The following is a 288,358-nucleotide window of genomic DNA, read 5'->3' on the forward strand; positions in this document are numbered from 1 at the left end:
TTAAGCTGATACTGAACTGAAGGTTTGTTTCTTCTTTGTCAGAATGTGATATGCAGGCTGCATATGCAGAGGCAAAAGTTATCAGCACCCTTACCTGTGAGCTATAGTATTGATCAGCTAGAAGAGCTATGCTAACTGCTTCAACAGTGGTATGAATATCATGTGGCTAACCAACATTTTAAAATTTCATTTAAAAAATGAATCAAAGGACTTCTTCCTGGCCAGGAATTTGTGGCTAGTGAGGGGTTCATAAACCTTAGGGGAGAATATATTATTTTTTAATTCGGCTAAATGGGCACAGTATGATACCACATTCATGCACATATTGTCAGCCTTAGTAAGACTCACTGGGTTAAAAAGATATGACTTGAAATCCAGAGAGACAGAGATATATGTTTGTGTGGAGTGACTGAATGTGACCACAATTCATTGTTTCTGCCAATGAAATGACAAATAATAAATATATAATTAAATTAAGAAAACATTGGGGCACTCTGAATCTTGTAGGAAACTGAGAATAATCTGGAGTTGAAAACACAGTTTCCATTCTTACTCAGACCCATGATCTTCCCAAGGAATGAATACTTTGAGGAGCCACCCAGGGACTTCTCCATAAAACCCTGAGATGCTTCCCCACTCTCATTACTTGATATTCTTCATAAAAATGAAGTTGTCCATCTTTGGTTGCAAGCATCAGAAACTAAAGCTTACTAGAAGGAAGTTATATGTAGTCATAGAATGTGTCAGGACAAGCTGAGCCTGAGGAGGATATTTCAACCAGGCAATAAGAAGCCATGAAGCACTTCTGGACTCTTTTTAGTCTACCATAAGCATTGTTTGCTTGCACTGACTCACTTTCTGTCTGTGTAGTCATCAAGGGGAAATCAGCATTCATAACTGAATTTACATGAAGGTAATAATAAATAAAGGTAAATTCCCAAACCTACTTCTTAATTCCCAAAGGACAGAAGGTGAGTGGCCAGTTTGTTCTGTTCCTTTATGATTCAAAAGGAAGATGAAATTTGTACGTAGAAACCATCCTTATGAATGAATGTGTCACCCTGTTAAACCCACAGTTAAAATTGCTCCGGAAGTGGCCAACTGATGCTCATTGGGATGTCAAAGGATCACTGAAACCACAAAGGTCAAGGCAGAGTGTTGACTAAGGGAGTTTATTATTCTTGTTGTAGGCATACATAAGGAGGAGATGAATGCTCTGCTTGGGTCTATCTTTAGCAAAATAGCCAGGAGATGGAATTTACAAGGTGGTTTAAGGAATCTGGTTGATGGAAAGGACAGATTTCTTTCAGTGTTTTCAGCAAAACCTTTCTTAATGTTTGGGAATAATGAAGGCCATAGTTTGAGCTCAAGCCTCATGGATGGGTTTAAAACTGCAGGTGGATGAATCAAAGAGTTGGTCAAGCCATTCTGTGCTTTTCAGTAAGGATACAGAAGGAAAGTAGAGGGAACTGAGGCACCACACAGTCGGCATCAGCACAAGGAACAGTTTCTAGACAAGAGAAAAATCATTGTAAAAATATATGTATCTGTGAGTTGAGACATATTAATAGAAAGGGGAAATTATATGATCAGTGTGAAATTTTAAATCACAATATTGCTGTGCAATAAGAACAAGTATTCTATTCAATGTGATTCAAGGGCTTGGGGTCCCAGATTTTGCAGGCTTTATACTATATTGCACTTTCCAAATGGTCCAGTCTACCTCAGCTCTGTGCACCATTGCAGAGGAAACTTTGTGTTTCACCTTCTGTTGGTCTTTATATCCCACAGCAGTTAATTTTCATGACATAAAGCCTTTCTTTCTTTCTTTCTTTCTTTCTTTCTTTCTTTCTTTCTTTCTTTCTTTCTTCTTTCTTTCTTCCTTTCTTCCAAGAGTGTTTTGCTTTTGTGAAAAATAACCCTGATGACAATTACATATTTCAAACCAAACTTTGTTTCTTGAATGGATGAAGTTTATATGTGGGATTGGCTTCTTGGAAGTGCTAAAGGACAATCAGTTCCTTGATGAAATAGAATAAGCTTTATTAATAGGTAAAGGAACAATCGCCTCAACACTTAATAACTGTGAGAGGTTCTGGTAGTTATCTCTCACTCCCTAGTGCAACTGAGCTGTACTTCCTGTCTAGATTAGAAAGGCTTTCTTTCTACCATTTAAAAGATGTCTTTCATCGTTTTTATAATATAACTGTACAGAAATTAATACTTCAATCTTTATTATTTATTATCCTTTTCATTTGAATGACAGTCAGAATGCAGACTTCAAGTTTAAGGTACAGTTTTTATTAAGAACGGAGGAGCTGAAATAGAGTCTTCTGGACACAACTGGAATGATGCACATATGAATTCAGAGACTATGGCAGCACACACAAGACCCACACAGGTGCAAACCAGATGGGCTTACAGCACTGAGAGGGAAAAGTGGATATGGGCTCCCACCTCTACCCAAGAAGCTATCTCCAATTGATACCCAATGGCACAATGGCAGAGCGAGAGCGAGAGAGCGAGAGAGAGAGAGAGAGAGAGAGAGAGAGAGAGAGAGAGAGAGAGAGAGAGAGGACCCAATTAAACCCAATTTTCTCCAATGGAGCACCACCAGGTACACTCCAGGGGAGGCCCTATACCTAGGAGGAGTTGGCCGAAGATAAAAAATAAAAAAACAAAACCTCTGAGGTGTTTTTTTTTTTAAAGACTTTTGTTTCATTTTTCTTTGTTTGGGCATTTTTATCTTATTGGCTTTTTGCTTGCTTATTTTGGTTTGTTTTTGCAGTGCTTATTTTTTAAGGAAAGAGAGGAAAAGAACATAAAGTCATATGGGTACGGAAGTGGGGAGGATCTGGAAGCAACTGAGGGATGGGGAAAACATCATCAAAATGTATTATTTGGAAAAATTAATAATAAAAGAATATGTGTCAGGTGGTGTTGGCCTCTAATGCAAGTACTTGGGAGGCAGACGCAGGCAGATCTCTGGGTCTCTGTGAGTTTGAGGTCAGCCTGGTTGATAGAGGGAGTTCCAGGACAGCCAAGGCTACACAGAGAAAGCCTGTCTTGAAAAAAAAAAACCAAGCAAACAAAAAAGAATATAGAGGTTACCAAGACAGTGCATTCTCAGACAATGACCACATCTTTTCAGCTACTTGCCTCTGTGTGCCCTCATTCTGTTCTTTCTGCTGCGGCAGTATTAGCTGTTGGTTGTCCCACAAGAGACCAACATACCCTTTCCTTTCTTCCTCTGTTTCTTTCTCTGTCTCTTTCTCTCCTCTCTCTTTCTCTCTCATAATTTTCTCTACCTCTCCCTCTCTGCCTTAATTTCTCTTCTCTTCACTCCTTCCCTCTCTGTTTTCCTTTCTCTCATTAAGTAGATCTTTGTTGTTTTTAACAAAATCTCAGTCGTTGAATTTTACCAATAAAGACTCAGGAGCCAGATTCTGGGGTGAAAGCTTGCTATCTCAGGATACAAAGAAAGCATCCAGCTGACCTTCCTCCTCAGATCATGTCCCAAAAGAAGGAATGCTCCTTCCTCACATCAAAGAACCCTCAAACTGAATCTCCCTCCCTTCTACTTCCTTTCTCTGTTCTCCAGACTTCCTCTTAGTTTTTATGTTTTTTTCCTATGCTCACTCCCTGGCAACATTTGCTTGTTCCACCTTTTGACCTATGGTTGAGTTTATTTAATCTTGCTTACAATATTCAAACAGAAGCTCTTTGAGTAAAGGCCTGTGCTAGGGCTAATGCACACTACAGCTGGAAATGTTTTTTTCCAGTAAACAGTACAATCTCAAGGTTCACAGTGTAATCAAATATCCTGCAGCAGATCTTAAATCTAGAGATATATGAATGAATGTAGCAGCCACACCTATACATCTACAGTAAAATATATATGAAATGTTCATAGATTTAAGGTTCAGTAATAAAGGACTGGACTCTGGGTCACTCTTATAGATGAGGAATTATATTTTAAAAGCTTTAAAAATAAGAAGATAATAAAGTGATGTTGCTTTTATGGAATTTTGCTCTAATGGACTTGGAAAAAACTCTCCAATTTAAAAAGCATTAAACATTTGATGTGATTTAAAAATGATATTCAATCAAAAATAGGTCTTCATGGAGATGACAACTGGTAAAACATGAACAAAATTTATAAGCTACTTTGTTTTCCATTCCTTGGTATATTTATGCATTTCTAGAGAGACTCATGCTTATTCCATTGATGTGAATAATGGTGTTCTGGAATTTTGACATTAATTTTGATTTCCAAATCCTACTTTATAGGTCACATTCGATGTCATTAAAAACTTTGTAGTTGTTCCCATTTGGATCCCTCAAATTTATAAGAAGCCTTTGGCTTTATCAAATATTAGTACTATATGTTTGTAATAATGAAGATATTTCTAGCCCATTGGTACCAGCGAGTACCTTGGTACACAGTCTGAGAATTCATGGCTCTGATTACACTGATTGCTTTCAGTGGGTGTTAAGTCCAAGTATAGAAATGGGATACTCCAGGTTTCTAAATACTTTACTTTCTTTTACTGATATCATCCATATTGATTTCCTATTAAAAGTATGGACACCATCAGCTCTTCATGCTATTGGCTCATGATGTGACAGCTTGTCACTAATCCTCCTAGGAATTGAAGCTGATTTGGCATTTCTGTCTTAATCAACTAAGAATCTACAGCTGTTCATGACATGGTAATAAAAATTTCCTGCAGACATTTCCAAATGTTCATAAGGAAGCAGGACACTCCAAAGTTGAGATGGAAGTATCTGAGGATGGAGGACTAACTTTTACAAATGTATCTGCTGGTTAACAACTTACAGGGAGATGGTTTCTAGGGCACTTGTAAGATACAGCCAGCTTTACTTTTGTTAACCAAAGTAAATCAGGCTAGTTCTTCAACCACAACATTACTATAACCCTTTAAGCACAAGTAGAATGTCTTTCACAGTCTTAATGTCGGATAAAATGGAATGGGGACCCAGTAGTGACTGAAGAGTGGACACACACACACACACACACACACACACACACACACACACACACCAGCTATGTGTTACTGAAATTTCTGCTGAAGAGAGGTACACTGAAAAATTTTGAGTTGTTGAGTTACAAGTATATAATTTTAAAAAGTCTTAGGCTTCTTCATTCAGTAAACCCAGAATTATTACAAAATAACCAACAATTTAAAAATATAATAAAACTAAAACACTACAACTTTTCTTATTTTAAAAGTGTCAGTTCTATATGGAAACTAGGTAAGTATGGAGGCTAAGAATAAAATAGAAAGTCTTAAGTAAAAATATAAGCTAGTTAGATCAGCAAGGCTTCAATTACAATTGATAATGAAAAGTTTCATGCAAAGGTTTATTTTAAATTTTGAAAAAGATATCTGTTCATTTCTCAGACATTGTTAACTATGAATTATATATTATGAAAGAAACTATGGGCTAAGGAATCATAAAATATATTCTATAATACTTAGTAACATTTGTATGTATTTTTTACAGCTATCTCAAGGAACACAGATCTTACACACTTGCTTACAGATAAAATAATGATAAAAAACACTGAAGAGATTTACTATGATTTGAAGAAATATGGGCAAATACCTCAGAAGATCAATATTAGGAATATGATTAATAATAACATGAAAATAACCAATAGGTTATATGTTATAACAGCCAGCAAATGGTATAGACTGCAAAGTAAGTTAGTTTTCCTCACTCTCTGAACACCATTCCTTTAAGAAAACACATCTTTTCCAAGTCCATGGCTCTTTATTCATGAATGGAAGATTCGAGGATTACTTTTCATTTTGGGAAATTGTTTTTATCCTTTCTTAGCTAAAACCCAAGGGGTAAATATGAAGGAGGTTGCTGTGACTTATTGCATATTGTTTTGTCCTATTTGACTGTTGTCTCTTGGAGGCCTTCTCTTTTCTGTAGAGGAAATGGAGGGGGACTGGATCTTTGGAAAAGGAGAGATAGTGGGGATCTGGGAGGAGTGGAGGGAGGGAAAGTGTGTTCCGGATGCATTGTATGAGAGAAGAACCTATTTTCAATAATAAAAAGAAGAGTTACTGTAGTATTATGTGTTGAAACACATAGCTCCATGGGATGTATAGTTGTGACAAAATTAACATATGAAGTCATCAGTGAAAGTGCTAATGTCTGCAATGGAGACAAAGGCATGAGGTGGGAGGGTATTTGATGGTACTGGAAACCAAACACTACAGGATGAATTGGGAAGCCTCAAGTGACCGACAGAAAGGAGACCATGTAGTGAAATTTCTAGCCTGAGATTCTTACTGTCTCCATTGAGAAGAATAAATCAAACCTTCCAGTGAATTTGCCTGCAGTATATATGTTAACTGGAAGATTACCTAACTCTTTAAAATGAGCAAATACACATTCTAAATGGCATAGATGTAATACTTACTTCTCTGAGGTTATTGAGTTCCTCAAAGTTTAAATTGAAGGGAGCATCAAGCAAGGTTTGAATTTGTGCTTATTTTCCTTAATTAGCCCTTCTTGACAAAGTCATGGTTTGCCTCCTTCTGTTCTTTTCTCTTAGTCCTCTCTAAACACAAATGAGATCCTAAGGTCTGTCCTTAAGTGAAAACATCTTTACTTTAACAATTATCTCCTTTATTTTTTGAGATTATGATATATTACATATCATATCTAGCTTTGCTGTCCTCCTTTCAAATTCCCCATTTAGCCTTCCTAGCTCTATTTCAAATTCATTACTCCCCCTTTCATTAATTGTTGTTGTGTATATATATATATATATATATATATATATATATATATATATATATATATAATTTTGCAAGACAAAGTATGAAATGCTAACAAAAATTTCTTTGCTTATTATTTGTTAATAAAATTTTGTATTTTTTGTGACTTTTGATTAAGATAACATAGTCTTAAATTCATGAAAATTTTTTTGGTTCAATGAATTGGCAAGTCACTTTTCTGGAAACATTCATGTATTTTCATAGAGGTTACCTGAAGTTAGAACATGTACAGTAAGCTCAGATATAGACTATAATCTCCTCTAGAGATGATTCAGATGTTCCTATTATCTTGTCCAATCTCATCACTAGGGAATAATATGAACCACTTGTTGTGTTTTATGCTGTTTGAGTTTGAAGTTATGGAGCAGGGGTTTAGGAATTCACAGCAGCAAAAAGCAAGGCATTCATTTTTCTTTCATAACACAAACCAAAATCCAGTGGCTGGAAGCTTATTTTCAATCTGGGGCAGATAATGTATCTTATAACCAGCTATTTTCTGTCTCTCCAGTGTATGTTCAATGAAGATAAGTCCTGTGAATAATTATCTGACTCCATAAAATCCATTAGGCTGCAGTCCAATGAGGTACCACAGCTGTGCTAGGGACCAGATAATAGAGAACAAAGAGCGTTTGGAGCTTTTCCCATAATCCATCTTCACCATGCAGTGAAGAGAAGACCTAAATTAAGGTTTGCTCAGCTTCTCTGAATCAGCCAAGAGACCACCAGGTCACAGGAAGCAATAGAAGCCATTTAGAGAAAAGACCAAGAGGATTTTTCTAGGTTGTGTATTGGCTAAAGCCCAGAGAAAAAGCAGATTTTTTCTTTCAGTCTTTTATCCTGCTACTGTCTAAAAATACAACACAGCCAATGTGACAAAGTAAGCCTCAGGTTTTGAGGAACGGCCAACTGCAGGATGAACTGGGCCATTCAATGCATATCCTGAAGCCCTCTAGTGCCCCAGTAGGTTGACCCGAATCAACTTAGAATAAGCATGATTTTGCCCTAGAAAGGGCTATTGTACTACTGCCTGCGTTGCCTACCCTGACCAAACTGCAACATTTTATCTAATTAATAATATGTTCTCATTAGGACTGCTGCTACAAGCAAATGAAAAATTCTCAGTCTGTCAAAATGGTAAGTCTGACCTCTGTGTGCCCATTTGAGGATAGCACTTAGCTTTCACTATCTCATTATACATGGCAGAACTGTCCTAGAGACATGGCTTTAAGCCCTTTTAGCATCAGAAGTAAATAACAGCAATCCCATTGAGAAGAGTAAATAGACCCTAAGTGGTCTGATAATGATCAAATTTAATCCAATAGCATCTTTCCCTGGCAGTCAGAATTAGAATATTTTAAGAAGTAAGCTTTGCCCACTGGGTATGGGTTCCATAAACTAAGGCTTCTGCCCTACTCATACACAGAGTCTGGCCATGTCTACCTAATGTAAAGAGAATGAATGTACAGCCATCACTCTGCTCCTGGCTGATTTGTTTATATGGTGCACATTTTTATGTTTTTGAAAATTTGAGATTATCCTTCCCTAAGTAGACTAATACTGATACCTACATGAAAGAGAAAAGTAGGCCAAGTAAACAAAGGGTGATAATTCAGGAAGAAGAATAAACTTCATGATCCATTGATCACTCTGTATTGTGTGCAGTTATTGCTTTCTCTGGTGGTCTCCATTTGATGTGAAGAGAAACATATATAGGTATATTCTGATTATGGCTCCCCCTCAAGTCCTCCCAGACCAACCCAGCTCCCCACATACCATCAGTCACATATTTTCTTGGTCTCTCTATTAGAAAACAAACAGGCATTTAAGGAAAAGAGGGAAATAAAAGAAGATAAAATACAAAGAGACCTAATTATGATAAAACAAATGAGTAAAAAAAATAAACCTAAGAAAAAACACAAGAAACACATAAAATGTGTTAAAAGCGGCAAGGGAAAAGGGTCACGTAACATATAATGGCAAACCTATCAGAATTGCACCTGACTTCTAAGCAGAGACCATAAAAGTCAGAAGAGCCAATTAAAAATGAGGCCTGTTTTTCCTTCTCTCTTCTTTTTCTTTTCCTAGATTGGATTGCTTATTGATATTCATTGTGCACAAAGTCACAGTGAAGATATGAAGACCCCTTGTGTACATTTTGAAAGGCTCAGTTGTTCATTCCTCTATATGTAAAATCATTTCACATAGAAACTTGGGAGCAAATGGAACTATAATGTAAAGAGGCATTGCTTGTGAGCTGTTATTGTCTGGGCTTCAGGCACCAACAGAATGCATCAGGTGAATCAAAAGATTAGTAGAAATCATTCTTGCCTTCATAATGAGTTCATAACGCAACAAAGCAATCTAAAAGCTTGACACTTCACTCCTCACCTCTTATTGTATTCTGAGGCTCTGGAAGGAAGTTTTACAATTGAGTTAGCATTTTATTTGAAATCTCATAATGAAGAGGGAATGTATGAAACACTAAAAAATAATGCTTGAGATTATAAAGAAAAAAGTGTCATTGCTTTTTATAATTCTCCCTTTTGGTCATTTATAACAAAAGTGCTTTTCTGATTCTTTATGTGTTTTTTTGGTGTCTAGAGCTGAAAGTGATAGTTCTTATTTTATAACAAAATTGCGTTTCAATGCTGTATATTACAGTCAGATTAATTTTTAGCAAATGTAAGTTATTAAGACATAGGTCTGCTTATAATTAGGACATTTGTATATGAGATTCTGGGCTTCCACATTTTAAATGATTAATTCATACTAAAATTTAAAATAAAAATAACCATAATAAAATGTAAAATAAATGTATACATTAAGGTTTAGTAATATAAAAGACATGCTAATGTAAAAAACTTAGAGAATACACATTAGGTATAGTAATTTGCTAAAATAGGTTCCTAGTCTTCTCTGGTAGATTCACTCCATCCAAATCATTTAAAGAGAAACAAAACTTTGGTGGAAATCCAAGAGCCTGATATGTAAGTGAAAATCTGATCATGTTATTGGTGTCAGAATTTTTTGACTAAAAGAAGATATCTTAAATATATAAAAAGTTTTTCATGGTCATCAAATTGATTTACAAACATGAAAGGGAATGCGGAACATTTCTTTTTGCAGGAATCCCTCTTTTGGCTTCTGTGAACCGCCCTGTGTAGAAGAAGAAAGTAATGTTTGTGTTGGAATTCAGAAACCTGACTCTTGGCGGCTCAAGACAAGAAAAGGTTATTCTTCTCACACATCAAGACCAACAGTGTTTTTCCCTGATGAGGAAAGAAGGCTTCCAGCTCTCTATGGTGGTATACACTGAACCATTACATATAAAAAGGCAACCTTCTATGAACAGGCTTGCTGGAGCAGCTTTGAAAGTAACCTTCATCACCTGCACTTGCTTGCTAGTAACTAGACATCAATCAGAAGGCAATGCCTAATGTCTAAGAGGCTGAAAACCAGTCTAAGAAGGAAACCCACAGGCCAGTGTTTCACTAACCTGTTTCATGCTTCTTTTCCTGCTTTTCTTAAAAGTGTGTTTGTGTTGTTTTTTATCTCAATGTAACCCTAAAATATTGATTGATAACTCTGTTTCTAAGTCTCTTGTTGTCTTTGGTCTTCAAATATTCATGAGGCAATCTCACTCATTCCCATGGCTTTAATGCACACCTCTGGCCCTTGAAAGCATCAAAGCAAAGTTCAATTGCACAGAAAGTCTAACCCTCAGAGTCTCTAAGGGAACAGTATGCAAAGGCAAGCTCTCCCTATTCCACCCAGCATCTTTTCAATTTCTAGTCTTCTTGGTCACAGAATGTGGCACTGATCGTCACTCATCAAATGTCCCTAATAAAGAATTCAGAAGTAATGTTTTCAGGAATTCCTGCCCCAATATACTCTGTGAGCTACAACCAAAGTACAATTTATGACATTAAATAATATTTTTGTTAAAAAAAAAAGCTTTCAATGATCTGGGCATGGTAGTGCCTGCCTTTAACCCCAGCACTCAGGGAGGCAGGGCCAAACAGATTGCTATGAGTTTGAGGCCAGCCTAGTCTACAAAATCCAGGACAGCCATGGCTACACAGAGAAACACTGTCTTGACTAAAACAAAACAAAACAAAACAAAACAAAACAAAACAAAACAAAACAAAAACTTTCAATGACTTTCCTGTATTATTGTAATGAAATCCACCTCTATAACATGGTGTATATCCTTCCTCCATGACCTGATTCCCTTTAGGCAGATGAGAAGGAACTCCTTGTTGCTTGAGCACAGGACCCTGTCAAATCATTGTTACAATCTAGCAAATGCAGCATTAGTGTTAATAATAAGCTTTTCACATTGTAGTCACAAACATTTCATTGCACTCATTTTTCTGCAAATAAGCAGAGATGTTGGGGAAATGGGGCAATTTGAGTCTATAACTTTAGAATCTATTGCTTTCTCGGCTGTCATGTGCTAAAGCACTATAGTCAAGAAGCCAGTTAGACTACATGCAATGCCAACTGTCTGGAATAGTTGAGGAAACAACATGGCAGAGGCTGTTGATCACCACTAATCCAGAAGAGTTCCAGGAAAGTGTCAGTACTAGCCAAGGATTTCAGATCCCAGGCCAATACTCACTGCTCAGTTGGTGATATTGGTCTTGGGCAGTGTTTCTCAGGTGGTGGGTCATGACCCCTTTTACGGGAGGAAGACTGTCAAATGACCCTTTCACGGGGGTTGCATATCAGATATCCTACATATCAGATGTGTAGCAAAGTTACAGTTATGATGTAACAACAAAAAATAATTTCATACTTGGGACTCACCACAACATGAAGGACAGTAATAAAGGGTCACAGCATAAAGAAGGCTGAGAACCACTGGTCTTAAGGGTTGAGGAATACCTTAACATGCCTGGACTCCTTAAGACCAGACATAGCCAAAGGCTAAGGAATTCTGACTTCACACATCTACATTTGTAGAGCTTAGGGTCCCAGTAGTCAATACCCACAGAAGGACCACAAGAGTATATGGTGCTGTTTGATATATATATATATCACTTAGATCTATTTTTTCTGACCATTTTGAAGTAGAAATTCTGCTTATTTTTGTCTATTTATTTATGTGTATAAGATGTGAGAGGGGCACATAACATGACATCCTTACAGGGATCAGAGGAATAGTTAGCAGAGTTGGTTTTCTCACTCCATCATTACATAGATTGTGAGCACTGAATTTAGATTATCAGTTTGGCATCATTGTATAGCAAGAACCCTTAGCCACTGAACCACTTCGTGTCCCTTTCATTTAATTTTTGTTCTTTCAGGCCTTGAAAGTCATTATCTTTTAGGCACATAAGAATACCTTAGTTCAGATATATGCCTTGCTTAGGCTTCTTACTTAAAATGTTTATTTACCCCATATTATGCTGTATCTGTACATGTGAGGATGTGCATACAGATGGTAAGTGAGGAAAGACAGTTATTAAGAGACTCATCCAGCTACTGCCAATTTCTGCTTGTTTTGTCATATGAACGGTATGTTTTTGCATTTCATTTGCAATCACCATGAAATCATGTCCCCTTAGTCTAGCCTTTGGGGGAAATCTGGATCCAGTGCCTTCACTCACTTTCTCTATGAGAAAGAACACCACTGCTCTTTGGGCACAACACCCTTGCTCGTTTCTATCTTACCAGATTCTCCAACAAAACAAGAAGTGATTTCCATACTGTCTCCCAAAGGAACACAAGAAAGGAAGCCTAAGAGATATGATTGTGTTGGGTAGACATTCATTAGCCTCCTATGCGCTAATAATGTGCTTGAGAACTGCTGGGCAAGAGGGACAAAGCAGCTATTCTCAGAAGAAAGAGGAACACAAGGGCCAATTCAATGCTTTCTAATTTTGTTATTTAAAAAAATCACAGTGCCTTTTATATGATCTAGAATTAATAATATAATACCTGTCAGGAGACTTTGATGTATGGATCATACTCATAAAAAGAGTAGGCATGGCTTTCAAAATACCAATTTATACTAGGAAGCTTCCTTGAAAAAACAGAAAACCCATGTGTGTTCAAGCTAGTGCCTCTCTGACCTCTCTCAGCCCTGACAGACTGTTTCTCCCAGCTGTGGAATGTTGGCTGGCATCCTTCTGAATTTAAGCTATAGGTGGCCAGCCTTGGCCAAGGTCACATCTTTATCAGGGCAGCTTGATTGGTTGACTTGAGGTTGTAATTGTCTGACCCAATTTTTATAAGTGTCTAGTAAAATTTGAAGGTTTTTATAGTGTTGGCTGAGATCTTGCTTGAACACACCAGCACATACAATCTGTCCTTTTCCATCCTTTCTTGCTTCTCCTTCTCTGCAGGCTTAAGCACAACGACCATGCTCACTTGGTGCACGCTAATCTTCACTTAAGATTCTGTAACGCAAATCTCAAGTTCTAGATGGTAAATCTGAGGGATCTAATATGGCTTTTTCAGTGCTGTGGAGGAAGACATAATGTTAATGATGAGGATGGAGGAAGGCAGTGGAATATGTAAGAGAAGATAGACGGAGTCCGGAAGTTTAGCTTTCCCTGTGTGGAAATGCTTAACCCATTTAGATGACCCCGTGTGTTCTATGTGAAGAAACCTCCCCTGCCACTAACTTATTCAAGGCTTTGTGGCCGTAGTAGATTCTGCCTTTATGTTTTCCCTTCTTCTAATTTACCATGTTTTCAAAAATACTTTATTACTCAAGGCTTTTTTCCAAGAAGGAGCAGATATTGATTGGCCCTCACTAATTACCACACAGCTTTTACTTTCTCTCTAATATCCTGGACATACTGATAGGTTACAGATACATTTTAGTAATAACCACTTAATACTGATAAAATGACATTTCTTAAAAACAACAAAAATGAAAACAGAAACAAAACCAGGCTTCTGCCTGCTCATGCCTTTACTTTTCCCCAGTGTCGCTCATCCATGCTTTAAAAAATCAAATCAGATACTATGATGCTGCTAAAAACAGTAGATAAGCAATCTTTTGTATATATTGTATATCATATTTTTTACTCTTGTTTCTATGCATCTATACTTAGCAAACTCATTGTAATTCAGAAATAAGTGCACAAAAACCTAGTATGTTCCAATGGCTGAGCAGACTGCTGTATTTTAAAATATTATTGAGTTAAAAAAAAAACCCAATTCTACCCAGTGTACTTTTCTCTTTTCTGTTTTCTTGTGTTTACATCCTTTACAAATTGGCAGTCAATTTAGGAGCTAATTAGACTAATGTTTCTTAATTAGAATACTTGATTAATAACAAAAACTCACATTTATACTCACCATGTAACAGGAACCCTAGAGTGTTGTAGTCATATTTAGTTCCAAAATGTTCAGCTGTAAAACAAAGTCTTATGGGAGAGGGGCACTCATGGCAGTTCACTGGGTCTCCTTTGACATTTTATGACCATGACCCATTTCCGTTGCTGTTGGAATCACTTTAGTTTGTTGGTGGCATAGTGAGCTTGCTTCCCACTCACTTGATGGGAGGGTAGAAGCTCAAAGAGCCAAGAACATCATCAAAGTAGGACAGAATAACTAATTAAACATACACGGGTAACTTGGAAAAGAGGAGTAGACAGTGGCTATTCACGTTTAAATAGAAGTCTTGATTAGGATTGGCTGTGAGGTCTAGTGAGATGGCTCAGTGGAGAAAGGCATTTGTTGCCAAGCCTGAAGACCCATTTGATCTCTGGAACTCACAAGGTGGAAGTAGGAAACCGACTGCTACAGTTTGTCCTCTGACTATCACATCCATCAGACACACGCGTGCACACACACACACACACACACACACACACACACACACACACACTCATGTAAATAAATAAGAATGAATTTGAACAAATTTCCCATTCTGTGGAGAACAGGGAACTTACGGGAGGAACAAGAGTTGAAACTTGTCTCAATTGTGCATTTACTGAGTCCCCACTGCATATTTCTGGCAGGGTTCTGTACTGTCTGGCCCCTGTAGTCCACACTGGAAATGCTCATGGAAACAGACCTGGCCTTAGGCAGGAGCTGGCAAAGGAGGAGACAGAAGAAAGCCAGAATAGAACTGGCAATTGGACCTGTGCTCATGCCAAGCTAGGCAAGTTTTCTCACTGGATTTTTAAATGATTATTTCAGAAAATTGGGGGTAAAAATGCTCATACGTTGCTTTACCAAGTAATGTTTACAAATACTCTGCTTAAGAAAATCTTGACATTTAAGTAAAAGATAGCCTGAAGAAATATAATTTTATACTTTTATTGATAGCAGGCTTAGCCAAATATCTGAGGGGAATGGTACCTTATTCATCCTCCCCAAAGATCAGCTCCATACCTAAATTGTTGTGGATGACCAGACTTCTATTTTCTATATTTATTTACGTAACGAAGGGATGCAGTTCTCTCCTGTGTACTTCCATATGATGCAGGGCTCTGAACACCTGAGATATTTTTACTACATATCAAACAAAGCAGGGGAGACCAGGTAGGGGAGGCAGTGTGTGGACACATAGTCAGTGGTGCCAAGAGACCAGGACCTCTGTCTAGACTAGGGGCCTCACTGTGGAAACAGAATGTCTAGAGATTCCTTTATCAGTTCTTTTTAATAATAATAATAATAATAATAATAATAATAATAAAATAATAATAACAACAACAAACTATTTGAAGGTGAGTGAAAGTAGTGGCTGGCTGCAGATTGCTATGGTGTGCAATTGCCGCATCAGCAATTATCTTATGCATGTAGGAAGCTGACTTTGGATGCATGCAGACTGGTGTGGCTTCCACCTCTGCCACTTGTTAGTTATGATATAAATCCATGATTTGAAACCAATTAACTTAACACATATGTCTCAGCTTCCTGGCTTATTTCTGCATCTTTGAAATAAGCAGCAATGGGGCTATATTGATTTATTTATTACTAAAGTTGCTTTTGTAAACACACATAGACATAGATGCCATTTTTCTTTGGAAAATTTGTTATACAGAGAGAACACTCAGAGCCTTCAGCTAAGAGTGACAAAGTAGTCTGAAGATTTAAATGTGAGCAATAAAAGCCACTGATCTCTCCCATATTATTTGTATCTAAAATATATTACTGCATAAACAGTAAGAGATCATGTAAAATCCATGATTATACTATAAAAACACTTTAAGAAATATTCAAAGAACCAGACCCCCCCCCCCCACTTAAGGACCCCATTAAGGCCAAAGTCTGGGAGAATGTAGAAGCTGGCCTATCCAGCCCTCCCTTAAGGTTCCCCCATTAAGGTCAAAGTCTGTAAATCTTATCTGCTTGGAGAGTCCAGTTTACCCCAAGGACAGCCAGCCTGTGCTGAGGGTCAAGCTTGACTCAAGGACAGCAAGTTGGTGTTACAACTTGTGTTTAAAATTTCTACTTTCACAGGAATGTACTTACCCCTCCCAACAAAGAAAGTTCTTAGTGCTCCTTTGATTGTTTCACTCAATCACATACTGTAAAACTAATTTCTTTGTCTAAAACCTATAAAAGGCCCATGCTTCTGCTTCTCAGGGTCTCCAGCTTGAAAAAGCTTGGCAGACCCTATTGCATCGTCTCAATAAATTCCTATGCATTTACATCAACCACTGACTCTGTCTCTCAGTAGGGACTGTGGGTATAAACTAGAGCTCCCTCTAGAGTTCTCAGTCTTACAATATCAAAAATTAAGTAACTGGACTATTTTAATGCAAATTAACTATCAGAAAGTACAGGGATGCTGTGTTGGGTGTAGGAATCACCGTGTCAGTAAGCCAGGGTAGCTTCCTTAGTGGCACAATTTCATTCTGGTGTTCATTGGAGACAAGGTCAAAGAAACAAAAGCCCCCTCCATTCTCTGTGTGTGTGTTCATGTACATATATGTAAGTTCTCTTCTGCTACAAGCTTTGTCAAAACAAAGCAACAAAAGCCCCAACGAACTTATGATGCATATCTTTAATAGGCAAAAATTGCTACACATATTGAGAAAACCCCAAGTAAAATGATTTAAGAAAAAAAAAAAGGATAGCTTTCTCTCATATAAAAGAAAGTTTTCTTGTGGAGTTTCTCATTCTTTTGGGCAAATAGTAATGTGTTATTACAGCCTCTGTATTCTATATTCTCATTTCCTGTCCTCAAGATTTGTAAAGACTAGATCCAGTCTGAGCTATCTTGTAGTCCAAGGTAGCTACTGAATGGCAGGCATCACATGTGAGTGTTAGGCTCTGAGCAAGAAGAAAGAAACTGCAAAAGTTATTTGTCCTTTCTATCCAAATAAACTTTTCAGAAGTCTTATTCAATGCACACACATGTACTTCTGTCTTTTATTTTTGACCAGTACTAAGTCATGTGACTGTATCATATAAGATGTAGGCTTGGATGAGAACCATAATGCTTTTCTGGGCAGCAATTTACACCTCTAAAAATATTTAGCAAGAATTGATAGTCTCTGGGAATAAAGAAATAGACAATGTCTTCACTGACAATCTTACAGAAAATCCAGTATGGCTTTTGTAGAAATGCAAAATCAGAAGCAAGAGAACAAAGTCTTGTGCACATAAACTACGGTGCATGTTAATTGCATTAGTTTAGTTTAGGTCTCAGGGTTTCTGCAAGAGAGTGAAGGTCGCAGCTCTAGAGAACTCAATAGATATTTCATAGCACAGACCAACTTATTTTTAAGGATATACAAAATATCTAATTGAAAACATGTAAAAATATTTATTTTTTAAATTAAAATTTTATTTGGACGACTACACAGATGCATAATGTCTTTTCCTTTGAACACCCAACATGCAATTACTACACAAAATGGTATTTGTTATTTCTGTAATAACTTAGTTGTGGAGAAAAGTCTAAGATAGATTGACTGAAGCCACATTCTTTGAACTGGAAGAGCCATTTCAAAGGCTTTCATGGGGCCCTGGGCCCTCATGCTCACCTCTGTCTTTGGACACCTGCTTCTACCAGTTTGGTCTTTATACATCTTGTTCTTTGTTCATACTATATGAATCCTGAGGTAGGGCTTGAATATTTTTCTTAATTTCCCCCATAGAAATAAACAGAACAAAACAAACAAAACACTTCAAAACAAATAACTTTATGTGAGTTAGAGTTTCTTACAATGTGTCAGGGTAAATGAAGTATATCACATACATGTGAACAAATTTTAACAGTTGATCGCTTTGGGATAAAAAGTCACTTAGCCACCAAATTTCTGGGTGTATTTCCTTGGGAATATCCTATCCATTTAATCTCTCACTAATTCCATTCAGGCACAAAACAACTTCCCTGGTGTCTCTGAATTACAACACAGTATGAAGAGGCCCTCCTTATCCCTAGCTGCCTTGACATATCCACATAGCTATTAACTGCATAGAAGTCTCACTAATGATACAATGTGGATGTTGTGGCTATGTTTGGTTGATTCTTGCCTATGGCTTACTTTTAGGATCATAACAACAAAAGCTAGAAACTTTGGGGTGATAAAAAGAAAGGATAAATGAAAAAAGCACAATATAATGTTTATAAATCTGTGAATGCCAGCCTTTCATAACTCCAACTCATCTTCAACTGATATGTTCTTTCTCATTGAGAAAAACACTCCTCTGGAGCAGAATGGTTTTAATTTAAATACAGAAGCCCCTAGAATATGAATTTGGAGGATAAGGTTAAGATCAAGATAGGAAATCAAGTACTTCTTGGGGTAGGTCCATTCTTAGCATGATTGCACAAGCACCCTGGAGCAATGTACTATAGCTGGGTCGTATAAGGGTGAAACTCCTGATGCAAGAGTCAAGCAGGTGGGTGCCTAATAGTGGTCAATGCATTCAACAGAAGGAAGATGATATCTTTTCTTCTCAAATGGCAAACTCTCACTGAGCTGATTGATGATGGTTTACTCAGAATTTTATAGCCTAAATGAACAATAAAACTATGGTCCATGTTCTGTATCCACTTATTTTTTGTTCTTCACCTTTGCTCTTCACATAATTGTCTACATTATTTTTTTTCTCATCCAATATTTCTTCTTTTCCTTTAAAAATTGTCAACCTGTTTAAATCTGTTATTTTTATTGATCATGATTAGAGAACAGTAATAACTATCTGTTACCTAGAAGTTATTATATATACTGGGTAGATTATCTTTTTCAGCTTAAAAGGTAGACAGACAATATTTGCCTGTAACTTCATATTTTGTTGTGCTCAATGGATTTTCACTTTAACAGTTTCATTCTTAGTGAATTATGCATACAAGCCTGGATATTTCTCCCACACAGCTGTCTATGGTTAGCTCCACATAGCTGTTCAAGTTATTTAACAACCACCCCTTGAAGATTTACTGTATGCCAGACATTGAGACAGATGCTACAGATTAAACCAGATCCAGTTCCCTCCATCAAGGAACATGTAGTATATTTAGAGAAGTAGCCCATAAAACCCACAAGATACAATTGAAATTATGGTTAAATAAATCTGTAAATAGCCTATGACCTATTCTCTTAAGAGCTTGAAATGCTCAGGCACAGATAAGCAACATAAGTACCTTGCCCCTGATTTCTGAGTGCCTGTCTAACCTCTAGTGAAAGACTTCTCATAATGGTTTTCAATAAAAAGCAACAGTAAAATTATTGGTGATGTTCCTGTGAATCCCATTAAAAGCAGTATTTTCTACTTTTTGAACATTCTCCTAATGCATTTTTTTGTCCCATATTCTAGATTCACTATATGGCACTCATTCAAAATACAGCATCACTTTGAATCAAACCACTCCCTACCTGACACTGATGACTAATGTTTCAGTTAAAATATCATTTTAGATGTAATAGTCAAATTCCTTAACTCCAAGATGCAAAGCCAGCAGCTTTCTCCATGAAGTACATGAATGCAGTAAAAAAGAAATTATTTTTATTAAGCAGGAGAATATTTCTTGAGTTTCTCACAGGTTGTATGTGATGAGGAATAAAGTATATAATGTTGAGGAGGCCCTTAGTTCTTTCCCAGAAAGAAGGAAGCCTCCTTTATTATTGTAAACTGTAAGACATGTAAAAGAAGATTTTTTTTTTTTTACTTACCTCAGCTAATAGATTTTTTTCTTGTACTTAAATATTCACATGTTCTGTGACCTCACTTTAAATCACAGGTTAATATGGAGAAAGCAAGTGATAATTGACAAAAAGGAAAAAAGATTCATATTATTTTATATCTTCTTGCATTTCAACTTATTCAGAAATATCAACTTCTTTCTATGTAGAAAAGCAGACACAGGAGCAGAATACAGATGAGAGAATCATTGCTAATATATGATGTACAGGTTCCCAAAATTCTGCTTCTCTGTCTTTTTGACAAAAGCATATTCCCAGAAACTTTGTATTGCTTTGAGTATAAGAAAAGAAGGTGTAAATGGTAATGTGGTATGTAGTAAGCAAAGGACTTTGGGCACTTGCCATGTTGGCAATAACAGGGGTAGTAAAATGGGGTGGCATGTAGTAGTAAATTCTGACTTGACAACATGGGAAATGACTGAGAATTGGAGACCCATGTGCTGGAAAAGAGCTGGACCAGTGAAAATATTTGAAATTAAGCAGAAATAGATTACTTAGGTTTTTTAAAAGAGAAATTTCTAGTCTTTGATGTACATGTTTAAATAAATAATATATTTGTGCTTCAAATGTTTTAAAGGTTCATAAAGACACAGCATGGAAATGTTCCTTCAACTGCTGTTCTCAGCCACTAACTACAACCCCAGAAGCACCTGAGACCACAAGTTTTGTGTGTTTTCTTCCTGACACAGCTGAAGGATATAATATGACTGTACCTGTTCTCTTACTTTATCCATGAAGAGGAAGAGTTATCAAACTTGTGTTTTAGATCTTTATCATTAAACTCACTGACAGTTCCATGCTTCCTCTGCATAAGAAGCTCAGAACAAGAGATTTAGTTCAAATGCCAGTGCTTTTTTATGAGAGATGGAAAGGAAAATAAAATAAAATAAAATAAATAAATAAATAAATAAATAAACAGCAGCTTATAGCCAACTTTAAACTAAATGGAGAGAAACACAAATCAATTCTACTGTAATCAGGGACACAACAAGGTTGTCCACTCTCACTGTATCTCTTCAACACAGTACTTGAAGTCCTAACTAGAGCAATAAGACAACTAAAGGAGATCAAGGGGATACAAATTGGAGAGGAAGAAGTTGAAGTATCACTATTTGCAGATGATATGATATTATACATAAATGATGCTTAAAATTCTACAAGCACTCTTACAGCTGATAAACACCTTCAGCAAAGTGATTAGATACAAAATCAACTAAAAAGATCAGTAGCTTTCATTTATTCGAAAGACAAACAGGCTGAGAAAAAAATTAGGGAAACAACACCCTTCACAATAGCCACAAAACCATACAGTATCTTAGTGTAACTCTAACCAAGCAAGTGAAAGACTTGTATGAAAAAAAAACTTCAAGTCTCTGAGGAAATAAATTGAGGAATATATTAGAAGATGGAAAGATCTCCCATGCTTGTAGATCAGTAGGATTAACATAGTTAAAATGGTCATCTGACTAAAAGCAATCTACAGATTCAATGTAATTCTCATCAAAATGCCAACACAATTTTTTAAAGACCTTGGAAAATCAATTCTCAACGTCATATGGGAAAACAAAATAAACCCTGAAAAGCTAAGACAATTCTATACAATAAAAGATCTTCTGGAGGTATCTCCATCCTTGATCTTAAGCTAGACTAAAGAACAACAATAGTAAAAACTGCATGTTACTGACATATAAACTGACAGCTGGATCAATGGAATCAAATAGAAGAACCAGAAATAAGCCCACATTCCTATGGACACTTGATTTTTGACAAAGAAGCCAAAACCATACTATGAAAAAAGGATAGCATCTTCAACAAATGGTGCTGGTCTACCTGGATGTCTACATGTAGAAAAATCCAAATAAACCCTTATTTATCACCCCGCACATAACTAAAGTACAATTGGATTAAAAACTGCAACACAAAACCAGACACACTAAATCTGTTAGAAGAAAAAGTGGGGAAGAGCCTTGAGCTCATTGGAACAGGAAACAATTTGCTGAACAGAATGCCAACAACTCAGGCTCTAAGGTCAACAGTTAATAAATGGAACCTCATGAAACTGAAAACTTTCTGTAAGAAAAAGGGTAATGTTAACAGAACAAAACTATAGCCTACAGACTGGGAAAAGATATTTACCAACCCTACATCTGACAAATGCAAAATACATAAAGACTACAAAAAAAAAATAATAGTAAACACCACCAATCCAAATACTCCAACTAAAAAAGGGGGTACAAAACTAAACAGAGAATTCTCAATAGAGGAATACCAAATGGCAGAGAAACACTTAAAGAAATGCTCAATGTTCCTAGTCATCAGGGAAATGCAAATCAAAACAACTCTGAGATTGTACCTTATACCCATCAGAATGGCTAAGATAAAAAGCTCAAGTGACAGCACATGCTGCAGAGTATGTGGAGAAAGGAGAAATTTTCCTCCATTGCTGGTGGGAGTGCAAACTTGCACAACCACTTTGGAAACCAACCTGGCACATTCTCAGAAAATTAGGAATAGTGCTACTACAAGACCAAGCTATACCATTTACTGGACATATACCTGAAAGATGCTCCACCACACAACAAGGATATTTGTTTAACTATTTCAACTTTATTCATAATAGCCAGAATCTGGAAACAACCTAGATGTTCCTCAACTGAAGAATGGATAAAGAAAAGTACATTCACACAATGGAATACTCTTCAGGTATTAAAAAACAAGGAAATATTGAAATTTCCAGGCAAATGGATGGAACTAGTAAGGATCATCCTGAGTATGGTAGCCAAGACCCAGAATGAAACTCATGGTATATACTCACTCATAAGTGGATATTAGCCACATAATATAGGATAACCACACCACAATACACAGACTTAAAGCACCTGAAAAACAAGGAATGAAAATGTCTAACTCTCATTCAGAAGAACAAATAGAATAGACACAAGACTGCTGAAGAAAGGAACATCTATGCTCCAAATACAAGGGCACCCACATTTATAAAAGAACTATAATAAAGCTTATACCACACATCAATCCCCACACGTTAATAGTAGGAGACTTCAACACCCCACTTTCACTGAAGGACAGGCCATCAAAACAGAAGCTAAGCTGAGAATAACGACATTAACCAATGTCATGAATCAAATGGATCTAACAGATATTTACAGAACTTTTCACCCAAACACAAAGGATTATATCTTCTTCTCAGCACCCCATGGAACCTTCTCAAAAATTGATCAAATACTAGGTCACAAAGCAAGCCTCAACAGATACAAGAAGACTGAAATAATACCTTGTATCCTATCAGATCACTATGGCCTAAGGCTGGACTTTACCAACAACAGAAATAACAAAAAGCCTACACACACATGGAAACTAACAACTCTCTACTTAATGGCAACTGAGTCAGGGAAAAAATAAAGAAAGAAATTGAGGACTTGCTGAAATTCAGTGAAAATGAAGAAACCACAAACCCAAATCTGTGGGACACATTGAAAATGGTGCTAAGAGGAAAATTCATAGTACTAAGTGCCTGTATAAAGAAATTGGGAACATCCCACATAAGCAACTTAAGGACACATCTGGAAGCCCTAGAAAGAAAAAGAAGCAGAAACACCCAAGAGGAGTAGATGTCTGGAAATAATCAAACTCAGGGATGAAATCAATAAATTAGAAACAAAGAGAACAATTCCAAGAATCAACAAACCAAGAGATGGTTCTTTGAGAATATCAACAAGATAGTCAGAAACAGAAAGACTCACATGGTATATACTCACTTATAATTGGACGCTAGCCCAAAAAGCATGTCCCATGAATGTCTTCACTTACCAGGAGATTGGGGCATATGTGAGGACATCCTACTGGGACTCTAGGTAAGAGAAATATAGGGGATGGGGAAATAGAAGGATCCAGAGGATCTTAGAAACCTACAAGAAGAGCATAGTAACAAGTGGGTCAGGGCCCAGGGGTGTCTGCTCAAACTATTGCACTAACCAAGTAGTAAACACAGAACTCCTACTCTGATCTATCCAATGGACAGTACATGCTCCACAGTTATGTGGAGATCAGAGACTAACTCTGATATGAGCTCTGGTGCCCCATATTTGACGACCTCCCCTTTGAGGGAAGCCTTGGTGGCACTCAAAGAAAGAATAGGCAGACTACCAAGATAAGAATTGTTAGCCTGTGACCATAAAGTGGGGGAGAAGATCCCCCTTGGATATGGACCTAAGGGAGGGTAATAGGGTGGGGGGTGGGAGGGTAGGAGGAGCAGAAGGATTAAGTTGTAATCTGAATAAATTAATAAAAAATGTAGATAAAACAAAAAATAATATAAAAAAGATAAATACATATCTTTTTTGTATAAAGATACCACAATCTCATATTACTAGTCTAACATTAAAGTGGTGGAAGACTACTGAACAAGAGGGCAAAAGCCTCAGTTTTCATATGACCTCAGTAAGGGATAACTATCCTTTATGGACATGCTATTTTTATAGTTTATTACATAAGAGTTATTGGTTTACTTGATATTAGTTTTGAACTTTGAGCCAATTGCTTTCTAAGTTTAGTTGAAAGGAAAGAAGGTAGCCTTTAACTATTGAATTTTTATTATTAAGGCTGTGGCATGTCCTGTTCCTCATTTACATGATAATTTGTCAAGATGAAAAACTGGGTTGTTTGTTATACTTAGAACATAATACTCTATAGATGCATGCTGAGAAAGTGAGCAAATGAATACTCTTGTAAATAATTCATTTAGCTCATCAGTAATTGGTTCAATTCCCATTTCTCACAACAGTGACTATTTCCATTTGAGCTTTGGTTAAGATAGCAAGCTGTAAAAGGTGAAAGATTTATACGATCTGAAGAGAATTGTGGATAAATGGATTGAGCTAGAAATGATCATAATGAGTGAGTTAACCCAGAAGCAGAAAGACTCAAATGGTATATACTCACTTATATCTGCATACATCTGCATGCCAAGGGGCATATCCCATGAAAGCCTTCACTTACCAGGAAACTGGGACAGAGGGGAGGGCATGCTATTGGGACTCTAGATGAGAGAAGCATGGGAGAATGGTAAAGTAGAAGGATCCAGAGGTTCATAGAAACCTACAAGTAGAACATTATGATAGGCAGATTTGGGCCCAGGGGTCCCGCTCAAACTAAGGCACCAGCCAAGGACAATATAGGCGGCAAACTTTAAACCTCTACCCAGATCTAGCCAATGGTCAGAACATTATCCACAGTTGAGTGGAGAGTGGGGTATGACTTTCACATGTACTCTGGTGCCTCATCTTTGACCATGTCCCCAGGAGGGGGAGACCTGGTGGCACTCAGAGGAAGGATAGCAGGTTACCAAGAAGAGACTTGATACCCTATGAGCATATACAGGGGGAGGTAATCCCCCTCAGGAACAGTCATATGGGAGGAGAATAAGGGGAAACTGGGAGGGAGGGAAGAATGGGAGGGTACAAGGGATGGGATAACCATTGAGATGTAACAAGAATAAATTAATTTTAAAAAAAAGATAGCAAGCTGGCATAATCATTCAGGCCTTAGAACTGTTCTCTCAACAGTCTGAGAGTCTGAGGTGGCAGCAGTAGGTGGGTTTGCTAGGCTAAAGTTTAATGCAAACAAGTCATGAGCCTGAAGTTTGTTTTTTTCTTCTGTTTTCAATTGCCCTACTTCCATTTAACAAAACAAGCATCTACATATATAGAGGGAAAAAAGACAAAACAAAAAAATTCACTAATTTATGTCATATTAAGACACAACATTTTAGCCTCATAGAGAAGGTAAAATAAACCACCATAAATAAAAAAACAAATAAAAATAAAATAAAATTGTAAAACAAATACAATGTGCTTGTATTGAAGCATTTAAAATGTATTAATTAATTGAACTTAAAAGATGGATCAACAGGTACAGCCAACACACTAAGCAAACAGCACAAACATTTACAAATTAAAGCAGGGTTCTGAAGACCTGTTCATTGAGTATTATGGCTTCCAGGTAGGGAAAAACTAATGTGTCTTGCTTTGTTATCAGGAGACTTTACATTTGGCATTTTGGAAGCAAGAGAAGCGAATGGCTTAAACCAGTGAAAAGCCAGTTCACCATGATGGGTGACATTTGAAAGCTGATTTTATCGTTTGCAATTTAAAATTCAGAAATGATAGAGAACAACTGAAGGACTGTACTGAAATGTATGCACTTATCCGGGGAAACAAGGCAGAGGACTTTCAGTTTATTCCTCCCCATCTCCACTCACATTTTATAGAATGTTTCTACATTCTGCACACGCAAAAATGTATGTCCACTTCAGGACGATAAACATGACTTCAGATCCTTAGCACACCTGAACAAAAGGGGGGAGGGTACAAATTAATATTTGCTTCAGGAAGCAGCTTCTCCAATGATGGCTGAACAAGGCACTGACCTGTGAGTATAACCAAAGGTCATTAGGAATTATTTTATTGCTTTGTTATTTTTTATTTTGTTTTGGTTTTTAGATCAGCAGTATTGGGTTTTACCCTAAGTTCCTGAGCTACATAGTCTCAGGTTGGTGTTCGTTCACCTATGCAGTGCTGGTTATGAAGTTTCATTTTGTGAAGTAGCCATGAAAATATTTTTATGGTTGGGGGTGTGTCACTATATGAGGATCAGCATCAAGAAGGTTGAGAACCAATGGACTAGAAGATGACATGGATCTCTGTGGATGTGGGACATAGAATAGATTTTATGGGTAATTGGGGTGGAGGGGAATGGACTGGGAGGGTCAGGTGGAAGTGATGATTACTACTTAATTAAATCACTTTGATTAGGTCAAATCAGATGTTGACTGGCTACTCCTATAAGTTTTGTGCCACCACTGTCCTAGCAGATCTTGAAGGCAGTACACCAGTGTAAATCAAGCATTTGCAGCTAGATTAGTGTTTACTTGCACTTTTGGTAGCCAGCAGAGTATGTACTTTCCCAAAACAAAGTGACTAGAAATAGGGGTGAAAGTTCTATGTAGGCAGCAGCTCAGCTCTCCTTGTCCAGTGGGTTGTGTGGACGTTGTCTTCAGCAATGGGGCCGCAGACTGTCCATTTGTGGAGAGCAACGTATTATCTTGCCAACAGCCTGGGTCATTTGAGGATTTCCATGGAAATCCTTTGGTCAACAACTCAATTAGTTGTAACTCAGTCCTAGTACTGGAAGCTTCGTTTGGTCACAAGTGATGGCCACTTGAGACTTCGTTTCTTCCATTTTTCAGAGGCATATTTTAGGATCGCCTTTACATATTTTAGGAAGTTTCCACCACACTATGTTTCCACACCACCTCTCAGATGACCCTCAATTCTAGCTGTCTCTCTCCACATTCCCTTCCCTCCACCAGGATCCTTTACTTCCAGTCCCCTCCACCCCAGTGGACCCATAAATATCAATTCTATATTCCACTCTCACAGAGAACCAAATGATCTTCTAGATCAGTGGTTCTCAACCTTCCGAACAGTACAACCCTTGATCAATGCTTCTCAATCTTCCTAACAGTGCCACCCTTTAATAGAGTCCCTCATGTGGTGACATCCAAGCATAAAATTATTTTCATTGCTACTTCATAACTATGGTTTTGCTAGTTATAAATATTAATGTAAATGATTTTGGAGAGAGAGGTTTGCCAAAGGGATCTTGACCAACAGGTTAAGAACTGCTGCCCTAGTCCCTAAACCTCTCTGGGTCTATGGATTATATCCTGCTTGTCATTTATTGAATTGCTAATATTCACATATAAGTAAATAGTGCAATGCTTATCTTTGGGGTCTGGGTTTCCTCACTCAGGATTTCTTTTATAGTTCCATCCATTTTCCTGTAAATTTCATGATGACATTTTTAAAAAATTTTTTATTAATTTATTCAGATTATAGCTCTATTGTTATCCCATCACTTTTATCCTCCCATTGATGACATTTTTTAAACAGCTGAATAATATTCTATTGTGCAAATGTACCACCTTTTCTTTATATGTTCTGTTGAAGGACATACAGGTTGTTTCCAATTTCTGGCTATTGTGAATAGAACAGCATGAACTCACATGACTAAAGCAGCAAGCACACGGCCTGCACAGGTCAGCATCGGGACCTCTGCACAGGTCAACATCAGGCGTTCTGCACAGGTCAGCACTGAATCCTCTGTTATATGTTATAGCTTTCAGTTTAATGTTTTTATGCAACTACAGAGCATGTAAGTGAGTTGTCCTCTGATTCTTATGCCTTCTCTTGGACTCTTTTCCTTCTTTTGGGTTTCCTTGTCCAACTTTGATGTGATAGTCTTTCTTTTATATTATTATACTTTATTTTGTTATGCTTGGCTGTGTTCTCTTAGAAGCCTACTCTTATATAATGAGAGGCAACAACAGAGTTGATCCAGATAGGAGGGAAAGTGGGGAGGAAGTGAGAGAAGTAGAGGGAGGGAAAATTGTAATCAATGTATATGGCATGAGAAATGAATCTATTTTCAATAAAATGGGAGATAGAGCTTTAATATATAATGTTAACCATATGAAAACACATGAAAATACGCCCAGTTTATGCCAGGGATTCTGGTATGGATGTCTCACTCTGTGTGCTTATAAATGAGTCTTCTGTCAAGGCCCCTCTATCTGGTGATGCAAGAGAAAATTTCAGCAATGTCTTCATCAAAATATCTCCAGTTTTATTTCTTCATAAATTCATAGATGCCACTCCTCAGAGTCCCAGCAGCATGATTAACTTTGTCCACATCTGATCATGCACTTCTCTTTTCATGAAGGAACCTAGCACTGTTCATGGAAAAGGACAGATATTAGCAATATATGGATCATGTCTTTCCTGGTCTGGAGTTGACAGTTCTGGTCTTTTGTGAAAGATTGGCTTGCCCTGTGTTCTAGGCTCAACTTCCTTGTAGTTACTCTCAAGTGAACAAAGCAAAATATTCCCTTTCTTCCTTCTTTACAAATGCTGCAAGAAAAGTCACCCAATGATCTGTACTATTGGCAACAGCTACCATTGCTCCGGGCAGACTGAAAAAAAAAAATAAATGAAATGAAATGAAAAAAAAAAAGCCCTTATGTTCTCTTTAACATAATCTAGAAGTGCTTGCTCATATGTCTTATGGTCAGGCATGCATTTCACTGCTACTCTCTGATTTAGTTCAGAGCAGAAACAGCTAGTGCATTTCAAATTGATTTATAAAAATAACTGTCTGCAATGGACAAGATCTGATGTCAGTGGAATCATTAACAAGCAGTGACCAGTCTGTTCAGTTGAGTCCATTTCAGCTCAGTGTGCTGGTGCATAAATCCTTGATTCCTTCCTTCCTTCCTTCTTCCCTCTCTCCCTCCCTCCCTCCCTCCCTCCCTCCCTCCCTCCCTCCCTCCCTCCTTCCCTACCTACCTTCCTTCCTTTTCTTCTTTCCTTCCTTCCTTCCTTCTTTCCTCCCTCCCTCCCTCCCTTCCTTCCATCCTTCCTTCCTTCCTTCCTTTCTTCCTTCTTCCCTCCCTCCCTCCCTCCTTCCCTCCCTTCCTTTCCCTCTTTTTCAAAAACCATTATCATTTCCTATCATAAGGTAATTGCCAACAGTCATTTAGCAAACATGTGGTTGTGGTCAATGTTTAAAATCTTCTGACTAATCCTTGGTACATAATCATTTGTGAGAGACCTGCTACGCTTGAAAAAGGTTCTTTTTCTGTGGCTACAGTAGATACATAATTTTGAAGACCTCAAGAAAATTTTCATGATTTCCCTATCCACAGACTGGCTCTTACTCTATTGGTTTCCAATGACAGACATTTGCCTTGAAACTTCTAGAAATGACTGATTCAGGAAGCTATGAGACTTAATAGCAGGCAACATGATGCCAAATCTTATTTAAAACTTGTTCAAGAAGTTGGAGTTCATCTGTAGAGCCAGGGATGAACATAAAACTACCAGATGGGGGACTTGAAGGTATAGTCCAGTTGGCAGAGTATTTACCTAGCATGCACAAAGTCCTAGGTTCAATCCCTAGGACCACATAAAATGCACCAGTAATCATATAACCGGGGAGGTAGAAGCAGGATGGTTAAGAAACTCAAGGTCTTCTTTGACACATGGACAGTTACAGGTCAAGCTGGGCTACATGAAACGCTATCATCTGCCTGTCTGTCCATCTGTCTGTTTGTCCGTTGTCTGCTTGCCTATCTATCTATCTATCTATCTATCTATCTATCTATCTATCTATCTATGTATCTATGTATCTATGTATCTATCTATGTATCTATCTATGTATCTATCTATCTATCTATCTATCTATCTATCTATCTATCTATCTATGTATCTATCTATGTATCTATGTATCTATCTATCTATCTATCTATCTATCTATCTATCTATGTATCTATCTATGTATCTATGTATCTATGTATCTATGTATCTATCTATCTATCTATCTATCTATCTATCTATCTATCTATCTATGTATCTATATATCTATATATCTATGTATCTATGTATCTATCTATGTATCTATCTATCTATCTATCTATCTATCTATCTATCTATCTATCTATCATCTATCTATTATCTATTTCTATCTATCTATCTATCTATCTATCTATCTATCTATCTATCTATCTATCTTTTATCTATCTATCTATCTTGAGTCAATTAAGGCCTGAATTCCAAATCTGCAAAGTCTACTGTCTTATTCCCATAAAATGTTCCTGGTCCTTTTCTCCAGAGAGTCTCTCATTCTCATTTCTCTGGGTCAAATGGGCTTTGCTATTCTGCCCATGACTTTCAAGGAGTCTTACGTCATCACTTTGGTATCAGGTTCATTTTCTTTCTATTCAAGCTATTTTTTTCACCTTAGCAAAAGGATGTCTCTGGGTTCAAGGCTGTCCACTTCATCTTTCACCACACCAGGTTTCAACTCTAATAAAATAAAAACCAGTTGTGTGAAATTCTTGCCTGGTACTCACCAGTGTCTTGCTATGTAAGAACTCCCCCATCCCATGTTCTTTATTCAGGCTAAGTCATTTATATCCTAGCAAGAGGCCAAGTGAAACTATGCTTGTCTTGCTCATATCTGCATTTATGGGATATTAGTACAGAATCTGACAGATAGTGGCACTCAATTAATATATTAATTCAATGAATTAGTGACAGTTTAGTCATTAATGGAGATTTAATTTTTTATTGAGGCAAGAGTGAATAATAAACATTTGTATCCCTAATGCTGGCAGCAAGTGAAGTATTGGGCTGCACACCATTCTTTTTAGTAAAATTTTGTTGATTTTTCTTTTCACCTCTCTTTACAATGGGAATCCATGTGTGTACAGGAAGATAAGTTCTCCTGCTGGCCACTTCAGATAAGAGGAGATCTTGTGATTCTGAACTTGTGTTACTCAATTGCCCAGGAGAAGCCAGACCTTGATCTTCTCAACAAAACAGTCTGTTTCAACAAAACAGTCATATTAAATCAATAATGATGACTAAGATCAATTGAAGGAAAGGTGACATTGACTTCATGTTGTGTGATCTGTTTCAGGCTATTGAATCTTTGGTTTAAATATGTTTTCTTTAACTATGTTTTTTTTATTGCAATCTTAGGACTCCTTTAAATAAAATAGCTTTCAACACTACTCTGTCTTTCCCCTCTTTTCTTCCTGGCCTTTCTGAGATTTTTCCTCACTTCAACTTTTTATTTTAGTGATCTTTGTAGTCTCAGGATCCTGAGTTTTAGTCTTACTTACATATAGTGTATTGCAAAATCTCTTGATTGTCATCATGTCTTGGCAGGGCCTGCTTAGTCTCCCACAATGCCATCAAGTTGGATAAGTATTAGTATCTTCCCATAAAAACTTACTTTCATATCTTGTTTATTAGACAGATAGAATATTGAATTGCAGATTATCCAGAATTATGTCCTTCAAATTAAAGTAAATATTTCTTAAATGCCTTAATAATTAGCAAAATACACATCTTTCTATTTTTTATTATGACGGGTCTATATTCACTGACTGGAGTTTGGAATCATTTTTCCTTATGCCATATGCCCACAGCTAATTATTTTCCAGTTAGGTATTGTGATTTTAACTTAGCTGAGTCCATCTAGAATCATGCTGAGTCAAAATAGAGTTGTATTTGTAGTTAGAAAGGAGGTAAATGACAAAGAAAAGATAGCTATTGATACTCAAAGACCCTGAGTGAACACCATTCTTTCCTTATTAGCTTAGCTCAAAGGTTAATAATTGACAATTCCTGATCCTTAGTTTTTCTATGTATAATACTGGATACCTGCGAGGCTTGATATTTTTATTCAGATAAGGTAATGCATGTGTAAGATTTCTTTTAAGAGAGAAAGGCATTCTAAATAAATATATAAAACTTCATTTTTGTAATTTATTTTGTTGATCTGGATCACTAAATATCAATGGAAATAATTGCAGAGATTGTCAATAAGCTCACTCTTTGTTCTGGTGTCTTCCAGATACTAACAGTGGGCTTCTATGAGTCAGATAGTGACAATAGAAAAAGCTCCTGAATACAAGGTTCTGAGCAAAATGGAATGTGGAAACAGTTAAAGGTGGGAAAAATAATTACAGTATAACCTTATAAGCATACATGAACAGCACCAGGAATTTTGATGCATTTTTCAGATTATTGGTATGATTTACCTGTTATAATTCAATAAGCAATAATATCTCTGTAATTATCACTGAAAGAACAGGTGTTTAAGTAATAAATTACAGTATGAAAAGTGATACAAACACTTGCCATCATTGATGTTATTTTATTTAGAGATGCTAAGAAATCACTGATTAGTGTTGGGGACAGGCTACATGGCCAATGTTTAGTCATCTTGTCAGAACCTAGGTTCCTATTTCTCCAGAAGTCTGCCATTCACCAGAAACTAGCTGACCTTGTCGTAGGTCGACAGTTAAACACCTGTTGTGGTTTATTGTGGAGGCTAGTAATTCCAGACCCCTGAGCTACTCCTTTTCCGGTGGGACTACTGATAAGATCAGATTAAGGGCCAGCTGCCTGTGAGCAGCAGTTCCGGGAGCTTTTTCCTGACTAACCAGATCCTTCACGACTTTCCTGGAATTTCTCTCCTGCAATTAGCAGCTGTAAAGGTAGATACCTACCTGCTGGAGCATTCCAGAGTTAGGTATCCATAGCAATCCTTGCTTACGCAAATACCCATGCCTCTGTGCTTATATAAACTATGTGAAAATTTTCAGTAAACGGGGTTTGATCAGAATCCAGACTTGCCACCTTCTTCGTGTCTAGTGTTCTGTCTCTATACAGGAAAATTCACTTCCCAAATGTTAGTTGAACCCCGGCGGGCTGGGGCAATCTAGATACATCAATGTCTGCATCTTGGTTCAATAATTTGTTAGTGTACATGGACTTAAGCAAGTTTTTACTGTACTGAGACTTGTAAGTTTTGGTTTCTATATGTAAATATTTGACTCATGACTATGACATAAAGAAAACAGAAGAACATGAAAGGTGTTTGCTATAGGTTAGATTCTTCTAGTCTTATTTATCAGAAACAAATATATAAAAATAAATGGCAAACAATACTATGATAAGAAAGAAGTAATTTAAAGCAAACATTGTAAATAAGACTTCAATTAAAATAATTTTGTATAATGATTTTTGAATTCTACTTAAAGATCAAGAACATTTTAAATAGAATAAGCATTGAAGATCACTATTATTGCTCACGTGGGTAAATGAGATAAAATGGTTCTATTTAGGTGTCTTATAACACAGGGCTCATTCTACTGTATCATTTAGAGTATAGTGAAAGCAGCAAAAATTTTAAAAGGGTATTAACTGTATACTCATTTTAATTAAGAAGTCCATATAGAAATATTGTGAAGATGTTGCAAAGGAAAGGTACTCTAATTGAGAAGAGTAAGCATAAAACTGTAAATGTTATTTATGTTGTCTAGGTTTTGTGTTTGTTGGATTGTCGGGATTGTGAGAGCACTATGCTCCAAATGAGCTTTTGCATAGTAGTAACTTAAATTTCATTTTATTTTTGTTTTAATTTAAATTCCAGGAACAACTATCACACTGAATGGTAGAAGTACTCATTAAAAGAATGAATGAGAGTGTATTATTATTTTGTACATTTTTGTCTTTCCTAAACCATGTCTATCCCGAGTCTCAGAGTGTGACCTACTGTACGAGCAGGATCTTTGCAGACATAGTTAGTTAAGATGAAGTCATCTTGGATTAGCACAAGATTAGAGTGATTTCAATGAAGGCAAGAGGACACAGATGTAGACACTGGGGAAGATGAAGTCAAGGTGGAGGCGAAGGAGCACTACCACGCCAAAAAGCCAAGGGATACTGGGAATTGCATGGGACAGGTTCTACCTCAGTGTCTACTCAAGGAGGCAACCCTGCCAACACCTTGTATTTTCAACATATTTTTGTCATGGGACGAACACTGAAGAGTAGCAGGTTAGCAGGAGATGTTTGCTTTGGTTCCCTGGTTCAGAGGCCAGTCAGTCTGCTGTGAGGCAATCCATTGGGCACTTGTGATAAAGGAGAGAATTATGGAGAAGGGGATGGTGCAAGTCATGGTGGTCAGATGGAGAAAAAGGAAGGTGATTTGTGAGGGAGAGGGAAGAGAGGAGAGACACAGGGAGAAACAGAGACAGACACAGAAAGGGATAAGATTTATCCTTCCATAGTAGTGTTTAGTGACTTACTTCCCCTGACTAGCCTCCAATTCAAATTTTGCAACACTCTCCCTCAAACTGTGCTAGCATCTGGGAAAGAAGCTTCCCGCACATGAGCCCGTGGACGACACCTTACTTCTGAGAGTATGATCTTGGTTTCAGACTTAGAGTGTCCAGATCTGTGAGCTGGTAGACTGATGTTGTTTTCAGCTGCTTGGCTGGTTGCTGAAGCCCAGGGATTCAACGTGGAGCTGCTGAACCACATCCCAAAATCCTGTGGTGAATAAGACACAGACCACTCCTATGCTCACCGTCTACTGTTGCCATCCTAGATATTTTTGTATGCACCTTAAAAACTCATTTTTGGGTGTTACAGTCTTGATTGGAATATCCTTTCTATATTTTCTCACAAACTTCATTTGCTGAAACGGCTGCCAAAATGGAAGTGTTGTCAGGGGTAGAACATTTAAACTGGAGATATCGAAAATATGTCTTTATATTATTCATAGTATATTTAAAAAGATATCCTACACAAATCCTACAGCATCCCAACATGTTAATTCTCTCACCCTACTTTATCCACTTGTAATTTAGATACTCCTCCTATGACGTAGCCACTATATTTGGCTCAGTTAATTATTTCAGCAGTGGCTCGAGAAGTTGGCTAGTGACTCCAGGATCTTTCGCTATTACCAATCAATGAAGGAGACATACTTTGCTGCTGCTGAGGCTTTAATATATATATATTTTTTGTCAAACCATTAATTTGGCATTATCAGTTTCTTCTGGGAACATCCACACTATGGAGTGAAGCCGATTCCCCACATCCTTTATTTCACACAGTTTTATTTTTCTGTTTGTTATATGACCCTTTGACTTTATTTCATATTTTCTGTGGTGCTTTCATGTAACGTGAATTTTGTATGAAAACTTATGCAAAGTATACAAGGACATAGATTTTTATAGTTTTTAATTTTAATAGTTCAATAAGAAAATTTACTACTGGAAAATGAATGTAATTTAAAAACAATATCTCTCAGGTTATCATAACTTAATATTGAAAAAATGATTTAAAATGATTCTATTGTGGGGAGACTTGCTAAATTATGCCATGCCAGAAATCCTTTGCTTAGGCTGCACCCTGTGACCTTCCAGTTGCTGAGCTTTGTAGGAGGAGGTCTTTGTGTTCCAGGCTATCCTTGGACTGTTTACCTTTGAAAGAAGTGAGGAAATCCCTACTGAGAAACATCTGGAGGGTTAAGGAAATCCTTACAGAGAGCTACTCAGGCTATTGTGTTCTTCTGCCTTGGGAGCTAGGGAGAGAGGGATCAGAATAGATCCTATTGACCTTACTATAAAGTCTTACTAGGTGGCATTAAAGAGAGTCTTGATCAGAAATTTCCAGACTTGACTTGTTATTTCTTGCGTCTCTGTACCCTACTTTCAATCCCCACTCCCTCTTTCAGGTGAACCCTTATTCAATTTGTCCCACAGGCCGGGACATATCACTCTATAAAATATGTAAATTTGTTAATATTTTGCTTTTTATAAGTTTAAAATATTCTTAAATAAAAAGCTTGAAAACACTCAAAATAATCTTTAGAAGTTCTTCAATGTTATATATACATACATATACATATTTATTTATTCATATTCATATTTATTCATATTACATCTCAATTGTTATCCCATCCTTTGTATCTTCCCATTTCTCCCTCCCTCCTGCTTTCCCCTTACTCCTCTTCCCTATGACTGTGACTGAGGGGCCCCTCCTCCCCCTGTGTATGCTCATAGGGTTTTCCTCTTTCCTAGTATTCAGGATGGATATGAATGACCTTGCAGCAAGCCTACTGAGTTCATGAATAGACCACCATGCGGAGGACATGCCTTCAGGTGTCTGTGTGGTTTTGTAGAGGACATCTTCTGTTTGTGGCAGATTAGAATGCTTTGTTTTGTTCGTTGTATTTGTTTATTTGTTTGTTTCTTTGTACCAGAGCCTTGATATGCCTTTTAACCAACATTTCTACCTTTTCAATCCATTGTTACAGCTGCAAACATGGTTGGGGTGGTCAGTGTGCATTTGTCCCTTTATGTGTATGAGAAATGTGTTCTAGGACTTCTATGTATAGTCAGAACTTTAGAGTTCACTACTAGTATACAAATAAGCATATTCTCCCATATAATTTAAAATCCATCTCTGCCCTATACCTAATACAATATCCAATTTATAACAATAAGTTTTACACAATACTCTTTAGAGAATAACAACAACAACAAAAAAAAGGTTTGCCTATTTGCCTAGATATACATTTTGTAAAAAATATTTTCAGTCTGTATGTGGTTGAACCCATGAGTCCACCAATAACAAAACCACATGTATTGCATCCTGCAACCATGCAAGGCTGACTCTTCTCATACACTGTGCAAGTTTGGGCAATAAGATTTGGGTCCAAATGAGACCAATGACACTCAATTATGTTTTTCGTTGCCGTTGGTATTATTTATTTATTTATTTTAAAGAACTGTCCAGTTCATTGCCCCATTTATTGAATGATGGTCTGGTTAGATGCTTAATTTTTTTCTGTATTTCTTTTTAAAAATAATTTATTCAGATTATATCCCGATTGTTATCCCCTCACCTGTATCTTCCCATTCCCCTCTCCCTCCCTCTTTCACACTATTCCCCTCTCCCAAACTTGTGACAGAAGAGGACCTCCTCCCCCACCATATGATCACAGTCTATCAGGTCTCATTCAATTGTGTTTTTAAGATGAAACTATTAGGGAGATACATTGCTATTCATGCTACCTCAGTATGAAAAAATTTATATCGGCACAGACAATGCAGATGGGAAAACTGAATGGAAACAAATAAAGTCCCTTTAATACTATTTGAGGCTGCAATTGTGGGTACAACCAAAGCCACCTCTCCTTTTAGTTCTAAACAGTTTGAAAAGGAAGCAACTGCTCATTCTCCATAGCTTAAATTAATTTGAGTTGATTTGGCTCACTTGGAAACAGAACAGGTAAAATCACTTCAGACTGGGAAAGTAAAATCTGAGTCCATTGATAGGGCTGGAATAGTAGATAGATGTTAATAAATCCAGCTCTGTGACATCAAGAGAAAATAACCACAGGTCACACTGAAGCGCTAAGGTGTTATAACAACTTCTTCTATTAGCATGAATAAGCAGCTCCTATTCTTAGGTAAGATTTAAGTCACTTTGACCCAGCACAGCCACTCAATTCACAGCCCAGGAGCTAAGCTTCCAATGTAGAGATTGTACATGCAACATTCCCCATCTGCTTCCTCCTGATGTGGCCAGAAACCCGCATTTGACCCCCTCCCTGCTCCTCCAGTGCTTGAGTGCACTTTATTCACATCCCATCTGCAACCCACTCTTCTACATAGCAGCTTCTCTTTTCTGCTCCTCAGTGGTTGATTTCACTCAACTTCAAGTGGTTGGTAGTTATATTTGGTTGACTAGCCAGGGGAAACCAAAGAGGGGTAAAGATTATTTTTCTCTTCCCCACCATAACTCCTCTATTCAAATTCATCTCATAATGTTGACTGGGCCATTTTCTCATCTCAAAGATTATCTGATGGGGGATTTGAACTTTGAAGTAGGTGTAAAGGTGGGCTCCTTTAGTTACTCAGACATGGATGCCTGAGCTATATGAGTGCCACAGTGGGTACCTTCTGTATCAGCGGGAGCCTCTTAGACATGCAGCCTAGGAATTAAGTATTAGCTTGGCTGATTGAATTTTACATTTCATTAGGATCACTAGGGAAGCATATGTACAACACAATTTGAGCTGCACTTTTTGTAGAGTCCCAGGGGTCTCAGGGCTTCTCAGAGAACTTAAGAGGCAGGCTCATTGGCCTTTCCCTTATGAAAGTCAGCCTCCAGTATACCATGTTGTGTTTTGCTTTCCTGTAAAACATCTTTAAAGTGACAATACCACTTGAACCCACTGGTATAATAAATAAATAGAACAATATTTCAATGTGAATGAGTTCATCAAACTGTGCATAGGTGAACGAGTCCCTTACTCAGTGTCGCCATTTGCTCATCTGTGCTGAGGGAGATCATATCAGGAGCCATTGCTTCTCCGACACACATCTAGGATCTTAGAATGTGTCTTAGAATCAAGAAGCAGGCTTCTCAGAGGTCAATTTTGGGAGAGAAAAGAAGCCAAGCTTTTCAGAAAAATAATGTTTACACACACACACACACACACACACACACACACACACACACACACACACACACTGTTTTGGTGCACCAAGGGCAGCAATAACAGAACAGCTTGGTGGCTGCTATTAGAATTATTTGTTTAACTACATTTCTCTCTCTCTCTCTCTCTCTCTCTCTCTCTCTCTCTCTCTCTCTCTCTCTCTCTCTGCACATGCATATATGTGGGCATAGGCATGCCATATGCTCATGAGGAAATGAGAGGACAACTTGTGGGAGCTGTTTTTCCCCTTTCCTTCTACCATATGGGCCCCAGAGATCAAGTGCTTATCCTCTGTTTTGGGTAAAATTCACCTTTATTTGATTAGCCACCTCAGTGACCTGTGTCCTGTCTCTAGCCCATAGAGGGAAAGACAAAGACCAGAGAAATAACTACCTAAAAACAAAATGTGCTGTTTCTCTAATCTTGGATAATTATTAATGGTTAAGAGTCCTAAAGCCCCTCCCTTAGGATGTCATGTAAATGGAGAAGGGTCTCATATAGCTGCTGACTACCCACCCTGTGACAATACACTCCTCTACTTTCGCATTTGTGTCTAGTGGGGTATAGGTCATGTCCACTAACAAGTTTCTGGACCTTAGTGATAAAGAGTAGAGACAGATTAGCAGTTTCCAAAATGTACAAATTTTAGACCAAGATAAAGAAGTTAAGCTATTAGAGTTGAGATAAGATAGATATTGAATCTCATTCGGACATCTAGACCCAACAAAACAGGAAAAACACTTACTTCAAAGGAGACGAATGCAGATGGCCAAGTCACTATGAATGTAACATGTATAGTACTCAGTATTCTCATGATTGCCACATGGTCCTCCCTGCTGTATGTAGTTTGTTTTACACATGGGTAATAAAATAAAAGTATATATATAAAAAAAAAGAGTAGAGACAGGTGACTTCAGACAAAACAGTCGCCAGCAGCCAGTAGCCAACAGTCGCCATGGAGCCTTCTGTTAAATGCAAATTCCTATGGTAAGAACAGGAGTCTGGCGTGAAAACAGGAGTTGGTAAAAGTGTAGTTAACATATCCATGCAGTTCCATGTGTCATTTGTACATACACACACACACACACACACACACACACACACACAAAGAATAGAGACTTTGAATAAGAAATTTTCTTGTAATTCAAAATATGATCTCTACCCCTATTCTTTCTTAATATTTTCAATACAGATTCATTATAATCCAAGAAACCTTGAATGGAATTTCTTCACCAAAATTTATAATGAATGTCATAGTTAATAAATGGGGCTTTTGTAGACTTGGAACAATACTGTACTATATATTTCCTTTGAAATTATCCCTAAGTCTCAGTTTCTCAGTATTCCTCAAAGCAAAGGTACTGTCTTACTTTTTTTTAACCCTCAGCACCACCTGAGAGCTCTTCCCACATGGGTGGGCTTTATGTGGCCTTTGTTTGGGTTTGATTAAATCTAACTAAACAATGCCATTTTAAGTGTCAAAAGTATTTTAATGCCTGTTGTATCTGGGAAATATAAAAATAGTGAAGGTATGATTTTTATTTTCAATGTTTGCATCAAAGATTTTTAATTTTTGTTGCTTAATACGAAAAAAATGGTAATATAATGATATTTAAACAGTTATATTGAAGCAAAGGTTTTTTAAAATTGTTTCTTAGTGAAACACCAAGTAGTCAGACTCCATATTCCTATGAAGAAAACTTGCTTATTTTATTGAGTCCCAGAATTCTACAGGGGTTCCTAAAAACACCAGCATCAGGATTCTTTTTTTTTTTTCAAATCAGGGTATCTCTGTGCAGCTGTGGCTGTCCTGGACTCAATTTGTAGACCAGGCTGCCCTCAAACTCACAGCAATCCATCTGCCTCTGCTTTCCCAAGTGCTGATATTACAAGTGTGCCCTACCGCATCCAGCTAACATCAGGGTTCTTTTTTTTTTCTTTTCTTTCTTTCTTTTTTTCTTTTTTTTTTTTTTTGGTTTTTCGAGACAGGGTCTCTCTGTGTGTAGTCTTGACTCACTTTGTGGACCATGTTGGCCTCAAACTCACAGCAATCCGCCTGCCTCTGCCTCTTGAGTGCTGGGATTAAAGGTGTGTGCCACCAAGCCCAGGTTACATGGCTCAGCGGTTATTAACATGGCCTGTTCTAGCAGAGAACCTGACAACCTGAGTTTGGTTCCCAGTGTCCCCATGGCTCCTCACAAGGATCTCTAAGCCCAGATTCAGTGCATGCAATCTCTCAGAAATCCGGGGGCAGATACCAATGGACAGAAAAGGAACAACAGCAACATCATGGTTCTTAACCACGTCCCCCTGCTGTTACTCATGGGATTAACTCACACTTTCTGTCATTTAATGTCATTTAATGTCATATTTGTCTAATAAACCCATATATTTCAAGGAACGATTTTTTCTTTTTTCTTTTGGTTTTTCAAGACAGGGTTTCTCTGTGTAGCCCACCAGGCTGGGCTCATACTCACAGAGATCTGGCTTGCCTCTACCTCCTAAAGTGCTGGGATTACATGGGTGCACCACTGCACTGGCTTCCAGGAGAACTTCTAGCCACATGATTGAGTGTGATAGCAGATATTCCATTACACTAGGTCATTTCTTGTCACTCAATTCTACTATGGCCATTATCAGGTCTCCTTAAAAAGGGCATACTTGAATTTCAAGTTCAAAGCCAATGTTGAAATCTTCTACTATGCTACATCACCGAAAAGAAAGAAACTGCCCTGACTCCAGCTGATGTTTTTATTGCTTTGAACCCAGTCATCATCTAATTGTGACACTTGAAAAGAGGTAGATATACTTTTTATTTGATGGGTCTCTTGACTGATGTATAGAGGTACAATTGGGGTCGTATTAGTGATGGAACAGGGCCTATGTATTGAAATCAGCTTCTTTTGAAGCTTAAAGGTGAGAAAAAGAAGGACAAGGAGTAGAAGAAAGACGAGGGTTAGAGGAGAGTAGGGGATAGATGTGGGCAAAAGACAGGAGAAAAAGCTGTAAAGCGTGGGGTACAAGAGAACAGGGGTAGGGAAATAACAAGGGTAGAGGAAGGACAAGGGATAAGGGAGGACACAGGGGACGAGGTAGAGGGAAGTGAAAGGAAAAGGAAGCAAGGCCTAGAGTAGAACAAAAGGTAGCAGACAGCAAGGAGTAGAGCACATCACTCTTCTTTAGAGTTCTCCACCCCTGGGCCATGTCACAGTGCTGGAGCTTGCAGTGCTGTGAGCAGGAGCGGCTTGTGTTTTCTCGTTGCCAAAGCTAACTTATTTTACCCTATTCATCTTGGAAATGACTATTAAGAATTAAGGAATTATGAGGATAGTTTCTTTACTGGTCCTCAGGAATATATGTCTATGTTTGAACGTTTTACAGTTCTACTTAGAAAAGGTCATTGAGCATGTTTGTTTGCTTCTTTAGAGAGCAAAACCAGGTCACTTGTTAGATCTGGTGAGAATGTATCAAATATGCACTTTATCTAGTTGTCTAAGAAACATTTTTAAAAAGGTTTTGCTTTGATGAGTGGGAGCCTGCCACATTGTAGGCTAAATATTTGCTGAACAAAGCTATTGAAATGTGCTACCAAGGAGGCATAGCTGTCATAATGTCAAGGACTATTTGTAGAACACTGATACTTCCTAAATGCAGAAATAATTACAGCTTTCTAGCTAGAAAGCGTCTGATGTTATTAACTGACAGCATATATAATATCCATGGGTTCTGTCCTAGGTTGGTTTTGTTAACTGGACATAAACTACAGTTATCTTGTAAAAGAAACATTAATAACATGTTTCTAGGGTCAGGTGTGGTGGGGTATGCCTTTCACTTCAGCTTCCTGGGAGGCAGAGACGGGCTGATCTTTTCGAGTTTGAGGCTAACCTGGTCTTCATAGTGAGATCAAGACCAACAAGTGTTACATAATAGGACCTTGTCTCAATGGTAACAATAACAAGAAAGAAAGAAACAAACAATAACCCACAAGAAAATGTATCCCTTATATTGGCTTGTAGTCATATCCGTGGGGCGTTTTATTGATTAATGATTGATATGGGAAACTCATCCCACTATATGAGGTATCACCTTTGCTCAGGATCCTGGGTGATATAAGAAGTAAGCTGAGCAATCCATGGAGAGACAGTTGGTTAGCATCCTTTCTCCACAGTGTCTGCGTTTACTTCACTTCCTGCCTCCAGCTTCCTACTGTGAATTCCTAGCCTGACTTCATGCATTAATGGATTGTGAGCTGGAATTTATAAAATGAAGTAAATAATCTCTCCTTTCCAGATTGCTATTGGTCATGGAGCTTCTTAAAATTTTTTTATTTTATTAATTTATTTAGGTTACATCTCAATTGTTATCCCATCACTTATATCCTCCCGTTTCTCCCTCCCTCTGCATTCATCCTATTCCCCTCCCCCAGGTCTATGACTGAGGGGGACCTCCTCCCCCGTTATATTATCGTAGGCTATCAAGTCTCATCTTGGTAGCCTGCTTATTCTTTCTCTGAGTGCCACCAGGTCTCCCCACGAAGGGGAAGTGGTCAAATATGGGGCACCGGAGTTCATGTCAGAGTCAGTCCCCACCCTCCACATAACTGTGGAGAATATCCTGTCCATTGGCTAAAAGAGAGTAGGTGTTTGATATTGCTTGTATTGTCCTTGTTTGGTACAGTAGTTTGAACAGAACCCCCTGGGCCCAGATCCATCCATCATGATGTTCTTCTTGTAGGTTTCTAGGACCCTCTGGATCCTTCTATTTCCCCATTCTCCTATATTTCTCTTATGTAGAGTCCCAATAGAATGTCCTCACATCTATCTCAATCTGGTAAGTGAAGACTTTCATGGGATATGCCTTTTGGGCTAATGTCCAATGATAAGTGAGTATTTATCATGTGAGACTTTCTGCTTCTGGTGCTTTCTCAGAAAACTGGGAATAGGGCTTCCTTAAGACCCAGCTATTTCACTACTTGGAATACACCCAGAAAATGCTCTACCACACAACAAGGACACATGCTCAACCATATTCATAGTAGCCTTATTCATAATAGCCAGAATCTGGAAACAGCCTAAATGTCCCTCAGTTGAAGAATGGATAAAGAAACTCTGGTACATTTACACCATGGAATACTACTCAGCTATTAAAAACAAGGAAATCCAGAAATTTGTAGACAAATGAATGGAACTAGAAAGAATCATACTGAGTGGGTTATGGTACTTTTCACAGCAATAAAATCAACCTAAAACATGTAGATTTATAATTTAAATTTCAGTCATATGTGTTTATCAGATGCCTTTACAGTACTATGGTAGCACTCAGACTCTTTTTAGTTAAGTACCATTTTAACCTCAATAGTTAGATCTATTTAGTGAAATATTTTTGCCAAAAAATGCTTGAAAATTTGCATTTTTGAAAAAAAAGGCTCATGCATCTGATATAGTGTAATCTCATCAGTAATATAAGTAAGTAATATAAGTAAGTTATATTAATATATTGTGTCTTAATACTGCCCTTCCAAGGGATGGTATCAAAAGATAAATACATTAAACATTAAGAGACACCTTTAACATAATCAAAGCATGCAGTACTTTTCCTTTCTTGGTACAGAACACTTTTTTTGTGAAAGAAATACTGATATGATGACTTTTTTGAGGGTATTTTTTATCATATTTAACTTGAGAGATTCATTTTATTGCTTTTAATGAAGCATGGATAAATATCAATTGGAAAAAATGAAAATAACTGGTTCCAGGACTTTATTAGGCAATTTCACTAGTTACAAATAAACTTTTTTAACATTAAGAACACAATTTTATGTACATATAAAAATCACATTTTTCTATACCGACTATAGGCAAGAATTTTCATTACAACACATTTACTAAAGTCAATGAACAAATCCTAAAAAGAGAAGGCACAGATCTGACTCCCTCTGGTGAACTCCTGGGGTTAATGGGGGGAATATCACCAGCTCTACACTTTCTTTTTCCCCAGAAATGAAGCAAATCAATATAAATTATATATATATATACACACACACATACACACACACACAGGCAGTAATGACAAGATGGAAACACATTGTGAGATTTGAGTTTTCTTATTTTTCTCATAGGAATTTCAAAAGAGGAAGTAGCTACCAGGAACTTTTCAGCACGTTGTCCTTGTTCAGACTATGGAGAACCCAGTGTTGGCAACACTGGCCATTTATTTAGGAATTCCAGCAAGGTTCTAGACTTTTAAAGCTGACCTGGGAACTAGATTAGATCTAATAGTTCATATTTAAGGGGGTCTTCAGTTTTAGTTCCTGAAAAGCTCACTACAATCTGCTTCAACAATTCTCTCTGCCATGGGCTTTACCTCTGGGACCACTTTCTGTCCCCAAATAGTACTCAACAACATTCCCTTACAGTGGGAAGAAACTCTCAGGACTAGACTGTATTTACCTTGAACTTTTTTTCCCTCACCAAAGAATTCCTTTTATCAAATATTCTACAGTCACATAGATGAATACTTATAATTCATAAAATAATTTTAACATGTTAATGATAGGGAGTAGACTGATGGATTTATTTGATTCCTCTCACAAAGGAAAAAAAACCCAGGATTTTTGAACAGGCTCTGGTATTGAGTTAGAAGGTACTGCCACTTTCCAAGAGCAGTTTTTAATATGGGCCGTAGTTTTGGTTCTCTTAATAGCTGGAGAATATTTCCAGAATATTTCCAGAAATAATGGGCAGAGCCTAGTCCTCCAACATTCCATTAAAGATAAAATTTGAATTTGGCAGCATACATCTAATGAAGATACGTGTTTGACTCTTGGGATGATTCCTGAAAATCAGTTAGTCTGAAACAATATTTTCTTCATGTAAGGCCCAAATCTGTAGATTTTGAGTGGTCTTAAAATAGGAGATGGCCAACTCAGAGCTCACAGCAGCCCAGTTGAAAAAAAATGGGAGGAATTATGTATAGTGTTGCCAGATTTTTGAAAAGCAATACAGAATGTAGCCACTTAAAACTGAACCTAATGTGAACAAGAATTTTATTGTAAGCATTTATGATGAATTTTATAGAAAACTCTAACATTATTTATCTGAGATCTGAATTTTACTACTGTTCTGTATTTTACTTGGAAACTATAAATATTAAAAAGAAAAAACAGAGACTGAAAGAAATATGGAAATGATATTCATAAAAATGTCTAAGTTTAAAATAGACTACAGCTTCATTTCCTACATGACCACCTGTATAGACTGGTTGGAAGTTTCCTGTTGCACAAAAGGAGGACAGAAAGATGAATGCTGTTCATGCTTTTGCTGAGAAGCCAACCATATTGGAATCACTTCATGTCAACTGAAATTCCACGATTCTCATAGATCCAAGGACATCCATCTTATTTTGTATAACACAAATTTCAAATGCAGTGGGTTAGAGAAAAGGCTTTCCATGGAAACTTTATCATCAAAGTAGAAATGACCCACCAGTACAAAATACTATGTTTCAATTTTGTTCCTGGTTTTGAAGCTGACAAACAAATGAAAATATAGTTTTCTAGTATACAATAAAATTAGTAAACTAAGTGATTTTGATACTTTGACAAATCATAGCAGATGCACAAGCTTGACAGTGAAGTTATGAGAACTCAACAACTCTCTAAAGTACACACTTTGCAAACTTGCTTAAGTGACATCTTTAGAAGAAATATAATTTCTGCTAAAAAATTAAATCCAAATTGTAACAATTAAACCAAGCCAAAACAAAACAAAGTGCAAAAATGACAGTGCATTAAGGCTAGTCAAGATGTGCCCTTTTTCTTTAGGATAAGTTTGATTTTTGAGAAGATACAATATAATTACACTTCACGGACAAGCACATAATTTCAACTCATATAAATATGTGATCAGAACTAAGAATCACAAAATTGTATCACAGGTAAAATTAAAAAAATTACAATTTTCAATTAACACCTCTTATAAATTCTATAGAGTGTTTTATTATCATCATTGGGAAAACAAACAATTTGAAACATTATTTTAAACTGCACGTTACACAGAAGCCACCAAGAAGTTATGGCAAATAGAGCATTCACACCACAATGTCACTGAAAACTAGAGAAAACGACTAAAATACAGAAAAATAAAATGCTTTAGAGATCCCATTTATTGTCTCCCGAGGGACACTGTGGGTTATTTTCTCTTAGCTGTTCAGGGTTCAAGCACTTGACATATACTGATCCTCTTTGGCTGACCAACCGAAGAAGTTAGACAATTGTGTCGCTAAATATTTGTAAAATGGTAGAACAAAAAAACTAACAAAAATGTGTGTTTCCTGAGACTCGGCTCTCCAGTCCGTAATTCTAATAAATAGGAACCTGGACAGGTTGTGCTGCCCAAAATGCAGCAGAGCTTCACAGGACTCAAACACCTTTGAGCAAAGATGAGCATGTGGTCAAACATTTACATTCAGATTTGCATTAGATCATGTATGTGGAGGTGTAGCTGACGGTGTAAATAGAGCACTACTGCCGCACGGTTCTAGATTCTGATGATCTAACTTATCATTGGTTTTTCTCCCCTTAAATATTCAAATATTTGACCTATATTTAAGCCTGACAAAATGGGAAAATTTTGAAGAGTTAAAATTGCAATACAACCAATTAGGCACATAGGATGCGACTTCAACAGTGTATGTGTGTGTGTGTGTGTGTGTGTGCACGCGCGCGCATGCGTGTGTGTGCGTGTGTGTGTGCCTCTACAAGTGGGTCTTGCCAAATATTTTATGCTCTGGTACATTCTTTGTTAGATGGCATTCTGTGAAATGTGAGTTTTTCCAATATGGCTGAAGGTGAACATTGAGGTCACCGTATAGAATATCCTAAGGCTTTTAAAGGATGCCTCCCCATTCTGTGTGCTCACTTGACTGTGTAGTAACAAGGAGACAGAAATTGTAATGGCAGAAGAATATTTTCTTTCTTAGTCCTTCAGAGTTACTGACAGGAAAGCAAATGCAGATGTGAATTTATTTGAGTATCTTTCCTTGTTCTATTCACTATTTGGATTTCCTGCCATGGGTTGAGTAAAACTCGGATTTTCGTTTATTTTTTTATTTTTTGCTTTGTACAACTTGTATCATAAACTGTCTTAAAGTGCCAGCAAAACAAAAAGTACACCAAGATATACCTACACTTGAAGCCTATATGTAGCCCTTGTGCTCCCAGGACTCAAGAAAGTCAAAAGTCTGATTTGACTGCTTACCACCATTTCTTTATGAGAAGCCCACAGTGTGCTCCACAGCAGGGCCAATGACTGGGAGACAGGCAAAGGCGCCTTCTTTCCATTTCAATTTCCCAAGACTCTCTTGGACTGAATTCTCTCATGGTTTATTTCTATTTTAGTTCCTCTTTAGAGGTTAAGGCAAGTCCATTTATCTCAGTGCCTACTACCTAGGGACTTATTGCATATACACGTGTAAGTCATAAGTTCAGATTGAAAGTACAAGAGTCTGTGCAGACATTATTAATGAAAACAATAAAAACAAACAAACAAAATCCTCTTTCCTTACCAGGAAATTTCAGTCTAATGCTTCATTATGTCTATTTTTTCCAGCACCCACATAACAAATATCACAAAGTTGACTGTGTGCAAACACTGTAGGAAAGGATCCAAATTCAAGAAAATACAATACAGTTACTTCTACATTGCTTTCATTTTTGTTAACATATTAAGAACATCTTTCTGTCATATTTTAAGTTAAATAATTGTGTCATTGCAACTGTGATTGACTATAGATGCTCCTAAGGCATCAAAATTGAGTAGTCCAAGAGCAAATTGACTGCAAAAGCAAATTTATAGAGCATAATATCAACAGTTGATAGTCTTTTAAAATAGAGTTCCTGCTCATCTGCACAAGAAGATCAAGTGAAATAAACAGACAATAGGCTTGCAAAGGATGATAAGAGAAGAGGGAAAGCAGTGCACACTGTGAATATTAACACCCCATCCTGCGTTATTTTTATAAAAATATTTTATATGATGAACTTCTGCATTTTCAGATGTTTTGTAACCCTTTCCATACATTGCTAAAGGATGTTACCTTTATGATACTGTTTAGATTTTTGAGACAGGATCTCATTATGTAACTCAGGGTAGTCTTGAGCTCACAGGATAGCCAGACTAGACATGAAGAAGTACTGAATTTCCTGCCTCTTAAGTTCCACAGTTACAGGCATGTCCCCTTGCCTGGATCTGAAATTCACCTTTAAATTAAATTATTTACTACTATCAGTAAATAAATTTGAAAATTTTATACTATATTTGCCTATCATATGTGGTGTGTATTTATGTGTATCTGTATTTGCTTGTCTGCTCCAGAATATGTGTGACAAAATGCACACATATCTGGAATTATAATTACAACTGTTGTGTGTATAGCAAGTTACCTGCTCTAAACTCATGTTTCACTAAGACACTTTTCAGCAAAGACAACTTTATTCACTCTTTGTGGTTGTTAGTAAATGATGTTTTCTAATAAAGAGTCTCCATAATCTACGTCAACACTTGGCTACTTATAATATTGAAATGTAAACTTGAATTCAAGTCCTTATCTAGCCCAAAGGCATTAAGTCATATGCCTTCCATTTAAGTTAATTAAAAGCCAAGGGCATGCTTGTATTTCTCTAAGAGTCTGATAGGCATAAAAATGCATTGTTCGAGGGAAACTACAGACGTTTGATTATTTCTGTATGTAAAGATAAAATAATGTATAATTTTAGGAACTTCCGCGATTGTATAGATAATCCCTCACATTATTCCTTTGCAATATATAGAGAAGGGTAGTGTCCTCTTTGAAGATGATTTTTAGAGTTGTAAAACACTACAAAGATACCAAGAAGGATGCGGCCCGCAAAAATTGTGTTAACATTGTTTTTATAGATTACCAAAACTGATGCCACAGAAATTTTTATGAGACTTTGGTTTCTTGGCATTTGTCTCACTTCCAGTGGTAAGGAACCCAGAATGCTGAGGGCAGATGAGTCTGTGGATATCATACTAAAAGCATTTGTAAAGAATTACGGAGATTATGGGTGTGGTTTCAAAAACATTATTCTAATTCCTACATTCCTTCATTTTCTTCTAAGTTATAAACATAAATAAAGCTTCTTCATTTCTTCATAATCTTGGTTTTAGAATTATACATTTAGAATCTCAACTTTATAATAGAGTCTTGTGGTCTTTCTTTTTTGAATTTTAGAAAAAATATAATTATTAAAAGAAGTTTTAAAAGATTTAAACCTTTTTTTCTGATTTTCATATACTTGGAGCTTGACGTCTGTAGGGCATTAGTCCTTAAGACTTTGATGAATTAAAATAGAATCTGTCTCTGCATATATCATTCTTTTTCCTTTTTTTTTTCACTATGGAGTTGACAAGAACCTTTTTGAATGATGGTCATAGCTGCCTCACACAGACTTACTGAGAAACACCATTATTTTCGTAAAACACAAAAATCACTAACAACTGCCAATATTACTGATGCAGGGAAATAAATTTGATGCATATTTTCTATGACCAAGAATTAGCTATAATTTTCTGATTGCAGATGACTATAGAATATTTTACCAAGTCTCACAAAACAGACATGTTTCTGTACAGCAATGCAATACACATTATACTGGGCATTCAATTGTTTGGAGACCCATATAGCATCTAATTAGGAAGAGCGAGCAAGAGAGAGGGAATGGAAAGGGTACAGGATATGAATAATAAAGGAGCCAGAGGTTGAAAATGCAATCAAGTAAACACTCATGAGTCACAAACATGTCACAAACATTAATTCTGAGAAACAAATTCATTGTTCTTTACTATTCCTAACACTAGAAGATTTTGCTCACCATTTGGAAATGACATATTTATAGTAATGCAGAATATGGTTACAATCACTGAAGACATGGTTTACCCTCTTTTCCTACCCACTTCCAGTCATAATTCCTTCAGATACTGAGTGGAATAAGAAAATTAGAGGGCTTATTGATAATATGTCTAATACAATGAGGCTTCTCTATCGTACTCATGGACCCTCCAAAGAGTAATATCAAGTGTTGGCTTCTCCTTCATCAAACTCATAGTTGAGTTTTATGACAGTGCTGATGAAATCACCAAGTTCTACAAAGTCAGCAGTGACAATATTGATGCCACTCTCTCCAGGCTTCTGGGTGCGGACCCACTGCATCATTGCAGGAAGAGCTCTGAAAAAGGAAGCAGAAAAAGAAGTCAAAGAACGCATGGTAACATCAGGCAAGGTCTATGGCTGTCCAATTTAGTGAAATATATATCTCAAATACAATCACAGGTGGTGGAAAATGACCAAATAAACTGCAGTGAATTCTTAAGTCTTTGTACATTTATTCATGCATGTGTTTGCATATGTATGTGTATGTGGAAGTCAGAGGATAATATGTAAGAATTGGCTCTCTCTTTCCACAGTGTGAGTTCCAAGGATCAACCTCAGGCTGTCATGCTTGATAACAAATGCCTTTACTTGTGCCATTTTTCTGACCTGAATTCTTTTTTTATTTTATTAATTTATTCATTTACGTCTCAGTTGTTATCCCATCCCTTGTATCCTCCAAATTCTTTTTTTTTGATTTTTAAAAATTAATTTATTTAGCTAACATCTCAATTGTTTTCCCCTCCCATTGTATCCTCCCATTCCTATCTTCCTCCCTCTTTCACCCTATTCCCCTCCACTAGGTCTGTGACAGAAGGGGACCTCCTCCCCCACCATATGGTCACAGCCTATCAAGTCTCATCTCACCAGGCCTCCCCACCAAGGTGAAGTAGTCAAACACGGGGCACCAGAGTTCATGTTAGAGTCAGTCCCCACTCTCCACATAACTGTAGGTAATGTTCTGTCCATTGGCTAGATCTGAGTAGGAGTTCAATGTTTACTGCTTATATTGTCCTTGCTTGGTGCAGTAGTTTAAGCAAGGCCCTTCTGGGTCCAGATCTGCCTGTCATGATGTTCTTTGCGTAGGTTTCTAGGATCCTCTGGATCCTTCTATGTCCCCATCTCCTATATTTCTCTTACCTAGGGTCTCAGTAGGATGTTCTCACATCTATCCCAATCTCCTGGTAAGTGAAGACTTTCATGGGACATGCCTTTTGGGCTAGTGTCCAATTATAAGTGAGTATATAACATTTGAATCTTTTTGTTTCTTGCCTACAAATGTTGGAAATTCCTTGTTTTTAATAGCTGATCAGTATTTCACAGTGTAAATGTACCACAGTTTCTTTATCCATTCTTCAACTGAGTCACATTTAGGTTGTTTCCAGGTTCTGGCTATTACGAAAAAGGCTTCTGTAAACATGGATGAGCATATGTCCTTGTTGTGTGCTGTTGCATCTTCTGGGTATATTCCAAGATGTGGAATAGCTATGTCTTAAGGTAGCCCTATTCCCAGTTTTCTGAGAAAACACTAGATTGATTTCCAAAGTGGTTGTACATAACTGAAATATAAGAGGATTAAAGACCTCAGAATAAAACCAGACACACTAAATCTTTTAGAAGAAAAAGTAGAGAAAAGCCTGAAAATCATTGGCTTAGGAGACAACTTCCTGAGCAGAACTCCAATATCTCAGCCCTTAATGTCAACAATTAAAAAATGGGACTTCATTAGGCTAAGAAGCTTTTATAAGACAGAAGACACTGTCAACAGAACAAAGCAACAGCCTACAGACTGGGAAAAGATCTTCACCAACCCTACATCTGACAAAGGTCTAATATCCAAAATATATAAAGAGCTCAAGAAATTAAACACCACCAAAGCAAATAACCCAATTGAGAAATGGGGCTCAGAACTAAACAAAATTCTCAACAGAGGAATATCGAATGGCGGAGAAACACTTAAAGAAATGCTCAACATTCTTAGTCATCAGAGAAATGCAAATCAAAACAATTCTGAGATTCCAGAGTCAAGTTCAAAAAGTCAAGTGACAGCACATTCTAGCAAGGATGTGAAGAAAAGGGAACACTCCTTCGTTGTTGGTGGGAGTGAAACCTTGGAAATCAATCTGGCGCTTTCTCAGAAAACTGAATTCTTTTAAAAAAATAATTTTTTATATTATAATTCATTCACATTACATCTCAATTGTTACTCCTCTCTCTTATCTTCTCATCTTCATCCTCTCTCTCTTTTCTCCCCTATTCCTCTTATATAGACCTCTGACAAGGGGACTCTCCTCCGCTGAAACCTGAATTCTTAACTCATGAATAAAATCTGAACAAGAGATCTTTATCATATTGGCCTATATTAGACTCTTCAGCTTTGGAACTCTGGGATACTGCTATAGTTTACAGTAACTCTCCAGTTCCTCCTCTGGTTTTTCACTCTATAATCACACACCCTACAGAGCTGATGGAGGATGAGGGAGCAGTGACTACTTGTACTTAGCAAATGTTTTTCATGTGTCTTTTAATTTTTAAAAAAAATGTATTAAGATGTTGTAGATAACCACACAGCAAGCATCTTTACCTCCAAAACGTTCAGTTTGGTTATAAGCAGGTGAACAAAGAAAGTTTCAATAGAAGGTATAATCATGGCCCTGTCCTTCCAACTCATTCACTAAGTATCTAGTCCCTACAAGTCCCATTGTAAGCACATAAAATAGCCAAGAGAACAAAAGAGAGAAGTATTAGTTTATAGAATTATCTAGTTCTATCCAAAGTTAGGGATGCTTGTAGCCACATCTGATGACCTAAGTTGGATCTTTGGGACCCATATAGGGAATGTCAAGAACTGACTCCCGAATGTTGTTGGTCTGTGATGTGTGCACTGTGGTGTACATACCATCCCTTTAACACACATACATACCATCCCTTTAACACACATGTAATAAGTAGATAAACAAATGTAGAAAATGTAAGCTTATGTTTTAATAAATAAAAAGATATAAGAAATGATAAGCTTAAGTAAATTGTTACATAGTTTGACAATGGGAACAACATGTTATAAAAACAAATAAAGAAGTGAAGATAGCAATATAAAGCTGAGAAAGAACAGTATAGTTTACAAGTTAAAACTGGCAGTTTATTAGAGGGAGAGTTGTGCAAATTTTTATTTAAACAGGGAGTTAGTCACATAGCAATCTAGGAAAAGCATCTTAGCTATTGACATGACACTAAAAAGATGGGATAACTAAACTTGGAAAAAGGAATAGGAAAATAGTTAATGTTAGGAGTGTGATAAAATGGTGAAGTTCCTGTAAGGAATATGTATCGGCTACTTTTCCTAGTGCTGTGACAAAATAATGGCAAAATCCACTTAATGTTTTATTTCATCCTCTTCCACTGTGGCTGGCAAGACAGCCCTGCTGGGGGAAGTGATTGAAAAGCAGGTAACAGAGTCTTTGTCAGAGAGAGCCCCCTTACTAGGGACCCACATGAAGACCACCGTGGAAGAGAAGGCATTCAGTCCTGATGTGACTTGATGTGCTGGGGTGGGTTTGTGTTGATGGGCTCCCCTTTTTCTTAGGGGTAAGGATGTGGGAGGTGGGGGAAGAAGGAGGAAATGTGGGACTGGGAGGAGAGGAGAGAGGTGGCTATGATTGGTATGTAATGTGAATAAATAAATAAATGTAAAAGGCGTTATTTCACAGTGGAGAAGGAACGGCAGCGGGAGAGTGGCTGCATTGGGTGTGCTATCAGGAAGCAGAGACCGATAAACGTTCATGTCCATCAGGGTTTCTGCTCATCCTTCCCCCATTCTTTTTATCCCTGATAAATACCCCAGAGAATATTAGAGTTGGTCTTTCTTCCTCCCATAAACATCTCTGGAAAAACTCACCTAGACATACCCAAAGGCTTGACTCCTAGGCTATCTTGAAGTTCAGTCTAATTGACAATGAGGATCAACTATCACAGGCCCACCCCCTGTCAGCCTGTCACCTAAATACAGCAAAATCTAAAAAAAAATTTTTATTTTAATTTTTTTTCGATTATAATATAATTACATCAACTACAACCAATCAATACGTGCGGCGGGGAGCCTGGTCCCAATGGGTACATCTATAAAACACTTCTGACCTAAGACTCAGGGATCATTGTGAAAGTGAGGGCAGAAAGACTGGAAAAGCCAGAAGATCAAGAGGATCTGGGCAGTGAGATTGGGCATCCTAGGAATGTCAAACGCTATGCCCAGAAAGTCTCACCAACATGGCTACCTAAACAGGAGCTGAAAGAGGACAACAACAGTCACCATGCTGGACTGGATGGGAGAAAACCCATTAGGTCTCAACCCTCCACTAAGAAGCACATCATTTTTAAACCACTACATTCCATACCTTGTCTCCATGGACTCATGGACATTTCACAATTTTAAACATGTTCAATCTAACTTCAAAATTTCCATGGTCTTAACAGGCAGGATCAATACCACTCAAAGCCAAAAGTCTCTTCTAAGATTCAAAACAATCTCTGAGCTGAGCACTCTGGAATATATGTAAACAAGTAAGTTTTATTCTTCCGATAGATATTCAATGTCATAAAGTAAATATTCCTTTTAAAATTGGATCAATGTGAGGACAACAACAACAACAACAACAAAGGCCCAAACAAAGCAAACCCAAAATCCAACAGGGCAAACACAAAAGCCAGCCAGTCTGTCAAACATCTGACATTTATAGTGTCATCAGCTGGACACCATGAGTCTTGCGTAGACGCAGTCCTCTGGCACCTGGAGTACATAGAGTCTTCACTAGACCCTGTTTCACTACATGATTGTCCTTGGCATGCCAATCCTGGCATCTCCAAAATCCTGAGCTGTCCATTGTGACTTAGACTTCAAAACAGCTTCTAACATACTTTCAAGGTACTCCTTGTAGAAAATCTATCTTTGTCCCAGAGTTTTCTAGCCTTTGCAGCATTTCTGGACCGTCATTTCAAATATTCATTACACATACTTTTTTTTTTTTTTGCATTTTGCACTTTGCATGTTTGTGAAAATTAGCACTATATGAATGAGGCAGACAAATTCTACTGCTAGATCATGTAGCCTGGCCCTTTTATCATAGTTGTAAAGGCCTCTGTATGCCTTAGTGGCTGAACCTTAGAACAAATTTTCTAAATGGTTGCTTTGGAGCCGGGAATACCTTCAGTTATATAACTAATTCAGTCAGTCGCTCTCATTTCAAATGAAAGTTTTCCTCCACTGGGGCCTCTGGTGGTTGGTGTCTTGCCGTAAAGGCAACTTCCAATTTCCCTATTCAAAATGCAAGATTTCTCTTTATTTGTTGTCCTTCTTACTGTAAAACTAGATATGCTCGATGAGCAGTAGCCATGCCAGACCCTGAAAGCTGTGTTGTTTTGACACACCACCCATGGGGTCACCAAAATGAAAACTATATGGATGACAGAGCAGAATAGGCATATTTGAAGTAAATCTGTGCATCTACAGAAACTGATCTTCAAAAATGGTGCTAAGGACATGAGTTGGAGAAAAGAATGGACTTCCAATAAATGGTGATATAAACTGGGTCATTACAAGCAGAAGAATGAAGTCAGATCTCTACTTTTCCACAATTACATAAAGTCAGTGAATGAGCTGGTTTAAAAATGAACACAGAATGTGATTATGACACTACTAGAATAAAATGTAGTTGGAGCACTTCAGAACATCAGAACATAAACACAGACTTTCAGACCAAGATCATATTTTTCTTCTCTTTTTAAAAAGTAAAAATAAAAAACTAGAACTAAATAAAACTTATAAGCTCTTCACAGCTATGAAAAGAGTCAACAGATCAGAGACAACCTATAGAATAATAGAATTTTTTCATGCATTGTATGTTGAAAAATTGATTAATATGTAAATTACAAAGAACCAAGACTACTCAATTGAAAAAGCAAATTAATTGTTCCTCAACAAATAATCTGATCTAAAAATAAACAATAAACTAACTATATATTTCTCAAAAGAAAAATGTGAACAGCTGACTTATATATGAAAAGTTTTCTTTATCACCTATTGTTAGGAAGATGCAGATCACAACAAAGATGAAATCTCTTTAGTTAGATTAGCAGTTATCAAAAAGAGATCGGCTTAGGGATGAATTTTGTGTTAGTATGTTTAGAGTATGTGAAACACTATGTTCAATATCCAGGATGAGGACGCGCACAAACACACACACACACACACACACACAGAAACATGCACACACATCAAGATAACAAATGATTGTGAGAATTTAGGAACATGGGAATGCTTGCATATTTTGGATCATAGATAAATAGAACAATTTAGAAAACAATAAATATTTTTCTTAAAAGTTTAGAGATACAATAACATAATGGATTGCTGGATGTATAACCAAAGCAATAAAAATCAGTGTGTTGGCAAAACATATGTGCTCATATACTAATACTCCAATAAAAGCCAACAAATGGTAACAACCTAAATGGCCATCAGCGGATGAATAGATGTACTTAAAATGATACTATCCAGCCATAAAAGAATAAGGTCCTGCTACTTGCAGCAATACTGATAAAGATCAGTACATTAAGCAAGGCGGAAATAAAAAAGCAAGTACCATGTAAATTCACTTACATGTGGAATCTCAAAAATTTACCTCACAGAAGCTGGGAGTAGACAAATGGTTGCGAAAGCCCAGGAAAAATTCAGGACAGGAAGTATAAAGAAGGGTTAGTAAACAGGTTGATAGTGAGATAGAAAAAAGAAGAGAAAAGTATAACAAAAGCTTGTCTTCAACCAAATGATAATGATAACATACTAAATATTTGTAGAAGAGGTTAGAATAAGTTATTTTGAATGCTTTGCCTACAAAGAAAAGGATACGTATTGGAGGAAAGCAATGTGTTTGGCCTGGTTTGAACATTACACACTATGCATGTAATGAAACATGAGCAGGTGGCCCATAGCTATGTATAAATTTGTGTCAGTTAACAAAAAACAATGCACTGTTAGAGTAACCCAGACAGAAACAGTGTATCCTGCTTTGGAATAGCAACAACGTGTCTTTGAAATGGAAAGAGGAGATAAATCACAACTTGTGTAGGACTGGATGTGGACAGGAGAAAGAGATCATGGATTATACTAGATTTCTAGCAAAATATGGGCATGTAGATGTTTCTCACTACCTTACAAGGGTCAGGATGATTTCTTTCTGTCACAAGTAGTAAGCGCAGAGTCAGACACCAAGATGACTGCAGAGTGCATGAGTTGAGACCTCATGTGGTTGTTCACTAAAGCTCTGATAATGGGCACAGACAGCAAGGAGAGGAGAGCACTATTTGGTGAGTAAGATCACCTGGGACTGTGTGAACAGAGAAGAGAGCAGCTTTCAGGGGATGGACAATAATGAGAGGGGAAAGATGTGAGAAGAGTCTTAAACATCAAGGAAAAAATACCTCAGTGAATTGAAGCATGGGAGCATGGGATGTGTGTGTGTGTGTGTGTGTGTGTGTGTGTGTGTGTGTGTGTGTGTGTGTGTGTGTGTGTAGTTTCTCCAGATACTAGAAAACATATCCATACAACTCAGTCCATCTGGGCAAAGTGAGATAAACAGGCTTCGGCTGCACCAAGACAAACTAGCGTTGTGCAGAGTAAATAATCATTGATAGTGATTAGAAACCATCATCTCCTCCTCCTCCTCATTTTCTTTGAGAGAGATGGTCATTCTGGAACTTGTTCTATAGACTGGGCTGGGCTTTGACTCAGGAGACCTGCCTGCCTCTGCCTCCCAAGTGCAGTGATGCAAGGCCTTCACCACCACAACTGGCTCTAGAGTAAGGATTCACATCATCCTGCTCCATATCCCTAAATCTCTGCATTATCCTTTTAGAAACCCAGCGAGAAAAATACAGTTGCTTCTCAAAGGTGCTCAAAGGCTCACTGCCTTAAAAAAACAGGCTGTCAGGCAGATAAATTTGGTTCTTATAGCAACAATAGTTACAGAAGATTCTTATCTTAAAACGAACACTCGATCTCTAGAACAAAGACACATGCTGCGCTGATGTGTGCAGCCTCTCACGTTTGAACGTCATAAGTCTCCTTTGGATTTGCTGAAGCAGACGAAGGATCCCTGCTGTGAGTACAGCATCAGCCTGGCATTTACAGAAGGCATACATATCTGGAGAGAAAGTCATGACCAGAGTCCATTTTTCAGGGAGAACATGCTTTTTGCATATCTAACTCACCTTCAGTGGTGAGAGGAAGAAATAACAGATGACAAGGTGTCAGGGTTGGTTCTATTTACCTTAACTGAGAAGACTGTTCTCCAGACCTCTTGGGTACCAGGTCACCAAGGGCTCATGAGCACCCAAATCTCCATCTTGGAACCATGACTATTTGAAGATAGCCTCAGATGCTCTCACAACACTGAAATTAAATTCTGGGTCTTTGAATTTAGATCTAACTGTTATCCCTATGGAGAAGAAGTCATAAGAACACAAGGCATCTCTTTGCTTTCCTTTCCTTCTTTCTTTTTCTTTCTTCTTTCTTTCTTTATTAAGCTATAACATAGATTGCTTTGAGGAGTGCTAGGACATTCTTTTGGAATAGCTTGTAGTCTCCAAATGAAACATAAATATTACATTGAAAACATTATTTCACCAGGTCATGAGCATATTTCTATTTTCTATGCATATTTCTTAAGTCAATATGATATCGAAGGCAAGATAAGCAATTATGCCAACTTGATTTTCAAATACTTACAGTCATAAGTAGAATTATGTTAAGCAAAAAGGCCCTCCACTTGATTAAACTTGATTTGATTAAACTAGCAAATACCACTGGACATTTATATGGAGTACTGTTTCTTTTACGATTGCTCCTCTAGGTCCTCTTTGATTAACTTATCCTGTTTTCCTCCTCTTTGGTGACATTTTAATAGCAAAAAGAGAATGCCGATTTATTTATATGTCTGTGACCATACTGGTTATATATTTATGATTTATAAGCACATAAAAGTTTAAAAACAAGTTTTAATTTCTTTCTCAAGAATCAATTTTTGCCCCTTGGAGGCAATATTGCCACAGAGAATGTATAATGTACAGCTAAGTGACAAGTAGTCAATTTTACTTAGCATCAAGCAGATAATTAGAATGAACTGACAAGTCTGCTCTGGCAGAAATGAAATACAAACAGTTGAACTGTCTTGGTGGACTTTGCTAGTTAAGGGCTGTAGTAAGAAGCCTGGCCAGACTCACAAATAATTGACGTTTATTTCCCATGGTCTGGGATCTGGAAGGTCTAAAAGTAAGCTGCTAGCAGTTTCGGTGGCTGGCAGGGGCTCACTCCTTCAGTGAGCTTTCTAGCTTTGTTTAACATTATTATTTATTTTTTGTTACAATGGTTTTCTTTCATTCTCTGCCCCATTAGTTAGTCAATTAGCTCATCTTTTAGATGAAAGTTTAAATGACATTTCTTCAAAACAGTAGTCAGAAGTAAATGTGTTTACACGCTTAATCAGTGACAAATGTCTGCTGCCTTAGAAAACTATAAGCAGTTGAGCATGGGGATTGTTTTCACACTGTGCATTCTCAGTGCTTGGCATAGAGCCTGCATGAACTGGGGAGTAAGTAAGTATTTGATAAACACGCAAACAGGCTTAGAAGTGTTAGAGAAAAAAATGAGTTCTGGAAGTAGAGATAGAGGATCACCCCTAAAGCCGCTGCTCAGTTCCCTCCTGGCTACTGTCACAAGTACTAGGTTCAACTCATTGCTCTTTTGTGGGAATAAAAGTGTATTTAAAAATTATAGAGTTTTACAGTTTTTTTCTCAGCGTGTCTTGCATGCAAATTTTAAAACTGACAAATCGATTTGAGTGCCTTTTCCCACCTACACCAAGTGTAATGTGATTCTCTGTTATGATGAAGGCCGTAATTACCACCTTACCTTTAAGAATGTTTATTAATCGTACCTATAAATTTATTTAACATATTCATTATACTTAATATATATCAGTATTTCTATTTAACTAGAGTTGAATTCATTGGGAATGTATCAGGAGTCCATGTTGAATTTACATTCTAGGATGTATGCATGTGTGTATGCTGCAGTTTCACAACTATATTTTATACATGTTACTTCAATAATTTCTCTAAATTGCTACATTTTATGGCTAGGAATAAATAATTATGGATAATATAGAAATTGTCTTTCATAAATTTTATTTAAATGTATTGAACTTTCAGCAACGTTGTTGTTATTGTTTTTTTACTGAATGACTAGAGTTTCCCAAAACAATGCACTGATTTTTAAAGTAATCTTCAATGCACTTGAAATATGGATTGCTGTGAACACTGAAAATATAAGTGTCTTTTTACTGTCTGCCCTGTATGAGCCTCTACTTAAAGCTATAGGCCTTGCCAATCCGCAGAGTTTATAACAATTCCAGGGGTTCTTCTATAAGTTAAAATTAAGTCTGAAAAATTTTCAGTGTGATCCATGTCAATCTGGCGAGGTATAAAGGTTGGAAATGTTTCTTCAAATGTAATGAAGAGAAAAATAGAGCTAAAAGAGGAGCTGAGCCCAAAAGCTGGGACTTTGTGTATAGAAGCACATGCTGCTTCACAGAGAGACCTTGTAGCTGAAAGTTAAACAATGGTGGCCTTCAAAATAACTTCTGCTAAATAGGTATATTTCAAAAATCACAAAATCCATAAACTCAGGCCCTCTCTCTCTCCCTCCCTCCCCTCTCTCCCCCTCCTTCTCTCTCTCTCTCTCTCTCTCTCTCTCTCTCTCTCTCTCTCTCTCTCTCTCTCTCTCACACACACACACACACACACACACACACGGCTAGACGTAGCATATCTGATTGATGCTTGATAAAATAACTGATTTAAATTCTTTCCCTGAAATTGAGAAAGAATTGTGCAGTATAATCCTGGCTCTTCCCTTTTAACCCATTCATTGATCACCTCCAATTTACAGGTTCTGATTGTAAGCAGATGAAACAAACATTCAAGAGAACCAAAGAGAACAATATGTTTAGAGGGTCAGCAGGTTGGCTATGCAGGTAGAGTGCTTGGAGGCAAGTCAGATGACCTAAGTGTTGATCTTTCTCTTGTTAAAGACCATCATTTCAACTGGAGAAATGGAGAGAGAGGGATGGGATTAAAACTGTATTTTTTGGGCCCAATGAATCTTAATTGTAAAAATAAAAATGGTAGTACCCTGAGGTTTGTACACACTCACACTTTCGGGGGATGAGGTCCTTGATAGTGCACTTCCAGGGACATTCAACACTGTCTGGCTACAACAGACACATTCTGAGCACTGCAGGATACAAGCACAAAAGCTGCAGCAACCCTTGAGAATGGGACACAGGAATTGACCAAGTGTCACCCCCTCCAGCTGGTACTAGCAACTTAAGATTTCTAAGGCGAAGATTCCAAGTCCTCAGAAGTTTATGAGACATTTCTAAACTCATTCCCATGCTCAGAAAGCAGTCAGCTTGGTTTTGTTTCTGTGTTGTTTAATGGAAAGTAATGAAATCAAAGCAAAGCATGCCATCCATTTCCCTTGATGGCAAGAGCAGCACGTTTTGTTGTAGCTAGGAAAACTGTTAAAAATCCATTTTCAATTAAAATAAGATCATGTAGAGGACAAGAAAAATGAGAGTTTAGAAAATGTACTGTGTCCTCGGGCTCATCACTCCCTCCCAGGCAGGGGTTCAGAATGAGTCACAGCTCTGCTAGGAGACAGAATGTGAGCACAGCCAGACCTCTGATGGGGCCTCCTGGTGTGCAAGAACTATGCTGTCTGTTAATTTTCCCAGGGGATGAAGCAAGAAAGAAAGCTTTACAAATTCTAAACAAAAAATTCCTTCAATATATTCATAAGTTTAGATTGCCAGAAGAGAGACAATAGTTTCTCTTTCAACTGTAGACTTTCAGTATAATGAAATGCATGGGATCAAGTGTTCTCACTTCACACTCCCTTCTTTGGTACCAACATCCCCCAACTCAATGCCACAGAGCTGGGAATCTGAGTATTTAAAGCCCAGGAATGATTCACCTTCGTGCACGGGACAGCAGCTGTCTGTTAGCGCCTCTCCTCTTTGGAACAATTCCTGCTAAGAGCTGCTGCTGACCTTGTGATGAACAGTCTTAACTGTTTCTAGTTTTGCTAGGGGAAAAGAACTCTCCACGTTTTTTCCTTGGGTCGCAGTGTTTCCCATGTCAGACTTAGGAATAGCAGAGGTAGTAATGTTAAAGGTTACCATCTGCCCACCATCTGTCAGCTTGTGACTCAAGTAAACTGTTAAATATATTTATTGTTTGTAAGAATTTTAAAACCAGTTGGCTATTTTTCCTTTTGAGTTAAAATGGAATAATCATACATATTTATTGAAAATACAGAATTATATTGAATCCATGTAAGCACACCATGACTTTTTCATTTTTTGGAGCCTTTCAGCTCTTTTCATTTGTTTATAGATGGGGGGAGGAAGATGGAGGAGGGACCAGGGATGGAGGCTAGGCCTGTGGGTGTCATGGTGTATGTGTGGATGTCAGATGACAATTTGAAGGAGTAACTTCTCTCATTCTACCATATACATCCCAGGGATAAACAAGCAAACAGGAAGGAAATCAAGGACCTTTGTCTACTGAGCGGTCTTATTGGCCTTAGACCCTCTTCTGTACTTCTTGAACACACACTAGACACTTGTGAAGTATAGCTCCCTCACTGCACTATAGAACACTGGGACATATTCCTCCCATTTCTGTTTTGGTTAACATCATCTAACCCCATTTTTCTTTCTTCTCTCTATCTTTGCAGCTATGCTTTTACTTTGAGATCACATTTTTTTGTTTGTTTGTTTGAGTTTAGTTTTTTTTGTTTCAAATACAGCAAGCCTGCAGCGTTGCCTTTCAGTGCTTGAGTTGTTTTTACTTGGCACAGTGTCCTATGTTTCTATCTATTTTATCACAAATGACAGGCCATCATTTTTTTTATCACCAAATAACATCCCGTTGTATTTACACACACCCTTTATCTACACATCCATCAACAGATAACTCTTTCCCCACAGAACCTCGCTGTAGTGACTATTGCTACAATGAACCCAAGAGTGCTAGCATCTCAAGTGAAGAGAGAAGCATGGAGATTAAATGAACTAGCATGCAGTGGAATAAGAAGGCAATAGTGCTCCAATATCAGCATTAACACGGACAGTGTGTATATGTAGGTGGCTCTTATTTTTTCTAATTTGAGGTGACTTTCAGGAAGGTGATTGGGAATAGCTGCTCTGTTGTTAATAGTATAAAGTTGATAATTAAAGTATGTGATGAAGATTGATGTACATTCAGAAATTTAGATTCACCAAGATAGGAAAGATGTCCTCTTCAAGGCTGTCAAATACAAATAGCCAAAACACTAAGAATGTAACATTTACATAATTCCTGATTGTGTCATGGTTATTCTTCCCATAGGTAATCCATTGTGTATATATGTAATAATAACAAAATATATGTACAAAAATGAAATAATTTTTAAAAAGAGTATAGTGTGTAGGGTTGGTTGGGTTATCTGCTCAGGTTCCAGCTGCTGGACTCAGGGTGCTATTGTGTGCCACCTTCTAAGAAGTCTTGGTAGTGATCAGATCCACAGTTTCTGGGAAGTTTGGCTAAGGCCTTTGTTCTAATGACATCACAGTTCAGTTTCTTCCTTAAAATTCTATTTTATTCAATCTCTCATAAGACTTGATATCTGTCAGGTGACTCTGGAAAAAAAGCTTTCTCTTCTAAGTCCAGGGATCTGTTATGGAAATCAACCCACGAGTGTTCAGCTGACATGCAGGGGATTCTGTGATCATGAAGTTTCTCCTTCATCCATAGCAGTCATTAAGATAGACTGATTAAGGTGATGTGCTCCAGAAACAAAAACAATGTTCAAGCTTCAAAATGCAAACAAGAGAGGTCTTCAGTTAACTGAAGGACTTGGGGGAATTATTGTCTGAAAGAAACTAAATCTATGCCCAGTACCAGTGACTGCCCAGACTCACATGAGCCCCACTTTCTTCTGATGAAGCAGCAAGCCTTGGGGAAAAACAAGCTATTCCTGTCAGTGATCAGTGGTTCCCCCCAGGCTTCTGTTTGAACCAAGGTTCTCAACCTATGGGGTCTGATCCCTTTTGGGGATCAAGCAATCCTTTCACAGGGATTGCCTAAAACCATCTGCATATCAGGCAATTCTTTTGTGACTCATTACTCATATGTAGCAAAATTATAGTTATAAAGTAGCAATGAAAATAATTTTATGGTTGGGCTTACCACAACATGAGGAACTGTATTAAAGGACTGCAGCATTAGGAAGATTGAGAAACACTGTATTAGGATTTCCCTCTGTGTACCATTAAGTGAAGAATAATGCATGAAAGACTTAGGAGCTCTGATCCTGACTATAAACATATCAGTCCATGCCCCCTAGAAGGAACTGTGTGGAACTGATCATATCACAGTGATTTGGGTATAGTACTCTGTGTAGCTCCATGTTCCTGACATGCCCTTTTAAAGATGAGCATGATTATCAAATTCTTATCAGATGTTCAAGCCATACATACCCCATAATTGAGCCTGGTATTAAAAACTTAGCTTGCTACCGTGGGCTAGTGAAGTCCTGGATTCGGAAGGAGAACCTACAACTGCTACTTTCCTAGGCCAACAAAAATCTCTAAATGCATTGTAAATATTTGTCCTTTTACTCACAGGTAAGTGTAGTCCTCACTTCTCACCAAGGAAATGTCTCTTTGTGATGGACAGAGACCATTACCGAAATCCTTAACAAACCAAATGAATTGTGAAACCAGATGCAGTGGATACAGCTACAAAACAACTCCTGTGACTAAGTCTCAGGGATAGTTGCAAAACAAAGGGCAGACAGAATAACAAAACAAAATAAACACAAGAGCCAGAGCATCAGGGTGTTTTCTGTGAGACTTTAGTAATCTCAGAGGCTACACTAATAAAGTCTCAACAACTTCACCTCCTAAGTATGAACAAGGGCAACAACAGCAGACATGCTATTGTGGATGGAGGGAAGTTCAGGAGGCTTCAACTCTAGACAAAGAACTAGAGGTAATGAGGGAATGCTGAGCGTGGACACACACACACACACACACACACACACACACACACACACACGCACGCACACATAAACATATGATAGTCTTCCCCAGCGAAAAGTGTACCAATTCGTTATTCAATACCAAATGGACAACCATGAAAGTGTACACACAAATAACACTCTAGAGAATGAGCAGATAATATATTGGAATATATAGGATATGTATAGTATACACATATACATCAATGTATGTAACAATAAATAGTGAAAATGAGGCCATGAATTTGAAATAGAGCAGGGAGGGATTTATGGAAGGGCAGGTAAAGAGTAAGAGAAAATGATGTAGTTATAATATTGTCTCAAAAATAATAATAAAAAAGAAACAAAATTCAAATTTGTAAAATTTCCCATTCCTTAGAGAAAATACTAACAGAAATGAACACAAGCCAAACTTAATTTGCTTATAATAACTCAGGTGCTAATGAGTTAGTGTATCTGTGGGCCTATGAAATCCTGCAAGATTCTCAAGAGTGATGTCTTTAGCGTTTTCCCTTCTAATAAGTGACACCTGCAGGTGCAAAGATAGAATGATGTAATATGTTTTGTAAGGAAATAATATTCACTAGGTATTTATTTATAATTTCCTCTTGACAACAGACTTAGAAAATTGATTTTTTTTATAGTTCAGGATATAACAAAATTATAACTCAGTCTAAGTTAGAATTTATTGTGTATATCTTAAGAAATTATGTTAACAGACATTTCCTATTTTACCACTTTTTAAGTTTTAGTAACATAATCCTAAGGACTATAATAATATGTGACAGGTATGCCAAACCTGAGCCAATTAAGGTGCCATATTTGTGCCTCAGTTGGTAACATACATATTATGCTATGTATCTAATACATAATATCTTCCTACGTATTACCTTATTTCCACCTTTAGAAGTGTAATCAAGAATACCATGCTTAAAAGTACCTTAGTACAGTTGTAATCACCAGCTACAACAGCTACAAAGTCATCCCTAAGCTTACTTTGGTGGGCAAAAATGCCTCATGAGAAACGAAAAGATATTCCCAAGACAAAAAGAAACCTATTGGTCAAATTGGTTTAGGAAACATTGAAGCCCCTTTAATATTTGCAATACATGAGAGAGTGCATGAAGCCTTTATTATATTAGTAATGTTGACATTCTGTAGAACTTATTTCCATGTCTTAATATGGCGTTCCTCAAACTTTTGTGATCCAAGAACATCCCTCCCACTTCTAATTTTAACACATCACTAACATGTATCTGGATATGTACACATGTACACAAACTTATAAGCCAGCACTGGGCATCTACCCAATACAATAGTTCTGTATTCCAAGTCAGTATTATTTTTAAAGGCTTGACATTAGCATATATTTCAGGATCTATGGGTTTGTACAGCCTATTGAATCTGACCTTCCCACCTTTGGATTACTTATTCTCTTGGAAGATTCTTTTTGACAATTAATATTCCAACTTGGGTTTACTCTGAAAATATATTTTCTTGAACATAGTAGTCTGAAAATAATTAGTATTCTCCTATTCCTGCCATAGATAGCTTCCCTGTTCTGTCCTAAAACACCCTATTTCCTTTCCTTAAATAAATCTCAAAACCTCTGTCCATGCTTCTGACCATTCTGCTTTATCTTTAGTTCCTTAAAATGGTACACAAAAGTTGATACTGTCATCTACCAGGGATGTAGAAAACAGTAAGCTGTCTCCATTGTCATTCTGGTCCTATTATTATTCACAATGGGAAATTTAACCTCTAGACATACATCTAAGGTGGAAAGATGCTTAGTGTGTACTTTGTTCAGTACTAATTAATCTTATTGTTTGTCTACTAAGACCTCTTTTGAATCATGGTTTGTAGCGCTTTTTCTTTTTACATTAAAGTTACACTTGAACAGTTCCGTACTGTATATACTGTAAATGAAGAGTACCCAAGTTTCGTATTTTCCCCTAGTATTTTATGGATTTCAATGTCTTATACATAATGATTAAAGCCCACCATTTCCTTTTCCTGGATCCTAATATTTCTCATTCATTCCATCAACACCTTTCTCCCAACAGTCAAACTTCTTCTGATAGCCCCCCTGCCCTTGCCCCCCCCCCCGGCTGGATTTTGTCTTAATGAGAGGGAAACATAGGATGCAGCTCACACTTAGGAGAGGAAGCATAAGCTCTCTACCTTATGACCTCTCCTTTATTTCATCCAAGCAGAACTGTAAGAAAATACTGCAGTAGGAGCCTAAGACTATTTAGTGGTTAGAAACTAAAGAACAGTTAACAGATGTGGAATACAGAGGTTGGTAGGCTTTGGTGGACAGCTCTAGCTGTTAGCAGTGGTGGTTTGTCAGAGAACGACAGCATCCTCTAGCTGCTTTTGAGTGACTATGTCAGTGAATAAAGGGAGATGGTGATATATATATATATATATATATATATATATATATATATATATCACCTTGTAATCATACATTTATTTGTGTAGTAGCTGGTTATAAAAATATCCAATTGCTTGGGTTGAGTCTATAGTTATAAAATAAAGAAACAGGGCTCACAAGGTGGTGTAAAGACCAAAATAGTGTCTTTCCTTGGGCTGCTATTCACTTCCATCTTAATGAAGTTACTAACTAAAAAGTTATTGATTCAAAGATTCTTTGAACAAAGAGTTTGCTATGGAATAGAAGCATTGGAACAACGTCTAGTGTACTTCAGAGAAATACTCGGCTTTGTGGTCTTAGAAGAACTTCTGCTCAATTAATTTCATTTTATTCTACTTATTTAATTAAATTATTTTTCTAATCTGATATATAATGCTATGAAAATGATTCTAACATGGCTGGTGCGGGTCCGCGGGGTTCGAAAGATGAGGTCCTCAACGCACTCTGAGGAAGATGATTGTGTTCCATTGCTACACAGAAATGTTCACTCCTGAGAGTGGCCTGATTGGGTGGAAACACTTAGCGCAATGTATTAGAAATACCCAAGCTGAGATCATCCAAGATTGTGTGAACCACACACTGTGTCTTATCCACAGAACAGCTGTGACTGCACAGCCACTGAAGGACCATACTGAGAGCTCCAAAACACAGTGCTGGAGGTTTCCAGAAAGAATGAAATCTTATCATGTGAATCGTCCATGCCCTCCGACTGCAGGGCTGTGGAACCACGCTCTGGTGAGATCCCAGGGACACCGGGATGCCACTGCTGCAGCAGCCTCTGCTTTTCGGGTTGTGGAGATAGTGTTAGAGGAGATGGTGCTATTCGAGTCGAGCCTGAGCAAGGACTGCACTGTCCACATCACAGGCCTCATGGACCTCCTCTCATGGGCCAGGGCCATGCTCAGTGCCGAGAGCTGGATGATGCTGAAGTGGATACTAGGGGCAGCACTGAGGCGGGGGCCTGTGGCGGATGCAACATGCAATGGAACCAGAGACTCGGGAGATGCAAATCAACAGAGCTACAAGTTCCCGGGACAAGAAGCTGAGCTGGGCCAACATCAGTGGTTTCTGTGAGTTACTCAATAAAGGCTTTGAGAGGTCTCCACTTGCCACCTGCTTGATGGACCACAAGATCCAGTACCCACAGGACTAGGAGTCCATCCAGGCCTTGATGGCCAGTAACAATCTGGCTAATTGAATGGGAGCAGGAGAGCTGGCCCTGAGGACATGGAAGCAGGAGAGCTGACCTGAGGACACAAGCTAGCCTTGAGGATGGCAGAGCAGGTGAGCCAGTCCTGGGGACATGGGAGACTGAGAGCTGGCCCTGCCTTGAGGACACAGGATCTGGAGAGCTGGGCTTGCCATGAGGACACGGGAGCAGGTGATCCAGCCCTGCCATGATGACATTGGAGCAGGAAAGTGGGCCCTGCGCTGAGGACCTGGGAGTGGGGGAGCCGGCCCTGCCCTGATGACAGGAAACAGGAGAGTGGGTCCTGCCCTGAGGACACGGGAGCAGGAGGGTGGGCCCTGTCCTGAGGATAAGAGAGTGGGACGTGATCCAGGGCTCTGAGGGGACCTCACCCCAACATCTACCCATGTATGACCTACTGGAACACATGAAGGGGCCGGACCTGCAGATTCAAAGATTAAGAATCTCCTTGACACACAGCAACAATGGGATATTTGCCAGCAGTCCCAGTGAGGATCCGGTAACGATAGTGTAGGCCTCCAACCAGACCCAAGACTCATAACAATGAACATTTGAAAGTAAACATAGATGGACAGAAGGCTATACTGTGTGATACGCTACAGCTTCTGTGACAAGATTTTTTTGTTTGTCTGTTTGTTTTATTTTACTGGAGGGTGGAGAGGGATTTTGGTATATGACATGTAAATCATACACATTCAATAAAAGTAAAACAATGACTCTAAAAGGTAGAATAAAACATGTTGGATAACAAATCATACTCAATCCTAGGTTATTCAGAGACTTTTTTTTTGTCATGGAAAGTCTTTAGAAGTTATAGAATTGATTGTGGACACAAGAGAAGGAAAGACACTGGCTATAGACAGTACCGGAGGAACCTTATGGGGAGTCCATGGAAACTCCAAGCTTCCAATGGGATACAAATTCCTAACAACATTAGCAACATTGTTATTTAGGTTTCCTCCTGTTCTTTTCAACTTTTAGTATGAAAATACCAAAAAGTATTTCTAGTTGTGTACAAGTGTATGGCATGTGGTATATAGGTTTGGGAGCCTTGACTTCCAAAGTTTTGAGAAATAGACCTTGAGTTGCATCAAATGCATTCCTCTTTTGTAAATTCTACTCTCATGGTCCTGCTCCCAGCAATGGCACTCTGAGATGATCAGGGCCTTCATCATCGGAGGAGAGGGAAGTTAGCACCTTACAACAGCTAAATTTTAAACACAAGTCTACTTAGTGCTTCTAAGATCAGGTAATATGATATTATGCGTTGATCCAGTTAAATAATTTATGATGATATATCAAAACTACTTTAGATATAATCAACATCTACTGATTTCATTAATTAACATAAGTTGTACAAAAAATTTCCCCTCCTATTTTTTTTTTTTTTAAGATTAGAAGAACATGCTGAAATCCCCAGTTTAGACTTAAATTTTTTTTTCTGTCAAGAGCTGGTGTTCACATTTGAAAAGCTCTTCAGCCAGGGAGGTTGGTGGTGGGCTAGGCAACAGTACTAATGATGGCCACTTGGGTCAGTTGCTTGCTCATCACCTGATTAGATCTGCCCTTGAGAGAGAGTAGATTAGGAGAGAATCCACCTCCAAGGCATTAGATTTCTTTGGCAGGAAAGTGTTTTAGAGAGATTCTGCTATTTCCAAGGGATGGAATTAATAAATACTTTCAAACTAAAAGTTGAAACCAGCAGGAAGGAACCTAAATAATTGTGTTGCTAATTTTATTAGGAACTCATGTCCCACAGGACGCCATTAAGTAGAAATCGTTTGAAATTATTGTCAAGTGTGTGGTTTTCTTAGCCACTAATTATAGAATGCATTTCATAACTGGTCTTTTTCCTGTTATTCAGTTACATTTTAGAAGAGAAAAGGTCCTGAAATAATAATAAAAAACAAGAAATCTTTGTTAATGTTATACCAAAAGAAAGTGGTCTAAGTCAATATAAAATATGTTGCTGACAAAAACCTCTAGCTGATCTTTAGTATTACAGATGAAAAATGATACTTTATAGCTGGTTTACTTTTCTTAGTCACATTAATCTGCAGGCCATGGACTCTTTCTATGCAACAAGCAGAATAGAAAGTCCTCAGTGTTATGTAGCTCAGTGTTATGAGGAAGTGAAGACTTAATTGTGATAGTGAACTCACTTGAAAATTGTAAAACGCCTGCAATTTTGATACAATTAAATCCATTACTTGGGATTATGTAACCTAGAAGTGTTCCTACCTGTATACCATCCTTTCACTTACAAATGGGTTGGATTGCAATTGATTTTGTTATCGATTCACACAATCTGTTTAAGAGACCATGAAAGACGGTAAAGGAAATAGTCAAGGTCATAGTTGGAACATTTTCATTATTATTTTTATATTTGGTGGAATCTCCCTCCTGTTGTTAAACATCTAAATGAAGGTAGTACCATCTAGTTCATATTGTACCTGTAAGTGAGTTCAGAATATCCTGAGATGCCAGATAACTACTGGGTTGCAAAGCTTTTATTATTAGTCATAGCCATGTTCTCTCTGTCTCTATTTCTCTGTCTCTCTGTCTCTGTCTCTGTCTCTGTCTCTGTCTCTGTCTCTGTCTCTGTCTCTGTCTCTGTCTCTGTCTCTCTCTGATTACTTTGTTTTTGCTGGTTTGTTTGTGGACATGGAGTTTCACTGTGTAGTCCTAACTGGCATGAAACTTGTTAGTTTAAGTAGAACAGGCAAACATGGAACTTTTAGAACTTTTTCTGTCCTCCTGCCTAAGGAACCCGGTGTTGCAATTACAGGAATGTGGTGTGCCACTAAATCTGGTTTCAGCATATGTTTTGTTCAAGGTATGGGTTGATACATGCTCATTGTATTCGAGTTCCCACCATCCACAAGAACACATTGTCTCAGTAGCCATAATAAATTATATTTAATAATTACTGTGAAGTCTAGAAAAGAGCACTTGCCTTTTCATCTGTCTCTTCAAACACAAGTCTGGGGAAATTCGATAAAGATTTCTTTCTGGAGTGAGTACCTCCACAGGATGCACTATCTACATAGTCTTTCACTGACTAAGCTACAGTCATAACAGCTCAGGTAGGTTAGCACACATTAGAATTCCTTTAGCTATTGTTTCCGCTCAATCCAGGTGGGACAAATGGGCTGATAGTTATGACGGACTTCTATAGGTGCTGCGGTTTGAGCCTAGAGGAGAATATGGAATGAAATACTAACATTTCTAGTTCAAATAGGAAAGACTGAACAATTCTCAGGATAATAGTGTTGTTCACAGTATCTAAAAAGAAACTACTTCTTATTGACTCTACTCATTACTCACATTAGAGGTAGTTCAGAAAGTTTGGTCCCCAAAGCAGTTGGAGCTAAAAGGAAGGTTGATTATGGAGGTGAATGTTCACAAACTATGTCCTTTTGGAAATATAAATTGTGTCACCAAATAAAATGAGATACCTAGAATGTGTTATAAATTTCATGTGGATATACTATGGCCAGTTTCAAGCTCTTATTATTTATCTTGGTTTATATTTCAATATGCTCAGTCAATAAAACTGTCAGAGAAAGAAAACTCCAAATAGAAACAATACCTCCAAATACAGCATAAATATAAATGCAAGTCAGCAAAATGATTAATTCCAAACCCCAAACATGTAAGAATTTCTAATGTACTTATTTATTTCAATAAACGGAGAATTTTTACTTACATAAGAACATTAACCAATGATATTTCAATTTTAAAATGATATAGACTCGGTTGCCTGCTTTTAGATCTCTTGCCCTTACTGGGCTGCCTTGTCTGGCTCAGTGGAAGAGGATGCAACTGGATCAACCCACTCAGCCTATTGTAGGTTGGTCAGGAGGGCTCCCGTTTTCTAAGGAGAGGGGAAGGGGGAGGTCTGGGAGGGTGGGAACTGGAGAGGAGGAGGGAGGGGGTGTAAAGTGAATAAATAAATACATTGAAAATAAAAAGTAAACAAAAGAAAGTAATTAATACAGAAAATGGGTATCAGGAAAAATGATATAGAAATAGTAATGCTTAGAAAAAACAAGGATAATAACTGAGTTGTAGAGAGCTGTGTGTTCTCAAAACTGGAACACCAGCAACTTCAAACAGGAATACTTACCTGAGGATGAGCACAGAGTGACACTTTGTTTCTTGGAAGAATATGGTAGTTTAATGATAACTACATCACTACTGTTACCATGGCTATAACTGTCAAAGTTCTTGCAATGCTATAGTATTCTCACAACTACCCTCACTCTTGCTTGCTTAAGGATCTTACTCATCTATGCTTGCTAAATAGACAGGGACATGAAGAACATTCTATATATCACAATGATAACAGAAAGTTGAACCAAAAACATTAAAAAATTATGCCCCTTCCTTTAAAGGAGAGCACTGTCCTTTTTCAGACAACTTGAAGATTTTATGATTATTTGAAATCTAGTTGTTTTGCTTTAAAATGACTGCTACATGAACAGGAAAAATCAATCCAAGCACAGCCAAAGTAGCTCGATGCACCTGAAAAATACTTTGAAAATGTTGGCCAAAGGAACATCAGCTGTTTATATGCAAAGTAAGTGTCTCTCTTTGGGGCTAAAATAAATGGTCAGCTCAGTCCTAAGCTGAGCCAAAGCCTGTAGTCCCTGCAGGAGACTCCATGATATACCACCACAAAGTTACTAAACTCAGCTTGAATCCACATCCCGTGCTTTGGATTGAAAGAATTTAAAACTGTCACATAGTGTCTAGACTGAGGACATTTTTAGTTGCAATGAAAAGTCAATATGCTTTAACCTGGCGAAAATAAAATGCAGTGGCAGCTGACAGAAAATGCTGGCATTTTTCTGATCCTAATGAAAATTCTGTTCTGTTTCTATGTCAAGACACAGTCATATAAAAGCATTTATCCCTAATGCTAAGAATTATATTTGCTATACACAAGGAAACGTTTTCATGCATTGTGTGATTTACTTAAGCTGAATTCAATAATCTGTCTGTTTGAAAAGATTTTGTTTTCCATCTCAGGCATGTACATCACTTTTCAATAAGCAAGAAAAACTATATTGCCATCCTAATAATAAGTAATATAATTTGCCTTCTTGTATTTGTTCGAGGTTTTAAATGCAATTGATGATTCTCCATTTGGCACAAAATGCCATCTTGAACTGAAGAAATTATCTTCCTGAATTGATATTCAGAATTAATGGGCATGCTTTAAAGGAATAATTTTAGATGGACTTCTAAGATATGGATGATCAATTGTCCATAAAGAGTAAGCAAGCAGTAAGCCATCACAGTCCTCTCCATAGACACACAGGAAAGGAAAAAGACTTCTTGCCCAATGCTGTGTTGATAGAGGTGATCAAAGGATAAGTACCAAGCCAACCAGAAGAAATACTCTATTAAATACTCTATAGAGTACTCTATTAAAAAGCACCAACTCAATAATTAAAATTTCTACTTTTGTCAGCTCTTATTCATATAAAAGGAAAAGATGTGGCAGATTTCTGTCACTTTTCTGCAGCAAAGTGAAAATTTGAGTTCCAAATGACCAAGTCATCAATTAAAGAAATATTAGATTCCATAATGAAAAATTTAGTTCCATCTGCACTTAACAAAGCAGATATTTTATGAGTAGTCTGTATAGAGTAATTGTCATGCACTTATGATTATAAATTTATTTTAACTCACTTTTGAACCTAGAAATTATTTTAGATATGAAACAAGGAAAAGTAACTGATGCCTGTGAGAAGATATCACTCATGTACAGGAAATTTAGTAGTGATGGCTACAAAATAAAATTTCAAAATTCCTATTGAAAATTTCTTTACTTGAATCTTCAGTCAGTTAGAAAAAATTCCCTATAATCTACAGAGTAAGCTAGGTTCTTAAAATATTAATTCTCTCTTACTTCACATAATGAGTTACCTTTCATATTTATTTCACTCAATATAAATCTGTACTGGATAGTAAGTCATTCGTCTCAATGGATGTATAGTGTGCATCTGTTCTGGGCACTGACTGTAGGGAGTTGACAGTGCATCAAAGCAACCTGTGCTCTGCCCTTGCATAACCCACCGTCTGGTGGCCTCTGTGTGCAGGACTAACAGAATCTTCAGAAACCTACGGTAGTCACTACAAATCACAGGGGTATGCATAGGAAGATAAATAGCTTGGTGTGATGTTACACTAGGGTGATTTTTAACCCACTGAGCTTAAGCAGGCTACTAATTTGGGTATTTTATTTTCTTTGTCTGAAGGGCAGAGGCAAGTCAATGTTGGATTTCTCCTAAGATTAGATGATTTGTGCACACAGACCCTTGCTTTGAGAGTTTCTAATTGGCATCATTGGCTAGATCTAACTGCTAATTAGATATAATGGTGGAACTTGAGAGGGACAGGTTTAGAGAGGATCCCATTAGACTTTTACATGTGGAAACTGGTCATGAGGATGAAATAAAAGCTCCCCAAAGGACTATTTTCACCCAGCAGTAGAGCTGCAATCTTGGCCATAAGAATTCTCGACAGCACCACGCGGTGGCCATTTTACCTAACATTAGCTACTCCATTGCAGCGTGGTAAGAAGTCCAGAAGAATATCCACACAGTCACAGCTGCACACAGAGCACAGTCTCTTATTCATCTCAACCCGCTGGCATCTTTATGCATTTGGCCAAATAGCCTGGTAAGTTTCCGCTATGTTGTATAAACATACATGCTTGTTTTGAAAAAAAAATTAGTAAAGCTACTAACTTCTAAAGTTTTTAAAAATTAAACCATACTAACTCCTTTATTTATTTTTACTTCATATTTATTTTACTCAATATAAACAAATGGATATTTTAATAAGCTATTTTAAGGTAATTTTAAGTTTTAAAATTATACAACACAGAGAGTGCTCCTATATCTCTTTGTTGTCTTTTTTAAATTAATTTATTCATATTACATCTCAATGGTTATCCCATCCCTTGCATCCTCCCATTCTTCCCTCCCTCCCATTTTCCCCTTATTCCCCTCCCCTATGACTGTGACTAAGGAGGATTATCTCCCCCTGTATATGCTCATAGGGTATCAAGTCTCTTCTTGGTAACCTGCTATCCTTCCTCTGAGTGCCACCAGGTCACTATAGTACTCGAAGTTCTAGCCAGAGCAATAAGACAACAAAAGGAGATCAGGGGAATCCAAATGGGAAAGCAGGAAGTCAAATTATCCCTATTTGCAGATGATATGATAGTGTACATAAGTGACCCTCAAAATTCCACCGGAGAAGTCCTACAGCTGTGGTCTTTTTTATGCGTAGCATCTTGCATGGTATGTTTGGTACCTTGACAAGCCCATAACTATTCATTACCACTAATTGATGTCCATGGTTTACATCAGGTTTCATTCTATGTTGAACAGTTTTATGAGTTTTCTCAAAGGCATAGTGCTCTGAATCTGTTATTCTTTTATCATCATTTCACTATCCTAAAAATGCGTTGTGCTTCACCTGTTCATCTCACTTATTCCTTAAACTACCGCCAAACATCAGTCCTTTCCTGCTTCTATAGCTTATGTATTTGTGTTATGTGATAGGTGGACGAGCCGTATACGTGAGCTCTGGGTTCAACTGGGAGACTCTGTCTAAATAGGTAAGGTGCATGGTCATTAACAACATCTCCTCCAACTTCCAAACACATATGCACAAATGTGCGTGTATATGCACACTTGCATGCGGACACTTACACACTCTCACTGCACACACATACACAAAAACAAAAAATAAAATAAAATTTCAGTGCCAAATAACTAGAAGTATATACTATGCAACCTTTCAGCATGACTTGTCTTACTTATCAATGTGCGTTTAAAATTTCTTGGTGCCTATTTATAGCACATTGATTTTTAACATTAAATAGTCTTCCATTATGTAAGAGTTTTGTCCATAAACCCCAGAAGCATGCCCTGTCGATCTGTTTGCTTTTATGTGTTGGCAGTTACAAATAAACCTTCTGTTAGAAGCATTTACATAAGGATTTGTGTGGACTTAGAATTATTCTGATAAATATTATATTCAAATACCCAAATAGCTGTTCTAATTTACATCCCTGACAGGAAGGAATAAGAGTTCTTGCTGCTCCATTTTTGGTAGGACATTTAGTTTCATCCAAGTTTTGGATTTTAGCCATTCTGACATGCCATATATAGTGTTTTAATAAATAGACATTTAAAATTCTTTAAATTAAAATGTTGGTGAGACAAAACAACAAAATGGCTTAGAAAACACACTTTTTCGTCTAGTAAGACGATCTCTGACTCATCACTGACAAGACTCGCTGTCTGCTAGATTTGTTCTCCTCTGAGCATGGGGTAAAGCAGTTCATAGTCTGCATAAACCTCTGACTCCAAGGCAAAACATGGCTTTTCTGTCATCTAAATTCTTATAGCCTCCTGTGACCTAGTGCATGCCCCTGTTGCTTGTCTTTCACACAGCGTCATGGTACACACATCAGTGCCAGGTCTTCCTCATTGGTGTCTGAGCTTCTAACACAGAAACCTTGGGAGGCTGCACTTGTGTCCCAGGGCTGTCTGCCTGTGCAGCTCCATCATGGTTATCAGGTATAGTAATTCCTGGTAATGAGACAGATTAATTGAGGTCATGGGAGGACACTTCAAACTCATCCTGGCTTTTGGCTGTAGCAGTTTCTTGTGAACATTTTTTTTCCATTTACCCTGAGCTACAATTGGTCCATTCTCCTTTTCCATTTACACTAGGCCATGTGAAACTCAATAGCTCCAATTATCAGCACATGTGAGCAAGAAAGAAAAGGCTGAGAGAAGAAAAAAAAAAAAGCAAAATTGGGAAACTAAACCATTAAGAAAAAGACAGATTTATTAAGCTTTCTCTTCACCCTGTCTGTCCTGAAGTCATCAAATCTGAGTGTTGTAGATACTAGTCTTTAAGCTTTGGCAGAGAATCATGTCAATACTTGTCTAATCAAGATTTCAGATGGACCCATCATCATCCCATCATTTTAAAATATAGATGACTTAGGAAGCATACAAAAGTTGGTAAACAAAAGAAGTAATTATTATATGAGAATTCCTATAAGAAAAATCTCTCCCTCAGTCTTTTCTCCCTCCCTCCCTCCCTTCCTCCACCCGTCCCTCCTTCCTCTCTTTATCCCTCCTCTTTCACTGTTTCATTTTCTTCCTTAGTGTCTTTACATCTGATGCCACGGGAATGAGAAAAAAATGTGTTTAAGTAGAAAACCATAAAATAAATCCTTGCAGGCGTTTTTTCCAGTGCTGACATGTGGTACTCTAGTTAAGACAACATGCTTTCTGCAATTACAATGACAAAAGAGTCTTCAAATATAACATTTGTTTTTTAGAACCTGTACCTACTCAAAACAGGCACAATGTTGCATATATTAGATGATTGACGGCCTCTTAAATGCATGTAAACAGAGTAAAAGGGCCCAGAGAGAAATCTGCAATTGACCCATGAATGGTAAAGAAAGGAGCTTCCCTTGAAAGGGATGAGAACAAGCCATGTCTTTCAGAGAAAATATGGTATGAAAAGCTACAGGATCTAACAACATCAAATAATGGTCATGTATCAAAAAATTAGCTCTGTTCCTTCAGTATCTGAATCTGAAACCCTTAAATCAAGATTATCAGCTGACTATAAGGAGGCTTAACTATTGAAAATCTCCATCAGCCAATAGGTTCTCATTAGTGCAAGAATGAAAAAGGATTCCAGATGTTTGTCTGTTGCCAGCTGTGCATTTGCAAAGTCTCTATTAAATGATTGGTCTAGTGGTCAGAAAAAAATGTTCTTATGCTGTTTCTCACTTCCAAAGCAAGGTTTGCTTTTTACAAAGCGTAGCTGAGCTCACTAGGAGTAGTGGGAAGCTAAACACGGACATACAAAGAAAGAAGAAACCAGAAGCCCAAAATAGGATGTCAAGGTGAGAACATCATCTTGATCATTAAAGGCTTCCAAGGAGGGTTGCTGTGGTCAGATGAATAACTTCTCTCAAAATGGTCATATACTCTTGGGAAAAACAACACAACAGAATTCTTCAATCTTTTGATATATTAACCTCTGTCACATGCTTGTTAAGAGGTCTCATCTGTGAGTAAATCAACTTTCCTCTAAATTGTAGCAGCTACAGCACATCCCATGGTGCACAGGAACAACACAAAGGGTAAGGGCTTGGGACAGTATCCTACATTTGCCCAGGATGAACTGGTCCAAGTGATTAAAACAGTGGTTCTTTTACTCACAGAAGTTTTAACAGCACTTCAGATGTTAGACATTTTGATGCACAGCTGCAGAGGAGAGCTTTACAAAAGCCTTAAACGGAGTTATCACTGGTTAAGGCCTTATCACATGTGCCATGGTATCTGTTAGGCATTCTACAGTTGCAAAGCCAGAGTACCACGGTTGTTCTTTAGGTTTTTGGTTACTCCACACCCTGCACTATAAAAATTATTGCTCAACTCTCAAGGCAAACTTAGGAATGGCTCAGTAAGCATGCAGTCCTTTTGACAGGACTGTGTTTTCCATCCTGCTTAGCTGAGAAAGCTATCAGTCTATGGATGGTTCAACAAGAGTTGAGGTACCTCCTGTACTGTAATTTTACACCGTTATGTTATGTTACATTATATTATGTTGCAATATATTGTTCTCTGGATACAGATCCCCTTTGATCAAATTTTAACATCCTTCAGTATAAAGCATGTTTAAATTCAAGGGACAAAGGGCTTTAGCACCTGAAGTACTCACCTCTGAGCTACCTGCTGTAGCTTATCTATTGTGTAGATTATATATTGTGTAAATATAAATGGTAGCTTTTGTTCCAAACAGCATAAATCATAAGTTCTATGCACTGTTTAAATTTTACAGTTTGCTGTGCACTCTTGCACAAAGATGCTTGGGTGTTCTCACTTTAAAATATTCCAAGTCATTTCTATAGTGACTATTAAAAGCTTGGAATCCCCTAATCCTGGTATATAGGCTCCCCTCTTCTGTCTTGCTGAGCCCAGTTTTGCCATTCCATCAGTCTGTGCTTATTCTTTAAGAGTGAAAGTGAGCATCAGAATTAAGGGATGTCTAAGAGAGCCCTGTTCACTATCCGGGTACCCTCACCTCCGTGTATGGAATTAAATGTTTTAGTTAAATTATTATTATTACTTCTTCCCATTTCACTTATTACTTATTTTCTTATTTTTCCACTTCTCATGATATGAAGATATAGCATCAGGGAACGTAATTTTAAGATATTGAACTCCAGCTCCATCTTGCTAAGGACACTATACATTTTCATAGGCTTCCTTCTTTTTTCTTAGAGCTTGGGATGAAATCTCAGAAAAAGAAGAATCCAATAGAAATAGTGTAATATCACACTTAAGAGAATAAAATGTGGGCTAATCTAAGTATATAATTAATAAGAAAACTCAGGTTATTTCTACTTATAAATATGACCAAGAACAGTTTCCTGGGCTATGACTCATCCTGGAACAGGTGGTGAACAAAGGCCCAAAGAGCTCCGTGAAGCAGGGCATTGCACACAGTATTTCCTTTCTTAGAAAACTGCTCTGAATATCTGTCAAACACATTTCACAATTAAACACATGTTCCCAAATCTTACACTTTCTGAGCTCCTTTATAGAGCTTTGTTGCTATTTATTTGGGTTATTTGTATAGTTTGGGACTGGTAATATAATGTTTTCTTGTCTGGTTTTGACAACTCAATGTCTTTATCATGAAAAGCTCTGTTAAAAAGAAACTTCCTTCTTTTACAGTGGACAAAATTCAATAAAGTATATTTTAAAATATTGTTTGCATCAAGGATTGGGAAAAATGTTAAATGTTCATGATATGTTTCAGAACTATCAAAGAAATCCCAAATACTTAGAACGAGTGAAGTTTTTGGAATGAATCTTGCTCTAATCATTAAGTTTCTTTAAATTTTCTTTAAAAATTAGTGGAAATCACCCAAGCACCCAAGGTATACATGTCATATCATACAATATGTGTTGGAAGTTGCAGATGCAGAGAAGGGTCTGGAGATGCCTCAACATAAGGTGTCAGCACAGCACAGACTTCACAACACAGGGCAGAAGCCACAGATCCAGCCAGGAGCTGGGAGTTCTACAGCGCTCAGAAGCTGTCAGTGCTGAGAACAGTGTAAGGAGCTCAGGCATATGGTTTCCATATGTGACCTATACTGAAAATCCTTGGAGGGGCCTGGAGCTGACCCAGGCTAGGGTGTACAGTCACACTGAATCCCAGAACAGGCTGGGAAGAATGTGGAAGCAGGCTTGGGGCTAGAGCTACCCCACAGTCTGGTGTTTGCACACAGAAAGCCACAGTGAATGGAGTGGAGGTAGAGCAAAGCCAGGAGCAAAGCCAGGAGCAAAGCCAGGAGCAAAGCCAGGAGCTGCTGACCATAGGGTGGTGAGTGTTAATGCCGATGATGGTGAACTCTCAGAGGGGGAATGACAAAACCTGCAGCCTTGAATGCAAGTCCCAAAGAAGAAATGAAAATTCAGCCCTGGAATAACTTAATATTCTCTCCCAAACATTGGAAAGCAGCTTCAACAAAAGAAGAAAAGTGATATAAATAAGAGAAAGAAAGAAGGAAAGAAGGAAAGAAAGAAACAATCAAAGAAAGAGGTCTATGTGGAATTTCTGTATCACTCTTCTACCATCCCTACCTGGACAAGGCTCAGGGAACATTAAGGGACAGCAAGGGGAGGAATGCTGGGAAATGCTGTCTTTGGGACCTACAAAGACTGCTGAACTGAAGTACTCACAGCAGGTGTGGTTACCTGCTCACACCCATCTCTGTTTGTTAAGCATCTCCTTTAAGGTACAATTGGATCTCTCCACAACTGCTTGTCCTGTATAGTTGTGTAGTGTATCTACAATATGTAAAAAAAAAATGCTTAGCTGTTTAGGAGTTAAGAAGATAGTTTAAAATCTAAAAAGATGTTTCTAGGTTGATAAATATAAGATATAATAGGAAATAATTTAGATACAGAGCTTTAGACTCACCAAGATACATAGTATTTTCTTCAAAATTGCCAAATACATGCAGACTAGATGTTATGTTCCACCTAACAGTTTTTAAAATTGTTTCATAATTGTTCTCATTGTATATAGTTTTTAAAGTAGCCTTTAAAAATTAGACAGAAAAAGGGAACTGTGAGGGTTTATCTAGGGCCATCATGTATTCAGATGTTAATTGCTTGCCTCCCCCACCAAATTCTTTCTGTTTTACGAGCAGGCTATCATGAACTTCAAAATGTTGTTATGTAACCTTGCCTCTAAATAATCCCTGGCTGATGAATAAAATGCCTGCACTTGGGCAGGGCGGAAGTGAAGTGGGCGTGGCCAAGGTTCCTGGACTGGGAGGACAGAAGGATCAAGGGAAGAAGAGAGAGAGATATCAGGGAGAAGAGGAAGGAAGCAGAGACCTCCGTGGGTTAGCGTAAAGAAGCACATGGCCGGGAGGAATTTACTCTGAGGGTCGCGTGGGTGTGGTTGGAGAGAAGCGGCCCAGATGGAAAGCATGTGCAAGTATTTATACTATTCTGGATGGCAAGTAGCCCAGATAGGAATAATGAGACCAAATGACATGGGATGTGAGACTGAGAGATAACAAAGTGGTTCAGAAGGTTAATATCTGCCCAGCCCCAGGTGAAATAAGGCGCACATCTAAAATCTCTTTCTGTATCTTTTATTATGGTAATGGTTTAATAATAATCACTACAATAATTATAGATTATTACTAGTAAACGTTAATAGTCCTAATATTTTCTACAACAAGGCTCCTCTTCCCATTTATATAAGATTCTTTTTCACAGACTTGGCTAAGTCTGAGCACATGGTAGAATTCAACATACTTACAAAGCTTACCTATGCCCTATTGAAAAGGGGGAGTTCATAGTCACAAGGGAAGTCACACCATGAAAGGAACCATAGGTCTGAGAAGTCAAGGGCCTCGATTTTAGGTCCAGTTCTAAAGAACTGCTTTTTGGCTCGTGATGATCTATTTTTAGATTTCCTAATAAGATTATTTAAAGAGGAGTGTTTATGATACTTTCCAGTTCGTAAGTCCTATGGTTCTTTCAGTACTGGACTTGTAAATTGCTCTTCATCCACCTAATGCATTGCATTTCTTTTTCAGTCTTCTAATGAGCAAGGAAATTTAAATGAAAATAACAGTACCTACTGTACTTTAACAAGTGCCCTCAATTAATATGGTAAGCAGTAGCTTGTATTATTGGTTAATTAATTTATGTCACTCAACTTCTAAGCTTAATTTTTCTGCTTTGAAATATGTAAGATATATACTATGTATTCTTGTTTGAGGAAACATTTGAAAAAGTTACAAAATTAACTGCAGATGTTTGTGGTGGTTATTCTCTAGCTTAGCCCCATTAGGAGGTGTTGAAGGTGGTGTAACAATTAAAAGTAGGGCTTGCGGGGGGAAAAAAAGTTAAACAATTGGGGGCATACCCTCAATATTGAGAGGCCATTATACCTTTCCCATGTGCATGTGTGTGTGTACACACACACCTGTACACTTGTTTGTGTGTCCATGTTTGTTTGTAAGGGTGTATGTGAACATGTGTGTGCATATGTGTGTGTATGCAAAGGGTGGCTGTGTGTGTGTATGTATGTGTGTGAGTGTGTGTATGTGTGCATGCCTATGTGTACGTGCTTGTGTGCTTCCTGTCATAAGGTGAGCATCTCTGCTCCATCATGTGGCTTTATGCCATGATGTTCTGTTTCAACATTGGCCTCAAAGCAGTGGACCCAACTTTTCAGGTACTCATGACTCTATAGTGTGAGTCATAATAATCTTGTCTTCCTTGTAAATTCACCATCTAAGGTATTTTGTTACAATTCACAGAGAACTGACACATCAAAAATAGCCAATCTAAGAATTTTCATGAACTTTGCTCATAATAAAACTACTCCTAATATGGACAATAGCCCCAGGCACTCTTTCCCTATGTCCTTTCATTACTGAAATTATGAAATATTGATTTGTGTCTCCTTTCAAGGGGTTCAACATGCCAGACGCTATATCATCTGATATTTATTAAACCCTGATTTTTTTTGTCAATTATATGCATGATCCTGGGTTTAAGATCTAGGGATGGGATAACAATTGAGATGTAATATGAATAAATTAATAAAATATATTTTAAAAACTCTATTAAGCACCCTGGACACACCCTGGACATAAATACTCTTCTCTATTTCACATATCCTAAAAATTGCAGATAATATTTCTTCTACCTCAAAAGCTCTTTTTATTCAACTAGAAATCTTCTACTCAACTGTAATTCACAATTTAAGAACTGCTTCTCTGTGAGTTGTTCTCGAAAGTCCTAATTCACTGGAACAGGAACAGTTTCTTACATAACCATAATTCAATCAGCAGCACGTGGTGGCTTGTGACAGGGCTGATGCCCTGTTGAGAAATGAGAGAGGGAGAATTGGCCCTGGTTTACATCTTGGCCATTTTCCTTAATGGACTTGGAATAAAAGTAGCAATGTCTTCCACAAACAGCTTTTCTCTATCCAGAGTTCTTCATAGGCCCCATTGCCTTGAGTTATCAAAGTAAAGAGTATAAACATGAATATGGAGTATTCTTGACAGCTGAAAATGCTTGTTTAGGGATGTTCAAATGAGACCAATGTTGAAACAATTTTTGTAAAAGCAAATAATTGTCTCTGATGTGAAGAATTTCTTTTTTTGGCATTTCAGGTAACTTTTTAAAGATTAGTTCTAAATAGATGGAGTTAATTTGAAGAAAGTCCTTCTTCATCTCACCACTGGCCATAGACTGTTTTCCAAAGTTTGATTCATATGACATCAAATCCCTGGGTGAAAAATTTTAGAGAGCAAGAAATATTGATTCAAGGATGATGCACATCGCAGCTGAGGAGACTTAAGATAAGTTTTGAATAACCCTGGCAACATAGTGAACTCTATGTAAATTAACACTACATAATAGAATTCTCAGACAGAAGTCAGTATTTTGAGCATTCAGCTTTTAAGCAAATACAAGAAGAAAAATTCCTATCAGGATTTCTAAATAAGTAAGCTTTTCCTTAAGATATGAGATAAGGTCAATTGTTTTATTAGTAGCATTTTATTCATGCAGCAAAGCAAACAGTTCATGAGTACTGACTCCATGCCAGACATTGTTTTAGGCACTGAGAAAACATGAGTCAACAAAAGAGTTATGACCCGTGACTTTAGTGAGGCTTTTTGGTAGAACTTGAGTTTTATTTAAGAAAAGCAAATAATAAACAAATTGCCAGGTAATAACTTAGAGTTGTATTATAACAAGCACTTTTTAGGTCTGCGGTTGCTAAGGATGCTTCTACTTGTGGGTTTGTTCTATCTTTGGACTTACAAGTAGAACTTGATAAGCTTTTCCCTCTGGGCCCCAGCACTACTTCATGCCTCCCTACATCTGAATTATTACTGAATTGTCTTCCCTTTCCCTAGAACTTGAATTCCTCTAGAGACAGACTGTGTTTATTTTATATTTGTGTCTTCAGTGGCAGTGATATATCTTTCTTCTCTAAATAGCTTATGTTGGCTTATGCGAAATCATATTCCTTCCATCTTTTCTATTTTCTTTTAAACTTTGGCACCTTCTATTTTTTTTTTCTACCAATTTTCTACTCAAACTTCAAATGATTGTGACTGTTCCATCCACTTCTTTTTGGATTCTAATTTCCTTCTTCGGCATTTTTATGACAATGTTTCAAGCTACCTTAGTGGTCTATCCCACTCTGTGTTGTAAGGAACAAGAAGTATCTACCCAGGAAATGTAACAATCACCATGGCTTGGATGTCTTACTAACTTCTCAAAATCTCCGTGATCCTATTAAGATGTGTTCTCTTCCTCATGCTGTATGAAACCTAATATTTGTCACCTCAGGGAATGGTAAGAATTGTGATAGAGGCAGAAGCCTATATTTATTTTTACTCTTTTACCTTTTCTCCCCTGTCTCTATGCAACATGAATTAAATTTCTATAGGTTCTACACCACTAATATATTTATAATTTCTAGCTGACCTCTTCAAGTTCTTACTATTTACAACTCACTTCCATTCATCATCATGTGGTTTCTCTGTTGGTGCCACAACCTATCAGTGGCAAACAGTGAATGGGTCACTTATTATCCATCTATATTCTAGGGATGAAGATAAAGGGAGTTTTTATTTCACTGGAGAATTGGGCATGCAAAGTCTTCTCTTGTCTCTTTGCACATGGTATAATCCTACTTGGAACTGTTTATCCTACTGCACAGTGATTTGTCTAAATACAAATATGATTGTACTGTATTCTTGAATATAACGTCCCATTTATGTCCCACTCTTCTCAATAAAGCTCCTGCTTTTTAATGGGAAATACAAGGAAGAGTTTTAATGGTATGTACCCCTTTTCTGTCTCTAAAATAAACTCTTACCCTAATCATATTTCAGTAATAGAAAGACTTAAAATTTTCTGAATGCAATGTGTATATTTTTACCCTCAAGGATTTGAATTTCTCTGATATTGAGGAAGTTGGCCTCATCAGGATATGGATATACATATACCATACTTCTGACACCCCAATAATCATATACCTATCATTATTGCTAGACAAGCTTCACAGTACCATAATTTCTTCCTTCCTGTAACACTGGACTCCTACCAGGCCTCAGTTTCCTAAGGGTAGAGGAGTAAGAGTCTCTTAGAACTATTGCAGAAAAAAGAATACATGTTGAATCTTATGTATCACTTCTCCTAACCCAAAATTGGATCATATGATGTAAATGATTCTCTTGCTTTTAGATATTATATTTTAAAATGAACACAGCCACAGAGAATTACATGCCACTTGGAATGACACTTCTTTTCAGAAAAAAGGGAATGATATATTCTAGACACATCTGTTTGCTTGATTATCTTGGGAAGTGAAGACTTTTCTGAAATGGTGACACTATAGCTTATATCTCCTCCAAGCTCCAGGTTTTCCTTTTAAATCAAGGTCCCAACCTTTACTTGAATATTATCTGAGCAGAGGTTGTCAGTGTCCACCCAGATTCCACCCAGATTGTTTTTCAGGTACATCTGAAGAGAATCTCAGCACCAGCTATAGAAACTAAAAGACTATTCTAGGGATTTTTTTTTCCTCAAATGCATTGATCTAGAATACATTCAAAGGAAAGAAGCAGCCAGTGTGATGGTGCACGCTTTTAATTCCAGAACTCAGGGAGGCAGAGGTAGTTAGATCTCTGTGAGTTTGAGGCCAGCCTAGTCTATAAAGTGAGTCCAGGACAGCCAAGGCTACACAGAGAAACCCTGTCTCAAACACACACACACACACACACACACACACACACACACACACACACACACCCCAATAAAATACAACAAAAAGAAGCATTGCTTCATTTATATAACAATGTTTTGTTTTCTAGCCTCCTAAAGAGGCTTAGTCACAACAGTAGGTCCAACATAAAATGGGACTCTGGTTCCACACGCGAGGACATTGGAGAATGGAGTTTATGCTGAAATTTGGAACATGTGACATCAGAAGAAGATAACTTTTTCTCAACAAATATCAAAGAATACTTATTTTCATGTCGTGTCAAATGACTTCTTTGGCTTCACTCTTAATTTGTATGAGATTATATACAACCAGACCACTTATCTCTGCTAATCAATCACTTCTTCAAAAGAATATGCGCCTCTTGGATCAGTGAAATGGCTCAGCTCACAAACATAACCTCCACAGCTTGCTGTGGCATATGAGCTCTCCAGCATGCATGTACTTACATTTAGACACTTACCTCATATGTACATTCAACACACACACACACACACACACACACACACACACACACACACACTGGTGATAGTGATGATGACAACAGATAATGATAAAGAAACCAGAAACTTGATGTTCCTAGGAATCTACAGCAACAATAGATGTTACAGCCAGCAGGGGGCTTTATGTCAGAGGGGAAAATGGATGGTTGTGACCTAAGACTCTGAATCTAGGGAATATTTTACCCTGGGATTTTGGCATATTATTTTGTATTTGTAGATGTAAGAGCATAGGTGCTGCCAGTTGTCAGGTGCAGTTATTATAGATTGCTTTTGATGGTACTTCTTTTGCTTATTATTTAAGTAATGCAAGTGTTAAGATACTTATCAAAAGTGATATTTTCAAATTATGTATGTGAATGTATCTTATAAAAAAATGACAATAGCTGACCCTCTAATGTATCATGTTTGACATCAAAGCCTTCTTAGCAGTGACTCTCAGAGAGAGGAGATGTAGTCTTCCTGTCTGTGTCCGTGCTCTCTGAGCCATGATCTGGAGGGCCAGAAGTGGGGTGTGGAGAAGTCACACATGCCAAAGCCCTCCATTAGCAGCTGTAATTAGTTGCACAATTACACCAGTCACACCAAATTGTCACCCATGGTGACAGGGATCTTACTAGTGACTTAATGACATGTTTTCAGTTTTGCTATGACAACCATGCTTTTACAAACAAGCTTTCCTTAGCCCTGAGATGCTATGAAGGTTTATGCATTTAAACACTAGAAATACGATTGATGAATAAGGCATCTTTCTCTCATATTATTTGTCAACTTTATCTAGTTAACATAGCTTATCAACAGGTTCTTGAAGGACAAGTATTTTTCTATTTCAGATAGCCTTTTCTCATTAAAATATTGCAATACAGTTACCAGAAAAGCACTGGAGATAGAGAAATGTTTTAATTCAAATTATTGTTATTATTAAACTGGGTATAGTGATGCATGCTTACAATTCCAGTACTCAGGGAGGCAGAGGCAGGTGAACCTCTGTGAGTTCAAGGTAAGCCTGTTCTACAAAGTGAGTCCAGGACATCCAAGGCTACACAAAGAAGTCCTGTCTTGAAAATTCAAACCCCCAAAATATTATTATTCTTTAGGGAATCACCAGACAAGTACAAATTTGCCAGATATTAATTCTAATTCTCACTTTTTAAGACATATAAACCTTTGAATTTGTAACCTTATTACTTTTATTAGTGTCCATAATAATTTTCTGCATACTGTAAAGGAATTAATAACCACTAGAGGAATCTAGAAGCTAACAATGACTTACCACTTATGTTCTCCACTATCATGCTGTAACCCAGCTACAGTTCTCAGATGTGACCTGCTATTAAGAACACTGGGCTAGTTGACACTGTAGGTCTTCTTGGACCCATGGGGCTCACAGAGACTGAACCACCAACCAAAGAACATGCATGGACTGGACCTAGATCCCCTACATATATGTAACAGGTTGAAGCATAGTCAATATGTGGGTTCCTAACAGTGAGAGTAGGGGCTGTCTCTGACTCTGTTGCATGTCACTGGATCACTTCTGCCTAGAGGGGCTGCCTTGTCAGGCCTCATGGGCTTGTGTGTGTTGTGGCTTGAAGGGCCTGGGTGGGTTGATACCTTTTGGGGGCCTCTCTCTGGAGAGAAGGAGCCATGAGGGCAGAACTGGGAGGAAATGAATGAGGGGCTTTGGATCAGGCTGTTAAGAGATTTAATTAATAAATAAGTGAAGGGAAAAAAACCCACGAAAGACCCAAAAAGAACATATTTGGCTCCAGATCCTCTGAAGATTCTAAGAAGAGCAGCAACTATGTCTCAGTCCTTTTTAAACAAAGAAAATTGCATCTTATACTAAAACCCTGTGTATAGAAGTTGATCCAAGTTATATAAATAATCATTAGCATAGACAAAGAAAGACATTTTTAAGAACATAGAATTTATTTTTCTTGTTCTTTTATTCTATGAGGTATGGCTCTAAAGTAGAGAAAAAAAATATATATAACTATATCGCAAACTTACAGCTGAAAATGAGCTATCACTCAGCCTGTTGCTCATGAAGACGATTGCTCATTTATCCCTTCTGTGACAGATGACTCAAACTCTTTTCATGACTCCTCTACTAAAATCAACTTCAAGGTCTGTTCACAGGGCTTACAAAACAAAAATTGATCTCATTATTGTTCCATTTGGATTTTTCTCTCTGTCATCCTCTTCACTCACCCACCTTATTTACTGAACTCTGAATGAGTTTAGGTTGTTTCAAAAACCAATTCCCTGTGAAAGGATAAAGATGTCCTCCACACCCACTGAAATTATTCCAAAATTGCTACAGCACCACTTAGATAGTTGGGTTAACTCCAAGGATGACTAATGTGAAGGTGTCAGCAGACACTAAAAATGTGTAAGTTCTGTCTCGTTGTTTAAGCAGAAAAGGAACCACACAGCTAATTTTGTTGTTTCCCTAAGCCCTGGGAGCTGGCTCTGTCTACTCCAGCTGTTGTGAGCTTTGGCTCAGGGTCATCTCTCAGTCTGTGTACTTCCCTCAGGGTAGGAGGCATTTGGAGCATTTGAAGATGTTTTCTCACTGTCACGACTTGGGGAAAGGGTCTTCTAGAATCTACTGACTAGAAGCCAGAGATGCTTCAGAATATCCTGCTATGCACAAGACACTTCTCACAACAAATTACATTATCCAGAATAATATTGCTAAGGCTGAAAGACCCTGCTCTAGGCCATGAATTCTGGTGCTCAAGATGCCCGTATGTTTCCATAAGCATAAGTATCTGCACAGATTTTCCTCTGATAATGAAGGAGCAGCCCTTCTTTCCCCTGTAACTCCTTGGCCACTCAGACTATTTCCTTGCCTTAGGTGCTCCTTTACCAAAGAATACTAAATTGTCAAACAGGTTGCCAGGAGATGCACTTGACATCTTAAATGTCTAATTGGCAAGGAGATTAAAACAACTTAAAATGTGTGTGCTTCTCAGAGAGAGGTGCTAGTCCCATCCTGTATTATTAGATCTAAGAGACAGCCTGGGCCAGGGGATCAGGGACTTCCAACACTACTATTTTCGTCTAGTTGTAAAATTGTCCTTTCTCACTGCTAAAATGGAAAGGGAAAAGGAAAAACTGACACAGAGGCCAACTACACTTGTCAAAAGTTGTTTTTCAGCTGTCTTTCAGAGATCCCAACTGTGACTCTCTTGTTGTCAAGTTAGTTCAATAAAAGAGCATTTACTCCATTTGCTTTGTGCTGTTAACAGTCGGAGAAAACTGTGCAAAAAGAATGGCAAGTCTATAGCATATATTTTTTCCATATCAGATTGCTACAATAAAATATGCCACATGATGTCATTAAAATTTCATGGAATTTACTGAAATTTGTGGTTGAAAACCTTTTCACAGAATGGTTGTTTTTCCCTCCCTTATGTAAACTATCTTCAATAAGCACACAAAGTCCTTTGTGTATGGATGGATCTTTCAAACATTCATGGGCATCCCACCTGTACTGTACAGTGTGAAACTTTTTGTCTGGAAATGTTTTCAAAACCAGGCTCATTTTTTTTATCACAGGAAAAATGTATGTGTGTGTGTGTGTTATGCATGTTTGTGTGTCTATGCAAATGTGTGTATACATGTGTGCACATACTTGAATGTATATGTGGATAGCCAGAGGTTCACACCTTAGGTGTCCTTTATCTCCTTGACTTATATTTTGAGGTAAAGTCTATCATGGAGCTTAGTCCTCCAGTCTGACTAGTCAGAAAACTTCCCAGATCCTCCTATGATTGCATGCCACCACACCAAACCACACTTGAGTTTTTATATGGGTTCTGAAGACCTGAATTTAAGCACTTGATCCTATGAACCCCCTTTCCAGCCCATAAAAAGGTATTTTATTTTATTATTTTTAAATATATTTTATTAATTTATTCATATTACATCTCAATGGTTATCCCATCCCTTGTATCCTCCCATTCCTCCCTCCCTCCCATTTTCCCCTTACTCCCCTCCCCTATGACTGTGACTGAGGAGGACCTCCTCCCCCTCTATATGCTCATAGGGTATCAAGTCTCTTCTTGGTAGCCTGCTATCCTTCCTCTGAGTGCTACCAGGCCTCCCTATCCAGGGGACATGGTCAAATATGGGGCACCAGAGTTTGTGTGAGAGTCAGACTCCACTCTTCACTCAACTGTGGAGAATGTCCTGTCCATTGGCTAGATCTGGGTAGGGGTGCGAAGTTTACTGCATGTATTGTCCTTGGCTTGTGCCAAAGTTTGCAGGACCCCTGGGCACATATCTGCTCATCATAATGTTCTTCTTGTAGGTTTCTAGGACCCTAAAAGGGTATTTTAAAATACCATTTCTGGTGGCCAATGATTGAAGGCGAATATTTAAGAAGAGCAATACTTAATGTTAAATAGTGAAATAATCTTTAATAATTAAAAAATATGAGAATAAGAAATAAGATTATTTTTGGTTGTGAGCCTAGCCTTTAATGGCTGAGCCATCTCTCAAGGCACATGACTTTAATCCCAGCACTTGGGAGGAAGATCTCTGTGAGTTCGAGGCCAGCCTGGTCTACAGAATGAGTCAGGCACAGCCAAGGCTACACAGGGAAACCCTGTCTCAAAAAAGAAAAATAAAAAGAAAAGAAAAGAAAAAAGAAATAAGAGGATAAGTTGCCAGGTAACAGATAGTAGATTATATGAGGGAGGGGTGCCCCAGAGAGAGAAAGAGACAGAGACAGAGGAAGAGAGGAAGAGTAAGAGAAAGAGAGTAAGAGGTAAGAGACAGAGGGGGAGGTAGGTCTTTCCTTTTATATACTGGGCAGGGCCACACCCCTACGGCAGGTAGGCAATAACATCCCCGGTAGGAACACTTCAGCAGAATCCTAACAGAATCAATGTTTTAAAGAACGAAAAATGGCAGGAAAGTTCTAAATAGAATTGTCCTCAGATATGGAGAACTCACGTTTGTCATGTCAGTTTAGTCCCTACAGAATATCTCACCTACAAGTTACAGTTTTAATATGTAGCTACAAACTATGTCTTGTACTATTCTATAATTGTGTCTCTTATATAAACCTCAAATGTTAAAGATTTTGTCCTATAGCACAAGGACAAAGACTCTGAGGCTTTATAAAGCTCTTACATCATTTCTCTCTTGTCTCCCTACAAGTACAGAGCACATCCTTAATGCCCTGTTTGCTGAGAGGGCTGCTTAATACACAAGTAGATTACTCATTCTTGAGATATCCTGATGCCTCCAGGGGGGAATCATGCTGTCCTACTCTGAAAAAAAGAAGTAATGCTCTAAGTCCTAGCATAAATACCATCTTAGTCCCTGAGTGACTGTCTTACCTTCCCCACCTCCTCTGCCTTCCACAAATGAGTTCCATGTAGATTTTTAACAGTAGTCATAGACAGAGAGGAGGCTGAAAATCTCAGAGAGACAAACTACATGGTGTGAAAGCAAATGTAACTTTCATAATTACTTCCTCTTCCAGTGAAATACCTCTGGGGAAAGTTCTAAAAGGGAAGCTAATATCCACAGCCAGATAAAAGAACATGAATGCATCTTTTACGGCATGAATGCAGTAGGAGAGAAGGAACTGGGCACATTTTTAGGAGCCAGTCATCTCTGTCTTCAACTAAGAGACAGGGACATAGTTCATGTGAAATTCATCTTCTCTTCATGAACTGCAAGAAAGAAGTGTAACTGTAGATGTTGAAATGCCTGTTTTCATTATTTCTCTCACTCCTTCAATTACCTTTTCTCTTTCTCTGTCTGTCTCTGTCTCTGTCTCTGTTTCTGTCTCTGTCTCTGTCTGTCTCTGTCTCTGTCTCTGTCTGTCTGTCTGTCTGTCTGTCTGTCTGTCTGTCTGTCTCTCTCTCTCTCTCTCTCTCTCTCTCTCTCTCTGTCACACACACACACACACACACACACACACACACACACACACACACACACTATATTTTCAGTCTCAATCTGACCACCTCCTGTGAGTGTGAGTAGAGAATGAAAGAGTTCTTTACCCACCTCTCCACCTTGTACAATGGAGACATCATAACAATGGATCTCATGGTTCATAGCACTAACAAGGTCCTTCACCTTTAATCGACGAGTCCCCTGCTCTGTCTTATTTGGGGGCTACTTGCCTGTGGATGCATGGCTGAAATATCCAAGAGTATGCATACAGTTGCAGTGAGCTGCGTGTGTGTGTGTGTGTACAGGCAAGTAAAAGCCTCCTGTCAAACAAGAACAGACAGAACCGCCTGTGGCAGTCTCCTGTTCCTGATGGCAACAGACTCCAGTCATTATATAATCTTTTAAGGACCAACCAGTAAGTGTGGGACAAGAATAAAACGAATTTGTCAGGCTACTGGGAAACACTGCTATCATATCTCTTAAATTTTCATGTGGTTTCTATGAGCAGTGAATTCATATTGAACTATGTACTTCCACTAAGTTGCCACAATGCTGTTCATTATATGCTACATGTTATAAATGTTTTATTTGAGCAACAACAACAACAACAACAATAACAACAGCCTGAAGAAATTGCGGCAAAAACTAACCATGGAATGGAAAGATCTGGCATCATAAATAGCTGCTGATAGTATTATCTGTCATATGTTTTCTCATCTGGGTTGATTTCAAGCCTCAATTAAATAATATAGGCAGTGTCTTTTCTGTTTAGCATTCAGACAACAAAGGGCCAAGCAATGGACTCAGTGGTTCATACCATCCAGATCTCACATGCATTTCCAAAGGGCAGCTTGTACTTTTAATATTTGCTAATGAAATCAGACATTACAGTCTTGTTGCCACCCACTGCTCTTCTCAGACAGGATGTCACAGCCTCTGCAACAACCTGTAAGCTGCTCAGGTTTTAACAGCAGAGGCCACAGGGAAGTAAGTGATGAGGGGGTAGGAGGAGAAAATATTTTAAAGCAAAAATTCAAGCTCTGCTTGGGGTTTTTATTTTAAAGTCAATTACGACAAGTAACTTCCCAGCTATTCCTGTCTAATCATTTTTAGTACCTTAAAATAAGGCAATTAACAATAGGCCACAATCACAGACAGAACAAAAGCAAGAAAATCTATGCTCTGATCAATGAAGCCAAATACTAATGTCTATGATATTTTATTCTAAAATCCTCCAAGCTCCAGATATTTTAGAAATTCAGTTTTTCATATTGAAGTTATTGTAGAAGACAGCATGTCCTTAGCTAAGCTGGTGAGTCAGAAGCTGGCTGGCCTGGCCGCCTGGCATGCTATTTGCAAGTTCCAAGCTCATGTGATGCTTTGCTGGTGGGGCCACTAAGAGCAACAAGGAAGTGGTTCCTTTCTCCTCCCTCCACTAAACACTTACACTTTAAAAAGTAGGTCAGGGTCAGACAGTGGTGGCACACACCTTTAACCCCAGCACTTGGATGGCAGAGGCAGGCAGATCTCAATGAGTAGGAGACCTAAAGCCATAGAGAGAGTTCTAGGACAGCTAGGGCTACATAGAGAAACGCTCTCTCACAAAAACAAAAACAGAAACAAAAGTAGCTCAGTCACTCAAAGTTGTGTATACTAAGAGCTCTCAACATATCTGAATCAAGCTGGGTATCCATCCACCCCCTAATACTTCCTTATATCTGGTGTACAGGGTAACAAAACAACTGCTGTTAAAATATGACAGCATGTAGGTGCCACATTAGCACGGATCACCTCAATCTCATAAAAGAAGTTTCCATGCCTCTCTTGTATCCAGCTTTCAATCTCTACCACCCAGGAGGACAAAACCAAGTTCCCACAGTTGTCCAATGAATAGAGAGAGACTTTAGATCACAGAGGAGGGGAAAATGATTGGCAGTATGGTTCAACTTGAAGAGCTTGCAGTTTTAGTGGGTAATCCATAGACTAGGGTACAAATTAGCTCTGTCTTCTCTCATTATCAGAGTGGTCCAGGCTTTCAGGATAGGCATAGCCCCATTTGCTTCAAGAAGAAAAGGTGCTCAGCAAACCTCATTCACAATAAAGCTCCCAAACCAAAAGCAGCAGGAAGTAGAGCATCAGCCCCTGGCACCTGGACTACGGCTCACACAGGTCACATTACTCGTCAGACAAAGACACTCTGGGATCATGGAAGGGAAGACCTTTCTATCCTATTTTATTTAATAAGAAAAACAAGGTCCACGTGCCATAAGCAAATACCTTAGTATCTAGCTCTCTTGACCAACACCAGTGAGCATGACTTAATGCCAATCAGTTTCATCTTATTCTGGCCTATAGAAAAGATTTACAGAGAACCCTAATTATGGAATTGCTCTTGCTTTCTAACAGCACTGATCTAGAGAGATCCTGTGTTTCTTTCTTTCCTTTTTTCTTTTTGTCTGTTCCTCTCCAGTACAATACATCAGACAGCAGCAGCCTTCTTTTCCATTCCTTTCTCAGTCCCCGCCCTGACACTTCCTCTCTCCTCCAGTTCCACTGTTCCTCTATTTTGTTTCAGAAAAGAGCAAGCTTCCCAGGGATATCAGCCTAACACAGCATAACAAGATGCAATAAGACTGGGCAGGAACCTTCTGAAGCCCTCCCCAACTTTCCCCACCCAGAGCTTGCATCCTGCAAGTCCTACCCAGCAACCTCTTGGAGAATGTCTCCTGGTCCCTCCTGTGGCCTGTTCTTCCTCACCGCAACAAGTAATGGACTGAGTATGTTCGGCTATATATGGAAACTGAGAAGTCTTCTCTAAAGGATAATTACAGCACTCCTTTGCCCTTTCACACTGCAGTTTAAATTTTAGTTCTTGCCAGAATGAATTTGTCATACTCTGGATAAATTTTCACCTGAGTGGGCTCATGACCCACTTCAGGAGGCTTGCATACATAAAGAAGAGAGAGCGAGCTGCCCCGAAGACCTGCAGGCCTCTTCTTCATGGTTCAGAATGTGACCTGTGCGGGCCAGAGATCTGAGTCTCTTGAATCAGATATAGTTGCTTTCTCCCGGTAATAGATCTTGCATAAAATAAAATAAAATCCCAAATAACTCTCTCTAACATTTTACGTGCAGCATGAAATACCCAACAGCTGTGTTACAATCTACTTGATGAACTATCCCTGCCTCCTGGACACTTTATTCACTTCCTTTATTCTCTTTATTCACTTCCTCCCAGTGTTTTAGGATATCTATATCTATATCACTATCAATAAATATATCTATTTCTCTATTTCTTTCTACATCTCTGTCTGACCTATCTCCATATCTCTATCTACATCCACAAAGAATTATAGTTTTATACTAGGCTAGTTTTTTGTCCACATTTAGCTCAACTGATCCAGAAAAATCCACACAAGAAAAATGGAATCTGGCAAGGATTACTAAATTATGCAACTCCCTACCACATGTCACATTCTCCCTTTTCATCTCTGTTACCTTCTCTCATATCCACAAATGTACATTAAATTTAAATTTAATAGATCTGACTTCCCAACAGCTTGGAGTCCCTTCCAGTCTTTGGCTTCACTGACTCTGACAATGACTCTGACTCTGATCATCAGCTGAATGGAAGAGATAGAAATTTTATGTATACGCTGCTTTCAAAAAATTTTTAGGTTAAAGTTGTTAAAATAAAGATGTTTTTACAGATACCTCTTCTTTTGAGACCACAACAGACCCATGCTGAAGTCACCTTACATCACAGTCTTAAGGTGAGATGTTTTTCAATAACAGCGACAATGACAACAATAATAGTTTCTCCCCTTCCCCTGCCACCATCCTCCTTTTCTTCCTACTTTCTCCTTTTCATGATGCTTGAAATCATCTTAGGGGACAAGTAGGATGCACACAGGCATAATATTAATTGAGCCTGGAAATTACTCAGCTCCTGGCATGAGAATAAATGTGATTTTTAGCAGAGGGGAACAAAGGTTCCTCAGAGGAATCACTTTGTTGTACTCATATCTTCAAAATAACACTGGGATCCAGCCGAGTGGCATAAGAGGATAATGCTCTGGAAAATGGCCGACTTTTGGAAATAAATTACAGGTGTGACAGACCCAACAAACAGGTACTTAAATTGGGATCTTAAGGGTAAAGGAATTATGACTTCAGTTTACAGCAGAGCTTCCTGAGTCTACAGAGGAGGGCCCTCGTGGGTCTGGAGACTGGTTCTCCCCAGACACAGTGACAGGCTTAAACCCAGCTAGCCTATAGTCATGAGCAACACTACTCAAAGTGAACACATTACGCAGGCTCATCAGAGTCCTAAAACTGGCTATTTTTGAGGCACCAACTATTGAATCAGTCTCTGAGGGAAGTATCCAGAAATCTGCATTTTCACAGTGTCACTGTCAACATGTTCCAGATAGCCAAGCTCTGAGCTGGGGAATGATTGCTTTCTGGGACTTCCTTTATGCATTAAATTCCATTTACACCTGTTTGAAAAGATCTAGCATATAAGTAGGCCCCAGCTACTGGTTTTGGTACCAAAGTAAATGATCTCATTTTTCTGACCTTCAATTTCTTAAAATATATTTGGGACTAACACCATGATTCCAATAACATTTTATATAGGAAGTGACTTTTCACAATGCCTTCCACAATGCCTCTAATCTTCTTCCTCCTTAGACCTGTGTAACTGAGGAGACACCATTGTCCTTCTGCTGAGTAGAAAATCTATTACTAGTTGCTCTACTAGTCTGCTGATTTATCTGATGGCACGTCCTGGGTGGTGGTGGTGACAACAAGCTGCTCTTATGGAACCAATCTCAGACTCAGCGTCATGGTAAGGCTTTTCTTGGCTCCAAAATGATGTTGAGAAGTCTGATATTGTAGCTGAACACCTTCCAGACAATAAACCGTAAATAGAGCAGCTCAAAGTTTGGTGGTGTTCCCTCTGGACAAGAAAGATAAGTTGACTAGCTTCGTGGCACAAAACCAAAGAGCCCAGAGAAGATGTGTCCAGCAAAAAAGTCCTCAGTAGTTCCTGCCTCACAAATGTGTTTGTCAGATACACTGGGCCAGAAGACTGAAGATGATACTCCAATGTTGTGGAGAGTTTTGGGTGACTGTTCAGGCAGCAAACTGTCTCTGTTGTTGTGTTCACTTTCAAAGCTGCTAACCTGCACTTCCAGTTCACTCAGATAATTAATTTTATTCCTTCTCAAGTGTTGGATAAGGTAGAAGACCAAATAGTTTAGTTTTACAATTAAGCTTAGTGTTTAGGGGTTAAGTTGTTTTCAGGTCTAGATAATGTTTTAAGTTAATAGAGATGAGGTATGATAGATACTGATTTACATTCAGAATTTTAGGCTCACCAAGATAGGAAAGATGTTTTCTTCCAGGTTGCCAAATACAAATAGCCAAAACACTATGAATGTAGCATTTATATGATTCCTGATTGTTTTGTGGTTCTTCTTGCTGTATGTAGCTTATTTTATATATCTGTAATAATATAAAGGCATATGTGAAAAATTAAAAAAAATATTTAAAATAAAAAAAAATACTGATGCACCAGTCATCAGGCCGCATATTGGGTCTTATACCTCAGACATTCAGGACACTGTAAAACATGTGGGTAGATAACAAGCTTATCTCCCCCTTGTGGTGTCAGTACTGTGATGCTCTTTGATCTTCCCTAGACTTTTTCTTCCTTCTTTGGTCATCGTACTTCCATGAGCTGTTGAAGGACTCTGTTCTAGAACCTAGAGACTTGGATTTTAATCTTATTTTGGCAGCCTGTTGGTGTTGTGACCTGGGGGGATCACTTTAGTATTCATTTAGCTTTCGGTTTTCTTACTAAAACCAGGAAAGGCCACATGGCAAACAGATACAATGCAAGAAGGATTGAACCCAGTCACCTCAAAGTTTCCTTTTAAGTCTGTTATTCTATATCAGTAATTTCCAGTGGCTCCATGCCAGAATCCCATGACACTCACTTCAGACCTCCTTTCCTTTAGAATGCTCTTTGTTTCTCAGCGTAAACACATAATATATTAACATGTATCTATTGCCAAGCTGTACAGATTTACAAAAATAAGGATGGAACTGAGGGTAAAATAGACCTATATAATAATCCTAATGTATTAATTAAAGGGTTGCTTCTTTTTATTTTATATGTGTGGGAGTGGTCTGCCTGCATGTATGTATGTGCACCAAATGTATGCAGTACCACAGAGACCGGTAGAGGATATAGGGATTTCCCTGGAGCTAGAGACACAGATGGTTGTAAGCTGATGTTGTTGCTGAGAACTCCCAAGTTCCATAAAAGCTCAAGTTCCATAAAAGAGCAACCAGTGCTTTTAACAACCAAGTCATCTCTCAAGTCCTAGTTGTGAGATATTTCCTCTCAAAAATATGAATAAGGTACTAGTCTCAAATTTTAATATCTACTAGATTCACTACCACCTATTCTCTATTTCCCTTATTTCCCTTCTTTCTTCTGCTTTTAACTTTTATTTTGTGTTCTCTTTTCTTCTGCTTTTTTAGGCTCACTTCTCAACATTTAGCCCAGGCTGGCTACCAATTCCTGATATTCTTCATCTCCCTTTCAACTGTTGTGATTATAAATATGTACCACAGTTTCCAGCTACCGATACCTGGGTTGCTAGGCTGTATGGAGGGCCGAATGCACACAATTCACACCATGCATACAACAAAGTCCCTGGTTCAACAGAGCAGCATAATAACTACAGTTGCCTTCCCCGTGTTTGCCCAGTTGGGTAATATGGTGCATACAACAACAACAACCTGGAATTTCTACATCACAGTCATGGAGAATATTGATTAGGACCTAGTAAACAGAGCTCCCATTTTCTATATCTACGGCACATTGTCTTGAATGGTGCTATGATTGATTTCCCAGGATTCCAATGGGCAGCACTACCAGTGGAACGAAAGCACTTCGTGCTAACATTTCTTATTCAGAGTTTCTTTCCAGCATTTACTGCTCCCATTTTTGAGCTGGTGGGCATGAGCATAGCTTCAGTTTTTCCCTTCTTCAGCCAACCTACACATCTGTATTATTTCATCTCTGAGGTCTACTACCGATCTGACCACTCAATTTTCTTTTAATACAACTCTGGTTAAATTTAGTCATAAAATTGTCCCTTCATTTCCCCCTGACCCATCTTCCATGTTCTTTGCATTCCATTTTGTTGTGGTTTTATTTTTTTCATAAATTTTATTGATGCATAAGGTATAATTGACATATTTATTTTAGATGTAAAGTTTCTCTACAAAATGACCTTAATGCTCCTCTCAGTGTGACTAAATTTTAGATGGACTTTTTGTGACAAGTGATCTTTGTCCTCCTAATTCTTAGAGCATTAAAAAAGTTTGCAACTTCAAACTATTTGTCTCCCTTCTTAAGATGTAATTTTCTCTTAATAGGTATACAACCTCAAACTTTTTTTCCCAAGGATCTGAATCATCTTCTTAAAATGCAGTACTCAGGCACCCATACCTCCTTCATCTGTATGTAAGTATAGGATGCTAACTCCTCTAAGCACCAATTAGCAAGCTTAGATGGTCCAATAATATTAGGTAACCTGTCCCCCACTTATGTTTCATGTTCCATTGGCATTATTTTATGGTGATCAATTCTATTTTTGTTCCTAAAATGTCCTTTGTCTGTACTTTGTTCTTTCCAGTTCCTCAGCCTGGTGAGCCACCCCCTAAAGATCTCTGCCTGTCAAAATGACATCCTACCTTTAAAGCTAGTCAAAACATTTCCAGGAACCATACATCAATCCTATACATCTATAGGTTTTGATCACTCACTATTATGAAATTTGTATTTAGTTTATGGATATTCTGTTTCAAACTTATTTGATATGCAATGGTAACAATGGTATCTCACCATTTTAATACACCTCATACCTCTTAATATATTTCATTATTTGGAGACCTCAATAGATAAATACTGAATTGAACCTAGTCCACTTGAATATACTGAGTAATTTGGTTCGGATAATACCATTTAGTAAAATCTAAACAAAATTGCAGTCACATTTTAGAGCTTCCCAATAACAGAGAGACAATAGAGTGATTTTAAGACCCTCTATAGCCGCACACTTGAAATATAGTGTTCAGAGCAGAATAGAAATGCACACAGGAGTGAAGGAATTTATACAGCACCCTGGCTTAAGTCTTGCATCTACCTTTTCTTAGCTGTGCTATGAAGGGAAGTTGTGTAACACTTTTAATACTTATTCCTTGCATTTTTAAGATGGGATAATAATGGTGCCTTCATCTGAGAGATTTTACGAATGCCATATCAAATAATACACGCAAAACAGTATAAGATGCAAGAGAGGTCACCTTAAGACTACGGATAATATCACAGTATGATTATTGTAATCATACAGAGTGTTGAGCAATATTAACTTACTTAAAAGGATACATTGTCTCCTGAAAATATGACACAGATATTTGCTTTAAAAATGAAACAAAAAGCAGGAGTTTAATAGACTACCATATATTAGGAAAGGAATTGACTCAAGACGCACACCTTCTTTTTAAGAATGTGTGAATTCCGTGGGGGTGAGGTGTAAAAGCTGGTGTTTGAAAAATAAATTAAAAATAGGTCTTTAAGAAATAAAAATCTGTGCCTTTTGTCATTGCTGAAATGTGGAAAACACATCTGTAGTATTTGGAATATGGCCAGACTGAAAGTTGAGGACCTTAGATCCAGGCTGGATTTGGTTTTCCTGAAAGCTACACACAACTTCAACCACTAGCTCTATGCCTGGATGCTTGAGATTTTGCTAATCAAAATATTAGAAGGGGTTTTTTAAACTGAGGAGAAGCAAGCTGGTCAAATGCAGGATTCAGCTCAAAAGTCAAATTTTCAGATGCAGATTCTGAAGTTTCATGCCTGACAACTATGTGGTGATATTTTCTTTGGTCACAAAAAAGTTCGTTACATCTTTTGATTTTAACATAGAACTTTTAGGGTGAACAGTCTTGGCACTAAAGGCAATAGGATAGTTGAAAAACTCAGTCTATTTTTAGGCTTCTTCACTTGATGTGAAGAAGAGACAAGAAAAAATTTTCCTTCACTATCTCTTTTAGAGGGAGGCAAATTGTCTTTAGTAGCCAAGACCAGACAGTGACTTTTTCCTATCAAGCTCTGTCTAGAAACCTAGAATGTTCCCCCTTCTACCCCAACTCCATCCCAAAGGTAACAAAGAAAAAGCCCAGACATCACATGAACACTAAAACCAGCAGTGTAAGACTAAGAAGGACTGGAGAATGCATATAGCACTCCTATGAAGGCCAGGTTACAAGCACAACTGGAGAGTGCACATAAAACTATGAAGGCCAGGTTACAAGCTCAGCTCAAGACTGCACATAGCACTAATGTAAAGACCAGGTTCCAAGCATGGTTACTGAGTGCACATAATACTATGATGGCCAGGTTACAAGGCAGATAGATTTGTAAATGATTGGCAAGTATTTTGCGTGATCTTAGAGGGTAAAAATTGTTTCTACTTAAAGAATTCTCTTATTTTTAGTCCCTTTTTTCTTTTCTTTTATCTTGAAGGAAAATTAGAGATCACTAAGGTTATAATATAGATTAAATAAGGGTGTTTGTGCTGTGGAAGGGCTGAAGCAAATGACACTCAAGGCTGGATAGGAACCTGCCAAAAAGAAAGAGTTACACCTCTAGGGTCTTCCTATCTACTTTTAAAATCCCCTTTTCTGCTGTTTTCCATGCTCATCTTTCTCATTTTGGAGGCACAGCTCTACTATTCCAGATATATAAGCCTCAAGCAAATGAGAGATATTGAGTAAGAACAGATGGCTAAAGACAGTTCTTCACAATTAATTTTATGGCCTGTTAGTATTATCTTTAAAAAGTATGTGGAAAACACTACTAGTTAAATTTAAATAGAATTTTTAAATAAACTATTTTCAAGTGTCTTTTATATGATAATGTACATTATAACTCTGAGGAGAGCTGTGTAACATACAATTTTTCAGATCTTCCCTAATGTCTGATTGTTAGTTCCTCTTCGAGCCTCACTTTAATAGTAGGATAATAGAGTATAAATAACCAGGAAGTTGTTTACATATGACTTAGAAGCTTTTAAAGGGCATCAAATGCTATAAAAGGCAAATGAAAGCCATTCGTTCTCTAAATGTGTTCTTCCACGTAGCTTTTCAGAGGTCATGCTCCTATGTGGAAAAGCATGGAATGATTCTTGGCCATAAGGCAAAAACAGTCTTGTCATATGGGTAAATGTTTTCCTAAATAGAGAATTGTATACTGAAATGAATACACTCTTGGGAACTTGAAGAGATCACAGGAGATTTGGGTCATGCCTAAAATACAAAAGTAAAAAATACAGATTCTTTTTTCCAAGGTGGAGGCAGCATGGCAAGAGATAGGACCAGTCCATCCTGGAGATTCCTATGTTTCATTTCCTGTGAGATATAGCTTGTCTTTGCTAGTTTATGTGTGGTTCTCACTCTTTATCTCCCCGGTGTCACCCCCAAAACTACATAGGAGTATAGCTGGCTTTTTAAATATCCTCTCCAGTTCCCAGAAATCCAAGATACAACCCACACTGAAGGCCATAAGGTCAACCAGTTCTACTGGCTAAGTGGACTAGCAACTGGAGATCCAGCTGCACAAGATGAATCACGCTAGAGTGAGGTAGATCTCAGGGTTTACTCAGAATGTGAAGCTTTTATGGGTTACAATTACTAAAATAACACATCCCTGCGTGTACCCCTTTGCTTGCTTATTTGGTGAGAAGGCTAGTAGCCATTGATCAGATCAATTAGTGTTAGCAGGAATTGGTGCTATTTGATAAAAAGTTTCTTTATTGGGTGAATATTTGGATAAGCATCTGGAGAAGAATGTAGGCTCTTGACAGCAGTTAGAGTGCATGCAAAGGAAAGTGGTAAAAACAAGAAGGATGGGCAGGAGAGAAGATTACACAGGAGGACAGTTAGCTCACATACAAAGTCATATACATGTCATCAGGGGAGATATCTGGGGGGAAAGAATTAAAATTACAACAAAACAAAACAAGGGTGGGGGTAAACATGGAAAGACTGGAAAATGAGTGTGATTCAGGTGCATGATGTGCAATTGCCAAAGAATCAATGAAAATATTATGTTGATAAAAACTACAAAAGCTGAAATTCCTCTTCCAATTATTTATATCATGGTGATTAGGCAATGTCTCTTATCTCCATAGATGTTCAATGATACCTATGAAGACCGAGCCTGCAGCAATGGAACACACAGAGAGATTATTGGGACCACCATCTATCAATCAATGCAGCAGTAGTGAGGGCATAAGCCTTAAAAGAAAAAAAGGTAGATCTTACAGGAAACAGAGGGAAGGGCTTGCAGTGATATTCGTTTAAAAAGCTTTGCAATTACATTTCAATGTCAAAGTCTGAGGTTGCCCCCAACAAGTACATTGACAACAGACAACAATTTTCATTCTTTAAGGAAGAATATTTCCACTCTGGTGATCTGTGCCTCTCACTGTCCCCAAGTGCCAATAGCTCCAAATAAGTTGGCTTATAATTTTAATGTTCAATTGGCTACATCTACTTGTGTGCTTTAAATGGCTTTTAAATTTAGCTTGACTCTAGCTGCATAGTTTCATTTTCCGCTTCCTACCTAAGACGGTTTTCAAATTTTGGCCTGTTGGGTGGTCCTCCATTCTGCCTGTTAACCAGAAACTTCATTCTTATCTCTCCCATGCAGAGCACAAAGCTAACTAGTCACTGTACTATCCTGTTCTTTTTTCATATCATCCTCTTTCAAATTTTCCTCACTTACTGTGAATGAGCCTGCTAAAACTGGTCTAGCTACTTACCCACTTGCTGTCCATCTACCTTGTGGTCTGCATCAATTATTACCTAAAATACATCTGATCACTCACCTGTCAGATGTCAATGGCTCTTGCTTGCTTTCTCTCTCTCAAACAATCCTTTCCAAAAAGGCAGAATATGTAATGTATAGGGTACAAGATGGAGCTTAGTAATGGGGTCTGAATATATGTTCCATCATTCATTGATAAAGAAGTCTAAAGGAAAATATTATATTTTCCTAGACTTAAACTTTTTATTTTATTATTTTAAAGATTTATTTATTTATCATATACACAGTGTTTTGCCTGCATGTACATCAGAGGAGGGCCTCAGACCTTATTATAGATGGTTATGAGCCACCGTGTGGTTGCTGGAAATTGAACTCAGGACCTTTGGAAGACCAAGCAAGTGCTCTTAGCTTCTGAGCCATCTCTCCAGCCCACCTAGACATTTTAATCTGTAAGTTAATATCTACTTCTCATGGTTGTTATATATCAAATGGCATTCAGTACATGAAAAAGACTGCAAACAGTAGAGCACAAGCCTTCTAAGGTATTGAGTACTTCACAAATACATAAAGGAATATTACAACCGAGGGGTCTGGTCTCAAAATATATGTTGTTTTCAGTCGAGCGTTTGTGTAGTTGTGTTTTTGCCATGGTATAGTTATCTATTTCCTGAGTAGGTTTGGTTGTAGCTTGACCCTTTGGGACGGAGTTTTCCTTCTAGTACCTTCTATAAAGCTGGATTTGTGGATAGGTACTGTTTGAATTTGTTTTTGTCATGGAATATTTTGTTTTCTCCATCAATGGTTATTGATAGATTTGGTGGCACTCAGAGGAAGGATAGCAGGTTACCAAGAAGAGACTTGATACCCTATGAGCATATACAGGGGGAGGAAATCTCCCTCAGGCACAGTCATAGGGGAGGGGAATAAGGGGAAAATGGGAGGGAGGGAAGAATGGGAGGACACAAGGGATGGGATAACCATTGAGATGTAACAAGAATAAACTAATAAAACATTTTTAAAAATATATGTTGTTATACAGAGATAGGTATCACACAAAAATACATTAAAGTCCTATGAATATAACCTTATTTGGGAAGAGGGTACTTGAAGAACTAATCAAGTTAGGATGAATTAATGTAGTCAGACCCTAATCCAGTATAATTGTGTCCATATTAAAAAAGGAGGGTCATGGCGAAAAGACCATCTGAGGAAGGGGCAGTTGGTGATCTATCTATAAAGCAAGGGACCAGAACTGCCAGCCATCAGCAGAAACCGATTATCTTAAGGCAAACAGTTGTAGTACTGTGTTACCCTAGCAAACTGGTGCATATACATAACAATTTTAGCGCCATCACTTTTGTGCTCTATGAGTTAGGCTACTAGACAATTCTTTTTTGCTTTCTGAAAGGCACTTACCTTTCTGTGATTGTTTCTCTGAGGCCACTTGCCACACCCTTGACCACAGTGCTTGCTTTGGGTGTCAGTACCACCTGAGATATAAAAAATGAGCCTTTTTTTCTTCTCTCAGTGATGGATGCCTGAAGAAACTGGATCAGTTTCTCAGGGTCTGTCGTGTTTGCCCAGGGTGCTGGCATCATCTGCCCAGGCCAGAGGAAGGGCACTTCCAGAGCCACTGGACTGTGGTAGAAGACTAATACTTGATAGTCCTTCTCCCATAAGTACTTTAAACTCACTTCCTGGGCAAAAATGGCTGGGCACATTTTGTTCCCATAGATGTCTTTCAGCATTTGGACCAGTTTTTCATGATGATACTTCTGCATTCCATAAAAATGGTTGAAGTCCAAGAATACTACCTCCTTGTGGTGATCTGTGAGAAATGCATTGATCTCTTCAAGACCCTCATTGACTTTGGCACTGAATAAGCCATGAGCAAAGTACAGTTCGTTGTCTGGGTCTCTGGGCTTCGTGGAAATCCGAAGGTCAAAGTAACGGATCCCGGCTCCCAGCTGACCAGTGAAGCTCATCGTCTGAGTGGCTAACCATTTCCGCATCAGCTTCTTGGCTACAGTCCCAAACACAGAGACAAAGTTTTGGACAGTTTCTGGCTGTTCGGGGCCTACTGGAGAGGCTTCGTCAATGTAGAAGCTGAAAGAATCATGGGACCCTGGGAAAGCAAAAAGGTATAATGTGGTTAATGTCCTATCTTTCATACATTTTACTTCTTTCCCTCCTGAAAAGGAATCTCTCTCCCTCAGATGGGATGAAGGAACTACAAGGCAATATTTACTTAATACACACTTTTTGTGGGCTCCTTTGAGTGGTTTGGTATTGGAAAGAGAACATGTCAGTTGATCAAAACTGATAGTAAAATAGTAAACAATTTCCTTCAAATCAGTACTTCAAGACTCACATAATCATCTACTGTGAACTAAGCTGACTGTACTCACAACGATAGGCTTTCTATACCAGCAAGGTAAAGGATTATTCACAAAGTGTGATGTATGTAAAGTCACAAGGACTAAGTGCTTTGTCTTCAATTTTACCATCTATGATGGCTAATCTTGTGATAGAATTTGAAAATCGCCTAGGAGAATGTTTTCAGAAACAGCTGATTGATGTATGAAAATCTACCCAGAATGTGGTCAGCACCATTTTGTGGTCTGGGGGCTCTAGACCAAATACTACAGAGAGAGCTAAAGTGAATGGTGTATCCATATTCTTCTCTCTGCTTTCTGACTCTGGATCCAGTGTGACTAGCTGTTCTATGCTACATCTGCCATGACTGGGGCAGAGCTCATTACTACTCTTTCCTTGTCAGTCACCCTCAAATTGTGAGTCAAAATAAATTTCCCCTTCTTTAAGGTGCTCTTATAATGCACTTTGTCATAGCAACGGGAAAGCCTTCAAAGGTTCCTTTTGTTCTAAGCATACAGGGATATATCAAATAAAAGATCCTCTGCACACATGGATAAACAGAGTATGAATTTTCACCTCATACATTTGGTCAAACAAAAGAGAGATAATAAGATCTAGGAATGAGAGCTAAGAGTATAGTACAATGTTGTCATCTTTATCTTCATTTCCGACTTGTACTTGTGAACTATTATGAGACAAAATGCTTTTTACATGCCAAATAAACAATGAAATTTCTTGTAAATTAATACAACTGGCTGTGCTTAAATATTAATAAGTAGACCCCATTCTTCACAGATATTTTCTCTCAACAGAAAGCCCTCTCTGTGGAATAGATTTTCAAATTCATAATAATTCCTTCCACTGGATAACAAGAACTATTTGTTCAGCTATGTACCTGGGGAGGTTATGAGTGCTAAACATTCTTAAATGTAGTGATTGACATACTTATGGTTTACTTCTAAATATGATTTGCTTATACTTGACATGTGATCAGGACCTTATAAAATGATATTAACATTGAGTTTTATCCTTCTAATCTCCCTTTTGGCTCTAGGTCATGATTACTGAGTCTTTACAGTGGAACTCATTTATCCTGGATGCTTGACACACCAGAAAAGGCAGATGGGCTCTGGTTTTGACACTTTTTTTTCCCTTTCCTGACCTTGTCCCTGAGCCATTGTTTCCCATCTGTTACTTAGCTTCTCTTGAGTTCATTTTGTTGCCCTGATTTTGACATAGGTCCCATAAGACACTGATTGTTTTGTAGATCTTTGACTTCTTCAACCTAAAACACACACACGCACACACACACACACACACACACACACACACACACACACACACACATGCGCGCGCAAGTACCTCTAAATTTTTGGAGGCAACATCTTAAGGAATTTGTCAAATAATCTATTTGAGCTACTTTTTTTCAATATTTATCTTGCCTAAATTCTATAGCTGTACCTATATGTGCTCTGTCTCCATGCATGCATATAACCATTTATTTTTGCAGAGTCCATAGAAAGAAGTTGAAGAGCATCAACTTCAGATACTGTGGCAGGTTCTGTGATACAATACATTGTACTTTAGTACTCAGAAAATTATGATCTGTAAGCTTTAGAGCAGAGAATATCTTGAATTTTTAGACTTTTAAACAATAAAAGATCATCCAAACAAACAGAAATGCTATGTTGAGCTTAGTCTCAAGCAGGATGATCTATTTATCTTACTTAATGATATGGCAAGAAAATGCCAGCTATTTCTGAATAAATAAAATTGGACCTTTGCACCTGGCACTAGCATATTTTATAGGTGTTTAAATGACTGAATATTGATTTATTAGTAACAGTTTATCTGATTCCTAATCAAGTAAAGAAGCTGAGCAAAGTCTACTGTAAATTGATGTACACACAGAAGTGTCTGCACTTAGGAAGACTTAAAACTAAATGATGTAAGATTAAAACAGTGAAATAATCACATACATCCTAGAAAAGTCACCAAATATACCTTATGACAGAATCAGGATGAAAGTACTGGGTACCATGCCAAGCTTGTAAAAGACATTAATTAAAAGCAAGAAGAATTAAAGCAAATATAGCTAGATTATTTATTCTATTAATGATGTCTTGAGGTTTTTTGTGCATATTTGTAGCTTTTATTAGTATTAATTATTTATATATAATAATGAATTTAAATTTTTATCATTACATTTTCATTTATATACAGTATAATTTGATCATATACATCCTCCCTTTTTGTCATCTTACTCTTGCATATATCTCTTTCTTCCCTCCAAGTCTTCCAGGGTCATGACCTTCCTTCCTTTTATTTTTTACTGTTTTTAATGACTGTGTGTCCCACTGAACTCAACTACAGCACTTATAGCATCATGAACAAAGATTATTCAATGGAGCACAAACACCTTCCTTGTGGGTACAGGCTGGAAAAACATGCCTCAACTTCCCCCTACAATAGCTATTAACTACATTTATATCATTAGGCAAGGGCACACTCCACTATCTCATCTTCTTTCATGATTTTTCAATATGGCTTTAGTTTCACCTTTCTTTAATGTAGTGCACAGTAAGTATTTTTTTAATATAAAAGGGCATGCGAATAATTAATTGTGAAAATACAAAATAATTTTAAAATAATGTTATTTGTTGACATTCAAGGAAGGTATGACATTGAGGTCAAAATAAGAGAACATTAACACTAAAAAAAAAACTGCTAAAATTACATAGAAAGAAACAATGATGTCTTTGCCAATATTCCTTTTAAGTTAGGTGGTGCCATTGTGTACAAAGAGCAAGGTCTGGAGATGGTGTACTGGGGCTTCTTTATTCTGTAGGCATTATTTTGGAAAAAAGTTACATCAGTTGATACAAAAGACAGTCTTTGCACTGATGTGAGAGTGAATAGCCTAACATGGAAAATATTTCCGAAGTGAAAATTTTAATGTCTTTAAATCCTATCTACAATGCTACTTCCTAGTGTCAACAAGCTCACTGAAATGTCTTCTATTGTTTGATCTTAAATTATAAGCATTACTTTATGAGACTGAAAAAGAGACAGAAAAATTTGTCCTACGTCTTTCTCTTTTTTTCTTTCATCTATTTATTTACTTAATCACTTTACAACCTGACCGTGTTTCTCTCCCTCCTCTCCTCTCAGTCCCACCTCTACTCCCCCCTTCCCTCTCCTCTTCTCAGAGAAAGGGAAATCCCTATGGGAACCAACTTACCCTGGAACCTCAAATTGCAGCAGGACTAAGTATATCCCCCCCCCCCACTGAGGCCAGATAAAGCAGCCCAGTTAGGGGAAAGGGGTCCAAAATCAGGCAAGTGATTCATAGACAGCCCTACTCCCATTTTTAGGGACCCACATGATTACCAAGCTGCACATCTGCTACACATGTGTAGGGGGTTTAGGGCCAGCCATGCAAGCTCTTTGGTTGGTGGTTCAGTCCCTGTGAAGCCTCAAGGACCCATACAAGCTCACTGTGTAGGTCCCTGACCCCTCGGTGTTCCTCAATCCTTTCTCCCATTCTTCCATATAACTCCTCAGCTCAGCCCAGGTTAGTTTACTCTGTAGGTCTTCTTGTGGTACCCTTGACCCCTCCAGCTCCCTCAGTCCTTCCTTCACCTCTTCCGCAGAGCTCCTGGAGCCTCTCCTGTCCCCGAGATCCATTCTTTCTGTTGATACTCCCCCACTTCCCTTTCTCTTTAAGACTGGAAAGCCCTCTTCCTTTGGCAATCTTCTATAGTCTCTGATCTAGCCTTTTGTCCTGTGCTGACTTTGTGTTACTGGACTCTTGACATCTCTCATGCTTGGCTTCAAACTAGCAATCTGAACCCAAGGTAACCATCACTGTTTTGGGCTGGTTTTGTCCTGTCTTCACAGCAAAGGTCTGGCACCCCATCCACAAATGTGGCTTATCCAGGTTCCTGTGTTTGCTCTGGCCCTTAATGATTGAACCCAAGAAGGTGATCTCACATCTTTGGAAATTGAGAGTCTGATTAGTTTCTTGTCCACTTGTTAAGACTTTCTTCACTCTAGCTGAGTGGTTATAATACTTCTAATACTTATTGGGTAGGCTTTAAGATCATTGCCCAAAATTTTAGGCTTTGTTACTTTTGAATATAGCTATTTGGCATTCTCTCACCCCCCCCCTCTGTTTCTCTCTGTCTCTCTGTCTCTGTCTCTCTCTGTCACTCTGTCACTCTCTCTCTCTCTGTCTCTCTGTCTCTTCCTCTTCTCTCTGTCTTAAAGCACCGTTTTAGTTATGTCCTCCAAATTTGTTTTTGTTTTCATTCAGTTAAAATAATTTCATATTTTCCTTGTGATATTCTTTGAATTTTGAGTAACATATATGTATTGTTTCCTGAATACTTATATATTAAGAAATATATGTTCATTCTTATTTTTATTTTATTTTTTCAGTGAACATTCATACATGTGTCATTTCAATCTTTTTATTTTATTTGTGGCACTGCATTTTCTTGTAACTTTATGTAGCCTAGAGTTTTGTCCCTCATGCCAACCTTGAACTCAGCTTCTTGATTTCTGGGACTACAGGAGTCTGCCAGCATACCAATATTATAATTTCCTTCTATTAATATGTAGTCAGATTTATTTCATTTTTATCTGATGACTTTCCGTGTTCATTTCAGAAGAATGTTTATTCTGTTGCAATACTCTAAATGATTTTTAGGTTGATTTGATGGATGATTTTGCTCAAATATTTCATATTCCTATTAATTTTTTATTTTATTAATTAGTAAGAAAGAAGTTTCAAAACCAATCATAAAGATTTATTTATTTTTTTGTCATTGGGATTTGAATAAGAATGGCACCCATATGGTCATATAGTTGAATATTTAGTCATTGAGGAGTGGCCCTACTTGAGAAGGATCAGGAGGTGTGGCGTTGTTGGAGTAGGTGTGGGCTTTTGGTGGAAGTGTGTCACTGGGGGTGGATTTTGCATTCTCAGAAGCTCAGACAGTCCCAGTGGCTCTCTCACCTTTCTGCTGTCTGTGAATGCTGACACAGAACCCTCAGCTTCTCCAGAACTATGTCTGTCTGTGAGCTACATGCTAACTGCCATGCTGATAATGAACTAAACCTCTGAAACTGTAAGCAAGCCCCAATTAGATGATTTATTTCATAAGAGTTTCTGTGGCTGTGGTGTCTCTTCAGAGCAATAGAACACCGACTAACATAGTCATTTTTTTTCCTTTTTAAGATTCTGAAGCTTTGTTAGTAGGCTCATAAGCATTTATAAGTATTGTATCTTCTGAATGCATTAATCTTTCTAATATGCCTCCTCTTTTCCCTTGATGATATTCCTAGTCCCAGAGGTTAGTTCAGTATATGGTTTTGGCTGTTTCCTTTTACTATCTTTGTGTTTTTATATGGAAAGGAGTTTCTTATGCACAACATATCATTGGGACTCGGTCAGTGGCTGTCCTTGAGTTGGATTGGCTCAGTAAGACAGATGATCCATTTTGCCACATTTTTTACTACTGATCTACCTGTTTCTTACTCTGTTTTGGCCTTTTCATTTTTTCCTTTGGATTAATTAAATTTTTTTCTTAATAGTCCATCTTATCTCCTGGCTTACTGGACTTCACTATTCATATCTTTCTGGGTATGATAAGCAACATATGCATATGATGATTAAAATCAACACTTAAGAGGTGATATCTTTTCACATTTAAAACACAGATTGTAAGGGGGAAAATTAAGAAATTATTGCACAATCCTAAGTAAAATAGACTTGCTATAGTTTAACTGTACCTTATGATAATCAAAGATAATGTGATTGCTTGATAAAATTGATATGTAGAATCTGGTTTCAAAGTATACTAATTTTCAAGATGGATACTTTAAGAAATACATTCATTGTTGGCCTATAACCCCATCACTGAGCAAGCAGAGGCAGAGGAACTCTTGAGCTCAAGGCCAGCCTGAATCTATGGAGCAAGATCCAAGACAGTCAGGGGTACAAAAATCCCTGTCAAGAAAGAGAAGGAGGAAGAGAGAGAGAGAGAGAGAGAGAGAGAGAGAGATGTTTAAATAGGCTTTAGATTAAAATACATTAGACAATGGAATGCACTATAGGTAGTATTAAGGAGCTGTGCGAAGAATGCGGCCAAGACACATGGCACAAGACTAGAGGATTATCAGGTCATTAGCCATTAATATGGCCTTTATTTTCTATCTTATTAAATTAAAATTCTTCATGAGACTTTTATAAGGAATGAGTCAATACCATACTAGAATTATAAGTTAATACTATATAATACCATAAATATAACAGTAATTTAAGTTTAAATTGCTGTCCTTTTTTATACTGTTACAACTAGCAGAACATCTGTTCACTTAAGAAAAAGAGAATATCATCTTCACAAATGTACACAGGGTCGCTGTACAAGCTCACCTTGGCGTGGGGCAGATGAATATTGAAGTTGCAGAATTGATGTTTAGAAATGTTTGTTGGAAATTAGAGACCTAGGCACTACATGTTCAAGATTCACAAATATAAAACAAAAAAAACCCTATCATATTTATTGTTGTTTTAAAAAAGTCTAAAGACTCTCATCCATTATATTAATAAAATTGATATATGATATAGACTTAGTGCTCCTCCTCCATATCCATCCAGTGTTATTCATGCAAGATCTTCCAGATGAATTTCTGGTTGCTCTTTGTATTTGACCTTAGCTTCTCTTCAAATAACAAAATTATGGATAATAATATACATTGAAGAAGACGTATCAAGTCAATTTCAGAGTAAATGGCCCAGCAAGTTAAAGTCTGAAGGGTGCATAAAGATTCAGTTCCAATGACCACAGCTCTACCTTTGAATCCAGGCTATTACTATGTCACGGCAAAGACACCAGCCATCCTCACGCTGGCAGAGTACTGAGATTGCTTGTGACTTCCCAAGACACAAGACTCAGCCTCCGCACCCATTCTTCCAAGAATGCTGCTTCTGGCAGCAAGTTTCTTGGATTCTTGATAATCTGATAACCTGGTTGTCACATGATCACAGAAGCAACACCATAGTAGTAGGAAAGCATGAATGTTATTGTCCATTATGAACCAAAAATGACTCCTGGGTAAGGATATAAAAAGGAGGGCTTCCTTTTGTGACTGATTTCTAGGACATAAGAAAGGTGGTTGGTGCTGCTACCATGCTCCATGAGAAGAGAAAAAACTGGAGTGAAGTTTGTTTTTATCTTTCCAGTATGGAAGTCTGAATCCTAATGTTTTTTTTTTCCTGTGTGTGAAGCCCTTCTAGCAATCATGGTGGACTTTCCTCCCCCTGACTTCATAATTCATCTGTCTACAACAATCTTTAATCATCATTGGATATTGGATGTCACTATTGATACTTAATTATGGTTATCAATTATCCTCTATCCTTGTTTCTTACTCTCCATCTAAAACGCTCCCTGTATACACTTGATTTTTACACCAGAGTGAAATCCTTCAAAACCAAAACAAACATTTTAAAAGGTAATTTCTAAATATGTGGGGTCAATACAGCATCAAGCTATATAAACACCAAATATTTTATACATATCAGTCAGTCAAAATTGTTTGCACAGTCAACACTACAGAAGTGAAATAGCTACTTGTATTAAAAGTAATCATTTTTGCGTATTGCGCCAGACGAGGTCACTTTACACAGGATCCTCAGGCCTGCTCCCTGTCACTGAATTCTACTGTGATGTCTCAGGAGTAGAGGTGTTGCTGAAGATTAGCTGTGCTCTCTCTTTACCAAATCTGGTTCCTCCTCTCACGGTAATAAGGCTATGATCTCAGAGGCCTACGTGAAACCTTAGGAATATCACAATTGGCTGTGAAAGACAACCTTCCTATCACCTCTGTGACCTCATTATACTTCTTGGCACACAGTCTGGTATGTGCACGGATAATGACACCATAACAAATTTTTTTAAAAATCTGCTCAGCCATTTTGAGCACTTGGGGCTGTTGCACTTCTTAGAATATTTACCTTTCCCCTAGTTTCTTCTCCTTTCCTTGTCATTGTCCTCTCTCAATCTCCCTCACTTTCTTGTTCTTCCAGATCCCAACTGAGCCTATATCCAAGTTATGACCTTCATTTTCTCCATTCATTTTGGTGACCTAGTCCAATTTTTAGTTGCTTTGTTTTTTCTGTGGATGTGTCAAAAATTCACACCATCTACTTCAGTCTTCATACCAGAAACCCCTGTCTATAACTGAAGTAAATTCCATTGCTTTATTGATATCTTGAATTTAAGTGTCCCAAACTCCTTCAGACCTGCCCTTCCCTGTGTCCATCAGCATATGTAATTATCTCATCAACTTCTGTCTTTTCCTTCAGTCTGCCTTCAACTTTTTCTGTCCTTCAAGCCACACAGTCTTCAGGTTGTACCGTGTTGAGTGAATTACTGTTTTTAGAAATAAACAGCCTCTCTCAGAACTGCTTTAATTTCCATTTTCATTCCAACGCTAGTGTCCTGGAGTGCTGTGCAGACCCTTAAAACAGTGATCAAGTACGGCTTTGAGATGAGCACTATCCCAAGCATCCCTGCTCTGCCCATTCAGACTTCCTCCTCACACATTAGCTCACCTCAGTCTCCAGCATGGACCTAATGTAAGAGGAAAAGATACGCAGTTCCAGCCCTACATTCACCAGCAAGATCCCCCGCTTTCCCTGTCTTTTCACTAGCTGGCTTTGTGACCCAGTAATGTACCTTGTAACCAGCTCCCTTACTATAACTCTTTACTTTGATAATCCCCGCTACCCAAGAATTTGAACATGCCATCACTAAAGGCTTGTCTGGTGACTAGACCTCGGTTGCTGAATCTACTGTCTCTCAGTGCATCTTCAGTACCAGCCTCTGGAGTGCTGCTGGTTCTGCTCTTGCTTCCTTCTCCTAAATCCCTAAGTTCCACCCTCTGTGACGCTGCCCACCTCACTCAGGGCACAGAAGACTCTGACCTCAGCACATCTCCCACTCAACAGATAGCATTTCTGGAAATACAATAAAAATCTACTTTTAAGAATCAATGTAATGATGGGGAGAAATTACACATATTACAAAATAAGAGTTATACTCAAATTACTTTTCCTTGATGTGGAAAACAATTGATTCTCTCTAGTTGTGACTATGTGATGCTCAACCTCACAGGGGGGAAAAGAGAAGTTAAAGCCTTCCAAATTAATCACTTGTTTCTCACCTGACAGCCCCAAATTAATCTCATTAATTTTCATTTATCACACTTATTAAACCAATCAGTTGTTTGTATTTTTTGGAAGACTGACTAAAACCTTAAATGTGAAAGATTATTCTCATTTTTGACATATGCTTTTGACTTAATCCGCCAGCAAATGACTGGGTCTTGATTAAAAAACAAAAGTTTTCTTTTCATCAAAGATAATGAATATGTGTCACACACCAAGTACTTCTAGAATCAAACAAATGATTAAATGGCCCAGAGATGCAACTTAATGTGGATACTTCATTTGATACAATTGGTACAATGAAATATATTTTTAAATATTAGACTTCTCTTTTCTGGTAAAAAAAAAAAAACTGAGGTGAATCCTTATACAATGGAAAATCCAACATTATCATGCTTTAGTTTTTAAAATTTTATTTATTTATTCACTTTACACCCTAGTCATAGCCCCATCCCTCCTCACCTCCCAGCCCTGCCTCCCTCCTTCTCTTAATCCCCCTCCCCTACTCCTCAGAAGAGGGAAGCCCCACTTCTTGCTAGCTTTTCGATCACACTTTAATTTTAATGTCTCTTTGGGCAAGTCTATAAGTTCATTTTCTTTGAATCCTTCTTTCTTAGCTCACCCCAGAGACCATAAGTTAAAGAGGTGGATTATCATACTTTGGTATTTTGGTACAGGGTTCCAGATGCTAAATGTGAAAATCCTGTTACCCTGATGCCTCCTAGGAGTAAAGAGGTTAAACATTCATCAAGAAGTCTATATATTTGCTGGATCCTTTTCCTTAGCTCATAGATGAGCTCATGGCAAAGCCATTAAAAGTGACAGTTCCCAGTCAAGGGCTGAAAATTGGCTGCCAACTAGCAACTCTCCCATGCACATGAATTTCTTCTTCCAAGATTACCAACAGATCCACAAGGAGAGCAATTGAAAGACTAAATTACACGCAATTTCCTGCAAAGCAGTCGTAGCGGGTCTCTCCTTTTCCAATGCAACATGCTCACTGCTGGGCACTGCTCGCCATTAAGTCTGATGGAATCACGCCCCGAAGATTTGCCGTGCAGTGAACCATTAACCCAATAACAACACACGGCAACCTTCTAACCCAGAATAACAACACTGGGAAAAGAGCTTTCATAAAGAGAAGAGACTGAGACATAGACAATATATATTGATATGTATGTATCATATATATATATATGTATATATATATATACATATACATATATAAACTACAAAAACCTATCAGCTGTCTCTTCTGCCCTTGAGCCACCTGTAGCAGTGGTACTTAGCCACAGTGGTTTTGTTTCCGGTTATCCAAAAGCATGAGGAGACATTCTGGTTGTTTCAACACAAAGGGGATGCTGCTAGTATATTATAGGTAGAAGGCTAGGGATACCATTAGGCATCCCATAATGCGCCAAAGAGCCTTTGCAATAAAAAGTTAGATGGAACCAAGTAGAGACAGCTTTCTCTAGTGCGAACCTTACAGACAGATAACTCCCAGAGTCCTCCAGCACTTTGAATTAGTCCTCTTCACAAGCAAAACTCTCACCCTAATGCTCACACAGCTTATCTGACATATGTTCTTTACTGCGCTTTTCTACACTGAAGTTGTCTGTCTGCACACAGCAACAGAAAACTCTCACATACAAGGAATCACTTTTTACTTTGATTAAAAATCAGTAGAATACATGGCTTGGTACTCGTGTATGTGTGTGTGTGTGTGTGTGTGTGTGTGTGTGTGTGTGTGTGTGTTGTGTTGCTATTGTTGTTATTGCTCTTCTTACTTCATAATGTCTTTTTATTCTGGCTGATTTCTAGGTAACAAATCTTTCAGGCTAACATGGAACCACTGAGTTCCATCTCTGCTCTAAAAGCTCCCATGTGGAACACATCTTGTAGGAGAATATTTATCTAGCAATTTTAAATGTCATTAAGTACACCGAGCACCTACTGGACACGTGACAATGTAGTTCATGATCATTTGTGGCTATGAATAGACAAGGATTGGGAGAAATATTCCTTTTAAAGCAGGCAAGGAGGGGAAAGGAAGTTAATCCTATCAAGTGTTTCCAGTGACTCGCTTCCTCCTCTGAAGAACTGATCATTTGGTAGGTAATTACTGAACATCTGTTATCCATCATATTAGGACAAGCACTTGGATATAAAACAGTGTACAAGCATTATCTGGATCTTTGCTTATGATGTTCCTAATACAGCAAGGAGAGACAGGAAGAAAAATCCCCATTATCACAAAGTATGATAAATGCTATGGTGAACTGCACAGGGCACCGTCTGGTAAAACAGCAGTTTAGTCCTGAGTGAGATGTGAGCTGCTAGAGGAAATTACCAGCAAATGCCAAGGGTGAAAGCAGAACCTCAAACACGTGCAACCATTAAACAATACTTCACAATGTATTGTCTGAATGTAATGCACGTCTGGCTTGCTTGGGAGCTTGTTAAGATTTGACTAATTGGTCTTGGGTGAAGCATGAGATTCTCTGCTTCTAAAATCTCCCCTGTGTTGTGAGTGCCACTGTCCCAACTCTCGGAACAGTGAGCTATCCAGATACTTCTCACTTCTCAGCTAATCAGCTGCCTGTGTGTTTGTCTTCTCTCCTTGAATCTTGTCTCTTGTGCTTTCTCATTTTCAGTGCCTACCCTTTCTTGGACCTATAAATGCCAGCATACATAGACACACATCAACACAGATAGTTGCATGCACACACAGACATACAAACATACATGAACAGAGGTAGCAGCATGCACACATGGATAAATAGAAAGATTTCTGCATATGTGACCTATGTTATATCTATATGAGGGGCTTTTAAGTTTGGATGGTATTATATTTTTTATGATTTGTTATTTCTTTGAATATTAAATCAAAAATAAGAACTGGGTTGATCATTTTCTTCTGATAAAATGTCAATATGTTTCTATATTAAACTTTTTTTTGACAAACTTTATCAGTTCATTTCTGAATATTCAGAAAATCTCTGGCAGTGATTTTGTATCTCCTAAAGAAGAAGCTAAACTCAAGTCCATAAACCTCAGAACAAGATGGAGTGTCCATCCCCCTGATGCTTAAGACCACCACACTGCTTCATCTTTCAGATATTTTTATTTCCTGGTTCATAACGATCAGCCTTCCAGATTCCATGAGTCAGGGAGAAGGATGAATCAATGATGACTAAATATTAAGAAAGGTGCAGGGTGAAGGTTTGTCTGTGGAAGAAATGTAACACCTAGAGAGAAAAAAATACCACATTTTATCAATAATTGGCCTTGACTGTTTGGGCATAGCTCAGAGGGGAATTCAAAAGGGACCTGAAGGCAAGGGGATGGTTTGGAGAAGAACAAGAAAAGAGAACCACCCAGTTCCCTGTGGCATTCTGCTCCAAGGTCCTGGACAGCTTAGAAGGGTCTGGACCTAACAGAGACATATGCTCTATTTATGACAAAACCTATTGAAAACAGCAAGGTGGATGGTTCCCCCCACCCCCCCAATCTTGGCCCTGGAATTACCTGATGAAATTAACAGAAAGAGTATGTTCTGTTATTTTTGGAAGTGATCCAGTGTTCATGAGGTCCCCTTAATGTGGACCACTCTCCACAGCACCAGCCACATTTGGCTTCTTCCTCCATCTTGAACACACTAAATCTTTTTCCACTTATTCTTGCTCTTGGTATCTCAGTGCCTGTTAAGTGTCATGATCAAGTCTCAACTGAGAAACTATCTCCTTAAATAAATTATTGTATCCTATGTGTCTAACTCATCCAATCCTTTGTTCTTTGTCTCTATGACATGAGAAACTGTGTTTACATCTTAGTGTTTATAACAAACTCGAAGCTTTTTAAAATTATTTTCTATCCCACCAATAGATACTAACACCAATCTATCTTGCTTATTAATGCATTCCCCAACAAAGCACAGTGGCTGGCATGTGAGAGAGATCCAATAGCTATTACATGTAATAGTCTCTTTTTCTCTCTGTGCATATCAGTTTTTTCATCTATCAATGCTAAAACTATGGTGATTATAAAATAAATTTACTGGTAAATACAAAGAATGGTTCACTAAAGAAACGATTGGGAAGCATTAGCTTGTACTATCACTTTGTATCAGTGTTTCTACATATCACATGGGGCCTGAGTTCTTACCACATAAATGGCTTTCACCAAATATGGGGAAAGAATGAATAAGAATTACACTGAAAGGCCGTAATCACCCATGGCTACGATAAAATTTTAGTATTACACAAAGAAAACATCAGTGCCAGTGGATCCAGGGTAGTATGTGTAGATAAACGGTTGGGAGCCCTTCCCCTTTCTCGTTCCTGTGCGCTGTGTGTCACAGTGCCAATCAAGTCTCTCCAGCGCAGGAAGGCTCTCCTTATGCACATGGGGCTTCAGACTCTTACTGTGAGTACCAGTTCTTCTCATGTCCAGAGCTGTCACCAACAACTTGTCCTCTACTCTAGCTTCTGAAGGGTCCTCAAGTCCAGGGGAGCTTAGAGCGGAACACCGCCTCTGCCAAACATTGTGTTCTTATGACAGGAAGCACCAACTGCGTGACGTACAGCAGCCGTTGAAGGAGAAGCGGAGGAGATTCCACCGCCCATTTGGTGAACATGCTCAGTGAGAGAAAGAGATGGATCCTACCAATCAGCCTGGCTTCCCCCTTCTTTAAGAGTTAGTATATTAAGATGCTGAAGGTTTTGTTTGTTTTGTTTTTAATAGCATGTCTTCCACTGTCTTTTTGTACTAAGCCTTTCTGTTGCAGGCAGGGCAGAGTCTGGGGTAGCCTTGGATGTCTGTAGCTACAGAGCAGCTCTGATTGCTTAGGCCTAGAGTGAATGGTCTGGAGAAAGGAGGGGAGAACTTTGCTAAAGCTAAACCCACATCAATAAATCACCTGAGTCAATACAAAGCACCCTGGTGTGTTTTTCATAAGAACAAAACAAACCTGGAAACACATAAACAGTCTAGTTATTAAATTCTTAGATTTGAGGGTCAGAAGGCCTCTGAAGTCCAGCTGCTTATTTTTGTCTTGTATGTCAGCACTATTTATTTTTCTTTTATGAATAATGAAAACCTAAAATAGCACACATTACCCTTAATCATGTTTGTCTCCTTGAACTACAAGCCTCTGATTCTATCATGCACACAGAACACCACTTCTTGACAACAGCTGGTTTGTTTTTCCTCATCAAAGGTGTGCTTGGGGGCTTGGGGTTTTTTCCTTTGCCTTCCTTCGTGTCTTGCATTCTCTTCCCCTGTCCTTGGGATTTGAGCTGTAGCCCCAGAAAACAGCATGCTCCTCTTGCTTTCCAGTCTTGCAGCAGGAAGAATAAGTTCTGTCAGACAATTGGGTACATGCAGACTGTTTGCTAAATCCCAGAACATGGGTACCAAGCCGGTCTATCACAAGCTGACTCTGCACAGCACTGCCTTGATGCTTGAGGATACTTTGTCCCATCAATCTGATATGACACGCAGACATTCCCACAACAGTTATTCTCAAATATACACGTTATAAGGTGTTGGGTAATTATTGCACTGGGATTAATATGTAAAGTATTTGTCACAGATGCAAACAGAGAGAAACACATCAAATTAGGACATTAGATAATGTCCCCAGTGCTTCTCCCCAGTGTTGCATTGTCTTTGAACAATCTAAATGACTGAATTTTGTAACACACACTAATAAATACTCAATCAAATCCCTTATTAGGCCGCATTTCTGAATTTCCTTTCATATACACTATTGTGAAATGAATTCCTTTAATCCCTTTCTGTTTCTTAGTCTCCTCCCAGGGACTCAGTGGTCTCATGTGTTAGAAGATGACAAGATCTGCCTTTTCTTCTGTATTAGTCCTTGTCTCCTCACAGAGTTGTGGGATTACCTTAGGAAAAGGACCTGGCTACACTTGTTTGAATTGGAAAATGGCCGTGGTGATGGGCTCTTCTGGTGTTTGCTCTGAATAATGTTCTTATTATATAGTCTACTTGCCTTTTTTTTTTTTTTTAGTGAACCCTCCCCTAAAACTGAGACATTTCTTATTTCAGCCTCACATTTATATTAAAAGATTTTTTGTCCTTATTATCAGTCCTTAATCACTGAAGGGCATATCTCCCAGTGCCCAGTGTCAAAGAGATTGATAATGTCTGTACCTGCAACACACTTTTTAGAGCTCAGATAGATACAAACACATCTCATCAGATAGTATTCTTAAGGAAGTCCTTTTCTTTCTTTCAACATTCATTCATTCATTCACTTTTGTGCACATGTGAAGGTCAAAAGACAGTTTGCTAGAGTCAGTTTTCTTCTTGTCCTCTGTGGGATCTGGAGATCAAACTCAGATTTTCAGGCTTAGCAGCAAGCATTGCTACCCAATGAGCCATCTCTTTGGTCTGCCCTCCCCTGTCCTCTCTGTGCCTCCCTTCCCTTTCTCTTTATCTCTGTCTCTGTCTCTTTCTGTCTCTTTAGCTCTCTTATTCTCTCTCTCTCTCTCTCTCTCTCTCTCTCTCTCTCTCTCTCTCTCTCTCTCTCTCTTTCTCTCTCTCTCTCTCTCTCTCTCTCTCTGAGCCATTTTGTTTTATGAGGATATCAATTCTATCTTTTTCTCTGGCAGGATCTGTCTAGACTGGATTGCAAATATGGTCACATATATGTAGCGCTTGGTATATTTAGAAAAACAACAAACAAGCAAGCAAACAAAAAACAGTAAGTCCTGAAAAAAATCTCTGAGAAAATTTATTTTTACTAATGATATAAGGTTCAGATGGACACAAAACAAAATAAAGATTTAATAAGAGAAAACCGTACTTATTTGTTGGACCAAACTGGTTAGAGTTTATGGTTACTTTGGAAGTTAACACTCAACCATAGATTATTGCAAATAATTAAAGCCGGATCCCCAGTTATGAGTTATTTATGTTTGTACTTACAGAGTACAGGTGGTAAGTGAGTGAGCCTGAGAATAGTATGGGAGTCGCAATTCCCAAGGGAGATAGAAAGGCTTGTTGGGAGTGCGCTCATTTTCAGGCATGGAGTAATTAATGTAATAAGAAAGAGTTGTGGAATTTTGTTTTGGTTTTGTTTGCTTGTATTTGCTTTAATTTGAGACAGCTTCTCCCTACTCCCTAAATTACACTGGCTGCCATGGAACTCACTATGTTGACCAAACCTTGAACTCACAGAGATCCTCCTGCCTCTGCCTACTGAGTTTTAGATTAAAGCTGTATATCACCATGCCCAATCCAGGAAATAACAGCATCAACTTTTAGTTTGAGGTTTTTGTTCGTTTGTTTGCTTGCTTGTTTGCTGTTTTTTGTGCATACCTTGGATAAAACAGTTCAAATCAAATGAATAAATATATATTTAACACCTGCAGTGTGAACAGAGATATGCTAAGGTAGAATGCTAAAGATAATGCTAATGTGTAAGGAATAAGAATAAACACGATTGTCTCTGCCTGCAGTAAATTCATGCCCAGTAAACTTTTGAATATGTTCAAAAGTGTAGTTGTATCTTTATAAGGGACTTGAAACAAGAAGTTCTGGCAAATTCTGGTGGGAGATGATCATTTCACTTTTCTAATATTTATTTCTAAAAGTCAATGGAATTTGAGCTGTTGGCAGTTTACCCTGACTAGATAAAGGTTCTTGCTCTAATTTTTCCCCTTTCAATAATAAATTCAGGCAATGGTGTCATGACTATGTATTGAAAAGGCTTTGAAATTCGTAGTGAATTTTCAATATGCTGAAAAGTATCAATTTTTTGTACTTTACAACATGAAAAGTCATATTTATTTTTAAAATCTCTTTCTTCAAGGGAAATACATGAAAATATTTTAAAGTAGTTATTTTAAAAATTCGCAGCTAGGATACTCAAGAAACAAAAACTCTCTTCCTTGGTTTGGTCAAAGCAAATCTGGAATTTGCTAGAGTAAGCTGTTCTTGAAGTTAAATGTCCTGAGGACACTTATTGATTGAAAAACAATAGGCTGTGTATTTTATACGCCCAGAGAAGTAAGGCCTTGGATGGAGTACAGTAATCACATCGAGTCATGGCCCTCTGAGGTCCAGACAACAGTCTGAAGCCTCATTACAACTCAGTGACAGTATGGTTTGCCCATTGCAAAGGGAGTTTTAAAAGCTCTTTGTCTATTTTGTTCATGGCTTCGCTTTCTCATGAGCAGGAAGGAAAGTGGGAAAAAATTAAATTATCTAACTCTGGGTGTATGTGCTAGTTACTTGCAGTGTATTGGCGGTATTTTATTTCTTAACCTGAATGGTGATTGTGAATGTAATTATTTTATTATTCTAATATTATTGTATATGTTCCTGGTATTGTTATTTCAAAGAAAAATGGTAGCCTATAATAGTCAAAATCAAAGTAGTCATTATTTTCAAATTTAAAATTAGAAAATTGGTTAAGAGGTGACACTTATGACTAAAATGGAAGTCCCCAAGCCCATACAATTTCCAACTTTTCAGAAATAATATTTCAGTAAGAAATCTAAGAAATTCTGTATTTACTGAGAGATGTGTTGAGTCCAGTCACTGAATGTAGAGATTGTTTGTGCTGAGTCCATGAGTAATTCATTTCCAGAAGACCTTTTTCTGAGGTTGACCAATACCAAGACAACTCTTTAGCACACCACCACAGGTCCTGTGCTTTGCTGCAGCTTTTAATACAGTATCTATCACAGGTCCAGGTGAGAAAATTCACAAACGGTTCTTTTTTGTAGATGGTACTTACTAGCTTGATGAGTTTCATTGACCATTCCATTCACACTGACCTTGATCAGTTCTGAATCAAGAACATTCATCAAGCACCTTAATCACATAAACACGTAGTCCCACTTTCCATCTCATGGCCATACAAATTACGTATCCAATTAGTATTTAACATCCCCAAGGAAAAAAATTCGTCTTTAGTCATTGCCAAGCAAAGTTAGAACTAAGAAGATGTCATCTGCTTGAAATGTCTCTTCTCAAGTTTTAGATAAGCAGCCCTATCCAGCCCTAGATGAAGAGACTAGTCAAAGTATCAGCAAAAAGAAGACTTTCCAAACCAGTGAGGGTAACGAAGCAAGGATATTTTTAATATAGCCATGCCTGTGAAGTACAGAACACCACATTGTGAGGCACCTCAAAGCTACTTACAGTTGAATTCTTAACCACTCCCCAGTTGCAAAGCATAAGAATACGTAAGGAATACCACCAGAAATTGGAAAGAATACATGGCAGTGTAGGGGCTACAATACCAAGGGCTCAGTGAAGAGAGTCAGATGTTAGAGGTAGCAGCCAGAAAGGATAAATACAACAAACTCTCATTACTGTACTCATTTGGGGGCCCTTCACTGGTAAAGCCCATTGACAAATGTGAGAACAGTACAGCACTTTCAAAGTTCCCCACTTTTAAATGGGAACAGTGGAGAAATGAAAGATGAAAGAGAGATGTAGAGCAGAAAGCAGATGATAGCTAGAACAAAGAGTTCGTGTTGGAATCAAAATTTCCTAACTCAGCAAACTCAAACACAATCCCACTGCTGCTCAAAAAAAGATAACTGATGAATTAAGCTCGACTGAATGAAAACTTCCTAGTAAGAATAAAGGTCTAGGCATCTACTGTTGAGTCAGAACCCAGTGAGGATGGATCTTAGACCACCCGCTACTTTCAGAATTGGAATCAGACCCAAAAGCTGAACTCAGGAGCAGATGGAGGCCAGTGCCTTCCCTGGGCCAAGTGAATAAATTGTTCCAAACACCCAGACCCACTCTGCATCCTCTTGCTAAACAGTGACACGACTCAGCATATGGCATGCTGGACACTGTGATGTGTGGGACCACAGCCAAAGACAGAATCAGTCCAGTGTAAGAGAAATGGTCTGGTTTTGAGAGTTTAGGAGGCAGCGCTATGAAGCATCTTTCCATGGGAAGAGATTCAGCAGGTTGGAAGAGCAGCAGAGCCCTAGCTACCTTTACCCAGTAAATAAGATAACTGGTCTAGTCATGTGTGTAATAGAGGCAGAGATGCAGCTTTTAATACAATATCTTTCTGTGCTTAAAGCAAATACCCTAAGCCTCCATTACTATGAACCCCGACATTTATGAAGTGAGGAGTTTATCTATTGCGGGCATGAAAATATCATGGAAAGAGAGGAAATGCCAATTAATCTAACATGCACAAAGATAATTACTTCCCAGGACTTTCGAGGACTACGAGAACAAGGATGGGGATGGCCCACCATAATCTAATACACATTATTCTTTCTCCCCTTGAATCTGTGGCTAGTACTATTGTAATTATTATTCCTCTAGTGAACATACCTTGTTGGTATGTGATAACCAGGTTTTTTAAAAAAACACTTTAAAAATGTATAGCTCCTGCATGTGACAAGTACTATTTTCTCCATTCTGGACTAAGAGTTTCAGGAGGGAATCCACATGTCTGCATTTAGAAAAGTGATTCCCCTGGATTCCACTGCTGAAGCCAGCATTACAAAGTTTCTCCACTGTAGTTTGGCAGTTAATGTAAAGATCTGTTCGTGGTGTCTGGATCAGCTTTTTCTTTTCTACCCCATGAACTAGAAGCTTGACCTAGATAACAACACTTGGCTTATATCAAGAGAGGAGAACAGGGTTATCTTTGATCAGAGTATGGAAAATAATTCACTTTACTTGTTCCACTCAGCTATGCAGGAAGAACCAATGACTGAATTACCAGTAGTTGGGTAACCATTCCTCTAAGAATTCATAGGAGAACTTCAAAAGGAGGAAAATAAACTCCTGTAATAGAACAGCACCTTCATATTAACTGCTCTTTGATTAGCAAATAATTGTTGCAAATATGTCTGTCAACCTTTTCCCTGACACTCGGGAGATACTGCTGTCATGAAGCTGACAAGCCTTGGCACAAGCCTGTGCTGCACAAACCTGTGAGGATGGAACGTTTCCAAGGATACTGAAATACAAGATGCATTAATGACTTTTCTATTGCTGTAATGAACACCGTGACCAAGGCATCTTATAGGAGAAAGTTTATTTTGGATAATGGTTCCAATTGCTTGTATCCATGATGGCAGACCAGAGGCATAACAGCTGGAGCTAGAAGCTAAGAATTTACATCTTAAACACAAGCAACATGCAGAGGGAGTGAACTGGAAATCCTATAAGCCTTTAAACTCTCAAAGTCCATCCCCAGTGATACAGTTCCCCCAAGAGGGCCACTCCTCCCAAACTTTCCAAACAGCACCACCAATTGAGGACCAAGTGTTCAAACCCCTGATCCTACAGGAGATATTCCCACTCAAACCATCACACGTGAATAAGGTAACCATTGATAATCCCAGAGAAAAAGATTGTCAATAGTGGAGCCCAGTGCTGTATATATTTAGACCTGGCTGAATATGCAAAGCACAATTTCTGAGGGTTGTTTAGACATAGGGGGCTAAAGTAAAGGATCATTGGGTATTACTTCACTCACTACCCACAGAATAAAATTATCTATGTATTTGTTCTGATAATTCAGATGGCATATTATAGTGTTTGAAATCAATATCCAATAAATAATCCCACAAAATGTAATCTTATTAGTAAGGAAAATGTTTAAGGTGATGGATATCTATTCCCTTCAAACCATAATATCAAAATTAGCCATGTGATGTCCTGGAATTCAATGCAAGTTGCTCCTAGGATATCTTAGTTTTATTTGATATTTGAAAGGAGGGAATCTTTTTTTTTTAACCTAAGACTCTCTCCCATACAGAAATACAGTTACATTAAGATAAATTTGAGTTTTTTTCTTGTAATATGAAACATAAAATTTCAAGCATACCATGGATGACATACTCTTCATATGTAGCCACCAGAACTACTTGGGTTAAGAAATCTAAAATATTGTGGTAAAATCAACCTCATGTCATAGCAGAAAAAAAATGTCAGTAGGATGAACACGCAAAGTCTTTTCAAAACTTGGAAACAAGACACAAAAATAAATGGAAGCAAGTAAGACTCACATTAATTTGGGGGCGCAGCAGACATTACTCAATATTGAATGAGTTTCCAGCAGCACAGTCGGTTCTGAGCTAAATATAAAGCTGCGTGGCCTCCGCTCTCACTGCAAGTCCTCTGATTACTAATTAAACTAGATTAAGTGTTGCTAAAGTAAAAGCGCTACTGGGTTTCTGATTTGTCTCTTTATATTGCCGCACTTTCATAACTGAGCTTGCTCATGAATTGTCCTAATTGTTTGCTGTACAATTAGGTACACTGGATTGTTTATCGTGTTTTGGAAGCACACAACCTAAAGATTCTTGTCATTCCTTATGATTCACAACCAAGCTGTGATCAGTTATATACTGAATGTTACACTGAGTGTCACCAAAGTAACCTTGTGTATAGTGAGAAGTATGAGGCCGAAGAAAGGCCATGCCTATATGCTAGCTGATACGGAGCTGGTGGTGGAGAACACAGCTGTTGATTGATGGGCCACGGATTTTATTTTACCACTTAGCTATCCCATTTTCATTCTGAGTAGATTATACACATGAAATTTTGGGTGTTTTGTAGAGTCGACAGGTAGAAAGAAGTAACCATTTTGAAAAAATAAAATAATGTTCAAAAGGTGGGGTTTGTGAGATGAAATGAAAGATGTAGCTATCCATCAAGTACCCCACTATTTCATGTTCTGTTCAATGTCTTGAGTCGTACAAAAATCTGTACCATCAGTTATTCTAAGGAGTCATGGTAATATAAAAGGACATTAAACATATTATTCAACAAGGCCAGGTAAAGTAAAACACACTTTTCCTCCCAGAACTCATGAGGCAAAGGAAGGTATATCTTTTCCAGTTCTAGGTCAACCTGTTCTACATAGCCAATTTTGGGTCAGCTAGGGCTACTGCATGAGACCTCATCTCAAAAGAAAGTGATTTAAAATAATAAGTACCTGAATTATTAGAGTCACAAGCAGAATAGATTATTTAAGGGGTTTCATGAAACACAGTGTTTCCTTTCTAATGGAATAGCATAGTAAGCCATGCTCTCAGGCAAGTCTCCAGAGTATCAGAAGAGCTGGGAATCTGGGTAAACAGAAGATAGAATTTCTGATTCATGCTCATTATAAACATATTTGTAACGTTTTAAATTCACACAGGCTTGATGGCTTATCTCTTTATTGCCTAAGCCATCTCCCTGTCCCCATTATGAGTTTTATGTGGACTCTTTTCTATATCCATTCAACAAGAATTAACTTCTGGATGGGAATTGACTAGAAGACCCAACACTGAAAAGATATAAGAAAACTCAGTCATGTCCCTAAAATAAAATTCTGTGAGTTGGAGCTGTTAGGTTTACCTAATTCTTTCTTAGGCCCAAATACACATCTTTTAGAGTCACTTGGCCATTATAAAATCCTAATGTGAGATCTAGATGATGACTCAATAACCCCTCAGTGAAAATCCAATGTTTCCCACCTTTTCAAAGTTGCCTCGGTCAGATCCCATAGGAAATGAGAGTATAACAACCACCTTTTCCTTAAGGAACTAGAGGGTAAGGAGATTCCAAGGAACCAAATTCCTGTCCCTGGCTCCTTGCCCTGATGAGAAACAGTCAGGCTATGCTGGACTTCTGCCAACCTGCCCTGTTTAGCAATCTAATCCAGATGCTTCCCTGTGACAGAATGCACCTCAAATTCTTAGAAGAAATGATCATTTAGGGTGTATATTATCTGACAATAAGCAGAAACATGGGACCCAAATATAAAATGACAAGATTTCTGCATTGTTCGTCTTTCCCCAGTCCTTATTTTCCTCCAATTTTTTCTACATTGTCCTTACAACTATGTCTTTCAGGAGCATTTTCTGCAACCACATACGGCTGAAACACTCCACTGTATAAAGCTTAATGCAACAAGAATTCTAGAGTTCATGGTGCAGACCAGGGACTCTTCCCCACTATGGTCCTCCTGCTCTTTCCATCAAATCAAGCCCAGAAGTAGACTGTTGGTACAAGTCTGTTCTCCCACTAGATCAGAACACACTGCCAGAACAGTATCTGATCTCTGAATTTCTATTTTTTTTTCCTGGTCACACATAAATCGAAAAATATGTTTACTAGGAGGTCTCCAAATGCTAAGCAGAATGTGTCAAATTCTTTCCCACTTAACTGTTATTTGTTTATGCTTTTTATGCAATTTATTCTAGGTCTCACGCTGCCCAATTCTTAATTGCTTCTTTTTTGAAAATTGTGTTGTGGATCATATTTGGCTAATTAGAGAGTAAGGAATTTGGGGGTAGGTTAGGGCCTGTGAATTATATTTCTTACCATAGTTGGGATGGCCTATAGAACACTATAGTGTTTAGAAGATGCTTAAAAACACAGGTTGGTAGAAAACAGATGGGCAGAAAGTTTAAATATATTCACAAGCTAGTTCCAGCTGATTGCAAATAAAATATTCAAGCTCAAATGAATCAGGTGCCTTTAAAAATATTTTAGAAGGCAAAACAATAAGATCACTTGTCCCAATTGCTCATTAATAAAACAACTTTGCTATATCAGCATACTGTTCCTTTAAGTACTTTCTATCATTTCTAATATCGATTATAAAAGGATAAATAATCTAGATTCTCCAAGATGTAGGTAGTTTTACAATGCACAGAATGGTGCTCTTTCAGTCTTGATCTTAGTGCTGTTTTTATGTGTTCGCTGAAACTTACATATTGTAGTCTTTGATGGTAGAGACAACAAAAAGATATACACGGCTGTTTTTCTGCACTTAGGAATTCACTTCTAAATAAACACCACCAGTCATTTGATCAACCTGCCCCTTTACCACAACTTCCTTCTCCCTATCCATCATGCCTACACATCTTCTTTTTCTCAGTCCTGGAAACACCTCTGAAGCACGACCTGCAGCTCAATGAGAAGCATGCTGATAAGGGTGAAGGTAAGAGGGTAGACTTGGCATTGTTGGTAGGAGCAGCTGGCATCCTAGCTCCAGTATTTACCATGCTCTTTGGCCTCAGGGACATTATTATGTGCCTGAATAAGGCGGGTCCCTCTGCCCCCACTTTTGTTAAAATCTCCTTGGTGAATCCTGGAGTTTCACTCTTCAGTAGGATATAACTTGGAATAAATTTTTCAGATGTGCTGAAAGGCTTATTGTGATTTAGCTTGAGATTTTATTAATTGGCATAATAATTTGGGGAAACTTGCACTTTTATGCGTGAACTCTTGTGCCTCCTGGTGCCTGACTTGACTTCTCTGCCTTTACCCAGGCCTTCTTTTATGCTGTTTTGTAAGGTTTATACTTATTTCATATACTTGTCTTCAAAATATTCAGATATTTTCTAGCTTTGCATGCTGTGGAAAACGGCAGCTTTATTTCTCCCTCCCCAATATGTGTGCTCTCTTTTTCCTACTGTGCTAGTTAGGCCTGTCTCTACTGCTGACAATCTGACAATAGTTCTTCCTCTCACTTCTAAGCTTAGGATGAGCTTGTTGATTGCTAAATATGGCAGGATTAGTCATGCTATACATACAGATTATCTGATCAAGGAATCTACTCGATTTTCTTAGTTTGCTACAAGATGCTGGTTTTTTCCTTTAACTGTGAACGAGAGCTGAATTTTACCAGTTGCTTTTCTGTATTTTGGAGATGATGAAATTAGTCTTTTCCTGCTGTATATCTCAGTGGTGAATAGCACTAACACAGTTTCTAATTTTAAATTATTCTCAGATTCTTGTCATGAGCCTGGTCTGATTCTGATTTATTATTTTAATTTCCCCCTTCTCTCAAGACATTTATGTGAAATATGTGTTGTGTGTTCCTTGATGGTTAGGTGGAGTATGATTATAAGTAGTCTGGTTTAAAAATGTATTTTTCAGATAGTTGATTTTTAAAGACTTGAGTTTGTACTTAAACATTAAGTTTTCTGGGATTTTCTATTTCTAATAAAGTCATTTTCAGTGATTTCTTTTTTCATATATGTTGATACAAAGTAATTATTTTTTTATTTCTTCTTAAAACTTTACTGCATCAATAGTTATGGTTCTTTATTTCCAGAATTGTCTTATCTAGTCCACTTCCCTGCATATTAGTGTGTTTAATAATAAATAGATTTTCAGTATTTGGCTTTCTATATTCTATTGATAGTACACCAAGTTTCCTTTCCTCCTCTTAATTTGGATTTTACTTTTCTCCTCATTTATTAAGGCATTATTAACAAATAAAATTGCATTTATTTAAAATATAGAATCAAATACTAAAACTTGTATGTATTATATCATGAAATAATACTATAAACAAGCAATTATCATATACATTTCCCCACATGCTCTCCCACTCTTTTTTCTTTCCTTCCTTCCTTTTTTCTTTCTTCTTCTCTCTCTCCCCTCTCTCTTCCTTTCTGTGTGTGTGTGTGTGTGTGTGTGTGTGTGACACACACACAGAGACAGAGACAGAGAGACAGAGAAGAGAGAGAGAAGAGAGGAGAGAGAGGGGGGGGGGAGAGCGTTGAGAATACTTGGGATTTATGCTTTGAGCAAACCTCTAACACACAATAGAGTTATCTAAACAACACTAACTTTTCTCTTCATTCAGATGTAAGAATTCACCTTGAGAAACTCAGAACCTTTGCCATCTGTAACCATCCTTCTCCATTTCCCCTCCCCAGTCCTCCAGCAATGAATACATCCACATCATAGTTCCTGTATCTTTGGCTATAAGAACATCACAGAAGATGGGGATGAAAGCTAATAAGAGCTAGGATACCAGGGAGTTTCCTGGGAAACAGTCTTTCCTAGAAATGGCTGAATAAACAGGACTAAAACAATGACAACATCAGTAAATATGTTAAAGCAGAAGGAAGAAACTTTCAAGGGGGTCCCACCCCCAGACAAAGAACTACAAGAAACATTCACTGCTGGGAGAAGAATTAGCCTCTCACAGGGATGAGCCTCTGTATTAACTGTCCAATGTAGAGTGGTTAGTCTTGAAACAGTGTGTGTGTGTGTGTGTGTATGTGTGTGTGTGTGTGTGTGTGTGTGTGTGTGTGTGTGTGTGTGTGTGTATAAAACAAAACCAGACTCATCTGGATCTATTTATGTACATTTGTGTATATATTTATGTATATTCATGCAGACATTGTCTATAACAAAGAACAAGAACCTATCAACTTAAGAGTAGGGGCATGGGAGGAGTTTGAAGGGAAGCACCTTGGACAGGCTGGAGGGAGAAAAGGGGAAGAAGTTAGATTATTCTATTTCTATTAAAAACAAAATTTAAAAATTAGGGTTCAGGTCAAAGTTGTATGCTCCATGGGTTCGGGCACAGGCCAACTTATGCAATGGTCTTTTTTTTTTTTTTTTTTTTTTTAGAATTTTCTTTTTTTTTTTCTTTCTTTTTTTTATTAATCTATTCTTTTACATCTCAATGGTTATCCCATCCCTTGTATCCTCCCATTCTTCCCTCCCTCCCATTTTCCCCTTAATCCCCTCCCCTATGACTGTTCCTGAGGGGGATTACCTCCCCCTGTATATGCTCATAGGGTATCAAGTCTCTTCTTGGTAACCTGCTGTCCTTCCTCTGAGTGCCACCAGGTCTCCCCCTCCAGGGGACATGGTCAAATGTGAGGCACCTATTGGGACTCTAGATGAGAGAAGCATGGGGGAGAATGGCAAAGTAGAAGGATCCAGAGGGTCCTAGAAACCTACAAGTAGAACATTATGATAGGCAGATTTGGGCCCAGGGGTCCTGCTCAAACTAAGGCACCAGCCAAGGACAATACAGGCCGTAAACTTTAAACCCCTACCCAGATCTAGCCAATGGTCAGAACATTCTTCACAGTAGAGTGGAGAGTGGAACATGACTTTCTCACATACTCTTATGCAATGGTCTTAATAGTAATTTCACTGCTCCAGGAAACTTGTCTTTCAAAGTCAGCTGCACCATTGGGAGTCCCCACAGGACTTCACAGAGCTGCTGTGACTCTGCACCTCTCCCAGCAGTGGTGCTATGGGTGCTCCCAGAGGGCTGTGCTGGTATTTGGTTGTTGCTTTAGTTTCTATTTCCTTTTTTATTATTATTAACTTATTCGTATTACATCTCGATTGTTAGCCCTTCCCCTGTTTCCTCCCATTCTTCCCTCCCTCCCACTTCCCCCCTTCTCCCTTCCCCTATGTCTGTGATTGAGGGAGACCTCCTCCCCCTATATATGCTCTTAGAATATCCTGTCTCTTCTTGGTAACTTGCTATCCTTCCTCTGAGTGCCGCCAGGCCTCCCCATCCAGGAGACGTGGTCAGAAAAGGGGCACCAGAGTTCGTGTGAGAGTCAGATCTCACTCTCCACTCAACGGTGGAGAATATCATGTTCATCGGCTAGGTCTTGGTAGGGGTTCCAAGTTTACTGCCTATAGTTTCTATTTCCTTGTTGACAAATGATGAAGAGCATCTACTTATGTTCTTATTTGCCTTCTGTCTCTTCGGTCTCTCTCTCTCTCTCTCTCTCTCTCTCTCTCTCTCTCTCTCTCTCTCTCTCTCTCTCTCTCACACACACACACACACACATCCAGATCTTTAGCCAATCTCTACTGTTATTTTGCTTAATTGTATTTTAATTTGTTTATATTTGTTCTTCCCATCTGTGTCTTTCCATTTTTACACACTCCCATTCTATCTCCGTGTATTCTATGTCTTTTGTCTTTTGTTTTTTAATTACCAATGCTTTAGCTCTCTCTTTTCCTTCAATTTGTTTAGAAGTCACACATTTTGTTTCTATTTCATCTGTCAATCAAAAATTAACAAGCACACTTAATTTGGAAGAATCCCATTAATATTCCTATCCTTCTCTTGAAGAAAATAATGATGTTTTTAAAAACTGATTGTTGAAACTGAGGAGATGGCTCAAAGAGTAAGAGCCATTGCTATGACAGTAAGAGAGATTCAGTTCAAATACCCAAGATCCAGACAGAGCCACAAGTGCTTGTCATAGCACTGCCTGCAGGATCAGGGGGTGGGGACACTCATGAGAAAAGGCTAGGCATTCTTACTCAGGGAGCTCCCTGGCCAGTGAGCCCAGCCAATATAGCAAAGGTATCTCACAAAATAGACAAAAACGACATCTTCTTTAGGGTTCGGCATACAGGCCTGGCATGCACACACTCATAAACACACACACACACACACACACACACACACACACACACACACACACACACACACAGTCCCTTCTACCTTGCAAGATATTTTGGACTAAAAATTTTTAGTTCCCACCCCAATGCCTTTTTTTGTATTTCCCTTCCCAAATCATTGTTTCTACTAGGGTTTGCAGATCATACTTGTTTATCTGTTTGTATATACTTATTATTTTTTGTTCACTATTTTAGAGGTAGTTTATTTGATGGAGGTATTTGAGTGACTACTCTCCCAGTTTTTGTTGTTCTAAAAATGTCTTACTTTATCCTCACTGAATAATAATTCAACTCTGTAAAGAATTTTAGGGTGACTATTCTTAGCATCCACATTTTGAAGATGCATCTCACTCTTGTCATTAGTGGTTCTAAGAATTCTCAAAAATAATATTATTCTTGTAAAACATCAATGTTTCCTTTTTTGCGATTAAGACTATTGTCTTTTTTCCTAATTATTTTGTAATAAATTTCCATGTAGATTTATTTATTTTTATTTCCTTCTTAGAACTCATAGGAGCTTTTCTAAATAAGGATTTGTCTTAATCAAATCTGTAAAATATCAGTGACAATTTCTCTGTATATCAGTATTTTCTATTCTCTCTAATGTTTTCGTGGCACTCCCACTAGCTTTCATTTGGTTTTTCTTAATCTGATATTTGTGCTGCTTGGCCTGTTGTTCCTCTAGCAATCCCTTTCCCTTTATATGACAAGCTCTGTTTCTAGGTCATAACGTTTCTTCAACTGCCTCTTTACCCAGTCATTGGATTTTAAGTTCAGTGTAGACTACTCATCGATGCATTGAGGCTTCTATATATTTTTCATGCTGTCCTTGCCCTTCTGGTGCATTGCTCTTTCCGTTCAGCATTTATTTTCACTTAGTAACATTATATTTGTGTTGTTTTTCTCTCTCAGGTGATTTGTCTTCTAACTCATTTTTTAAAAAGATAATCCTGTAGCCATACTGTCTACTGTCTCATAAGTGTGGGAGATAATATCTACATGAGTTGTAGAGTTTTTTATTAGGGAGTTATTTTGAGAAAGTGTTATTCTTCCAGGGAAAACATCAATTTCCTTTCCTAAGGTAAGGTTTCTAACGCATCCTCAAATAATTGTCATTTCATCATCCACTCCCAATAGCATAGTGAACACTACTATATATATATATATATATATATATATATATATATATATATATATATATATATATATATATATACGTTTTCTAATTTGTCAGCATAGTGTTGAAGTACCACTTAGAAAGCACAGGCTCTGACAACATTGGGGGAACATGGAAAGCATTTAAAAAAAATTAAAACCCAGAGCATAAGGGCTAAAGTTGTGACTCAGTGGTACTCTTCTTGCCTTGCTTATGTAAGGTGCTGAATTCATCCCTCAGCATTACTAAATCAAACACAAGTAAATATCTTGCTTTCCCCCAAGCCACATGGTGAATATTACTTTTCTCAGGTAATGCTCATTCAAGGTGGGTTGAGGATCTAAATGTCTCTCTTCTACCATCTTTGGTACCTCTTTGGGTCAGAGGGCTACTGTGAATATATTAAAAACCTAAACGTATTCCATCTCTCTATGCTGGTTTCACAAAATATCCTGCTTAAGCAAAAACCTCTTTCAGCTTTTCAGATCCCTTTCTGAATCCCTGGATCTTTTGCCATGGAACTATTGAATATTGGTAAAGTCGGGCAAAGGCCGAATCACACCTTTACCTATGTGTGCCATTGCTGAGCCTACCAGGCTCTAGCAGGTAGTGCCAAATCCGTGGACAGGCAAATAGCCTTAGCCTATTTCAGCCAATTAACAAAAGAACAATAAGGAGGCTGAAAGAGATTTATGAGCAGGTAGGAATATTGACCAGCATAATAACAAAGTGATAGCTGAGAGTAGGTAGCACCCATTGTATGCTTATGTGAAATTGTCTAAAAATGAATTTAACCGAAAAACAACTACATCACTCAGAGGAGCCCTTTGAAGCCATGACAAGTGAACTTTCCATGTGGTCAAAGATCGTTGAAGCTGAAAACTAGTAAAATAGGACAAAATTTACCTATCTCCTAAAGAGTAAATAACTAATTTAGCATTTGGACCTAATTTATTGTAGAAGACTGAATGCAGGGAGAGGAAAGTAGAAAGGAAGGGAGAAGGAGAGACATAGGGAAGGAAAGAGGGTGAGGAAAAAGGGGAAAAGATAAAAAAAGGAACTAATGAAATTCTCTCACATTACTTTTGCATTGTTCCTACCTGATGGAATTGGAACGCTCTGTTAAACAGAGAATATAAGAAATGACTTAAGAACACCCCCACCCCACCCCACCCCCAGTTGCTTTGTATCTTACAGGGATTATATTTCTGTGTTGCAGAATTTGATCTCCAAATCAATTTGGCTTAAGATAATAAATGAAGGCACAAGTCAGTTTTGGAATGAATGCCATGAATACGTGGGTGCTTTCGGAAATAAACGTCCTCTTCACAAAAACAAACAAACAAGGAAATGTCATAAGGAAGTAGGATGAAAACAAAATGAATGGATAGAATTTGTATTTGACTTCAGGCTCCACATCCCCCACTTTTAGGAATCTCAGCTAGGGTCACCTCATTGACTCCAGGGGCTTCCCCTGTCCCAGAGATGTTCCCCACCAATTTCTTTCTCCTTGTCCTTCCCTCCCCTCCTCCTCTCCCCCTGCTCTACCCACACCTGATCCCTACCCCTGTTACCCTCCCTACCTCCTCTCCCACACAGTTCCCTCCCTCCTTCTACTTAACTTGTCTATTTTATTTCCTCTTCTGAGTGAGATTCAAGCATCCTTTCTTGGGCCCTCCTTGGCTTCTATGGATTGTAGCATGGTTATCCTGCACATTATGGCTAATGTTAAAAGTACATACCAAGTGTGTCGTTCTGGGTCTGGATTACTACACTCATGATGATCGTTTTTAGTTTCATCCATCTTCCTGAAAATTGCATGATGTATTTGTTTTAATAGTTGAGTAGTATTCCACTATGTAAATGTACCATAGTTTCTATCCATTCTTTGGTTGAGGGACATCTAGGTTGTTTCCAGATTTTAGGTGGGACTTGCAGTAGAGGGAGGGGAATACCAACTCATTCAAAAAACCTTTGACCCAAAATTTTTCCTGCATACAAGAAATGAAGGGATAAAGACAGTGCAGAGATCAAGGGAATGGGAAATCAATGACTGGCCCAATTTGAGACCTACCCAGTGGGAGAGAGCCAACCCCTGACGCTATCAATGATACTCTGCCTAGCATAATCATCTTCTGAAAAGCTATCCAGTAGCTGATGGAAACAGATGCAGAGACCCACCGTCCAACAATAGGCTAAACTTGAGGAGTTTTATGGAAGAGTGGGAGGGAGGATAGAGGGAACCCGAGGAGTTAAGGACACCACAAGAAGACATACAGGATAAACTGACCTGAGCCCATGGGGGCTCACACAGACTAAACCATCAATCAAAGAGCTTGCATTGGCTGGACCTAGATCCCCTACATACATTTTGTAGATGTGCAAGTTGGTCATTATGTGGGCCCCCTAAAAAAGGGAGTAAAGTCTATTTCTGACTTTGTTGCCTGCCTCTGGCTCCCTTTCCTCTAGCTAGGCTGTCTTGCCTTGCCTCAGAGGGAGATGATATGCTTAGTCCTGCTGTGACTTGAGGTGCTAGGGGGGGTTGGTATTCCTTAGGGACCACCCCTTCTCTGAGAAAGAGACGGGGATTGGGGGGAGAGAAATGTGAAGGTAGGATTAGGAGGAGAGGGGGAGGGCACTGGCTTCAGGTTGTAAAGTGTTTAAAATTTTTCTTTTTTAAGTAACTGAGGGGAACAGGGTGGAATCAGAGTGGGGAGAGCGGGGATTGGGGGTGGGTGTTGGGCGTGGGAGATGAAAGGGCTGGAAGAGAGAAGGGAAATTGTGGGAGGTATATCTCTAGACAAGCCGGAGACCTGAGATAGGGTAGGCTCCTGGGAGATTATAGGGATGACTCTAGCTGAGGCTTCTGTTAGCCTGGGGGGGGGGGGTTGGGGTAGAGTGGGGGGTAAGGCATGGAGGCTGAAGTGGCCACCTCCTATCCAGGCAGGACTTCCAGTGGAGGGAAAAGGACAACAACTCACCCACAAAACTTCTACCTAAAATTTACCATGCCTGCAAGATGTTCAGGGATAAAAATGGAAAAGATTGAGAGAATAGCCAACCAGTGCCTGGCCCAACCTGAGACGCACCCCATGAGAGAGAGCCAACCCCTCTAATTATTAATAAAACTCTGTTATGCTTGCAGACAGGAGCCTAGCATCACTGTCTTCTGAGAGGCTCCGCCCAGTAGCTGAGAGACTCACAGCCAAACAAACTCTTGTGAATGAGTTGGGGAAAGGCTAGAAGGACCCAGAGGGACAAGAACTTCACAAGAAGACCAACAGAATCAACTAACCTAAGTCCATGGGAACTCACAGAGACTTAAGCACCAACCAAAGAGCATGTATAAACTGGACTTAAGCCCTGACACATATGTAACTGATGGGTAGCTTGGTCTTCAGATGGGTCTCCTAGCAAGTGGAGCTGGGCCTGTCTCTGACATGGACTCTGTTACCTGCATTTGGATCCCTTTCCCCTTGCTGGGCTGCCTTGTCTGGCCTCAGTGGAAGAGGATGTCCTTAGTCCTGATACGACCTGGTGTGCAGGAGTGTATTGGTATGCACACAGGGTGGGGCGATCGGTTCCCCTCTTCTGAGCAGAAGGGGAGGGGGAAAGGGGAAAGAGGGTGGGAAGGGAGGACTTGTAGGAAAGGAGGAGGGAAGCTATGCTTGGGATGTAAAGTGAATAAATGTATAATGTTTTGAAAAAGAGAAAAACAAATTTCTGCAATTAAAAAATTTTTTTAAATATCTGAGACTGCAAGAGAACCTCTATTCATACCCAAACAGATAAAACACTATAAAACTATTTGACTTTTTAAAATAAATTATAATCTCAAATTATGTTTCATATTCTTATATATTTCAGTGGTAGAGCACTTGCCAGGCATGGGCAAAGTTCTGTGTTCAACTCTGTAAGCACCAAGGAAGATATTATTATCCAGAAAGAGCTAATTATAAATATAATAGCGAACATTTAGAAAATATTTAGCCTCCCATCATTGTTTATGGTCTTGAGAACATTCATACACATATATGAAAGGAAAGGAAAGCAAATGTCAGGGATGTGCTTAATGCCAACTCAGTGACGCATCTTTCCATGATCTAAAACACACAGGCAAACTGTAGAATCATGCTGTCCAGATTTGAATCTCCATTTGGCAACTTGCTTGATGCAAGCTTGAGAAAATTGTTCACTCTCTCTCTTCTCTACTTCCCTCACATGGTAGCAATACAACTATTCACCTCCCACAATTCTTAGCATATAAAAGAGATGCATTTTTAAAGGACTGTCAACAATTCATTGTATATAACAAATGCCTTTTAAATGTAAATACATACATAAAGCTTCTTAATTTTGCTTTCATGGAAGGGTAACCCCTCCACACATAGACAATATGAGATTATGAAACCAAAGACGTATAAGCATAAATTGTTGCTATGTCTTTAGCTTTCCAGGGTAAAACAATAACTCTATTTATTAAAAATAGCTGCAGTTGAAATATCAAAAGCAAATAAACAAACAGATAAAACCGAACATCTTCTTCAGTTTATCCTGGCTTATTGTATGGAAGATTCAGGAAAAACACACAAAGTCTCAGTTGTTTGCTTGAGTTGGTTTGTTGCTGTTGCTGGTGGGGTTTTTTATTTGTTTGTTTTGTTTTGTTTTGTTTTATATGTGTGGAGCCTTGGCTGCACGTCTGTCTATCTGTACACTACATGGGTGCCCTCTGAAGCCAGAAGGTGTGGATCCCCTGGAACTGGAAACACAGATATTTGAGAGTTGTCATGTGGGTACCAGAAGCTGCCAAGTACTCAGGAAGAGAAGCTAGAGCTCATAAAGGCTGAGCCATCTCTCCAGCCTGTGGCTAAATCTTCATTTGCATCTTTGCCTGGGGTTTTCCAATGCAAATTTAACACAAAAGGTGAAGGGAGAATTCCTTGACTGAATTCAAGGACTGACTGAAGAGGGAAATCACTAGGTGCTTCCTTTCTTGATTTCTCTCCTGGACACTTTCAAGAGAAATGGTAGGACCTTCCAAATTGAAAACAGAACTTACTGAAAGAATGTTTAAGAAATGAAATATTTATCATAAAATCATATTCAAACACACATTTGAGTGCTGGAGACATGGCTCAGCAGTTAAGAGTGCTTGCTCCACAGTCCCAAGGTCTGTCCTTATGGCCCAGTCCCCCCAACACCTGTCACTCCAGCTCAGAAGGATCCAATGCTCCTTTCTGACCTTCATACACAAGAGCATATGCAACACCCACAGGCACACACTAAATAAAGAAAATATTTTAAAAGATTGTTGTCATTATCATTAAAAAACAGGTGAGTAACAATAATAGATGAAGTATTGACACTTTAGACATTTGCTCTCCCAAGTAGCCAACACATTCCCACCTCCTGCCTATGTAGCTGACTCCAGAAACAGCTGTTTCCTCAGCATTGTGATGGCTATCAAATAATCAACAGCATTCACTTAGAAACATACAGGAAATATTCTCTACTGAGAAGCTCATTATCAATTGAGTGAGAGATACACCGTTCCAGTGTTAGAGAGGATGTGCTCTAGGACAGTTTCCTGGGCTGAGGTCATCCATCTATACTCATGTAGGGATTTCATCTCTTCACCGTGAAGGTGTGTACCAGGTTTGTTTTTTCTTGTCAAAGTTTTTATTTAATTGAAAATAAGATTGTCTTAGATAGAACTGTTAGTCTATTCTCTGGTTTGAAAGGGAGTGAGAAGTGGAAATTTGTATGCACCCTTCTCTAAGTGTGTGTTACCAAGTGTGCAGGGAGTTTGCATAGTTAAAAAAGCACACTTTTTACAAAAATGTCTTGAAACAAGACTAAAATTCTTATATTGTACTTAGTTGTGACTTTGACATTAACTTACGAGTTTATTCAAACTACACAGAGACTGTTATGATAAATTTATCTTAAATTTCATGGTACAGTAGATCACTTTATAGAGTTCTAGAAATTATACAGCATACAATTGTGAGGAAAATATTCCCTAGATGTTACGGTAAATGGCTTCCTATCTGTCTTTGTATTATACCTCTTTGTTTTTCATCCAAACCCAAAAAGTAGCAGAACAAAATCATTTTGTTTGTTGTTTCCATAACAAATGTGGACTATTTTACATTAAAACCCACAGTGGGAAGTATGGCTAACCAAACTGTCTTGCTGTACTTTTCCCTATAAATCTCTAATGGGAATGAGACATTTAAATGTAAAAAGCAGTTAATTTCAGAGTTGAGATGGCACTGTGTTTAGATAGGTAGGAAGGCCATAGCATTGTGATTGCATCTTACTCTCTCACAACTGGTCCATGAAGGGCAGCAGAAGCCAGGCAAGGTGAAAGTACAGATAGGTAAACTGTAGATAAATTGTCTTTCCCAACTATTGTGTCCATGAACCAGGAGCCCAGCTTTCCCTGGTTCTCTGCCTTTAGTTGCTGCAAAGCATTTAACATTATAACACAAAGCAGATTAAGAATTTTATGAGTCCTCCAGGCTAGGTAATAGTACAGGTCTCCCTTTCCTACTGTGTGATTCAAGATAACACAATCACACATAAATTATTATTCTTATACTTTAAGTAGAGGAATTTTTATAAGTGAGCCAATTATGAAATTCTAGTTAAGTGTTCAGAGCTGGGAAGCTCCAGCTCCTTTAGATGAGGCTGTGCTCTGATGTCCAGCACGGGTTTGCTCTAAAGATTAAAAACAACACAACAACAACAACAACAACAAAGGAAATACACTCGAGGGAAGGCAAGGAAGGGAAGAGAGAGGAAAGATGTATCAAATAGAGGTTGGTTGCTCTTTATTTATATTGATAGAGTCCTAAAATTGTTACAGACTGATTTTCAAGAAACAGTGTCAAAACTCCTCCTTTTCCAAGGTCTAACCTCCCAGGGAGAGCCACTCTCCAAGAAAGAAATGCCCATGTCTCAAGAAGGAAGGTGCCACATCTCAAAAGCGGAAAAAGAAACCATGTCCCAAAAGGAAAGTAACCCTGTACCAAGAAGGCTTCATGTCTCAAGAGGGAAGACTCCAAGTCTGTGATGCCTGAGCACCCAGGAAAGCTCCTCGGTGTGTAATAGGCATTTGCCAAGTACATAAAAAGGAGCAGGAAGAATCTAGATGTTTTTCACACAATGCAACCAACAGATAGACCTAAAAACACAGTGAATGAATGGTTTTGCCTCAACAAATACCCAAGATCTACTCCTTTTAATAATTCACTGAGCTGACCTGTTTGCAGGCTGAATTGACACTGCCTTGTTTCTCTTCCTGGGAAGATACAAAAGGCCGCCTGCTCTATCACTCTGACTCACCTTGCCCTTTCAGCCCAGATCATTCAGGAATGTCACAGGGAGCTTGATCTTATTTTCAAGGCCCTGGGCAGTGAGTTGATGCTGAAGAGGAGATCAGGATGTGGCAGCCAGGAGCTGTTTGCATCTACCCTCTACAGTCTACTTGTCTGTAGTATGAGGCAGCGTGTATGACATGCCTTCTTTGCCTGTGTGTACTGGAATCAGACGGGGATCTGCTATTTATCAGTCAGACAGCTTTGGGCAAATCTTGATTCCTAATACTCTCCGAGTCTCTATCTCAAGTAAAGAGATTCATTTATGTGAGGATTATTTGGCTGTAAGTCCTCAGTGAACATCCCTATAATATGTTAAGTGTCCATTTAATGACCTTCATCACCTAACCACTCAGCATCCAAATACTGCTGGAGTAAAGACCAGGAAAACACTGACAATGGCTTCTCTAAAGCCTGCAGTGTCCCACTCAGTTACTGCCAACATACCCCTTAGTCCTGTCTCCCATACGAGAGGGTCCAGATTAATTTCTCTGTAAGCTCTGAGAGTTTTTATAAATTTTTTCCATGTTTGTACTGGCACAAGAGAAAAAAAGACCTTAGCTCTCTTAGTGCAAAAGTATTCCTTCTGTTACGGACTCACAAAGAGGACACCAGAAATCAGGACGTAAAGTGTGAATCCCAAGAACAAATAAATAAAAGATCATGAATACAACCTCACTTAACTCAGCTGATCCAGCCAGCAGCCCCACAGTTGGGAGAGAATGTTGTTGCATTGCCTATCCAGTTATACGTTAAAACTGCAAGAATCGATTCTTTAAATGCCTAGAAACAAAACCATGAAATGACTCCTCTCCCTTGAGCTAATGAGATTTTCCCTCATCCACTAATCTCTGTCTCTCAAAAGCTTCGGAAGGGAAGGCAAGAAAGAATGGATTAGCTGTGCAGTTGTGACGTGGGTGGTAGGAGCTGATGAGAGCCAGTGATTTGGAGCATTTCAGCAGAAGGCGGGCAGGCATCACAAACACATTCTCTAGCAGAATTCCATCGGTTGCATCCAGTGGGGTTGACAGAGGATCTGGGAAATGTGCAGGGAGGAGGTGATGAAGATCCTAGAGGTTTCATGCCCAAAGCTACAAAACTATGTTTCTGGACCCCTTTGCTTATTTCCAATGCCCTTGGTGGCTTCTACTCTAGGCTTGAATTCTGCATAAGACCTTGAGCAACTCCCTTTATAGGTCATGAATTTATTGCTTTGCTCATCAAACACTGAGTGAGATCATCTCTGTGTTAGACACTGTACTAGGTGTGGAGGTGATATGACTCTCAGAGGAAGAGTTGCTCCATCTTGGTAGGAGATGAGATGAGCAGTAATTACAGAAAAGTGATCATAGCAGAAGGATCTAATCTAGACTTGGAAGAGGGGGCAAGGACATAGGCAGACAGACAGAAGCTAGGATTCTCCTCTCCCTTTTCTTCCCTCAGTTGCATTCCTTTTCCCAGAGCACAAAAAACACAGAAGTCATATGGCAAATGCTCCATATGAAATCTTTATGATATGAACATGACTGGCTCATATCATAGCTATCAAGAATGTGAGGTCATCAAGGGAACACTTTCATCTGGACTTGAGAGTGTTGATAGTCGGAGTAGTGTGATGGAAAGCAAGGGAGAAGTATTGTGCTGAAATGCAGGAAGTAGGTTAATAAGCACTTAGGTAAAAGTAAACCTTGTACAAATAGAAACTGTAAGGAATGGCTTCAGAGGGCTGCTGCCTGGAGCTTCCATTAGCATAAAGAGGTGAGGAGCAGTTAAGAAAAGGTAGAACTGGGAGTTACAAGCCAGGAAAGGATCGAGCATTTTGGTGTATGAAGTAAAAAAAAATCTAACGACTTTTCCCCATTGATGAGCATATCAATTTTGGAGTCAGGTAAAAAGTGTTAAAAAGAAGGTGAAGAAAGGACAGGATGGAACACATCCAGAGGCCAACTCAGAGCCATGGGGCACAGGCAGGTGCTACTATGATGAGCAAGTTGTAGAGAGATGGGAGGGAAAGAGAAGCAGAATGGTTTGTGTACCACAAGGAGAGGTGGAACTGGAGATGCAAGGCTGTGAGGAACAGCTTGATGTGAGTAGTCTGTGCTGTCACTGAGACTATGGTGATCTCTCCGCCTGTGTTGCTCTCTGGGGCCATATCTAGGCCCATGGCACTGCAGTAATGGGGATCTGTATCAATGCCTGTGGCCCATGTTACCACCAATGGCCAAGTGGATGTCCCTGGTCTCAGCTGCTACCTGGGGCCATGTTGTTGTATGATGGCTGAATGGGGCTATTACTGCTCCTCACAGGCTGCAGCATGCTGGATAGCTGGCCATGGTGGTGTAGGTGCAGGAGAACTTTCCCCCTCTTCATTGGCTACAGCATTTGGCAGAGTGGCCCCAAACCTTGCCTAGACAGCATGATAGAACTGAACCTGGTGGTGTGGGCACAGGGAGACCCAGCCTTAAGGGCATGAGAGTTGGAGAGCTGGTCCCACTCTTACTGGCTGCTGCAGGCAGGAAATGGCTCCACATCTCACCTGGACAAAGCAGGAGAGCTGGCCCTTGTGGAGTAGGTTCAGGAGAGCTGGTAGACTGACCAACTGAACTACCGCCCAGGCCAAGATCCAGGGCTAGGAGTGGGTGGAGCATGTGAAAGGGCAAGCCCTGAAGAACCACAGCTACAAGATCTCCATGATACAGGACAACAACAAGATTGCTAAGAGGAGTCCTGCTAAGGATCTAATATTCATGATGTGGAAGAAGCCAGAGGCCTCAAACCAGACCAATGGCCCATTACAATGAACATTTGCAAGTGAAGATATTTCAGCAAAACAAACTGAGTGACACACCATAACTTTCACAGCAATATTTTTGTTTGTTTCTTTCTTTCTTTTGTTTTTTTGAGGGAGAAGAGGTTGTAAAAGCAGAGCACATAAATGGAAGGACAGACAGATGAGTGGGATTGGAGTGCATGATGGGAAATTCACAAAGAATCAATAAAAAGTTTTTTAAAATGTAAAGATTTTTAAAAAGAGGGTGGAAACTACATGCATCATCAGTTTTCAAGGCACTCATCTACTGGTATCACATGAACACAAATGTGCAAATGCTTTTAAAAGTTATTGTGCTGAGACTATGGTTCATACTTATAATCTTCATTTGTCAAATTTTATACTCCACTGGAATTTCACCAATTATTCTATGAAGGTGATAGATGTGCCTGTGTAGTTGTTCTGCAATTATATATTGGAGAATAGTATTTTTCAAGTTTGGGCTATTACATGCAATCTTAGGGTAAACATTCTAAATGGATTTGGACTATGAAAAAGGTGACCAGTCCTTTGAAACCTAAACCCAACTCTTGGTTCTGCCAGTTGTCATTCATTACATGCTACTCTCCTGGACACTGTCAAGGGGTGGTGTACAATTACAGGTGCATCAAAATGTTGCTGGGCCTGGGGATAACATTTTGTGTTCATGTCTGTTCTTGACTTGCAAAGTCTTCAGAAGTCTTCCCTTATTGCCTTAACTCTGAGTTGTGAGGAGCAAGAAGGAAAGATAATTTAGATTAGGTAGAACTTCTAAAAGTACTGGTTCTCAGAAATAAGAAACAATAATTGACAAGAATGAGTACTACTGTGAAAATATTTAGCATGCTAGATACAGTTTGGAAATTAAGATTCATGAAGACTAAAGATGCTGAGATACTGATGAGAAATAGGCAGAAAAAGGAAACTCCCCCATAAGGAAGCAGGACCCAGTGCGCAGCATCATCCTAAACATGGCACTTTGTTGTCTTTAAAGTCATCGTGTGCTCCCTGAGGGATGGTGTCTCTGCTCCTGCCAGACTGTCCTACCCATGGATACAAGTGAGGAGTATGTGTCCTGTCTGTCCTGCATGGATAACATCAAGATGACTTAGACATATTTTGAACTCTACGTTCATCAAAGTCAACCCTGAAAGACACCTTGGTAATTAACATAGCAGTTTCTATGATTTGAGTCAGTGAATGCCATCCTTGTAAATGCTCGCTAATGCTAAGCCATGAAATAGTGTTTAAAGCAATGGAGCCTTTAACAAAATCCAGTTAAGTTCAGAACCTGTCTGTGTGTCTTACTACATGATCTTTTATGAGGCACTTAATGTCTCAGCCTGGGCTGCCTCATCTCTAAGCAGATGTTGATGAGATAAAGTAGACCCTCAAGGTTAGTTCAGAGTTTACTGCCTAATGTGCTCCATAAATGCCAGTTTCTGCTATTCTTACAGCACCTGGAAGGTTCTTAGTTAGCACTTCTGTATGATGGCATCATAAGATATTCCACTAAAATAAACCCCATAGTTACACCCTTCCAATACAACCCACCATGACACAAAACCACAACTCCACACATCTACTTCTCTCTAAGCATTCAGTAGTGTGCAAAGCACAAGAGCACACAGCATCAGATCCAAAGCTTGAAACAAATAATCAAATAATATAAAATAGCTCTTCATGTCCATGGACTGCTGGGATAAAACTAGTCACCACCTTCAGCACTGATTTTTCAAAAGAGAACATAAAATATTGTAAATAGTAAGTAAATCCAGCAGAGAGGTGGCTCATTGAGCCTGAAAAAATGAGTTCAACCACCATAAATCAAGTGGAAAAGCTGGGTTGTACATTTGCAGTCCTAGAGTTCTGATGGCATGATGGGAGATGGGCATGGGCCAGGTAATCTGGGTTACGCAGTACAGCATGGATGACAAATTCCTGACTCACCTGAAAGTTGTCCCCTGATCTTAATTTAATAAAGAGAAAGAAAATATGCTTGTTAAATTCCACTGACCGTCTTTATTAAAAAAAAAAGGCATGTCTTCTATATTTTCAATTACTCAGTAAAATCTAGAGAAAGTATTGATTCAATAGAAAAGGCTCCTTTAATTACAGAAATCTCATCTACTTAAGCATAACATGGACTAATCTAGTCACAGGATCCTGGGGAATAATGAAACTATCTGATCTCTTGTCTTAAACTTTAGCCCTCTCCCCTTCAAAATTTCAAAATTCTGTTTCCCCTTTCACTTTATAAACTTATACTAGTAGAAAAAGTAAAAGTTAAGTAAAGTGGGAGGCATGACACATTGGGAAGGCATCTTACAGTATGGACATCATGAGTCATTGCTATACATGAAAGTCATAATGTATGGTATACTGAGACGTCAGGCCTGTGGAAATAGGTGTGTATCTGCATAAATCATTGAACAACTCAGAGAGAGGCCATGGTTACAATTATCTTCCATATAAGTGGTGACTGGGATATAGCAAATAAATTTTGTAAATAAATACATCTGCTATAGATATAATTTCAGGAAATATTAACTATTTGACAATACCAATGTAGTAGAGTCTCACTGTTAATATGGGATCATCTGAAGAAGACTTCCATGCAAAGGTGACCCTTAAATAACAATTGGAATGCTGAAAGAAATCATAAATATTATTCTCTCAGGAGGCTCCATGCTTGACCCCACACATATAGCAAACTCATGGGCCTTGGAATAGGAAAAAGGTTGACCAGTTCAAGAAATAAAAAGAAGCCAATGTGGTCAGACCTTTGAGGTAGTAAAAGTTGCCATAGACCAGCTGGTTGTCCTGTCTGGTTTTTAAAACAAGGGGATTTTATTTAAGAGGCACACACAAAAAATGGGACATTTATCAGAAATCTTGGATCAAAAGAATGACATGTTCTAATTTTTCTTTTCAAAAAAATCATTTGCTAGACGGTAGATGCATAGAACAGATGAAGAGATTAATTTTTGATTTGTATTGAACACAAATCCAGTTTTGTCTTGTTGCCCAGTCTTTATTCCAACTTCACTTGTAGCCATGTATAGTACTTGTCATTAGACTGTGAGGAAAGCAGTATATGCAATTTCTTATTCATTTTTTTGGAAAAATTCTCTCCCAGATCTGTGATTATTAATTTTTCTTTTTTCCTGAACTTAGATAGGAAGATGGTCAGTACAGAAATTATTACGAAAAACCTTTGTGTGAGACATAGCTTCTACCAGTTTAGAATATTTATATCACATTTTTATATTAGAGGGAAATTAAATTGCTTACTTTCAAGAATAATTGACTTTCTTTATTTCAACAGTGTAATTATTTTATCTTACTTTTGAAAATGCAGTGAAAGGAGCACATTAAAACAGTCTTCCTACTAAACAAGCCCAAAGTTCTTAACACAGGCAGTGTCTTAGTCACTGTTCTATTGTTCTGAAGAGACACCATGACCAAGGCAACTCTTACGATAGAAAGCATTTAATTGTTGGAGGCTTGCTTGTAGTTTTAGAAGGTTAGTCCATTATCATCATGACAGGATGCACAGTGGTGGGTAGACATGGGCTTGAGAGCTAACAGCTTACAACCTAAACCACAGCAGACAGACAGGCAGACAGAAGAAGGGTAGAAGGGAGGGAGGGAGGGAGGAGAACAGGAAGAGCTGGAGGGAGGAAGAGCCTGGGATAGCCTTCTCAAACCTCAAAGTCCACTTCCAGTGACACACTTCCTCCAATAAGGCCACACCTCCTAATCCTTCCCAAACATTTCTACTAACTGGTTACTAATCAGTCAAATACATGAGCCTATGGGAGCCACTCTCATTCAAAGCTATGATAAAACAGGCTCTTCACAAGTTATCTATGCCATCTAAAATCAGAACACAATGACAACTAAATGTTTCCCTTTCGATACAAAGTTTGACATTAATCCCTACGCCTATCAAAATATGTTATGAAGGTAAATTTTGACGTTGTGAATTTTCACGTTTTCTGAAGGAGAGGGCCTGTCTTTAGCAGACTCAGCCGATTCATGCGGCAATGTTCGTGGTTTGAAGCAGTTGTTAGAGAACTTTCCCGTCATTCTATTTTTAAACAAGGGAGACAGGTGTTCCACCCCTCCTGTGTGCTATGCAAAGCACGCTTCCATTTCTTACAGAAATCATGAGTGAAAACTTGCCCATAATAAATCAAACATCTCTAAAGGGCAACTGATCAATGTTTTGTTCCTATTTTTCTCTGTGGCAAAGACTACTTTCCTCTCTAATGTTAATTTTTTCCTTTCCGAATTAGTACAGGGAACTCAAATTTTAAGGTGGAATATGCTAGATAAAAGACCAAGTGATGCTTGTAGTAAGGCACTACTGTGTGAAACGATGACATATACAATGACTGGTAAGTTATCTGTTGTCCGGATCTTTTAGGAGATATCCATCTAAACCCTCCAGGCAGTTTTCTTATGGAAGAATACCTTTCCTTATTTCCTGGAATACAACTGTAGCATCTGATGGGGTGATCTTGATGTGGATCCCATATACTAACAATGCCAAAATATCAAGAAGGTATTGGGGTAGTTGAAGATACCACAGAGATAACATTCAAGGCTTGAACTATGTTACTCTCTACATCTTTTAGGTATGAGGAAAAATGTTATTTAAGCTATTATAATTTAGATCTTCCCCAGTAATATGTATTGAGGCTTAATACCAAGATGACAATCTTTCCACATCTTAAAACTTAATTTTAAGATACCAATATCTTAAGATTTTAGTATTTGTTTATTAAGCAGTTGTCAAGTACTAGCTTTATAAGAGACAGCCCTGTTTGGGTCATCTCTCTTCATATATTCCTTCAAGATAACTGGAGATGCAAATATGGGAAATCCAGAATAGCAGGAGGGCCCAGTGCATAGAAATGTTTGACAGCAAGTCTGATGCCTGAGTTTTATCCCTGGGGACACATATATTAGAAGAAGACAATATCCAGCAAGTTGTTATCTGATCTTTATACATGCTCCACTGCAGATGTGTCTGTGTACTCAAGCACATAGACACATGTGTGCACACATGTGCACATACACAACACATATAACAAAAGAATTTTTAACAGAAAAACAAATAACAACCATGTCTGAGTTCACATTAATGATATCACACTCAACAGAACTGAGACTTTCCTTGGATCTTGTCTGGGCTTCTATTGGTTACATCTGAGATGTACAGAGAGAGAAAAGAATTGAGAGACTACTTTGGTGACTAGAGAGATTGCTGCTTTTATAAAGGACACCAGTTCAGTTTTCAGTACCCATGTTGGGTGGCTCATGATAACCTAAAACTCTAACTCCAGAGGATCAGGTTCTTTCTTCTTTATTCCTGGGCACCTTCATTAACACATTACACACAACCCATCACCACACACATATATGCACATAAGTAAACGTAAATATTTTCTAAATCTACCTTAAAAGTATCCAATGATGTCCAGAGTGTCACATCTTTATAGAGAATGTCAGTGCAAAAGGGAAAGTGGAGATGTTGTATTTGGGGCACTCTTGTGAAAAAGAAAAAAAAAGTGACCACAGCTGTGTGTATTCATCTCTGGACCCTTGATTCTATTTCATGGTCAATGTGTCACTCTTCAGCGAATAACCTCATATCAATGAGTTTAAACAAAAAAAAAAAACTATATGGGCATCACAATTGGTCTTGATGATGTATTTTTTAAGTAATGAATTTGTGAGGGGGATGGTGAAATGGGGTACGGACTTGAGAAAAGTTAGTAAGAAGTGAATACTATCAAAATGCAGTATACAAAATCATTCAAGAGTTAGTTAACATATTATAGCAAAAACCACAAAAAGCCCATGCTTATTGCAAAAAAATGCTAAACATACAAATTGGACAAAAGATACCATCTTTAATAAGTAGTGTTGGAAAAAATTGAACACATATATAAAGAATAAAGAAACTAGGCCCATATCTATCATTCTGCATTAAAAAACAACCTTAAATATAACAAAGACCTTAACACAAACCTTAAAACTCTGGAACCATTACAGGAAAAATAGGGAAAACATTTCAAAATGTAGCAGAGGAAAAGAAATTCTGAAGAAAAGCCACTCACTCAGCAAATAAATACAATAGATATTGGACCTCATGAAATTAAAACCATTTGAGTGAAGACACAACCTACAGAAAGATAAGAAACATTTTCTAGCTCTACATCTGGCTGGAGACTGATATTTAGAATACACAAAGAACTAAAAACCTAAACAAGAGGAAAGCAAGCTAATTAATAAGTGATCTGATGAAATGAACAGACAGTTCACAAACAAGAAAATAGATCATATGGCCAGAAAGCACAGATGAGATTTTAACTTTACTGACTATCAGAGAAATGCAAATCAAAACTGAATTGTACTTTTACCTTCACTCCAGTCTAAGGTGCATATGGGGGCAATCATACATACAATAGCTATCCATATCTGGGTCAGAGGACAATTTTCAGGAGTGGATTTTCTCCTCTAACCCTGTGGGTTCTATGGATCAATCCCAGGACTTGACTGCAAGCACCTTTACCTACCAAATTAGATTGCCAGCCCCTCAATCTTTCTTTACAAATAACAACATTATATCCATTTGTCTCAGAGTGTAAGAGTAGGATCAAAGGAAGAATTTTTAGTTTAACTTGGAATATCAGGAGAGTAAACTGAGTCAAGTTTTTGGTTTAGTTTGGAGAAATTCATTTAGTGCACCTCATAGAATCAGCCAGTGTTTACTCCCTGGTAGTAACATCACCTTCGTCTTCCAAGAATGACATGTTTATCTGTAATTGAACTAAATTCTTCTTGGTTAACTATAAGCCTAGGGTAGTTTGTATGACAATGTCCTCCATTGATTCAAATATTTAAACACTTGATCTCCAGTTGGTCCCACTGTTTGAGGAGATAATGTGAGGTCACTTGAGGCAGGCAGGCTTTGAGTTCATGGCTTAAGCCGCTACCAGTTCACTCTTTCTACTTCATATTACTTGGTGAAGATGTGACTTCTCGTCCTGCTCTTCCCACTCCTGTCCCCTTGTTTTCAAGCATCCCTTCCATAGTGGTCTCCTATCCCTCCAGAACTGTAACTCCCAAATAATCTCTTCTATAAGGTACTCCCAGTTGTGGCATTTAATCACAGGGACAGGAAAGCAACTGACAGAAAGTCCAGTTCTTCTTTTGCTCTTATGATTTATACAAACACCTCAGGTACTGTAATACCAGTAAAGCCGTGACATGTGCTGCAAACTAGTGCAAATACAGGAAAACACATCAGAAGCAGCAGTAGCTGCACATGATAACACAAATTATCAAAAGGCCAATTGTACTTTAAATAGTGACCATACACTGAAGTCCATAACTGTGTATAAAAGCAAATTATTCCTCATGAAGCTGTGCCAATGTTATTTATGAGCTTTTAGATTATGGTGGCGTACAGTAAGCTCCTTAGGAGGATTTTTTTCTCTTAGTATTTTTTCTTAGTATGAATTTTATTTGGCAAACATTAGAGTGCTTGGGGTCTTGTTCTGTTTTAAAGGGGACCAACAGAGGACGACTAATTTGCTCATGCTCCTGAGGTGAAAGGCGGAGCTTATCTGATGAACTTTGGTCAACACAGACAGCTGGAACCAGTGTGTGACCATGTGAACACGGGCTCTGGAAGTGTCTCCAGAAAAATTCATCACTAACCTGAATCTAAATCCACTGCCCTGAGCAGAAAGAGTCTTTTTATATGAAGGTGCTGAACAGGGAGTCAACACAGAGGAAGGTCAATTTTGATTTGTGGCTTTGAAGAACTTGCTGACTGAATTTATAGCAAGGCCTGTTTATTGTATTGCAAGGAGTAATTTTTGGTGACAAGGCTATTTTCAAGTAGAATTTATGATATCCTGTGTTGAGTCTCTGTTATTATGAAGGGCACATAAGTCACCAGGAATGACACTGATGGGGATGTGTGTATGCCACTGTCACATATGAAGAGACAAAGAAAGCCAAGCCAAGACCTTAAAGGTATGACAAGAAAGTAAAGCATTCAGATATAGAGAACTGTGCATGCCTTCTAGACTTCTATAGGAACAAGCCATCTGCCATGCAGGCTCCTCACTTGAAAACAGATTCCAAAAATATCTGAAATTGGTCATCCTAGTCTTTTCTGAGGGGAGATAAGTGTAGGAAAATTACCAAAAAAGAAGAAAGAAAAAAGAAAGAAAAGAAAAAATATAGCACCAAATGTAGTGGAAAGGGGGATAAAAAGGTGAAATTACAATCCAAAATGGATCCCAGAATGAATGTCTTAACGAGTGAGCTAGGAGTGGTGTTGTTTGGTCCCTTCCCATCAGTGAAGAGATAACTAGAGGTCATTGCAAGGTCTCTTTGGCATTGGAAGACAGACCGATTGTCAATCATATTAATACCAAAGTATTTATCAGGTAATGGAAGGTATGGCTTTCATCCAGCCAGCTGTCCACTTAAATATTGATTGTGTGGTTATATGACTCAACTACTCACCTCCAAAAAAAGAAAAAAAGAAAAAAAAAAAAAAGAAACCTTCACCTGATGTTTCTTACTGACAAATGGAGCCTGTGTAAAATTCCCTGTGGAAAGAATAAGTGCTAGTTTTGACTGAATAAACTTTTTCATTTAGAAGCCAATCTTCTGCATAAATGCTAAATTAACTATATAATTTCTTTATTGTGTGTAGTTGGGGCTACATGACAGGGGTGCTGTAAAAATTGTTCAATACTTGAGAAAGCTATTAATGTTCAGAAATAAGTCCCACCTGCATGCCACCCATACCCAAAGCTCTTATGCAGTGGCTGTGTGTCTGGGGGTGGAGGCCAGAAAACTTCATGCATGTTGGCTTGGAAGTGTGGCTGGAGAATGTTTCTATTAACTTTTAGTGCTTGTAAAACTCTTACCTAGTTGCTGGTTCATGTATGATTATGAATCAATTTGGCTGTGTTAATTGAGCTGTTGCCCTTTTCTCCTCATTGCTAAGCATTAGCAAGTTACCAGAAGAGTGGGCTATGAAAGAGATGGTCATTAGCTAGTGTTAAAGAATCAATGGTAATTAATGTGACTGAAGAAAAATAATTTGGGCCTAAAAAAGACAAGGGAAAAATATCCTTAAAAACTAAGGGGAAGCATCTAGGCAATGTTTTCCTTGGGAGGTATCAGCTACTGTGCTAAATAATTTTCAGGGTCCCAAAATTGTCTGAATCCAGGGAGGGGATGGGATGAAGGTAAGGCATAGGGCAGGGTATTGAGAAACAGGGCCAATATACTTAGAGAACTTGTTTAATAGTAGCACATTGGAACTAAGAGTCAGTGCCATGGAATATATATGCTTTGAATAGCCTCTTTTTCTAAAGCATGTAGGTGATCCTGCTTAAGGGGTTATTGCATGGAATTGCCACCATTAAAGCAAGAAGGTATATTGAAATGGCCCAAAGACCAGAGCAGGAGGAGGAGGCCATAACATTTCTTTCTGCAAATGGACCTGAAAATAAGTCAGCACAAAGCTATAATTTCTTCTTGTATCTGCTTAGGTAAGGCTGACAAATAAAGCTAGCATAAACCTCCAAACCTGAGAGGAGAACAGTTATCTCATTAAGGCAAAGCCCATTAACTTGCCATCATCATGTGGCTGCATGCTGTGCTATGAATAAATTAAGTGTAGATCCAGAAGTAGTTTTGCTGTTGCTGGTTGCCATGCATTATACCAATGCAAATACCAGCAATCATTCATACACCAAAACTGTAGAGGACAGAGAATGAAAAAGATGCTTGTCCTCAGGCCCCAGTCCAGCTGCAACCGATGCCATAAAGGTGGAACATGGTGTTCATGGATCACACTTTTTGACAGCACCAGGCCCATAACAGAAATCAAACACTCTATGGGATCAATGCATCTGTCAAAGTGCTTTTGACTGACATATGGAGCCCATTTCCCTTGACTGATTCAAGTCAGAAAAACTGCCAAAAAGGAGAAAAAGTTACCTGCCCTTGAACAGAATGAGGCTACCGGCAAGCTTAGGGCATATTGAGTTTGCAGGACTTTCTACTTCTCCACATCCCAAACAAGCCACTAAAAATATTTTTAAAAAATAGCTAGTGCTCTTTGACAATTTCTTGAGAACTGATGGCAATAGGCAACAGAGAAAATGGATAGGGTATGAGCATCAGACAAAGATGTACAACTTCTCACATTTTAAACCATACGTAACTGGTGGCAGGGCTGAAAGTAGCCTGGACTGAGCCTCTTGGAAAAGTTAACAAAAAGCAAGTGTAATACTTCTTCAAATTCAAGTCCCATCCTTATTTCCTTAACTCCTAATCATCTAGGTTTATTTTTTCTCTTTTTTAAAAATTTTATTTTATTAATTTATTCAGATTATATCTCAATGGTTATCCTATCCCTTGTATCCTCCCATTCCTTTCTCCCTCCCATTTTCCCCTTACTCCCCTGCCCTATGACTGTGCCTGAGGGGGACATCTTCCCCTGTATATGCTCATAAGGCATCAAGTCTCTTCTTGGTAGCCTGCTGTCCTTCCTCTGAGTGCCACCAGGCCTCCCCATCCAGGGGACTTGGTCAAATATGGGGCACCAGAGTATGTGTGAAAGTCAGACCCGACTCTCCACTCAACTGTGGAGAATGTCCTGTCCATTGGCTAGATCTGGGTAGTCATCTAAGTTTAGAGTCACACTTTTATCTTTTCTCTTCGTCTGCCAAGAAACAAAACTAGCACACTGCTTTTAAAAGAAAGTCATTAGCGGATGAGTGGATGGGAGAGTGAATGAATATTACCACCTTGCTTTAAATGAGAAAGGATAAGAGAAAAAAGGGAAAATGTGCCTTCTAAATGCTTTAGTTTGACAATCTTTAACAAGTAGAAGTAGTGCCTGAAGGCATAGCACTTGTCCAGCATGTTCAGGGTTCTGGATTTGTTCCTGGGCATAAATAAATAAAATAAATAAATAAATGAATAAGAATAAATATTTGTTAAAGTAGCATCTTAGTTGGTTTGCTATTGTTTTCAAAAAGACCATGACCAAAAGCAGCCTGAAGAGCAAAGGTTTAATTGGTTTATATGCCCCTATTACGGTTCCTCCTTGAGGGAAGCCAAGATAATAACTAATGTCAGAAACCTGGGGGGAAGGAACTGAAGTGGAATCTTTGAAGTAACTCTGCTCAGTAGCTTGCTGCCCATGCTTTGCTCAGCCTACTTTCTTGTACAACCCAGGACTACTTGCCCAAGAATGGACTGAACATCATGGGGCTGGGACCATCTGCAGTCTGCATCAATCATGAAATAGGAGGAACGTATGATGGGAGCACTTTCTAAACTGAGGTTATCACTTTCCTGATGACCCTCTCCTGTGCCAAGTTAGCCTAATTAGCACAGAGAGAAAGAAGATTGGCACACGGCAGGTAGATTAGATAATGCTAGAGATCCTGTGTATATATGCTTACACATCCAGTGATCCCTTAAAGGACAGACCCATATTCATGCCTGCTATCTCTAACTGAAGCTTTCTTTTTGTTAAGCCATCATAGTTCCTCTCTCAGGGCATGTTTTCATATCCGTATCGTCCCCTCTGAACTCCTGTAGTGTGTATTGTCTCTATTTTCATGCTGTATTTTATCACTTATCCCTCATCATTCTTATTCATTACATTATTTATCATCATGTAACCCTTTATGAATATTATCACTTCCTTCAAAATTATAATCTAGTTTTTATAAACAGAAAACAATTACATTTATGGATATCATCAGAGCACTCTAGTATTATTATTGTTGTTGTTGTTGTTGTTGTTACTATTATATTTTTTGAAACAGAGTTTCTCTATGTATCTCGCTGGCTGTCCTGGAATTCACTCTGTAGACCTGGTTGACTTTGAAGTCATAGAGATACACCTGGGATTAAAGACCTGGACCAACATGCCTGGGTAATTAATGCTTTTTTTATATTATACATGAGAACAATTTAAATGAATGATTCAAGACTTATCATGCTTAAAGAAGAAACCTTTGAGGATAGGCCATGGTAAAGTTTTAGGAAACTGTCCAGGCTTCTAAGGCATTTGCAGATTCTTTTTTACTTCTTTTAGTAGTATCAAATAGTTTCATGTTCACACATGAAAATAAATTATTGATGCATGTTGCTTTTGGATGGTCCTATTGTAGACCCAGAGGTGAATGAGGTTTTGTGCAAGTAGTTTCCATAATAGATGATCCCAATAGCACAAGGAAGGAGGTAAGGAGTAGAGGCTGGGAAAGGAATGAAGCCAATGCAAGGTTCTCTAAGGAACAGGTTGTATGACCGAGTCAGGCTGCAGCTTACTAAGGATACATGGGACATGCACTAGATCATTCCTATGCTTGTCTCATTTGGTAATTAAAGAGATTGTAATATTTACCTCTCAGTTTCATTTTGTCATTGGTCAAGGTAAATCTACCATCCTTATTCAATAATAGAGTCTTCTATTGAAGAGTCCCTGCAGGGCCACGGGGTATAAGCAGAACACTGGAAGTATGCTGAGCCACGCATCACAAATGTTGAAGACACTGTGTAATCCTTTCTTATTTGGAGAAAGGGCGCTTAGAAGGATTCTTTTCACTGTTTCAATTCTAAAGAAGCAGTCCCTGGTTTTATCGGGAGAAGTACAAAAGAGAGCAAGAAAATAGCAGATACTTACACATATAGAGATGCTGAAGAGAAAGAACATGACTCTACAACCATGAAACAGAATGTTCTTTAATTCTCCCACCCTGCCTTCACTTTCAGCTTGGGTTTTCTATATCCAAGAGAGGTCTGGAGAAAGTAGAGGTGCACTCAGGCCAGAGTGCTGCTGTTCTAAAACACTGACATAAAGAGAAGGAAACCCACTGGGTGCCTGACAAGGTAAGAATTGTCAGCAAATTAACATTTACAGCATTGCAAATATGAGAGCCTCCAGCTGGGCAGCTGCTATATCAGTTCGAAACAAGCATCTATGCTCTGTTTTTCAAAGGTCTCCAAAAGAAAGGACACAAGGTTCTAATTAGCACATTTCAATCAACTGAGAATTAAGACGTAACCTTATATCCACCAGCAGCTTCAAAATGAAGTTCCACGAGTAGAAGCTGAGGAAAGCAAAGTTTTCATATATTTTTGCAAAATCATCATTAAAAAAAGGAGGCTAGAAGTTTCTCCCAAAGGCATGCCTAACTTCAGGTTTCCAGTGGAAAAGAGAAACAATTCCTGTTTTTACCCCATTTTCTTTTTTAGGTCTGTGGGTGGCCTCTGATGATTCTATATGGGTCCTCCTGCATAAGGGACAGGGAGAGGGACTGAAGATTCCCAGCCATTCCCCTCCCTAGTCTATGATTCCACAGACAGAGATGAAGAAATGGAGATGTGAGAATGACACAGAGGACCTGGGTTGCAGCATAGACATTGAAAGGGATGGACGCAGGGAAAAACGAATGGGAGGGACCAGATGGTAGCTAATGAAGGAGGGTCTGGGAGTTCTTGCTTCTCTCAACTACAGACTAATGGTACCAGAATATGAGCCCATATCGTCATCTCTGGTCTTGAGGTGACCTCACAGTGTTCACATCAGACGAAGTTTAGAAACAAAATGTTCTTCCGGTCCACGGCAAATGCATTGTTTTACCCTAGAGTGCATTCATCATGAGGTACCAAACACTCAAGGCTTTCTCACATCCCACTATGTACCTGGTGACACTTCAGTTAAAAGTATAAATACATAAATAAATAAATAAATAAATAAATAAATAAATAAATAAATAAAATTCTTTATTTTTTGAGATCCAGAGATGCATTTGGAGAAGATAGTGACTTATCTCCCACAAGAAAATGTGCAGAATAAGGGCTGGAGATATGCCTCGGAGGCTCTTCTACTGGGCCCAAGTTCCACTCTCAGAACACTTATCAGGCAGTTCTCGACCACCTACAACTGTACCTCCCAGGGATCTGCAGGTGGCCTGAGGACTCACCACCTACTTAGGCATGCTGGAGGAAGAGTCACCTTAAGACCCCGCTCTCCTGACATTGTTTTTCATTTTCCCCCCTCTGGTGTTTTATTCTAGAGCTTCGAGATAGCAATCTCCCTTCAGCACTATAATCAACTGATTCAGTGAACAGTACGATAAAGTATCATTTCCTTGTTGGTACTTACATTTCCCAAGGGCTTGCCTGACCCTTAGAGTATGATTTTTTTTTTTTACCTAGCCCTCCGTTGAGGTTAATTTCATGCCTGTGTGGAGAAGCACTGAGATGCTGGCTGTCGTGCTCTTATTCCAGTGTTGCTCGTCTCTCAAGGAAGTTACTTTCCTAATTGAAATAAGGCCAAGAATCCCACCTTATTTATTTTTCGGTTGCTATGGTAAAATATTCTAGCACAACAACCTGAAGGGTAACGTATCTGTTCTTGCTTGCACTTCACATGACACTCCATCATGGTGGGGAACTCTGGGCAGCAGGAACTTGAAGCAGTCAGTCACACTGCATCCTCAATGGATTTTTGCTAGTGCTCTGATCCTTTCCTTTGTTTTGCACAGTCCAGAAGCCCCAGCCTTAGGGAATGGTATCACCCGCAAAGCCTTATGGTATTCCCAAATCAGTTAATCAACAGAATCTCCTGTAGGCATAGCTGAGGCCCATTTTTTAGGTATTTCTGGATGACCATTAATACTAAACATAAATCCTAAGAAGAGCCAGGAGTGTACAAAGGGAGGAGGACTGAGTTCTGATTTTGTCTCTCATATTTTGTCTTCCCTTGCTGATCCATCTTCCTGCTATGTTGTTTGTGCAATTCAGACTGCCTTCCCTTCATTCTCTTTGGCTGAGTAGTACCAGGATTTTGAACGGATTAAACCTTATTAAATATTACAGAAGTGAATTCAGAAGATACATTGAAATGATCTACACTTTGTAGAGATCATTAAGATTTTCATCTCAGGCAAACCAAAGTAAATGGGTGATGATGCCAGACCACACAATATACACAGGCATGTGATGTAGTGTCAGAGGTCTTTGTGTCTGCTGTTAAAAAATGTGCCATAGCCTCAAAAGATACCATAAAATGAAAATTCCAATTCTAACTCTAAAATTAAAAACAATACAGGCATACACACAAAGGCAATGCTGCACACCCTCACTTTCCCACCACAAGCCCCAAGAGCAATTCTGTATATCCTGCTTCAAGGTCAGTGTGGGCAGAGACGTATTTATTTGAACAATGATGACTGATTTTCTTGATGATTGCTGGCAATCTCAGCTATTACCAGGAATTTATAATTAAAGGAACAAAATTCTGGGCCGGAGAGATAGCTCTGCAGGTAAAATTGCATATGAAGCTAAAAAATCTATGTCTATCCTCCTATGACCTAGTGTAGATCACCAGAACACACAGCAAAAACACAAGCCCAGTTCTTGAAAGCTGTCCTATGACATCTACACATGTGCTATGGCATGTGCGTGCACACATTCACATACACAAACCATGCATGCACACACCACTCACACGCACACCACATACACCAACACTACCAATACCAATAAACTTATAAAATAAGAACACAATTCCAAAGAACACAGAACTATCTTCAAAGTAAAAAAAAATTGAACCATTCCATCTTCTTTCTTTCATCCTCTTTTTTTGTTGGCTCTAAATAGGTGTATACAGTCTATTTGTGGTACACATTGCAACTTTCAAGACATGCATGCACTGTAGGCTATGTAAATCAGACAAAGGATCACATGTTATGTCACTTGTCACTTATTTGTCGCTGGAACAACTAAAGTGTATTATCTAAGCATTTTCCTATTAAGTGTCCCTCTCTTTACAATGGGATTATGTACTGATGGATTAATCATACATTTAAAATATTATAAATTGAAAGCATATTATTGTTTTGTTGTTTTTAACTATTGATTAAAGTATAACTGACATGTAATTCAATGCATATGTTTGGAAAATATAGAATTCATGTATGTTTTACTTACACATATGTACATGAAGTTGTTAGGATAATGAACATATTTATCATCATCGGTTTGGTTTTACAGAGTAATTAAAGTTACATTAAGCAAAGATCCGAAAGAACATAAAATGTGTCTGTTCAAATAGAGCAATTGCTTATTGCACTCAAGAATCACAGAATTTGACATATTAAATATGACCTGCTTCTGGGGAAGCTATTGGGATTCTGTTTAAAATCTTTGTTCAACCATTTGGCAAATAAAAACACAAATAACAACTGTATTTCATTAAATCCTATTGTTCCAAACATGCTGTTATTAAATATGCATGTGAAATTGCTAATAGTTTCTAAAAGAGATAAAACAGGATGGAAAGCATAAGGTTGAATGAAAAGTAAAGTGAACACAAACACACACACACACACACACACACACACACACACACACACACACACATTTTCCAACTCCAGAGTTACCTTTTTATTTAATCTGACAGACTGAATAGTTGTGTGCCCTCCAAAACTATGCAGAAGCCAACTCTTACAGTGAGAGTAGTTGAAGGAAGGCCATTGGGGTGGGTGCTTAGTGTTTGAGACCAATATCCTCTTGAGTAAGATTTGTATCCTTGGGAATGATTTGTTTGTCTCTTCCATGAAAGGACACAACAAAAAGATAGCCATGAGCTAGGAAGCAATGTCCATGAGGAAGTAAGCAATGACCATGAGCTAGTAAGCAATGCCCATGAGCAAGGAAGCAATTAACATCCATGATCTAGAAAGTAGTGTCTATGAATGAGGAAGCAATGACCATGAACTAGGAAGCAATGTCCATGATCTAGGAAGCAGTGTCCATGAACTAGCAAGCAATGACCATGAACAAGCAAATAATGGCCATGAAGTAGGAAGCCGGCCCTCACCAAACACCAAATCTACCAGTGCCTTGATCTTAGATGTAGGAGCCTCCAGAACTGCAGGAAACTAAAATCTGTTATTTATACAACATTCTGGTTTTGATATTTTGTTATTCCAGGATATATCCAAGTAGTTAAGGAAAAATTACTTTTTTATTGTTTTCTTTCTTAGAGAGATGTTATTACATGACAGTGCAGCATATTCAATTGAGAAAAATCAACCATCACTGTACAAAATGTGTTTGAGGCATAATAGCAATTTAAAAAAAACTAAACGGGAATTACCCCTGGAGCAATGTTTTACTGCCATGTACAGATTGTTCCCCCTTTCTCTTAACAATGTCAATAATAATGAAGATTAGTTAGGGCAGAGAGTTAAGAAGTGGCCAATAAAAAGCTTAATAAAACAGATCCAGGTGACTCAAATACCTGAAGCTTTAGCGATTCAACAGTTAAAGAACTAGATATAGACAGGATAAAAGACACAAGGAACAACTTGAGAAATAAGTAAGTAGATAGGAACAGAAAAGTTGAAAATAAAGTCAGAATTAATGATGATACAATTGTAGACATACTAGCAAAAAAAAAAAAACAGAATGAATAAAAGATGTGACATATAGGACGATCCAAGATGGCAGCACCTAACATACACTTTGTTTGAGCCGCAGGGCAGCAGTGAACGTTCAGCATGCCAAGGACTGATCTGAGACCCATACAGCAGCAGCAGCAGTAGCTCACAGCTGAGAGGGCTCCAAACAGTGTGGAATGCAGTCATGGTAAAGTCCCAGGTCCCCACAGGTATGAGGGCTAGAGCCACACATCTAGTGGGCAAGCAGCCACCAAGATCCTGGGCATGAGCACATCGCCAGGGGCTGGCTGGCAGTGTCTGGTTTTCCAGGGGCAGAAACAACCTCTGCCTCCAAAACTCTAGGGTCGGTGGGTCCTAGCACTGAGCAGACACCACAGACTAGAACGCCAGTGGACCTGACCACAGGCCACCTACAAAACCCACCCAAAACTCCGGCAGGCCAAACAACTACCAGAGTTCCTGGGTCCGTACACACTCACCAGGAGGCTAGCAGCCTCTGATTTCACAGGGCACAGAAACAACTCCCAAAAAAATCTAGGGTCCGTGAGTAATAGCTCTGAGCAGACACCAGACTAGAATACAAGTAGATGTTCCTGGGTGTGTGTGACTCACTAAGCTGGCAGACAGCGTCTGATTTCTCGGGGCACAGAAAAAGCCTTTGCTCTCCCAAAACACCAGTGTCTGTGAGTCCTATCCTTGAACAGACGCCACAGACTAGAACACAAGTGGATCTTTCCACAGACCACCCAGAAAACTCTGGGTGCCCAAGTATCCAACAACCACAGACCTCACACAGAGACTTCACAACGGAAAGAGGTCAGCATAAGAAGACAAGTAACAACCCCCAGGTCCATTGAATACCTCCAGAAATCAGCAGTCCCACCACCACAACAAGCCCAGCAGAGCTACAAGATAATAATTTCAAATCTTTGGTTATGAAAATGATAGCGGCCTTAAAGGAGGAACATAAATCCCTCAAAAGAAATGCACAAATCACTTGAAGAAACTACTATCAAATAGGACACAGAAATGAATAAAAAGTTTCATGACCTGAAACAGGAGATCCATGCTATGAAGAAAATACAATCTGAGATAATGCAGGAAATGGAAACCCGAGAGAAGAGGACAGGATCTACAGACACAAGTATGACCAACTGAATTCAAGAGATGGAACAAAGAATATCAGAGATAGAAGGATTGACTGAAGAAATGGATACAACAGTCAAAGAAAATGCTAACTCTAAAAAGCTCTTGACACAGAATATGCAAGAAATTTAGGACACTATGAAAAAACCAAACCAAAGAATCATACAGATAGAAGAAAAAGAAGACTCCTAACTTCAAGGTCCAGAAAATATTTTTCAACAAAATCATGGAAGAAAGCTTCCCTAACCTAAAGAAAGAAATGTCCATAGATATACAAGAAGCCTACAGAACTCCAAATAGATTAAACCAGAAAAGAAAATCCTCCCGCCACATAATAGTCAAAACACTAAATGTACAGAACAAAGAGAGAATATTAAAAGCTGCAAGAGAAAATGGCCAAGTTGCATATAAAGGCAAACCTCTCAGAATTACACCTGACTTCTCAACAGAGACGAAGAACACCAGAAGGGCATGATCAGAAGTCATGCAGACATTAAGAAACCACAGATGCCAACCCAGACTACTTATCCAGTAAAGTTCTCAATGACCATAGATGGAGAAAACAAGATATTCCAGGACAAAACGAAGTTCAAACAGTACCTAACCACAAATCCAGCTCTACAGAAGATACTAAAAGGAAATCGTCAACCCAAAGAGGGTAATTTCACCCAGGGAAACAAAGGAAATGAATAACCTCATACCCACAAAAACAAAAGAAAGGAAGCACACACACACACACACACACACACACACACACACACACACACACACACACTATTACTACCAAAATCAAAATAATAGGAACCATTAAACCACTGGTCATTAATATCGCTCAACATTAATGGCCTCAATTCCCCAATGAAGAGACAGAGTCAAACAGAATGGATGCAAAAACAGGACCTATCAATCATCTGCATACAAGAAACACACCTCAGCAATAAAGATAAAAATTACCTTAGAATAAAGAGTTAGAAAAAGGTTTTCCAATAAACAGACCAAAGAAACAAGCTGGAGTAGCCATTCTGTTGTCTAATAAAATAGACTCTCAACCAAAACTAATCAAATGAGATGGGGAAGGACACTTATACTCATCAAAGGAAAAATACACCAAGATGATGTCTTAACTCTGAACATCTGTGCTCCAAATAAATGAAATTAATAAAAGAAACATTATTAAGCTTAAATCACATATCAAACCTCACATTTTGATAGTGGGAGACTTCAACACCCCACTCTCACCAATAGATAGATAATCACAGCAGAAACTAAATGGAGAAACAATGAAACTAATAAATGCTATGAACCAAATGGACCTAACTGATATATACAGAACTTTTCACCCAAACACGAAAGAATTCACCTTTTTCTCCACACCTCATGGAACCTTCTCCAAAATCAACTATATAATTGGCCACAAAGCAAACCTCAACAACTACAAAAAGATAGAAATAATCCCTTGCATCCTATCAGACCACCATGCTGGATCTCAATACCAGCAAAAACAACAGAATGCCTACAAACTCATGGAAACTGAACAACTCCTTACTCAATGATATCTGGGTAAGGAATGAAATGAAAAAAGAAATAAAAAACTTTCTGGAATTCAATGAATCTGAAGGCACAACATACCCAAACCTATGCGACACAGTGAAAGCAGTGCTAAGAGGAAAATTCATAGCACTAAGTGCCTTTATTAAGAAATTGGAGAGATCCAATATTACCAACTTAACAACGCACCTGAAAGCTCTAGACAAAAAGAAGCAGACTAATCTAAAAGGAGTAGATGGCTGGAAATCATCAAACTCATGGCTGAAATCAATAAAATAGAAACAAAGAAAATGCTTCAAAGAATCAACAAAACCAGAAGCTCTTTTTTTTTTTAAGAAAATCAACAAGATAGACAAACCTTTAGCCAAACTAACTAAAACACAAAAGGAGAGTAATCAAATCAACAAAATCAGAAATGAAAAGGAGAAATAACAAGGGACAATGAGGAAATCCAAAAATCCTACTTCAAAAGCCTATATGCCACAAAATTTGAAAACCTAAATGAAATGGACAATTGAACCAAGGTCAAGTAAACAAATTAAATAGTCTTATGTCTCCTAAGGAAATTGAGGAAGTCATCAAAAATCTCCCAACCAAAAACAGCCCAGCATCTGATGGATTCAGTGCAGTATTCTACAAGACCTTCAAAGATGAGCTGATACCAATTCTCTTTAAACTCTTCCACAAAGAAGGAACATTACCAAACTCATTCTATGAAGCCACTGTCACACAGAAAGACCCTACAAAGAAAGAAAATTTCAGACCAATTTCTCTTATGAGCATTGATGCAAAAATACTAAATAAACTACTCACAAACCGAATCCAAGAACACATCAAAAATATTATTCACCATGACCAAGTAGATTTCATACTAGGTATACAGGGGTGGTTCAATATTCATAAATCCATCAATATAATCCATCATATAAGTAAATTGAAGGAAAAACCCCACATGATCATCTCCTCAGATGCTGAAAAAGCATTCAACAAGATCCAACACCCATTCATGTTTAAAGTCTTGGAGAGAGCTGGAATACAAGGCACATACCTCAACATTATAAAGGCAATATATAGCAAGCCTGTAGCCAACATTAAACTAAACAGAGAGAATTTTAAATCTATTCCACTGAAATCAGGCACAAGACAAGACTACCTACTCTCTCCATATCTCTTCAACATAGTACTTGAAGTTCTAGCTAGAGCAATAAGACAATTAAAGTTGTCTAAAAAAAGAAATAGAAGAAGATATCAGAAGACAGAAAGACCTCCCATGTCCGTGGATAGAGAGAATCAACATAGTATACATGTCCATCTTACCAAAGGCAATCTATAGATTCAATGCAATTCCCATCAAAACTCCAAGACAATCCTTTACAGAACTTGAAATATGAATTCTCAACTTCATATGCAAAAACAAAAAACTGAAAGTAGCTAACACAATGCTGTACAATAAAAGATCTGGAAGAATATCCATCCCTAATCTCAATCTGTACTATAGAGCAACAGTAATAAAATCCGCATAGTACTGGCATGGTAATGGGCTGATTGCCCAGTGGAATAGAGTAGAAGACCCATAAATAAAACCACATATTTATGGGCACTTGATTTTTGACAAAGAAGCCAAATACATACATGGAAAAAAGATAACATCTTCAACAAATGGTGCTGATCTAACTGGATGGCTACATGTAGAAAAATGCAAATAGATCCATATTTATCACTGTTCACAAAACTAAATTCCAAATGGGTTAAAGACATCAACTTAAAACCGGACACCTTAAGTATGTTAGAAGAAAAGGTGGAGAAGAGCCTTGAACTCATTGGCACAGGAGACGACTTCCTGAACAGAACACCAACGGCCCAGGCTCTAAGGTCAGTAATTGATAAACAAGACCTCATGAAGCTGAACAGCTTCTGTAAGGCAAAGGAAACAGTCAATTCAACAAATCAACACCCTACAGACTGGGAAAAGGTCTTCACCAGCCCTACTTCTGACAAAAGTCTAATATGCAAAATATATAAAGAGCTCAAGAAATTAAGAGATCGCTCATCAGTTAAGAGCACTGACCGCTCTTCCAGAGGGCCTGAGTTCAATTCCCAGGAACCACATGGTGGCTCACAACCATCTATAATGTAATCTGGTGCCCTCTTCTGGCCTGCAAGGGTGCAAGCAGACAGAGCGCTGTATACAGAATAAATAAATAAATCTTAAAAAAAAAAAAAAGAACTCAAGAAATTAAACATTACCAAACCAAACAACCCAATTGAGAAATAGGGCTCAGAATTAAATAGAGAATTCTAAACAGAGGAATATTGAATGGTGAAGAAACACTTAAAGGAATGTTCAATGTCCTTAGTCATCAGGGAAATGCAAATCAAAACGACTCTGAGATCCCATCTTATACCCATCAGAATGGCTAAGATAAAAAACTCAAGTGACAGTACATGCTGGCAAGCATGTGTAGAAAGGGGACCACTCCTTCACTGCTGGTGGGTGTTTAAACTTGTACAACCACTTTGGAAATCAATCTGGCACCTTGTCAGAAAAGTGGGGATAGGGCTATCTCAAGACCCAGCTCTTCCACTCCTTGGAATATACCCAAAAGATGCTCCACCACACAATAAGGACATACACTCAACCATGTCCATAGCAGCCTTATTTGTATTAGCCAGAACCTGGAAACAACATTTAATTGAAGAATGAATAAAGGAACTGTGGTACATTTACACTACGGAATACTGCTACAGCTATTAAAAACAAGGAAATCTTGAAATTTGCAGGCAAATGGAGAGAACTAAAGACAATCATTCTGAGTGAGGTAACTCAGACCCAGAGAGACACACATGGCATTTTCTCACTCATAAGCGAATGTTAACCACTTAATTCAGGTTAACCACACTACAATATAGAGACAATATACAGACCAGGGTCCATGTGGGATGTGGACCTAGGCCTCCTGCTCAGATGTAGTAGATAGGCAGCACAGTCTCCGTTTGGGTCCCAAAGAATATGGAGTAGGAACTACTTCTGACATGGATTCAGGACTCCTAATGTTGTTCACTTCTACCTTGGCAGGCCACAGAGGAAGAGATTACAGGTAGTACAGAGGACACTGGATAAACTGAGGTCAAACATTACAGAAGGGCTCCCCTTCCTAAGGATTAGGGGAGGGAGGGGAGGGGATGGGATCTGGAGGGGATGAGGGATGAGGAAGGGGGTAGGATTGGGGGGTGATGAGGGAGGGGGCTTCAATCAGGATGTAAAGAATTCAAACTGCAGAACAAGCAGGTAACTAATGTTGCTAATCCCACTACATGGGAATAGATCTGAGACTGGCTGAGATATGAAGGTTTATGCATAGGCAAGGCATCATGTTGGGTACAATTCTCTGTAACTTATAATTAGAGGCCATTCTTAATATGACATGAAGGAATATTTGCAAATATTTTACTTCTGCACATACAACGAGCAGAGAACCAGCCTTAATTGCTCTGTGCATCCTGCACACCGCATACCATCAGTGTTAGAACTGTATAATGCTTATGAGAAGTTGTTTCCAGAATGAAATAACTGGACACCGAAGCTGGATCAGACCTGACAGGTTTCATTCCTCTCAACAAGCTGAATGCTGACATCCTGAACCCTCCATGTTCCGGCCCCAGGTGCCACAGTTGCTGTTACCCATCAGAACAGGACAGCTTCCAGGATATCATTCTAGAAAATTTCTGATCCTAATTGATCCACCAGTTCAGACTGTCCCACCCATGACTCCTATTAAGCCTGGAATTTCACAACTTATGAAAAATAGACCACATATACTCTCCCTGGCTTACATAACTATTTCTCCTAATTTTAGGGGGGAGCTTCAAAAGAATTATTTGCCCTAAATCAGGCTGAAGAAACCTTAAGAGAATGATGTCCCATTTCCTCTAAGAGTGTTGGATAGGTCTCTGTTTACTCTCCTAGTCTAGAGATGCTTATTTTCATTGGGAGTTGGTTATAAGCATTATTTCTCTTTTACAGAGAGGAAACTAGGTTTGACTCAGGGATGTATCTCTTTTACTTTGTCTTTCTTTTGTAGGTAAGGAGATAGGAGCTGAAAAGAAGGGTAGGGGGATATAGAAATATAGAGGGAGGATAGAACAAAAGATAGATTATTGAATCTACTTATCACCTCAAGTCCCTAATTGTTGCTCACAAATAAGGTTATTTTTAAATTCAGTGGTATTGAATTTTGTATATTGATGCAAATCATGCTCATGTCAAAAACTAGTCTAATTTTGTCACAAGAATATATACTCTAGCTCTAATAGATAGATATGATTCTATAGATATATGAGATAAAATAGTTGAATAGGGTCTTCCAAAACTTCAGAGACCTACAGAATATGGCATTTAAAGATGTTTTTATTATTCTAAAGATTCTCTGGCAAGACAAGTTAATTCCTGGCAACACCCAGCCTGCCTCAAAGAAGAAGATGAGCATCAAAGAACCTCCTTATGGAGATGGCTTCAAATATGGCAAATCAGTCACTGGGCAAAACGTCTTCATTTCTGCCACAGACAGAATTCTGCCTAAAAATGGGCAAGTTTAAATACAGGCAGAGTCAATGGCCAAACTCTGCCAAGACAGGGTAAGCAAGTCCTCAATAGTTCCTGCCTCACAAATATGTCTATCAGATATATTGGGCCAGAAGGCTGAAGATGATGCTTTCAACATTATAGAGAGTGTTGGGTGGCTATTCAGGCAGTAAACTGTCTTCAGTCATTTTTTCATTTTGGAAGCTGCTAACCTGCTCTCTGGGTTCACTCAGGTATTTAAATCTTATCCCTTCTCAAGTCTCTGATGGGTTTGAAGACCAGATAGTTTAGTCTGTCAATTAAGCTTAGTAGGTTAGGGGTTAAGATGTTTTTAGATCAAGATAAATGTTTTAAGTTAATAGAGATGAGATATGATAGATATTAGTCTCCATTCAGAAATTTAGACTCAGCAAGATAGGAAAGATGTTTACTTCAAGTTTGCCAAATACAAATAGCCAAATAGCTATTAATGTAACATTTATATAATTCCTGATTGTCTTGTGGTTCTTCCTGCTGTATGTAGTTTATCTTGCTCATGTGTAATAATATAAATGTATACGTTAAAAAAGAAATATAATTTAAAAAAAAGATGTGACATATCACTTACAGTGATGACCAGGCATTTGTCAATAACAAAGAAAGTGGAATGAAAAATAAGGAAACCTAATGATTTTCATATCATAAATGTTCACTGAATGACAATTTTATACCAGGTATATGTCATGTGCTGAAATCATGGGCTGAATAAAAACTGTGATTTACGTAGGTAGCCAGGGAAAGGTATGTACCATTTTAAGCTAATGGTAATCTCCTCTGGCTATCTTTTGTTAGTGCTATGATGGAAAACTGAGGCAGAAAGAATTGAGTGATTTTTTTTAAGTGAGAGAGAAGGTTTTGGAAGAAAAACCTAAAGGTATCTGTTTGAAATAAATTGCAATTACTTGTAGGAGCTACAACACAATTAACAGCAAAAGGTCTTTATCAGACAAATGAGGTATATAGGAATATTGTACACAACTACCGACATGTAATGTCTATTGTAATTTAGCTGTGTATTTCTAAGATAAGAAACATTTATAGTTTCTATTCCAAATATTTATTTCCTTCAGAAAAAAGAAACTATGATGTCAATTATGCTTTCAAATAGCTAAAATCAAGTTTATGATAATAATTAATAATGATGAACTTTAAATTTAATTATTTCTTTTACTTTTGAAGGTAAGAGGGCTCTTCACCCAGGTTCAAAGCTGCATAAAGCCTCTGGTAGCAGAAGCAAAAATGACAGTAGATGGGTTTCCAGTTACTGTAGTATTTGAACAGACTAGAAGGAGTCATGGCTTCATTCTTCCCAATGTAAATGGCAATAGACTAGACAAAAGTCAGAGCTAGCCTCTCTCTAGAATTTCAGAAATGCTACGAAAATGTCATCCACATAAAAATGACAGAGTGACCTGTGCACACACACCAGTTAGATCTAGGTTGTTTTGCTGTAAATAAAGAGGGCAATTCAATGACAAAATTTAGAACCACAAAAAATGCTACAACAAATCATGACCACATTGCAGTTCCCATTCAATCCTGCCAATTGTGGAAGAATGCTAAATTCATAAGAAAAAAACGTATGGGTCATGTCAAGCCAGTGTCTTGTTGCTGTTGTTGGTAAATAGTTCATGTCTCAGATCAAAGATTTTATAGCATATTGTGCCTTCCAAAGTAGTATGAAGTAAGTTTTTTTAAAATATATTTCATCAACAAATGCTGATATTGTTAATAGTGTTGAATCCCTGGCATATAAAACAGGTTGTTGGGGATAGAGATATGGATCGGAGGTTAGGAGGTTAAGAGCACTGACTTCTCTTCCTAGGTTCAATTCCCAGCATCCACATAGCAGCCCACAACTGTCTATAACTCCAGTCATATGGAATCTGACACCCTCTTCTGGCTTCTCTGGGCACTTGAAGCACACTGCTACACAGACATGCATATAGGTAAAGCACATACATACCTACATACATGATTGTTTCCCAAACGGACCAAAATGTATCTGGTCTAACTCCCCAAAATGAAATTAATAATACAGTTATATTATACATATTAGTATTATGTTAGTTAAAAATATTTTTCCTAGTATTGGGACAGACTTTACACACTGAACAGACAAATTTAAAGTGAACATTAGTATCTATCAGTGGTGATGAAGGAAAGAGAATCTTTTATATTTTTATTTTTTATTTAATTAATTTTTTCAGATTACTACTCAATTGTTATCTCATCACTTGTATCCTGCCGTTCCTCTTTCCCTCCCTTTCTCCCTCCCTCCCTCCCTTCCTCCCACTTTCACCCTATTCCCTTTCCTTAGGTCTATGACTTAGGGGGACCTCTCCCTCACTATATGGTTATAGGCTACGAAGTCTCATTTGGTAGCCTGCTTATTCTTTCTTTGAGTGCCATCAGGCTTCTGAACAAAGGGGAGATGGTCAGATATGGGGCACCAGAGTTTATGTCAGAGTCCCCACTTTCCCCATAACTGTGGAGAATGTCTTGTCTATTGGCTTGATCAGAGTAGGGGTTCAATGTTTAGTACTTGTATTGTCCTTGTTTAGTTCAATAGTTTGAACAGATCCCCCTGGGCACCAATCCACCTGTGATGATGCTCTTCTTGTAGGTTTCTAGGACCCTCCAGGTCCTTCTATTTCCCCATCTCCTATATTTCTCTTACCTAGAGTCCCAGTAGGATGTCCTCATCTATCCCAATCTCCTGGTAAGTGAAGACTTTTGTAGGGCATGCCTTTTGGGCTAGTGCCCCAGTATAAGTGAGTATATAGCATGTGAGTCTTTCTGCTTCTGGGTTAACTCACTCAGTATGATCATTTCTAGTTCCATCCATTTGTCCACAAATTTCAGTGTTTCCTTGTTTTTAATAGCTGATTAGTATTTCATGGTGTAAATGTACCCCAATTTCTTTATCAATTCTTCAACTGAGGGACATTTAGGCTGTTTCCAGGTTCTGGCTATTGTGAATAAGGCAGCTATGAACATGGTTGAGCATATGTCCTTGTTGTTTGGTGGAGCATTTTCTGGGTATATTCCAAGGAGTGGAATAGCTAGGTCTTGAGGAGGCCCTATTTCCAGTTTTCTGAGAAAGTGCCAGATAGATTTCCAAAGTGGTTGTACAATTTGTATTCCCACAAGCAATGAAGGAGTGTTCCCCTTTCTCCATATCCTCACCAGCATGTGGTGTCCCTTGAATTTTTGATCTTAGGCATTCTGATGGGTGTAAGATGTAATCACAGAGTCATTTTGATTTGCATTTCTCTGATGACTAAAGACGTTGAGCATTTCTTTAGGTGTTTCTCAGCCATTTGATATTCCTCTGTTGAGAATTCTCTGTTTAGTTCTGAGCTCCATTTCTCAACTGGGTTATTTGGTTTGGTGGTGTTTAATTTCTTGAGTTATTTATATATTTTGGATACTAGACCTTTGTCAGATGTAGGGTTGGTGAAGATCTTTTCCCAGTCTGTAGGCTGTTGCTTTGTTCTGTTGACATTGTCTCCTGCCTTACAGAAGCTTCTCAGCCTCATGAGATCCTATTTATTAATTGTTGACCTTAAGGCCTGGGCTGTTGGTGTTATGTTCAGGAAGTTGTCTCCTGTGCCAATATATTCCAGGCTCTTCACCACTTTTTCTTCAACCCAATTTAGTGTCTTTGGTTTTATGTTGAAGTCTTTAATCCACTTGGACTTAAGTTTTGTGCATGGTGATAAATATGCATCTAATTGAATTTTTCTACATGTAGACATCCAGTTAGACCAGCACCATGTGTTAAAGATTCTATCATTTTTCTATTGAATAGATTTGGCTTCTTTGTCAAAAAATCAAGTGACCATATGTGTGAGGATTTTGAGGTTTCATTTCTGGGTCTTCGATTCGATTCCATTGATCAGCTTATTACTGTGCCAGTACCATGCTGTTTTCATTACTGTTGCTCTATAGCACAGCTTGAGATTGGGTATGCAGAGTCCTCTGGAGGATCTTTTATTGTATAGAATTGTTTTAGCTATTCTGGGTTTTTTGTCAGGAAAGAGAATCTTGAGCAACAAATTATGTTATATGTAAATATGAAAATGTCAAAGTAAACCTCTTAATTTGTACAATTACTATATGCTAATGAATAAATAAGTCCCCAAGAAGAGTGTAACATATAGTTAAAATAATTATTCTTTCTCTCTCTTTCCCTCTCTTCCCCATTGCCTCTTGCCTCTCTCTGTTTCTCCCTGTATCTCTCTCTCTCTCTCTCTCTCTCTCTCTCTCTCTCTCTCTCTCTCTCTCTGGCATTCTATTAAAAGTTAGGAAATTATCCTTCCTATTTAAAGGAACCTGCAAAGAAGGAAGAAGACTAATACCCTGTGAAACAGTAATTCCCCACTGAGTCATTGTGCTCCTTGATGCACATTTGGAGTTTGGTTTTTGTTTTGTTTTGTTCTGTTTCTCATCTAGTAAGTGGGCTGCAAAGCTACAAAATTTTTCTTTCTTTCCAAAACCTAGGTGGTAGAAGCGTTGGCTGTCACGTGTTAATCTTCACTGATATTTCTCAGTTTCCTCTTATTTTGCAACATTTCAGAAGTATTTGGTCATCTTTCAAATGATTTAGTGGGAAGACCACCATGAGAGCCACTAGGATGGCGTGAACTTTGGCAGGAGAAGCAGCTTGTCTCATTCCCTATCAGACCAGTGTTGAGGCAAAAATCAGCCACATTCCACAGCCATTTTAGCTCCTCCTGCATGGAAGACTCATTAGAAATTGAGCTGTGTCAATTCACTCCTAGACATCTATGCTTTATAGTAATAAACTCGTTTAATTTAGGTAACAAATCAACTCAAGAAACAGGCGGGTTGTCACTGATGATTTAGCTCTATTGAAAGTCTTGAAGAACACATGCTCTTCACCTGTTGCTATAGTCCAAGAGTACCTCAAGAACGCACAGGCACTCAGGCTAACTTTCCTACAGCATATCCAGTTTAGACAGTGCTTGTCACACACCAGTAAGACAGCAGCTACTAGAGTCATCATACTCAGGGAGTCCAAAATAAGATGTTTACATCAAAAATCTAGACTTGCTTCCAGTCTGGTTCAAATGAGAAACCCAGAATCACTTTGTTATAATCCATTGTGTCTAAAGATGTGTTTGACGTTTCATCTCTATCCAGTTACCATGGGAACAGAAATAATGTATGAATCAAAGGTCAGATCATAAGGTTGTAGAGAAACAGGTAATGGTCTGGAGAACAGTTTACATGTACTTACAATACCTATGAGGCAACAATATAGTACAATGGAGGCAGTACATGGGCAGCTGGGAAATTTAGTGGCTGCTTGTTTAGACAAGCTAGAGTTATTAGTGACTTTGAAAAAATATTTTTAGTAGAATGAGAAAGCACAACCAACATTTATTTCAGTAGGAAAATTAATGACAGCTAAATTAGAAACAACACATTAAAACTCTGAGCAAAATAATCTTTCAGAAACATTTATATGAAATGCTTTTCCAATGTCATTTGTAACTAGTTGTAAAGGACCATTCATCTCACCTATCTTGGCCAGTTATGCCTCTTATAACCAAGTGCCACACAGCAACATAAAACAACACAACATCATTTCTACTAATCCAAAGGCTGAAAGTCTGAGATTAGAAGAAGATCAAATTCCTGGAAGGTCTTTCTACTTGCAGACTACCAAGTCTTCGTTTTTCTCTAGCCCTAAAGGAGGCAAAAGAATGCTTGGGATTCTTTTTTTTTTTTTTTTTTTTTTTAGTACACAAATCTCACTGTAACAATTCACTCTCATGACAGGAGAACCTCCCAAATGTCCTGTACCTTAATGTCATCACATCAAGTGTTAAAGTGTATAATGTGAGGGAAACATAAATACATGTTTCATAATACTGTTGCAAAAGGAATTTATTGTATTCTACTGTGTTTATTGGAAACAGTTTGAGTTTGTGGTGTTTCTGTGCTTTCCATCTCTAATCCAGGTTGTTTGTTTGTTTGTTTGTTTGTTTTCCGAGACAGGGTTTCATTGTGTAACCTTGGCTGTCCTAGACTCACTTTGTAGACCAGGCTGGCCTTGAACTCACAGCGATCCTCCAGCCTCTGCCTCCCAAGTGCTAGGATTAACGGCGTGTGCCACCACGTCTGGCCAGTTTGTGTCTTCTTCAGCATCTGCGCATACATTCCTGAGTGGGTGATTGCTAAGACTGTACATTTCCCTTGGTGCTAAACTACTATAGCACAAAAGGCTTGCATTCCTGATTGGCAGGTGTCCGATTCTCCTGCTAATATTTTCTCTATACTTTCTTGTGCTGTGCGTTGGCATTAGCCACTACTAGTATACTATATGCACTATAATGTTTACAATATATAAGACAGTACTGCATGTAATTTGTTTTTCTGTTTTTCTACTGAAAGTGATGTATGGCTTTTACAAAGATTAGAACTCACCGAATTAATTTAATAGGAGTATAATCCTAAGAGGCCTTTAATATTATAAAGAAATAGTGTTTTCTGAGCAAAACAGAACAGTTGCACAAATGAACTCTCAGCAGTTGTGATAGCATCAAGATTTGTACAAGATTAAGTCTGACAAAATCGAGGCATGGATGGGAGGAGGAAACCTGAACTTCCACTTCTAGCTTAGGAGCTTTTGGTAACTGACAGCAGCCAGGAAAAGAGTTAGTTGTTTTCAGTGATGTTGATCCAGGTATATGGGCCATGCTCCCACAACTCAGGAGTATACAAGCAGCACAAACTGGACTCAATGGGTTTGAAATAATGAGGACACAAAGTTGGGTGGATATGGAATAAGGGTGTGAATTACGGAGGAGTTGAATAAATGTGATCAAATGAAGTACATGAAATTCTCAAATAATAGTAAAAGTACTTAAATCTTTAAAAATTATATTTATTTATAGTCTTGACTTTCAAAAGCTTCAGTTTCTACTGGTCATTATATTTCTTATTCAGTATTCCAACCCTCATGATTTTCATCTTATATCCTGGGGGGTTCTCTACCACTATCTCTTTAAAGGTTATTTTTCTGCATTTCTCTATACATTGTCCTTTGTGAGTCAGTAACAATGAATGTTGGAACTTCTGAATTTATTTTTTCATTCATCCCAACCTTTTCTTTATAGTTTCAATTTTCAAATCTTGATGCTACACTATTCTCATCTGATAATTTTCACCATTCTGACTTTTCTTAATTGTAGTCATCCCCTGTGCCAACCTGAAGCCTTCTGCGCAGGATCAGCACCAGCTGTGCAGGGCTCAGCCGTGAAGAAATCAGCTTCAGAAGACAGTTCAGTTCCCACAGCCCAGATTTCACTTTCATTTTTTTGTGTCTCTACCAGCACTCATTTTTAGACTCTATTTAATTAATTACATGGGATTCTCGTGATTTTGAAACAGAGGAAAGGAGGCTCAACACATGTTATGTGTTTAAGCTAGTCTCTGGAGTAAAAAGCAGCCCATTGACCTTTCTCTCAGTTTTGTTTTCAGTCCAGGTATGAACCAGAGGAATCTGTTTTAATATGGTTGAGTAAGGAAGTGACACCACATTTTCTGAGGTGATGCTATAGCTGGGCATAGGGACTGGGAGTGTGCCTTGTGGGAAGGGCCCTGCATGGCCATTGCCAACATCTATTTTTAACTCTCCTCTGACTTCTGAAATTGCCTGAGGGAAAAGCTGCCAGCTCCGCTCCCTTATTGATGCTCCTCACTAATATTTCCCTTCCACTCAATTTGGAAATGCACTTCCGTTATGAAATTGGCCAGAAGATAGTAAGTCCTAAGTATTATGAGCCTATAAGATAGGCTCTTAAATAAAGGAATTGGCCAATTATGCCTTTTTTTTTTCATTTCTCACCTTATCCTTCTGTAAACACAAAAGGAAACCCATTTCTTTCATCTTTGTCCTTAGAACTCATTAACCACGCTAAAGCAAGTATTGCTGCCTTTCATATATTCCCTTCAACTTCCTGAAGTGTTGTCATCTGCAAAGACACTCAAATCTTACAAAAGTTGACCTTAACATTCTTTGTAAATGTCTAATAAGGCATGATAAAAATGAGAAATTATTTCTTGATAATTTCATAAAAATATGCTTAAATGTGTGAAAATTGTGGGTAAAATACTTAGAATGTGTGGAAAATTAACAAATGACTCTATCAGTATTGGAAGAAAAAACAAACATGTAGCATAAAAATGTATCATAATTACAGTTTTATAGAACATTGGCTTTAATATGCCGTCAATGAAATAATTGGTGAGAAAAATATTAGTGTATGCTTTTATCCATGTCATACTTATTTATGCTGATGACATTCTCATTAGTTTCCTTAGTAATGTGAATCCCAAACTTGATTATTGTATCCTTTCATCCCAATGTGGTGTCTTGGGCTCTCCAGAGCTTAGTCACAATCTTACCATTCTTAAATGTCTTACTTCTTTGTCATGAGGTAGAGGCTGAGAATAGCAGAACAAAAGGCAACAATGGGCCAATTAAAAACTGCTTTAGGAAGAACCAAGGATACTCTCTGCTCTCTAAAATACCCAGTTACAGTGCATGAGTCACAAAACCAAACCAAAAGTCAGGGGCCTAGGAGAGGAACTGGTAGAAATGAAGCTGAGGAGAAATGAAGCGCACACCTTTAATCCCGGCACCTGGGAGGCAGAGGCAGGCAGATCACTGTGAGTTCGAGGCCAGCCTGGTCTACAAAGTGAGTCCAGATCAGGCAAGACTACACAGACAAACCCTGTCTCGAAAAAAAAACTTAAAAAAAAAAAAACAAGACAGAGAAAGCAATAGAATGTATATTACATACAAATGTGTGAAATTGCCAAGGAACAAACTTAATAAATAAATAAACAAACAACAAAGCTGAGGATGGTAGTACACACCTGTAACCCCAGCACTCCGGGAGGCAGACGCAGGTGGATCACTGTGAATTCCAGGCCAGCCTGGTGTACAAAGCAAGTCCAAGACACCAAAGGCTACATAGAGAAATCCTGTCTCAAAAAACCAACCCAACAAACAAACAAACAAACAAAACTGAATGTTGGTGGGGTTCTGCTTACTGGTTTTATATGTGACAGAACCTCCAGCTTTGTCCAGACACTTTGACGGCTCAATTATCATGTGAAAACGCAAGCTCTAACATAAGTTTAAGAAATACAACAAATTAAATATATGTGTTTTTCTTTATCTCCTTCCCAAGAGATAAAGAAATGATAAAAAATTTTAAAAATGTGCAAGGAGACAAAGAGGCTTAACTATCTAGAAACTAGGAAGTGGATAACAGGAGAGTGGTGGTGATTGTAAACAAAACCTTGGAGTTGAATACACAGGTGGAAGGAAAGACAGTCAATCCAACAATCCTGGAAAAGCCTCAAATTTGGAGCCACAATGAAGATCAGCTTTAGAAGCATCATGATTTATTAAAGATGTAAACAGGGAGCTAGAACTGTGATATAGAACAGGGAAACTGACCCTGACAGGGGGCAGGCAGACCCACGGCTCTCTCCCTCCATCCAATATCACAAGGGAGAAGTTCCTTCTCCAGGAATCAATAACCAAGATTTGCTCTGGAAACTTGCTCCATGGGGAGAGCATATACCCTGGAAATTGGGAGCATCAAATGTCACTAAATAGTTAAGATGCCTGTTTCTCTCCTAACCATGTTCTAAAGCTTGAACAACCAAAATGCTAGAGTATTATTCTTCTTACCAGGAGAGGTGTATGTATCATGAACAGGCAAATCTGCCAACTGACCAGAATAATAAATTAGAGCCACAAAGACTCCTTACTCAGGTGAACCAGAGATGGACAGTAGTTAAAACAGTAGAAACAGACTTTATTAAGTAACCATTGCAACTGAGGAACAGAACCCTTACTACAGATCTAGACTCAATCCCAAATGCAATGTGGACAATTAGGAATTAAGAGTCCAGGAGAAGGGAGCCAATAGTGGGACAGGAGAGGGTAGTGGAGTTGATTAGATGTCAAAGGCAAGAGTCTACCCTAAACTGAGTTAAGATTATTCTTGTTCAAGTTGGGCTATGTAGGCTTGACAGGGCTGGACACTGAAGGCCAAACGTTAGAGGCCTCACAGCTGCCTAACCAGAGCTTAGTTCAGGAGAGATGGGGTTTCTGTCATTCCTGCCTAGTGGACACATCATTATAATTAAGCTGCCAGTAAATGTAAGTGGTTATTCCACAACCACAAGATACATGGCTGAGTACTATAACATGGGCAAGAGAGACCATAGAATATAAGAAAAAGAATCTCTAAGAACACAGATGAATACAATTTTTCTAAAGAAACAAAAAAGCAGAGGAAATTAGCAAGGAAGCAAAATAAAATAATTTGAGTGTCAAAAGCATAAGTTTCTAGATTAAAAGAACCACCAATTATACATCAAAGTGAGTAAATGAAATGATTAGAAGAGATCAAAACACTACCTCTAAACAGGAGATCCTGAGACTTCATAGAAGCTATTCACAAATAATCCACATGCTGGAGCTAAGGGAAAATGTCATTTTATTTCTTAATAGTAAACAGTGGTGATAAAACACAATGTCTCAAGGCTTCCAAAATTTGAAAGTCAGGTCACAACTTAGAAATATTTTCCTAGCTAATAAAGTATTTTATCATGAATATGAATCATATTTTCTGATATGCAAACCTTCAATTCTATATTCCAAATGCATTTTCATCTCTAGCAAAGACACACTTTGAGAGTAAGAAGTACTATATTAAAATGGATGGTACAAATATTAGCATAGGATTCCTGGGTCTGGATCCAGATTCCTCCTCTATCTGGCTGTGTGCTGTGGCAAGTGCCTTAACCTGTGTGACTTGATTTCCTCATTTGCTCTGTAGAAGCTGAGTAGTGCCCATCACAGGAGCATATGGTTCACTGAATACATGCATGTGAATATTGCCTGACAAATACATCTACTAAGTCCATCATTTTCTTTACTATATCACAGAAGCTACAGATTTATTACCTCAGGGTAGAGGTAGCCTAGATACCAGCATAAGACCCAGAGAGCAGTCTGTACCTGAACAGTATATTAGAGGTCTCTTGGGAGTGAGGTATACAGAGAAAATGGATCTGCTGCCTCATTTGAAGCCATGGACATTTGCATAAATAACAGGTGAGTGGCACATCATTGGGAACTTTTGGAACATCACTGCCATATGCATAAAGAAAGTATAATTGTCTTAGAGTCAGCTCTTAGGTTTAGAACTTTAGAAACAACTTCATAAGTATAATTGTGGTGTATTAATCAGTACAATTATAGAAAATAATGACATCATCGCAGGAATGTGACAACGGTTAATTTAACTTAGATGCTAATGTGGCTATAATGAAGGAATGATGGAAGGTGAGAGGCAGAGGCCATAGGGATCAGCAAGAGAGCCAAGGCTTCAGGTTGCATGGCCAGAAGTCAGCAGGCACTTCCTAAACCTGATAAGTCCAGAAGTATCAACATGAGATTATTACTGATACAGAAATTTGTATCATGAGAGGTTGCTAAAAAAAAATATCCAGAATGTTTCCCTACAGAAAAGAATGGAGACACAGACATCTGTTTTCCACAGCAAGGCTTTGAATAATAAAGTTTTAAGCTATTATTTTTTAACAAATTAATTTAAAAAAACTAAAAACAAGAAAATCCCATTATTAAAGGGAGTCATGGTTTGTAAAAATGCACTCATTATTAAACCATTATCATATGCCAATCATGTTAGGTCTTAATTGTGTTAAAATGCAAAAAATAGTCCTAAGTCTAACAAATATGTAAAACCGAGAGATCACTTAATGCAAAACCCTACCCATATACAGTCTGATAACTGTTGCCATAGAACCATGTGGAGAAATGTGATCAGAGGACAAACCCATTTGCTCTTCCTGGGCAGGTGAGTAGATAATACAACTATGTATTATAAAACAGCATAAGAAAGTACATAAATAATGGCCTGTAAACTGGTAAGCAGCTACATTCTTCATTCTGTAACTATACTGTTTGTTTTTCCACGACTCTGAATTTCCTGATAATAAAATTTTATAGGTGATTTAAGATGATAATGATCCATATACATTAAATTGTATATGATGGACTCCGAAATGATCTTGTTATTTCAAGTAACTTTCTTTGAAGGCCTTAAACAAGTAAAGCAGGCTCTTAAAAAATGAACCATTTTAGCATAATTTCTATATTTAAGAAAAAGAGGAGACACCAGAAGAGTTTAAGAATGTCCTTTGGAAGAGGCGATGGTGGTCCTAGAAGTCATAGTATTTTCCACAGAAATGCTGAAGTGTTAGAAGGCTGTGTTGTGAGCTTGGTCTCAATGCTCAGTACTCAGGGGATTCATTAGCTGACCAACAAAGAAAAATACCACCTTTGCAAAAACTAATATAAATCTTATTTACATGCCTACTACAAAAGGATGTTTCTTTCCTTCCACAAACAGAATATTTGTTTAAAAAAATCAATTTTCAAAAGAAAAGCTTCAGCACTTGCTCAAATATTCACTTCAAATTAGCAAATATGATGAAACAATTATTGAGGTGGTGAGTCTTCCCCTGCTAATCTTCTTCACGTTTCATAGGTATTTTGTGTACAGCTACTTTTAGATGCTAGACACTTTAACTTCTGAAGCATTTTTATTAAAGCCTAGAGAAATCTACCCATGGCCCAAAATATTCTGAATTGCTAGGGAGAACCTGTTTGGTATTAAAAATTAGCATGGAAATTATCCACGAAGTGGAAAATCCATTGACCGATAATTGAGGATTAGCAATGTCTCCAAGAGAATAAAGGAGGAAGTCTGGCTTCTCTGGCTTTAATGAATCAATTATAACTGCAGGGATTTTTTAAAAGTACAACATAAATTATCAACTAGCTCCTCATATAAATAGATAGCACGTTTACCATCTTTTCTTGGTGACCAACATGGTAATAGGATGCCTGGGCTGATAGAACCATTCTACATTTAAGTTTTCTTGATGAAGAATAAGGTATGCAGCAGGTACCACAGATGAGTGCACAGAAATAACCTTGTCAGTTACCGTTACAGGAGTTGATTGCCTCTTTCTCCTGTATTTAAGAAGGATCTTTTAAGAGTTCCCTTCCTCCTGTTAATTCTAAACAAATATATGCAGCTTTAGGAGACCCTGAAAAGAAATATCCTCCACTTTTATGGGAATTGTGAACCCTAGGATGACATTGTCACTTAGGCATGGACTTCTCTGTGTGGGCAGTAAGGTACAGTATTCAACAGATAACCAGGTAGGCCATTGTTTAAAACATAGAACTAGCTTGAGAAGTAAAATTCATGGTATTTTTCTATGTGGTGACACATGTTAAGTAATTATTCATAGCATACAACATATCCACAAAGGAGCATACCGTCTTTAATGTGCCGTGGAATATTTATTCATGTTTGTCTTGACTCCTGGTTAATTTACTGAGATTGAAGTGTGCAGTGTTTCTTCGTTGAAATGTGGGGCATGTTATTCTCTAGCAAATGTTAGTGATGTAAATAGTTCTTACCACTTCAGAAAAGTGTGCAGAAAGAAGTTAGCATAGTGTCCTTGAACAGTATGCTGAGAAAGGTCTACCAAGAGGTCCCCAAGGCGAGTCTCTAAGAACCTGGATTCCAGGTTCATTCTCATCATTTCAGAACAATTGTTGGTTTACTCAATTTTTATAAATAGTATGACTTATGTTTAACATCTACTTACCTTCTAGATGTCTGGAATTTTATATGTGCTAAGTTCCACTACACACATCCGACTATAAATCCCAAAGTGCTGAGAGTCTCAGGGGAGTCCCTGCAGTGGAACATCTTATGTGTGTTGCTACAACTTGTTGCTGAGAGAATTAAACACATCCTGTGTGACTCCACTGGGTACAGCCAATCGAACGTTTGCATCTCTCTGCTTCCCCAGACTTTCCCTGGCTGCCTTTTCCCTGTACCAATTTGCTCAGTATCCCCTTGCTGTAGGAAAGTCAGCTCTGTGACTCAACACCGAGGCCTCTGATCTCTTCTAGAACATCGACCCTGTGTTTTTATTATTTACATCCTACACTGGAGAAAACTGAAGCACTGAAAGGTTAAAGGCATGCCAACATTCCGATCAAGGCTTTCAGCAAGAATCAAAACTTATTCTGCAGAATCATGGTGTTAAGACCTTCTTTCACCTTGAGATGACAAGATATAGTTGATGTTCACAACAATATTCTCCCCATTCTCACTCTTTCCCCATATCTATCACAAAATAAGCACATATTTTACACACACACACACACACACACACACACACACACACACACACACACACCAGTATTGTTAAGTACTATACCAGGAATGAATGAAGTACAGACTGTGGGTCAAATTAAATGGCCACTTGCTTTGGTTCAGTCTACATGTTAAGAATGACTTCATACTTTTGACTGACAGAAGTTGAGTGATACATTTTATGCCACATTATAACAACAACTGATTAAAATTTAGTATTTGTACAAAATAGTTTTACTTGTATGTTTTGCTTTGTTGAGATAGGGACTTATTATTCTGCAGGTCTGGCTAGCCTGCAACTCATTATGTAGCTGCCTCAGACTGTCCTTGAACTAGCAATCCTCTTGCCTTTGCCTCCTGAGTGCTAGGTTTACAAACTCGTGCAATCATACCCCACAAAGGATAAAGTTGTTTGATTGTTTGCTTATTATCTGTGGTGATGATATGATATAGAGTTTAGTTTTTACAATAACTGAAAAAATAAAAACACAAAGTACGTTAGTTTTTGTCACTAGTACAAAATATCTAAGAAAAGTAATTTAAAGAAAGGTTTATTTTGGCAAGTAGCCTGAGAGGAGTTTGTCCCTGTTTTTCTGGCTCTATTGCTCTGAGCCTGAGGTGCATCCATCAATCAGAACATCACAGTGTGAAGTGTGTGATGATGGCACAGGACTGCTGAACTCAGTGTGGCCAGAATGTACAGAGAAGAAAGGACATGAATACACAATGTGCCCATTGAGCATTGACAAGAGGGAACCTTTAGGACTCATCCCCAATTCAGTGGCCATTTCTTCCAACAAGGCTTCACCTGGTGGTATCTGTCACTTCCTAATAATGCCATCAGATTATGACTCTATCAGTGGACTAAGATGCTAATGATAGACTGACCATTCACGATTCAGTCACTTCCAGGGCTTTTCTTTTCTGGACAAAAAAAAAGTAATTAATTATTGACCCATTCTACAATGGTTCTATCAAATGAAAAGGCTATGAGGAACTTAAAGGATATAATTACAAAGAATATCTCCATACTCAAGCATCTCTTGCTACATTATACAATATGGCAGTCTTAAAGGCCACTTTTTAACACTTGAAATGCTGGGGAATACATCAAACTCATGAGCCCTGTGTAACAGAACATAAGCAGGATTCTGAATTCAGAAGATGTAGAACCAAATCCCTATACCTGCTAAGAGAATTTGCTCCTGCCTATAACCATTTCTTTTAATCTGAGTCCTTGTTGCTCACAGGCCAATGATATTTTCCTGGCTTCACTTTGCAGGGTGGAGCAAATATGTAGGAACTCATTTCCTCAGTCTTCATCTGAAGATGTACAGATCAAGGCGTCTCTTAATGATTCCTAAGATTCAGCCTTCCTACACTACCCATACTCTGGGTTTTTAACCATTGTAGTTGCTTTAAAGCAACGCTCCTATAGGCACTAACATTTATTTTAAAGAGGCTCTCTTATATTTCATCTCAGTTTCTTACTTATCCACTGTAGATTATCCTTTTCTTTTATCAAATTGTAACTGACCTAATTTATAGAGTCCAGTGAAAGAAACACTCATTAAAATCCTTTATCTTTCAGCAGCCTGCCTTTCTACCTCCAAATAATCTAGGTCAGTGTGGCCCAACACGAACAGCAAGGAGAATTACAGGGATACTCACAAACCTTTCAAAGAGCGTTTGCAAAGAGTAGAAGCTCTAAGGATGAAGAGCAAAGGAGCAGACTTGCACTGCCTAAGGGTGGGGCTGATGGCACTTGCAAAAATAAAGGGGCCTGAGTAATGCCCACCAAAGTACAGTCATGACTACTACTCCATCCCGGCATGCACAAACAGTTTCGGAAGCCTCCTGTCACCCATCTTCCAATAGGTAACAGCTGAAAACAGGAAATATTTTATTTGATCACTGTACTTCAATCAAAAACAGATACATGTGAGCTCAAGACCAGTCTGGTCTACAAAGTGAGTGCAGGACTGCCAAGGCTACACAGAGAAATCCTGTCTTGAAAAACAAAAACAAAAACAAAAGCAGATACAATAAAATCAATTCTCAATAATACAACCATGTAATCCGAATTTATAAAGACTACTGTATATCAGTTACATAAGACCACCAAAAATATCCTGTACCAACTTCAAAACCTCACTAAGTTCACTTCTTGTTCACAGTTTTTAAAATTATTGTTGCGAGTGTGCATACATATGCATGCTCTCACACGTGCACACAGAAGTCTGTTTTGGCATGAAAGGATAACTTTAGGGAGCTGGTTCACTCCCTTCCACAGAAGGTTCTGGAGAGTGAACTCAGACCACCAGGCTTTTCTTGCAAGCCTCTTTACCCATCAGCCATCTTGCCAGACCTTGTTCACAGTTTTGGCATGGTGGGGCTTGAGAGGACCCAGCTTCAGTCAGTGATAGTCTAGGTGGCTTGTGCTGTTCATCTCTTCTCCCCTGGGGTCAGGCAGGCTATGCAAGCAAACCAAATTAGAACAATGACAAAAGGTTCAGAATGTTACAATGAATGTACCAGTGTCAAGTAGATGATGTAGGTGTGGATAATTTAGGTCCATATTCCAATCCACAACAGAGTCCTGAGACAAGGTAGTCACTCAAAGTCTTTTTCATATCAGAGAACACTAATGTTTTAAAGAAAAAATAAGGTGACCAAAGAGTTAAATAACAGCTTGAATAAGATATTACATGTGCCATGACCTACATTTCAAAGACTTAGGAGGCTAGGAAGACTGAGTGACAAGACCTATTATAAACAAGGATCAAGTGTTTGGCTTAACTGACAAATCAAATAATGGAGATGGTTTGCATAGATTATGACCAAAAATCTAATATTTATTAATTACAGAAGACAGATGATCAAATTCCCTATCCATACAACTTTACTGCTACTTTGAGCTTGTTTTTAGTACAGTTCTTGGCAATTACTGAAGACAATTGTACCACCAGCACGTTATGTTTTGTTTTGTTTCTCAGCAGGTGCACAAAGGCTTCTGGGTGAATTTAATAGGCTATGTTTAGACCCACTTGGTATCACCACACACCAATACAAACCTGCACTTAGTGCCTAACACAGATGCACAATAAGAGTCTGTAACAAATAACTAGGAGTATTCAAAACAGAGGTGTTTCTGTGCATGTCATGTAATATTTGACCTATGTATGCTCATCAAAACATAGAGTCACATGGCCAATGCCTTGATCATGGATTCTTAGTACAAATTCATATAATATTCTTATTTTCTTAAGTCACCACTCCTTACAGCATTTATCATTTAAAATACAATTTAAAAGTTCAAAGCATATAAAATAGAAAGACCTTCACTAATTAGAATAGATGTCATAGTGTATATTTACTAGAGCTGGATATCTTTTGCTTAGAAATCCCTCAAAGGCTATTTTCCTCCATATAACTAGCAATGTGTACGAAATGTTGACTAGACAAGGAAATATTGCTGATGCTAAATACATTAACTAAAAAGAAAAATTACAAGAAAAGAAAGATAAAAATTATAACTGCCAGATTGCTTAAAAGATTATTTTCCTCCTAGGAATATATCCAAAATGAAAGCAAAGAATTAGCCCATGTATTTATATACATAATCATGGCACCTTTATCCAAAAAAAGCCAAAGGGGTTAGACACAATTGAAGTGTTTATTGACGGAAAACAGGTTTTAAAAATGTGGCATGGACATATAGCACGGCACTAGACGGTTGAAGAAAATTGGGATACAGGCTACAGTGTAGCAAAAACTTGGAGCCATCTTTTGTGAAAATCAAGCCAACCACAAAACAGCAAGTACAATATGATCCCAATTATTTGAGGTATCTAAAGTTTTATTATAGTTCTAAAGTTTCTAAAGTATTATTATAGAAGAAAGAATAGTGGGTGAAACCTAGGGACTGATGAGAAGTTGAAGTTTAGTGTGTTCAAAATTACATTTGCGAAGATGAGAAAATACTTGCTGTGGGTGACAGTTACAGAACAGTATGACAAATAACAAGACAGTTAAAATACTTTAGAATGAGAAAATGTATGGTTGTATACTTGACCACAGTAAAAATTTATAGCACTTAAATAATGCTCATGTGGAGTGAGTTGAGCATAAACTCCTATGCACTCACCAATTGCTACTTCAAAATCCCTAATTTTGATATATGGTAGGCTATTCTAATAACAGTCCCCCATATCCCTCTCTCTCTCTCTCTCTCTCTCTCTCTCTCTCTCTCTCTCTCTCTCTCTCTCACACACACACACACACACACACACACACACACACACACACATACACACACACAAAAAAACAAAACAAAATTAAAAAAAAAAACAAAACAAAAAACCCAACCCCCAAACCATTCAGTTGTGATAGTCCTAGAAGTCTGGTGAAAGGAAGGAAGGAAGGAAGGAAAGAAGGAACAAAAAAAAAAAAAAAAAAAAAAAGGAAGGGAGGGAGGGAAAAGAGAGAGGAAAGAGGGGAGAAGTGGGGCATAAGAGAGGGAGAACCAGAGTGAAAGGAAACTTATTTAAAATTGATGACCAATTTTTGGAGCTCCTCTCTAGGGAACACTATTTCTCCTGCATCACGATTTCTTAGTTGCCTAAACTTCTTTGTCTAGGGTTGAGGAGTCACAGTGAGATTTCTTCCTTCTGTGCTAACATGCCCATTGATTTTATCCATGCTTAGATTATGTTCAGGCAGCCATGACAAGTTGTCAGCCTTGAAATCATGATGCATACAAGTAGCATTATAAAGATCAAGCAGGTTGTATTTATATATCTAGGAATACATATTTATAACAACAATGAAAGTAATAGAGAGCACGGATTTGAGACAGATAGGGGATGTGCATAGATGAGAAGGCTGGGAGGGAGGAAAGGGAAGAGGAAAAATTCTGTAATTATATTTCAATTTCAAAAATAAAACAAAATGGGCCTGCTTTAAAAATGTATGAAACATTTAAAAAATCAATAATGATGTCATATTAAGGAGGAAAATTCTGTAATTTAGAAAAGGATCCCATAGGATCCTTGTACATCATTTGCAGCCAGGATTTGCCCCAAAACCTAGCATGCTGCCCAGAAAACAGAGAATGGAAATCCACTGCCAATTCTATACACTACATTTTATTGGGGACATTTACAAGTGGAATGTGCTTCTTCGATCACTATCGAATATTATGGCGAAAGCAAACCATATTAGAGAGATTGACCTGCAGCGTTGTCACATTCTGCTCAGACTCTAGTGAAAAATATTCCTTTCAGTGGGTTAAAAAATAACCAAGGTATTTTCCTCTAAATTTTAGCCAAGAAAAATTATCTGAAAGCAGAATTTGGGGGAAGGTTCTAAGTGCTCCATAAAGACAGTAATTAAAATCAAAATGCTATCTCCCCAGGATCAGGAACCAATATGTCTCCCATTGAAAAGTTCTCCAAGCTTTGCTTCACAGCAGAGCCCTTTTGATCATAACACAGGACGTAACGCTCTACTGAGGTACATGAGAGGCCAACATAGCTGCACCATTTTTTTTTCACTTATAACATTTGCTTTCTTCTCATCAAATAGCAAATGGTATAATGACATTTTTCAGCCCACGGTAGGGCACCAAGGAAAACACAACTCCTGGTTTAAATTATAAAGCAAACTTTTAATGTCACTCTCACTGATTTGTACCTTGTAAAAAGGATGTAAGAAAATATCTTGGTCTGTTTTAAAGGGTAAGGTAAAGCATTCAAATACACTAAAAGTGTTTCTAAAAGGGTTTTAAGCACTTGAATGAGAGCCATGTACTTTATAATTGCCATTGGAAAGAATCCTGAAGAACAAAATTACTCAAGACCTGTGGTTTGCTTTGTGTTTTGCTTGTTTGTTTGTTACATTTTCGAAATTGGTTTCTTGTGATTATACTCAGTTGCATCCATTTTCATATAAACAACATAACTTTGTTCTTTATGGATGAGAAGAAGTTCCTTGTGTGTATTATGTTCACTTTCCTCACCTATTCCTCTATTGTTGGACACTTAGGTTGGTCCCACAACTAAGCTGTTGTGCATAAAGCTGCAATAAGCCGGTTGTTCAGGTTAGACCGAAGTCTTAAAACTGGGCCTTAAAAACTTGAAAGGTCTCTGTTTTCCTCACTTAGTGTTTCTATGAGGATGAGCACTGTTTTTACTCTGCAAATTGAGAATGATACAGACTCACAAGGTTTTGGTAGAGAAAAATAACACATTAGTAAAGCTATTGGAATATGTGACCTTATTTTTAAAAAATATTTCTCTTACTTTTGAGATCATAATTACATTATTTCTCCTTCTCTCTCCCCAAACCTTCCTACTTCTCTCTCCTTGCTCTCTTTCAAATTCATGGCCCCTTGTTTTATTAATTGTTGTTAAAAACACACACATATATGGTAATGTATATATGGAAATGTGTATATATACATGTATGTACGAATGAATATACATACATAAATTTCACTTGCTCATTCTGTATAAAGTTATTTGTATGCATGTTTCAGAGCTGACCATATAGACTCCTGTTAAATGGTAGCTAGTGTCACAGCCCTTCTACCCCTCTATGATCTCAATGTCAAAATACATTAGCAATATCTATGAGAGACTTCCACTAACATAAGATCTTCCAGTTGATGAAGATACTCAGTCTGGAAGTAAAAACAACTGTTGGGAGCTAGACCCACTCAAATCTTCCTCATAGGCCCTGGGGAACTGTGGACTCTAGCTCTGTGTCCTTGCCCAGGACCAGAATTGGTAAGGTCTAATCTTAGACTGGAACCAGAGTCTTGAAAGAGTTAAGATCTTGATTTCAGGAACTTGCCTTTCCCTTCATGAAGGAACCAGAGTTATTAGTCCCAAGGCATTGTGTGCTCAGTCTGTTCTTGAGATTTTATGTGTTCCTCTTGGACAACATTGCTTGATTAGATTTCTGCTGACTTTCCTCCATATCTTCCCTAAAAACTGTATATAATATAATGAACTTCTTAGTAAACTTGCTTGGTATAGACATAGCTTGTGCAAGAGCTCTTTATCCCAGACTTTTCTAATTTCTTGTTATTCTGGTCTTCCAGTCATCGCTGTGTAAGCAACCTGTCACTGAGAACAACCTGCGGTATCCAAGACAACCCACCACAGCCTATTCATCATCACCATTACAGCATCCTTTGCATCTAAAGGGTGACTCTAAGAGTTAGTGAGTCCTCCCACTGAGACCAAAGCTTCTGAAAGGGCTAGCTCCAAACAGTGATGCTTTTCTACAGTATTGCCCACTTAAGAATCTAAAGTTAAAGATGTAGATGCATAAAAAGTACAGTAAAATTCCAAGCAACTATCATCAGTGCCAGAAGAAAATCATGAAAGAAGCAGAGCCCATGTGTAAAACAGGTGAAAGTTAGGCAGGGAAGCTCTTGGGCAAAGCACTACCCTTCAGGTTAAACCAACAACGGCCTCATTTCCTTCTTCTACCCTTCTGGGACAAAGAATAGAAAATGAGCCCTCAAAACTATCTGTCAAAGGTGAAATGGTCAAGTTTTATCTGGATATTCAGAGCTGTTAAACATACTGAATTTCTCAAATATATAATTTTGTATCAGAGCCCACCTGACATGGACAATGAATATTTGAAAAGGCAGAGGCCCTGTAGGTGGTAGCTCCCAACTATTATAACCAGACTCTGTATTTAAATATAAAAATAAGAAGTTGATATCTAAATGAAGGCTTTTATTTGTTTCAATAATTCACATATTTCTATTAATGCATTGCCTCTGGTTTATTCTTTCAGTATGTCTTTTTCTTCACAGATTTTTTTAAACCATTTCCTTCCTGTCAGTAGAAAAGAAATGCCTAATCTACGTTGTTCAATTCCATTTTAGCCTTTATCTCCAGGAGAGTTATATTTAATTATTAATGTATAAGTTGTGTATGAATGAGTCCTGAATCCAAGTGACATTATGGCATTACCATCTCTGTCCAAGAAGAGAAACTGCCCACAGAAGTCTATGCAGTGTGAATCCTTAGAAACTCACAAAATCAGGAAGACGTTTTTAACAAGAATTTGAAAGTTTTCCTATATTTTCCCCTCAGGCCTTCCCAGCAGGACACTGAAGTGGAAAAGGTTCATTAGTCTAATATCACACTAGAGGAAGTCACCTTAGGAGAAAATGTGATTAGGCCTTGTTCAGCCAGTGAGGACTATGAGTGAACCAAGATGAAAAAGTAAGGTTGTTATCCTTATAGCTGGAAACAAAGTTAAAGCCTTTCCTGGGCTATATACTGAAAGAATTATGAACACAGAAAAACAAAACAAAACATAAGCCTACAGGATCAACCTTTAGGTAGCCATACCAAAGTATAACTGGGTAAGATCTGTCCTTTTTTGCCCCGGATATGTTTAAAAGCATGATATAAAAACATGACATAAAAGCACAACATTATCATGTTAAGTATTTAAAAATGCAATTCCAAAAGTGATATTTGCACTATTATAAATGATATGTAAAGCTTTTACTGAAATATTGAAACTATACCCATGAGACAACTCTCTGCACCACCTACCATCCAGACCCTGGTGAGCGTTTTTCTGTTTCCACAAATTTAACTATTCCATGTATCTCATATACATGGAAGCATACAGTGTGCACAGTGTTGTGGTTAGTGACATCTCTTAGCATAGTGTTCTCAGAGCTCATTTGTTGGGCAGGTTCATTTTAAGGTCAGTTTCTAAGTATACAATGTAAGGCATTAATGATATCAGTTAACATGAACATGATCTGATCTCAGAGAAACTCCCACAGATCTCAAATACTTAGGATTAAAAAAGAATGCCCATGAAACAACTCCAAAGCTTAAAGTAATTCATTATAAAGTTAAACAAGCTGTCGCTTCAATCACGTCAAAGGGACAATAGGGTACGGCAGCATTGTCTATGGAGAAAAGCAATAAAGATCACTACAGAGGGGGCCAGATGATCTGCATTTGCATCCTGGTTCTCTCAGGCAGCCAGGAAGTAGGCAATTTACCAAGCATCTCTGAGCTTTTAGCCTCTAAAGTCCTTGAAAGATTGCTGATCTATTAGTAAAACACTTCTTGTACCTTTATCAGCTATGTTGTTAAACTGTCTTTAAAGTAAATTTCAGTGATGTGTGTAATATATGCAGAGCTTCAGTTCTGCAAGGTGGAAAACATTCTGTGTGTAGATACAGTGATGCTTAGCAGCGATGTGAATAAATACATCGTGATTGAGCTACACACGTAAGTGAGTTAAAATGTAGAAATTTAGGTTAAATGTACTTTGCCATAATTATTAAAATAAAGGACTATATTTATACACAAACTTGCATTTAAGTCTTGAAAAATGATCACTGACTTAGAGGATATATTTTAAATGTACAAGATCACATTATTTTCCCATTCATATTAATAGTACTGTGTACATATGTGAATTTGTGTGTTTATGTGTTTGTATAGGTTGATGTTGGATGTCTTTCTCAATCGCTGTCTTCCTCATTTTTGGAAACAGTCTCTCACTGAACCTGGACTTTATTGATTTGATTAGGTTGACTGGCCAGTGAGCTCTGAGTGTCTCTCCAGCTTCTATCGCTCCACATCTATGCGCAGCTGTGCCCTACTTTTACATGAGTGATGGGGACCCAAACGCAGATATTCATGATTGTGATGAGCACACAGCAATCTGAGCTGTCCCTCCAGCCCCCTCTATTAAAAATGATTAAGTAGATTTTTGAATAGCCACTTTACGTACCCTGTGCAAAAATGCTATATTAAAGCATACACAAAGTTATTTTGCTAATTTTGACACTACATATATTTTATATTTAAATATATGTATGTTTTAAATATCCAAGTGCATTAGTTTATGATCTGTTTTTTGAGGAAAAACAAAGAATATTTGTAATGAAAGTTAAAAAGAAAAATATAAGAACTATAGCTATCAAATACATTAAGGGATACAAAATATAAGATATAATATGAAATCCCATATTGTGTGGAGTGACAAAAATTAAAATAGTATTTATATGGGATTGTAATTAAGTTACTGCTGCCTTAAAATACAGTGCTAAGATTATGAGATGCTTTACATAATCTTCATGGTATGGGCAAATAAAAACCTAGAGAAGGTCCACATTAAAGGAAAAAGGAAGTCATGTCTGGGATAAGGTTTTAAATAGATAATATATGAAACATATTTATAGTACATATTAAATATGTCCTATCTAAAATACTTGAAACTAAGAGTATATCTACTTTTGGAAATATTTGCATAGCTTTACTGGCTCAATATCAATAATCTGAATTCTAAAATATTACAGCTTTTTAAACATCATGTTGGCATCCAAAAGCTTCAAAGATTTTTGTAGTATTTGCAATTTCATATTCCCAAACTAAGAATGCTCATTTTATATGTGATTTCCTAGTTTCATCCAGAAGTGAATTTTAAAACAATGGACTTGAACTACACTATAATACCTCAAACACCTAGATTAAAGAATAAAATATAAATTACCTAATTGTATGCCTCAAGAAACTGAAAACAGGAACAAACAAGACCAAAGTTAGTATTGGAAAAGATATAATAAATAATGAAGCATAAATAAAATAGAAAAAAGTAACAAAATTGTTTTTAACAAAATTGGTTTTTAAGAACAAAATTGCCAAATATTTATCTCAGCCAAGAAGAAATACAAAGACTCAATTAGAAATGAAAGAAAAGACAAAACATATAAGTCCACAAAAATAGAAACCACTATGAAAATGTGTACACCAACAAATATAAAAAAGGATCAATAGAAATTTTAATGTATTATCTGCCATGATGAAGCTATGAAGAAATATAAAATCTGAGTATAGCTGGAATAAGATGAAATGACATCATTTTCAACAAATCATATTTGGAAAGCCATATATCCACATGCTGGAAACAAAATTAGAGACTTGTTTTACCGTGAACACAAAAACAAACTCAAAATGGTTCAAATATTTGACCCTATAAACAGGAGAAAATCTAACGTTGCCATGGCGATGGCCTCACTGACCTGGAGTCTGATCACCCAGTGTGTGTTTCAAAGGAATGGCAAACAGAGATTGTTCAAGTGTCCCCTGGTAGTGACTCAGTTCAGTCTCCATCAGTCCTGTGCCATGCCTCAACTTCCATGGTCCTCAACTTCTGAAGCTAGAATCACCCCTGTGAACAGACGTTGCCCTGCCACTCTGCATCAGTCTTGTGCCTCCATCAGGTCTTCCACGGGATTCTTTAATACCTAAGCCTTCCCATCTACCAGGATCTTGATATCACCTTGACTGCCTTCTTATTTGGAAAGGCCCAGGCTAGGTCATGGAGGGAGGGAGTTTAAAGCCAACTTTATACGGTGGCATATTCTCACTCCATATGGTAACACAGATGTGTGGTTTGTGTCATGCATTGAGGTAAGTTTCCATTAGCCCATTAGGGCTGTATCAAGGACATCTTCTTCACCGTCAGGCATAGCATAGAGGTCTCCATAAACACTGAGTAGATAACTAGTCCTCATAGGTCACTCTCCTTCTCAAAAATAAAAATTCTTCAACTGAATTATTATATTCACCAAGAATAAGAGTTTTCTTCCTAAAAGTTAATTCACAGGAAGAATTCTTCTGTGTAAAACATAATAAGAAGTACTTTATATGGAGTATTGTAAGGGCTGCCCACTCCCAGAACCTGGAATGAGGGAGAAGAACATAAAAAGAGCACATCTAACAAAATCCATGTGTCAGCTGCCTCACTACCTGACCTCTGGAGGTGACTAATCCTAAAGCTGCTTAAGAGTATTTAACTACCTCCCTCCACCCTTCTGCCTAACTCATCTTCCTCTCTTACTGGATCATAATAAAGGCACATGGCTCCATAGGAGGCTTTTGGCAGTAGAATTCGATCTGATATATGTTAGGTTTTTTCCCCCTCTCACTAGCATGTGGTTTATATGGTGTTATGGTCATCAGCCTTCTGAGGCTAATCATAACTCTACACACAACAGAAAAGAGAAGATGATATAGTATTTTTTAGTATATTAAATCTTGTATAAGTACACCAAGGAGTCTGTTGCATTTCCAACATGGTAGAAAGTTCCTGGGCTTCCAAAAACTAGTGTTTATTTGCAAGAAGTATTTTCACAAGTGACAGGAGGTAAATTTCTTTCAGTAAACAGTTTCTTCCCTTAAGTAACAATAATTATACTCTGTGTGTGTGTGTGCATGTGTTATATGTGTCTCTCTTTTCTACAAGAGGCAAAGCATATTTATTACTCTACATTTCTTTTTTTCCATATGAATTTATTTATTTTTTCACATTTTTATTTTTTAATATACATTTATATTATTACACATAAATACAATAAACTACCTATAGCTAGAAGAACCGTGACACAAACAGGAATTATATAAATGTTATGTTCTTAGTGTTTTTGGCAATTTGTATTTGGCAGCATTGAAAAAAACATCTTTCTTATCTTGGTGTGTCTAAAATTCTGAATATAAATCAATCTCCATCACATCTTGTCATTATCAACTCTACATTTCAATGAAGTGTTGTACTGAGGGATTATATCAGCTCTCAGATTGTTTGGTTCCATTTATAATCACTCATACTGCACTTTGTTTTTACTCCAGACATATATGTAAGAATTATCACATAGTATGATCCAGAGGTGTCCCTATATGAAAAAACTATGAAAAGACTATGCACACATGCAAATATGTCTACATACCTGTGTGCACAACTTGAGAAATTGAGCTAACAGAAAGACTAAAAAAAAGAATGGAATTTCATTGTATGTGCTCTCTTCTGCCAACCCCTTAAACTGGTACCTGAGCCATAGGACCAAATGGTAATAACTACAAATGAATGAGAGGTTTGGACAGTGCTGGCCCATGTGACTTCAGCAACAATGCAGCATCCACAGTGGTCCACGCCAGCATCAGCAGCTTCCACATGAGGATCTCAGCTCTTGGAACTTTTGATCTCTGTTAGATATTAATATGTTCAAATGCTGGCTTCTCAAGACACGGCACAGTATTAGCAAAGCAGCAAAAATAGCCACTCCCTAAATACTCATTAGACAGACAGGAAAGTAGAAAAACCTACACTGTGTGGTAGCCAAACCTCTGTGATTCCTGTGGAGCATATTTAGCATCAACCCCAGGATGTTTACAACTAATCAGAAATCCATTTAGGATGAATGGAAATGAATTATCATATCTCTGACTTTACTTTGAAGCTAGTAGTGCTTAGAGCACAGTTTTTTGTGTCACTATGTATTCATTTATTTCTGTTTCCTTGCAAATATTCTTTGCAAATAAGATTGTGAGATTATGAATTTTTCATGTGTTTATAGTGCGTGACTCTCAATGCTTAAGCATTGTGATATTGCCTTTAACATTTGGAGAGAGAGAGAGAGGAGAGAGGTTGTTTATATATATATGTATATATATATGTATTTTAGAACATTTTTATTGTTAAACAACTAATACTCAAACAAGTTAATTATACATATTCACACATGTTTCTGTTTCATGAAAACTATGCTTTAAGCAAATGAGATATGTCTTTCAAATATAAGCAAGATTGACTATTTTCTTTTTGTCACAAATCAATTTACCTGTGTTTGCTTTTATATTTTTCTGATGATGACCATTAAGTAAATTTTATGTTTATAAATATAAAGTAACTTTTACTCAAGAGAAATATTGAAAGTCCTACATCATAGATAAAGTAAATAAGCCATTACTGTATGAATATTACATAAGCCCATGCATCCATGCACAGTAAAGAATGAGAGCAAATTGATGCAGAACCAATGTTGGGATGTCTCTTTACTTAAGCTGGTACTAGAATCCACCTGCAGCACCAGATGGGCTGTTCTAAGTGCTGCTGATAGCCAGTATCAATGAGCAGCAGGGCTTAAAGAAATGAAGGGAGAGCCTTCACATTTATCATAGTGGCCTAATCCGAACACTTAAATAGCAATTAGGCAGCATTTATTACTCAGGGTTCATGATGATCTGGGATGTCAGTTACCAGAAATGTTCCCAGCCTGAGCAATTAGCCTTGAATCAAACAGAGTTCTGGATTTAAGCTTCATTGAAAACTTGAACACTCATGGATAGTTCAACAAAAAGCCTACTAGAAAGATGTATGCTTAAGTTTGGCTCTGCCACCCACATTATAAAGCTCTCCTTTAACAGGACACTAAAGTATTCTTTCGATGGTAAATGTGTATATGAATCAGCTGGCTATCTTGTTAAATTGTAGAGTATAATAAAATAAGTTGAAAGAGTGAAATATAGATGCTACATCTCTACCATGAATCCATGTACAATGATGCTGGTGGTCTTGGCTGGATAGCCTTGAGAGACAAGGTGTTAGAAGATCATTGATAGATTACAGTAAAATCATATTTGATAATTTAATTAAAATCATCAAACTTGTAGTAGAAAAAATTAATATAACTTTTATGTGTCAGTTTCAAAAATAATATATGAAATTTCAACCATACAAATATTCTTCAGTTTTCTTTTCTTAGCAAAATCAAGTCAAATGGAAAGTTGATGAGGAAACAGAGGGATATTTGTTCTGAACAAACTTGTGTTTTAATTGGTTGAAGCTTTACTTCAACTGCCATTCTGACCAAACATACATGAATTTTGGAAATGTGTTCAAGTCAGTTCTGCACCTGATCAACCCTATAGGTCATTTCATTTCAATTAAAGAAAAAAATAGAAAGACAGGCAGAGAGGAGAGAGCAGCAGCAGGTTCAGACCAGGCTTGAGCCCATGTGGATCAACGAACAGGCTGGACTACCACGCAGGCCAGAGACACCTAGGGACCCATCCCGTGGAGCGGATACCGGAAGGTTCACTCTTTTTTCCCTCTTGTGTAAGCTAGTTGGGTTGTATAATAAAGTTTAATTGTTAAGAAAAAAAAAGAAGAAGAAGAAATAGAAAATTTCAAAGATGAGAAACGGGTCTGGAGGGAGGTCTCTGAGGCTAAGTATGTGTGTGTACTGCTCTTGCAGAAGGCCCAAGGTCAGTTCCCAGAACCTGTGCCAGGAGACTCACAACTGCTTCCAGCTCTGGAGAACCCATCACTTCTGGCTTCCAAGGGCACCTGTACTCACATGCACATACCCACAGAAAAACACATACACATGATTAGAAATAAAAATAATAATAGTCTTATAATAAAGAAAAGTCTTAAATAAAAGTCTTAAAATAAAGAAAGAGGAAGAAGATGTAAGTTAACCCTACGAGTGTTGGCAACATGAAGGGGTTACCATCAGGCAGAAAGCTAAAACTGAATTAGGGCCCTAAGAGGTAGAGCACAGGTGAGGCATCAGGTTTGGTACACAGCAACACACACACATACACACACACACACACACCAAAAAAACCCGAATGAATAAAAGTTAAAGCAGGCAACAAATCAGAGTAGTATAAGGGCTTAGTTCCCACAAGATTGTTCATTTGTGTTACTGTTGTCAGATTCTAAAGGAAATAAAATTAATCCACATAATCACTCATTTATAAAGCACTCTTCTCTCTATTAAACATAATCAACTGCTCCCTGTTGAAGAACATACACACACTCTTTCTGACACTCCAGTCCTACAACATTTTGATCAATTTTTCATTACTGACTCTGGGTAAATGATTTTTATTATGTACTGGACAGTGGAAAGCAAAGGCATTCCATAAGCCAAGTCCTTCTCAGTATTTTATACTTTGGACCAAAAGACATTTTATCATAGGCTTTAATTACCAACATATTACATACTGCCATGTCAGATCTCTTTTTAATGGTTTTAGAGACACCGTGAATAGAATTAAAACTCTGTCAAAGATGACAAATATTCATTGGATTCATCTTCGTCTGAGCTTTATACTCTATCTTCCTGCTTCCTTATTTTTTTTTTAATCCTCTCTGAATTGCTTGTGGTGAAAGCCAGCATTGTACATTCTTATTCCAAATGCCATGAGTTTGGCTTCATCAGGGAGAAAAGAAATGGTAAATAGGGCTGAAATTTCAACAACTGTGTGTTGTCAGTGTTTTGCCATTGAATAATAAAGTGAAAAAAGTTACTAATACCAGTTACTAACTTAATTGTTTAGCCCAGTTCACACCAAATCATGAAGTCTTTAAATACAAAACAAACATTGAAAGACTCAGTTCTGAAAGCGTTCAAGACACAGACATTTTAGAAATACTGAAGGACACCAGAACTGCACACATGTGCATGTACAAACACCACACACACACACACACACTCACATAGGCTCTTTATATAGTCTTAGGTAATATGAGGCAGCTACCCCAAATAGGTGGCCTCATAATTACCCTCTATCTTCCTTACCTAAGAAAACCTGAGACTTTGAGGACGACTGAGCAGCAGTTTCCTTCCACAGAAACACTTGCGTTGTGCAACAGACATCGTTTTAAATGGTGGAGATAATTGCTTAATTCAAGCTAGAGCAACTGGCCAAGTAAACATGGAGCAGCCAGGAAGCTATTAGCATGATTTTAAGGCAATTATTCCATTAGTGTTTAATAGTCTCCAATTAGTCTGCTCTATCAAAATTTGAATGTCTTTTTTTCCTCCCAAAAATTCTGTGTTGAATAATGCAGAAAGGTACCAGACTCATATTAATCCCAGTTTTAATAATAAGAATTTTACCAAACCTCTTTTGTAAAGCCATATAGGTATTCAGGACTATATACTTGGTGAAACTCTCTCTCTCTCTCTCTCTCTCTCTCTCTCTCTGTGTGTGTGTGTGTGTGTGTGTGTGTGTGTGTGTGTGTGTGTGTGTGTGAGAGAGAGAGAGAGAGAGAAGCATTGGGGTAAAATTGCAAGGCTGTGTGGGCCATTTATTCATTTTGAATCTTACACGAAAAGAGCTTGGAATACAATGGAAAGTCCTCATCAGCCAAATACATCATCTTTATGTATATATTTTTACCAAAGTCCAGCAGAAAATCGATGTTTCTGACCTCAAAATCCCACTTAGTCTCATGAAGGAGAAAGGGAAAATTACGCTGTTTCTACAGATGCCTCACTTCTCACCTCAGTGTGAACTTGTTGCTTCTGAGTTATGCTCACATAAATCTCAAAGTCCTTACCCCTGGAGGCCTAGGGAATACTCCACAAAATCTCTTTTAGGGATCAGGTCACTAAACTGATTTTAGGTCACTTGCCTTCACTGAGCTCCTGGGTCTTGTTTTGTTTTGTTCTGAGGGGAATGTTGTTCCTTTTTAACCTCTGAAATGGAAGTGGTAATCTTAGCACTGCCTGCTTTACAGATTTTCTGGATGGATGTGGACTAGCATGCATAAGTTGGCTCTGCAAAGGGGAGTGTTATAGGCATTTATGGTAAGCTATCAAGTGTGCCATCACACCATCTCTGAGTTGGCCTGCTACCTCAGGCATTTACCCTCCTTACACCTCTAGAGACTCTTTTAGCAGAGAGCTAGCATGCAGGTCCTTGTCCTTATCACCAACTCAGTGTAGGAAGCAGGTGAGACCATGTGAAAATAACTGTCTAAGAAAACAAATGAAAAGCAAAACAAGAAGAAAAGGAAGACGGGGATGCCAGTGGAATTGAGAGTAAAACTTCGCTAGGTTGTGTCCTTTTTGCTCCTTCAAAAGAGCAATCCCCAGGGTAGGGATGGGAGTGGGGTGGGAGGAGGAACGGGTGCAGGGAGGACATTGAATTATGTTTTTCCAGAGAGAACTAGGTGTCTGGGAAGTCATCTGTTGTGAAAGGGCAAAGGAATAGACAACCCTGTTCTAAGGACAGTGCTCTGATCAGCCACTGCCTGTCGTTGCCTCCAAACACTCACTACAATTGAGGTAAGTTACTGGTGAGTTCCAACGTTTGCTTATTGGACAATGGGTTTCCCCCACACAGAAACCTGTTCCATTTCTTCTTTCTCTCTTTATTTCTTAGGCTTCACTTCCACTCCCTTCCTCCGAACTCCATCATGTTTTCTTGCGGATGGTGGGGGAGGGATGTGGGTGGGGAGGTGTAGATGGGGCAGATTGGAGTAAATAGACCAGAAGGTTGAAGTTAATAACTTATCTCTACTCTGGGCAGGGGGTTGATTATCCACGAGTCATTTGCCCTCCAGCCTAGTCTTGTAAAAATGTATGTGCACACTCTCAGCCCATGTCCATAACCAAATTATAGGCATATGTAAGAAATATAGAAATATAGGCATTTCCCTAGCTGCCGCTCTCTCGTGCTGCCCAGAAACAATATGCCCTCTTAGATACCTGAGTTAGGGACTACTGTGTTCTGGTCCAAGCCGTGCACACCACGCTGAAGCGTCCTGATGCCTCACATCTATACCTGCTGTTCCTAAGCTTGCTTCCCTTTAGACCACCTTTAGAGTCACCTTTTCTGGGGCCATCTGCTCCGTATTCCATCTCTATGCTGCTGCTCTCGCGGGTTTCACTGCCTGGTTTCTGTCGGGGCAGCAAATGTGCAAGGGTTTGCTTTCCTGACCTAGGAGCTCTACCTTAAGTATCTCTTAACCAGACTCCCTCCCAGTCCAAGCCAATTAGGAAACGCTTGCTTTCTGCTTCCTGCCCCCTTCAGCTCCCTGTCAAGGACAGCAATCCTGCTACCACCACCAGTCCGGTCCCTGAACTTTCACCACTCTTCAGAAAGCGCTTTGTCTCTTTAAAGGATACTGGGGACGAATACTAATGATTCGAATAGATTCTTGCAGTAAAGCTACCAAATCTTCCTAAGTCCGTGTCAGGGATGGACTCAATAATGTTCGGGAGCGGAACCCCCAAGACAGCCAGCTCCCTCCCACAGCGCACCATGAAGCCACAGATTCTGGAATCTGACCTGTCTACACCACCGCCCCACCACCCCCCTTTGCAAGCTAGCCCCCTCCCAATTTTCAGGGAAAACATAGAAGAGGGTCCGGGGCACAATTCTGGAATCACCTTCTCCCCTACCTCAGCCTTGCAGACCGAGCCTGCTTCTCAAGCCCAGGGAAAGCAGTCACCTTGACTCCTGGTGACAGGGTCTTCAGAGGTTTGGAAAACCTGGGAACCCACCCCCTGGACAAACATCCCTCCCGCAGGCACAGGGCAAGTTAGCACTGAGTACAAGATGAAGCAGGGCGGGGCAGGCGCAGCAGGCACCTACCTGGGATGGCTAAATTGGTGAGGGGGATGCTGTGGATGCTCTCAGGCAGAGTTGCCATCCAGTCGGCGAATTTCAGCTCGTTTTTCCCCTGAGACGAGGCCATGGTGCCGGTCTGCCTGCCGCTGTGCTGGTCCCCACACTCCTAGGCACAAGCTGGCAGCTGCTGCCTCTAAGCCAATGTTTGCTCCGGCCCCGCTAGAGTTTACACTCTGCTCTGCGCCACACCCACAGGATGGCGCAGACACATGCTCATTTTAATAATTATTCAAAAACACCCCATGCTCTCTCCTGCCTGGGCTTTTGTTCCTGACGTCCGTGCTCTGCTCTCTGCTCTCTTCCCTCCCTGCAGACTCCCTCCTCCTGTCTCACTCCCCCCACCCCAGGTGTCTCTGCCTTCCCTTGCCATTCTGCAGCTCCCCACTGCTTCCTATTATTATTATTAGTCTTTTATCTTTTTGAAAAACTTAGTTTTCCGAGATGCTCTGTCCCTAGACTTTCTCTATCCCTTGATCTGACTTCCTGGTCCAGTTAGCTTGAAAGGCAGTGTTGTGGTTGAATCTAAAAATCCTGATAGACTTTGGGATGTTATTACCTCCTGAAAAGCAGACTCATCTTTGGCTCTCAGGACTTTCCATTCTTCCCAGAGAGTGTTCCTCTCCCTAAGCCACAACAGACTATGCCTTTTCCTCAGCCTGAGTCCTCAGACATATTTGTAGAAAATGGTGGTCTTTATTTATCATTTTGCCTAATTTTTTGAGAAGCCAGTCGTGGTGAGTGGGAACGGCAGTATATTCTATAATATGGTTCTTAATGCCTGGTTCTTGACACTTCACGGTCAAGAAACACTGCTGTGGGTCGTGAGGACCTGCTATTTCTGAGGAGAGTGATGCCCTGCCTTTCTCAGCTTCATGGCACTCAGGATAAGATGAAAGTCTGAGGCTGGGAGAAAATCACATCTCCCAATGACATGCTGTAATTACTGCCAGTAGCATTTGGTGGAATGTATTTGGCACTATTTGAAGTGGTCTATGTGATTGTTTGGCTTTTCACTCCTTGGCAGACTAGAGAGATGTGTGAGTCTCTCCAGAGAGAAATCACTCATGTGACTCCAAAGAACTGTCTGGATCCACCTGCTCCCAGTGTGAAAGAGAAGGGAGATGAAGCCTTACAAATGTGATGAGACTGGTGCTGGCCTGAATCAGACTGTGATGTGCTGGTTTGCCACTTGGAGACTCAGGATGGGCAAAAGGCACTTGTCTTCCTGTGGAGCGGTGTGTAAATTCTTTCCCCAGAGGAAATTCTGTTAGGTTGAAGAAATAAAAAGCCAAGGTAGAAGAGACAATACTATGAAACATGAGAATAATCAGTTCAGTTCAGTAAACCCATTTAGCGTTTTAAAAGCCCAAGAGTATAATTCTGTCCCAAGTATGCTGCAACCAAAGAGAATTCCCAAACTGTTCAAAATCACTTTGTGAAAGATAGAGGAGAAATGATACATAATCATTTTGATCAAATTTTCTTTTTCTCACAATGGAAATGATTCATAGTGTCATGAGGACATGGTAGGTCTATCTTTAGGGATAAGAATGGCATGTACTGGAACTTCTGCAAAAGGAACTGTTGATCTTCTTGCCAGCATAACAGATCCTCATATCCTTTTAGCTAGAGTGAGACTCATCTCACTTTTAGCTTGTTGGCTAAGACATCGATAAATATCACTTTTCTGACTGATGCCAGTGTTCTCCAGGCATCAGTTTGGGGGTAGTGAGTCAGATACAGATTGTATAGTTGGTGAGAAAAGTCCTCCTGTCCTTGTGAGCCCAGTCATGACACCTGAGCGATTTGTGGTGATACTTCCAGGAGAGAATGTAGATGTTGGTGGAAATAGCAGGATCTGCCTATTCACTTCATACTTTCCCTCCCTCCCTCCCTCTCTCTCTCTCTCTCTCTCTCTCTCTCTCTCTCTCTCTCTCTCTCTCTTCTCTCTCTCTCTCTCTCTAAGTTTTCAGGCTGTGCTAGCCTTTTGAAGTGTTCTTTCCAGGGTGATGGCTTAATTATGCAACCGGGGAAGTAGTGTTCTGTAAGATGTACTTAAAAATCCTCTCTATCCAAATGCATTGCGAGGATGTGTCCTGGAAAGTTTAGGAAATGGTTTATAGAAGATGATTGTCAAGCCAGGCACGGCAGAGCAGCACACCTGTAATCCCAGCACTCAGAGAGGCAGAGGCGTGCAGTTCTCTGAGTTCTAGGCCAGTCTGTTCTACAAAGCACATCCAGCACAGTCAAGGCTACACAGAGACACCTTGTCTCAGGAAAAAAAAAAAAAAAAAAAAAAAAGACCGTCTTAAAGTAGAATTGCCTCTTCCTGGGGAAACTTCAGTGTTTGCTCTTAAGGCCTTCAAATGATTGGATGATAGAGGACAATCTAATCCACTCAAAATGATTGTAAATGTTACCTTATCTACAAACACTGGCATAGGAATATCTACTATAGTATTTGCACAAATAGCTAGTTATTCTAATTCAGCCAACTTGTGATGTAGTAAAATAACAAACTCCATCACCCTCACTGGAAAACTAATGCAGAGGTTGCTATCAATCCCCAGATCTCTTTGGGACTCTATTATTCTCTACTTCTGTTGCTGTTAAGAGTATCATACACATGGTTGCTAGAAAGAAAAATGAGAACAAGTATAGATATTTGCCTTGGATTTTTAACCCATGCAAGCAAGTCGTGTGCGGCACTGTATTCTTATACTCACAGCATGAGGAACGCCACTCAAGTTTCATTGTGGAGTTTCATAGCAATTTATTGCTCATTCTGTTGCTGACAAAATATAACTCATGGTTGTCGTTGAGGGAAGCCAAGGCAGGAACTCAAGGCAGAAACTCGAAGGTCACACACCTTGCTATTCCACGCAGTATTACCTCAGACCAGGGAATGCACAGCCAAGAGGATCAGCAGCAACCATGGAGGAGGGTGCTTGTTAGTAAACTTCCTCTCTTATAGGTTCACACTTAGGCAGCTTTTTTACACAGCCAGGACTATCTGCCTATGCATGGTCACACTCACAGTGGGATAGCTTCTCCTGAATCAATTAGTAATGAAAACTCCATCTTAGAGATGCCTACAGGCCTATATGATTTAGCTAATTCCTCACTTGAGGCTGTCCTCTCAGATGACTCTAGCTGTATAAAGCTGATAGTTAAAACTACCTAGGACACCTCCATTTAAACACCACAGTGTTTTAAGTATAAGTGAAAAGAGCGAAGTGAGGTAAAGAAGTGTGATCCCCTGACCCTTGTTCATGCACTCTGACGTCCATCAAATTTACCCCATGCAGACGATCTAAAAAGTGCTACTCCTCTCAAACATCCCCTTACTTCCTGTTTACTTTCACCCATAAAGATATAGTAGCTCTTTGCCTTATCTGTTCAGTCCGTTCATAATCTCCCTTAATTGATAAACTGTTTTATTTTTAAGCTGATTTGATTTTGAATTGAGTTAGGAAAAAATAAGAATTCTTAGAGGCCAGGAAACAGTAAATACATCTCAGCCAGATAATGCCTCAGAAGAAACCATCTGCTTCAAGCGATTCAATCAAACTGTTTTTAAGACTTACAAATTCATACATTTAGAGTCAAACTTAAAGCAAATTTACATAAAAGGCAACAATCTTTGTAAAATTAAGAAGAGGGAATTTCTTATTCCCTACAACATATACCTAGATATTGCATCCAAAGAAATTTATTGTGTTTTTTGTTGTTTGTTTTGTTGTTGTTTTGTTTTGTTGTTGTTGTTGTTTTGTTTATTTGTTTTTGCTTTGGTAGGTGTCTTAGTTACTGTCTTATTGCTTTGAAAACACACCATGACCAAGGCAACTTCTAAAAAAGAAAGTACTTAATGAAAGTCTTGCCAGCTGGGACATGGTAGTACATGTCTATATGCCAGGACTTGGGAGGCAGAAGCAAGTGGATCTATGAGTTCAAGGCCAGTCTTCCCTATTGAGTGAGTTCCAGGACAGCCAGGACTACAAAGAAAAATAGTCTCAAGCAAAACAACCAACCAACCAGGGCTTGCTTACTTTCAGAGGACAATCATGATCATCATGGAGAGAAACAAACAATAGGCAGGCAGGCATGGGGTTGAGAACACATATCATAACCTGTAGGCATGTAGGTAGACATTGGGCCTGGCATGGCTCACCCTTAGTGACACACTTAAAACAAGGCCTACTAATCCTTCCCAAACACTTTCATGAACTGAGGACCAAGTATTCAAACATGAGCCAATGAGGACCATTCTCATTCAGAGTAATACAGAACAACAGACATGGAAGGTGGCAGCAATATGTAGACACTACTAGGGGATGCTCTGGTTTATGCTACACACAGAGATTACTAGTCATGATTTTTCTACAATATCAGGAGCAGAAACAGCTGAATACTAAGCTAATACGAGGAGGATTGGCTTACCCTAACCTGATTACAAATTTCTGAGAAGAAAGTTGCACTCTTCTGAAATTCTTTCAAGTAATTCCTTTCATTATTTCAAGAGGCATGTTATAAGCCAGATATGTGGGTACATGCCTTTAATCCCAGCACTGGAGGCAGAGACAGGCTGACCTCTGTGCTTTCAAGGCCAGCCTGGTCTACAATGTCAAGGCTACACAGAGAAACTCTATCTCAAAAAAACAAAAAACAAAACAAAACAAAACAAAAAAGCATGTTAAGCTGCTTTAGTCAATTAATACTTTCCTAACTTCATATAAGTTCCAGACAAGGTTTTATTTATTAAGTTAGATCTGTTGCCAGGCAGTGGTGACACACAGATTTAATCCTATCACTCAGATGGCAGAGGCAGGTGGATCTCTGTGAGTTTGAGGCCAGCCTGGTCTATAAAACCAGTCCAGGACAGCCAGGGATAAACAGATAAACCCTGTCTCAACAAACAAACAAACAAAAACAAAAACAAAAAACAAAAAAAAAGAGAAAAGAAAGAAAGAAAGAAAAGAAAAAGCTAGATCTGTTATTAGTTGGATTTGGAAATTTTCTAATATACAAAATTGTACTGCATTTAATAGAATCACTTCCTTGACAGTTTATAAAGAATTATGTATAATGTACACACATTAGTGTCCAACTTTGAGCTCACTGACAAGGCTGAGCAATGATCACACTAGAATAATTCATGTTCATCTGAATTTTAAAGTTATTTTAAAAAATAAATTGAAAGTGAAATGTTTTAATTAATTTTCTTTCATTTTATGTGCATTGGTGTTTTACCCACATACATCTCTGTATGAAGGTGTAGGATCCCCTGGTAGTGGAGTTACATTCACTTGTGAGCTGCGATGTGGGTCCTTGGAATTTAACCCAGGTCCTCTAGAAGAGTAGCTAGCGCTCTTAACCTCTGGGCCATCTCTCCAGCCAGAGAAGCACAATTTTCAATATATAAATCTTCCTTGATCCCTATGCAGTTCTCTTTCAGAAGTAGAGTCCATTACTTTAGAATCAAAAGTCAGTTCTCACACAGTCTCAATTACAGCTGCAATTTCCTTGAACTGTCTTTAGAAATTCTTGGAATAAAGGTTGCCTAGTTAAGGCAGAACAAGGCTAGGTGTGCACTCTAGGGGCAGAGCAGTTTAAATTGCATGAACAGTGACTATCCCCTCAGGTGCAAGGGGGAAATGCAGCCCTGGGGAAGGATCCATACAGAGGCTGCTGACAGGACAGGCCACTTACCTGGCAGGTGACCTCCGATTTGGTGCCCAGCACAGGCTCCTTGAACAAAGACTCCTCCATGGCCTTAGAACTCTGACCAATTTACTGTACTGAAGTACAAAAAAAATTTAAGTTTTAACAACAACAACAAAAAAAAACCAAACCAAAACAAAACAAAACAAAAAACCCCATAAAACAAAAACCAATTCAATCCTCTCCTTGTTCCACTACTTTAATACTACAGAGTTTTCTGTCTTAACCAATTTCTTTCTGTATCTAAACTTCATATGTCATACAGAAAAAGCTACCTAAAGCTCATAGACGTAACTTAGTGACTGCAGTGCTAAGCTATGAGGATTGGAGGTGTAGATTCTTAGTTGGGTTTTTGTACTTGGTTACTGTGTTACTTGACTTCCTTTTCTGAATCACTAAGAAAGATGATTTGTCCCTAGGGGTTGAAAAGTGAGAAACCTACAAATTTGAAATTTTAAAAAGTAAAGTTTAATTTTATGGAACAGAATGAGAACTCAGAACATTCAAATTCCTTGTTATGCATATTGGCCTCTGCCATCCTCTGTGTTTTCCTTCTTGCTCGTGGTTTACATGCCCTTCAGGCTTTCACTTGTCGAGATTCAACCTACTCCCTTTTGCAAATGTCCTGACTACAAGCTTTCATTCCTGTAAAGAAACATCATGTCCAAGGCAACTCTTATCAAGGAAAACACTTAAATGGGGCTGGCTTACAGCTTCAGGGGTTTAGTCCATTATCATCATAGTGGGAAACATGGCAGTGTGATGGAGGAACAAAGAATTCTACATCTTGATCTGAAGGCAGCAGGAAACTGTGTGCCACATTGGGCAGAGCTTGAGCATAGGAGAACTCAAAACCTGCCCCCATTGTGACATACTTCCTCTAACAGGACCACACCTACTCAAGCAAGTCTACACCTCCTAAGAGTCTTACTCCCTATGGGCCAAGCACTTAAACACACGTCTATGACAGCCATAAGTATTCAAACCACCATAACACTGAAGTCACCTCTCTTTCCTTTACACAACTATTGATGTGTGTTTATATCTGTGATATATCATGTTCTAACTTCCTAGTTAATCTTATAGCACAATTAGGGCAGGGATGATGCTATTTAGTGTTCTATAGTGCCTGCCACAACAACTAAGATGTAACTTTAACCTAATAATTATTTTCACTCTCAGTTTTGTAAATATTTATTGACTATTGCATATGGGCTCTGTTCAAAAGAGAAAATGAAGCATAAAGTCCCTAAACTCTTTGAATATATACTTTTTGAATACACGCTCAGGGGAAAAGGTTCCAAATGATACCCCAATAAATGAATAAGTAAGTGATATATGTCTGTCTCTCACACTACAGGAAAGACTTCCTTCAATAATTCTACTTTTATTCCTTCATCAGGTAGAAAAATCATCAAAGGTTTAGATCTTAATGTTGAAAATATATCTCGAGAGAAGGATTGCTTTAGGAAAGCAATCAGTTACTATGCCTCTCTCTGCTGTTTTCTTTATCTTCTCTGCATTGTTAGCTTTAAAAGTTAGTAAAGGCATTCAGAAATAACATTCTATACTCTTTTAGATCTCCATAGAGATTGGTAGGGATGGTAATAGCTGGAAAAGGGAGAGAAAATCATTTCAGGTCAATGCACTGAGTCAGAAAAAGCTATTTTCTTCATTGATAAAAACTTACAATGCTTGTATTAATGGTATTTGTATCTGCCACAAGTTAATGGCAACTCAAATAACCATATAGGAATAAATAAATCAACAAATGTGGGAAAGTGTGATATTTCAGCTTTAAAAAGTAATGAAATTCTAATATCTTCTATACAACAGAGGAAACATGAAGAAAATATGCCAAAAGATAAATACTGTATGGATCCACATGGTGCCTGATTGGTCAAATATATAGAAACAGAAATAAGTAATACTGGCTATTGAAAGAGAGGGCCAAGAGAAAGGAAGATTTGTACTTGGTGGGTAGGACCTCATTTCAGGGTTCTGAAAAGATTCTGGAGATGAAACATAGTGTGGTAGAAACACAATGTGGTGAATATACTTGGATACACTCAAATGCACTCTTAAAATGGCTAGGATTCTATTGACAACTGGACAGAAGGATTATGCTCACTTAATTGATTTTAGAGATCCCATTGTTTGATAGTTCATCTTCCAAGCATTAGCTAGAAATAGCATACTTGAAATTGACCAAATTCCATTTACTATCAAGGATTGTGAGATGAATCAGATGATAAGATTTCATTTTAGCCCTAGTTGGCTCATGAAAGACAGTGTCAGAAATTTGGTTGTGGTGTGAGATGAACAGGCATCTTGCTATTCAGGGAACTCTGAGCAATGTTGATAAATACTGAATTATAGACTTTAACATTTTGTGTTTTTTTCAGTTTTCTAGCTCTTCCATCAATTATGATTACAGCATTTTAAAAAGTTTTATATTTGTTTAGATTTTTTGGACACAGCATCTTATATAGGTCAGATTGCGCCCAGCTCTGCTTGGTAGCTAATGCTGGACTTGGACTCTTGATCTTCCTCTTTCACCACGTCCTTCCCCTGCCACATACACATATGTCTTGGTACTATAGGTTTCATCTACCACACTTGGTTATGACCATGGCTTTGACTGACAAAGGACTGCCTTACACAGTGGATTTTCATCTTGATTTAAAAATAATCTTTTGTTTAAAACTCTGTGTGGCCCTTTATTAGTTGTTTTTCTAATAAGAAGAAACTTAGGGGAGTAAGGCTTTATTTTGTATCATGAATTGAGAGTGCAACCCAACATGGTATGGGAGGATCACTGATGAAACTGTGAGGGCACTGGTGATGTCACATCTGCAATCAGGAAGCAGAGACATACATGCTGGCATAGACCTCACTGCTATTTCCCTTTTGATTTGATTCATGAACCTAGACATTGTGTGACACTGCTTACTTTCAGGTTAAATCTCTCCTATTCAACTTTTAACTTTGTGGGAAGTGACCTCCTAGACATTCCCAGAGATGTGTCTCGTGGGTGATTCTAAACTAAGTCTGGTTGACAATGAAGATTCACTGTCATAGCCATTACTCCTCTTTACATTTGAGCTCAAAACTAACTATAGCTACATTCCTTCTACACTTGGGTTCAAAAACTAAATGTATCTATGCTTTTTACATAAATCTATGTTCCCATTAAGAAATTAAATACAGTGTTATGTGTAGCACCTACAGTAGTTGATATGGCATACCTGACAAAGAGATTTTAAGAATAAGAACAAAGCAAAGAGAATCACTCAGTTTTAGAAAATTATATGTATTTTCAAAAATTTAAGAATAAAATAACATAATAAAATATCAAGCTTCCACATTAGTTATAAACTAGAGTCCACAACTCTAGTGCTGAACACAAATGACACAATTTGCTCTGGACATGTTAGCATAGCCTGCTATTATAAGGCATTTGGCGGTAAATACTAAATGTATTCTTTTGGTTCATATCCACAATTGGCATGTAGTATGCTGTATTTTGAAATATTTCATTATATAAATTGTAAACATAAAAGTGGAAGCATCAATTAATATAATATGTTCACAACTCAGTTTCAATATCAGCACATGAGCAACTTCTTTTATTTTCACATAATTGCTTTCCAAACTAGATTATTTACAATCAAATTCCATATATTGCAGCATTTAATGCATAGAGTTACAGTATGAAATTCACAATTATTTAATTTAGTAAAGTAGTTAATTCAAATTTCAAAATCAATAAAGTAACAATTAATTAAATTAACTGAACTTTTTTTCTAGTATGGCAAACTAATAACCTAAATATAATATCAATGCTAAGTTTAAGATAGTTTTTCTTAACTCAGGATAAATATAAAATAAATAAGTGCAACTTGTAAGGAATTATACATAGTGAACTAAAGTTCACAAATATAGACCACCCTACATTTAGACCCTCTGGTTACACTTTGGTATGAATTTTTAAAACATACACTAGCTTCTCTGTATTTATGAATCACTATAACCATATGTATTCTGAATCATTAAAACCATTCTTTTTTAAGTGGTTGAATATCAGTACACTTATCACATTTAGGTGCCTTTTAATATAAAAAGCATGTTTCTAATAGATGAAGCTAAAATGTGAACCTTATTTATCATAAAACACACCAAGTAAGCATGACTGTTAAATTATTTTATTACATAGCACATTTATATGACATAGTATTTTGTTTTATATTTCATATAGGAAGTAATACTGTCGTGCCTCGCTCGACCAGCAAGAAAGACACGACCACCAGTTCTTTTCTCAAGCAGCTTTATTCAGGCCTTCTTTCTTCTTTTTCGGAGAATCCCCCGAGCCACTCGTGTCACGCTCATTTATACCACCCAAACAGCCAATCACACTAAGCCACGTCTTACACGCTGATAGGCTCGTAGAGGCGGAGCTAATGTAAGCAGTGGGCCTCTTCCAAATAAGGGGTTGTTTGTCTAAATCGAGGCGGCTCTGGCTGCATGCCAGGCGCCATCTTGAGGCGAGGTCCACAAAGGGCTCTGTGGCTCTCCACATAATATAATTTCATTTAATGATTGAAGTCAGATTGAAAACAACATCTGATAAAGCATTAAGAGTACATCTGTAGATGTCCTTATATCTAAAAGCAAATGACACATTTCTAAGAAATAGATGCATTGGAATAATAATCTTAATATTTTTTACTGACTTTCAAATGGCTATATTTGGAATCAAAGTGTCTTTTAAATTGTATCAAAGAGAGCTTGTATACAAATGTGCCTGCACACTGCAGAAATTCTTGCCACATTTATACCATGTCAAATAAGAAAGTGTTATTGATATAATATGTCTTAGGAGCTGCTTTTCTGGCCAAGCAAAGACAACTGTAGCTCTAAAGGAGATGAATGCCAAAATCTATCATAAATCACAAGTCTACTGGCAGAAAAGCCCGAAGGGATACTGCAAGTGCCTCAACACCTCAACTCCTTGGCTGAGAGGTTGTGATTGTTCAAACACAATGGAAGACAATAGGACGATGAGAAATTGTAACAAGTTTTCCTCTTATGCATATTCTTAGTAAATGAGGAGTTATGGAGTTACTTCCCTAAAATACAAAATTAGTAAGCATGAAGGCTCCAAGTCAGTCAGGAAAAATGCATATGGTAAGGGAAATGGAAAATGGAACACTTCTCCAAGTGAGTAATGATGGCTTGTAAACACAAGAGTCACAACACTAATGATTTGCAAGAAATTTAGCCAAGCAATAGTTAAATTTATAGTTAAACAAGGTAGTCATCTGTTAAGGAACAGCATACCCCAGTATATAACTGGCTACCAAGAAAGAAATTTAAATAATTTATTGCAGTTAAGCACAATGACACACACAGTTAAATAGGAAAGTTTTTTCTGGAATCCCCAAAGCCCTTGATTTGACTCTTACCTCGGAAACACATACATGTGTACATACATAAAATGTTTATATCCATTGTCATATATTGTGCATAATTATAAAGCTTAATTCTTCATACATTCTTGCTGATGGCATCATTTTCCAAAAGATATTACTCATTTTACCTGATTAGTAATTCTGATTAGTGAAATTTCAAAATATACATATACTATTGTGCTTATTCACACAGTTCTACTCAGTGTTCACAGGCATGAAAAAATCTGAGATTCTCAGGGAAGAAGCTAATTGCTTTGACTTGACTGAAAGTCATTATTACAGATATAAAGGAGATAAGGTGAATTTCACCTAGGATAAACCTATTTTAAATTAAATAGTTGTTGGAAATATGAACAATGAGATGCTATGGATGCGCATTTACATTTCCACATGGAAATGTTTGATGAGATTATTTGATGGGTAGATACATTAAAATGATTACAAACTGTGGGGGAGGAACCTCCCTTTCCGGGGGCGGAATAGGGTGGAAGAGAGAGGGAGAGTGGAAACAGGAAGAGTGAGGGGATAACAATTTGGATGTAATGTGAATAAATTATAAAAAAATAAAAAACAATTTTAAAATGATTACAAAATAAAATAAATACACAATAGCCAATTCAAACTTAAACAGACACTTTATATGAGTGCTGTAAGGTAACATGATGAAACGCATTTAAACTAAAGATAAATTTAAGTATCTATCAATAGTAATAGTTAACCTTTTTAAATTAGCTCATAAACAAGGTCCTAAAATGGGTGATGCAAGCTATGAACTGGAAAAATGAAAGAGTTGCTACAAAACTATAATAATAAATATATCATGATATTGACATAAAAACAGATCATGGAATACTTGAGAACTCACAAGTAAACTCACGCTCCTTCAGCTTCCTGAACTTTGACAACGAGGCCAAACTGCATATTGGAAAAAAAGTAGTATCTTCAACACATGGTGCTAGTCAGCCTGGATAGCTACATGTACAAGTAAAAACAGATCCTTGTTTCTACTCTAAATAAAACTCAACTCAAAATAGATTGAAGACCTCAAGATAATTTCTGGTTTTCTGAATTTGACAGATGAGCGTAGTGGATATGCTCAAATTAAGGGCACAACAAAAAATGTTTCTAAATAGAACCCATGAACAAAGGCATTAAGACCAATAACAGGCAAAAGGAAGTTACAAAACTAAAAATCTTTCTATCAAAAGACACCATCATTTGATTGAAGAAGCAATATATAGAATGATATTTTTTTTTACCATGTGTGATGGGTTGAATGAGAATTTCCCTCTTAGACTCATATCTTTGAATACTTGGTCATCAGTAGTAGAAGTGTTTGTGAAGGATTTGGAGGCACAGCTGTGATGGAGGAGGCATGTCACTTATTCCCAGCTAGGTCAGTCTGTGTTTGCCTCTCTCTACCTTGTGCTTGTGGATCAAGATTAAGCTCTGGGCCACTGTTCCAGAGCTGTAATACCATGCTCTCCTCCATGATGACTATAGAGTAACTGTAAGACCAAATAAGCCTTCTATAAGTTGTCTATCAACCACATATCAGACAGAAGGCTAGTGTCTAGAATATACAAAGAATAAAAGCCCAAGCAAACAAACAAAACATCTTTAAAACTAAACATCAAAAAAAACAACATCCCAGTTAAACTTGGGGGCATGAAAATAAATAGTGCTGAAAAGAAGAAATGCAAACGGTTGAATTTTTTTGGTTTTGTTTGTTTATTTGTTTGTTTTTTGTTTTGTTGGGGTTTGTTGTTGTTGTTGTTGCTATTGTTTAATTTTCAACAACCTTGGCCATCAGAAAAATCCAATTAAAACTTCGTTGAGAGTTCATCTTATTCTGGTCGAAGTAGCTAATATAAAAAGTATGTCAAAAATGTTGGCATGGATATGGGGAAATGGGAACTTATTCATTTCTGGAATGAGAGAAAACTGGTACAGCCATTATAGAAATTGGTGTTCAAGTTCTTTAAAAACCTAGAACCATACGTAACACATGACCTACCTATACCACACCCCACATATTCCCAAAGTACTCTATATAATACTACAGATATTACTGCTCATCTATGCTCACTGTGGCTTCATTCACAATATCCAGGAAAAGGAAACAGCCCAGATGTCCATCAGGTGGTGACTGGATAGTGAAAATGTGATATAAATATACAGTGAAATAGTATTCAGCTTTTTAAAAAGATGAACTTGGTTAAATTTGTAGATAAATGGATGATTCTATTTAAATAATTCTGAGGGAGATAACCCAGACCCAGTAAGACAAACAATGTACATCTTCTCTCATTGTTGGTTGTTTGCTTTGAATCTTTATATATACATATTTAAATTAGGGTAGCCATAGAAGTCATGAAACTAGTAAAGTAGCCTTGGGGGACAATTACAGCGGGATAGAGACAGAATGTTGGTAGTATGAAGCAGGTAAGAGAAATAATGGAATGGTGAGGGCTAAATGAGGTGGGGGTTCATCAGGTAAAGTAGGAGATGGAGGATAAGGAAGGGCAACTAACATAAAAGACCTTTGAGAATCTTTCATGGAAGCCTAGGTACTGTAGACACTTCCTAAAACATATACATCTATGGTGATTTGAATAGAAATGGCCCTTATACACTCATGTATGTGAATCCCTGCCCCACAGGGAGTGGCACTACTAGGAGGTGTGGTCTTGGTGGAGGAGCTGTGGCCTTATCGGAGGAAGTGTGTCACTGGGAGGTGGGCTTTGAGGTCTTATAAGTTCAAGTCTGGACAGTGTGTCTCAGTCTTTATCCACTGCCTGTGAATCAAGATGTAGAACACTCGGCTCCACATTGCCATGCCTCCCTCCATGATGATAATGGGCTGAAGCTCTGAAATTGTAAGCCAGCCGCAATTACGTGTCTTCTTTTATAAGTGTTGTTGTAGTCATGGTGCATTTTCACAGCAATAAGACCCTAACTAAGGAAACATCTATAGCTACATATGCATATGCGTATGTAAAAATAATTTAAACAGAGCTGTCATATAGGAGGGAATTGTTTCTTCCAAACAATATAGATTATAAAATCAAATACCCAGAGGAAGATATATTATTTTTTTGGAAGATATATTATTTCTTCTCAAGTTGTAGGTCAGTAGAGTCCTATATAAATCTTCCCCTGAAACTGATAAACTATTACTATTGCTTTTGATTATCTTTACTTATGGCAAGACCCTATTGTTTAAAGATATGGCTTGAGTCATAGAACTTGGAGAAATCAAGCTGGAACTAAACTTTATCTGAACTGGTGAGATTTCATAGTGCTGAGATTTGCTATATATACTCCCAGGGTAACAAAGTAATTAACAATTTTATCCAGTTAAAGAGACTGCAAGCTACCATAATGACTGGCCAGACATTATATGCCCACTGGTACAATAGTGGCACTAGTGATATAGGAGTAACTAAACACATTCTGACTTGTTTTACAGCCCACTGTGAAATACAGAGCTCATGCCTGGTACCATTAATGGGGACAAAACATCCTGGTTGGCTAGGGCATGAACTCTAGGAGACAACCTAATACTGTCATTCTTTTCAATGGACATGGTAATAAACTTAATAAACTGAACACTAAATTTTTATCTTTTGTGCTCATAGATCAGGGCATCTCTCAATTCTCATCAGAGAAGCTACTTTAGTTTATAATAGCTGGTAATTAGTACAAAGATCCAAAACTTCTTGTCATGCATAGATTAAGAGATTTCTCAGTATTCAGCTCTAACAGGAATATTTGTATCACACCACTTCTACCTAAAGTTTCAGCATCACTGTGGAAGAGTCAGAATGGGCATCTGAAATGAAACAGTATTTGTCAGACACATCAGAACCATCACAAAAATAATTCACAGCAACTGTGATTACATGCACAAGACTGACACAAAATCAAGCCAGCCAAAAAGCAGCTTGGATGGGGGAGTATCTTATGAAGTCCCAAGCCTATTTGAGGGGCTATTGTATATTGTTGACTTCTGGAGGGTTGGAGCCCCCGAGAGGCAACCCATGCTCCAGCTGATGGTTCTATGCCCATGTACACACAGACAGAACTATGTGAATTCAGTGGGTTTAAAAAGAGGTGAGTAAAAGTGGTGGTAGAGTGCACAGAGGAGGAAGTGGAGCAGGGAGAATCGGGGATGTATTTGATCAAGATGCGTTACATGCATGTATTACATTCTCAAACAAGTTTTTAAACTTCAATGTTTTAAATTTTTACACCACTGTAAAAATAAGTTAGAAAGAGCTATGGCAATGTGGGATGTAAAAACTACAAAATAACTCATGAGTTTTGATTTATTGACCAATCAATACAACAACAAAAATTTGAAATTAGAGGATTATTTAGTTAACTCAATATTATTTAAAATTTATTATTTTGGAGTGAGATACCAAGTTTAGCACTTCCAGACTTTCATTTGATGCAGCAGATTAGTCTGTTCCTCTTCAATTCACATTCTGTCATTTGGAAACTACCCAAAGCTACACACTGACAAAACACTCAAGTGCCACCACTTGACTTATTCAGTTATACAGATGTTTCTGCCCATGTTAGTAAGGCCTGGGTCGTTCTTCTTTCATTCAGATATTTTGAGCATATGTAACATTTCAAAACAAATACAAGTTATATTTTTTGTGTCACCTGGGACATATGGCAAGCTAGAAGAAGGTGGAAAGTAGCATATTAAAAATAATTTTTGGACAGAAGCTGGTAGGGGAAAGTCAGAAAGAGGCAGGTTCCAGTTTCAAGCGTTACAGCATTGTTTGGCCTCTCAGGAGCTGTGGACATAATGCCAGATGCATTAGTTGCCCTGAAAATGTCTTCTCTTTTAAAATGTTCCTCTAATCAGGTCTTCAGGTAACTGCTTCAAGAATGAGAAGAACAGTTTGTGAAGAAAATCTGTGATAGTTTTTCCTTCAAGGTGACAGATGACCCTGAGGGATTCACCACCATCTGGATGGTGAATATGAGGTATCCGTGCTTCCTAGTTCAGATAAAAAAAAGTGTGGCAGAACAGTCATGATGTCTGTCCTGCACAGACTGTCTGCAGTGACTGGGAAAATGAATCCTCCATCACACAACTTTCAAAGAAAATTGAAATCACTACAGATGTGGACCTGGCTAAAAGGTTGTTCGACCTTCAGTTTCAGCAAACAGTGACCTTTTGAAGATGGAAATGAGATGCTTGCAAAGAGTTAGGTGTGGTTGCACAACCTGTGATCTCAGCACTCAGAATCCACACTGGACTACACAGCAAGACTTTGTCTCGAAATAAACAAATGAAAACTTTAAAAAAAAGGATGAGATATGTAGGTTTATATCGACATATTTTACTCTCAGAGCTTAGAATGAATGCTATATTTGTCATAAATAGTGAGACCCAGCCCCACAAAGCCCGATGGAGCCCCAATGTTTTCCAAATTGCACACCACTGTGCACTACAAAGTCAGAATGTCAGTTGTGGTTTAGACACAGTTTGGGTTTCAAAATAAACTTTAGAACAGTGAAATCTAAAACCTGCTTTAGCTCGTGCTCTTATTCTGTGTAGGAACTACATTCAAGGATCATTTTCCTAAAGATTTAATCTAAGAAACTTGCCTGGGAAAATCAGCAAAGAAATGGTAAGTTATTAGCGACGTATACTTCATCACAAATCTTTACAATTCTGTATATGCCAGGGCTTACAAAAGAAAAAACACACAAAGCATTTCATTTATCAGGAAAAAAAGTCCTTCTAAGCAGCAATAGGAAAATATGTGTTCAGAACTTGGTGAGGATGGGGGGGGGAGGGGGATCTAAACCAGAACATGGCCCGTGATTATGACTGAAATATTTCTGTTTTTTCTTTAAATCTCTTTTTCAAAATGAAAGTGACTAGTCATGATATCTTGGTGTTAGAAATAACTGAACAATTTAAGTTTCATTAGAGATAAGCAGTTTCAAATATAATCTTGTGAATTTAACTAATTTTATAGAGTTCTTTGCAATAACTTTTTTTTTTCATACATTTGTTTCTTAATCATCCCCATTTTTCTGTGTCTAATGTCATTCTGGGTATTTGTGAGATATGGAGAAAATAATGACCCTGGAAAAATGCTTAGTAGAAAATTAAAACATCTCCCTTGAAAAAAATTAAATACTTGAAAAACAGTATAAGAAAATTCACCTTCACTGACATAATAATTAAAGTAGAAATTATCAGTCACACTTCATTCAGAGACCGACTGCCAGCCCATAATCGTCATTGTGTAATAGTGCATCCATAATATATTATATGTTATATAAATGTAACAAGTTATATAGTTGATTGTTTTGTAGTCTCACATGGGAATTAAAATATAGTAGCCAACTGAGGGGTGAGCCTGTGCCAAGTTTAAATGTATGGTTAAATTAGGAGAGAAATACAAAGGTCACAGTTATTAAATATAAACCCTTACAAATTCACTTAGCATTTGGTTCAGGTTCACCGTAGCTGTATTTTAAGTATTTCTCCTTCTCTTGTACCAAATCACCCATACCTTCCTTATGCAAATTTAGCACTTGAATAGCCACTAAAAATAGTATTCACTATTTAATTATTTTTAATAATTAGAAAATACTAAAAAATTTCCAATAATTTACATTTGTTATGGTCTCTACCCTTGATATTAAGAGAAGGGATATGTAAGAGTTTGGAAATAGCATAAAGCTGCCAGTTAGACATTTGCCCATAGATTTATAGCATGGGTTTACTATTCAATCCTCAATACCAAAAAAAAAAAAAGGTACTCTTTATCAAATTTGATTCTTCTTTCCAGTTTTGATATATTGTCAGATAATTTTTCTATTGAAATTAAATGCCCAGCATAAAGCCTGAGTATATAGAGTTCATGTTTTCAAAAAACCTCATTTCCCCTAGAACCTGTCCTTTCATTGTTAACTAGCACACAACGTGCATCTCCTAAACTATCTAATAATGCAGATTGTCAAGGCATTTCTATGATGGGTAAACATATTAAACAAAAGCATAATTTACTTCATCATAAACCCTACTGTGTTCTCTGTTAAGAAGCCCCTTCTATGGTGTGGAAAGCACTATGAAAAAGCTGGGTCTCTGTTCTTTGAGGGGGCTGCAAAAAATCGGCAGGCCATGACACAGAGAAGCAGCAAGCAGGAATGGTGTTGCATTCCAGGCCTTTCAGTATAATAAACTGGTGTCATATTAAGTTCCTTACCACTATAGCAACTTCAGATTTTAGCACATTAACATAATCCATGATATTTTATAAAGCACACACATACAAAAAGTAGTTCAACTTTTCTGTTCCTTATTAAAAAATGTATTTCCTTTTACATTCAATTTCTCATCTTTAGATATATGGTAAAATTCAGTATGGCTATGTCCTCACTTCCTCTCACACAACCTTCATGGAATTGTGTTTTAGTGCATTATCCCTTTATTTCCAGGATCCAATGAATTTAAGAAACTGTAGTCAGCACTGAAGTTTTATGGTGGGCAAAGGATGAAAACCAACTTTAAAATAATACTATTAAGTCTGTTAAAAGAAGGAGCCTAATTCTAGACAAGTATCTCTCCTCTCTGGTGGGTACCTCTTCATAGACTCCAGCATTCAAATTAATGCAAAAATATAGTAACAGAATTAAATGCAATTAACATGTTTCCATGTTAGAAGCATGATTGTGTTATGTCAATTGAACTGGTCCCTAGCAAGAGCTTTCCAAACAAAACAAGTTAATAGATGTTGAGTGCTGTTTCACTATAATAAATATTTAGCACATTCAAATGAACAGTTTCTTTTGACAGCAGATTTAAAGACTTCACAGACAGACTATATAATTAATAAGTATTTCTCTCTTACATTTTCTTTCCTTCCACATAAAAGCTGTATATGAAATTTTATTAAGCACCTCACTGAGAAGGACTGAAAAAGCACAAACATTAAATTTGGCCAGTCAAAATCTAGTACAGATTTTAGGTGATTTGAATTTTCTAAAATCAATATAGTAGCTTCTTTAAATGATTCTTCTGTTTCGAAGGGTAGCGAAGCCAATATAATTGACTTTCAGATTTTGATTGCCCCTAACTAAGAAAAAAATGATCTTATAATATTTTCAGATGGTTTGGTTGGGAAAATGTCTCTTTCTACTTCATTGTTTTAATGTCTTTTCCTGTTGGTGACATCAAGTACCCTGACAAGATCCACTCAAAGGGAAGAAGGACGTATTGCTGTGCACAGTTCAAGGACACAGTCCCCCATGGCAGAGAGCTAAAGGCAGCAAGAGCTTGAAGCATCTGGTCACAGTGCATGCACAGCAAGGAAGTAGGGAGCATTGGATGCTTCTACTCTGCGAGATTTTGTTTTCTTACTGACCTGAGAACGTTAGCACTCAGTTTTAGTGTGAGTATTACCATCTCAACTAATCCAATCAGGACAATCCTTCACAGCCACTCCCAGACACTAACAGATATACCTGGAGACTGACTTGTCTCCTAGGCGACTCCAAGTCGTCCCTAGGTGACAACTAATACTAACTAAAATGGTCATGAGGATGCCTGAAGAAGAACCATCATCAATCAAGTTTAAGATCATTTCTCTTCCTTCCATCTATTCACAGCCACCTCTTCTTGAGCTATTGTCTCTTTTATTTTCTACACACATACTGGAGGAGTTAAATAACTAATGATAGCCCCAATGTCTCAGAAAATAAAGTGCACTGGGTTATAATTTTTGAAGTTATAATTTCACCCTTTCCTTTTTTCCCCACTGCAATGGGTTGATTTCAAATTCATGCCCCTCTTTATTTAATTGTACATATATGTGTATTATATTTGTATACAACATATAAATATTTCTAAGTGTGTAAATACAAACTGTTCAGTCCACATAACATATTTGTAAGTATATGTTTTCAGGACTATCCATTTGGTATTGGAAAAGCAGTCAGTGTTTTTGTTTTTGTTTTGTTTTGTTTGTTTGTTTGGCCTAGAGAAGACTATTTCTACTGCCCTCAGCATTCCTTAGTTGTCTGTAGCTTCTTTGTGTAGGATTGAGTCCATTGATATGGCCTGGCCCACGAGACAAATAAAACCAGGGTTCACCTAAAAGAGGTAGTGGGGATTGAAAGTGGGGTACAGAGATGTGAGAAATAATGAGTCAAGTCTGGAAATTTCTGATCAAGACTCTCTTTAATGCAGACGAGTAAAACTTCATATAGCAAGGTCAACAGGATCTATTCTAACCCCACTCTCCCTGTCCCCCAGGCAAGAATACAATCACCTGAATAGCTTCCCACCTTAATCCTCTGAGTAGCTCCCTGTAAGAACTTCCCTATTTCTCTGGCTGGATAATCCAAAGATAGCCTAGAGCACAAGGGTCAGCAACTCGAAGTTTATAGCATGCAGCCTAAGCACAGGATTTCTAACATGGCAGAATTTAGCATGGCTCCCCACAGTCCACGTGAGCTTTTCCTCATCTGCATTATAATATCTATTAGTGTCATTATTCTCCAGCTATATTTAGCCAACCATGTTGGTGAGATTTAGGTCTCGATAGATATTTTTAGGTTGATAGACATGAGCTTTAATAGATATTGATACAGGTTCAAAACTTTAGACTCACCAAAATAAAATAGATAATATTTCTTCAAGGTTTTCAACTACCTTTTTATTAGACATTATGTATACAAGTCTTACCTATTGGTTTTTATAATTTTTCATAATTGTTCTTACTGTATATTTGTAAAAATAGCCCTTTTATTTAAACAGAAAAGGGGAATTGCTGAAGGTTCGTCTGATGTATTTTGATGCTAATCACTGTTTGCTGTCTCTGTGTCCCACCTGTATCTTCCCTAAGAGCCTAACCTGTTTGACCAATAAAGGCCATCACACCTGGCCAAGGCAAATGGGATAGGTGTGGCTAATGTTCCAGGGCATGAAGAGACAGAGAGAATCTTGGGAGGAGGAGAGGAGATGGGAGAAAGAAGGAGGCTGTGCCATGGGTTAGGTGGAGGAGAAGCACGTGGCCGGCGTGGATGGAGACTTGGCACAGATGATGATAATTAGCAAGTATTTGGGGCTATGGATGGGAGGCAGCTTAATAGAAATTATTAGAAGCAGATAGCATGGGATTGGGGCAGGAATCCCATAACTGTCTCAGTATGATATGTAGTCTAGGAGATTAATATCTGCCCTGTCCCAGGTTAACTAAGGCTATTTTAAAATATAACAGGTGTCTGTGTCTTGATTGATTGCTAGCAGGTTAGAAAGTACTGTCATCATAATAATTATAGGCCTAAAAATAAACATTATTAGGCCATACTGATAAATTAACAAAAACAAAAATGTTTAAATAAAAATAAAATATGTAAAAATCAACACAAGTTATGAAAAGCATTTTAATATGGACACTTGGTACATACTTTACTGAGAAGAATATTTGGCCTGAAATACAAAGGTCTGTTCTATCTTTTTTTTAAAATAAATTACATTTAAAAATTTTTTATTAAATATTTTTACATATACATTTATATTATTACACACATATGCAACAAACTACCTATAGCAAGAATCATCATGAAACATTCAGGATTTATATATATATATGTGTGTGTGTGTGTGTGTGTGTGTGTGTGTGTGTGTGTGTGTGTGTGTAACATGCATAGTGCTTTGGCTATTTGTATTGGCAGCCTTGAAGAAAACATCTTTCCTATCATGGTGTGTCTAAAATTCTGAATGTAAATCAATACCTATCTTATCTCCTCATTATCAACTTAAAACATCTATCTAGACCTAAAAACATCTCAACTCTTAAACAACTAAATTTAATTGTACAACTAAATTGTCTTGTCTTCAACCCCATCAGAGATTTGAGAAAGAATAAAATTAATCACCTGAGTATACAGGGAGCGCAGGCAAGCAGCTTCCCAAATGAGAAGACAGCAGAGACGATTTGCTGCCTGAACAGTATTTTAGTTTTCTTTATGGTAAACATTATTCCACAGTGTATATTTACCATATTTTTTGACAGAGGGTTTCTCTGTGTACCCTTGGCGGCCCTGTACTTACTTTGTAGACCAGACTGGCCATGAACTCACAGCAATCTGCCTGCTTCTACCTCCTTAAGTGCTGGGATTACAGATGTGTGCCACGGCACCTGACTTTATCACATTTCTGTTATAATATCACTTTGGTTATTTCCATTTTATAGCTATTATGAATAGAACATCAATGAACATGGCTGATCAAGTATTTGTGGAGTAAGATGTCAAGTCTTTTGAGTATATGCTCTGGGAGCAGTATAGCTGGGTCATATAGTAGATTTATTTTTACCTTTTTTGAGAGTTATTCATACTGACTTCCATAGTGACTTCACCAGTTTGGTGTCCAACCAACAGTGGATGAAGGTTTCTTTCCCACACTCCCTCCAAGCATGTGTTGTCGGTTATATTATTAATTTTTGCCATTCTGGCTGGTGTTAAGATAAAGTCTCAAATTTGCTTTCATTTGAATTTCTCCAATTGCTAAGGACAACTAACCATTTTGAAACTATTTCTTTTTTCTTTTTATCTTTTAGAACTCTCTGTTCAGGTCCATTTTTTAAATGGGCAATTTTGTTTTTTGAGAGTTTATTTGCAAATAGATTCTAATTCTTTAGATGACAAGCTTAATTTTGATTTTAGCTAGAAAACAATTTGCATTTAGTTTAATATTATAACTATGCATATTACTCATTCCAAATAATTAGTATGATGAGACAATTGGTTGGGCACCTATAATTTTAAAGGAGTATGTCATATAAGTACTATTGATAGCAGTTTACCCTTGCACTTTCACTATAAGAAAATAGTGTCAATAGAATAACGTGTTATGAAAACATATGAAAATGTGATCCATTTCAAGGCAACAGACATCGGCCTACTAACCTAGCTACTGAGCTCAATTTATACCACCTATTATAACTACTTGGAATCTACATTTTTGCACCTGGATAAACAAAATTTGAAGTGGTTGTTTCAGGATTCTTCACTAACAAGAATTAATGAAGTGGTATCCCAAACTCACTCTGCATAATTTACTTTCTCGGGGAACAGAATTCTATTATTCTAACTTTACAGAAAAAAAAATCATGGCATTGAGAAAGTTCCCTGACATTTTATTAAATCATAGGCTAGGACATTTACTTTTGGTTAAAGAAGTAGTTTTAAACTACCAGGAGAGTCTCCTTACACTGTATTCAAAGAATTGAGTGTTAGTAATAGATCTTCAGTGTACACTTCTGAGTAGTAATGTCTTATTCTTTTAAAGAGACATACACTCTACTGACAATTTATCCAAGGTTTTGTTATCCAACACAGTTTTAATGCAAGGCAACTTACAAGATGAACACTTCCCACTTTGTTCTTCAAAGACAGGCAAAGTAAAGCTTAGAGCAAATTGTACAGACACCATGCTCTGGCCATTAAGTGCTCTATAAATATCAGCAACCAGCAAGCAGTTCCTTCTGTATTCCTAGTAAGAAAGTAGACTTCATTGTGCTTCTTTATAAAAGCATTTATGTGGTATATAAACAAAGAAAATTCATATGTATTAATGAGTGTGTGGTGTTCTGTTATCCTGTATACACTGCATAATGTTTAAGTCAGGTTAAACATACCTGCCTTCAGATTTTTAATATTTATTTAAGGGGAAAACATTCAGAATCACTTGTTATAACTTTTTAAAACAAGCATCATCCTCTTGCTGTTGCCTGTCATCACCCTGGTAAGCAACAGCACACCAAACCTCCGGCCTCGGTGTAGTAACTTTGAGCTCGTTGACCATTCCTTCCCTTCTTTGCTACCTCAACCTCTCGCAGCCCTCATTCTACCTCGTGCTTCTCTGAGGTCAGTATTTTTAGATTTTATTAATAAAATCATGTAGTAATTATCCCTCTTTACCTGGCCTATTTCCCACATTTTATTTACCTGTTTATTCCATGTTGGTGCAAAAGACAGGTCTTCATTCTTTTGTATGGCTGAATAGTGCTCTGTTCTGCATGTATACCAAATGCCCTTAGCCATTCATCATTGGGTTGAAAACTGTGTTAGATTCTTTATGAAGAGGGTTTTGCCTTTTAAACTCAACCACCCTCTTTGCTGCTGTTAGAGAGCATGGGTGTCCCAACAATCTTCTGAGTTAGACAGAGCATGTAGGCCGACTTTTGGGTGAACTCATGAATGGAGTGAGTGAGTTCTTACATGAACGTGTTGATAATGGCATGGCATGGTTCTTAAATTTTAAAAGAAACAGTAAGAACAATGACTGGCGTGCTAAGATGGTTCAGCGAGTAAACATGCTCTCTGCAAAACCTAGTGCCCCAAGCTCAATTCCTAGGGTGCATAGAGTGGAGGAAGAAAACATAGTTCAGCAAACTGCTCTGACTGCCATATCAGTGCTAATGCACTTGTATGTTTCCAAACAAACACATGTTTGCATACATGAATACTTAAACATTCTGTCTCTTTCTCTCTGTGTCTCTCTCTGTCTGTCTCTCTGTCTCTGTCTCTCTCTCTCTCACACACACACAGACACACAGACACACAGACACAGACACACACACACACACACACACACACACACACACACACACAATGCAATCTTTTTTGGGGTTTTCTGATACAGGGTTTCTCTGTGTAGCCTTGGGTCTCCTAGGCTCACTTTGTAGACCAGACTGGCCTCGAACTCATATAGATCTACCTGTCTCTGCCTCCCTTGAGAGGATCAGACATTGCTAAAAGGCCTGAGGCTAGAGTCACATGACCTTCACAGGCACAGGCCAGCCTCCTATACCACAGGCCAATCCCTGTTAGAGTCAAGTAGCCAAAGATAGGATTCCCCTAGAAACCTTTAAAGGAACCTGTGAGCTCCTCTTTGGGTTACCATCATTTTGTTTGGCTGGTTGACCCCTGCATGCAGGCTGTTTCTCCAGAATAATTGCTCTTTGCTTTTACAAACTCTGAGTCTGGGGTCTTCCTTCAGTGATTTTCAGACACGTACACCCTGAGTGCTGGGATTACAGGAGTGTGCCACTGTGCGTGGCTCCCACAATGCAATTTTAAAGCTCAAAAATTATCAGTATACTTAGTGGAAAAATGAGCTGAGTTTTTAAAATGCATTAAGTAAATATAATTGAAGAATCATATGTAATGGTCTGCTTTCAAAGAGCAGAACATTTTGTATTGTGAGTCCTGTGCTGCTTTCGGCCAAGATTGAAAACCAAGAGCAGCACACATTTTAGATTACACTTCACAGGACACCACCACCACCACCACCATCACCAGTACCAGGTGGGGACTCATTTCCCTCTTCTCCCTCTGTACCCACAGCCCTCAACAAAGTTACTGAGTAGTTTTCACTGAATATTGTGTCAATTTTGCAACCTGCTACTTGGGATGTAAGAAAGAATGGGCTTTACAACATTCACTTATGCCACCTTTAACATTTTAAATAAGTTTTATAAATAGCAATATAAATATTAGATTCACAAAGTATCAACCATGGACCTCACCCTATGGAGTTAATTAAATACCTATAAATTAGCTCAGCTGGTATGTCCAGGCTAGGTAGCCTCATATCTTAAATATTCAGTTTAATTGCAGATGGGCTGAGTTTTAATTTCTTTGAGTCTTGTTTTTATGATGAGTCTCTCTATCTCTTCTGCCTCTTGATGTGGAGTTTGTCACTATAATTTTTCACTTACTTAGGTTTACTGTGCCAATCTACAGCAGACATGAGGAAAGGTTTTAAATAATGTATGGCATCGAGTGGGAAAAGCCACAGGACATTAAATGTAATTTTCAAAGAAAAGCTGACATTTTTCATGGGGAAGAACTTGCCTTTTGGTGCTTTGTAGCACTTTCTTATACAATATATTTTTCTAAGACTTCGCAGATTGTCTCTGTAGTTTCTGGAAGTAAGACCAGAACCCACAGTGGCAATCCTTTAAAAGAGAAATTTTATTGACTATCATTTAATCAAGACAACTCTTCCCAGCATGCTAAAATATGATAATGTTTGCTGTATCCACAGTTGGATGATGCTATAAGAAGTGAATTTTCCCTTGTCTGATTAATCATCTTCTCTTCCTCTGTGGGACTACAATTCAGGACAGCTTGCCCATTGATAAAGCTCAATATCCTTTGCCTTATGACCAAATTGGGCCTTGAATCAGACAATAGTAGAATTAATCATTTCAGCAAGTACAGCACTGTTCATTTCTTCAAATTTGTTCTCTAATAAATGTCTGCTGTAAAATAGGAATAGTATTAACACTGAGAATCATGATAGGAAAGCTGGGGTCCATCTTGCAGAAGTTTTCCAAAAGTGGCAGAACTTCCTTGGCTTCATGTACATATCCAATGTCATCATGTTCCTGTGCAGGTCTTATCATTGTGTGCCCTAGATAAACAAAGACATGGTAAAATCTGGGGAATCTGACAGGCACAGATTCAATCTTAGATCCAAATTGTAGGGAACATACCTCTATCTTGGTCTCCTTGAAATCCTATAATGAAACACCACAGGCTCCCATGGCTTAGAAACAATGTTTTCCTTCTTTCAGGTTAAAGGCAAAGGATTCCAAAGTTATGGTTCTGACAAACTAGTATCACATGGGGACCCATTTCTGACTCATGGATGGTGCTTTCTTAGATGTATCATTATAAAACAAAAGAGAAGGAGAAACTCTTCAAGGTCTCTTTTATCAGGATGCTTATACTATTCGTAAAAGCTCCGTTCTTGTGTCTTAATTCTGCAAAGCTCCACTTCCCAATAACACAGAATTAGAGATGTGGGCTTAGGGAGGACACAACATTCAGATACTCTCTGCCTATAAATTGCAAGTGGTAATTTTAGGGGAAATTATGCAAAACCACACACAGTATGCTATCGGACTCTTGGATTTGTGGCTGCTGCAATCTGTAAACATACATATGTACTTGTAGAAAGTCATGATCGTGACATAGAAACAGGGGCAGTGATGAGACTATCCTGGATTTTATTACTTTGGCTTATATGTAACTGTTTGTATTGGCATAACTCAACAGGAAAAAAGAGGAACATCTTTGAATTTAAATAATGTCTTCATAAGACAATGGAGAAAAGTAATGAGTATAGAAAACAGTAAGTTTATTAATTATATCTATTATTAATCATTTTTATTGCTGAATAATTTAAGAAAGATTTGCTTTAATTCATTTCCTTCTTAAAATATGCTCCTATGTTGTAAACTATTTTTTTAAAGTCACCATCACTACTCAAGCATTTCAGATGGTAAATATAATTTAATAAGGTTTTCTGACACTTCCTCAGCCTCAAGCAAACTGTGAACCATCTTTCCTTGCTTTTCTCCTGGCTTCCAATTTCGATCACATAGAACAAGAGCTCCGAGTGATTCCCCAGTCCTTGATTGGCATGGCTCATGCAGCCATGTGGAAAGACTACTATAAATGCACAGCATCCTACCCATGGTGAGGCAGAAGAGCAAAAGGGCACTGGCTTGTGCAAGATTTGCAAGCTCAACAATAGCAAATTTTCCTTGGGAAATTCCAGCCCCAACAACCACAGCTACTGAAGTGTGCTATCAGAAACATCTGGATTTTAGTCCCAATTCTTTCATGTACTGGATGACCTTGAGTGGATTTTGACCTCATACACTGTCGGCTTCCTGGAAAAGTCTGAATATCAAACGAGACCAAACCATCAGAAGCATGTTGTAACTGAAACATGGATGTATGCCAAGAGAGGAGTTGGCAATTAGAGCTCTCTGTTGCTTTTTCAGTATGTAAACTCTAAAAATAAATAAATAAATACAAATCACTTTCTTGTTTTGATATTGAAAGCAGTCTGTGAGATTTTAGCAAGTCTGTATGTGACCACAAACACTAAAGTCCCTCCTTTTAGAACAGTATCCTAAAGTTTCCCCTATCATGATAGCACAAACCCAAAGTTAGGATGACCTTGATTCAGCTCAACATCTGGACTAGTAGTTGCTCTGTGTAAGTTTAGGAAAAGCAGGAACAATTCCTTGAGTGGGGCTTTTTGATTGTTAATTTCCTCTATTTTAGGTAGCGTTGTTTCAGGGTGTGATTTTTTTTTCTCTTTAAGGTGTAAAAAAAATCCTTACTCAGTTCTTGAACCAGCTGTTCCTACAGAAGGGATTTCAAGAAGTTCTCTAACGTCTTTAAAGAATTTTACCTAGTTGTTAACAGAAAGATGGCCTACTCTGATTGGAAATGCTTTTCTGTGGAGAACGGACAAAACGCTAGCCTCCTGTGTCAGTCTGTGTCAAAGACACCCTCCAGAGGTCTGCTGGCAGAGAAAAAGAAAAGCGGAGTGCCAAATGCTCTCTTCTGATTGCTAGAGGCTGCCGGACTTCAGAGTTCAGATGGACTGCCCGGGGCTGCTCCGTGCCCTCTTGTCTTTGAAGGATGAATGCCCCTCCAGTATCAGCTGAGCCTTTCATGTGTGCAGAAGCGCTACAGCTTCTTATGTCACTTGCGCAGGCTGAACCTAAATCTTGCACGGACCATTTATGTTCATGCAGCTTGCCATTTCAGCACACGTCTGCGACCTGGTGACCACATGGGGTGTGAGAACTGAGAATTGGCATACTGTGGTCACCTTCTTTAATCCTAACTGGTTATGTGATATTTTTTAATTGATACTATTTGCTTTCATTGAAATCTTTATTGTTTTGTTTTCTTTTGCTTGCTCAGCCTCAGGAGTTGGAGAGATGGGTCAGTGGTCAAGAGCAGTTCCCGTTCCTCCAAAGGATATAAGGATAGTGCTCATCACCCACACTGGATGGCCTAGTGTAGCCTAGAACCCCAGAACCAGCAGTCCTGACTCTGGCCTCTGCAGACACCTCCACATACATGTAAGCACAGACAAACAGACACACACAGACACACACACAAACTCACACACACATGGACACACGGACACACAAATAAAAATTAATTGGGATTATTACCAAAGGTCAACACTATTCTAACTCCTGTCACAGATACACAAATTCTACCTGTTTTTACTCCATGTAAATGAAATTCAAATTGTGTGATTTTTGTTTGGCTTCTCTGAACTAATTATGCTGATCTTTATCCAGGCTGCTGTTTTAGTGTTCTACTCATTTTTATTGTAAGCAGTCTCCATGAATAAAAAGTCTGAATGTCAGGAAATATAAGTTTTTCAGATACTTTGGTTTTCTAAAGGCTTATGTCAGTTTATACTCCCACCAACAGCATATCACGATAAGCTCTGATGCAGTAAGTCGTTCTGATGGCTGCCAGTTTAGTGTATTATAATGCCACTAATTTATATTCTATTGACGACTGATAATATTGTTTACCTTTTTATGTGCTTATTGGTTATTTGGGTATATTTATGAAATGTCTAAATGTTTATCCCATGTGATTATTTCAGCTATATTTTTTCCTTTTTTACTACTTCTTTTGAGAATTTTGTGGTATGTCTTGATAAGAGTACTGCCTCAACTTCCCACAGACCCACTCTGCTGCCTTCCCTACCCACCCAACTTTGTGTCCTGTGTTATTTAAAAAGTATTTCTTTTACTTTTGAGATTATAATAAACACATGATTTCTCCTTTCCCTTTCTCCCTGCAAACCCTTGCATATACCACCCCTTGCTCTCTTTCAAATCCACATCCTCTTTTTTTCATTAATTCTTGTTATACTATGCATGCTCCTTACATATTGAAGTTACCAGTCTTTCGTCTATATGTAAATTACAAGTATCTCCTCACAGTGTACACATGCCAATCTGTTTTCCTAATGACTGGCTTTTGTTGTTGTTGTTGTTGTTGTTACTTGAAAATACTTATTTTCCTGTCTAGTCTATCTAGACTTTGTTTTTATACTAGTGTTCACATCCTGTTCCCTAAGATCATAAGACATATTTCTCATCCCTCCTTGAGATTATATCTTTCTGTTTTCTGAATAAAACTATTCTCCATCTGTTGATCTCAAATTAATATATCCTATAATATGAGATACAGATAATATTGTCAGTTTAAACATATAATGCTGAATCACAATTTAATGACAACTTTTACTATTTATCCCCTTACCTGCAGTGGCATCGTGTGTGTGTGTGTGTGTGTGTGTGTGTGTGTGTGTGTGTGTGTGTGTATCTTTCTGTCTTTTCACACACAACACCACATTGTCTTACTGGGATTTAATTTGACATTTGGTACTATGAAACTACAGCTTTATTCCCCAAAACCTACAAGCTATTATACATTCTTTCATTTTCCTAGGTTTGAATAATTACCCTAGCTAGAATTGTGATTGAGATTGTATTAAGCTTATTGGCCATTTTGGATAAAATTACATCTTACAAAAGCCTTGTATGGTGGTTCATTCTTGTATTCTCAGTGTTCAAGAAACCAAGGAAGGAAGATGACAAAATTAAGGTCAGTTTGGGCTATGATAATGAGACACAGTAAAAATGAACTAGTCATATCGTCCTTACAGACGTGGCACCTCTCTCTATGTCATTATTTTTTATCTTAACTTCTTCCAGAAACAGCTTGTGCCCTTTATTATAGAGATCTTTATAAAGTTTAATTTACAAGAACATGGATTGTAGTGTTGGTGTTGTTTTATTGAAAATTCTTTGTTGACTATTTTTCTTTTTTAAATTTTTGGTTATCATAGTAGTAGGGTACTTTTTCTGTATTGGCATTAACCCATAAAGTTTGTTAATTTATAATTCGGTGATTCCTAAACTTTTTAGAGCTCTTGTGCACAGAAATCATGTGATTTTTTTTTAAATAAAAGCCATTCCATTTCCTTCATTCTTTGATTTCTTGTTTATTTTTATACTTTCTCCTTCTATTGATTCAAAGCTTTGGAACTATTTTGAATAGACAGAGTAAGAGTGAACATTTGCACACCCATATTGAAGGCAAAAGAGTTTAACAGGACTCTTAAATATATGTCAGCTGTAGGCTTCTGTACATGCCATCTATTACAATATGAAATACGTCTTCTAAAGGCTAATTGTCTTCTATTCCTAATTCCCTCATAGGTGTGTGTGTGTGTGTCTGTCTGTCTGTCTGTCTGTCTGTCTCTGTGTTTCTGTGCATATGTATGTGCATGTGTCTGTGTTTGGGTATCTGTGTGTGTGTGTGTTTGTGTGCTTGTGGACATGTGCGTGCATGTGCATGTCTATGTCTGTGTGTGCACTTGCATGTTGTAAAATCAGGACTCCTGTGAAGTGCCTTTTTCCATTTACTAAAGGGATGATATGTCTTTTGTACATTGTATTATGAAATAATAGTTATGACTTGATTTTTGAGTCTTAAGCTATCACAGCCTTTCTGAAATAAATGATACTCAAGAGCTGTCATGTTACTTTTGTTTTCCTGTATTCTTTTTTCCCATTTTTACTTAAACTTTTTTATTTTATTTTGAGATTTTCAAGCATAAGTACTGTACTTCCATCATTTGCATCTCTCCACCCCCTCCAACTTCCTCTGTGTCTCCCAATGTCCCTTCTTCCACAATTTTAGGATTGGGGAAATTATACTATAAATGTGCAAACTAGGGTTGAACGTACTATGGGTACTAATTCTTCACAGTTTAGCCATTTGTAGGTTTATGTAATAGTCTCCATCCATGACAGAAATAAGCTTGTTGGATGAAGAGTGAGAGCTACAGGGGGTATAAGGACAAGTCTTTGAAATGCAGTTAAGAAGTACATCGGTTTACGAAGATTCTCCACTAGGGTCTGTAACATCTCCAGCCATGTGTCCTTGGCTAGGCTTAAGTACCAGTTAAGAAATCCCTCCTATTGGGTAGGCCTTGAGTCCAACTAGATATCTTTTGGTTATTCCTAAGGGAAAAAAACTGTCAGTGTTACACCCATGGGGATAACGTTTAGAGTGTGTTATTGCTGTGGGTCACAAGCATTGTTTGCTTTTTTCTCCTGGTAGATTACGTAGCGCCTTCAGATACTATGAGAGCTAGTCCTCAGGAGAGCTGTCCTCATCAGTTCCAACTTCACTGCTAATTCCTGCGTACAAAGGTGTAGTGTCTTCAGCAGTAGGGTCTTGTTTTCACATTCTAGAAGGGAACCAAAGGCAGTGACAATAATTTATATTGTTTACTGTCTTTTGGACACCCTGGATCAACAGCTCAATGGGAGCTTTCCTTTGCCTGACACTACTAATACTCTACTTTTGAATTCTGAATCTATATCGATGAGAGATAAAGAAATGGTGTTTTTCATGTAATATCATTTTTCAGTATCAAGATTCTGCTGATTTCACAAGGTGAAGTGGAAAGCACTTTGTTTTTTTTGTTTGTTTGTTTTTTTGTTTTTTTGTTTTTTGTTTTTTGTTTTTTTTGCTTTGGGAGATTTTTGCTATGAACTTTTCTATGTGGAAATATGATTAATTGGAGAAATTTGCCACTGAGCTTGTTTAACTGAAACTTTTTAGCAGGAACAGTTTTATTAAAGATTTGGTTTCTTCAGCAAATATAAACCTATTTTGGTCTTTACTTTGTATCAGTTTGGATAAGTTGTATTTTCTTTTATCTAAATTTTCAGACTTATTTGCATATGATTATTCATATTGTTATTATTCCATTGTTTTATGTAGGAAAAGTCTACAGGGCTAGATATGGGTTTGCCCTTCTTTATGGTATAGACTCCACAAAAGGTCATTTGTACAAAGGAACTGGAACACTATAAAAATGAAAAACAAGGAGGAGCAATGTTATGGTGTTGAGGTTTTATGTTACGAGTGCTTTATTGTTTTTTGTTTTTGTTTTTGTTTTGTTTTGTTTTGTTTTTTTGCTTGTTTTTTGCATGTTCTTCCACAATGTTTGAATGCTGAAAGCTTTGTCTCCAGCTGAAGTCATTGGATCATAAAGTTGCAAACTTTAGTAGTGGCTTCATAATTAATGCTTTTAGAAAGTAGTAGAAACTAGAAAACAGGGCTTCATTGGAGGAAATAGCTCACTTGAGAGGGGAGGTTGCAGAGTTGTCTTGGAGGGTATCCTCAGCTCCTGGTCTCTTCCCCTGATGCCTCCCGTCCTTTGTGAGGTGAATAGGTCTCCATGGTGGGGCTCTTCCTGATGCATAAACCCCAAAACCAATGAGCCAAGAGACCATGGACTGAACCGAGGCAGAACAACTCTTTCTTGGCTTAAGTTCTTCTCTTAGGTCCTTGCCACAGCAAAGGAAAATGATCAGCACTGAGGAAGAGAAAGCTGACACAAAGCAAACTATAAAAGTGGATGTAGCCACTTTACAGATGGTCAACAAACATTTACTGAAACAAATGTTTACTTGGTAAACACAGGCTCCCTGGCAAAATTGAGCTGCATTTTCAGTTCTATGTGAAAGTATCCCATGTTCTTACTCCATAAACATCTGAAGTATGATATCTTCTAGTCCTAGAAATATTACAGCCATAACTGTGTCGTGATGGGATCTTAGTCTCGAGCTGCTTGTGTACTCTCGTTACATATGAGCAAACTAATGCATTTAAACTTGTCTCTAGTACTCACCTCTATATCTAAGTGAACACTTCAAAATAAGCTATCCATCTATGAAGTAGAGGACTCTTCTTATAGTTGGGCCCAAACCAGTGTCTCTCTTTGCGTTTATTCCAACCAACAAATAAATAAATAAAGCCCAAAAATTGATTTGAAATTCAAGCTATTCCATGACCCTTAAAATGACTCCTAATCACTCTGATTGGGGAAAGATGAAATATTAAAGTTGTTGGCTCTGTTTCTTAACAATTAAACTTTATTATACAACCCAACTAGCATACACAAGAAGGAAAAAAAGGTTAAAGGGACAGAAGAGTGAACCTTCCGGTATCCGTTCCACAGGACGGGTCCTTAGGTGTCTCTACGTCCTGCGTGCTAGTCCAGCCGGTCCTCCTCTCCTCGCACTCTCCTCCTCTCAACCTGTTGTTTTGTCTTCCCCCCACCTTCCCAGTCACATGCAAAGGGCGGTCTCCTTCTCCCTTCGAGGGTCAATTAGGAAAACAATAGCCACGGTGGGGTTCCCAGGTAGGCTTCCTGAATTCCAAGCCCAGGAAGGCTCCAAACAGTCTGTCACAGGGTATTCATGGGGTGCCCCAAGAGTAAAGCCCGCCAAGATTGCTTCTACCTGTGACAAAGCTTAATCTTTCCCATATAAAGTTGTTTTAATTTGCATTTCCCTAGTTGATAAGGATAATAGAGTCTATTTCTTTTTCACTTTTATTTCTTAATTTGAGAACACTCTGTTCCTAGCCCATTCTTTGACACCTGTTAGAAAGTAGCCCAATTAGCTACTTAACACATAGCCCACTTTTAAACGGAGTCATCTGTTTTCTTGACTCTTTGTTTTGTTTTGATTTGAGTTCTTTATATATTCTGAATATTAATGCTCTATAATATATATAGCTGCCAAAGACCCCCCTCCTTTCTTTGTACTTTGCTGGCTGCATAAAAGCTTTTAGTTTTATGCTGTCCCACTTGTCAATTATTGGCTTTAATTCCTAAGAGAATTAAGTCCTGTTCAGAAATTTCTTTCCTACACCTATTTCTTATAGAGTACTATAAGACTTTTCCAGAAGTTTTAATGTTTCGGGTTGCACATTGGAGTTAATTTTTGTGCAAGGTAACAGATATGGACCTAATTCCATTCTTCCACAGGTGGACATCCTGTTTTCCCGGTACTACTTGTTAAAGCTGTTATCTTTTCTCCAGTGTTTGTTTTTGGCATCTTTGTCCAATGTAAGATGGCTGCAGCTACATGTACTCATGTTTTATTTTTATGTCTATATTTTTGTGCTGTTTATAATCATTTTTAGTACTATACTTCTGTAACTATCTTTAAATATGGACTGCCACTATGCTAAACGCAGAGACAGTCCTGCTTTATTTCAGTTAGGGTATTTAAGTAAGCCTCCTTAGGCAACATATGAGATAACGCTTTGAAGGTGATAAAGGATGAGCTAAGCAGATCTATTGAAAAGGTTGTCCTGGGAGAGGATTCCTGGGACTTTGAAGGCAGTGCTGCTCATGGGAAGGAAGAAAGTGGGAACATTAAGAAGTGGAAGTTAACACGGAGCAGGGACCACTCTATGTACTTAGACCTTTGTTCTCAGAGAAATGTAGAGGTCCCATTTTGCTTTTCAAACTATATCCAAGTGTCTTGGAGAGTTTTTACATCAACTTGACACAAGCTAGAGTTACCTGAAGAAAGGGAACCTTAATTGAGAAAATGCTTCCATAAGATTCAACTCTATGGGGTTTAGTAACTAGTGATTGATGGGAAAGGGCCCAAACATATCCATTGGGAGTGGTTCCTTCCTTGGGATGGTGGTCCTGGCTTATAGAAGAAAGAAGGGTAAGCACGCCATGGTTAGCAAACCAGTAAGCAGTATTCCTCTGCACCAGCTCCTGCCTATAGGTTGCTGGCCTGCTTGAGTAGTTTGTCCTGACTTCAGTGATGAAGGGTAATATGGAATTGTACACTGACTAAACCCTCTCCTCCTCAACTTGCTTTTAGTCATGGAGTCTAACACAGCAATAGTAACCTTAAGCAATCATGGTGTCCCTTCACAGCAATAGGACACCAAGACATCAAGAAACTACTACCAACCACAATGCTGTCTCCTCTAAGAGTTTTGTCATTTACTTCTTATGTTTAGGTCTTAGATCCATCATTACTTCTTGTATGTAGTGTGGAATAAATGTTCAACTTCATTCTTTCACATGTGAGTGTCTCTATCAGAGCCCAGTCCACCCTACCCCAGCTTTTCTGTGTGTCCACGTTCTTTTTTTCTTTTTTATTCTCTTGCCTCTCAGTTACAAGTTCCTGCAGACATGCAGAGGACAGAAAGCATGACATTCCTTCCAAAGGATCCTTGAAGTTACTTAGAGTCTCAGGATTCCATAAGAATTAGGTTGTTTTTTTCTAGTTCTTACCCAACATCGTTGTGATTTGGATATGGACTAGTCTGAATCTGTGTACCACTTTAGGTCACATGGATGTTCTAACTATATTAAATCTAATACAAAAATATAGTTTACAGTATTTACACCCAATATAATTACATGTCAGAACTATTTTATAATTGTCAGTGTATCTTTGTCTCTTTAGTAAGACTTAATCCTTAAATTTTTTTTTTTTAAATTATACATGGACGAATTCTCTTACTTTTTTTTCTTTTTTTTCTCCTTTATTAATTTATTCTTGTTACATCTCAAGGGTTATCCCATCCCTTGTATCCTCCCATTCTTCCCTCCCCCCCCCCCATTTTCCCCTTATTCCCCTCCCCTATGACTGTTCCTGAGCGGGATTACCTCCCCCTGTATATGTTCATAGGGTATCACGTCTCTTCTTGGTAACCTGCTGTCCTTCCTCTGAGTGCCACCAGGTCTCCCCCTCCAGGAGACATGGTCAAAGATGAGGCACCAGAGTATGTGAGAAAGTAATATCCCACTCTCCACTCTACTGTGGAGAGTGTTCTGTCCATTGGCTAGATCTGGGTAGGGGTTTAAGGCTTACTGCCTGTATTGTCCTTGGCTGGTGCCTTAGTTTGAGCGGGACCCCTGTGCCCAAATCTGCCTATCATAATGTTCTACTTGTAGGCTTCTAGGACCCTCTGGATCCTTCTACTTTGCCATTCTTCCATGCTTCTCTCATCTAGAGTCCCACTAGAATGTTCTCCCCTCTGTCTCAGTTTCCTGGTAAGTGAAGGCTGAATTCTCTTACTTTTTAATTAATTGGTCATTGCTGGTTAAACTGGTAAGGCAATTAATTTTACATCCTGCGATTTTGATGAATTACTACTTCACTGGTTATAACATGGTGTATGTTTGTGAGTGAGTGTGTGTGTGTGTGTGTGTGTGTGTGTGTGTGTGTGTGTGTGTGCGCGCGCGCGCACAGGCACACACACAAATGTGCATGTTTCTGTGTGTGATTTAGGATTTTCAACACTGACAATTATATAATCTGAGAAAAAGGTTGCTTTATTTATTCTCTTCTGATTTGGCTGGACTGTTGTTTCACTTTTTTGACATATTTTCATTGTCTAGTTGCTCTAGCTGTGACCATTGTTTCATTCATCTTAAAAGACAAAAAGCTTTCAGTACTTTCTTTCATTTTGAGAATGATATAATTGGGGGTTTTCATAAAGAGCATTTATTATTCTGAAGAAGTTTCTTCCTATTTCCAGATTGTTGAATTTTATTTTAACCATAGAATAGTATTGAATTTTTCAAATGCTTTTTCTGCATCAGTTGAGATAATCATATACCACTATTCTTCATTCTGTTAAAACTATATACTGCGATGGTAATTTTCATGTTAAGCAACTTCTTTACATTTAATTTCAGTTTTCTTACTTGAAAATTGGATCTAATACTAATATTCAATTTCACTGTTGATAATATTAAGTAACTATGTATACAGCACTTATTGCTATGACTTTAGCATTCAGGGACAAACTGGCAGTTACCATCAATCTCAGAATAGTAGGAACTAGTAGTAAACAATTATTGTTGAAAGCAGAAAAAAAGCAGTAAAACGTACTTTTAAAATACACTTAAATTTCTGTATGTCTCAAACTATTATTAGAAACACCCATCAAAAAATCAGTATCTATAAGAACATATCTTTACTTCCCTGTCCCTTGGCATCTAACTTTATGCTATTACTTCTTCCGGAGGAGTGTGAGTTATCTGCTGTCTCAGTCATGAATGCATGTAGAAATACAATGGAAAAAGAAAAAGGCTTAGGAATGAGGAAAACGGTAGACATTGTAGAACACAGGAGAAAAATTCACTTTCCAATCTATCAGGCAGCTGCTGATGGCTGTAATCAAGGGAAAGAAAGTCTCCACACCTGCCATTCATCACAAGTCCCTTCAGTGTCCATCCTTTCTTTCCTCTCTGTGCTTACTTATCTTGGATTTTCTCGTCCTTGCATGAAGGGGAAAACAGTACAGAGAATTAGATGTAGTCTTTTGGGGGAGGAGAGGGAGTGTTAAGTTCAAGACCTCATCATGAATTATCCTTGCTTTGCACTGCCATAGCATAAGAAACTGAATTCTTAAGAATCAAATTTTCACCGGGCGGTGGTGGCGCATGCCTTTAATCCCAGCACTTGGGAGGCAGAGGCAGGCAAATCACTGTGAGTTCGAGGCCAGCCTGGTCTACAGAGTGAGTCCAGGACAACCAAGGCTACACAGAGAAACCCTGTCTCAAAAAACCAAAAAAGAAAAATCAAATTTTCTGAAATTCTTTGAAAATAGGCTCAAGCACCCCAAGACTAAATAGACATGACTCATTATTTTATACCATCAGTGTTTTATCCTACCTTGCTATAATTTCCTTCAGGGGTACTCCACTTTCATTCAATAATCATGGACTAAGGATGGTTCAGTCACCATTTCAAGTATCCCCTCTTATATAGAATTCATGTTCCAATGGCTTATACATACAACAGATACTCTAAAATCATATGAAATGCAGTAAGGTGGTGATGTTGTGTACCACAAAGGAAAGACATTTAAAGTACCAAGGAGGGTTGGGTAAGTTTCTGTTTACTCTCTTGGTATACAGATGCTTATTTTCATTGGGAGTTGGTTATAAGTATTATTGGTCTTTCACAGAGAGGAAGCTAGGTTTGACTCTGGGAAGTATCTCTTTTCCTTTATCTTTCTCTTATAGATAAGGAGATAGGAGCTGAAAAGAAAGAAAGGGGAATATAAAAATATAGAGGGAGGATAGAACAAAAGGAAGACTATTGAATCTACTCCTCATCTCAAGGCCCTAATTGTTACTCACAAATAAAGTTATTAATTCAATGGTATTGAATTTTGTATATCGATGTAAGTCATGCTCATGTCAAAAGTTAGTCTAATTTTATTACAAGAATATATACTCTAGCTCTAATAGATAGATATGATTCTATAGATATATTGAGATAAAATAGTTAAATAAGGTGTTCAAAAACCACAGAGACCTACAGAATGTGGCATTTAAAGATGTTTTTATTATTCTAAAGATTCTCTGACAATGAGACAAGTTAACTCCTGGCAACACACAGCCTTCCTCAAAGAAGAAAACGAACATCAAAGAAGCTCATTATGGAGTTGGCTTCAAATGTGGCAAACCAGCCACTGGGCAAAATGTCCCTGTTTCTGCCACAGACAGAATTCTTCCTAAAAATGAGCAAGTTTAGATTCAGGAAGGATCTATGGCCAAGCTCTGCCAAGACAGGGTAAGCAAGTCCTCAATAGTTCCTGCCTCACAAATATGTCTATCAGATATATTGGACCAGAAGGCTGAAGATGATATTCCAATGCTATAGAAAATGTTAGGAGACTGTTCAGGCAGTGAACGGTCTCAGTCATTTTTTTTTCATTTTGGAAACTGCTAACCTGCACTCTGGGTTCACTCAGGTATTTAAATCTTATCCCTTCTCAAGTCTCTGATGGGTTTGAAGACCAGATGGCTTAGTCTGTCAATTAAGCTTAGTATGTTAGGGTTTAAGATATTTTTAGATCAAGATAAATGTTTTAAGTTAATAGAGATGAGATATGATAGATATTAATCTCTATTCAGAAATTTAAACCCAACAAGATAGGAAAGATGTTTACTTCAAGTTTGCCAAATATAAGTAGCCAAATCACTATGAATATAACATTTATATATTCCTAATTGTCTCATGGTTCTTCCTGCTGTATGTAGTTTACTTTATTCATGTGTAATAATATACATGTATATGTTAAAAAAAGAAACAAAAAAATAAAAAATAAAGTAACATTTGTATTTATGGCATACTACACTTTCCTAGGATATAGCTTCCCTGCAGAGGGAAAGGAATATTCTGAAGAACACACACATTCACACATGCACTGACACACCACACACAGACACACACACAGACACACACACAGACACACACACAGACACACACCAGACTTTTTCACAGTCTTAAAGAATTTACTTTCCTAACTACTGTGCATGCTAACGTAGCACATTTCTTTCCTCATAATCTTCTATAATGGCAAAGAGAGAGCCTGGTTAGAACATCATACCCAGACCACCTAGCACGCAATCTAGACAGCCATGCTGCCATATAAACTCTGTTATGATTTCACAGAAGTTCTTTGGCATTTGTTAACAGACAATCTCCCTGTTCAGACTGTAGACCAAATCTCAGGTCCATTCAAGTTCCTGTTTCACTTACAAGTTGACATTTTCCTTTAAGCGGAAAGAGTTAAACTGAGTTTTCCAACAGCCAGCCCTGACTTCTTAAAAACAACAACCCCAAAACAAACAAACAAAACTGAATGCTCAGCTGGGTAACTTCACCATAGTATGGCATGTAAAATAAAAGTAGTTCCTTGGAATAAGAATTTATGATGCCCTCCTCCCCTAACATCTGACCTCAGCCTATAAAGTCTCATCTGGACTGCCTATATCCTCTTCCTCTGTGGCCTGGCAAGGCCCCCTCCGAAAGGGATGTGATCAATGTGTGGGAACCAGAGTCCATGTCAGAAGTTTATGAAAAAATAAATGCATACAACTTCAGGGGAAAATTTAAAAATATTTATTATGCATAAAAATGCATATATGTTTTCATTAGAGTATTTTTCTTTTCTGATTTTATAAATAGTAACTCAAGCTGCCAGTAGTAAAAGTCATTTAGTGCCTAACCTACCCACGAAAAAAACATTTGTGATGCTTAAAAGAATATAATTCACTTTCCAACAGGGTCCAGTTGCCATGCCTGAGCTTTGACCATGCAAGCATCCCTTTGAGGCTTTTTAAAGGCAACTTTCAAAGAAACAGGAAAAGTAAAGCAATAAGTTTAACTCGAAGATAGTGATTTTCCATCCTCTATAAGCTCCATCAAAATTTTGAGGCTTTCTTTCTCTCTCCTCTAGAAAATGATTATTTCAGTAGAAGAATTTTTTTACTCCCTCCCCACTCACCTTGCACCTCTTCAGCATTCTCAGTGACAGGCTCTGGGAAAATGGATGAATCTGCCTAATTATTGAATGACTAAGAAGCACTTTGAAAATCCCATCATCAAAGATGTTATTTTGGTGAAAAAAATCATTAGATTATATATTTATAGTTGTGTAAGATGAAAAGGTTAATGATGAGAAATGATACATCCGTTAATCAGGAAGGCTTTGAATGAATCCTTTCCCATGCTAAGAGTTACTGTCAACAGGCACACTCACATGTTAGTCTTTCTTTGACCAGATGCTCTCCACACTTTGCCAAAACAAATCTCCCTTACAGGTAACAATTGCTTCTGGAGACAAAGCAATAATAGCAGTCATTTGTTGATCACTGTGCTATTTTCACATGTATGTAATTTATATCAGTAATAATACCTGGAGGTATTCATTACTGCTGGAAGTTTTACAGTTGCTGGCCAGTGACCATTTATACCTGCTGAGGCTTGAAAGTGTATTCACTCTCTCGCCACCATGGTATGTTGCCTGAGTAGCCCTCATCTTCTCAGTGCCTTATTTCTCTACATTTTTATACCCTAACATCTTGCATTTACATTTATAGTCCAGAAACAAGATAAAAAACATTTCCCAAATGATGGACATTTCCTTCCTTTAAATGCTCTAAAGCATTCTACGGAACATTTTGTACAATGTGCATTGCTTTCTCTAACATGGTTAGCTTCAGAATTCAATAATACATAGAATATTGTGTTTCAAAGATAATACATTTTTATCTTTGGGGCACAGTGTTATTGAGACATTTTGAGTGCTGTGAGATAATTAAAAGCTATTTAAACTGACAGCATGAGAAAGAAATAAAAGTGAGTAAATTTTGACAAAAAAAAAAATCTTCATAACAGTCCTACTTTCTCCAAACTGAGTATATTCCTCCTATGTCCAACCAGTCCATCAGTATTTCCTTCACATGGTGTTCAGGTGATTTCTTTATATTTTCACCATGTGATCTTGATTTGTCATCAGAATTACATAGAACCCAAAAGACCATTTCGATAACACTACACTCCACATAATCCCTAGGGCTGTACCTGATCCTAATACTCTTCAATTATCATTATAAAAGAGCAAAAGCATGTGCACTTTTTGTTGTTGTTCTGTTTTGATGTTCTAGAGACTAATTTTCAGGATTTATGACCAATGAATCCAAGACAGAAGTCAGAGTTCATAGAACATGTGGCATGAAGAGCCAGAAATCTTGCATAGCCTCTTGAGCTCTCATTTCAAAAATGCTGAGGAAACGAACAAGAGGTCCAGTTAATAAGAAAAAACTCTGCTGTACCAGGTATCAAGATACAAACTGTTATCAGTCTTGTATATCTCTATAACATAGCATTACAAACTCAGTCAGTTATAATCAGTTTTTCTGTTTTCGTGTGTAGATTAGAAGTCCAAACAAAGAGTTAGCAGGATGCTGGTTCCTCTAGAACCCTTGATGGGAATCCACCTTCCCACCACAAATGTCTCCTGTAGTTTAGGGATCCCCAGGGGCCCCAGATTAGCAGCTAGATTATTCCAGTCTTGACTTCTGCTGAACATATAATGTTATTTCTGTATGTTTTTTCTCCACCTGATAATTTTCTCTTATTTCAAAATGCAAATCATATTAGAATAGAGCCCATCATAATAATCTCTACTCAACTTCATTAGATCTTAAAAAAAACTATTTTCAAATAGTATCACGTTTATAGGCATTATAGGGTTTAGTTGACAACTTACCCTTTATGAGGAAGCAAATCAACCTATAAAAAATTTCATGGGAAACAAAGCAGAGAATGGGTAGGAAATGGAGAAGTCATATTTGGCATAAAAGTGGCCATGTATAATCCTGATTGAAAAAGAGACATGAATGTGACAATCTTAAGACAAGAAAACACTTGTGAATATGGGCAAGAGCAGGTCCAAAGGCTCTGTGGAAATATACATGTTTAGAGAACTCTAAGGATGCTCCCATGATGGAGGCAGAGCAAGCAGGAAGAGAAGCAGCAGGAGACAAATTCCCAGAGGTCAAAGGAGAGCCGAAATTGTGAAAGTGTTGCCCTTATTCCATATGAAATAGAATTCTCTCAGAAATTCTGCCCAGAGGATGCCATAATCTGAGTTGTATTTTAACAAGACCTTTCTGCAAACTACTGTGAACAGGGTATAGAATACCAGGGACGCAGAGGTCCAGCTTAAAAGACTACTGGAATGATCCAGGTAAGAGATGACGAGGTTAACGAGCTGTTTCTAGTTAGTCTTTGATGGTGGAGAGCCATGATTTGTTTGACAGATTGGTTTGGAGATGTGGCAGCAACTACAAGTGTCAGGGGTGACAGGAGGTTTTGATGAGATCAGCTGAAATAAATTACCAGTAGCCTAGATGTACAGAATATGGAAATAGGCGTAATGGACAGAAAACAAAGATATCATTGGGTGTTAAGCTATAGATGGTTTTGGTAGAAACATGTACTGTGAGATGCCTGAACAAAAAAAGAACAGCCTTGCTCTGTATCTCACTTTGGCAGGTACTACTGTTGTCTTGTTACCAAAAGCTTGAATACAAGGCTAAGTGGTTGGCTTGGAAAAATATTCCAGAGAAGAAGTATCAGCATTAAAATGCTTGATCCTGATGCAATTCTATAATTCATCTGTTTATTCAGTAAGTGGATAGTTATTCCATAATTTAGCAGTTTATAGAACACAACAGCCCTCATGTGTGACAGGAAAGCAGTTTGGAGCAAGGTGTATTATGTTAAGTATGACTAGAGCTCAATGAGCACTGGAAATTAAGAAGAGTGTCTGTGCTCATCAGTACTCTATAGAAAGTATGGTTCTTCCTATAAGCAGCAGCCAGGATCACACCCTCATGGGGAAGAGAAGGAAGATTGTAAAATGTATATACAGCACTTTGTTGTAGAGCTGAATTCAAGCATTAAATCCAGGGTGGAGAAAGACTTGTTATTGCCCAGGTTTCTCTCCATATGGTTTTCTGGTTTTTGACTCATCCAATCTCAATCATCTGGTTTATGATACATCCAAATGTCCTGCCTTACAACGTCTTTTATCTTGGTTGAGGTCCAGAATCAATTTCCATCATTGATTCCTGTTCTCTGTGCTCAACCTCTCATACCATACTAGAGAGACAGTATACTGTAGATATACATCTGAACTACACATATCTGGGTTATTAGTAGATGCCAGAAGGAGTCCAAAAATATAAAAAACTATTTTGCAAATCTCAACTTTTCCATCTTAAAATTTAATATTTTAAACTGCTCCCTAAAGTGTTCAGGAAATTTGTTTATAAAATGTTCAGTGGGTTTTTGCTATGGTTAGGAGAACAAATTAGTTCATGATTCTCTTACAATGTTACACTGCCAATCATTGAACTAAGTATATGATACACAGTTCCACTTTTTTGTACTAACAAATTAGCTGTTAATATTATGTTCAATATTTGTCATAATTTTAGTATTGTTCTGTAGCTTTGGAAGGAATATCACTTGGTGATTTACAATACAGTTCTCTAAGATCTTGAAGTTTCTGTAGCCACTAAAAGACAGATAATCATGATATAATATGATGTAAAGACAATACTTTCCAAAGTCAGGAAGATGCCTAAGAATCCAGCCTGGGGTATTCTGTGGATTGGAGCTTTAATAGCCAATTTTCTCATTTATAAAATGAGAATGGTAATGTACCAAAGACTGGAGTTCAATTCACGTGTTTTAAATGGCAAGTGATTCAATAGTACACAATGTCATGTTTAATGTGTGTACATATGTAATATAAAATGATTGGGTTAAACTAGTTAATACATCATCACCTTGCTTACTTACCATTTTTACAGTGAAATATTTTAAAGCTACACTATTATCCACTTGAGTATATACAATACATTAACTATAGTAGTTACTCCTCCGTGTAAAAGCTTAGAAAACAAATTATTCTTGACTTTCTGTTATGGGGCTACATTTTCCAAATGGAAACACCCACATTTTCACCTGGGGTTAGAAAAAATGTTCATAAGACTCAGAAAGTACATGAACCTTACAAAAAGCTCAGGGGGTTCCTGAAACTTACAAGGTTCAGAGTTCCTCCAGTAAGCTATTAAAAAAAAAGAAAAAGAAAGAAAGAAAGAAAGAAAGGAGGAACTCTTCAGTCAGCTGAGTTGCATGCATGTTATGCAAGGATAGTCTTTGATGCAAGTTTCTTGAGTAGTCTCTTACTCTGTGATAAGCTTTTTAGTGATAAGCTGCCTTAGAGTCACCCGTGTTCCTCTAAGTAACCCTTCACCTATCCTTTTGCAACCCTAAGAAATTTATTAATTCACTAAGTGAGACTTGGGTTGAATGGTTTCTTTGGCTGTTGCCTGTGACTTATTGGTGATGAATAGAAATTGTCCCCAATTCCCCAGAAAATGTCAGACAACACAATTGGCACCTAGGCATGGACAAAAGAGCCTATATTTAGTTGAGAAGGAATGGCCTCATTGCCTCTTCTATAAGAGATGAAACATGTAACTGAGACTCATATGTCTGAGTGTCAATCTCAATAGGGCTACCTTTCATCATCTGATGTGAGATAGTGTGCCTCCTTTCTACAGTGGAGTTGCATTCTCCCTACAATTAGTGACAAGAAATGCAACCAAGACCAAGCTATCTGAGAATAGAACGTGCATAGGAGAATGTAGGGATGGCCATCTTCTATATGGTGTTGGGTGGCATGCCTCCTTTGAGAATAGGATCCAACTATTGAGATCTGCATGTCCTCCCAACAGATGATGGGCTAGAGAATACACTGACTATAGCTTACATGGATGGGATTATACACAGGCTCTGAAGCTGCCCTGTGGCCTTTGTGGTAGGAAATGAGACATGGAACAAAAACGCAGCTGTCTTACCTAGAAAGAAATTGCCTTTCTACGTTAGGAATTGCAGCAGAAAAAAAGGACATGTGGATGCTGTCTTTCATCATGAAGGAGAAAATGAGAACTAAGAAGGTAAGATGGGAGTTGGAAGCAAGGAAGAGCTCTTGCTAAGAGCTGAAAACTTCACATGAAAAGACAGAGATGGTGAGAAGAAATAGAACATGGTAGAAGTGAAAGAACATGCTCCTAAGGTCTAAACTTTGCTATAGAATAAGGAACAGTTCACAACTCAACTTGCTAGCAGGCGCCTTAATAGTAGCCCAGTAAAACAAATCATGATACTCAGAGAATGGTCTGTGTCCCAACTGCTGGGATTGATACAGATGTTCGTACAAGAAATAAAGAGCCTAGCTCAAGAGACTATGAAACAAGAGGATCAGTCTGAGTGCTGTAAAAGCAGAGAAATAGTTAAACACTTACCTAATCCCTCATCGAAACAAAGGCCACATAGACAAAATGAGGGAAATCAGTCTCTGATGGACTGGTTCATATTGGCCATTAGTGACTCTTGGTCATCACTGACAGAGGTTCTTATGGCTATCAGAAACCTCAAGACCAAAGAGGGAAGGAACTAGACTGTGTTAGTGAGGTGATATTTGATGCCCATTTGACTTCCAGATAGGATGCTTCATCAGGGACCTCTGGACTTGTCCTGGGTCTTTAGTGGTTTGCTGAATCTGATACGAGGATGAGGTTTGTTTGAAGTAGAAGAGATGCTGGCTCATCTGAATGACTGAACCCAGCATGTAAGTCATGAAGTAGAAAGGTGACTCAGAGTAGGGAAAGATAGACAAAGGAGTCCATCTGGGCTCATTTGAAAGCAAATGCCACAAATTTATGTTAATCTGACTTAAGTGCCTAGGGGTAGAAAACTGATAGAAATCCAAACACTGTGCTAGTGAGCTTCTGGAAGGTTTTGCAGCTTGACTCATAGTTCACAGGAGACATAAATGACAGTGCAGGTAAAAAAAAATACTGAGTCTGTCCTAAGGCAGTAGGATTTCCAGGATCTGTGCATTTTTTGTACTAAATGAAAGCATACCATGGGTGGAGGTTGTTCAACCAGCCGAGGACACTTTCAATCAGACATGGCCAACGGGAAGACAAAGGTCACAATGCTAACAGAGTGTATTAGAATTTGGTGGCTAGCTTCGACGGCAGGCACAGCTGCCTTGAGTTACACACACAATCTAAAACTTTATACTCTTGCAACTTTCTACTCTCAAGTGGTGGTTGTGATGGTGATGCTGATGCCCATGATGATGCTGCAGCTGTGATTTCTTCTTCTTCTTCTTCTTCTTCTTCTTCTTCTTCTTCTTCTTCTTCTTCTTCTTCTTCTTCTTCCTCCTCCTCCTCCTCCTCCTCCTCCCCCTCCTCCTCCTCCTCCTCCTCGTCCTCCTCCTCCTTCCTCCTCCTTCCTCCTCCTCCTTCCTCCTCCTTCTTCCTCCTCTTCCTCCTCCTCCTTTTTCCTACTCTTCCTCCTCCTTTGTTCTTTTTCCTTCTTCTTCTTCCTCCTCCTTCTTCTTCCTTCTTCTTCCTCTTTCTTCTTTCATCTTCTCCGCTCCTTCTTTTCCCTTTCCTCTTCTGCTACCTCCTCCTTCATACTTTTCACATTTTTCTTCCTATCATCATCTTTTTGAGAAAAATATCACTGAGTAATCAAGGTAGCCTGGAACTCCCATCTCCCTACTTCAGCATCTGTAATACTATAATTAGAGCTGATATCCACTGCACCTGCCTTCTACTCCAAACTTCTGTCAAACATGAGTACAACTATCTAGTTCCAGAAACTCTAATGTTCTTAAAATCCTAATACACATAAGGACTAAGATATTTGTATTTCTGTACATGGCTTATTTTACTTAATACAGTGTTGTCCAGTTCAAACATATATAAGGATTTCCTTCTCTGAATAGGTTCAAAAGATTGTTGAAATATGTTGCATTTTGTTTATATATTCTTGTAGTAAAGGACATTTATGCTGGCTGACTATTATAAAGATATTGCAACGAGTATAGATGTCACAGACACACACTCAACATTTTGACTACAACTTTTAGATGTGTTAGAAGTGTAGTTATTAGAGTAAAAGGTATTGCTATGTAATTTTTTTATGAACTTCTTTACTATGTTCATAACGGTTATGCTGAATTACAACATCACCAACAGGAGACAAATGTTTCTTTCTACCTCTGAATACTTGTCAGTAAATATTTTTTAGCTTTTGCCTTTCTGATGAAAGCTGTTCTAATAGGTGTGACATGATATCTAATTATGGCTTTAATCTTCATTTCCCCATAGACTAAGGAAGCTTAGCATTTTTTTCATGTATCATTTGCAAGTTGACTGTTTATATGTCTTCATTTGAGAAATGTCTATTCAGGTTCTCTTCTCACTTTTAAATTAAGTTACTTGATTTTTTTCCTTGTTTTATCATTTGAGTTGTTTTCTGTTCATATTTGAATTATTAACTACTTATAAAAATGTATAGCTTGTGTCTTAGTTGCTTTTCTGTTGCTATGATAAAATATCCCCAAAAACTTACATAAGAAAGAAAAGATTTATTTGGGTTATAATTTCTGAGGAGAATACAATCTAATGTGGTAGTGAAGATACAGCAACAGGAACAGGGAATATAAAAGTAACAGGACATGGGTCTAGACAACAAAGCCTCCAGGCCCACCCCCAGTGATGTACGTCCTCAAGCAAGGTCCTATCTCCTAAGGGTGTATAGCCTCCTCAAACATTTCCACAAGTTGGGGACCAAGTATTATGGTACAGGAGCTGATGGAAGAACATTTCATATTCAAACCACCATAGTATATACACATTTCCTCATGTTCTATGGATCATCTTTTCACTTTGTCAATTGTTTCTTTTATATTTGGGAATTTTTTGTTTGTTTTTTTCCTGCTTTCTGGTTTTTCATTTTTCTACTGTTTGTTGTTTTTGCTGCTGGTTTTGGCTCGATAAAGCCCTTTGTGTGCATCTTTTATTTGTTTTAGGAGATTTCACTTATTTTAAATCATTGTACAAACCAATGATATAAAATTTTCTTCTTTTGGTAGTGCCGAAGTTTCAGGGGCCATGTGTAAATCTTTAACTTATATTAGTTGATTTTTATCTATGGTATGAGATAATGGTTCAATTTTATTCTTTGGAAATTGATATTCTATTTTCCTACACGATTTGTTGAAAAGACTTTCTTTTCCCTGTTACGTACTTGACATTTTGGTCAAGACTGACAGACCATAAATTATCTTATACATAAACACCTTAAAATCACTACAAACAAGTTAAGACTAATAACTTGACTCAGTAAAGCTGCAGGATACAATATCAATACAAAGTTGAATAGCATGTCTTCATACTAATAATGCACTATTGACAAAGAAAATGAAGAAAGTCATCCAAGTTACAATAATAAATTAAAATACACAGAAAACTGAAAATGCCATGCTCTGAAAGCAATTTTAAAACTAATAAATAACTTCTCTCAAGAAGGCTATGCTGGTTCCTCAGCTCTGGGTCTATGTCATGCCACCATGATGGGCTACCATCGTGTGTTCATGCTCAGTCAGAATAAAAGCCTGAATCTGGAAGAAAAGTTCATTCTGAAAATACGAATTCTTCTAAGACAACTGCAGACACTAACCATACCTGTTTGTGACCTAAATATATGATGATGATGTTTTTGGACCCAATGGGAGGGCATCGTAATGACCAATGATGGCAATGCCATTCTTCAAGAGATTCAAGACCAGCATCCAGCAGTGAAATTCATGACTGAAATAAAAACGACCCATGATGAGAAGGTTGGAGATGAGAGCACATCAGTAATTATTCCTACGGGAGAAATGCTATCTGTGGCTGAGTACTTCTTGGAGCAGCGTATGCACCCAATGGTGGTGATCAGTGCTTACTTCATGGCCCTGGATGATATAATCAGAATACTGAAGAAAATCAGAACACCTGTTGATGTCAATAACCATGAGATGATGTTGAACATCATCAATAGCTCTGTCACTATAAGTCATCAGTCCTTGGTCATCCTTAGCATGTAACATTGCCCTGGATGTCAGGGCTGTGCAGTTTGAAGAGAATGGCCAAAAGGACATTGACATCAAGAAGTATGCAAGGGTAGAAAAGTACCTGGGGGCATCATTGAAGTCTCACATGTGTTGTGTGTAGTCATAATTAACAAGGATATGACTCATCCTCAAATGAACCGCTATATCAAGAACCCTCGAATTGTGCTGCTGGATTCTTCTCTGGAGTACAAGAAAGGAGAAGGTCAGACTGACATGAGAGGAGGACTTCCCCCAAATCCTGCAGATAGAAGAGGAATGCATTAAACAGCTGTGTGAGGATAGTATCCAGATGAAGCCTGATGTGGCCATCACAGAAAAAGGCATCTTAGATTTAGCTCAACACTACCTCATTTGGGCCAATGTCAGTCCAGTAGACTGACAATAATTCTAATGCTAGAACCTGTGGGACAAGGATAGTCAGCTGAACTGAGGAACTGAGAGAAGATGAAGATGTTGGTACAGCGGCAGGACTTTTGGAAATCAAGAAGATTGGAGATGAGTACTTCACATACATGACTGACTACAAAGACTGAAGGCCTGCACCATTCTTCTCAGAAGAACCATCAAAGAGATATTCTTGGAAGTAGAAAACAACCTTCAGGATGCCAAGCAAGTGTGCCGCAATGCTCTCTGGACCCTCAGCTGCTGCCTGGTGGTAGAGCCTCAGAGATGGCTGTGGCCCATGCCTTGACAGAAAAATCTGAGGCCATGACTAGTATGGAATAATAGCCATATAGAGCTGTAGCTTGGGCTTTAAAGGTCACCCCTCCTACCTTGATCCAGAACTGTGGGGCCAGCACCATTGGTCTACTTACCTCCCTTTGGGCCAAGCACACACAGGAGAACTGTAAGACCTGGAGTGTGAATGGGTACACCTTTGTGTACGTGAAAGAGCTGGGTATATGGGAGCCATTGGCTGTGACTACAAGCATACAAAACAGCAGTGGACACTACAGTTTTCCATTGTCTCTGGCCTGAAGAAGAAGGATGATGACCAGAACTGGCAAAGCACTGCTCTAGATCCTGGCCAGGAGTTAGTGATGAGCAAGGTGACTTCAGTACAGAGAACCAGCAGTCTCCCCTTTCCTGAGCCAGAGTTCAAGGAACACTGTGGACATCTTTGTTTGCAAAGGGTCAGGTTAAGTGTCAGCCTCCAGTCTGTCCCATCTTGGTTTGCAAAAAGCATTGACAAGTATCTCTACTCTGTTGTAAGCTCTCCATTTAGTTTGTTTCCAATGATTAAATCTAAGCCATTTGGGGAAAAAAACAAATAAAAATTTGAAAATAAAAGTATAAAATACAAATAGATACCTCATGTTCATAAATTAGAAAATTTAATTTTGTGAAAAGTCTCAAAGCAATCTACAGACTTAGTATACATCTATAAAAATTTAAATTTTTTCATGGAAATAGAAAAGACAACCTTTTAATTGGCATAGAACTACAAAACACCCCAAGTTTATTTAGCAAAAAGAATAGTGTTGAATACCAAAACACATTTTAATGAAAACAGCAAATTAGTAGCTTTAAGACAGACACACTGAACAATGGAACAGGACAAAATTGTCAGAACAAATCAAATTGCAATGGAAGACTTAAAAAGTATAGTATGCTCTGAATAAGCAGCAACTGACCAATAATAATGATAACCGATACTATTATCAAAAAAATTGTAAAACAAAGTTTACCATAAGAGGTAGAAAGATTATAAGTGACAGAGGAACAAGGTGTTAATCCTAAAGATTCAAGGAGAAAGACCACTAGCCTAAATCATTGTGGCCAAATTAATTAAATCATGCTTTTTTATTTGTGTACAGAGTCTGCTTCTCACTAAGGCAGGCTTCAGAGGGTCAGCACTGGCCATGAAGATAACAAGGTTTTTATAGCTTAGTGATAGGAAGTTTCTGAATGGAGCATTTGGCAGGCAAACTAGGTGGTGTTATGGGAGCAGAGCATAAACATAACAAGTTAGTCATAATGGCCTCCTGAAACAAAGACATGATTCCAAGGTAATCATAACAACAGGTAGTCATAACAACCCTTTGAAACAAAGGTAGGTTGAAAGATGGTTATAAACAACTTTTTGGAAAAAAAAACATGGCATTATGGAACCATTTGTAGTTAAGGTCACAGGTAAAGCAAAAGCCAATCAGATTAAATCATAAATAAATCAGTCTAGTTTGTCTTTACTATAAAATGGCTTCTACGCCCAAGATAGAGGCAGTCTGGTTCATAGATGCAGAAGAATTGTAACAGACAGAGGAACAAGGTATTTACTATAAGACTGTGTCTCTTGGTACTGTCAGAAGCTACACACTTAAAATCTCACCGATATGACTGCCTAAACTTGAGCTGAACAAGAGCAATAGACATGCTAATGTTGATGTTAGGTGGGGGTGGAGCCCAAAGTGCTTCAACCCTACAGCACAAATAACAACAGGGAACTAACAAGGCTGACAGAGAAATAGTATTCCTTAGGGAAGAGCCAACCAATTTGTTATCCAATAACAAATGGCCAGAACTGAAAACATATACTACGTGTGTGTGTGTGTGTGTGTGTGTGTGTGTGTTTGTGCAATTGTAACAACAGTTCATTTAAAAAAAAGATACCATGAATTTGAAAAAGATCAAGGAGGAGTATATGGGAGAATTAGGAGTGAGAAAAAGAAAAGGGAAATGATTATATTATAATCTTTTAAAAATACGTTAGAAATATCTGCAAACCATTGTCTTTTCATGAAGGAACTCGGAGGATTGTATGGAATCCTTCAGAACCGGAAAGTCAGATGAACTTCTGAAACTCAACAGTGCAATTCTCATTGTCACTTTGGAGAAGCTGAGAAAAGAGTGACCTCTCACCAACCAACTGTTACTGAGGGGTAAACAGAGTCTTCATGTTCCATATGTCAATGATCTCCTGACATCTTCAACCTAAGTGCACATTCAAAAACTGTAAAGTGTTATTTCTGAAGGAAAGGTGTTTTGTGTGCCCGTGAAAAATGGTTCTTCAGGGAACTTGTTGCTTTTGTGTTGGACAAGGATTTAGTTCCCAGGACCCACATGGTATCTAATAAATGTCCATAACTCCAGCTTCAGAAAATCTGACACCTTCTTAGGACCTCCAAGAATACTGCATGTACACGGTGCACAGACATACATGCAGGAAAAACATCCACAAAGAAAATAAAAATGAATAAATATATTTTTTTAAAAGGCGCTTTTGGAAAAGGGTGCCTTTGTTCAGTTCTATTTATTCTGGCTTTTTTTTTTCTAAACTTAATTTTTTCTTCCAGTTCAAACTTCTTTCAACTAAGGAAATCCTAGGGTTTAGGCTGATTTCCTTTCTCAAGTAGGTGGTACTGTTTTCCTCTACAGTTGCTCAATTGGCCAAGTTAATGAGGCCCTTGGGGGAGAGTTCATGGTTGCCATTGCTTCTTTCACTGTGGTTGCTGATTGCAGCCCGGCATCAAAGCTTCAGAGAATCTATTACCATATGTTCCATTTCCCTTTTTAGCACTGTTTGGGCTCTGTGCACAGAGGCAAGAGACAGGGTACTACAGCTAGGCTGCAGCAGATTTTAGAAGACGATGAGCTATAACAAGAACACTGAGCTTTGTTAAAGACAATCTCTGAAGAGAACATTCACACCTTCACAAGTCGTTATGTCTAAGCACACAATGATATATTCCTGTTACTAAGTTCACTTAGCTAGGCTGGGGAGCCAGTTGTTCTGGCTAACCTCAACTTACCACTCACTCAGCCTTCATAATGTTAAGCGTGCCTGTCACGGTTTAGAGCTAAGGAAATTTCGGACAGGTATAATGTTTTCTTGTAGCTGGAGAAACAAAATAGATCCTACAAATTAACTTCTTGTGTTTTTCTAGAGATGATTTTCCAGTGGAGTTCACATGAACAAAGATTTTTTTTTTCCTTCTGCAAGTCCCAGGCTCCAATTATGAAAGGAAGGTTTGTACAATTAAATGCTTTTAAGTGTTATTCCTTTAAAAACCAAAAAATGTACTTATAGCTTGCCTTATGAAATAATTTACAAGGGTAGCTTGTGTTTACATTTCAAAATGCTGACCACCCCCACATGCCATGTAATGTGATCAACTCACTGGAAGTGATTCATAAAGCAATATTTATCCCACAAGCAGGCAACTACAGATGCTTATAAATATTCACATCTCACTGCAGAAATACAATTAGTCCACATCTTAACATGTTTTTCTTCTAAAACCCTCAATACATTTTTCCAGTTTTTGATTATGATTCTTAAAGGAAAATCCTAAAGCTTCCCCAGTCTCCTTAGCAACCGAATGAGGTATAAATTGTGCTCCTATATTTCCTAACATCTGTATCCAAGCAACACATTAAAGTGTGCTGTCAAGTGTTGCATGTTTAGTCTGCAGGTAAGCTTGACTTTACAGAAAGACATTAAGAGAAGGGACATAGGAAAGCTTAAAAGGCAAAAGCAAAATAAAATCACAAAGAGAGACCAATTTTCCACATAAGTTTTCTCTGGTCAATCTGAAATAAAAAGATAATTAAGCTCTTGAAGATAATGATAATGGGAATGAAGTCATGTAGTGATAATTAATTGGAGTAGTTATAGTTAGGGTTATTTGATACACATTAATAGATTATCCTGTAGAGAACTTCTAGGTTAAATGTAATTCAGCAAAGTTTCCTATGCTTTTCAAGTGGCACTGATAAAATAAGCTGACATAGAACAAGAGGAGAGGAAAGGGCTTATTTGGGCTACAATTAAAAATTACAGTCCTTCATTTGTAGGAAGTATAGGCAGTAACTCAAGCAGATAGCCATGTCAAATCCATAATAAATGAGCCATTGCTTGCCTGTCTGGATGTTCTCAGTTACCTTTCTTCTCTTTTAACTGTTCAGGACCCTCTGCCTAAGGAATGGTGCCACCTGAAATGGGCTGTGCTTTCCTGCACCAATTAACAATCAAAGCAATTCATTATGGTCATATTAACAGACCAATGTTATCTCTACAATCACTATGCAAGACTCTTAGGAGAGTCTATGTTCAATTTTAGAAAGCTAGTCATAGCAGTGTATTTTAAGGCACATAAAATTATTAAAATTGTAAGTTCTCTCTCTCTCTCTCTCTCTCTCTCTCTCTCTCTCTCTCTCTCTCTCTCTCTCTGTGTGTGTGTGTGTGTGTGTGTGTGTGTGTGTGTGTGTGTGATATGTTATAGTTATAATTTTAAAGTTTCATATAAGTAGAATTCTAAATGAAAAATATTTTAAATTCCACCAACTAGAAAAAAATGTAAAAAGTGACCCAATCTTTGACAGTTGAAAAGACCAGCCATTGGTAAAATGCCAAAACTGTGTGATTTCTGAATTTTTCCTGTCTTGCTCAGGCAGACTTGGTACCACTCAAAACTTCAGGGTTTAAGCTAGCTTTCATGGGGGTCCTGTCATTCATTTCACCCCTGTGTAGGTGATGTCCCAGAAGCGCTGTCAGCTCAAGATATCATTCCTGGCTTTGAACTGCATTGTACTCTGTGGCCTCTGTACACTCTTGACACCTAACAGAATTCTTCCAGCTCCATTTCTACTCAGAAATGTAAATGTCTAGAACTATAGGAACCTTGGAAACCCTACATAATGCCATTTTACTAATAAAAGCATGAAGCACTACATAGTGAATTATCCATAGGCACTCTCTTTAGCTCCAATTTTCTCTTTTTACAATTATTCAGCATCTCACTTTACCATCTGCTTCCATTTTCTCTCTACTTAATAGCTTCCTTCTGTCACCAAACCCGTCCCTTTCAGCCTTAGAATTCCAGACCTCCCTACCCTTTTCAAGGCCCTCAACTCCTATACCATGTATCCCGCTGTGAAAAACTCAAGATAGATGACCCCAAACATCTGCTGTCACTGCATTCACCCGCACAAGTAGAATAAAGACATTCAAGAGCAAAATGATGATGGGACTTGTGGTCTCCAATCTCATTAGTTTTTATCATGGCTCAAAAATCACTCTATTCTTATAATCATCTCATTCTCCCTTCTCACTGATTATCTTAACTTTCTTATCTTCAGCATAAACTTTGACTTTTGAACTTCCTTTCTCTTCTTAAGAAATGTCCTTGCCTTCTACACTAGGTTGGAGACAATAAAGATATTTCTGATGATTGGTCTTGATTGCCAAGTATATGATATTTGGAATCACCTAGGAGTATCACACAGACCTGAATGTGTCTACAAAAGCATTTACAGAAAGGGTTATCTGAGATAGGAAGATCATCATGACTGTGTGATGAACAGTCCCATGGGCACAGTCCTGGCCTGGGTAAAAGGAAAATAGAAAACCAATCACCAATCTCCCTTCTGCTCCCTATCTTTCCTGACTGTAGATGCTGTATGACCATCTACCTTATGCTGCTGCCATCAAAGCTGGAGTCACTGCCACCATGCCTCTTCTTTCTTACAATAGCCACTGTGTGTTGTGTATGTAGAACACACATAACAAACATGTCTCTGCAAGTGCTTTCCACCTCTCTTGTGGGCACAGGTAGGCCTCTTTTCCATGCCTCTGCTCTGCATCTCACAATCTCCAAGAGATCTTACACTATCCCCCTCTGAAACTTTTCCTCCTTAAAATTTGCATAGATATAATCAAAATGGCTATTTGTCACTCATTAAAGAATAAATCTATTTCTTTGTCTATAATTTCTTCCCAATTTCAGCCTATCTCTTTTCTCACGGTACTATTCCTCAAAGCAGTTAGATTAGTTTTTCCAGTTTCCACATATTCTCTTAGTCTCTGGCATCTACACTTAGCCTCTTAGCATCTGGCATCTATTCAGTTAATTTTATAGTACTTCAGCTACATTCATTTAAAAAAGGTTTTATTCTGAATCACTGTTTCAGAGTGTTCCTTACATGGGTACTTGTTCCCATGAGCTCAAATAGAGCATCATGTTGGGATGAACATGCATTAAAGAAGCATATTTATTTCTTAGTGAACACAAATCAGACAACAAGGAAAAGAGGCCAGAGCAAAATATAGTCCCTGGGAACTAATTTTTAGTGACCCACTCTCTCCAATTGAGCCTACCTCTAGTGCTGCCATCATACCATGGACTAGTCCACTCCTTACACCAGAGCCTCTTCACCTAACCATGTATGGAGATCTTATCACAATCTCCCAAAGGGCATTGCTATGGGGCTTTGTCTTTTTCCATTTCTACCATGCTTGAGCGTTCAACTGCATGTGACACTCTTCATAAGTGGCTCTTTTCTAAAATGTCCTCCTTCCAACCTCCTTATTGCTATTCTCTCCATTCTCTAGCTTTCCCTGAAGTTTTCTTGCATAATTCCTTTGTTCTGTTTATGCACTAAAAGCACTAGTGTAGCAGGGCTTTACTCTGAACCATTTCTTTTAAAACTCACTTTACAAAACTCTCTCTTGAGATTTTTTATGCTTCGAAGGCTTTCATTACTCTATTGGCCAACTCTGATGTAATATCTTCCTGAGTTCTCTACCTAACTGCCAACATGATGCTTCTAACTTGATGATCTATAAGGCACCTCCACTCCATCCTATTCAGGCAAGTTTTCTTTTTAAATACCGTCATCCTACTTTGCTTTAATCAATGTTCCTACTACAATTCTAACTGCAAAAGTTGGATTCTTGAAAACATTTTTGATCTTCTTTAATCTTGGATTACCTACTCACACTGTTATTCTTCAATACAACCAAGGTTCCCCAGAACTCCTGACTAACAGGGTCTATACATCATTGGGTCTTATCTGATCAATGCAATAATACTTCATTGCCTTAATTGCTTTATTAATTCCTCTTTATTTCATAGAATTTTCCCTATTACTTTTAATTATGAAAACCATCAAAATGTTTTGTGATAGACATACATTTACTTTCCACTCAGAACCTACAATTATGCCATTTGCTTTACTATGTCACATGTATATGTCTATATACTCTATACTCATATTTTTACATGTTCTATTTAAAAGTAAATTATAAGTAGAAAGTCTATCTTCTCTATGGATTCGATTCTGAAACTATGTATTCAACTAATTTCAAGTAAAGTGTGTTTAGAGAATTGAATTTGTCTAGATTTTTCTTGTTCTTTAAGCAATATGGCAGCCATTTACATGGCACGTATGAGCAATTATCTAGGGACAATTAAAATGTATAGAAGAATTGTGTGATATATACACACAATTTAAAATAAAACTTTTTTAAATAAGAGATTTATGCTTCCACAGATTTTGGTATCTAAAGGGAATAATAGGAGAGGGGAATTTTTTAAAGAAAATAGTTGACATGTCCATAAAAGATGGCCAATTTGAAAGTTGTAGGGCTACCCAACAGTTTAAATTTTAGGTAATATTGTGGTATTGGCTTCAATTTCAGCAAGGCAGTAAACTGAGAATGAAATATTTTTCTGTTGCAATCTTGAAAATTCCTTCTTGAGAAACATTAATCTTTGCACCTAAATCTTTAATGTATTAAATGAGACCAATTAACACTGTGGAAGATAATTTACCTGAACTGTACCATTTATTTCTGGGGGGAGAGCAGGAGAAGAAAGACTTAATTTCATTTTACAGCATACAGCCCATCATGAAGGAAGCCAAGACAGGAACTCAACCAGGCCAACAGCCTGGAGGTAGAAATTGAAACAGACCTTAGAGGATCACTGTTTACTGTCTTGCTCACCATGGCTTGCTCAGCCTGCTTTCCTGACTGAGTCCTTCTACATCACCTATTAATCAAGATAATTTTTCCTAGCCTGAAGAATAGAAGCATTTTCTCAGCTGAGGTTTCTTCTTCCCAGATGACCCTACCTTGTGTCAAATTGACAAAGAGCTAACAAACACGAAAAGCAACCTGATCTTGTAAATCATATTATTTCAAGTGTAATACTTTAATTTTTTTGACTCATGTTTGACCACATTATTCTAATCTAGTTGAGTAAAAAAATAAAACCAACATAGCATCAACTTCTGATCATCAATGGCTCCAATTACTAAATCTGAATGACCTTTCCAATAGGCAAATTTGATGAAAATTTTCACATGCAAAATCCTTCTGCTATTTTCCATTACAATGAAAGAAGGTTTAAGATGCTTAGAATGTTTTCAAGAACCCTTTAAGGTCAACTGACCTCTCAACATTTTCCTCACTTCTCTCCAAGCAGGTTTTCCTTATTTAATTTGCCTACATAAATGACACATTCTCTCTCTCTCTCTCTCTCTCTCTCTCTCTCTCTCTCTCTCTCTCTCTTAGAGATCTCATATTGCCCTTCTCTTCTCTTTTTCCTTCTCATTCTCCTCCTTATTCTCCATCTCCTCCTTCCTTCTTCTCTATCTTATTCTACCTCATCAGGGAAATTTTATCTGGACCAGAGCAGCTTCCTCCATAACATGTCCTGTTGCATCCCACATTGCTGATTTTCATCTCTGCCTGGACTCCCATTCACTGTCTAATCACCTAACTATATCACAAGCTAATGGAGAAAGATGCTCTATCCAACTTCTAGTAATGTGTTTGACCTTCTAACCATCTGCTTTTATGCCTTTTGTGTTTACTTTCAGGGTGATAAAAACCATGTGACTTGAGGCAAAGCAGAAAGTCTCTACAAAGCTCGATAATAGTGTTTTTTTTTTAAGTTAATCCTTTCTGCAAAGCTGTGGATTCTGAAGGTTCTTAGTGGGCAATAGAGTGTCTGCTTCTTTGAAAGAATAAAATATCCATAAAAGCTTCACCATGGTTTCTGGCTCAATGAAAACGTAGGGAAGTCATTTGAATGGTCCTGATAAGAAGTTTTCCCTGAAGTTTCTGAACCTTTGTGTCTAAAGAACAAACAAATAATAACATGCTTAATTTTTCTTCCAGTAATTTTAGCTCTCACTAATTTTTATTTTTTAAAGATAAAATCAGCCTTAGTCTCTTAGATTTCTGTTGTTCCCATAAAAAAAAAACAGTAATTACTATTATCATTATGACTGTTACATAGCAGCTGTATTTTCATCCGGTCCTCCAGAGAACACATATTTTCATAACTCCTTAGTATCTTTTCTGGTGAAAGAACACAGCTCAGCTGTCCTGAGGACAGAAAGGATCTGTGCTTCAGATGCTATACTTGAGCTACTGGATGGGTGACCATCATTAAGTCAGTAGCAGAGTGGCAGGTTACTTAGGAAATAAGTTTCCATTAAAATATTTAGTCACACCCATGGTATAAATATTAATGAGCCATTTATTCTGCAACCAGACAGAACCTTCTAATGCACCCCAAAGATTATTTTAGCTTTCCATTCTCTCACATTCAATTCCTATCATTTCTCTATTTCAGAGCTTCTCTGTGCCTCATTTTCTAGTGCAGTCTCAGCCAATTTAGCCACAGGCTTCATGGAAACAAAGTATATATATGAGATAAAAACCTAGAAGCCAAACAAAAGAAGTTGTTGGTCCACAGATGACAGTTCTAAGCCTAGATGAGCATGTCCTTAAGAAAACAAGAAGGTAAGGGTTTGCTAAATAGGATCCAGGGGTAGGTGTCGTTATCTGTGGGCCACATTTAGATTTATTCTTCTGGTCTCACAGACATCACTGTTTCCATTCTGCTTTTCTCTTACTGAGCCCACCTTCTGAAAATCAGCCACTCATTTATAGGGATCCACTCAGTTAGTAGGACAATTCAGTAGATAAGGGTGGTCTTGGCCATGACATCAAATAGTCACACAAAGCACATTTCCTCAATCATATTATTTACTCAAAGAGACCATGTTAAACCTCATTGAAGTTAAAACTATGGATCACTGAATTGTCAGTACCCTCATTGGAAACAAATTGGCACAAATACTTTATTTTAACTATCTGGAAATGTATAACTATCTGGGAAAGTATAAATAGTTCATTGTAGTGGTCAATCTGCATTCAACATTTAGAGACCACTTTGTAGGCATCTACTTGATCTCACTCACTAAGGACCAACACACAGACACACAATTTACAAAGTATCAATACAGATTTAACTGTGTAGTAAGTGATCTGCTGACACAATGGCAGAGTGATCCCCACAGGATGTAGAAAGAAAGCATATGATGGAGGAGGAGGCTTGAATAAGTAATAGACCTGAATAGAAATATAAAGACATATTATTTCAGGACATATGGAAATGTGCCAATATTTCCATTTTCTTTTTGTGACACTTTTCCAGAACGTTTTTCATCTTAGTTTGTTTCTCCATCCCCTGCATGTTCCAGATACTATTTACTTGAGTAATTTGTCTAATTAGCTACACAAGAAAGCTCCCTTTAAATGATATATGAATTTATTGGATGACATGCAATTGTGCAACAGTATTTAATGTGAAAACACTCGTACCTTTCTGGATCCTTTTTACCTGGGTTTTAAAAAAATCTCATTTCCTCTTCCTCAAGTATTAAAAGGATTATTTGCTTCATGTTCCTTGACAAAATAAAAAAGGAAATGTTACAGTTCCCAGAGGTCTGACCAAAATTGGGAAACTTGAAATATTGAAAGTGTGTCATGAAGCTAGATAGCAGTGACAAAAAGAGTTGGTCTTAGAACTAAGGAAGCAGTGACCAGATTGCATGGACGGCAAATGTCCTTGAAGTGGGTGAATGATAGACTCCCTATAAGGAGAGCAAAGGAATAGAATTGGGAGATTTTTCAGAGTTGTCATGAAGTGTGTGTGTGTGTGTGTGTGTGTGTGTGTGTGTGTGTGTGTGTGTGTTTATGAAACATATATAGTTGAGAGGCTCGGTGGTGGTCGCTGGCAGAGGCAGCTGTGAGGGGGTTCTCAGAAGACAGTGCTGATTAAGGAATTCCATGTGGTTTTGCCGTGTTCCGTTCAGGAGTATCAGGCTGGGCAGCTTTACTCTCTTGTAGAAGCGAGTAAGAAGGAAACTGGTGGTGGAGAAGGAATTGAAGCCCTGAAGAAGGAACCTTATGAAAAGGATAGAGAGAAGGGACAGTACACACCCAAAATTTATGAACTGAAGAGCAAAGTCCCTGCGTTTGTGAGGATGGTTGCTCCCGATGCTCCTTGGTGTTCCACGAGAAAGCCTGGAATGCTTGCCCCTACTGCAGAACAATTGTAATGAATCAATATATGAGAGATGACTTCTTCATCAAGATTGAAACATGGCACAAACCTGACTTGGGAACCTTAGAAAAAGTTCACAGTTTGGATCCACAGTTTGGAAAACCATAGAAATCGGCCACGTAGACATTGCCCATCGAAGTCAGGTTGAACCAGCATACTAGGAAGCTGATGAAAACCCTGCATTATTCCAGTCTGTCAAGACCAAGAGACGCCCTCTGCCACCTAACTGGAAGAAAGAACTGGCAGACACCCCTGCTGTCCTAAGATGTGTGCCTACAAGCTGGTGACCATCAAGTTCAAGTGGTGGGGGCTGCAGAGCAGAGTCGAGCACTGCATTCAGAAGCAAGAAAAATGGATATTTACAAACTTACATCACCACTTCTTTTGTTGGATCAACAAGTGGATTGACCTGACAATGAAAGACATTATGAGAATGGAGGATGAGACTCAGAAAGAACTAGAAATAAAGCATTAAGAAGGGTTCTGTCCGAGGCATGTTGGCTGCTAATGCCTAAATGAGTCCCCTGTAGGTCAGAGACATATCAAACTGTCTAAGGAGTCAAAGCCAAGTGGGAAGAACAAGTGCAGCCAGTGATGAGTGAAGATGTGGCCAGTGTCTCTCAGTGTTGACATTTCCAGTGTGTGCCTGTGATGACTAGCACGCATGTACACACACACACACACAGATGCACACACTTGTATGTATGTATGTGTGTGTGAGTGTGTGTCTGTAGCTATATGTTATGTATATATGTACATGCAAACATAGATGGGATCAGTACAATTTCTCCAAAGTACTGAACCTATCCTCAGCAAAAATACTAAGGAAAATATTTTCAACATATATACCTGGAACAGATTTTTAATAATCATCTACATGATGCCCTTGATGGACAAATGAACTGCCATGTGTGCCACATGTGCCATGTGTGCCACGTGTGCCATGTGTGCCACGTGTGCCATGTAGTGCTGGCTAGTGTGCTTCACGAAGGCCAGGTACAGACCAGTGTGCAGTCTTTGGTTATGTTTCTGGCTCAAGTTGCCACACACACTTATTTCATCCCATCAGCAACTGACTCTCCTACAGAACAATTCCTTCAAATTCAAGATACACCAGTGAACCTAGAATGTAAACTCTGGATGTATTTATAACTATTTATTTTTGAGTGGCCACTGTCATCCAGCCAAATTCACAATATCTCTCCAGGAGTAAAATTAAAGCTCTTTACTGATTGCCCAAGGGTTGGGGAAATTCTTTTTTTTTTTTTTTAATTGCCACTTTTTACTGGATTTTTGTATTTTGAATTTCAAGTATTTTTCTACATCAAGTCTAGCAAAAAACAGTGATGATGGTTTGTGATTTATAGTGAACACTAGACAATATTCAGACTCTGGTTAAGGAGTCGGACAGCGGTCACATTGAGCTCTGTTCCTGTTGCAGTCCAAGCCAGGAGCAAGTGTTGACAGTGAGCTGGGAACAATTTGACTATGGCACAGGGCTGTCACCATCCTGAAGCCCAGCAAGACCCTGAGCATTGCTGCCAACACTGCTTCCTCCTTCACCCTCCTTCTCCTCTTTCTCCCCTTTTTCTTTTTTCTTTCTTTTTTTTTTTTTAAAGAAGGACCACTAGCTAGGAAATATTTTTTTATTTTATGTTTTATCAGATTTCTGCCTGATGCTGTTTTCCTCTTGTCAGTCCTGGAAGCCTGACTGGAATCACACTGTTGAACCCTTCAGGTCGCACACTGTCCTTTAACCTCCATCCCTCCAGAACGCACCACCCCTGCAGTCAGCGCACATCAGTAGCCCCCCCGCTGGCAGTCAGCGCCCATCAGTAGCCCCCCTGCTGGCAGTCAGCGCCCATCAGTAGCCCCCCTGCTGGCAGTCAGCGCCCATCAGTAGCCCCCCTGCTGGCAGTCGCCCTCCATGCCCTTCCTCCCATGTCCTGTGTCCCCCGGGAGCCATGACAGAGATCCCTACCGCACTGCAATGTCCTGTTATCCTCAGCAGCAAACCCTGGGCTCCATGTGTCCTCTCAGTCAAGATAAAGGCTGGTATCTAGTCTCTGGGCACTGCTGGGAGATGGGTTTGGTCACATTGGTGGAAAAGTCTTCACCAGACGGTCTGCACCAGACAGGCTGTTGCCAACCCTGGGCACTGGAGAGCCCAGTCTCTTCCCCAGTGGAACTAACTCATGGACAGCTGTGGTCGCATGAGGAGCTGAGGCACACAGGGAAAAGAAAGCCCTGTGTGGACTCAACTGTGGAGACTGAGGGGATGTGTGGTGAATGTAAAATACCCAGTTTACTTGGCAGTCTTGAGTAAATTACAGTAAAATGAAGTAAGTGAAATTGAAGCAAAAATAAATTTGATCACAAAAAGGAATCATATATATATGTATATGATTCAAATATATATTTAATTGAAATATATATAGTTGAATCTTCTTTATATAAAGAAAGAAAAGTAATGGTCAGAATTTGGGTTGAATTTGACTTGTTTAGATACTGCTCCAAAAGCATTTCATACATAAAACATAAAATCTGAAGAATCAACTAATCTTTAGCAATATGGCAGCAGAACCAGCTTGTGATTGACATCATTAAATATCTATCATGTGTGGTGTATTTCATTCATTTGTTAGACATAATTGATTATTTTTAAAAAACCAATTGGCATTTTTGCACTTTACTTTCACAATAACATCTCTTGGGATCCTCTGGTGCTATGAACTCTTCCTGCTGTACCACTTTATGTGGCAAAAGTAACACACCTGTGTTTATATTTATCATCTTATTTCATACTTTGGAAATCAGGTATAACTTTCATTTTTATAACTATATGCCAAATCCCTTTGGGAGCCAGTTATCTACTGGTGAGTTGACACTCAATTTCTATTTGAATGTTTCCCCATGTGCTATTCTCCACATACATACAATTTCTACAAATGAGACAGTGTATAATAAGGTTCTCACTTGAGCAATTTCCTGTCTCTCATGCAGAAACTTGCTCTACTGACAAATAAGCTGTTGTCGATGAATCTGAGGAAACCTTTCTACATACAGTCAGATGCGGTGGCTAGCAGGAACTTGCCACTCTCATGGGCAATTTCACAGAGTTTCTGACACTTGGATTCAGTTTTCTAGATCTGCAATAGCAAATTACTGAAGATCTTACTGGCTTAACATTACATAAATTCATCATCTTCCAATCTGGAGACTAGAAGCCTTTCAGCCCAAGTGTCCTTCAAGGTTATTGATCTGTGAGTTGTCCCACACAGAGAGAGAGTTGTCTTTTGCAATTATGCACAATATACCAAAAGGATGAGACTTTCTTTGAAGGCTCTATGAAAGAGTCTGCCTTTGCCTCTTCTCGCTTCTAGTGGCTCCTAGGACTGCTTTCTGGCAGTTTAACTCCAATCCGTGCCTCTATTTTATGTATGCATCCTTTCTGTATGATATGTTATTGCCTAGTTAATAACGATGCTAGGCATTTCATTTGGAACCCACTGTAAATTTAAAATATTTTCATTTCAAAGACTTTCCTTAAATCTGTCAAGGTGCTATTACTAAAGTAAGATAATGTTCTGAGATTCTTGCTGGACATGAAATCTGGTGATGGCAGGCACTACTCTTGTGCACTTTAAAAAGTGAAATCAAGCAAAGATGATGTCCAGAGAGGATGAAAGCCATTTGTACCTTGCTGGGGTGTTGTTCTGCTTATCCCCTGAGACAGCTTTGTACCAAAGCTGGTAGATCTCACCAGCTGCTGTCCTCTGTCAGCCCTGAGAGAGTTGCTCTCTCAGATACAGCTCAAACAAATGGCCTTCTTGTTGCCTTTTAACAGCCATTTCTGAATCTGACCTAAGAGTTCTGCATCTCTAGCATACTCATGGAGATCTTAAATTACCTTTCAGCCTGTGTCTTCTTCAGGGTTACTGATTCGTGAGATTCCCCACCCACTGAGAACTATCTTTTGCAATGGTTTCTCTTTAGCCCAGTCTGCATCCTAATAAGCAGAATTCTTGATGTGTCTCTTGTTCTTTAAGTAACTTTTCACTGTTTGACAGTTTTCTCATCTCAACCAATTTGCCCTAAGCTTTCCAAGTGAAAATTGGAAAACTGGTAAAATCTATATAGCCCTTACTATCTGTGTAATGCCTATGTTTTCTGAACATTAAGCCCAGACACGTGGATCTGCATGAGTGCAAACAAGGGAGCAAAATTTCTCTTAAAATGTTACTTGTCACAAATATGGGAATACTCAGTCAACATCAAGCCAAGCTCTTGTGAGTAGCTTCTGCTTTCTAGTAAGACAAAAAGTTCTTCCATGAAAAGAATACCATCTTACTATCAAATCTCAACCTTTTTAATACAATTTAGACTCAAAGTCAAGATAAAGAACAGAAAAGGTAAATGAGTTTTAAAATATTTTCTTCAGATTGAAGTTCAGTCTACTAAATTCTGAGGTGTAAAAAGTGATTCCTAAAATCAATTATCTAACTATTGACAACCTTTATGTTTTAGTCAATAGAGGGGCCAGGACATTAAATACAATTCATTCGGTAATACAATATACAAATTATCTGGTTAAGTATATAGTCATATAAGTTGTTGAAAACAGCAGTATCTTTTCTTTTGTTTGTTATGACTACTTTTTACAATTTGTCAACTACTAATTAAACCAAATATGCTCATTTTATTTTATAAGTATAAAAATATTTAAATTAAGCAATAAGACATCCATTCAAAATATTTTATTTCCTTCTTCCGGGAGGAGGAGAAATTTCAATCCATATTTCTTCTTTATGTCACAATTTTTAAAAATAAAGAAGAAACAGTAAACAAACAAAAACCTCATCTCTCTAGTTATTTTTGGCAGGAAAAAAGTACATTCAGCCCTATATACACTTATTTCAGCGCAGGTCCTTCCCTTTTGAGTCCACAAACAGCTTAGATGAAGTATAATTATTATCTTTGGGGTACACTAAATTCATAAAGGTACCTGGAGGCAACAGTTGTAGTGACAGCCATAACTCCAAGCCCTAGTTCTCAATGCTTACTTTTTATGTTTCTGCTTCATTAAGCTGCTCTGTCAGCCACAAGGTTGTTTTAGTTCATTTTGTGAGTTGGTAGTACAAAATGTCATAGACCATTTGGCTTACAAACAGTAGAATTGTGCTTCTTATAATTTTCGGGCCCAAAATGTCAGAGATCATGATGTTGAGAGCTTGTGTCTGGGGAAGGCCCTCCATTTTGTTTATAGACTATATCATCTTCCTGTGATTTCACATAGCAAAAGAGACTTGTGCTCCTTGGGTCCCACCATAATCCCAGCACTCGGGAGACAGAGGCAGGTGATCTCTGTGAGTTCGAGGCCAGCATGGTATACACAGCAAGTTCCAGGACAGCAAAAGTTATTAGACAGAGGAACCCTGTTTGTTACTTTTTTCATTTTGGAAGCTGCTAACCCTCACTCTGGGTTCACTCAGGTATTTAGTTTTTATCCTTTCTCAAGTCTCTGATGGATTTGAAGACCATATAGTTTAAACTTTCAACTAAGCATAGTAGGTTAGGGGTTAAGGGTTAAGATGTTTTTAGATCAAGACAGATGTCTTAAGTTAATAGGGATGAGATATGATAGATATTAATCTTCATTCAGAAATTTAGACCCAACAAGATAGGAAAGATGTTTACTTCAAGTTGGCCAAATAGAAATGGCCAAGTCACTATGAATGTAACATTTATATAATTCCTGATTGTCTCCTGGTTCTTCCTGCTATATGTAGTTTATTTTAACCATGTATAATAATATAAATGTATATGCTAAAAAAAATAAAAAATTTAAAAATAAAACCCAAAAGCAGGATTTCAATTTATGAGGGACACAAATATTCAAAAGAGAGCAGTGTGTAAGACATCAACTGTTGGCTCAGTTTATTAACAATTAAACTTTATTATACAACCCAACTAGCATATACAAGAAGGAAAAAAATGTTAAAGGGACAGAAGATTAAAACCTCCTGGAATCCGTTCGGCAGGACGGGTCCTTAGGTGTCTCAGTCCCACGAGTTGGTCCGGTCCCTTCCTCTCTCCCCGCGCCTTCCCTTCTCTCCTTCTACCTCTTGTTTTTCTCTCCCCCACCTTCCCAGTCATATGTAAAGGGCAGTCCCTTCTCCCTTCGAGGGTCAATTAGGAAAACAATAGCCACGGTGGGGTTCCTAGGTAGGCTTCCTGAATTCCAAGCCCAGGAAGGCTCCAAACAGTCTCTCACAAGGTATTCATGGTGTGCCCCAAGGGTAAAGCCCGCCAAGACTGCTTCCACCTGAGACAAAGCTTAATCTTTCCCACAATCAACTTTTGAGGAGAATCCACACTGATCATTACCATTGTTTTATTTGTGTAGGCTCTGCCACCTGCTCAGAGGCATAAGTTCTTTTCTTTTCTTTTTTCTTTAATATATTTTATTAATTTATTCATATTACATCTCAGTAGTTATCCCATCCCTTGTATTCTCCCATTCCTCCCTCCCTCCAGTTTTCCCCCTTACTCCCCTCCCCTATGACTGTGAATGAGGGGGATCTTTTCTGCCTGTATATACTCATAGGGAATCAAATCTCTTCTTGGTAGCCTGCTATCCTTCCTCTGAGTGCCACCAGGCCTACTCATGCAGGGGATGTGGTCAAATATGGGGCACCAGAGTTCATGTGAAAGCCAGTATCCATTCTCCACTCAACTGTGGAGAATGTCCTGTCCACTGGCTAGATCTGAATAGGGGTTTGAAGTTTACTGCAGGTATTGTCTTTGGCTGGTGACATAGTTTGAGCAGGAACCCTGGGCCCAGGTCTGCCCATCATAATGTTCTTCTTGTAGATTTCTAGGACACTCTGGATCCTTCTATTTCCCCATTCTCCCATGATTCTCTCACCTAGAGTCCCAATAGAACGTCCTCTCCTCTGTCCCACTTTCCTGGTAAGTGAAGACTTTCATGGGACATGCCCCTTGGGCTAAGATCCAGATATAAGTGAATATATACCATTTGAGTCTTTCTGCTTCTGGGTTAACTCACTCATTATGATCATTTCTCATTCAATCCATTTGCCCACAAATTTCAGGAATTCCTTGTTTTTAATAGCTGAGTAGTATTCCATAGTATAAATGTACCACAGTTTCTTTATCCATTCTTCTACTGAGAGACACTTAGGCTGTTTCCATGTTCTGGCTATTATGAATAAGGCTGCTGTGAACATGGTTGAGCAAATCTTCTTGTTATGTGCTGGAACATATTCTGGATATATTCCAATGAATGGAATAGCTGAGTCTTGCAGAAGCCTTATTCCCAGTTTTCTGAGATAGGGCCAGATAGATTTCCAAAGTGGCTGTACCAGTTTGCATTCCCAACAGCAATGAAGGAGTGTTCCTCTCTCCCCGCATTCTTGCCAGCCTGTGGTGTGACTTGAATTTTTTTCTTAGTCATTCTGATCGGTATAAGATGGAATCTCATAGTTGTTTTGATTTGCATTTCCCTGGTGACTAAGGAGGTTGAGCATTTCTTTAAGTGTTTCTAAGCCATTCAATATTCCTCTGTTGGGATTTCTCTGTTTAGATCCAAGCCCCATTTCTCAATTAGGTTAACTTGGTTTGGTGGTGTTTAATTTCTTCAGTTCTTTATATATTTTTGATATTAGACCTTTGTCAGATGTAGGGTTGGTGAAGATATTTTCCCAGTCTGTAGGCTGTCACTTTATTCTGTTGGCAGTGTCTCCTGCCTTACAGAAGCTTTTCAGCCTCATGAGGTCCCACTTATTAATTGTTGATCTTAAGGCCTGGGCTGTTGGTGTTTTGTTCAGAAAGTTGTCTCCTGTGCCAATGTGTTCCAGGTTCTTCCCCACATTTTCTTCTAACTGATTTAGTGTCTCTGGTTTATTGTTGAGGTCTTTGAACCACTTGAACTTGAGTTTTATGCATGGTGACAAATACGGGTCCAGTTGAATTTTTTTTACACGTAGACATCCAGTTAGACCAGCACCATTTGTTGAAGATGCTATCCTTTTTCCATTGAATAGATTTAGCTTCTTTGTCAAAAATCAAGAGACCATATGTGTGTGGATTCATATCGGGGTCGTTGATTCGATTCCACTAATCAACCTGTTATTGCTGTGCCTGTACTATGCTGTTTTAATTATTATTGCTTTATAGTACAGCTTAAGATCAGGTGTGGAGATTCCTCAAGAGGATCTTTTATTGTACAAGATTGTTTTAGCTCTTCATGGTTTTTTGTTTTTCCATATGAAGTTGAGAATTGAACTTTCAATGTCTTTAAAAAATTGTGTAGGTATTTTGATAGGGATTGCATTGAATCTATAGATTGCTTTTGGTAAGATGGCCATTTTTACTATGTTAATTCTCCCAATCCATGATCAAGGAAGATCATTCCATCTTCCCATGTCATCTTTAATGTCTTTCTTCAGAGTTTTGAAATTATTTTCAAAGAAGTCCTTCACTTGCTTGGTTAGAGTAACTCCTAAATATTTTATATTGCTTGTGGCTAATGAGAAGGGTGTACTTTTCCTAATTTCTTCCTTTGCATGATTGTCATTTGTATATAGGAAGGCTACAGACTTTTTTGAGTTAATTTTGTATACATCCAATTTGCTGAAGGTTTTATGAGCTGTAGGAGTTCTCTGGTGGAATTTAGGGGGTCACTTATGTACATTGTCATATCATCTGCAAATAGGAATAATTTAACTTCGTCCTGTCCCATTTGGATAGCCTTGATCTTCTTTTGTTGTCTTATAGTTCTGGCTAGAACTTTCAGTACTATGTTGAAGAGATATGGAAAGAGTGGGCAGCCTAGTCTGGTAACAATTTTAGAGTAATTTCCTTGAGTATGTCACCATTAAATTTCATTTTGGCTATTGGCTTGCTGTATATAGCCTTTATTATGTTGAGGTATGTGCCTTGTATCCCTGATCTCTCAAAAACTTTAAACATGAATGAGTGTTAGATTTTATCAAATGCTTTCTCTGCATCTAAGGAGATGATTTATGTGTTTTTTTTATTTTTAGTTTATTTATATGGTGGATTACATTGATGGATTTCTGTATGTTAAAACATCCCTGCATGCCTGAAATGAAGCCTACCTGGTCCTGGTGAATGATATATTTGATGTGTTCTTGTATTTGTTTTGCAAGCATTTTATAGAATATTTTTGCATCAATGTTCATAAAAGAAATTGGTCTGAAATACTCTTTCTTTGTTGGGTCTTTGTGAGGTTCAGGTATCAATGTGACTATGGCCTCATAGAATGAATTTGGTAATGTTCCATGCATTTCTATCTTTTCAAGTAGCTTGAAGGGTATTGGTATTAGCACATCCTTGCAGGTCTGGTAGAATTCTGCACTGAAACCATCTATCTGGCCCTGGGCTTTTTTGGTAGGGAGACTATCAATGATTGCTTCTATTTCTAAAGGGGAAATGGGACTATCTAGCTTGTTTACCTGTTGTTCACTCAATTTTGGAAAGAGGAATTGATCATGAAAATTTTCCATTTCCCTTAGATTTTGAAATTTTGTGGCATATATGCCCTTGAAGTCAGATCTTATGATTCTTTGTATTTCTTCAGTGTTTGTTGTTTTGTCACCCTTTTCATTGATGATTTTGTTGATCTAGATACTGTCTCTCTGCCTTTTAGTTAGTTTGGCTAGGGATTTGTCTATCTTGTTATTTTCTCAAAGAACCAGCTCTTGCTTTTGTTGATTTCTTTGTTTCTAATTTATTAATTTCATCCCTGAGTTTGATTATTTCCAGACATCTACTCATCTTGGTGTTTTTGCTTCATTTTTTTCCTAGTGCTTCCAGCTGTGTCATTAAGTTGCTTATGTGGGATATTTCCAATTTCCTTTTAAAGGCATTTAGTGCTGTGAATTTTCCTCTTAGCATTGCTTTCAATATATCCCACAAATTTGAGTATGTTGTTCCTTCACTTTCTTTGAATTTCAGGAAGTCCTTAATTTCATTCTTTATTTCTTCCCTGACTCAGGTGTTATTAAGTAGAGAGTTGTTTAGTTTCCATGTATGAGTAGGCTTTTTGGTTTTTTTTGTTATTGATGATGTGCAGTCTAAGACCATGGTGATCTGATAGGATACAAAGTATCATTTCAATCCTCTTGTATCTGTTGAGGCTTGCTGTGTGACCTACTATATGATCAATTTTGGAGAAGGTTCCATGGGGTGCAGAGAAGACGGTATATTCCTTTTTGTTTGGGTGAAAGGTTCTGTAGATATCTGTTAGATCCATTTGATTCATGGCATTGGTCAATGATGTTATTTCTCGGCTTAGTTTCTGTTTCAATGACCTATCCTTCAGTGAGAGTCGGGTGTTGAAGTCTGCCACTATTATTGTGTGGAGTTTAAGCTTAAATAATAGATCTTTTACAAATATGGGTGCCCTTGTATTGGGAGCATAGATGTTTAAAATTGTGATGTCATCTTGGTTGACTTTACCTTTGATGAGTATGAAATGTCCTTCCTCATCCCTTTTGATTAATTTTGGTTGAAAGTCTATTTTGTTAGATATTAAAATGGCTGCACCTGCATGCTTCTTGTGACCATTAGCTTACAATATTTTTCCAGCCTTTTACCCAATCTGCATACTGAATCCAGCTAGGGACTCTGGGCCCAAACTGCGCATTGAGCTCAGCTAGAGTCTCAGGGGACGAACCACGCACCAAGTTCTACTAGGGTCTCAGGGGCCAAACCGCACACTGAGTCCAGTTTGGGTCTCAGGGCATGAGCCACGCGCCTGGTTGAGCTTGGGTCACGGGGGCCAAACCTTGCAGAGTCCCCTCTCCTATAACAATTTCCACTGGTTACCATGCCAATTGCCTCTGCCGGAGGGTTCCCAACTGCAAACCTCAGCTGCCACCACTGCCGCTCTGGTCTGAGAAAATCTGCGCTCCTCCCGGTTTTCTGTATTTTCGTCCTTTCGAACTGTGGAGTACTCCTGCTGTAGTAGGGTGGAGATCTTGGTGTTCCTGCTTCAGAATTCCGTGCAATTCCCTGAATCGTTTACTGAAGCTTCTAAACACAGTCCATGCTGCTGAGGGCCATCTTGGATCTCCCATAAGTCCTTTATTTAGCACTCTACCTATCATGTTTCATCACCTAAAGTTTCTACTTCCTCATAACATCACCATATGGTTCAGCTCATTTGACATAGATATCAGGTGCAAAAGGGGAGGTCCTTATCATCTTCTACAGTTCAATTGCCATAGGCCACTAGCTCTTGTTGTGTAGACTGATGCTAAGTTGGATGTTTATGAGCCTAGAGACTTGTTTTCTTCAGGGTCCAAGTCAAAGAAGAATCTTAAGTTTTCAGGCACTTTTTTTTCTCTCCCTTCCAGCTCTGGCTGTATGTTCCTGTGTTTCATGTGCTTTGAGGTTTTTGTTTGTTTTTGGTTTTGTGTTTGTTTTTTACCTCCTGCCGAAGGATATTTTATCCTTGCTTATCAGCTGTATGCTTGGACAGGTAAGTCTCTGTGCAGGATTTGAGCTCTCAGCCATTCTTCCTGCTACATCCTAGATGTTAGATTCCCCATGGTGTGGAAGTGGGGCAGGCAGTAGAGTCAGCTGCACTGTGTACTTCAGCATCAGGTGGCAGATGGAACAGTATGACTTGAGGGGAAGATGGTACTTCCTGCATTTGGCATCATCTTTCTGATTCACAAAGTTGCATAATTTTGGTTTCTGGTCCATTCCCGATTTTCCATTAAAAGGGGAAATGTACCTCAGTGTACACTGTGCCCAGTATAGGTAAATTTTAAATAGATGTGTCTTTTCTTTCCATCTGTGTTTCTTTTTTATTGAACACCCAGTCACTACAAGCCATTTTATGGGGAGCAAGGAAGCAATGAGTAAAATTTAGGAGTCATACTTGGGTTTCTATTGCTGTGATAAAACACCATGACCAAAATCAAGTTGTGGAGGAAAGAGTTTACTTCCTCTTATAGCTTGTAATCCATCATCAAGAGAAGTCAGAGCAGGAACTCAGAGGAAGAGCTTGGGGGCAGGAACTGATTGACAGGCCATGGAGGAATGCTGCTTACTGGCTTGTTCAACATTGCTTGCTCAACATGGCATGCTCAACCTGCTTTATGAAAGCACCTAGGGCCACTTGCACAGGTGTGATACCACTCACGGTGACCTGTACTCTCCTACATAGATCAGGGTTTTTAAAAATGTACCAGAGGCTTGTCAACAAACCAATCTGGTAGAGGCATTTTTAATTGAGGTTCACTCTTCCAAAATGATACTAGCCTGGGTCAAGCTGACATAAAACTAGCCAGAACACCAGAGAATGGATGTTAAACCAGGTGGAAAAAACTCATATATAGCTTTTAAAGTGCTGATTATGTGTAGGCTATAGGAATACATGTAGTAACCTTATTAAAGTGTAAATCAGCATGTGTCAAGAATTTCTAAAAAATAAAGTTACATCATAAAGGAGGGCTGCTTCAAAGATACTATAAAAGCTTGAATATGCATATGGCTAGAATTATTTTTAAACTGTAAAAAATTTAAATGAAGTTTGTACTTTTGATTCTAATCTACTTTTAAGAAGCTCAAAATAATCGTTTTATTGCCAAGTTCATGCAGGTCATTCACTGCTCTGCTTATCTCCCTACTATGTCCCAACACTTGAAGTCTCTCAGCTGCCACATGTTTCTGTCTACTGAACCCTGGAAGTGTTAAGTCTTCCAGAAAGTCAATAGGTCCTAAAATGAGGGCCCCTAAAAATGCTTTGTTTCCCACAGAAGCCCAGTCATTCTTTAACCCTTGAGACTTGCATTAAAAGTGGAGACATTATCAAGGATTTGTTTGTACACCTTCAGATGTCCTGTACAAACTGGTGATGATACCGAGTTGGAATCACAGAATTAAATGACCTGCATTTGGCCTGGAACATGGTCTACAGTACAGTACACACAATATTGTGAAATAATGGAGCTTTGTACAAAATGTTTGGTACAATAAGATAAAATACAGCTGCAAAAAAAAATCAAAAAACCTCATTCAACATACAAATTTAACTTAAATTTTTGAATTAATAAATCCAAATGATATTGCATAAAGTAAACCTGAGCAAAAACCTCCCAAGAAGTATCTCTGGTGTATTTTCTTTGTGTGCCTCTGAGAAAAAACAACTACACATTTCAGAGAAGGTCTTCCTTATGCCAAAGCCTCTGCCAGTGCTGTGACCTACATTAGCATCTAAACCAGTGGTTCTCAACCTTCCTAATACTGCGATCCTTATGTTGTGGTGACCCCTCAAGCATAAATTAATTTTGTTGCTCCTTCATAACTGAAATGTTCTACTGTTATGAATTGTAATGTAAATATCTGGTATTCGGGATATCTGATATGTGATCCCTGGGAAAGGGCTATTCAAGCATCAAAAGGTTGAGATCTGCTTCTCCTTAACTTACATATTATTCCTTAAGTCTTGGTCCAAAACTGCCCATCCTCAGATGTGTCTATTTCACATTGAACTTCATTGATGTTCTAGCTTTTGGAATACAGTGTTTATTATTAACATAATAAAATTTAAATAATTTATTTCTTTTACAGAACAGTGATAAAGTGAATTGTAATGCAGACCAATATGACTATGAAATCTTGTACTTTCAACTACTAACTGCCTTTGGCTAATTGTCCTTACCTCTTCAAGCCCCAGTATCTTTATCAGGAAAATGAGATCAATATCTGTTTCATGTGCTTACTAAAAGTTCTTCAGACTGTACTGACAAGCCAATGGTTCTTAAATGTGAATGAGGTTAAAAAGCACTTACTACTCTTAATGATTTCTGTTTCCCTTTCCAGTAAGCTATTTCTTAGGAAGTATAAGAATCATGTCTTGAATTCGAATATTCTCCCTAAACAGCAGTTACATCAAACATCATCAATAACTTCCAACATCTAGCCTCACACTGCTAACACTCAAAATGAAATAGAAACCATCTGAAAGGAACTGTTTCATCCCTCCAAATTCACCCCTGTTTCATTTATCTATTAAATGAAAACTTATTTTTTTAATGTTTTTAAATAATTTTTTACATATACATTTATATTATTACACACATATACAATAAACTATCTACAGTAAGAAGAACCATGAAACAATCAGGAATTATACAAATGTTACATTCATATTGTTTTGGCTACTTATATTTGACAACCATGAAGAAAACATCTTTCCTATCTTGGTGCATCTAAAATTCTGAATGTATATCAATATCTATCATATTTTGTCATTATCAACTTAAAACATCTAACTAGAGCTAAAAACATCTTAACCCCTAAACAACTAAGCATAATTGTAAAACTAAACTATCTGGTCTTCAGCCTATTAGAGACTTGAGAAGGAATAAAATTAATTATCTGAGTAGACAAGAAGTGCATATTAACAGCTTCCAAATGAGAACATGACAGAGACAGGTTGCTGTATGAACAGCCACCCAAAACTCTCTATAACATTGGAGCATTATCTTTAGCCTTCTGGCCCAATATATCTGAAAGACATACTTGTGAGTCAGGAACCATTGAGGACTTGCTTACATTCTCTTTGCAGAGTTTGCCCATCGACTCTGCCTCTATCCTAGCTTGCCCATTTTTAGGCAGAATTCTGTCTGTGCCAGAAACCGGCACACTTTGCCCAGTGGCTGGTTTGCCACAGTTGAAGCCATCTCCATAAGGAAGTTCACTGACGCTCATCATCTTTGAGGAAGGCTGGGTGTTGCCAGGAGGTAACCTGTCTTATTGTCAAAAAATCATTAAAATTAAAAAAAAATCTTTAAGTGCCATATTCTGTAGGTCTCTGAGGTTTTTGAAGACCTTATCTAACCATTTTACTTTATCTATCTATAGAATCATATCTGTTAAGCCTAGGGTGTATACTCTAGTGATAAAAATAGACCAGTAATTGGCATGACCGTGATTTGATCAACTAACAATTAACTTGTATTACTTAATTATCGTAAGCAGCCTGCAGTAGCACTTTTAAAGTATTGGAAGTAAACCTTGCGTTATAGTTGAGTTGTATGGGTACAAAACTTCAGAGTTAAGACACAGCCTCATATAAATTGTATTTTGTCTTATATGTATGAGTGTGTTTTCCCTGCATGTCTGTATGTGCGCCATGTGCATGCCTAGTGTCCACAGAGGGTAAAAAGAGGTGTTGAGTCCCTTGGAACTGAGGTTACGCAGCATTGTGAACTACAATGCGGGTTCTGGGCACAAACGCTCGATCCTCTGCTAGTGCTCTTAACCTCTGCACCATCTCTTCAGCCCCTTGGACAATCTTTAGCTTAATAGTCATCCCTTGACTACCTCTGTTTCTGTTCTAAAATCTTCGTGGCTAATAGATAAAGTCTTTTGCATTATACTCATTTAACAAATCATTACCTACCCTCAACTGAAAAAAACAAACAAGAATGCCATCAGATAGGATCTGAGACCTATAATGGGTTTTCCTGTCTGTCAGTAACCTATCTACCTGATGTTTCTAAGAATGTATTTAAAATGTGTCTTCAGTCAAGTATTTAAGTTTTACTACTTCTCAAGTCTCTGATGACTTTGAAGACCAGATAGTTTAGTCTTTCAATTAAGCTTAGTAGGCTAGGGGTTAAGATGTTTTTAGATCAAGACAGATGTTTTAAGTTAATAGAGATGAGATATGATAGATATTAATCTCCATTCAGAAATTTAGACCCAACAAAATAGGATAGATGTTTATTTCAAGTTTGCCAAATACAAATAGCCAAATCACTATGAATGTAACATATATATAATTCCTGATTGTCTCATGGTTCTTCCTGCTGTATGTAGTTTATTTTTAACCATGTGTAATAATATAAATGTATATGCTTAAAAAGAAACAATAAAAATTAAAAAAAATAAAATAAAATGTCTTCATTTGTGGTTTCCTTGGTTATCTTATTATGAGCACTTTATGAAACTGTTGGCACATTGAGAAATAGAATTTGGGGTAACCTGAATCTGTATTTCCTAGCTATAGTGACTCATATTTGTCTCTAGAAAAGACTATCTTTATCCTCTTTGAGGTGAGAATTGTGATGTCATTTGTGGCTGTCATCTGTGAGCAAATTAAGGCCATGGGACAATCATATCTACTGTCTTATTTGTACATGGTCTTATTGAAACAGAGACTCTTTCATTTGTTCATATTGTCTCTAACAGATAATATACTATAGGGGCAGAACTGAAGGATTATGACCAGAACTGGCTAGCCCTCTAGCTTTTGTGACCTGGGTACTGTTACAAAACACACTGTAAACTGGTTGACTCATGAGCCATAAGGCTTTATTTCTACACATTTATAAAGGTCAAGAAGTCCAAGATTAGAAAGGTGGTAGATTCTGTACATGGTAAGAAATTTCCCCAAGAGAATTTCTGTGCAATCAATCCATATGCTGCCGGGAGACAAGTAAATAGCCAAGCTCTTTCAGATATCTCTCATAGGATCACTAATTCCATAGTTATCAGAAAGTTCATAACCTAACCGCCTTCTAAAAACTTCAACCCTTAGCACCATTACTGGGGACTTAGCAATCAACATATCAATTAGGGGATGAAGTACATTAAAATTCAGAATATGGTTTCCTCAAAGTCTGAAGTGATTTTTCTGTGCTTTTGGACCACTTTGCAGATCCTTGCATAAAATTCAAGTGAAAGTGGGTCAATGACACCCCCCCATAAAACCAGATACACTAAATCTAATAAAAGAGAAAGAGTGAGATAGCCTTGAACTCACTGGTACAGGAGACATCTTCCTAAACAGAACAGTTAATAAAAAGGGCCTCATGAAACTGAAAAGCTTCTGTAAAGTGAAGGATGCTGTCAATAGGACAAAATGGCAGCCTACAGAGTAGAAAAAGATCTTCACCAATGCTACAGAGGGCTACTATCCAAAATATATAAATACTTCGAAAAATTAAACACCAATAAACCAAATAATCCAATTTTAAAATGGAGTACAGAGCTAAACAGAGAATGCTCATCAGAGGAATCAAATGACTGAGAAGCACATAAAGAAATAGTCAATGCCCCTAGTCATCAAGGAAATACAAATCAAAATGACTCTGAGATTCCATCTTACACATATCAGAATGGTTACGATCAGAAATCAAGTGACAGAACATGCTGGTAGGATGTGGAGAAAGGGGAACATTCCTGTATTGCTGGTGGGAGTGCAAACTTGTACAACCACTGTAGAAACAAATTTCATGGTTTATCAGAAAATTGGTAATAGCTCTATCTAAAAACTCAGCCATACCATTCCTGGGTACATATACCCAAAACATATTCCACCACACCACAAGGACATTTGCTCAACTATGTTCATAGTATCTTTATTCATAATTGTCAGAATCTGGAAACAACCTCAATATCCCTCCATTGAATTAAAAAAAGAGACTATGGTACATTTACACAACAGAATACTACTCAGCTATTAAAAACAAAGATATCCTGAAATTTGCAAATAAATGAATGGAACTAAAAAGTATTTTTTACTAATTTATTCATAGTACATCTCAATTGTTAGCCCTTCCCCTGTTTCCTCCCATTCTTCCCTCCCTCCCACTTCCCCCCTTCTCCCCTCCCCTATGCCTGTGATTGAGGGAGACCTCCTCCCCCTATATATACTCTTAGAATATCGAGTCTCTTCTTGGTGACTTGCTATCCTTCCTCTGAGTGCCGCCAGGCCTCCCCATCCAGGGGACGTGGTCAGAAAAGGGGCACTAGGGTTCGTGTGAGAGTCAGATCTCACTCTCCACTCAACGGTGGAGAATATCATGTTCGTCGGCTAGGTCTTGGTAGGGGTTCGAAGTTTACTGCCTATATTCTCCTTAGCTGGTGCCTTAGTTTGAGGAGGACCCCAGGACCCAGATCTGCCTATCATAAAGTCCTTCTTGTAGGTTTCCAGGACCCTGTGGGTCCTACTATTTCCCCATTCTTCCATGCTACTTTTGCCTAAAGTCTCAATTGGATGTCCTCTCCTCTGACCCACTTTCTTGGTAACTAAAGTTTTTCATGGTACGTATCCCTTGGACTAGTGTTTTGATATAAGTGAGTATATACCGTTTGTCTCTTTTTGCTTCTGGGTGAACTCACTCATTATGATAATTTCTAGATCAATCCATTTGTCCACAAATTTCAGGAATTCCTTGTTTTTAATAGCTGAGTAGTATTCCATAGTGTAAATGTACCAGTTTCTTGATCCATTCTTCTACTGAGGGACACTTAGGCTGTTTCCATGTTCTGGCTATTATGTGTAAAGCAGCTATGAACATGGTTGAGCATATGGCCCTGTTGTGTGGTAGGGCATTTTCTGGGTATATTCCAAGGAGTGGGATAGCTGGGTCTTGAGGAAGCCCTATTCCCATTTTTCTGAGAAAGTGCCAGATAGATTTCCAAAGTGGTTGTACTAGTTTGCATTCCCACCAGCAGTGAAGGAGTGTTCCTCTCTCTCCACATCCTAACCAGCATGTGGTGTCACTTGAGGTTTTTATCTTAGCCATTCTGATGGGTGTAAGATGGAATCTTGGTGTCTTTTTGATTTGCATTTCTTTGATGATTAATGAGGTTGAGCATTTCTTTAAGTGTTTCTCAGACATTCAATATTCCTCTGTTGAGAATTCTGTTTAGTTCTGAGCCCCATTTCGCAATTGGGTTGTTTGGTTTTGTGGTGTTTAATTTCTTGGGAACTAAAAAATATTATCCTGAGTAATTTAACCTAGATCCAGAAAGACACACATGGTATGTACTCACTTATAAATGGATATTACCCATACAGTACAGGATAA

The 288,358-nt window shown here is 38.1% G+C and overlaps 1 protein-coding gene, 1 long non-coding RNA gene and 2 pseudogenes across 4 annotated transcripts; 2 read left to right on the forward strand and 2 right to left on the reverse strand.

Annotated features, from left to right (window-relative positions):
• Nucleotides 1-44,629: 44,629 nt before the first annotated feature.
• PLCXD3 (phosphatidylinositol specific phospholipase C X domain containing 3) lies at nucleotides 44,630-207,346 on the reverse strand. The gene is made up of 3 exons (XM_084781471.1): nucleotides 206,999-207,346; nucleotides 107,828-108,536; nucleotides 44,630-51,134 (listed from the first exon to the last, which is right to left on the reverse strand). Exons 1-3 carry the CDS (start codon nucleotides 207,099-207,101, stop codon nucleotides 50,981-50,983), a joined length of 966 nt encoding a protein of 321 aa, XP_084637597.1. The 5' UTR covers nucleotides 207,102-207,346; the 3' UTR covers nucleotides 44,630-50,980.
• LOC311597259 lies at nucleotides 121,116-122,606 on the reverse strand. Its single transcript, XR_014779153.1, has 3 exons — nucleotides 122,450-122,606; nucleotides 121,554-121,726; nucleotides 121,116-121,273 (listed from the first exon to the last, which is right to left on the reverse strand). It is a non-coding gene; the product is annotated as an uncharacterized lncRNA (long non-coding RNA).
• A 49,439-nt stretch (nucleotides 207,347-256,785) lies between the features above and the next one.
• LOC311598372 (T-complex protein 1 subunit gamma-like) lies at nucleotides 256,786-258,322 on the forward strand (annotated as a pseudogene). Its single transcript has one exon. The product of its transcript is annotated as a T-complex protein 1 subunit gamma-like (transcript).
• Nucleotides 258,323-269,165: 10,843 nt separating this feature from the next.
• LOC311597349 (phosphatidylinositol transfer protein beta isoform-like) lies at nucleotides 269,166-270,138 on the forward strand (annotated as a pseudogene). The gene has a single exon. The product of its transcript is annotated as a phosphatidylinositol transfer protein beta isoform-like (transcript).
• The last annotated feature ends 18,220 nt before the right edge of the window (nucleotides 270,139-288,358 follow it).

The sequence above is a fragment of the Acomys minous genome (genome assembly GCF_964271855.1).
Source record: "Acomys minous genome assembly, chromosome: 5".
In the NCBI taxonomy this organism is placed as follows: Eukaryota; Metazoa; Chordata; class Mammalia; order Rodentia; family Muridae; genus Acomys; species Acomys minous.

Coding starts and splice junctions, on each gene's coding strand:
- PLCXD3 (XM_084781471.1), bottom strand. CDS start 207,101: ATGGCCTCGTCTCAGGGGAAAAACGAGCTGAAATTCGCCGACTGGATG. Junction 108,537..206,998: donor CACCAATTTAGCCATCCCAG/GTAGGTGCCTGC, acceptor TTGCTTTCCCAG/GGTCCCATGATTCTTTCAGC. Junction 51,135..107,827: donor AGAGAAACAATCACAGAAAG/GTAAGTGCCTTT, acceptor TTCCTTTTTCAG/AGCTCTTCCTGCAATGATGC.